Genomic DNA, 284,752 nt, shown 5'->3' with positions numbered 1-284,752 from the left:
TTGATGGATGGCCTCTCGTCAGGTTTCCCTCCGAGGAAGAGGACTGCCGAGGCTTTCCATTATTCTCCGTTGCAGGCTCCGCCTGCAACATGTTTCAAGCAAAGGACGATGACGTTAGCATGGTCGACGCCGGTAGCGTCGTTGAGGTTGGCAGCATGCTGTCCATGACCACCACAGCGACTGCAGCACGCGAAGGCGAGGGCTCGACCGACGGCGACGGCGACGGCGACGGCCCGTCGATCATGCAGCGGCCAAGCTCGTCAATGCGGTACAAGGGTGTTGTGCTGCAACAAAATGGGCATTGGGGCGCACAGATCTACGCCCACCACAACAGGATCTGGCTGGGCACGTTCAAGTCGGAGCTCGCGGCGGCGGCGGCCTACGACAGCGCGGCCATCAAGCTGCACCGTGGCGACTCCCACCGCAACCTCCCGTGGAACGAGCTCACCATCCACGAGCCTCGGTTCCAGGAGCAGTTCTCCACCGAGGCGGTTCTCGAGATGATCAGGAGTGGGTCGTACGAGTCGAGGTTCGCGGAGTACCTGCGGGTGATGCAGTCGCCTCAGGCCTCCCCGGTAGCACCACCAAGGGGCTCACCTCGCAGTGGAATTGGCAGCGGCGGCTGCGGTGGCGGTGGCAGCTGCAACACCTGCTGCGAAATGTTTACCAAGGAGCTGACGCCGAGCGACGTCGGGAAGCTGAACAGGCTGGTGATACCGAAGAAGCACGCAACGAGGTTCTTCCCCGCGGTGTCTCCGGAGTCCGATGACGAGCTCCTGCTTGAGTTCCAGGACCTAGAGAGCCGGCTGTGGGTCTTCCGGTATTGTTACTGGAAGAGCAGCCAGAGTTACGTCTTCACCAAGGGCTGGAATAAGTTTGTGAAGGAGAAGGGACTTCAGGCAAAGGATTCTGTTACCTTCTACCGCTGCGAGGAGCGAGAGGGCCCGCGGAGGGCATATTGCATGATTGAAGCAGTGCCCTGTCGACAAGGACGGGGCCAGGAAAATGGGAATGTGACGTTCGGTTTAGGCCTCAGTTATAAAATAGAGGTGGATGAAGAGGAGGAAGAGGAGGAGGTGATATCCGGGCCAATGGCAGCGTCAGGAGTGACACAGGGGGAGCAGGAGATGAAAGGGGTGAAGATCTTTGGGGTGTGGGTTAGTTGAGCCGAGCAGGAGGGAGATGGGAGGGTGGATTGGACGTACAATGGCTCTTTTTGATTGGAATGATATCTTCGTTTATATCATTAATTACTGAACACAATCACAAGCTTAGGATACGTTGGTATTAAAGATTTGAGTTTACATTGGTTTTGCCGGTCCACTCCTCGTAATTTTTGGTCATGAAAACTTAAAATGTTTTATAGCTATTAAGGTGGTAGGATCATGGCTATCATCACTAACATAAGGACAGATGGTTCATGCAGTTTTTTGAATTATAAATCAAGTTACCAATAAATATTCCAATTCTCTCATCATTTGTTTATGTCTAATGAGCTAAAATTTTAAAATTTATATCCAACCATATTTTAGAGAAGCAACCTAATGCACATCAGTCCAAAAGGAAGCTTCACCAATATTAATATAATTAAAATTTTTATTTGAAGCCACTGTCATGATGCCAAAAATCAGGTTAGCTTTCAACGAATCATGAATCATCCAAAATAAAGGTCGGACGACAAAATTATTAACAATTTATCAAAGATGAATCAATCCTGATAAACTTCCAAAAATTATGAAAACACCATTCTACAACTCATAATTTAAATGAGTTAGAAATCCAATAGAACTTAAGAATCTATTTTATTTTCTTTAGAAAATTTTTATAGAAAGCCTGTTAGCTTTAGGAGTCTCATCTATAAATAGACTATAGTTGTACTCTTTTGGCATCACGTAATTGTTAATAAAGCTTCAGAAGATTTTCCTCAATTCTTACCTTAGGGTAATCTTTACTTGCTGCGGTCCGCATGAGAGGCGACTAATGTGAGACTAACTTCAAGCATTTCATGGAAAAATTCCGTAGGAGGTCAAAGACACTCCCAAAAGGTTGACATGAGACCATCATTTATCCCATCTTCAGAGTTGGCTTCAATGGATCTCATACACTCGTGCAGACTTATCTACCTTGCCTGCTTTATAGGTATAGCTTTTAGATTCCTCTGAGTTAAAGAGTTCGAATCCAGCCACATACTACAAGGGTGGAATAAGTGACAACGATGCAGGAGCTATTGATAGGTGTTTAGAAAGACGAGTTCTTGAGTGGTGGCATTAGTGCGCACCAGGAGATCTTGTCATCTAGCAATGGATTTGGCATGTAACTCTTCTTTGGAGCACTTTTAAAGCGGAGGGTGTTGTTGTGTGCAAAGAAATTATCAAGTCATATAGACAACTATTACCAACTAGCAACAACTATTGACTACGATTACCTAGGAGTATCTTATAATGTATTACATAGCAGCTGTGATTATAAAGGCTATATATCAATGTTGGTGATTATATATCCATATAGACACAGTGCATTCTATGTAGCATGCCGTGCCTTGTACCCCCAACACCTCTCCATTCTCCCACGTCCCCCATTGATTTCTCTAGGGTTGAGAACACCAGACCACGGTAAAGACCATTTAGTATTGGAAGATCAAACAAGATGAGCAATTCATATATCCATCCCTTAGAAGAAAAGGGCTAACCACCAAAACACAGATTATCCTACAAAACCCACTCCAACAATGATTTTCCAATATGAACTACCTCGAGCCCTTGAAGGAGAAACCTACGCTTCTAAATGTTATTGCCCATAGAGAGCAAGACTACCACATCAATCCTCGTTCATATTCACACCACCTCACATTCTAAACTTATTTGTTACTCAAAAATCAGAAGAAAAAAAAACTCATGGCGGTGATCACATGACACAGTCACCATTCAATTATCCCCTCATTACTTGCACCAATAAAATCAAAGACTAGCTATTGTGATTTATTTTGATAGACGCCATAGACTCAATCATATTTCCAAGATGTTATTCTTCATAATTTTTTAATTCAAATGCATAGTGTGGATATTCAAGTCGACCAAAAACAAAAGGACACCGATCCATCTAGATCAAAGCAGAACCTATAAAATTACAAATTAAGTGCTACTCCTCTGTAGTATCATATACTTAATGTCCAAAGTACCTCGCCTAAATATACTAAGGGAAACCATCGCATGATAATCTAAATTAATTTACCCATTAAACGTGATCTCATTACAGGAACACTCAGACAATTATTTAAGGCCCAAAATCTATTTTGACCAACCAAAATCAAACTCTACAATAACACTTCTTTAAGAAATGGTAATAATTGCTTCATCAACAATGATCTTAAACCACAATTCATTTCGAAAGGGCACAAGTATATTAACAAGGAGAAACATAAAGACCATGGAAGTGCATCACAAACACATTTCTGAGATCTGAAAAACCTAGTTGAAAACTCCATTATTATCCTCCCTAAAATAGGGCCTTAGAGAAAACAAATGAAATATTCCTATACTTTTCCACTCGGACACAATATAACGACACTATGAAGAAGTGTAACATTACAATTTCCACTTATGATATATATAATCACATCACACGTTTTTATCCAAGACTCCTCTTCCTCAACAAACAGAAGCTGCATCTTCTAATTTTGAACAATAGTCCACACAACTGCATTTTCAATTCCGATACCCAACACCCATAATCACTATAGGCTTCTCTCCTGATCAAAGAGACAGGATTCCATACTGATCAAAGAGAGAAGAATATCATCAGACCCCAACATAGACCCTGCATCTGCATCTAGGAAAGAAACTTCTAACTCATCCTATGGCAGCCATCTTATGCCACCAAGAGTTCAAGTTCCTAGGCCCTCTAAGACCAAAAGAATCTTAATTCTTGTCCTAGAAGAAAACTTCGTTCTCACGAGCAAAATCTGAACATAATAAGACTGATGCATCCAGCATCACGTTTCTGAACACCCCAACTCCTCAGCGACCACATAAGCAAATAAATAGAAAGACTTGCATGATGTAAATTGGAGCTTGATTATGACCAAGACCACATACTACCAAAATATTTCCGCATGAACATATCAATCATTAAGTCTTTCCTTTTTTTTCCGAGAACCAGAATGGGTTAAATCCCAGCACCTGACTCAGGCTAGGACTGAACTCAGATCTCTTGAATCAAAAATCATTAAGCCAGCTATCACCCTCAAATCTCACTAAAGCAGTATGATAGTTAATTTGGTCTAAGTGGTAGCTAACGTCTTGCAGTAAGTCCAAACCATGGAAATCAGAACTTTATATCCCAATATTACTAAACTAATCTGAAATTGTCATTCCATGTCCACACTGAATAGACCACATGTTTAGATAAAGAGAAAACAGAAGGGAATGTGGAAAAACTAGATAAGATACGCCGCCACTAACCTTATCATATGGAGATACCTCCCACAAGTACCTCCAGCCTCCTCCCTCTTGAATAAGTAACAAGGTTTTTTTAGCCCTAGCATCCAACACACTCCTGCACTTAGTTAATCCGCATGATCAAAACCTAAAGTTTAGCTAGCACACTGCACTCTGCTAAGAATTAACCTGAGCCTGAAACGCCGAACCAATCTGATGCAGCTTTACCTATTTGCTCCAAATTCACACCATTATACTACGCTTGAACATTCATTGAACCTAAAGCATGATCTTAGGCCTCCCCCCACCCCCCCACCCCCCCAAAACAAATAATCCTAGCACAATGACAATTTTCAGCAATCTGACCCCAAATGTAACAATTTTGACCTATTCAAATTCTCTCCCGAAAACCAAGAGAACCTATACCGACCCTATCATTCATCAAACCTTTGTAAGCGTCGCAGTTGAGCCATTGCCTTTAACTATACTAATTGGGCCCCAGGATTATGTCAACCTGATTGATTCTTCTTCAATAACCCTATCAAAAATTTCAAATTTAACCCTTTCACATTTTAAAGATGATCCACAAATTTTTACTTACAAACTATCTCAGAAGCAACTTTAATTAGAATCAATTTTAGCCCACTAACCTCACCCATGAACAAGAAGCATTACCACAAAAGGCACTTATTCAATTTCCTCAAAAAAAAAATACACTTATGCAAGACTCATGCCCCTCTCCTCTATACCTTCCACTCCCATGTAACTCTACAACACGACCACTAATAGTCTAATATATGCTAATATATTTTTCTAATCTTCCTACCCCCCATGCCTCGTCACCATTGAACTGTCAACAACAATATTTATTTTATTTCTTTTCCCCCATGTCATCCATCCTTCACCCTTGCTTGAATGTCACCTTATCCATCTCAAGAACACCTCCAACTGAACCCTCTAACAACTTGTAATCTTCCAATTCCGATTATATCATGACACCTCAAAACTTAACCCTATTAACAGTTTACTTCCCTCCTTACATGCCATTCAAGACATAATTTATTTTTGGGATATGCTAGACAGCTAGGAATGACACCTAACCTACGCCTTGTACCAGCCACAACATGGTTTTTCCTATTGCAACAACAATTCCCAAACTTCTCGTACTTCCCACAATTACCCTCCAAACTATATATTCCCCTCCACATCCGACCATGAAATGTCTATATCATGCTTAAATACAATCATCAAAGTCAGACTATGCATGAATTGTCTTCTACTAAATTACACATTTGAAAAGTTGCAATCTTACTAAACTTGTCTAAAAGCATCGTAAGACATGAAATTGGATGGAGATGCTTAGGATTGTTCATAATAACGTTGCTTTATTTAGTCTTTATTTGATGGAAACTTGAATAAAGCTCTTCTGTAAAGATTAACAAATGATAGGATTTCTCCAATTTTAATGAACCAGTGTTATCTTGATATATATAGGTAGAGATACTTGTATTGAATTGCCTTATAGTATCAAACAGACAATTGGAAGTTCTTTGCCTTGTCTGACTTAGAGAAGGTAATACCAGCTTCAGTAACCTTTTCCTGAACTGACTATAGCATTTGTGTCCCTTCTAAGTGGGGGACTACTTCAACAAAAATGCAACCTACCTCCTCAAACTCTATTAAATGCATTATTAAATGAATTATTCCAAATATAGCATAACCTTTGATCACAAAAAAATACTGTTTTTATTCTTTTAACACCTTGATTTCACTAATTTTAATGCAAAAACATTTTTAGGACTATTACTCTCACTGAACATGTTATAATCCCATTTCTTCTCTATTATTTGACAGGAACAAAATCTTGGTTCTTTATTCTTCAAGTCATCTATTACTTCTCCACTAAGGTTTTAATATGGAAGTGCAAAGAATTAGGTAAATTACATTCCAAAAAAGATCATCTATTTTAACCAAGGTATTCATCTCTGATATGTTCAATTTTATAATTAGTATATTCTCTTAATGTGACTGACGTGGTCCAAACCTGATTCATTCCTACATAAACTGATATCGCTGCATTAATTCTTGGTTTGGTACCAAAAGCCAATCTATGTCAGCCACATCTTCCAATTGTTGTATGGTCCCCTTGGACCTTGAACTTTAAGTGCTCATAATGCCGATAACATTTGAAACAATCTCTCTTATAATAGTATCCTCTTTATAATAAGCAACAGAATATGATGTAAGCATATGACTGATGAAAGCATGCCTATTGTTATATTAGCAATAAATCTACACTGCTATGGAATGTAGGCATACATCTAGTTTTCTATTTTAATATTATTTTAACAATTTCTTTGGCTAATATCTGTTAATACGTCACTGCATAGCAAAGCATATATACTAATCTAGATGGTACGTCTAGTTTTCTATTTTAATATTATTTTAACAACTTCTTTGGCTAATATCTGTTAATATGCCATTGCATAGCAAAGCAAATACACTAATCTAGATGGTACATTTAGAGTCTACATTGGTTCTACATAGTGGGCACTGAAAGATCCTTGCAGACCAATGTTTGATATCTGAATGCGTACATCCAAAATCTAATGGAGAACAAAGCTTCATACTCTATCTTGAAAAATAAATAATTTGCATAATATAATCTCATTTAATATAGCAGGTTAACATATTCTGAATATTCTAACAAAGATTGGAGGAGAAGGAGCAACCTATGGGGCAAATCAGACCCCTACAGTGAATGGGTAAGAGTTAGGTACAAATATAGTGCTGCTTACATATGGTATGGTTGGTGAAAAATGCTAATAAGTCAGCTCGTTGTGTATGTTGCATGCATATGTGCCATACATGAACAAAAATTTGTATGTATCCATGTCTACATATGATAGAAAAGCCCAGCATAGTTGGACATCGGTGCATAGCATGATCTGTTGTGCCAGTACCAGGCCCTGGACCTGTTATCCGATGGCACAGGTCGGTACGGGCCTGTGCCATGCCGGGCCGGGCGTATACCGACACAATAGAGGAGGTGGAGGAGAGGGCCAACGGGACAGAGGAAAAGAGAGAGAAAAGGGGGAGAAAGGGAGGGAGAGAGGAGGGCTGGTGGAAGCCGGCGGAGGTCAGCGACCCGAGCAGGAGGCGGAAGAAGGCTCCGTGGTCGGGTCCCCTATTTCGTTCGAAACAGGGATTCGACAGCTTTTTTTAATTTCGCAATTTTTAAGTGAAGTTGGCAAGAGCTTGCCAACTTCACTTAAAATCGCAAAATTAAAAAAACATTCGGACGCGATTTGCCGACTTCACTTAAAAATCGCGAAATTAAAAAAGTGGTCAGCCCCGGTTTCGAACGAAACAGGGGACCCAGCCACGGAGCTCGGAGGAGCACGCGGCTCGCCAACCCTTCGCCGGCCGGCCTCTATCTCCCTCTCTTCTTTTCTCTCCCTCTCCATCTCCCTCCCTCCCACTCTCGCTCTCTCTTTTCCTCTTTCTTTCTCCTTCTCCCCCTGTGGCAACGGGTTTCCTTTCCATTGTCGGAATTGTCTCGGTCCACTATCGGAACGGTTCGGTACGATCGGAACTGCCTGGTTCTGGACGGTTCTGCCGACCCTGGTGCATAGACAACATATCACCTCTAGTATAAAGACACTTTTATTTTAGTAAATACACTCACCTTCACATTCACTCTCCAATAAATGAAGGATAAAAAATAGCAAGAAAGAAAGAAGAAAGAGAAAAAGAGAGCACTAAATACAACATCACGGCCATTACCCACCTGGAAGACCAAAAGAACAAGAAAAAGAAAAAGAAGAAAGAGAAGACCAGACATTCTTGAGAAAGGAAACCAGGCACTGATGTAGAATTTGGAGGATGCAATGAATGGAAAAGATCCCTCCTCTTCTCTCCTCCGATGACTTCCTCCCCATCTAATAATGGTTGCAAGTCAGTTGTCTGTAGAACAATAGACCTTCCAGAACTACCTCACCCTCTTGCTAGACAATAAATCATGCAAAGAAGAGAAGAAGAACAAACCCCTCCCAACCCACCCATCATCGTCACCTCAATTTATGCACATGTACATACACACAAGGAAAAGAAGAAGGAGAATAAGAAGATGGTGAAGAAGAAGAAGAAGAAGAAAGAGAAGAGTTTTATGTAAGTGGGTTCACTGCCAAATCCTACTATGACTTGAATTGACCCCTAGTGAGCATGCACTGCCAACTCAGAACAAATAAATCAGACCAACAACAACACTTCTTAGATCAGGATCGGCTCAGGAGTCAGTAGCACATGAATTTTTTTGGACTGAGTTGTTAATTTGTCCCTATATTCCTTGGACACTAGGGAAGGTGGACCTTCAATTGCAAATCTCATATATTTATTTTAAGTTGACCAAACATCTTTTTAGTTTCACAAAAGAGTAATTTGATCCACATCATTTACACACATATACTCATATGCTCCCATGTATAAGATTTAGGAATAATTCCACGAGATCCAGAGATATTACAGTTGAACTTCCATGCGGAAATAAACAAAATTAATTCTAGTGAAGAGCTCCGGTCATGTTCATTAGTCGAGGAATGGATTAGACAGAGTGATGCTTTTTTGCCCATTTTCTATCAAAAGCAGGTAATCATTGCTCTATCCACCTTGGGTACCACATAATGAAAAATAGGCAGAACATTTTAATCATAAGTTACATTGTAAATATTTCTTTGTGTTAGGAGTATGAGAGAGGATTATGGTATAGTCAAGATGGACAAAGTAGTTCCAAACGTAGTGAGCTAAGTAACCAACCCACACACAGGTAACATTCATGTTTGCACCTCTTCTTTGTTAATAGTATTTTAGAATTAGCAACTAATGTTAGAAAGAAAGCAGAGCAATGATATCATTCCACTCAACTGGCACAAGGAACAATATTTGTTCTCAGTTGCCATATGATAACGTTACTATCACTAGAAGATGAAGCAGGTCCATCCCATTATTTGGAATTCTAAGAACAGAAAGAACCCCATTTGTATGATCACATAGCATATGACAGCAAAGTACTATAAATTTCAGATCTATCACATTTACCTACTAAATCATAATATAACAAGAATAAGAAAAGAACATTAGATAATCTACCATGAAAAGTCCAAATTCTTGAGCAAATAGCAAAAGCCTTTTTTTCTTTTGAGAAGTAATCATCTAGCATATCATACCAATTTAAAAAAATGTAGTATAGAACAGTTCAAAATGGCATCATATTCATACATAACTAAAACTATTTTAGATTCTCTCAAACCACCACAATCATAGCTAGAAAGGGAGGACCTCTCTTTTAATCAAGAACAAAAAAAAGGAGTCTGGAGAAGAGATTGCAGAGAATGGGAAGGAAGATCTCTCGAAGCAATGAGGACTTTTTCATTGTAATGAAAATAAGAAACTAAATCCTAGAGAGATAAGGGGGCTGGGTTTGTGGGGAGATGGAAGTGAGAGGTGATGAAGAAACCCAAAAGAAAAATGGTTACTGGTTCAGTACAGTTTTTATGTGGGCTTAGCAGGAAAGAAACAGCTCTTTCAGGCAAGATGTCAGAATGGCACATGTCAAACACTAGTATAACATTTTATTTGATTTAAAACTCTGGCTCGATAGCCTATCCCAATTTGTATTGGGCATATGTGACTAGCTACAGTCATGAAGAGTGTTCTTTGTATGGATCAGCTACTTGAATCACCTGAATATTTATCTATTTTCTTAGAATAGTAAAATGACCAAGTGAAGCTAGTTTATGGGCGAATAGATGTTTGATGATGTATTGATGTGGCTCAACCTTTTGCACCTTTGTGATCCATGTTTAATTTATGTCAATAAGATTCAATAAAAACAAAGTGCTAAACACAAGAAGAACAATGTTATCTGATACCCAGTGTCATGATTTGAATATCAATAACTAGACATGGTTACCCAAGCATTACCTGCAGTTCAACTATGAATTCAAAACAAGGGCTGTTACATAATTTGAATGAGAAACCAGTAAAATGGACCTCAACCATGTGACCAATAATAAAAATCCAAGATTGAATATTATCTCGACCTTAGAATTAAAAGGGTTGTTGTATTGTTGCTTGGTGTTGATCATAAAACCAAGACCAAACAATGGTGCTGATTTCAAAAGATCAAAATGCATGCATATATGGACATGTGCAAACATACACACATGATCATAGAAGATAGAAGCCCCTAAGTTGTTCTTGATATTCATCAGCAAAGTATTTGTGATTAGTGTATATATTCATCAGCAAAGTATTTGTGATTAGTGTATATATTCATCAGCAAAGTATTTGTGATTAGTGTATAACTTATACAACCATATCAGAGATAATTGTTGGCATAAAACAAGAAGTACGATCAACTATGCAGTTACTTTTACCCATCCAAATAATGGTATATTTGTCTAAAACTTGTAATGAGACATCTCTAAATCATTTAGGGGCATGCAAAATAACCTTTTCTTATCCAGCTTCATAGAAAACTTATAGCTTAGGGGTTGGTGAAAAAACTGATTGTCCATTCATGAAGCTATATAACTAATCTAGCTACAATTTATACTTTAAAAGTGAAGTCGGTGAGTGTTGCCAACTTTATGTGAAGATGTTTAGGTAATTTAATATTCAGTAGGAATTTATTAATAACTTTTTTCAAAACATTCTAGACAAAGTGAAGTCCGCAAAATCTGCCGACTTCATCTTAAACTGGTGAGTTAGGAATTTGTAAACAATTTGTGTTTCAATCAAGGATCTATGAATAAACTCTTCTTTAAAAAATAGAAAAAATGTATAAGCTTTTGTTGAAGTTTTTCCAATGAATCTGCAAGCTTTGCAAGCTTCACATGAAGCTTCTTGAAGAAGACATATAGGTAATTAAAGATTCTCTCACCAAGAAATTTCACGGTTCAATAGGGAACTTGAAGAATGTCGGATGAACATTAATTAATTAGTACGAACTACGAACAGTATGCAACAAGTGGAAGCTAATTAGATGAAAAGATACCAGAAATTTGGAGTTAGATGTAGAGACATTAAAAGACAATGCCAAGGTTTGCCGTCTCAATATCAAACCCCGTGTACCGGTATCATCCTATTACAATGTCCGTATGCCCGATATAGAGGATGGTTCGGTGTACCACATACCGGTACGGTACGGTGCCGTCGGTACGCACTGGTACCGACCAATACGGCAAACTTTGGATAGTACTGCATCCTGCGATGAATATGAACCCAAGGTTCAAATAATCTTTCTCTAGTCATAAGCATCATGTGATGAAAGACTAGAGGAGCCTCTAGTCACTAAACCATAACCAATCAAAAGGAGTCATAAATGCAAAAGCAAGTATAAAAAGACTAGCCAATTTTCATTTATGGTTTCTGTAGAAAAGGAGCCTCTGAACCTGTTTTATCAAATTGTACAAATAATGGCCAGGTCCATTTTAACCATGCTTAGAAGATTGTACTGCTCAATAAGAGAATCACAAAAATAGTAAAGATGTAAAGGATGAGAAAACAGGGGAAACAAATCATATACCTATCAACTTCTACCTCTACTGCCAATAAGAAGCCATATGTAACATAAGCAAATTATTGTTTCAGAAGAGGGGGCAGACTTCCGCACAGGTATCATCATCCTCATGGAACTGATGCTTCCAAAAGTTTCTGGAGAAAATGGCCTTGACATATAAATTCATAAACTGTCAATAAGAGAATAAAGTGCAACATTTGATGAATAAAACAGACAATAGAACGGTAGGAAAAGAAATGTCATACAGAGTTGTGTAGGAGGAAAGGCTTATCTCATTCCATTAACCAGAAATCTTATGCAGTCTCCAACAGGCTGCAGCGGTAGCCAGCAGAACAATGGACCTTCCAACTTGCAAAGCATACAATCTTTACATTTTATTTCCATGTTTTCCCAACAAATCGGCAAACAATATTACAAAATATAGGGATAAGTATAAATTATACATTTGAAAGAATAGAAAGTTCATATTTTTGTTCAAAAAAGCCATGAAGAATATGTAGCAAATAATTAGAAATAAGTATTGCAAATAACTAATTTGTAATAATTCTAGTCGATAAACAATAGTAATAAATTTATAAGGAAACATTATTTCATGGATAGTTGTAGTGGAAAATTGAATTCAAAAAAATTGTATAGAAATTTATGCATTAGCTACTGATAGATCACCTGACAGCAATAGAGAGTATTACCAGGCCTTTGAAGCATAAAAGTTTACAAGTGAAACAATACCACCAGCTATGCAAAGATTAGTAGGAAGATCAAGAAAATAAAAGCAGATAAAAGCAGCAGAATAAATTTGACTGGATAACTCTAAACGAGATTAAGGACATCATCAAAAGAAAGTCCAAGCAGATTGCCCTATTTAATACCAACCCTAGAGAAATTTCTACCAGGGAATCTGCAACTCCTACACAAGGGAAGCTCGCAGAAAGGAACTTGAAGTTGCCACCAACCCTAGTCAGCCCCTAAGCAAGCCACTTTGTCTTTTTCCATAATATTACTTGAAAAAAAGAAGGTAAAATAGAGAATTATGGAAGGAAAAAGGAACCCATGCAAGACAAAAACCCTTGTTACATGGAAAAAATAAGTGAAGTAAAGAAGAAGAGTCAGGAAAACTAAGAAAATGAGGTTGGAACAGGAGTATATTCAAAACAGAAATCAAAAATCAAAAAAAGGGGAAGAGGAAGAGGAGGCTGAAATTTACCACTTCATCCGGCATTATGTTAGTTCGGAACACTCTGCAACTAAATCAAGCCAGCTGCAAATAGGTTGCCTGCCAAACAGAACCAAGCGTTGCCGCTCGAACTAGTTTTCCACTTCACACTGTAGCAAAACCCTCATTCAGGAATCATTGCAGCCTCTTCATATAAGCCTAAAAGCAATGCCACTTTCCCAGTTTGGGGAAAAAAGATGAAGAACAAAAGCAACAGAGATGAACAAAAAGGACAAAGTAAGGGAGAGAAAGAAGCACGAACAGCATGACCATTATCCAATGGAAGACGAAGAACCAGGGGTGTAATTGAGCAGAGATTGTTTGAGCTTGGATCTTATCTAGCAGGGTTTGAAAGTAGTTTCGAGCTCGAACCCTAAGATCAAGCTTCATTTGTTTACCATTATTTCGAGCTTAATTTTGAGCTAGGTCAATTTTTGGCTCCACTTTTAAATTATTTCAATCCCGTTTTTCTGGTTCAAGTTTAACTTGTTGGTCAACAGATCAAAATATTGCCCCTCCTCTTCTCCTCGGGTGATGACCTCGCCAACTAACATTGACTACAGATCGGTAGCCTGCTGAGTAGAAGACCTTCCAGGAAATAGGAGCCATGGACCATCATCCATGTTGGACTTCCACTAATTTTAAATGATATGACAGATTATTTCTGAATAATCTCCTATGACAAATATAAGCTCTTTTAATGAAATTAAATGTAGAAAATGATGAAATGGTACATGAAACTTCTATACCAAACATGTAGCTTTCTTCACCTTGTAAGTATTTCGTCAAGGGGCATAATATATTCTAGACTTGCAGCTGATGGAAACAGCTAGTCCAGAATATAACACAAAAACTAGAAAACCCATTTGGCATGTAAAGAATAAGAAGTGTTCATAGTTAGCTTTGATGTTTAACCAACATATAGTCTGATACTGAAAAAGCACGACGTTATACTTCTGGGATAATACACTGCCACAGCAAGTTTGATTTATAAGGATGTACCAAATGGCTAACTTTACCTTGTAACGAGAAGGAAGACTTCGCATAAGTTTTACACAGAGGCAAAGTCCAATAACAGACAACAGAAGTACAGTTCAGATTATTAGAAGATAGGTAGTTGCCTAACATAACTTTGCTTGTCATTAACTTCAGCTGAATCTTCTGCGACCACTTTCAGTTCTTCCACTGAATATGGGTGTTCTGGGTCATTTATATCTCTGACATGATTTAAGAATATTAAGGAATCCAAGCATTTCTCATAGAAATTGAAGAATATACAAAGTTGGATCAACAGCACAACTGACAGAAAGCTTCATGGACAGAGTCAATATAACCCGAAAGGTGATACCAATATGAGAGAAAAGAAAAGCAGTTCTGGACAACCAATTGTTATGCACTGATGAGATGGACATAATAGACGAGGCAACATTTTGCTGATGGCACAGAACCTGGATTACTGAATACTTTCCTGCATTAATCAGCCTGAACAAATATTATCTTCATGTCTCATCACAATCAAGATTTCTATGTACATTAACTGTTGAAAGGCTAAAAATTAAGCTAAAGCCACATGGCTCTCATAATCATAATTCTATCTTTTCTTCATTCCGAATTTGACATGTTAAAATAGAATTTTTTTTCAGAAAATTTCGCAGAGGATTTAAAAAGCATCTATAACAAAAGGAAAAAAATCATCAAAAACCATTGTTTCAAAAAAATAATAATAAATTGTTATCCTAAAAACCATGCACAATCACAAAACCATCACTGTTTGCAGGACATCCAAGTGTATTCCAAGTGTTATCTACTATCCTTTATTAGTATATCTCACTAACTAGACTCCCGAAATTGCGCAGACAACAGTAAAGGGAGATTACTGTACAGCAGAATTAGCCCATAGGACCCTGGTCTTACCTGGTCAAAACAGCTCCCAAAAGGACCAGTCTATGAGCCTAGCAGGTTAAAATGATGATCTGGTTAAACTGGTCCACCAAACCCTTCGCAACAGGTACCTTGCTTCGAGACTCAGATGCGCAGAACCATTCATTTTTCTAGTCAGCTGCTTACCCCATATCATATTGCTCATAACGGAAAAAAGAATCTTTCTGCAACAAGAAAATCTTTTGTCATATTGATCACAGATCCTGATACATGCCAAGATTTTATACTTAATGACTCGAGTAACCCGCACCGACAGGCTTGCCAAACATGAGGATGAAGTTACAGTAATCGGTACCCACTGCAAGCTCTGAGTCCACAATTTCTTCAATTACATCGGGAATCACATAGGCAAGCGGGCCACCTTGTAGTTCAAAGTGCAACATCAACATTTTTGCCACCGGCATGTAACAACAGAAAACACTCAAATCCAATTCAAACAATTAAAATGAAGGGTTCATGTTCGCTGACTAATAGTGTAGCTATGGGTCCTAGAACCAGAATAATTTTGTCTATATGGATCTTTGGTCTCATCTTGTATCAGATACTGCAGGAAGCATGGTTTTTGCATGAAATATAACGAGATAAGTAACTTCTTATCTCCTGAAGATTAATATCGTTTGGAAATATCACCTTCTATTTCAGTCATACAAATGCTTTTTTCGGGCCCTGATGTGGTCCACAAGTAACCTCATCCTTGCATTTTAGGCCATCCTCCCATTTTAGGCCATCCTCCCAAAGGCATATCAGGCAGGGTATTCCATTAATGCACTTAACTGATCCATCATAAACACCCATATTCCAAGTCTAACATGGTTGACAACATATTACCCTGGTGAATACTCTGGAATTGGATTTGCCATTTATGTCTGAATATATGTCTATAGATTGTAAGCATTGTTGTAATTCAACCTTGAGACTATGATTTCCCATAACAAGCTCTGAAACAACACTCCAAAATCTTAAAAACCTGATATGATGTGATAGACAAGGGTACGCAAATCAAAATTACCATCAGGTTCAACCACTTGACTAGATAGGAAGAACGACAGAAGCAAGCCATTGATGAGGGGGCCTAGGCCTAGCTCAGGGGTCTGGTCAAACCTTCCGGACAAGTGCTTACTGTACAAAAGGAAGACTTCTGTCACATGAGGCGCAATGGACTTTTTTCTGAAGGTCTGAAAATAAGCTGTCTTAGAGAATGAGTGGACCAAGTCAGAGATCAACTTTTCTCGATGACTGTCTTTAAGTCAAACCTCAAATCATATCTTAAATGTCACCCTCATCCTCATGTTTCTCTCTCCAAAAACTTTGTATGTTCTCCACAAGCTACATTGCACATCTCTTATGTTAATTGCTCCAAATATTCATGTCAATATTTAATGGGAAATCAAACAGCAAAAGTTTTAAACAATCATATGGCAGATATAAAAAAAAGGCAAAATATTGGCAACTGAAAAAAGTTAACAAGCGACATTTTGAGGAAAACTTGTGACACTCTCTCCCATCTCATGCAAATGGCATAAGATCACTTAGTAAGATTTTCAAATGATCTTAAAAAGAATATATATCACCAATGGATACACTAAAAGCACTTATATGTAATCCAGAGGATCTTTGTCCTGTTCTCGTTACAAGAACCCAACAAAAAGTCAAGATGCAAAGGAGGAACTCTAGGCCTATAGGTTCCTGAGTCTTTAAGCTAACTCGATTGTCAATGAGAAAGAGAAAAAGTTTGATATCTGCAACAACCCAGGATCTCACCTAAATATGCTCGGCTGAAGCAGGGTTTGGTTGAGGTTGATGTTGGGTTGAGGTTTTATAAATTTGAGTGGGCCATGGGCACAAAAATTCCAGCTTGACCTCAGGTTGACCTTCAACCCAAACTGAACTGACCCAACCAATAGCACAGCGTATCTTATCTATGCAGCACTATACACCTTAAAAAGTAATCATGGATTATATTATCTAATTTAACCATAGCCAACAAGCTCTAACCTGGACACGATGGATGGATTTATTAAAATCATTCAGCATTTAGCCTTATCAAGTTACAAGCAAAAGTCCACTTTTTTGACTGAGATCTTGAGAATTATTTGGGAAAAAATGTCAGATGATTCAAGGGAAGCAGGGAACTTTACCAGCTCTAGAGAAATTTTTATGTGCCTCCTGCAGTGGTGTAGAGAAACCATCTCCAGTTGGTAACGATAGCTTCATATGGCAATTCAGAATTTCCCTTCGAGGTTTGAAGGATAGCAGAGTTTCCAAGTTCTCACTTGTCATAATGTTAGTTAAAAGGAAAAAAATAAAGAATGACGAAGGAGAACGGAACAAAGTGGAGAAGACCAAAACTCTTGTTATTGTGAAGGAAGTAACTCAAATAGTTCCCATGAATGTTACCAAAAACCCTTATGCCAAGCAACAGAACCCCTAGTTTTCAACAGACAAAATAGAAATTTGAGGATTTGGGTTCTTGAAACCCTAGTTTGCTATGAAGTATGAATTCTTCGGCTGCTTGGTACCAATCATGGTAAAGAAATTCAAGAAACTCTAAAAAAACAGTCTTTGAAAAAAAAAAAGCTCAGGAATTAGAAAACAGGGAAGGGGAAGATGAAGAGGGAGGCTCAGATTCACCATTCGCTCTGCAACTAATGAATCAAAACGGCTGCAATCGGTTGCCTGCAGAAGAACAGCAGCAGACCATCCAAGATTGCCTTGCCGTCAAGAACTAGTTGTTTTCCACTCGAAACATAGAAAAACCCTCGTCCAGTATCATCACAGCCTCCTCATGTAGAACCCAAAAGCAGTTCCGCTCTCCCAATTTGGGAAACAAAGAAGAAGAAAAGCAAGAAAGAAGAAACAGAAAAAGATAACAAGAAGCAACATCGCGGCCCTTATCCACCTGGAAGACCAAGAACAAGTGGAAGGAGAAGAAGAAAGAGAAGACCAAACAATCTTGAGAAGGAAAACAAGAACCCGACCTAGGGAAAAGATCCCACCGTGTCTTCTTGTCCTCCCCCATCTAACAATGGCTGCAGCTCGGTTGTCTACGGAATCGCAGACCTTCCATAGCTGCCTCGCCCGATCGCAAGAGAAGAAGAAGAAGACGGCATGCAAAGAAACGGAGAAGAAGAACAATCCCTTCGCGAGCCACCGATAATTATGGCCTTAACATACGCAAGGAAAAGAAAAAGAGGAGGAGGAGACGGATGAGGAGGAGAGGGCGAAGAAGAAGAAGAAGAGAGACGGAGAGAGGAGGAGGAGGAGTGGTAGATTGCTCGCCTCCTCTCTCGACGAGAAAGAAGAAACATAAAAGAAGAAAGAGAGAAAGATAACAAGAAGCAACATCGCGGCCCTTATCCACCTGGAAGACCAAGAACAAGTGGAAGGAGAAGAAGAAAGAGAAGACCAAACAATCTTGAGAAGGAAAACAAGAACCCGACCTAGGGAAAAGATCCCACCGTGTCTTCTTGTCCTCCCCCATCTAACAACGGCTGCAGCTCGGTTGTCTACGGAATCGCAGACCTTCCATAGCTGCCTCGCCCGATCGCAAGAGAAGAAGAAGAAGACGGCATGCAAAGAAACGGAGAAGAAGAACAATTTCTTCGCGAGCCACCGATACTTATGGCCTTAACATACGCAAGGAAAAGAAAAAGAGGAGGAGGAGACGAATGAGGAGGAGAGGGCGCAGAAGAAGAAGAAGAAGAAGAGAGATAGAGAGAGGAGGAGGAGGAGTGGTAGATTGCTCGCCTCCCCTCTCTAGGAGAAAGAAAGCACGAAGAGAGAGGGAGGGAGGCGTCCAAGAAGTCTGGTTTATGCAAGGGAAAGGGCCTTATATTTACATTTATATGCACGCCAGCTAAAGGGAGCCGTTAAATACTTGCTTCCGTCTTAAGCGATGGGTGAATACAATTTGAATATTTAAATCAGTGGATTCACTGCCAAATTTCTCCGTGACTTGTTTTTGTTGGCCCCGGTTATTTAAATTCCTAAGGGGTGAGTAACATGAACTTTTTTTTTTCCCCTCAAACTATGTTATTAACTTATCTCTATATTTTCCTTGAATATTAGACAAAAGAAATATCAATTGTAAATCTATGCATTTGTTCTAAGTTGATGGAGAACATCATTTAGTTTCTGTTAACCCCTTTTCTGGTACGAGAGATCAACAAATTAATCGGTAGATATGCCACCATTTTTTTACGGAAAATGATAGAGAAATCATGAGTTCTATCATTTTGAATCTTCAAAGACTGTTACTATTAGAATGATGCCCACCCGAGAAGATAACAGTAATAAAAAAAAGTAAACTACAAAGTAAGCTACGAGAAATTTAAAATAAAAATAAATTTACTAAAAAAAAGATAAAAGTTCTGTGTATTTTAATTTTTGGAAAAGTCTTCTCAACTATTATAATCTTACATTTATATATGACTCTATGAATTGCTCGGACAAATAGCTCATTTTTATTCTCACATATGTCCCTATCAGTTCATACCATGTTCGTCATCTCTATCACTTATGATGGTTAGTATCTCTCCCGTTATCTAGGTGTGATTCCCTACTTTAGGCTTTTCTTGCTGTAAAAATCTTGTTCTAGACCGATAACTCATCGTGCAATTTGTAGCCTAACAATCTCTTTGGAGACTATCCTACATTCCAACACTAGGTCTACACTCGGCCTCCACCTCGAAATTTTTTTCATGCTTGGCCTGCATCTTAGGACTCTAGCTTTGTCTCCACTTAATATTGGGTCTATGCTAGGTATGTGCCGGAGCACTCAATCTATACACAATCTGTCGTTCAATATCGGGTCTATGCTTAGTCTGTATTTTGGTGTTCAATCCATTCTTGATCTATCATCTGGTACTTGGTCTGCACTTGGTATACACTTTTCTGTACTTGGCCTATCCTTTGGGCTACATCTTTAACACTTGGTCCATTTTTTATACCATGGACAAGGCCCCCAATTATTTGGTTGTTTTATCCTCCCATAAAGTCACCATTTCTTGGCCTAGCTTTGATGACATTGTAGGGCATATAATTAACCAGTCTATGGCTCTTAGCTGTCACTCAAGATGTAGTGCATACCAATACACAAAAAGACTAATTCGATCTACGATTTTACATTATATATGCTTATACGTCTCATATACTACCATTTATAAGACTTGGGATATTTCCATGAGATCCAAATGATAAACCTAACTAATACTATTAGATTGAACTTCCATTAGGAAAGCAATTCCAGTGAAGAGCTATGGTTATGTTAATGATTCAAGGAATGGATGCAGCAGAGTAGTCCTTTCCTTCCTCACCATTAAAACTAAAGGTATAAGAAACCTGGCAAGTCTATCAAAAGCAAGTAACAAGAGGAATGTTATCTTCAAAAGATGTACTGTAATTAACAGGAGACCGATACAAAGCAGCCATCCGGCCATTCAAGCCACTCCCAATTGCTATCAGGTTCGTGGGAGATGAGCAAAATCGCCATGCTCGTTGTCACGCCCCGGACCCGGATCCGTGACACGGCCGTGCTATTGCCGACTACCGCCCACAATAGCACGCAGCCTCATACCTGGGTAACAGGGTAGTCAAACCAACCGAATCTTTTCATATGAAAGCATTTTTAGTACAACATGCTGGTCAGTACCCAAATACAGAGCTTCTATGTAGTTTATGTACACAAAAGTATACTTGCTTTACCCCAAAAGAAAGAAGCCCTGATACCAAATTAACGTGTCTCTGGCAGCTATCAGTGGTAAGGATCTGAAAGAAAAAGTAAATGAACGGATATGAGCTACATGGCTCAGTAAGTAATCATACATAATCTTACCGGATCGAACATAATGGTAACCATGTTTATGCAGGATTTGAGAAGCTGACATGCATATTCATCTAATAATCATCATGGCACAATAAGTATGCGATTTAAACAAAGCAGTAGTGCAAATCACAAAAATTTTCATAATATATGCATATGAAACCGTGCCCCCGGCATGCCGTGGTCCTTTTTCTCTCGGATGCTACTGCGAAGTCAGACTCGACCACTGGCGGGGCCAGCTCAGTTACTATTCAGCCACTGGCGGGGCAGGCTCAGTTACTATTCAGCCACTGGCAGGGCAAGCTCAGTTACCATTCAGCCACTGGCGGGGCAAGCTCAGTTACTATTCAGCCACTAGCGGCTCAGTCATTCTCAGTAGCATCTTTGAGCCCATTATAGTGCCTCTGGGCTAGCTAAGACTTTATAAACTTACATGCATGATTAAAATATCAGTATCATCATGTTGCATACATAGCCATAGCTTCTGGGATCATGCAAGTTACTTATGCATTGTAACATATCATGCATGAAACATATATTCTTAAAATAAATGCTTAGGAAACATTAATAACATGACATGATCCATAACAGGATTAGGACAGGTTACTTACTTTCTTCACAAATCATGTATACAATTCAAATTGTATGAAAAACACTGGTTCATCTTATAAAACGTAATACAAGATCTACGATAAGATTAAGGTAGATTACTCACTTTCTTCACAAATCATGTATACAATTCAAATTGTATGAAACATACTGGTTCATCTTATAAAATGTAATACAAGATCTACGATAAGATTAAGACAGATTACTTACTTCAATTCGCTTTCCAAATTGCTCAAGTCCAGGTGACAAATCCTTAATTACCTAAAACTAGGGGTGCAAATGGGTCGGGTCGGGTCGGGTCCTAGGTGACCCCAATCCGACCCGGTTTTTTGTTCGGGTCCCAATTTTGGACCCGGACCTGACCCGGTTGAAGATCGGGTTGGGTCGGGTCGGGTCAAGATCGGGTTGGGTCGGGTCGGGTCCGAGTCGGGTTCGGGTCGGGTCCGAGTCTGATTCGGGTCGGGTCCGGGTCCGATCGGGTCCAATTTTTTGTGCTTTTGGAAAAAAATTTGGACAAATCTAATTTGGTCATACCATAATTATGAGGTGCTGGGTGACCCATGGCTTGAAAGACTTTGCAATTGAGCTCCAGTCAAAACAGATGACCCATGACTCACTAACTAAGTCGGTCTACAAGCCAAATTTCATATCACACTATTTTTTATCTATATGACTGATTGGACGGAACTCGGTGTCTCCCAGCTCCCCTCTCACGAGGACAAAAAAAAATCCCAGACCTTCTTCCAAAATCCAATTCCATTACAGAAAACTGGCACATGACCCATATTCAGTTGCAGTGTTCCCTCACTTTCTCCCTTCAAAAGTTAAAAGAAACAAAAACCAAAAAACAGAAGGAAAAAAAAAAAAAAGGCAGCTACACACCAGAGGTCTCAACAGTGTAATAGATCGAGAGAGAATCCTGACGGGCCGACGTTCCTTTGGATTCTGTGAACCTATACTTGTTGCTAACTTGCTATCCTCCCACACTGACCAACAGTACCACAACCCACGCCAAAAAAAAAAAGAAAAAGAAAAAGAAAAAGAAAAGACTTTCTTTTGCTTTTCCTCTCTCTCTCTCTTCGGGTCCATTCGGGTCGGATCGGGTCCGTTTGGTAAACCCAGACCCGACCCAGAAAATGATTCGGGTCCAATTTTAAGACCCGACCCGGACCCGCGGGTCCTAAAATTCGGGTCGGGTCGGGTCTACGCGGGTCGGGTCGGGTCGGGTCACGGGTCGACCCGACCCATTTGCAGCCTTACCTAAAACAACATCATAGGGTTTACATTATTCCCCATTCATTTATTATAACATCTCTTAGTTCATCATACTATGAACTTACTTGCTTGGATCCCATCCAAGGATTTAGCCCAAGTCCAATTTGAAGCCTTTGGGGTTCGATTTAAAACCAGATTGGGTCCACATGGGTTGATTGGGTTTTTTAATTAAAGGATTGGGCCTCGTTTATAATTGGGTCCAACCTTTTCTAACCAATTGGGTCCTCTGATTTGGTCAATGTGGCTCATCTGGGCCTGAGTCGAAGTTAGCCCAAGGTCAATTCAACCTTCTGTCAGTTGAATTGGGCATGAATTGGGCCTGATTCACAATCAATTAGGTCTGCTGAGACCAACTCAGCTTAATTGGGTTCAAATTCAACACCAATTAGGCTTAATTGACCCGTTTAACTCGATTGGGCTTGAATCAATCCTTCATCGGATTCACCCAAATCGAATTAAAGAATTTAGGCCTAACGGGTTTCGGATCCGGACTCGGATCCGACCCGCTAGGCAGACCCGTTAAGGATCTCTTTTCTTTTCTCTTCTCTCTTTTTTTTTTCTTTTTCTTTTCTCTTCCTTTTTTTTTCTTTCCTTTTCTTCCCTTCTCCTTTTTCTTTTCTTTTTCTTCTTTTTCTTCTTTTCTTTTTTTTTTTCTTCTCTGTTTCTTTTCTTCTTCCCGAAGTTTCTTCTCCTCCCTTCTTCTCTTTCATCCCAATCTCCCCTTCCTCTCTTCTCCGACGAAGGGAGGACGGCGAGCGGAAAGGGGGGGATGGCGAGCGGAAGGGAACGGCGAGCGGAGGGGAGGATGGCGAGCGGAGGGGGACGGGCCACGACCGGCGGCGTCCGCGGCCAAGCCCCGCGGGATCCCTGGCCGAGCCTGCGGCACTCTCGGCCGCGCCTGCGTCGACGGTGCTCGCGGCCGAAGCCGGCGGCCGCCGCACACGACGACGAGGATGAGTCCCCTCTTCCTCTCTTCTTTTTCTTCTTCCTCCCTTCACCAACCTCCCATATTCTCTCTCTCACTCCCAAACCCTCTCTCTTCCTCTCTTCATTCTTCCCCTGTGAAGGAAGAAGGGGAGTTTGGGAGGGCCGAGCCACAGTCGGCGGTGCCACGGCTGGGCTCGCGGTGTCCACAGCCGCGCCTGCGGCTGAGCCCACGGCCGCGCCTGCGACGGCCTTCTCTTCTCCCACGGGGAAGAGACGCCGGGAAAAACCAGTGGCAACGCGGGATGCCCGTGGCCGTTTCCCACGGCTGTTCCCCGTGGAGGTCGTGGTGCTCGCGGTCGGAGCCAGCGGTGTCGCCGGCGCCGCTCGCGGCCGCATGCAGTGAGCCCTCTTTCTTCCCTTTTCTTTCTCTCTCCGTGTTTCTTTCTTTCTCTGTTATCCCGATCAAGTCAAGAGGAGAAAAGGTAGAGGGCTTACCTAGCTTTTGGAAGAAGCCACGAGCATCTTCTTCGGCGACGGAAGTAGGTTTGGCAAACCCTCTCTCAGAGAACAGAGGAAGGAAGGAGGAGGAAGGGGTACGGTACACACAGAGAGAGAGAGACCTAGGGGGCTGTAGCCACCTTTAGCTGGGGTGAAGTGTCACCCCCAGCTTCCCCTCGTGAAGGGCCTAACAGCTGGGCCCTCCACAGCTTCCCAGCTGTCCCTACCCTAGTCACATCCATCCTTAGGGTATGGGATAGCAGCCACCAACAATGGGCCCTAGTTAGGTCCATTAGGTGTCCTGGCCCAATGCTCAAGTACGGGCCCAAAAAGGTTTTGGGCTCAAATTGGGCCCGGATATTACACTCGTCCTCTCAAAAACCCGCTCCATTTGATCCCTTCTTCTCTGATTGATCGAGTCATCCCTGAGTCTCCAACACCTTATCCCACCTCTTCTTTCTCTCAAACTGCCCTTCCATGTTTTCCTTTTTCCAATATCCACCACTACAACCTGCCGGAATCCACCATCTCCAGCCAAGATTCATCATCTTTGTTGTTTACCGGAGAGTCCCCTCACCCATCTTGTGGCTCCTTTGGGTAAGTGAGCTTCCATCAAGGTAGCCAGGGGAGCTGCCACCTTTTCTTCCCTTTTACTCTTTTATCTTTTGTGCGCGCAGCCGGAGCACCGCTGCATGCAAGGACTGCAGCCACCTCAGTGCTTGGCCTCTCTCTCCCTCATCTCACACTCTCTGTAAGGGTCTTCAATGATCGAACCTAGATCCAAGCCACCATGGACCCGAGCATCTTATTCTGCCCTCGGTTTTGCCTTTTTTTCATCGATCGCCTCTGTTGTCGACCACTGCTTGCTGGCCACTGACCCATCGTCACCCATGCATGGCCTAGCCTCTAAGCACCAGCATGCCGTTTTCCCTTTCATTTTCCACTGTTTTAATTGGGCTTTTTTCATTCGCATCCATCCTTCCTCCTCCTTTTCTTCTTTAACCTCTTCATTTTGTTTCCTTTTTCTTTTCCCAATCGCACACATTCTCTCTACTCATGCCCTTCTGGGTCACCAACTAACCAAATATGAGTTTTTCTGATCTCTTCCTTTTCCTTTGTTGGTTGACCTAGATCAAATAGGCCAACCCGCTAATTGGACCTAGACCAAATAGATCAAGCCCAAAAATCCAATTGGCCCTAGATCGAGTACCTCTCTCCTTTTAATGTTGATCAATCTATTTGAATAGATTGAGCCTTATTTGGACTCAGACCGAATTTCTCTATCTCCTCTTTATTCTCCAATCTCTTTTTTGATTAAGGGCTGACAATGTTGGTTATCTTGATCAAAGCCTTCAACTCTAGAGAAGTGTCGGGTTTCAAGGAAACAAGCCATGCATCTAAGACCACCAATAGTCTTATCGGATGGATTTTTGGGATTTGGTCGACTTAGATAGTAAGTTTTCTTTAGCTCTGGTGATTTTTTAGTGCATATCATATATTTTAAAATTCGAATTCATATTGCTTAGCTTTAAACCAATAATTGAGAAGAAAAATATTTAAATATTTAAAAATTTATACATGCTTGTGAATATTATGCATGCTTGCATAAAAAAGACTAATTCAAAATTTATGGATCAAGCATAAATTCTTATCCTAGCATGATTATGAAAATAATAATATTTGCATAATTACAAAGTTTGAAATAAAAAGACACCACCATTTTAATATTGCATGATATTTAGAAAGAGATGATTACTTTTGTTTTAATTCCTCATGTTGTTTAAAAGGAAATGATTATCCTAATTTGGTATTGCATATTGAAAATATGAAATTTTGGTTGATATTGCCTATGTTATTGAAATGAGCATGTTTACTCTATGTATAAGAGCCAATTTGTTATGGATATCATGAAAACTCCTTAGTCAAACTATGATTTGGGTATATCCAATGAGACTGATCGTTGGCCATATGTTAAAAACTAGCTTCTTCCAAGCCTAACTAGTCGAGACCAATTATTGGTAGAACTAGTCCTTTCGGGCCTAGCTAGTCGGAGCTAATCGCTGGCACATATTGATGGATCGCGTGCTCTAATCTCAGGATTAGTCTTTTGCCTTATCACAAGATGAATATTGGCCGTATGATTTAGAGGTAATTTTCTTCCAGACCTAGCCAGTTAGGACTCATCACTAGCACACGTTGATGGATCTCATAAACTGTATTCAAGGGCTAGTTTCTTTTGGGTCTTATCATGGGGTTGATCATGGCCATAGTCACCAAAGGTTAAGAGACGATTTTTGATTTATTGTTGTCACTGATAAAAAAAGGGCATATTTTGGAAAAAAATATATTGACAAAAGCATCTTAAAATTATTAAATTATCTATTTTTAAAAATTATATTTTATGCTTGATTCTTCTAAAAGTTTTGATAGCTTATCGAGCTTGTAAAGCTCATTTCCTCTTCTTCTTTTTTTTTTTTTAAGTAAAATAGGCGGAGCTTGAAACTGAGCTAGAGAATTTTGGATAGTTGTATTTTTTAAAATTATTATTATTGATTGTAGATTATTTGTTACAATTTGATTATTGATTGTATATTTATTTAGTATTTTATTTCATTATTAGTGAATGTATTTTTATCTATTATTATAAATTAATTATTTTAATTTAAATAATATATATATATATATTATATAAAGTTTTGCATATTTTATAGGATTAAATTCTACGGATATGCGGCGGCATGGTATGTGCACAGCTGGTACTAAATGTGACAACGAGAGAAAGGTTTATTTAAAAAAATATGGGAGGCTTGAGGGTTGAATCAGATTTGTACCCTGAAACGAGGCATCCCATAGCCGAAGGGACAACGCCATTTTCTAGAGTTTTGTCGGAAATTTCTACGTGGACTCTAGATCTGCCATCCACTTTGCATGGAATTTTCCAATCAGACGCCTGGAGTACGATCTTGTGTTTCAGTACAATGGAAAACTTTAAACTCCCAGCCCGACGAAACCCACCCGGTTCAGGCGTTGGGGTCAACCCCATAGTTAATCGTAATCCTATATATATCCATACGGATAGGTTACCTTTTTTCTGGTAAATATTACGGTACTCCATATCCAAAACAATATATCCAGAATATCATATCCAGATACGGATCCATATAATACTACCGAACGGCTGAAAGTGACTCGTGTCCATGCGCATTGCGCGACTGTAAATTTCTCCCACTAGTTCCCGGTTTGCCCCCACTACCTTGCCCCCTCTCTTCTGCACCCCTTCTTGCTCTTTCTCTCTCCCCTCTGTGGTAATCGCTCCCTGGATTGGGCTCGCCGCATGGTTCTGCCCTAATTTGGGCCTGGATCTCGTTTCCGAGCTACGTCTCAGCTTGCGAGACCTCGTCGTCTGATGTAAGTTTCGCTCTGCTTCATGATTGATCGAGATTTTGATCTATTCTCGAAACAAAAGGGTTCTTTTGCGATGGAAATCTCTTTTGGTTCAGAGTACTGATTTCCCCCTTATTTTCTGCTAGAATTTTGATTTTTTTAATGGTTTTCTAGAGTTCCAGACGAGGTAGGGTTTTGGAGGGAGCCGAATTGAGTGGCTTCGGCCGTTGATTTGTTTAATTTGTTGTGTGATTCGGAGGTTATCGCTCTTTAGGATGGCTTAAGAAAGAAAGAGATAGAGAGAGAAGAGATCGGTGGAAAGGTCTATTGAGTTATGGGGAGCAGCGAGACCGACACGCCGTCTAAGGCACCGAAGGCATCAGCGGCGCAGGTACGCGATCTATTATCCAAGATCATTCGATTCGTCAGTTTAGTCTTTATCTTGAACGTAAAAAATTGTTTTTTTTCTTGTTCAGGAGCAACCACCGGCCACGAGCGCCAGTCCCACCACCACGGTGTACCCTGACTGGTCAGGATTTCAGGTGATTTGGCTGGAGATGTTTATTTCTGTATTGATCGAGTAGATTTTCTTAAATTTTCTGAATTTATAAGGAGAATTATTCTTTACATGCCATTAACTTTATAATTTCCATTTGATTAGGCATACTCACCGATTCCGCCACATGGGTTCTTTCATTCTCCTGTTGCATCGAGTCCCCAAGCTCATCCTTACATGTGGGGAGCTCAGGTGCTCTATGTTTTTACAATTTGCTACTTTAATTTGTTTGATGTATGTCTTACACCTTTTGCTTTCAGGGTTGGATTTATATGTCTTGTTGTGTGGAAAGTTTTGATGAACTGCAAATAATTTGAAATTGGCGATATTGGTACTCATAATTAAAAGAGAAACTTGTTTACCAGTCCAACTGTGTAGTTAACTATATGAGAGCGCTTGCTTCTTGGAAGAGAAGTGCAGCATGCTGCTGGTAGCTTGATATGGCTATTTGAGTGGGACAATCATTTTTTAACTGTCCAGCTGGCTGATGGCTTATATGATCAGTTCTGTTAAAAGGAAGGTCTATAAAGGCCCTGCTCACAATAATATTTATGTCTTTTTGCTTGTCTTTTTCTTTTTTCCCTTTTCTTTTGGTAGATGCTAGTATGTCATTTACTTCTTTTTGTTTTTTTGGGACCTGCGATGAGAGGTGAATAGGAGGGAAAAATTACTGCCTGAAGCCTCAGGTTTTAAGAAAAGTAGAATTGGCAGGAAGCAGCAAAACAACCCACCAATATAAACTTGCTTTCATCAGGATAAAGAAAAGAAAGAAGTGAAACTATGACTATTTCTGGACATGATGCCTAGGGTTGTTGCAAGAAGCCTGCCTTAGACTTGTATCTATGCTGTATTTGCATTGAGTCTATGTAAGAGCCTCTTATCATGTGATTGGGTGGTGAAAATGGGAGTTGTTGTTAAGCACCTTCACGAGGAACAAAATGGAAAGGGAGATAAAGAGAAGATTCTTAATAACAACTTGAATAAAGTGTAGTGGTGAATTTCTGGAGTTACAATTATCATAGTAGTGATGAAATTTATTTACACGTTTCTTCTTTTCTCTTCTCAGCATCTTATGCCTTCATACGGGACACCACCATCTCCATATGTCATGTATCCTCATGGAGGGTTGTATGCTCATCCATCTATTCCAGCGGTATAACTTGTAGAATATCATCAAGTGCAATTTTTTCATCTGAACATCTTTGTTCTGCTGTAGTCAATTCGGAATGCAGCTAATGAGTTGTGCCACTGTGTCTTTGAGCAGGGCTCACACCCATTCAGTCCTTTTGCTGTTCCTTCAGCAAATGGTAATCCTGATGCTTCTGTAAGTTCCTTGCTGAGCGACACTATAATAAAATTTATGCATGCTATGTACATGATAGTATGTTTTGTATGACATGCATCTCTTTTTGTAGGGGGCTGTGGCTGGTGGAATGGAAGGGGATGGTAAGTCATCTGAAGGTAAGGAAAGGAGTCCAATCAAGAGATCAAGGGGAAGTTTGGGAAGTTTGAACATGATCACGGGAAAGAACAACAATGATCTGGGTAAAACATCAAGAGCAGCCAATGGAGTCTTCTCGCAAAGGTACAGAGGCATGTAGGCCCAAATATTCTAATGCTTATCATAAATCTGTGCTTCATTCTTCTATTCCATGTCCATTATTTTAAAAATTCTAACAACTAACTTGACAAAAGTATAATTTTGCAGCAGCGAAAGTGGAAGTGAAGGTTCAAGTGATGGAAGCGATGCCAATTCTCAGAATGTAAGTTAGGAAACTCTCGGCAAAGTTATTAAGAATGCAAGAAATACTAGTAATAAGTGATAATGATTTTGTTGTTTCATTTCTCATACTTTGTTTTTATTATTATCTGGTTATTTTAATCTTGGATGATTTCTTGGAAACTAGTTTTCTCCTCTTATTCCACATCTTTCCTTATATGACCAGAATTCAACTATTACTTTCGAAACTATGCAATACTTAGTTGAGCTCTTATGGTTTTGCTTCATGTTTGAAGTTTAAACATCTAGCCATCTGCCTACAACTTTTCTGGCATTTTTGTAGTATAGTGATTGTCGCTGTAAAAATAATCAACTGGCTTGTCAGCATTTGCTCCCATCAAACGTCACAGCTGATTAAAAGCTATGTAAGGGTACATCAGAATTTGGATCTGCATATTTTCTATTAATGCTTTTGAGGAGCAGTAATGTTTCTTTATTATGATTAACATGTGCTTTTATTATGTTGGTATAAATGTGGAGGTACCTTGTATTCCTACTCTTTAGGTTGCTATATGTAAAATCATTCGGTTCATCACGTATTTATGTTGTGTATGCTATAAGCATTTTACAGGACACACAACCAAACATGTGTGGTGGACAGGATTCTTTTGATGGTAGGATATCTGATATTCACTAATTAGATAATTTCATGATATCTACTATAATAATAGGATGGTATTTGACTCGAATGCTATAGCAGAGGCATCCCAAAATGGTACCACTACACGTGGTTCTCAAAATGGAGTAGCTCGTGCACCGACACAGGCAACATCAAGTCAAACCATTCCAATAATGCCTATGCCGGTAGCTGGTGTACATGGAGGGGTTGCTGGTCCCACCACAAACTTAAATATTGGGATGGACTACTGGAACACATCAACCCCATCACCCATGCCTCCAATTCGTGGGAAGGCCCCTGCAGCCACAGGTGCAGGAGCTATGGTTCCTGGTGGGCTTTCTGGATCTCGTGAGAATGTTCCATCAGAGCTTTGGAGACAGGTGTCTTTTATAGCCACTAGCCTTGTCCTTGTGAACGATTGATTTCATAGCTCTTCTATGTGTGGACAAATCTATCTTGGCATTTAGTTTTCAATGATTGGCGTTTATTTTGTGAGCAGTTCAAAAAGTGCATTTGATGAGTTCTGAATTTGTAGTTAGTAATTTGTGCTTTAGCTTTACACGTTCTTAGAATCTTTTTATTATACTTCCAACTTGGTTACTGTAAAAGTCAAGGCTCTTAGTTCTAGCGTAACCCAGCCCAATATTCGTGCTTTTTTTTCTATCTCTGCATGAAACAAATGCTTTCCTTTAGCCGATCTCACTTTCTGCCTATTGTTTGAATACATGATGGCTTATTCATGTTGGCTCTTTTTACTGATGTTGTTTTTAATACCCTTAGTTGAAAAACTAATTGATTTGACATAAATGGATTCCACTAGCATTCCTATTACAACTAATTTTTGAAGGTGCTTGTTACTGTTTTAAGGCAACGACAGATTTTCAATCACCTAGAGTGAAACAAAAATCCCGAACATCCATTCCACATGGTCATAAGCATAATAAAATTCCGCATATGTCTATTCTCAGATATGTTCTTATCTTGCACAATAGTCTTCCAAATACATTTATCCTTGACATAATCAATTTTTTTTTTATCTTTTACTGTAGCATAGTATTGTGAATGCATTTGTTGTTGTCATGATGATTTTACAAAGTTTTTGCTTTTTGGTAATACCCCAGTTATGATCATAGACATCTATCAGAATATAAATGAGTATAGCACTCTCCCTCGTATTCTTTGATTTGAATTTGTTGTTTGTTCTTCCTCCATTTCTTAAAACCTTAACCCTACATTAGTAATCTTTTCTTTTCCTCTCCTTCACCTTGACTCATCCTATCAGTATAGACCTTTTGATTCTGGAAAATGCTGTCTTGTTTTCTTGAGTGGCATGATTTCATGGAACTACCTGAAAGTTTTGATCAATTTTGGAATCATTGGATGCCTTATCTGGACAGGATGAAAGAGAACTCAAAAGGCAGAGGAGAAAGCAGTCAAACAGGGAATCCGCACGTCGATCCAGGCTGCGCAAACAGGTATAATGCATAGTTTGAGGCAGAAAACTTTTGAAGGAAGTACTGAATATTAGCTTAGTGGTTGAATTTTTACTTAACAGGCAGAGTGTGAAGAACTTGCTCGGCGTGTTGACGCTCTGAAAGAGGAAAATACTTGCCTTAGAGCAGAAGTAGACAGAATCAAGAAGGACTATGAGCAACTTCTTGCTCAAAATGCCTCTCTTAAGGTATTGAGCTTTATCTTGGTTTGTTGGCATGTTGTTCTGCAGGCAGTGTAACAGCCAAAGACTAATGGAACTGCTACTTTGCAGGAGAAGCTTGAGGAAACCACCAAAGGATCAGAAGATACAAGACTTGATGAGAACAGCCAACATTCTGTTGATGACACTCAAAAGCACTCGGATTCTGTTGTGAAGGCAGGGCAATCAGATACTGTGCCGAGTGGTTGCTAGGACCACAACTGCTTCAGACCATCTTCTGGATCGTAACTGACTAAAATTTGACCATGCCTTCATTACATAGTATTTTTTATGGAAGGTTAAGGGTTGATGCAGTAAATTACTATTATGTAGCCATGTTGTCGATGCTGACCTCTCTAAGCATGGTTCCTGTTATTATTTTGCCTTGACTGATCTTTTAACAGTCAAGTCAAGCAGGACGTGTTGGAACCAAGTCTGGTCCTTGTCTTTTTAAAGGATGGCTAGTGACCTTTTCGCTCCTTATCTACCCTCCATCTTATGGGACAATGCAATGTATATTTAGTGAGACTTAATTATTGACTGCTTTGTAATAGAAGTATAGACAGATTTCTTAATGTAGTTTATGTATACACTGCCGAATAATAGAACTATGATCAAGTTGTGATTTGCTAGTCCTTGTTGGTTTAATGGTGCTTTAATTGTGTACCAGAACATGAAGACATCTAATACATATGATATGATATGATATGCTTTTTTTAAAGTACTTCTGTCCTTGAAATAAATTTACTAGATACAATTTTGAAGCCTTCCATGAATGAAAAGGCATGAATTCCTTGGGTGACTTTTGGAATCTGAATCAACCTGTAGTGGATGATTATTCCAATCCTGAAATTGTTTTCAGGTATCCAGGTTGCTGGAGGAATTTTGCAAAAAAATCAGATCTTGCAAGTTGACATCTGACAATATTGCAAACTTAATAGTTTAGTTATTTTGTTCTGATTTGATTGAAGAAACAGAAACCTTGAATAGAATGAACAATCCAATTGTCAGCGATCTTTGGGGTGGCAGATGCTGTTGCATTGGAAATTGCTTTGTTGAGTCTACAACTTGTCAGGCACCCAAGGTAATGCTTTAGTGGATTAATTCCATTCTTTTTATGTACCTTAGTTTCTGAGGAAATTTGTAAGACTGCTTAGCCCATGTAAATTGACATCTGGCTATTTGCCTGTAAGTGGCTTCCTTCGAAGCAAAGCTTGACCATCCGCTGACTATTGATGAAGTGATGAAATGTGGAAATTTGATGAATAGCTCAGTAAGGTGACGTCGCTGAATATTAGTCTTAAGGTACTGCAGTTGAGATAATTCTAATCTTTTTGGTTTAATGACAAGTGCTGATGACAGTGACTATTATCTATTTCAGAGCATGGATGACACAAACAGGACACATTGATCCAGAGCAGGAGCCCCAATGTTATGCTTGTAATTAATCCTGGTCGGTAAACCACAAGAACTATATATCATGGATCCTATGATATTGCAATTGGACTGGTAATGGATTCATGGAACCAACTGAAGATGCCTAACAAATGAGCTGGAGACTGGGCAATGTTTTGTCTGTTACAGCTGGTGGACTTGCGTGGGAACAGATAGATGTAGTGGTTCTGTTAGATGAGAGCAGGTGACATCATCTCCAGAACTCCACTTATACTTACTTGTATGTCAAATGATGGCTTACACCTACTTCAACAACTAGGTTCATGCCTTCTGCATGATTTGTTATTTTGTCAGCAGGTTTTTATGTGTGGCCTAGCAATTTATGATGATTCAAAACGTAAAATAAACCATCCAATTGTTTTGCCTTAATATATCATTGATGTTAATTATTATTTCAAAGGTATAATGAAGCACATGGTATTTTTATGTTGCCTAGCCCAGGAATAATGGTTGTTGGTAAGATGTGCACCTTATAAGGTGCCATGATTGATCTGTGGCCTTCTTTGCCCTTGAGGTAATAAATCTAGCCCTGCTAATAAATAATAGAACTTTCTTATTATTTTGAAGTTGTTTGAAGTATATCTACCAACTTGTTTGTTTTATAAAAAGAAGTGAGCATCTCAACCGATTTTCTGCACTCGATTCTTCTTATCTGAGATTTTCTATTCATTAGGGTTCTTGTATAAACAATGTTTTGGCTTAGCCATTTATCTGGCCGTACTAAGTAGCTTCTATGAGACTAGTGACTGTCAGATACAAGTAAGCCCTTCTAATTGTTTTCAGTTCGGAGCAGGAGCACTTCAAAGATTTGGTGCAGTAAGTGACTGCCAAGAGGTTCATTTGGTCAGAGAAGGTTTAAATGAAACCTTTTTCAGGCTGCAATCTTGTTTCATCTTATCCCTTGTTATTTGTAGGTGCTGGCATGAGGATGGTAAAGCGTTGGTAATTGGCCAGTTAGGTTTCATCAAAGTTTGTCTCCATCTAGAGGGGCCCATTTTTCATTCCGTGATCCCAGAGAAACTAGCCAGATCAAGCGAAATCATGTTAGTAATCAACGTTGTAGGTCGGGCTGAATATTTTCTTTTTCTCAAAAGTTCATCTATTGTTTTGAGTTTTAATGTTATGGTTATCGTAAGTTGGAAAGTCTTTAAGCAGCCTATTTCCTTTTAACCAAATCAAATTAGTTTGAGGCAGTTGCCAGTTTAACTTGCCTAATACATCAAGGGTGCCAATGAAACTGAACAACTTGGTTAGACCAAGTGAAAGGGTCCGAAGGATGCACTCACAGGGAATATCAGCTGAGGTGGGAGACATCTTGCACCGGCGAATCCTACCAAAGATTCATAGACAAGATTGAACCAAGAAAGAAAAAAGGCAGAAAAATTTCAGGAGTTCACTTTTAATCCAGATCAAGCGAAAATGCATTTGGAAACTACGCAAGAATGACATAAGATGGATGCATTTGGAAACGCAAGAAATCCAAAATCGTAGGTCTCACCCAACCTTATTTTCACTTTTGTCTCAAGCATGGAAGACTATATTTTCCTATACAGAAGCTTCTTCATCATACTTTACCACGGGTTCCATCTGCTTGCACCTGCCATTGATGTTCTGCACGCTAAAATTCCGTTTTATTTAATTCAGGTTCAGAGGGCATAGCAATCTGTGGTTGGCAGCCATAACTTTGTACCTGATCCAAACTGCTTACTCTGGATATCGAGATCCATCCAAATCCAGCATCGACAGCTAATTGATCCAGCAGCAAAACAACCAAACTCCATATGCGAATGTCCTGTTTCACTGTTAGCTACACCTGCTGCAACTTGAAAGCCATGCCTTAACACAATTTTTGGCTGTACAGAAGTCATGAGAACTATATTATTTGTCAAGAAGCCATGAGTTGTCTAAATAAAATGGAGCGTTCAGGCTACGTTTTGCTATAGGGAAATGATGCGGCACAGCAGATGGACTGAAACTTTCAATCCACTAATCTCAACTCTCGTCGAATAATGACTCATGGCAAGTCTCCCCTATTACAGAAAATGAGGATCTGAGGCTGAGATGGGTGGGACGAATGTTTAAGCCCGCCCAGTTGTCCATAATTGCCCTTCATGATCCTCAGGTCATCATGTCAATTAATACTGAATTACCGAAACTGGGGCTCTGGCAAAGCCAACTTTCCTCGTTGGCAAGAACAACCTTCAATACCAATTCGAAGTTTGATGTGTCTAAAGGATCACCGTGGAGCAGCATCAAGAAACCATTCGTTGCAGCATGTATCCTCCTGCACAAACAATGGGTAATGGCTGAAGAAGAGCAATCTAGGAAATAAACACCCAACTGGAAGTAAATTGCAGAAATGGGAACCGTAATCTTGAAAATTTTAACCCGAGTGCTTGAAAATAAGGCATCATCCGGTGTAGAATCTTTTTGAATGGAACAGAACTAAAATGATATCTATTACATATAATTCAGCAGTGCTGCAGTACCATAGCCCTGCTTGAAAGATGAAAGTATGGTACCAGGTCTATGTGCCAGTAATAAAAAGCAAATGTTAGCAAATGCTCTTATGCTTTGTACTGGTAAAAGGTTTAAACCATGGAGACACGTTTGGATATGCTTCAAACACTAAGGCCTCGGTCAAATAAATAGCCAAGAACTGCAGCAGTAAGAATTCACTCCCTGCATATAGGAAGCGAGCTTATACAACCAATGGATACTAAGGGCCTGTTTAGGAACATCCGCCAGATCCAGGGATCTTTTTTTTTCCTTCCCATCAGGATCCGGACGCACAGCCTCCCTGCACTTTTCCTCTCCCATCCTTCCGTCCCCTCTAATCATCGCACCCCATGTACCCTTCTCCCCATATCCTTCCAGATCTGGCAGGATATTGCCAAACATGCCCTAAATCTTTCTTCCTACCAATTTAAAAAAATGAGAAACTTAAAACACCAGGTCCTTTGTTTGACTGTTATTCTATACAAAGTCCTGATACAGCATTTTATGTCAAGTCCCTTGCACACAATTAAACCTCTTTCTGAAGACAGTTATATCTGTTCTCTCAGTACTTATACGTAGGCCAGGCATTACACATAAAATGACAAACAAAACCAAGGGCCAGAGATAAGATTTTTCATCAACAACTACACATAAAACGAGAGTCAATCAGGGGGCAGATCTCAATTTCCCCTAGAGATATTTATTCATTACTGAGTACAAAGAACACTCAAAATTTCCATATGCTCAATTACTAGCATAAAAGGTACATATATATGAAGTATAAATAAGCTAGTGATACAGTACATTTAATAGTGGTTATTATACAAACTTATTGATAATGTAAACTTGAGACTCTTACCAGCAATACGTTAGATAATCTATTTGTTAGACTTCTCTAGAAAGAAAGGTTAAACAGATTCAAGTACTTAAGAATGGAATTTATAGGGAAAAAATCACAGGTTGGAACAGGATCAGGTCAGAGAGTGATTCAGTCCATTTGCATGCGCTAAATCTACTAGATATGAATTGCCTAAAAACCAAAAATCATATGTTTTAGAAACCTCTTGCATGTTTTAAATTAACAATTAGATTTCAATTTATATATCTTAGGATGCATTTTAGGACATTGATTCTTCTTGTACCATCCATTTTGAGGCAACTTGATGCACAGGTAAAGAGTATCTAGAATATATAGTTTTTGGTTTCTAGGCAGTTTAAACCAGGCAGATCACATCTAGTACTTCAGACCATCATTTTGAAATCCCATATTCAAATTTGACCAGACTAAATTTTGAGCTCAAAGAGCATGCCTCTGATGGAAAAAAAAAAAAAAAAAAATTAACAAGTATCATGGATTCTGAGAGGCAATAAGAATTCCTTTCTGTTCTTATTTTTGGTCTTTCAAATAGATATAGTTTTACATTTTATACCTGAGCATGCTGAGTTCTAATTTTGTCGAAGCACCCTAGCAAGAGGAAGAGAAAAATATGAGGAGGTTGATCTTAGTGCCACATAAGGAAAGGACCCAGAAAAGATGGAAATTTAAGGATATTTGCATAGGAACCTTAAGGATTTTATGATTTGAAGTATGGAGAAAAAGACCCCAGCCATTTGAAAAGTTAATTCCATTAGTAAGAGAAAATTGGGCAAAGGTTGATAGGTTCATGACCTAATCACGGAACCCATAGTAAAAGAGGGTAAACTGTAATGGAAACTGTAATGGAACATCTGTATATTGTCGATACAGTAATATTCCATGCACATCTTGTTGATCAGAGAACTACAAATTATATAGCACCCCTGCCCCACAAAAAAAGAAAAATCAATGTCGATTACCTGCATGAAGTAACCTATGCCAATAATTCCATCCAAACTTCTGGTTGGAGTTCATACAGTTGCAATTTTGTTCCCAACACTGAAGTTATACACGTCAGTAACTGCATCTAGCTGAATTGCTTGCCATATGCTTCAATCCAGCAGACTATAAAGAAATTAATAATAAAAAAGAAACAACCTCCTGTTAATATCTGAAATAATGCAGAAATGATTAGAATTGAAGTAAAATATTGAAATTTTGAATATAAATGAGAATAATTATTTAATTATGTGCATCTACAAGTACCTGTATGTCACCAGCAGATATCAATGCAAAGAGTTGTAAGAACAGTAATATTGAATGTAATTATTATCATGAAGATCAATTTCAATAACAATTTTTAGGAGATAACATCATGATGCAGTCATCCTATAAAACAATCTAATGATTATAAATTACTCTTTTTGATTTGATTCATGTCTGGAGACCACCTGTAATCATTTTAAAGAGTATACAGTTTGGGCTATTTGGCAGGTACAGTTTGAGAGTTTATTGCACAATGCACACATCCACCCACACACCCACACGGCCACACCCCATTTCCATGATTTCATAAAAAAAAGGTGGCAAAACTTAAAGCCACGGACATTAGAGACAAAAAGAAGACATTTGATGTTCTTTATAAACATGACTACATTATGTATGTTCTTCATAAACACGACTACATTATGTATGCTCTTTATAAACACGACTACATTATGTATGTTCAAGCTTTTTACAGTTATAAGTAGTGTAGGAAAAGGAAATACTTGCATTTTGGCTACTAGGTTTCTGGTACTTTTCCAAAGGGTTCTCAACCTTTTCATAATGTAAAAATAGGGGTGCTACAGAGGGCAGGCCTTAGCACAACAGTAAAATTGCTCCAATACGACCTGGGAGTCACAGGTTCAAAACATGGAAACAACCTCTCCGTAAATGAAGTTAAGGCAGTGGATATCTCTTCTCGAACCCCGTAGTGGCGGAAGCCTTATGCACTAGGTGCCAGATGCTTCGCGAACCACCGGTACATTTCTTTGCACTTAAATCACCCTCGTTAAGAGGGTGCTAGTAGGCCAGGTCAAATTCTAGTATCACCTAACAAAGACTTCACCGATCGGGGGTTCTGAGTTAGGTTTGAGTACGATCAAGTGGGGAAGAGATTGAGACTTCACCCAAATTCTCCCCCTTTGCACAAACCCATACACATATACAGAGAGGGGGGGGGGGGGGGGCGACGCCGGGAGATTCTTTCAAAGCTTTCCTTATATATGGTCAGAGTTGTTCTCACAAAAAATTTAGCATATAACTAAGACACAAATGTGCAAAACAACAAAACCCATTGACTGTTTTCGTGCAAGTTCTTACTGCATATGGATGGAGAAACACCCCATCATTTATGCAAGCACAACCCACCATAACAATAAGAAAAGTCTTTAGAGAACCCGAAGGACCATCTAGGCCAAGAGAGTATATCCACTCCAAGAGAGTATATATCCAATCCCGATATGTTTCCAATTAAGTATCACTTCTCCAGCTAAGCACCAAAAAATCACTGCTAACAATAACACACCTGCATTGCCCTAGTATATCCAATCCTGATATGTTTCCAATTAAGTATTACTTCTCCAGCAAAGCACCAAAAAATCACTGCCTAACAATAACACACCTGCATTGCCCTAGTATATCCAATCCCGATATGTTTCCAATTAAGTATCACTTCTCCAGCTAAGCACCAAAAAATCACTGCCTAACAATAACACACCTGCATTGCTCCATTTGGCCGATATGGAAAAGATCATGAATCCCATTTTGGTCCATAAGGTAAGAATGTAACACCATAAATCCTTTCTTCAAGATAGAAAATTTATTGCTCATCCCATCATCACACTATTCGCTAGAATGGATCTCTTGATTGATAAAAAGATGTTATTCAGCAGGAAGTGAGAGGAGAAACGGGACCATGTCAAATCTTTTAAAAAAAAGCAGCAACAGAAAATAGAAGTGGTAGACAAAATTGATTTTTGTTCAGCAGAAATACAAGGTAATACGCTAAACTCTAGATTCTACTCCTATGTGATGCCCGGTTGGGGGGTGAGGGGTGAGGGAGGGTATCTTAAGCGGAAACGAGAGGAATTCAAACTTAATAAAGGTTTACTTAGTCAATGTTTACCTTCATATACCAAAGGACGAAACAACAAAGTTCCTGAACACAGTTTCAAAACACATATAGTTCAAGCAACTAAAAACATATCCAATGCAGAAAGAAGCACTGATTTTTGAACTGCATGAAAGTTTCATTTTTTATAAGATATAATATAATTGGTCGACTTATCAAGCCAGCTTCATTTTCTGTGAGTAGGATATGTTTATTTATTTATTTATTGGTAGGAAGATTGGACTCTTAAAAAATATTGGTACAATACCTTATGCAGGACAGGAAAAGGCTTGTGAACAACAAAACCTGCAGAGCCATCTTCATGTGCAAGTGCTCTAGCAAATCCTCTGCACAATCAACTGCTTCGGTACTTATGAGACTATCACAGCCCATGCATTTCTTTGCACATTCCAGGATATGGAGGATCAGCTAACTCCCCGAGCTTACAAGAAGCTCATTAGGCTGATCAGACTCAGTGCTGTAAACAAAATCAGTATCCTCAAGATTATATGCCGATTGTGAATTCTGATTATCCAGTCCTTTGGCAGAGACATGGGCAAGTCCCTTGGACAGTAATGAGTAGGTGGTCTTGTTAGGCTTCATTCCCAAATCACACATTTTACTAAATACAAGGAAAGCTGAATTAAAACGCCGCAATTTAATGAAGAGAGCAATTATCGTGTTGAATGCGACATGGTCCATCTCTATTCCAGCAATCTCCATATCTCTAAGCAATTGCTTAACTGCATCAATTTTTCTAGCCCTGCAAAGGCCAAGAAGCATCACATTGTAGGTACAAGTATTAGGAATCACACCAAACTGCTTCATCTGGTCAAACAAACTGCAAGCTTCTTCAAACCTATCACCTTTAAAGAGCCCATGAAGAGCAACTGTATAGGATACAACATCAAGGCAATAATTTTCTTTAACAGCTTTCCTAAACAGCCTAATGGCCCAGTGATATTTTCCTCTTTTAATAAGTCCATCAAGGATCGCTGTATGGACATATGCATCTATATGAGGATCATTCACAACAACAGCATGATAGAAATTAACAGCATAGTCTATCTTTCCTAGCCTGCACAGACCATTCAACAGTCCAACATAACTATACTTGTCTGGTGCAAAGCCTCTCTCAACCATATCACTGTAAAACACTACTGCTTGAGATGGATGACCAACCTTGCAGAAAAAATTTAGTAGGGAATTACAAGCCACAAGATCAACAGAAACACCTAATCTCATATCAAGTTTGCTAAGCAAGCTCATTTTACCTGATGAGCTTATTGCAGACAATAAAGAAGACAAAGTATAGGAATCTGGTTTTAGTTTCCTCTCACGCAGAAGAAGGAAAACATCAATTGCATCATCATATTTTTGCACCTTAGACAGGCAATCAATCAGAACATTATACAGTACTTGGTCAGGATTGCACCCATTTGATAGCATAGAATCTAACAGTCTAAGCACTTTGTTGTACATTCGTGCTTCGAAAAACCCTTTGATAAGGGAAGTATAAGTGACAACACTAGGTGAGCATCCAGACTCTATCATCTTTCCCAACAATATGCTGGCTGAATCAACTTTCCCAGCTCGACATAGACTATCTATCAACATTGTCCAAATGGCTACTTCGGGCTGATTACCGGAAACAATCATAAAAGCTAGCAATTGTAGCGACTCCATAAGCCTTCCTGCCTTGTGAAAGCAATCCAGAACCATTGTATAAGTCCCAGTGTTGGGATGAAATCCTTTCCTTACCATCTCTCTTAAAACATCCCGAACTCTTAACCAATCACGGGACTTGCAAAGATTACATACTACTATATTGTAACTAAGAAAATTTGGGAACTGAGTGTCTCTCAGAAACCTCATTGCTGCATCGAAACGACCAACCTTGAATAGCATATCAAGAACCATATTCCGGGCAAAGGTGTTGGGAACAAAATTTCTACTACTCATTTCATCGAACACTTCCAATGCCAACCTATACAAGTTTCCCCGCCAATAAATTCTTAGTAAAATCATGAAAGTTTGAGCCTTCACGGAACAACCAATGCCCTCCAATTCCTTTACAATCGCTGCAACAGAACCAAAGCGCTCGGTGAGCCGACCAACGACGGGGATCATCCGGTCGAAGGACCGGGGGTCGTGGAAGTAATTTGGCTGACGAGCACACCAGAGGAAGAAGCTTAGAGCGATTGTATCCGAAGGGCAGCTCAACACAGTCGACTCGACGACCTGAGGGCAAAGATGAAGCTTGGAACTTTCGAGGCAATTATTACTGGGATTTCTTAGGGTTTTGAATGTCCGATTCGAGGTAAGATCGAATAATCTTCTCCATCTCAATATCATCTAGAATTAGAGCAAGATTTCAAACAAAACCCTTCTCTGGGATGGAGAAGGGGGCGATAAAAGAGAGCTTGAAAAAAAGAAACAAGATATAGAATGAGATTTTAAATAGAGCATCTAAAGAAGCTTTGAAGAGATCTGAAAGAGGGCAACGCACCAGGGATTGGGAATTAAGGATAGGGGGTGGAGGAAAAGAACGGCTTTTCGATCTCTGCGTTTTATCAGAAACCCTGGAAAGGGAAGGGTTTTGTGATTCGCCGAGGGTAGGTGAGGCTCAGAGCAAAGCACCGGCTGGAGAGCAAGGCGGCGAGCAGAGTGGGCCTCACGAGTTTGAATGGAGTTGCATTGCATACCCAATTGCTGTCGGTTTTTTTTTTTTTTTTTTCAAAACAGTATTTCATTTCATATACCTCAAACGTGAATACAGTCAGACATATCAAAGAAAAGTAAACAAAATAAGGCATATGGAACACCATCTAAACTAGACCAGAAGACCTCCCCAGTATGCTGGGCAACATAAGAGGCGACCTAGTCTGCTGCACTGTTCGTCTTTCGGTAAGCATGGATAATCTGATAGGAGATCAGCTCCGCACCAAACTACGAGTGTCCCGTATCAGAGGGTGACCATCCCCATACGTGTCTACACCTCGTATCCAGTCAAACACTGTAGAACAGTCACCCTTGAGAATAAGTCTGTCAGCCCCCAACACTTGTCTTATATACAAAACGCCCTCCCAAGCAGCCTGCAGCTCTGCTTCCACAGTCGAACAGCCAAGTATGCTCCGTCCCCCAGCAATGATAAAACTGCCCCTATGGTTCTTGATCACGAAACCCACGCCCCCAGAGGCGTCATTCTCCACCATGCCACCATCGAAATTCATCTTAAGATAATCAGATGGTGGGGATACCCAAGTGAAGTAAGTGAACCTGGACGCTATTGGTGTCGTTTTCATAGGGCTCCTTTGGTTCGCGAAAAAGGAAAGGAGAAAAGTATGATTAACGAGAAAGTAAAAAATATTTTTTATTTAATTAAAGTTTTTTAAAAAAACAAAAAATTATATTTTCGAAGAATATGATTTTTATGTTTAATGAATTTTTTTTCGAAGAATATGATTTTTAGATATAATTTTTTTAAAAAAATATCAACCAAACATAAATCTTCTGAAAATCTTTCATTTTTCTATAGCAAAAATATTTTTTCAAAAAAATTTTAAATTTATTTTTCAAAAATTATATTTTTATAATATATATATATATATATTTTTTCGCGAACCAAACTACCCCTAGGAGTTACATGTCGTTTGGTAGCAGAAGATTGGGCCCCTTAGCGTACATTCGTCACCAGTTCCCGCACATCCACGGGATTCAGGCGCGGGTGGTTCTATATACACCCCCCCTATTGGGGTGGTTCTATATACACCCCCCCTATTGCTCAGGACACCCCCCAAAAATTAAAAAAAAATTAAATACTCTCTACACCCCCCCATTTGCTAAGGACACCCCTAAAAAATTAAAAATTCCTAAATTACCCCCCACCCTCGGGTAGTTCTAAATACACCCCCCCGATTGCTCAGGACACCCCCCAAAAATTAAAAAAAAATTAAATACTCTCTACACCCCCCCATTTGCTAAGGACACCCCTAAAAAAATAAAAAATCCTAAATTACCCTTCACCCTCCCCACCCCCTCACCTAAATTGCTCTCTACACCCCCCAAACCCCCCCCAACCCCGCTCTTCCCCTCCAAAACTCCACTCCAGCCGGCTTCTTCCTTCCGCCCAAAAAACTTCGCCTCAAGCACCTCAAGCACCTCGCCGGCGGCCAAACCCCCTCCGTCTCCCCCTTCTCCCTCGCCCAAAACCCCCCCGTTCCCCCTTCTCCCTCTCGTCGCCGGCATTCTCCCCTTCTCCCTCTCGTCGCCGGCATTCTCCCGGAACCACCTCCCCGGCCATCTCCCGAGCAACGAGCACCTCGCCGGCGCCTCCACGACCACGTCGAGGTAGCTCCCCGCCCCCCCGCCTCCAGTGCTCCGTTCGGCACTGGATCGCCGAACAGAAGGGTTCTGTTCGGCTGAACAGTGCCGAACAGAAGCCCTCTGTTCGGCAACACTCAACCGAACAGAAGCCTTCTGTTCGGCTGCACGGTGCCAAACAGAAGCCTTCTGTTCGGCTGCACAGTGCCGAACAGAATGGTTCTGTCCGGCTCTGAGCAGCCGAACAGAAGCCTTCTGTTCGGCTCTGTGCAGCCGAACAGAAGCCTTCTGTTCGGCACTGTGCAGCCGAACAGAAGGCTTCTGGTGCGTGCCGTGCTGAATTTTGTGCCGAACATTTATGTATGCAATTGAATTATTTTCTTTGATATAGCCTAACATTGAATTTCTATATTTTCAGACATGGATCCCCGTCCCGCCAGAGTTAGACCTACGGCGTCAGCTAGGAGACGTCGTGCTAGGATTGCTTCTCCCGAGCCTGCTCATATGCCATCGGACTCTCCTGAGTCAGAGCATGATGATATGCCCGCTAGGGGCGAAGACGATGAGTCCGTTGGACCATGTCCAGGAGGTCCAGAGGATGAGTCCGTCCTGATCAGTTTCAGGACGCATATAGCAGCTTCCATCTGGAGGCAACAGGTATTGTTTATTTGTTATAGCATTATATTTTGTTTATTGATGTTTTATAAAGTAGTAGTAATTATACATTTATATTACAGGAACGAGCTCCACTAAAGTGCATGAACCATACTGCCAAGGTTGGTGAATGGAAGTGGTGGTCTTCAAACCAACCAAATACCAGGTTCAGAGCACTATTGAGGCAGTCGGGCCTCGTAGAGTTAGTACAGTGCTCTTATCGATTCATCGATAAGATTCTGATTTCGGGCTTCGTAGAGAGATGGCAGCCCGAGACGAACACCTTCCATATACCATTTGGCGAGATCACTATCACGTTGGATGATGTATCCGCCATTTTAGGGATTCCTGTCGCAGGTTCCTCAGTATCAGTTTCTCCTGAGAGGATGAGTGATCGGGATGCTGAGGAGCTACTTGTGGAGTTGTTGGGGGTGTCAGCTGGAGACGCGCGTCAGGAGGTACTGTCATCGCGCGGTCAGTCTGTGAGGATGGAGTGGCTGAGGACTCAGTTTCACTCTGTATCTGATAGAGACAGGCAGCAGAGGATAGAGTGTGCAGCACGAGCCTATTTGTTATTTTTGTTAGGCTGCACACTCTTTGCTGATAAGAGTGGGACCAGGGTGCCTATAGCGTATCTGTGTTTACTGCGGGATCTGGATAGGGTGAGCACATATGCCTGGGGTACAGCTGCCTTAGCATATTTGTATCGGCAGTTGGGGATTGCGTCGAGGTCATCAGTGAGACAGATCAGTGGTTATATGACGCTTCTGCAGGCATGGATTTATGAGCATTTTCCAGCACTCAGTCCTCACCCGTCGCTCGAGTATACTGATGCCAGTCCCCGCGTGCACCGCTGGATGCCCGGTACTCCATCCCGTACCACGATGGACCATTTAGTGGTTCTACGTGAGTCATTGGACCTTTTGAGCATCGATGAGGTACGTATCATATTACCATTTGCTTATGTTTGTCAGTACATTTAATATGCGATATAGTATAAAACTGAAATGGACCTTTTGTTTTACAGGTTATTTGGGATCCCCATCATCGGCTTCGGGGAGATCGCCCATATATACCCGTCGCATTTTTTAGTGGCTCCATCAAGTGCCTTGATATCGTAGAACCCTATCATCCAGAAAGGGTTCTTAGACAGTTTGGTCGTATTCAGACCATCCCTCGAGCGCCACTAGCCCCTACGCGAGCCAACAGAGGTTCCACAGCAGGCTCGTACCGGATACATTACTCCTATATGGATCAGCTTTGGGAGCGGTGGGAGGACCACGTGCTGAGCCAGGCGAGCAGGAGCCACCCAGTTACCCGGCCATCAGACAGCGTACCGGGATACATGGAGTGGTATCTCCGTATCACGCACGTTGCAGTTCAGCCTCCTCATCTGCGCTCGAGTACTCATTCTGGAGCTAGGGGAGGTCATGATGATGCTGACATGCACCGGCGGCGTAATGCAGCTGCACTCGGTATCAGTACCGACATTGTACGGATGGGTCCCTCAGAGGCTACGTCACTAGGTACCGGGCACCTATATAATGCTATTTCTCAGATGCATCAGGTACTTCTGGGTGATGAGCCTGGCCCGAGTACATCACCCTCTCATTCGGATCCAGGACCCTCTCATTCGGACGTACAGCAGTACACGCGTCGACGATGGCGTCATAGGGATTGATGATGGAGCCTTTGTAATCTTTGTAAAGCCTTTGATATTAATGAAAAATATATATTTTTGGTACATTTACGTGTAATCTTTGTAAAGCCTGGCCCGTTCTATTTTACACAAATATAACAGTGCACATAACAATCAATCTAACAATGCGAAGACAGATATTTTTTGATTTATATTGATGATGGAGTTTCAAAAATTGTACATATATAAACAATCAATCTAACTCTACTGTCTTGCCTCCACCTCCCCCTGAGGAGATGGAGTCCCGTGGGGGGTTTGACCCTGAATCTGATACGACTGATGTTCTGCCTCCACCTCCCCCTGAGGTACCTCCAAATGTTGTTCCAATCAAAGCTGACCCTGGACAAAGTTTCCCTCCAAAAAAGGCAGCAAAGCCTAAGAGGGTGCCAGTGGCAAGACCTGGCCTTGCAAGGAGAGGGCAGCCGATTAACCTCTTAACCAAGAACATCACAGAGCCCTCTTTTCCAACAAATGTGTTAATCATCTGCTCAAGCTTGTCACCGTTAAGTTCTTGTACATCAGAAAGGTCTATTAGTTCCCCTGTTTGATTTGTTTGCTCCCACCAGCTCTTAAGTATGTTTCTGTTTACATCTGAAATCTCAACGGAAACAACAGTCGTTATATGTATTCCCAGCTGATGATGGAGTTTCACAGTACATGACTCTAAGAGCCCCAAAAAATTTACAACTTTCAAAAATTGTACATATATAAATAATCAATCTAACTCTACTGTCTCGCTAATTATAACATTAGGTGAGATGCTCTCTTTGAACTGTTGAATCCGTGCTTCATATGAATTTTCCCATCCGGTAGCACAAGGAAGATGATATTTTCGCCAGTTGGTCGCTACTGGCGGAACGGGATGTCCCGGCAACAAGAACACCTTCAAAATTAGAAATAAGAAAATATTAATAGCTACAAAATTATAAATAAGCAAAATTAAATAAGCAAAATTAAATATTCGCAAGTGTTGTGAACGTAGTACCTCAACAAAATGATTTCCATTTACGAATCCGATAGCGATATCTTTGCGGGATAGAAGAGATACTGGCACAGAACGGAGAGGTAGGAAGGTCAGACATTGTTGCAACGAGAGATGGTATAGGACAACATTATAGCAGGATGCTATAAGATGACCCATGTCCGGCATAGTCATCCATCTGTCATATGGTGGACAATCATCATAATATGATAATGCATGAGTGATCTCAGCAATCGTCCCTTCCACACCATATAATGTGCGATAGTGGTCCGAATGACATTGCAACTCTTGCAATAAATCCTTCCTAACACGCACCCAGTCATCTTCTCCAAATCCCAGTAAGTCAGCTATTGCCCTAAATCCGCAATTCCCATCAGCTTTTACATCCTTGATATGCTGGATGTATGGTCTCAAGGCAGAAGGAATAGCATCAATATAGATAATGGGCGTATGTGACTGGGCTCTAGTACGAAAAATCTGCAAATAATATCAAATGATAGAAAATATGTAACAATGGCAGAACATGTCCCGTATCGGCACATCTCGGCACGGCACATCCCGTATCGGCACATCTCGGCACGGCACATCCCGTATCGGCACATCTCGGCACGGCACGTCCCGACATGTCCCGTATCGGCACATCTCGGCACGGCACGTCCCGACATGTCCCGTATCGGCACATGACATACCGGCACGGCACGGACCGTCCCGTAGACGTTGTGATACCTATTGTAAGGAAATAAATATTTGGTACTTACCTTTTGCTTGGGCCGTCTCTTTTGAATCTGAGTAGATGGATTGCGGATGGTAACTTTCTCAACACCAGGTGAATAACTATCCTGTCCAGATAGAACCAACTCAAACGCAGACGGGTCACGTCGAGTAGACGTATCAACCTTCAGTGAAGCGCGCCCACGTGAACCGGTCTTCCGTTTTGCAGGCTCTAAAAGAGGTGTACTATCTGGACTTGCAATCTCTCGTAACTTCTTGATCATCTGCAATTGAGAAGCCCCATCTAACTTCTTGAATCGTAGCGCAATCAAATCTAACTCTGCATCACAACTCAACTGAATTGGCTGCACGGGGGGGGTAAGCAGAATATCAAGTTTCCTCCAATGAGGATCTATGCAGTCGAGAGGAATGGGCCGACCTTCCACCCTGTACCGCGCAATCTGGTGAGCACATGGTATACCATGTGTGCGTCGAATAGCGCACCCACAATTTGAATCATCAAACCCAACTGAATTGGCTCGTTTCGATTGGGCGAGGACATGATTTAACGCACTTATAGATATGAAACCTCGCAACTCTTTGAATTCAGCTGGCTTGAAGTTGTGCTGCACTACCAATAAACTCTTCTCCAATGAGGCTTTAACGGAGCTGTGCTGCAACTCAATCAATCCATGTATTCTAGTCCAAGATGACTCGAAACTTCCTTGGCTTGATCCAAGCTGCTTTTTGAGCTTTGCATGTGCACTCTCGACCCTAGTAAACAAATGAAAGTTAGATATAAGAATTGAGGCAAATTAAATTTAAATGAGTCTTTATTTGTGATACCTATTTGTCGTCACATTTCCGTAGTGCCTGCATGTATCAGTCCACGCCGCAACAAATCTTTCCTTGTATTTGCTCAGCCAAGTATCTGACACATACTGTAGTGCATCTGGATAGGTACCGAACTCTCTCTGCAGTGCACTCCAGCGATCATTATACTCGTCTTCCGTGGAGGACAGCACTAGTACATTCCAACTCATAATAAATTTATCCCATTTCTCCTTCAATTCGAAAAATTTTTTGCACTTGGCCAAAACATTCCTACTAATATGCCATCTACATAATAAATGTCTAGCAGTAGGAAATACTCTATGAATTGCATTCATCAAAGCCAAGTCTCTATCTGTAACAATCAACTCAGGCAAAACATCATCAGCTATGACACTGCGCAATCTCTCTAATGCCCAAGTATAGCTTTCTTCCCCCTCAGAATTTAAGTATACAAAAGCAACTGAAAATGTCATGTCAGTAGATGTCACCCCCACAATCTCTAAGAGCGGAAGACGATACCTATTCGTCTTGTACGTGCAATCCATTATCAACACACGGGGAAATGCACGGAACAAATCAATGCTGCCAGGGTGTGCCCAAAATAAGTCATGCACAACATCCGTATTAGTACAATTCCTATGCCACTCAATATATTTAGCCTCTGATAATTTACCTAATAGATGTTGCATTTCAGACCTCCCGGCTTTCTCTGCAACCTTAAACCGTTGACGTACATTGTAGATAGTCTTGATAGTCGTAACATTGAGGGCATCTCTTTCCTTCAATGTGGATAATATGTCCTTTGGACGAACCAAACTCTTCGACATATCCACTAACAATTCCGTCTCCTGCTCAGATAATCTCCCTGCATATGAGTGCCCCTCCAGATTCTCTGCAGCGGGATGATTATGCACTCCACATACGACCAGTAATATCCAATCATCCGCAGTATCCAATTTCTTTCCTCTTAATGCAAAAGGGCATCCACACTTCTTTGTCCCACAGGCAGTCTTTATTCGCTTTTCTTTTGTGGTTCGGTACGTCCCACCCCTCTCACAACCTAACGTAATTCTGGGTTTCTTAGAAATGGTACCTGCATCGGATGATTTGATTACAACAACAAAACCATTTCGCCTCCCAGCTTCACGACACCAATTACACAAGTCCTCTCTACTCTTGAAGATCTATACATTAAACAATTTATATAAGTACACAGTTGTAAAAATAGCTCGCTAAACTAATACAAAATTGCACAATATATTATAATACCTCGTAAGTTGTAAATTCGCTTGTGTAATCCAGTACAAATTCTGATCCAATTATACTCGATTCGGTTGTAGCATAGCCCTACATATAAAATAATTTATCACCAAGAATTGATGAATCAGAGGATCTGTTCGGCACAAAATTCAGCACGGCACGCGATTTGGCACGAGAAGGCTTCTGTTCGGCTGCAGAGTGCCGAACAGAAGCCTTCTGTTCGGCTGCAGTGTGCCGGACAGAAGCCTTATGTTCGGCACTGTGCAGCCGAACAGAAGCCTTCTGTTCGGTAGAGCGTTGCCGAACAGAAGGCTTCTGTTCGGCACTGTGCAGCCGAACAGAAGCCTTTTGTTCGGCGATCCAGTGCCGAACGGAGCACGAACCGTGAAAAAAAAAAACTTTCGAAACAAGGTGGAACACGTACCTTTGCGGCCGATTCTTCGTCCCAAATCACTAGTTGCTTGTCCATGCTTCGAATGGGGCTTAAATCTCCTTCAAAGATCGCCTAAACGATGTAAATGGATCGAGGGGTTTAAGGGGGGTTTGAGGGGTGGTTTTTTTTTTCCTTTTCAAAACGAAACGGAGGAGGAGACGGAGGAGGAGGAAGGGGGGTGTACTGAGAAAATTTCAAGGGCAATATGGTAATTACACTAAAGGTTAGTTTGGGTATTTTTTTTTGGTTTTTGGGGGGTGTCCTGAGCAATCGGGGGGGTGTATTTAGAACTACCCCCCACCCTCCCCACCCCCTCACCTAAATTGCTCTCTACACCCCCCAAACCCCCCCCCACCCCACTCTTCCCCTCCAAAACACCTCGCCAACGCCCAAAACCCCCCGTTCCCCCTTCTCCCTCTCGTCGCCGGCATTCTCCCGATCTCCGACCACCTCGCCGGCTTCTTCCGGAACCACCTCGCCGGCTTCTCCCGAAATTTTTTTTTTCACGGTTCGTGCTCCGTTCGGCACTGTATCGCCGAACAAAAGGCTTCTGTTCGGCTGAACAGTGCCGGACAGAAGCCTTCTGTTCGGCACTGTGCAGCCGAACAGATCTGTTCGGTTGAGGGTTGCCGAACAGAAGGCTTCTGTTCGGCACTGTTCAGCCGAACAGAAGCCTTTTGTTCGGCGATCCAGTGCCGAACGGAGCACGAACCGTGAAAAAAAAAAATTTCGGGAGAAGCCGGCGAGGTGGTTCCGGGAGAAGCCGGCGAGGTGGTCGGAGATCGGGAGAATGCCGGCGACGAGAGGGAGAAGGGGGAACGGGGGAGGAGGGGTTTAAGGGGGGTTTGAGGGGTGTTTTTTTTTTTCTTTTCAAAACGAAACGGAGGAGGAGGAAGGGGGGGTGTATGAGAAAATTTCAAGGGCAATATGGTAATTACACTAAAGGTTAGTTTGGGTTTTTTTTTTTTGGTTTTTGGGGGTGTCCTGAGGGGGGGTGTATATAGAACTACCCCCCCTATTGCTAAGGACACCCCCCAAAAACCAAAAAAAAATACCCAAACTAACCTTTAGTGTAATTACCATATTGCCCTTGAAATTTTCTTAGTACACCCCCCCTTCCTCCTCCTCCGTTTCGTTTTGAAAAGCAAAAAAAAAAACACCCCTCAAACCCCCCTTAAACCCCTCGATCCATTTACATCGTTTAGGCGATCTTTGAAGGAGATTTAAGCCTCATTCGAAGCATGGACAAGCAACTAGTGATTTGGGACGAAGAATCGGCCGCAAAGGTACGTGTTCCACCTTGTTTCGAAATTTTTTTTTTTCACGGTTCGTGCTCCGTTCGGCACTGGATCGCCGAACAAAAGGCTTCTGTTCGGCTGAACAGTGCCGAACAGAAGCCTTCTGTTCGGCAACCCTCAACCGAACAGAAGCCTTCTGTTCGGCTGCACAGTGCCAGAAGCCTTCAGAAGGCTTCTGTTCGGTTGAGGGTTGCCGAACAGAAGGCTTCTGTTCGGCACTGTTCAGCCGAACAGAAACCTTTTGTTCGGCGATCCAGTGCCGAACGGAGCACGAACCGTGAAAAAAAAAAAATGCCGGGGGGGGGGGGAGCTACCTCGAGGTGGTCGTGGAGGCGCCGGCGAGGTGCTCGTTGCTCGGGAGATGGCCGGGGAGGTGGTTCCGGGAGAAGCCGGCGAGGTGGTCGGAGATCGGGAGAATGCCGGCGACGAGAGGGAGAAGGGGGAACGGGGGGGTTTTGGGCGTTGCCGAGGTGCTTTGGGCGGAACAGTTCAAAGGGAGACGGAGGGGGTTTGGCCGCCGGCGAGGTGCTTGAGGCGAGGTTTTTTGGGCGGAAGGGAGAAGCCGGCGGGTGTTTTGGAGGGGAAGAGCGGGGTGGGGGGGGTTTGGGGGGTGTAGAGAGCAATTTAGGTGAGGGGGTGGGGAGGGTGGGGGGTAATTTAGGAATTTTTAATTTTTTAGGGGTGTCCTTAGCAAATGGGGGGGGTGTAGAGAGTATTTAATTTTTTTTTAATTTTTGGGGGGTGTCCTGAGCAATAGGGGGGGTGTATATAGAACCACCCTTCAGGCGCGGATACAGCTCTAAGACCGCATAACTGGATGTAGCCAATAAGCGGCGAGATATAGTCCTCTCTTGTAGGACACGCGTCGAAACATCGCTGGGTTGGAAAGGATCTTTCCAGACGGTCTTGGAGGTTGGCGGGGCAATTACTCCCAGTCCCAGGTCCCATCTCGACCTGCGAACTCCAAAAACCCTACCGATCGGCCCGCGTACCATACCCACCATCTCAGCTCCTTGCTCGCTCTTCTTTCGATTCCCATTTTCTTTCTCTATTTCGATGCTGATTGATCTAGTCTGAAGCTTTATATCAATCTTTATGTAATTAATTTTTGGGTAGGGAGCTTGGAATTCCTGGGGATATTGGCTTCTGGGTTCTTGCTCTCTCTATTTCGCATAAGCTTTCTGTGATCTTTTTGGTGTTTTAATAGCAAAACCCCTCTCCGACTTGCTAAGTTTTGCAGCGGAAGTGAGCGATGGAAGTGTAAGTTTGTGATCTATCTTCTTCTTTTTTCTCTCAAAGATCTATTCTTTTTTGGGGTTTTAGGTTGTTTTCCATCTCTGAGTGGATTTGTGCTTCTTCTTGTAGAGTTGCTTCGGCTCCCGGGAAGGTCTTGATAACTGGGGGGTACCTCATTCTCGAGAGGCCCAATGCAGGGATTGTTCTTAGTACGAATGCCCGGTTCTATGCGATGGTTAAGCCGCTGCTCGAGGAGGTCCAGCCGGAGAGTTGGGCTTGGGTGAGTTTTTCCTTCTCATAATTCGAAAAATATTGGATCTTTGGTACTGTTCCTAAATTAGGAGTGGGAAAAGTTCCAACTTGACCCGTGACGACAAGGAGATCAATCTATTGCTGCTGCATTTGCTACTCTTCTTGTTTCAGCTGTGAGATTTGGAGGTTTTCTGCGTTAAGGGGAAAAAAGAACACCAGTCGGTAGCCTTGTTTAGAAAATTTATTGTTTTCTTTAATTGTGTTTAGGTTCTTGATGGGGGGAAGAATTCAACCTTAGCGACTTATACAATAGATCAAGGGTCAAGGTCTATTGTTTACTATAAGGAGATGATGGGTTTTCTATTTCTTTTTCTCCTTCCCCTCATTTTCCCCCTCATAAGAACCGATCTCAAAACTGTTGAGTGTTGTCAAACTTTTCATTAACTTCTGACTGGGGATTGAGGGATTTATATATTTTTAATCAAATTTCACAAAAATGAATGATGACAGAGCATTGCATGGTCAGTAACTGATATGTAGATTGCTAGATTGATTAAGATTTCCTCATTAAGTTGTTAAAAGGACAATTTTGATATTGGAAAACAAATTTTAGGCATTTTGTCTCGCTTCTTTTGCACTGTTGGAGAAAAGCGTCAAGCATTGAGACTGGAAATGGCCATTAGAAGAGATAGTTGGGTTTTTCATGACCATTTACAGCTATGTTTCTTCTTTCAGTGCTTCACACGATACTTACTTCAAATTGTTGTTATTCATTCAGGACAGAGTGAACCATAGTTTTAGGTGGTCATGCTAAAAAGGAATACAAAGAATCTGGTAAATGATAAATGTTATAAGGGTCATATAATTTGAATTTTGCATGCTTTAATCACTATCTGAAAATGATCATGCTGTTAGAGCATTTCTCAGCAAAGAGCAATTTCTTTGATGTTTAATTTGCTCATTCTTGATAAGCTTGATGCTTTAGTAGAAGTACAAATTTTATCGTTTTTTTCTTTTTTATGTTGTTAGAGGATTTCAATGCCAATGAGCCATTTCTTTAAATTTTAATTTGCTTATTTCATCTTACAGGCATGGACAGATGTGAAAGTAACATCTCCCCAGCTTTCTAGAGAAACAACCTACAAGTTGTCACTCAAGAACTCAACCCTTCAGTGCATCTCTTCGAGGTATGTCTCCATTGGATTGAGTTATTTGTTGCAAATGGCTGTTATTTGTTGTAATTTTTAATCTATTATATTTGTTATGCGCATATGAGCATGCTTGCAGCTGTTGGCATCGGATAATGAAAAAATGTGTGCATTCATAATTTACTGAACAAACATGCAGATTGGATTAATAATGTGGATGGAGATGCTTTGTTAGTATTTTGCAATAAATCAGGATTCCGCTCTGCATTCATGATTAACAGAATGTTAATGTTCTCTCCTTTGAAGTTGTACAGGGAAGGAGCTAGGCACTGGACCATGCATTGGTCTTGACATAACATAGCACAAAACATGAAGAAAAATAAGAAAAGGGGCACTTAAAGCATTACTTGATCTTGTTGCATGTAAGAACTATGAAAGGTTTGCTAAAATGTAGGGTGTTAACTTCCTAAAGAACATATGGGGAATTTTCTTGATCTGTTCCTACTTATACGATCAATTTAGCAAGGCTTAACACCATCAAGTAGCAGACAGCCTATGTTCAGAAGGACTTTATCACTGTACTGAATCTTCTATAAGAGTCACTAATTATTATTTGCATAAGCTGTATACAAGGATGACTTCTCTTCTTTTTTATCAAATATGGCTCATTTGCGTTATCCTCAATGTCACATATAACCTGGTTCTCCATACTTTCTAAGTTCATCTACTTTAGCATCTTCTTGCATTCTAGGTTTTTATATGGTTAAGTGACATTAATTCTCAAGCAGGTGTTTCTTGATCCCAGAGCCTTGGGTCACAGTCTTGTAGTTCTTTCAGATTCATATTCATAGTGTCTGGTCATCTTTGTTGACAGCTGCTATGTCATGTTATTTCATATCATCCACTCTTTTCTTAAGAGGTGATTGCTTAGATGAGGTCTTCATGTTACAACATACAATTGCGTGCTTGTAGGACCAAGTTGATTCATGGATGTGTTGCTGGCCAGCATTGCACGTGCTGTGTCATGCTGATCCAGTGCCAGTGCCAATATTGGGTCGATAAGAATTTGTATTTTCCAGAAATGGCCTGATTTATTGTCGTTTTTCAGAGTCAGGCCTTTCTTTTTCTTTCTTTCTTTCTTTGCAGGAATGGCCTAGTTAGAAGATTTTCAGGCACTTGTGCTCCTGGCCTTATGATCACGCTCCTGCCTGTGAATGTGCATTGCACACTCAACAATTACATGCATGCAGTATTAAAAAGATGCACTTCATATATATAATAAAAAAATCATTCACTATCAAATTAAGGGCATTCGCTATAAAAGGTTTTGTGCACTAAACTACAGTTGGACATCCGGCTAGATTGTATCATCTGGGTTCAGGACAAAAACATCCAAAAATTTTAAAAGTGGTTCATCCTGAAAAAGGAAAAATTAAAGTTGGACCTAATCTGCAAAAATTAAAACAAAGTGGCTTCAATCTGCAGGCTCCCCTTAAATATGATTTGAAGCTTAATGTGATTTACAAACTTCTAGAAATGTCATTAGTTACAAGAATCCTGTTGAACAGTATTCATGTATGGATCTAAGTAAAATGCCATGTTGCTGTGATAGGTATTAACAGTTAACAAGTGGGAGTGTTTAGAAGAGGTTGTGTGACACCTAACTGGATAGGAGCTTCAAGATCCTAAATAGAAGAGGTTGTGGCACGCTTCTGGGGTTCCATATAACTCTAGCACTATATTTAGCTCAAGTATGTGGAATAGAGCTTCTTGTTCATAGTTATTTTCTAACTTATTAGTAGAGAGGGGCCATGATCAATTTTGTTGCCATCAAGGCCTCCATACCTATATGGAAGAGGCATTTATGCTGGTTTATAATGAAGCAATATGAATCTTCTTTTTTTAAGAGTTTTATCAGTAACAATTGCAACTGTTCATATTGTTTATCAGTGCAACCATTTTGAATTTGTAGCTTGATCATGGGCAGAATCCACTATGGAGCTGCCCAATTTTTCCAACAGAGAATCATATGAAGACTTTAGTGACTCTTTTATGGCCTTGAAATATCAGGGACTCGACAAACCCTTTTGTGGAACAGGCTGTACAATATGCTGTAGCAGCTTCTAAAGTGATATTCGTTGACAAGGAGAAGAAGGATGCATTAAATAAACTTCTTTTGCTAGGTAGTTTAAGTGTTTTTTCTTACTTTTATTCTTCTCTGTTTGCAGTTCATCTATATTGTGCATGCCTTGGTTGTTACCATTTTAGGCATAGCATAGTTTTTGGTTTCACATGTCTAAGTTTTACATGGGTCGTTGCAGGTCTTGATATCACAATCTTAGGTAGCAATGACTTCTATTCTTATAGAAATCAGGTACGTTGCTCTCCTGTTTGCCTTTATTGATTTATCCATTTTCTTTAATATATTAAATTATCACATGACCGTAAAGACTTTCATTTTTTACTTGTTAATTTGTTTGATTTCTTTTTAAATGTGATTTTGAGATACATGAAGTGTATGTTTCCTGTTTCTGCTACCCTCTGTCATGCAAAGTTTTATGATGTTTCTTTATTTTAGTCAAGCATCTGTAACTAGTATGATGTTCTTAGCTGATATATTTCAAATGATTCCAAAATTGAGTTGTGTGTGAATTTTTCTTTTTAGATTGAAGCACGTGGACTGCCTTTAACTCCGGATGCACTGGCTTCACTTCCACCTTTTTCTTCAATTATGTTTAATTCAGAAGCTTCCAATGGAACAATTTCTGGAGAGAGATGCAAACCTGAGGTTGCAAAAACTGGACTTGGCTCATCAGCTGCAATGACAACGTCAGTGGTTGCAGCTCTACTTCACTATCTTGGAGTTGTTAATCTTCCATTTTCAGCAAAAAGTCTTCCCGAAGGGAATACAAATAATTCAGATCTTGATTTAGTACATGTTATAGCTCAAAGTGCTCATTGTATAGCTCAAGGGAAAATTGGCAGTGGTTTTGATGTCAGTGCTGCTGTCTATGGTAGTCAACGCTATGTCAGATTTTCTCCTGCAGTTCTTTCTTCTGCTCAGGTTTTCTCTTGCTGCATCTCTTCTGCCTACTTGATTTTATGTGTGAGTTGCGGATATGATTCATTTTAGCTATAAAAACTCTTGAGGTTTGTCCTTTTACTTGATTCTTGAAGTCACCTGGTTGCTGTTTTAATCAATTCTATCGTCTACCGGTTCTTTGCTCTTTTTGGGTTTACCTAGTATTTCATGTTTTGCTGATTTTAAGGGAGGCTCTTGTTTGAGGATGACCAATCTGACTTGGAAATTCTGATGTAAGAAAAGGCTTCTTGCATTGCTGTTTAGGAACCATGCTGTAGTGAAGTAAAACATATTATTATTTTATGTTTATTGAGAGATGGATATAAACTCAGGTCCTCTGTTACCAGCAGGCAGTCATTATCATTCATCTGAATACTGTTTCTCATGAGGCAAATGATACGGCTCAGTTCCAGTTGCATGAACAAAAAAGCCTACAGAGATCCTGATCTGCCATCTACAGGGGCCTTTGATTACTTCTTAATACAAGCATGTCTGTATGCATCACCGGCTTCAATTTTTGTCAAGTACGACACCATATATGAGAGTATACAGAATGGCTAATGGCAGATTGGAGTTCCTGTACAGAAACTTCCCTGCCTGCATTGGGGAGCTAAACCTTGTCCTCCAATCATGCAAAAACATCTGAACCTGTTCGCTATGTCAGAAAGGGGTAGCTACATACAAACTGAAAAGTCACTGTAATTGTAACATAAGCAAAAGTTGATTCAATCCACTACCAATAAAGATATTGTTTGAGTTGTTTTATGAATAAAGTTGATTTGTGTTATGACAGAAGGATCTTTAATTTGCTTTTGTGTGTTGGCTGCTTGATCTGTACAGCATAGGCGTATTTTAGGTGATGTAATGATTTTGTTAGCTCTTACATTGCTTGCAAACCTATTTATTTAGTCTAAATAAGGTTCACATTGGTCATAAGAAAGATAAAGAACTTATGTTCTCTGTTGCGAAACTACAGGTTATTGGAGGGAAGTGTTTGCAAGAAGTAGTCACTGATATTCTTCAAGAGAAGTGGGATCATCAGAAGTTTCACTTTTCTTTGCCTCCGCTCATGACCCTTGTAAGTTCAGCAACTTCCTGAATACCTGCATAGTGACTAAACTCCAGAATTTCTTAAATGATGAAAGCTCTTTTCATGTCTGTGAGTTAAATTTTTGGAGGAGCATGGCCATTTCTATTTCTAATTTTCTTGGAAGTTGCAAGAGCCTACATAATTCATGCTTCTTTCTACTCCGAGAGCATGGTTTGTTTGCTCATATATGAATGAATTTGCTAGTTTCACGTCACATGCGCTTCTCTTTATGGCTGGGTTAAGACTTAAGATTTCATATAGTGGTATGGTGCTTTTTGCAGCTACTGGGAGAACCTGGTACTGGAGGTTCATCTACTCCATCAATGGTGGGTTCTGTGAAGCAGTGGCAGAAGTCTGATCCTCAGAAATCGCTAGAAACATGGAAAAAGTTAGCATATGCTAATTCAGTGCTTGAGGCACAACTCAAAAGTTTAAACAAATTAGCAGAGGATCACTGGGATACTTACAGACATACTTTAGCTGTTTGCAGCGGCTGTGGACATGAGAGGGTAACCTTTTTGTTATCCATTCATTTTCCCCATTAGATTAGCTAGTCTAGTTTGTGTTCCTTTCGAATTTGAGTAAACCTTCGGCATTTAATATTTTGTCTTTTATTTTTTTAGCTTTCGAATATTTTCCAATCTCAATCACATTTCTTTGTACCCACTAAATTATTATCTTTTAAGTGATAATTTGAATTAACCGAAATATAAATATATTGTATTTAGATTCTTCTTTGAAAATTTGAGATCTCATAAATAACAAATATAAGAATTCTAATGATAGGACAAAATACAGTTTCCTTTTGGGGAAGGTATATGCGACTTTTTATTCCAATAGAATTTAATATTTGAGAAAAAAAGCTGCTATTCTGCTTCTTCACTGGACTGGTGGCTTTACAGATTGAGGTTCTGCAGGATATTAAATCAGATATATACTGGAATTAACAACTGTTTTAACCCCTTGCTATCCTATATCAACAACCTTAGATTGTTTTGTTTTCGTATATAAATGACAAATGAAGAGCTATCATGGGTTGGTAGGTTGGGTATAGGTCCGCATAAAATAAATGGGATGGATATGTGTTTACTTTCCGGAACCTGATTTTTAGGGGTTTGGGTATGGATTGAGGGTTTTTTGACCCAAGTGTAGTTTGACTCAACCAGTAACTGACCTGACCATAGCCACCCCCAATTATAGCTGGACTTACTTTTACCCTGTCTGGTTGGGGTCATGAGAGGGAGGATGGATGGGGTTGGAAGGAGGGATGACCCCCATCCACCGTTTGGTTCAAAAAATCTCAGAAAGGATGGATGAAAGGAGGGATTGCCTATCCATCCTGGCCCACTAGTTTTCATCCTCCTAAATTGGGAGGATGCAATGAAGGATGGATGGAGCATGTGAGGGATGAGTTTCTACGTTGATAAAATTACCCCCATTAATTTTTTGACAAAATCCTAACACTTCTCTACTTTTTTTTAGTAAAGTTAAATTAAACAGATAAATATAAAAAGGAAAAAAATATATTCTCTTTTCATTCATTTTATTTATTTATTTATTTCATTCTACGTATACTAATAACTCTATACCATTAAACTTTATTACTAATTATTTTAATTTTAGCATGTAGTTTCCATAATTATAACTAAATAATTAGAATTGTCTTCTATTTTTCTATTTATATTCACTATTTTTAGTTAACTATTATATAAAATTAATTAACTATTTAAATTAAATTATAAATTAATTAGTTATTTTTAATATATACAAATAAATTAAAACCATATATGATTAATATATAAAATTCTTTATTTAATTAAATTAATTAAAATATTTATATAATTTTATATAATTATAATTATAAAGATTATAATTTTATATTGCCCTACTTCTTTAGTATAAATAAGTGTTATAAATTGATAGTAATGATACCTTTGTATCTAAAGGTGGTTTAGTAGAAATGCCATACAAATATCATTCATCCTCTCTTACATTCCTCCTATACCAAACATATAAAGGAATCATTCCCATCCATCCTTCCATATCTCACCAAACACACAGGATGATGGATAGAAGACCCATTCATCCTCTCTATTATCCATTCTTCCTCCAATCCATCCTTTGTACCAAACAGAGGGTTATGGTCATACTATGCTAAAAGCAGTGAACTGATTTATTTATAGTGGATGGAACAAGTTACCGATCAGCATCAAGAATCTATTGTGAAGTCCCTGTTAGGAGCAAGAGATGCTTTCCTCGAGATCAGGTTTCATATGCGACAGATGGGCAAGGCTGCTGGTGTACCGGTAAGTTTTGTTTTGTTTTTTCAGTGAAGATTTAAAGTACTCCATTTTTAATTGCAATACAGTATACAGCTTCACAATTTCCTGTTTATTTTTCCTCTGATGAATTATGCATTGCAGAATAATCACTAGTACCTTTACATTTTTCTCTTTTTGAAGCTGTAAATTCTTATAGACTCATGATAATTTCAGTCAGTTTAACTGATAGCACACTGATAAGTTCAATGAGAAGTCTATTTAAGCACTGATTTTTGTGGAGAAAGGAAACCCTAAATGTCCTCAGGTTATGAAAATTTGTAAGATGTCTCTATCTAACTTCGTCCTTAGCCATCCAAGTTGGCTCTTGAGTATTCTTTGGTTCACCACCCTTTTTTATCCAGTGATACACTGGTCGAAGTTCTTAGATCTGCTAGAAAACTCATCCTCATTTTCTCACATGCTACTGTCTGTGGGACAAATAAAAACGCACTAAATTCAATTGTAAATAAGAAAATTTCATCACCAATATTGGGATTTGAACTTTCGTAATTTTTACTATATTTTAATGTTTTCTACATGCTTTGCATTCTGATATTTTTACATCAACAATTCCCTGCTCTGGCACCTATTCCAAGTTCAGTTTCATTAGATGCAGTTAGAACCACCAGCTGTAACTCAGGTTGTCTGATCTAGCTTTTGGGAGGCAGTCTTGTGATTCTTGGAAAAATCCTTGTTATGGATTTACGGAAAATGGCAGCTTTCAGGAAACTTGTCACAGCTTAGTAGTGTCTATATGGCAATTCTTTTGAGAAATATATGCATATGAGCTAGATTGTAAGATGCTGGTGCTATCCTAGCTTCTAATGATGCACTTACATCTCTGTACTCTATTTATGCACTAAGTGCTTGACATCATGACCTCAATGTTGCTTCTGTTTCCAGTTTGTTGCTTTTTTATGGAGGTGTGTGATACCTCCAATATTTACTTAAATTAATGATATGATGTATCTGTAGTGTCTCACTGAATTATCAAAATATGGCATCTTTCATATAGTCGGTTTCCGGCTTGTCAACATAAGTCGAGAGGTTACTGATACAGTAAATTTTGTTGTTGGGTGGAATTTTTAGTGATTGCCTCCATGTGATAGCTGCCCTAACCTTCTCGTTTAGCATGAGAATAAATTGAGTCAACTTCTTGGTGCAAGAAACCATTAGATACTTTTTAAGATATGTAAAATTCTAGACCTGTTTGGCTGAATTGGCATATGTGATATGCGGCCTGCACTTGTTTAAAAGCATGTTAAATTGGGATATATCACACATGCTGGTGTTAAAAATCTCACTGTGTATGATGCAGTTGTCATTGGATTTTTCAACTTGCCTTGCATGGTGAACTCAGCTTATTAGTCTTTTTTCCCTGCTAACTTTGCAGATAGAGCCAGAATCACAAACTCAGCTTTTGGATGCCACTATGAATATGGAAGGAGTTCTATTAGCAGGAGTCCCTGGAGCAGGTGGTTATGATGCAGTTTTTGCTGTTATATTGGGAGAAGCCAATAATGCTGTAATCAAATCTTGGAGCTCAGTCGGTGTTTTGCCCCTGCTTGTTAGAGAAGATCCTAAAGGTGTGTCACTGGAAAATGGTGACCCAAGAGCCAAAGAAGTGTCATCTGCCATTTCTTCAATTCAAATAAATTAGGTTCGAGACTGTACTGTTAATTGAGATTCACAGGCGATTCTCTCTTAATTTCTTTTGGCAGCGATTACCAAAAATGATTCAGATGGAGAATGTATTTTTATACAATGTACACCTTGGCAGAATGAAAACCAGCTCATAAGAGCATAGAATATGTTCTACTGTGTTCCAGTTCTTTGACTAGAGATTTATGTGTTGCCAAGCTTAAACTTCCTTCACATTTTCAATTATTTTTCCCATAGAGCTACAAGGAGGAAAAAGATAAAATAGATCCATAGCATCATAAACAAATTGCAGACTTTGAGAAACAATGTTAAATGTGCAAGTAGATTTGACCTCTTGATGCTTGGAAATTCCTTTTGTTGCTTCATTAATCACATTTGATAAAGAAATTGCTTAAGCTCGAAAGATCAGTGATGGTAAGGCAATTGCTTCAGATGAAAGATGTTTACCCGTCACCAGTAACCTCCGCAAGAGCATGCCCCTTGCCTAAAGCAGTGGAATCGGTTGTGATCCCTGATGATTATCTCCCGCTCAAATATCTTCGAAATCAGTGCAGTGTAGGTATGACACTCTTTATTCATTCTCAGGTTTGTAACTACCCGTATCAGAGTCCCATAGCTTGTATTTACAAGGGAGAAAGCAATTGCTAGCTTCTGGCTGTGCACAAGGGATGTGTCAGGGGTGTAGCCCTCAAATCTGAGCTGCCATTCCATCTGATGGAGCATCTCATAAACTTCATCATTCTTGGGGTGCGACTTGTCATGCGAAACAAAGGTATGCATCCTGCCCTTCACCTCCACCCTGCTGTATCCTGGAACCTGCAGCACTCCTCTATCCGCCATTTCTGCTCTGATCCTTGCTGCATCATCCCATCTTTGTGCTTCAGCATACATATTTGATAAAATTATGTGATCTCCTGCATTATGAACATCTAGCTGCATTAGATTTTTATGGGCACATTCTGCAAGCTCCAGGTTTCCATGAATTTTGCAGGCATTCAGTAGGCAGCGCCAAGCCACATCGGTTGGCCCCATTGGCATGCTCCTGATCATCTCGTAGGCCTCGTTCAGCTTCCCAGCTTGGCTTATGAGATCCACCATGCAACCATAATGCTGAGCATTAGGTATGATCCGATGTTCAAGCCGCATTTGATCAAAGCACCAGAACCCGTCTTCAAGCAGTCCAGCATGGCTGCAAGCACTCAGGACTCCCACATAGATGGCTTCATCTGGTTCTATGCCTTCCTTGAGCATGTTTGACAAGATCTGCAGAACCTTCTCGCCATCCCCATGCATCGCCAGCCCCGAGATCACAGCACTGAATGTCCATTTGTTCCTCTGAGGCATCCTATCAAAGATTGCCATCCCCTTCTCCAGGCACCCACATTTGAGGTACATATCGATCAATGAAGTTTGAACTATTACATTGAGTCCACTAATATTTCTGAGTAAAGAACAATGGATGCTTCTACCAAGATCATACGTGCCCAAATGTGCACACGAGGAGAGAGCGCTAACCATGGAGCTCTCATCAGCTCTCAGACCTTCTGCGGTCATCATCGCAAAGAGCTTCAGGCACTCATTCCATAAGCCCATTCTGGTGTGAGCTGCAAGAATAGCACTCCAAGAAGCAACAGTCCTATCAGAGCCCATTTGCTTGAACACTCTGCAACAGAGATTGATCTCCCCACACTTGCCATACATGTATATCAGACTATTCTGGACAAAGATATCACATTGAAATCCAAGTTTTGTTACATGCCCATGGATCTGCATTCCTTCTCCAGCGGCTGAGAGCTGAGCACAAGCCTTGAGGGCGAAAGGGAAGGTGAAGTTGTCAGGCCTGACAATTCTCTCCTGCGTCTCTTTGTACAAAAGGAGTGCTGCCTCTGGGTCATTGTCTTTAACATGAGCTCTGATCATGGTGTTGAAGTCGAATGTCCCTGGGTCATCAAGACTGAGGAAGATCGAGCAGGCATAGTCCATGCTGCCCCAGTCAGAGAGAGCACAGGCGGAAAGGAGATCTCCGGCATGACGGGGAACTCGGTCCAGTCCAAGCTTAATGTATTGGGCATGGACCTTCCTGAATTCTAATATGGTTTTGAGTTGGTGTGGTAAGGGGGGAAATGAAGTTTGCTCTCTGGGTCTATTTTCTGAGACTTGTGGGATGTTGTTTGGTGGTGCTATGAACTGTTGGGTCTGATGAAGGGATAAACTTCCTGCCATAATATAATTACCTTGGTGGGCAGAGGAACAGAGACAACACCATAAACTAAACTAGTTGTTAACTTACAGAACTTTGCGGAATGGTCTGAAAATAGCTTTCATGGGCTCCAAACAGTTCAAACAGGTACTGAGTGGGATGATGAATTAAATAACTTCTGGATGAATGGGATCTGGAAGCGGTCTTCATCACTTCTAGCGAGCAGTACTGGTCGGTATGAAGAGAGAAGCTTTTAGAGAAAAACCTGTGCTTGTGTTGGAGAAACTTGCAATTGCTTAGGAGTCTCTCTCTCTCTCCCTCTCGTGTTAGAATTTGGAGAAGAACGGCAGTCATCTCCCAAAACAATTCCATTGTGTGGAAGGGCTAAGAGAAGTGCTTTTGGAGGGGGGGCCATGACTGTAATTTACGACACTGCAGTGGAGAAACCTGCTGAACTTTGTCCCACTGGAGTTTCTGGGGTGGAGCTTTTCTTATTTTGTGAGGCCCCCATTGTTTTGAGAATTCTCGCTATTTAAAGCTCATCCATGAGTTGCATGGAGAAACGCCAGCCACAGAAAATAAGCAAGAAGAGGACTAATGCTACTTGCAATCCATAGATAAGGTTCAGAAAAGAAGATAGATCAGGCCACATGGATGCCTACATGGACCTTCTAATGTCTAGTGGGCAGAATGATCTATGGTCCCATAGTTCAAGCCAAACAAGTGTTTGGCATGCGCAATGCACGTGGTACAATTATGGCTATGATCTGCCAGAAGTGGGTTCCATCTAGGGGTGGCAATCGGGTCGGGTCGAATCATAAACGGGTCGGGTCACATGCAGGTCGGGTCAGAAAATCATAAATCTGAACCCGACCTGTTTATTAAACAGGTCAGAAATTACAACCTGAACCGAACCTGTTTATTAAACAGATAACCCGACCCGATCCGTTTAACCTGTTTAATAAACATGTAACCTGTTTATCCAACTTGACCCGACCTGTTTAATCTGTTTGCCCAATCTGATCCGTTTAACCTGTTTAGACCTGTTTAACCTGCCCAATCCAACCTATTTAACCTGCCCAACCCGACCTGTTTAGACCCGTTTAACCTGTTTATACCTGTTTAACCTATTTAAACCGTTTAACCTGTTTAACCTGCCAACAGTTAAACGGTTTAAACGGGTCAGACATCTAAAATCCGTATCCGACCCAATTAATAAACAGGTTAAACGGGTCGACCTGTTTACGACCCGAACCTGTTTAGGCCAAACCCAAACCTGTTTATGGCGGGTCGAACATGGGTCGGGTTGGCGGGTCGGGTCATATTTTGCCACCCCTAGTTCCATCCAAGATTTGCCCTCTATACTGAATCGGCACACAGTATCATATTATATTGTATGCCAAGCTGAACCATTTTAAGCTGTGTATCGATACTGTAAGAGAATGGTACTGGTATAGAGTTCGATACCGAGACGATGAATTTTAGTCTCATATATATATATATTTTAAATATTGTATATATATATTAATAATACATGGCTCTCTTTGGATGAGATATGGATGGACTCTCCTCTAAACATCAGGATTCTTGATCTCTAATTACTTATGAAAGAAAAGAAACAGAGATTATAAGGTCTGGCCAGGAAGCCTTCATGGTAGAGATGATTTATATCACTTTAGATACAAGACTAATTTCCCGCTTAAACTTGGTTAAAGGTATTTCCTCCTCGAGTAATACCAACTACATGTCGGCTCATGTTAGGGTCCATTAAATAAAATACACTCATAACTGCAAATCAAGATCTAAATTTTCGGATGGAAAGGGGTTGTGCCAATTGAGGACCATATTTTGGGCTGAGTCAAATCCACACTATCTATAACTGAAATTAGATTTTTAAACACAAAAACGAGAGAGATTCAATCTAACTGAAGTTATGGCAGAATACGAACTAACAATACGTTGCCAGCTCGCATATAAATGTTTTAGTTTGCATCCAAGCCATAGTATTCATATTTGGCAGATTCAACAGGGGGCAAAAAGATGATATGGCTACCCTGAGTGAATGATCTAGACAGGTGTAGAAGCAGAATACCATGCAATAACATCTTCAAGCAAATCCAGTCGATATCGGGACTTTCTACACAATAAGGCTGGATTTCAAAGATACCTTTTGATGTAAAAATTGCCTAAGGTTCGTAGATGCCCATCATGATGCAATGACTGTCCCCTCAGCAACTCTTGATCAAATCTATCTTGCTGCTACAAGTCAAAGTCACACTTAGAACGGGCATACGATTAATCAAATAACATGCTCCTTCGTAGATCTACGGATTTCACCCCTACACACGAAATTCCACTCTCCTCTGTCTCACTCAAGTGAATTGGTTTCGAGAGTTTTGTGCGTAGGTGTAAGGAGTGTCAGACTCATGGGGATTTCATCCATGCCTCTTCTCTCCTTCAACTGATTCAAGTGATTCAGTCACTAGGAAAGTAATCTCACTTAAAAAGGGAATATCTAAAACTTAGTCAAAATTACAACGCTAAAGCAGGGTCGGTCAAATTGTCCGCAGGTACATAAACCGCTTGGATCGAAGTTATAGATCCCTCTTTGGTAGAGGTAATTCTTTCTTGCAAAGAACCCATTTCTGTACTAAGGGTAGGTTGATAACCCACTGCGGAAGGCATTCTCCCTAATAAGGCGGATACTTCTGATCCTGCTTGGACGAAACAAAAAATATTGTCGATGAGTTCTTCGGTCGGCAGCCGCAGTCAGTAATAGATACCATCTTGCATACTCTCTTTCCTTTGGCAAAATGGTATGGTAAGCTCCGTGGATGATTCCTCATTAGAGTGAAGAAATCGCGTTATAGCGCGATTTCGTCTATAAAGTGATACCTTAAAATGACACCTTGTGTCATTACAGCCGCCGTTTCTAGGACCGACCGACGCCTCACCTGCACAGGTACCTACGTAGTGTAGTGTCGGTCGCACATTCATAATAGCGTTCGGACTCATGTGCCTTCCAGAACCAGGGGAGTTCCCTTGCTCCTGCTGCGTACGATTAGCCAGCCTTGCGGCGGCAAAAGGATTAGGACGTCCCCCCATGCTACGGTTCCCTGCGGTCCGGCCGCATTAGGTTAGGGAAACTCGGCCCAGCGGGCGAACATGCCGGGCTCCGGCTCCGCGCACCTGCTGACACCTTTCGAAGCACTTTCACTCCATGCTTCTATTCAGGACGGAATAAGTAGTTTTTCAGAACTTCCCACTGAATCCAAGGCCTGTATTGGTATGCATCTTAGAAGTATCTGATGTTCAACCTTCTAAGAATGGGAAGGAAGCAGGTGCTGTTGGAGAAGCAAACCTGGCTCAGCTCAAACTCAGGCTTGCACAAGCTTGTTTGTATGGGAAAATTCTGATACCACATTCAGGCTTGAAATTAATTGCAGGCCAAGTTTGATTATGCCCACCCTTCATTGAGCTTGGGTGATTAAACCTCTTGATTGGAAGAGTATGAAACTATTAAGGTTCATGCTGATAAGGTATTTCACAGTCAACATTGCATATAAAGTTGAGTGGGTGAATGTGGGGAATAATGCTGACAATGCCTCCCAAGATAAATAAAATAGAAGACTTTCAATTTTCCCAACAACAGAGAAGGAGAAATGGCAAATGCAAGGAACCAACCATTCTGAAAGTAAAAATGTTGGAAGATATTAAGATCAGAAGCAGAAAATAAATAAGTAATAAACCTAATACAGTAGACAAAACTCCTGCTGTGCCGCATAGAGCTTGAAGAAACTGTAGACAGGGACCAAGTTCTGCATGATTAGAGAAGTATACATCACAAATGAGCAACATTTATTTGATAGACAAGCATTTAACTTTAAAATATAGATGGAATTGGTAAAATCCCACATATTATCTGGAAGTTCGGACTTCCTCACCAAGATACGGGAGAATTTAAAAAGTGAAACCTCAGTCACATCATACGGAATCTCAATGTTGCAGATAAATAAAAAGCCATGAAAACTGCAATAACAAATTCGAACAGTTTAACTGGTTTCCTAGTCCTAATTAGGACATTATTTTGTTAACAAGCAGGTATGCACCTCTTTCTCATTCAAAGTCACATAATAGCACTAATATCCCTAATGTCCCGGTAAAAGAACTCATCAAAGATGACCTAGGATCTTCGACTGTTTTGCGATCTTGAACCACTCAGTATGAAAGGATCCAGGCATGTCAATCCTCTCATAAGTATGCGCTCCAAAGTAATCCCTCTGAGCTTGAACCAAATTAGCTGGCACCCTTTCCCTCCTGTAGGTGTCAAAATAAGCCAGACTTGCAGACATACCTGGAGTACTTATGCCTGCATTGATAGCAAGGCATATGACTCGGCGCCAAGCAGACTGACGATCTAATATCTCCATTGCAAACTCTGGGTCCACTAGAAGGTTCGGTAATTCTGGGTTCCGATCGTAAGCCTTCTTGATCCGATCCAAGAAGATTGCACGTATGATGCACCCACCTTTCCATATCCTTGCAAGCTCACCTAACTTGAGATCCCATCCTTTCTCCATGCTCTTAGCTCTTATCAAGTTCATTCCTTGTGCATAGCTGCAGATCTTTGAAGCATAAAGAGCTTGCCTCACATCCTCAACCAATTTCGCCTTATCTACAGGCTGACTGCTCAAGATATCACCGAAGCCACCCGATTTAAAAACTTTGGCAGCTTCAACCCTTTCCTCCTTCAATCCACTAAGGAACCTTGAATCCAAAGATGCTGCAATTGTTGGAGCAGCAACTGATAACTCAGCTGCTTGTTGAACAGTCCATTTACCAGTACCTTTCATCCCGGTCTTGTCTAAGACTTTGTCTACAAGATAACCTTCACCCTTATCATCCTTGATTCCAAAAATGTCTGATGTGATCTCAATTAAAAAGCTAAGAAGTTCTCCCTTATTCCATTCGGAGAACACCTGCTGTAACTCATCATTTGAAAGGTTACCTACAGATTTCAATACATCGTAAGCTTCAGCAATCAGCTGCATGTCGCCATACTCAATTCCATTATGGATCATCTTGACAAAATTGCCTGAACCACCTTTCCCAATATAGGTAACACAGGGGCCACTGTCCGGAACCTGGGCTGCCACTTTGAGAAGGATGTCTTCTATGTTTTTGTAGGCCTCATACGACCCTCCAGGCATCAAAGAAGGCCCATGCCTTGCACCCTCCTCTCCACCAGAAACTCCCATCCCGAGATAAAGAAGACCAAGTTCAGCCATGGCTTTCTCTCGCCTCTCCGTGTTCTCATACCACTCATTGCCACCATCAATTATACAGTCACCCTTCTCCATGTGAGTTGAGAGTGTCGCTATGGTCTGGTCAACAGGTGCACCAGCTTTCACAAGCATGATGATGACACGGGGCTTCTGGATTGAATGGACAAATGATGCAGGATCATGGAAACCATAAACTGGGAGATTTCCTTCAAGTTTGGCACGTTCTACAGTCTCATCAACCTTAGAAGTGGTACGGTTGTAAACTGAAATGGGGAATCCTTTCTCAGCTATGTTTAGGGCTAGGTTTTGGCCCATGACAGCCAGACCAGCAAGTCCAATTCTTGTGAGACCCATCTTTCACCTGATGTAAGTGGATTATCAGGACAGGGAGTTACAATAATGCAATTAATCAAGATGAATAAAAAACGAAGTCATGTATATATATGGACAACAGGATTCTAGGACAAGATTGAGAAAATTATAAAAAATGAAAATTCACAGAACTAGGATGCTTCTAGTACTACTATAATGACATAAATAGGGATCTTACAGCAAATCTAAACCAAGAATTACAACCCAAAAAAGAACGAAACTAACTGGCAAATGGATTTCTGCATATCTGCATAAGAAAACTAGTAGTATCAATCATGATATTACCAGATAAACATCCTAAAAAAAAGGGGGCCAGATAAACAGCCTCGTACAATCAACAAAGTTAGGAATAGGAAAGAGGAGCCCAAGATCTACCAAAAACTCAACACCATAGACCACAAAAAGAAAACTTCCAATCTAAGCTGGAGGTTCTAAAACAACTGGCAGGACCTCAAGATCTAGGCAATTGTCCATGAGAACTAAAAGACTGATTTATGATTAAAGGATTATAAGACAAAAAAATAGGAAGAAGAAATCCTACGGCAGCAATATTTGAATTTTATGGGCTAAAAATCTACTTTCTTTTATCAAAATCTACTTTTTTCTTAAAAAAATATCCTAATAATCAAGATTCTGATGTGAAAGGAGATTCACATGGAAGGAAAAAAGAAAGTTCTTACTACAAGTAGCTTATTTGATAAGAGCGATCTACAAATAAGAGAAATCAGAATCCTTGGTCAAAGTATAAACGTGAAGGATCTTTTTATAACCAGGATAGAGTACCAAAGCTTGAATAAGTGGAATCACAGCTATTAAGCAGGATCCAGCATTAAAATCTCATATAACTAGCAGCATGTTGCACTTTTTTCTTTCATTAAATTTCACAAATATTAGAGTCACAACTTTGTCATCTAGAGCGAAATATTATGTAATCCTAAACAAGCTTCTCACTTTCTCATAGCAAATTTATACCTTTTTTTACCACAATCCAGTATGCAAAAAGCATTTAAAGTCCATGATTTGAAAGGAAAACAAGCAAGAATCCACATGCAGCACCTAATCATACAAAGGAAATAAAAAGCAGAAATAAACCAGCATCAATAGAGAGGAAAGCCCTCCAAAGAAACCAGTCAACAAGTGCCAAACAGATAAGAGATAGATCTCTCTATACGAAGAAAGAAAGCCTTGAAAAACACTGTAAAGCAAAACACGGTTTGAAGCAAAAACCCAGCACCCAATCTCAAACAAACAGCACAACCTTGCCGAATTTCTTTAAAAATTATCCTACAAACGCGAGAAGATCGAAACTTTATCATCCAGGAGACAAATAAATGGGATCCTCAACAAAATCCTCATCTCAAATAGCAAAAATCGGAACCTTTCACCGAAACCCGTCAATTAAAACCAATTAACCTCATGAATACAAACAAAAAGCAAAACTTATAGATCTGCAAACGTGTTTCCACAAGCAACATCTGATCCTACACATATAATTATATCCAGAGAATTTAAGAGAAAAAGAAGCCTCAATTAGTAGAGAAGAGAGTCCAAACCGTGAGATCTTTCTCTCGCACAGGACCCGCCGAGTATGAGATCTCGTACTCTTTTCTTTCCTCCAGACCAGTATATATATTTACATATAGCAGAGAATGAAGACCGCCTCTTGTTTTGCTAAATTTATTTTCTTCTTTTGGAAATATTGATAATTATTTTTCGTTTTTAACACAAATCAAAATGTCAACTAAAGCAGGAAGAATTCTTTTCTTAATATTTTTCAAAGAATCTTTTCTTGATATTCCTCCAATTTATTTAATTATAATATTGGTTTCGGTAGGTGGACCGGTGATCCGGCCGCCACTAGGTGGGCCGGCTTTGTTCGGACCAAAGCCAAGCCGGTCTGAACCAAAAGCGCCTTCCTTTTTTTTTTTTATCTCAACCCTCTGCGCCCTGGATCCAATCCATAACTCTACAAATAACGAGTTACATGGCTACACTCACAAGCCACATAAGGAGATGAAATTGATGTTTTATACTATAAAGTCATTCTGGATTGCATCGATCTAATTGTAATTTGAGTTTGTGTTGGTAGCTATATTTCTCTACTTGGCAACCAATACTTTTGAATTCAATTTTCGACTAACTTATTAATAATTATAGCGTGATCGATGCTGCGCGCTATTAGAATCGAGATTATTTTTCTGTCACAAGGGCAGCCTTATAGCATTACTTGTTGCCAATTTGGTTAATCCGAAATGTACTTGGTGAGAAACTATTGGTCCCAAGTTGGTCCAGATTTCCTATTGGGCTGGCTCAGCTTATGGTTTAGGCCATGTTTCTTGTTCTATAGCACATGAACCGTGTCTTAAGGAATCCATCTGACAAATTAACTAAAGATGTCCACTCCAAGCCCTCTTCTATTGTATACAAGCCCTCGTACGAGCCTAGAAAACAGCCAATATTATTCTCCTAGCACATTTAAAACCTACCACGCTACTGCATCGAGCATTCAATCTCCTAAATTATTCTCCCAAAATACATAGGATACGAACTTTCATGCAAACAGATATATATGCAATTATTTAGAATCATAAATTATATGGCCCACCCCACTTTATTTGTCACCAACCATATTATTTTCATATATTTCTTGCATTACAAATGGTATAACAACCAGTTTGAAAAGGAGGATGGGGTAGTTCGCATGTTTCCTTCAGCAATTTAAAGGGCTGCTTTCGAGAGAGAATCAGAAGAACACAACAACCCCAATTGCTGCCAACCGCTCAACGCAAGGATTGTTGGTCTGATAATTGTAGTTGACTTGCCATGATGTTTTCAGTCAAAGAACACAACTAGTTTGGTGGTCTTTAAAATTTCTAGCAAACCCAAGCCAACCTAACTCCATTTGTAAGTGGGTTGGTGGATCTAGAGGACTGCGTATATCCTATCCTAGCCGAAAGTCTGAATTTTCGAGTTTTGAATCGAGGAAATTCATATCATCAATTATTTCTTCGTAAAAATAAAATAATAATTATAGTGCAAGTTGGATCGTTTTGGATATATATATTTGTATGCCACACTTGGCCAGATTGAGTCAGATTGGATAAATCGAAACTGAACTAAAGTTCTTAAAATAAAATAAAAATTATAGTGCAGTTGATTAGGTGGTAATTTACGTAGCCAGCCATGCTGAAACTATATTATAAAACTCCATGATAAATCTTTCTAATTTTTTTAAATATTTTATTTTTTGATTTCTATGGATATATCGATATTCGAATAATTATCTAGTTTTTTTAAAAATAAAATAATAATTAAAAAAACTCAAGGACTGTGGGTGTTTCATGTAAGACCGTCGAAGTCAAATAGTTTTGGCTGCCACCGCAAGAGAGCATTGCAATTTCACTATTGGATGATTGGATTGAAACCTATAAGACTATTGCACGTAGCATTTACTTCAAATATTGCTGGATGTATATAATACGGTTAACCGATGTCTGTACACTAGACCATAATACGGTTAACCGATGTAGACAGGAAGGCTTCATAAGAATTCACCAAAACCCACCAATTATTGTATTTTTCAGGATTTTGTACTCCATAAGAACAAGTTGATTTTGCTATCTTTTATATAGGTGTGCAGGGATCGGATTGGTTTGGAGCTAAACCCAAAATTAATCCGACTTAAATTAGTTTTCTAAAACCAAAATCGAAATCGAACGGACCATCTACGGAAATCGCTTGAAACTGATCCAAAAAATTCAGTTTGGTTCGATTTAATTTATCAAATTAATATTCTATTTTATATAAAAAAATAAAAAAAATAAAAAAAAATTTATATATATATGGGTTGGATTAAGTTGGTTTGTTTTGGATATATATATTTGTATATTACAATGTATCAGGTTGAGTTGGGTTGGATTGATTTGAATCAGTTTTTAGAAAATTTAAACCAAAATTGAATCAAACTTTTTTGGTCCAAGACTTTCTCAAACCAAAACCAAATAAAAAAAAAAATCATGAATACCCTTTTAAAAATTTAAATTTACGCAAATACCCTCTTAAAATTTATATTTATTTCTGTACCTTCATAGAATGTTGCTTTTACACAAATACCCCTAATATAACGATTCTTCTAACGCTGTTAATAAAAACCATATTTATTTTAATTAAAAATAATGTAAAATTTTGAAATTACTTTTTTGTCCTCCATCATAATTGTCTTAAAAATATTTTTTTCACATCGACCCAGTAAGAATATTTTAGACATTTCATTTAAAACCGTTAATTTTTTAACAGCGTTAGATGGCATGGGTATATATAAAAAATAAAGATAAAAAAGAATAGAATAGCAAAATAAGTGTTTACGATGATATACATATAAATATCAATTTTAAGAGGACATTCCTATAAAATTTGATATTTAGAAGAATATTTATGCAAAAAAATTCAAAAAAATGGTCCGAACCGAAAAGACTGATTCAGATTGGGTTTGTAGTTTGGCCTTTTTTTTTGCACACCCCTAATCTTTTACACAAAAGAATGATCTACCTTTTTTTCCTGATGTCAACTGCTACATCGCGCAATGGCCTGGATGAAGAAAAATTAAAAATGCTTTGAGAGATGTGCTGATCCAGTGATTGATGCCGTAAAAGAAGATCAATCTTTCACACACAAAAATACAACCCGAGCCCGCAGGCAGTGAGTGGGGAATATAGTAAGGGTTGTAGTTAAGGATGGGTCGAACTTCATTGGGCTATGAGCCGGGCTTTGGGTCGTGCTCGCACCCGGCCCGTTTTGTTTGGGGCTATATTGTTCTAGCTCTATAACTGGGCTGAACACTTTTCCACCAGGCCTTAAGCCCAGCTCAAAGCTGACCCAACTCAACAAACCTAGATGACTTGAGCATGGGTCAAATCCTAGCCAAAAGAGAGAGGTGCAACTTGGACTGGACCAACCCCAACCTACCCACGCAACACGCTAATCAAGTGCGCTTAGGTTAAGGTTTTGCATATTCGACTTGGGTTTAGGTTCAAATATCCTAAATTGACATTATGTTGGATTGGATGAGGTTTGGGCTTTAACCCAACCCAAGCCAGGCCTAACCCAACCCAAACCCAATAAACAAATGAGTAAACAAACAATAAATCATGTTTCTATTTCATATAGTTTATTTGTTAAATTATATAAATGTTACTAAAATTGATGAATGATTAAGGCCTAAATGCAGCACATGTTGATCTAATAAAAACATCCCAAATTTTTCTCTTTATCTTAAATTTCTTATTCAACTAAAGCTAAACCAACTAACATGAGCTAACCCACCTCGACATGACTGACGCAACCCAACCCGACCCAGAAATAGCTTAGGATTGAGCAAGATTAGAGTAATCCCAACACGATATTAGATTGGGTTGGGTTAATATTTCCCCCCCAATTAACCCAACCAGCTTGAGTGGCAGCAGCCCAAGGCCGTACGCACGAGTAAATAAAGTTTAACCATGCAAACAAGATTGAACATGGCAATCAAGGCCAGAAATACCCATCCAAGGAGCAACATCTATAATATATAGTGATACAAGTTTTTTGTTTTGAATGATATAGCGGTAAATGTGACACCATCGGTTTTCAAACCCTGGACCTCCCTGAGAGCAAGCATTCACGAGAGAGGTGCCAAGCAGCTGAGCTAACAGCTATTGGTTGCAGCACAAATTTCATCTGCCATCTGCATAACACTTAATTATAATATCAGTTTATTCTACCATTGTCGCAATACCGTATAAAGTGCCCCCAAGTTGACAAATGATCTGAAAGAGCAACCTAAGTTTGCATGACAGACGTCCTCTTCTCCAATCTCCATGCAAACATTCCAACACCCTAAGATGTGAAATACCACCTTTTTGTGTGGGCAACAATATATAGCCCACAAAGCTGAATCACAGAAGATAAGCAACTTGAGACAAGTGCAGTTAAAACAATGGCAGAGATGTTTTTTTTTTCAATTTATTAACAATGCCTTATCCGGTACTAGATTTCATCTTCATAATCCCTCAAAAACCTTACTAACTGTATTTCTACTAAATGGCGGCAAACATCCAAATTCAGTTCCCATCATTCAGCACATGCGGAAACAACAAATTCAATGATTCCAATAATTATGACGACAAAACAGTGTGAGAAAGTGAGCAGCATTTGTCTCGCATTAATGTCTAACATGCATCATTGCTGAATCACGAAAGAAATAGATGATCTGACTTGAAAGTGTTCGCTGACCTGAAACATATGGTCCTCCATCTCTGTAAGCATATCCCAAATTCTAACAGTTCTCTGAAAGATTCAAAAAATACAGGCCTCAGGTCAGCTCTCAGCTGCCGCCCCTCGTGCACAAAAAAATTCAAGGCATCAAAGAGATAGGACTTGGACAAGGGCTGCAGCACTATTTCCTTTGCTTGCTTCTGTGACTTAAAGGTGTTGCAAAGAGCTTGTAAAGAAGAGGCGACAGAGCACATCATGATGCCACTAGATCAGGCGTCTCTGCTTCAACTGACAACAAAGTTGTATGCACCTTGCCCATCCATGCATCCAGCCGATCACGCAAGGATTTGATCTGTGAGATTCCCAAAACCCTTGGCTGCACCCATGAGACATGAACTGTGCCCTCAACTTGATCTATTATGCCTTCAATAAGATGAACCTGTTTAGTATATCCAAAGTATTAATACAATGTGACATAAGCAGCAATAAATAAACTACAAATAACACCTACGGCGTTTTTTGCTTACTCCACAGTAGCAACTAAAAGTGAGGAAGGATTCATCTAAACATCAAACTGATGAAAGGGCTTAATGTGTAATTTTAATGAGGTTACATTTGCTTTGGCTGTTTGACTAATATGTGCCCTAGAATGAATACAAATCCCATTGCCAAAAGTTCTCTCCCCACTTTTTCTAGTCTGGGGAATTTCAAAAGACTGATCCTTCTTCGCATGAGCTAACAAAATGACCATTAAGGCATATCTCCCTGCCCAGCCAACAAAGATAAATGCAGAAAGTGTAACTTACGGAAAGGCTTTTCATTAGAAGATACTCCACATCTTCGATAGAAAGTCTAGTTTGTTCAGCAATAATACCTAATGGAATGGTTCGATCTTCAGATGGCCGACTGCAAAGAAAAAGATAGCAACATGTCGAATCAAGCAGCAACAAAAAATAAATAAATAAAATTTAAAAAATAAATATGACAAACTTGAGGTTCCTGTATTGTACTCTAGAAAAACTGTAAAACATGCATATTTGGTACTGCATAGCAGATCTTACCTAAAGATGATTTCCATCAAACAAAGAATATTGATTTTTTCAAGTAGCTTCTTCTCATTCTCTAGTAACGCAGGCTGTGCACTCAAAGCAGCATTATGAACACGGCAGAGTTCTTGATAGCGTATCAGATTGCCAGTGTTAAATGCCTGGAGTATATGGTAAAGCCACTCCACTTTGGTTCCAAGAAGACTATTGATCTGCAAAACAAAACCACAAGCTCAACATATCTAATAGGACATAGGGCATTTGAATTCAGAGTTATATAGTGGGAGACAAAAAGTGACAAGGCACATAAAAGACTAGGTATATCAACCATAAAACGAGAGCAGACTATTGCAAACAAAAGTAAAGAAAGAAATTAACATTTTATTAATAAAACACGCAAAAAGCACAGAATGTCTTGGAAGAAACCCATTGTCATTTTTTTTCTTGGAGACATAGTCAAGACTTTCAAATGTTTCTATCTTTGCCTGTCATATGGAGTTTCTACCAAAATCTATACTTGCTGCCAGAGAAAATGATAAAATGTTTCTATTCATGCACTAGCAGAATTTTGTCTCCTCATACTACATTGAAGAATAAGGAACAAATAAAATAGAATAACAAGTAAAATACAGCAACCGAGCAAGAGTTGCCTTTTCACTTTGTGTTTTTTCAATGTTTCAGGATAATGATGTCTTCTATAGCCATTGAATATCATAAGAAAATTGTGTCAACAAATTTAGGCAGTGATGCTTACAAGAAGAAAATTCTAGAAAACAGAACTTTGAGACAAGCAAAACAAAACAATGGCAAAGTTAAAAAAACACCACTTCATGGAAGCTGAATAATGGTAATGTAGAAATGATGCATGTTAGATCAACAAGGCACAGCGAATTTAAAGATGGCCCAAGCATTAGGCTCAGACTTGATGAGGAGAATGACAGGAGATTATAATAGATAACAAAATGGGTAAAAGGTGGTTGATATGGCTATCCTTAGCAATGTATGGCAATGAATTATTTGCAACGAAACCTAACCAGATCAAGTAAGCAATTTTTGCTGTGATTATCAATTATTGGAAACTAAAATTGGGCATGTGCGAAATGTATGGTGAAGCTATTATGTGATCTGATGGTACAAACAGGAGAACATATGCAGATATGGGATCAGATGGTCATACTTGCAAGGTTTACATTTTTGCACCCTTTTAAAAACCTCTTGTAGCTAGCTAAACAGTGTACAATAGAAGAATGAGAAACACAAAGAATTCACCCTACAAAAAATGGGATATTTTTGCCATTCCAGTTGATGAAGGCAAAACCATAAAAGAAAAAAAATAGAGATGTGATGCCAAAAAAACAGAGATGTGATGCCCTAGCAGGTGTGAATAAGACTTGCTCAATGGTATCAATGTGATTGCAAGTAAACCAGGATAATTTTTTAGAACATTAGACAAAGACATTCAACAGCCAGTGATGCTGCGCCTTTGAGAAATATGTATTGTAGAGAAAATTTCGGCATATGATTTTGTAAGTTTCATCAAAACACTGCTGTTCATGAAGGAACTATAGCATGTGAAAAGTTAAAACCATGCAAAATTCTGTTATAGATTTCACCTAAACAAAGCCAAGACAACTAAAAATTAAGGCACATACATAACATAGCACAGCAGTAACCATAGACGATACTTGCGTCGAATCTCACAAAATGTGTCTGAACAATATAAATCTTCTTGAGCATTGGTGGAAAGTGAAAATAATTTAGAAAACATAGACATACATGGGCATAACATGTGCTGGGAAGGAGGAGGGAAAGGGAAAGGTATGAGAAAGGAAGGAGGGGGGGGGGGGGGTGCTATTGTCTGCCATTTTATAGCATTCACTTGAACTTGATTGCCTTCCACCTTTCTCCCCCTCTCTTTAGGTCTCTCCCTTCCACCTACCTCTTTATGACTTCAATCCAGCCCAGAAACTCAGGATGCTAATCAACCTGAGCCAGTTTCACTGATTGTTTTGGGCAATTAGACATCCATTTTAGCACCACTGAGCCACCTAAGCACCTGACAATGAAAAACACCTGTCCTTGGCAAAGCACTTAGGTGCCAGCCCCACTTAATTCTGGTGCTCAAACTGTTTTCCGAGACATTAAGTTGCATATACCTGACCAGAAATGATTCAGGGCTATAAAGTGAGGCCTAGCCAGGACAAAATTTCAATCATTATTGCCAAGATTCCAGCCATATGCAGCGCATGCATCCGAGGAGACATTATCATTCCTATCTGTGCATACGACCAAACCCCGTGCTGGGCTAATCTCCACCGTGGATGTTGCACTCAATATGAGAAATCCTTTACATCTGAGCTGGAATCTTGGTTGTGGCCCCTCCTATCAAAGGGAAGTCATATACACAGCCACCTCCATTGGGCCCCTCCTCCCAGATAAACACTTCTTCAACTAAGATTTATATTAGAGCCCAATCTATTAGACAATCCAACTTATCTCCTTGCCAAAAAAAATCAATAAGAAAATTGACAGGCACTAGTTTTCAAGTAAACCAGCCAAATATCATTTCTCGATCATATGAGAGAATTCCTAGATGTTCTCTCTCTCTCTCTCTCTCTCTCTCTCTCTCTCTGAGAAAATCACTTTACCTCCATTACAATACAAGTTTGAGTTTTCTCCCTTTGAATACTTTCCATTAACACCACAAATATTTCTTTAAGAATTTTTACCTCCATTACTAATACAAAATTTGATGTTTGACACTTTAAATATTATCCATTAACACCACAAGTATTTCTCTATGAAGAATTTTCTTTTATATGGTACATTTTCTTTCATAACTATGTCATAAATTATTTTATATGACTTTATTTAGTCCTCTACATTTTCTAATTATTAGTAATGTATATCATAAGTTTATATACTCAGATTTATAGTTTGTGACTAAATTTCTCCCTGCTTGCAAATCAACTAGTTGCAAGCCCCATATTGGCCATGCTCGCTAGGAATTATTCAAGATTTCACATACTAATTGGAAGTATTTTTTAAAAAATTTCATATCAACCCAATATAATTATCCCCCACCCCAAAGAAAAAAGTACAATGATCTATAACACTTTTAGGCTATATTCAACACAATGTTCTTTAAGTTGTAGATATGGTATTCTGGTTTTGCTCATCAAAAAAGAAACATTATTCTGGCTCTGCCCCTGTTTGCACGTCTTCCCATTGATATACATTGTTGCAACCCTCAATCACAACAATAAAATTACAAGTCAATCAAGAACAACCAACCAAAACATCTTAGCTTAACTTTATTAGATAAGTATTGTCAATGCTAAGCCAAATCCAGATCTAATCTCTATTTCCATATGTTCATTTATTCCTTCTTCTCTTCAGCTCCTCTAGTTTGTCACCTCTATGCACAATTAAGAAAAAAATTATTTCTTTTTGACCTTTATTGACCTTATAAATTGTAATGCTTGTCACAAGTTTTAGCACAACACGGTATTGAGAAAGATTGGCTAGGTGTTGGACAACTAAACCCTTAATTTATGATAACAAGAATAATCAGATAGGTACTGTAAGTTACTATTGAAATTCCAAATACTTACAATGTTCCCTTGGTTTTACTATTTATTTAATATACACACTTCAAAAAATACTCACAACTTTGGACTTTACTAGACAGGCATGATCTATGCAAATAAGATAATTCAATAACTTTTCTTTTTTTATTTTGATATTCACCATGTGACTTGATATTTCTTTAAATAGCCTTTGGAAAGTGATGTAGTTTATGTCCGAAGCAGGTTTAGTTAATTTTCTAGTTTTATCGAGTCTTAGGTAGTAAAGGTCATGTTATACTATTGGAAGTTTCATGCTAATATTTAGAGCTTTTTTCTAGTGGGTTTTTGAGTCCTATTATGAGTAGAATTATCATCTAAAAATCCTATTTTTATTAGGTTAAAAAAAATAAATTCATTAGGATTGTGATTTCAAAAGATTCTTTGATGATCTTTTATGTGGGATCCTATAGAATTATAAATTTATTAATATTAGAAAATCTTTAATTATTTTTTTATAATGGAGTTTTATGTTGACTAGGAGTCCTACTTGGAGTCATATAATGTCAATTAAAATCTTTGGTCCATAACAAGTTGGTACTCCTTTTGAGATCAGAAAACATCATTTTAGCATTGCTTTGTGTATCTATAAACGCGTACCCATGGGGAGTCACAAATCATGAATGATTGATTGATTTTATTGAATGAAATGACTTCTTTGCAGAGATTTGTCTCTCTTCTCTCTATTCTTCTTCTCCTCCTCTATCCAACCCCTTGTTCTCTTTCCTTCTACTTTCTCACTGTTTTGGTTGTGGAAAAAGATAAATATTCAAATCTAATCAAATCTGAAATTTGTTTCTTCTTATATCTATAATATTTGCAGCCCTAGAACTAAGGGACAGGATGAGAAAGTTTCTAAAGTTTTGGAATAATAAATCAAAAATTATCACAACAAAAATCAAACATTTGGATGCAGCGGACTAAGGTTAGCCTAAACATGGCCTAAAACCCGAAAACACACTATCATACTCATCAGATATAAATTTGTTACCCCATAACATGCATTGCATGCATATATGCACAAATATGTGTGCATTGCCTGCATGCATATATACATATACTACCATGCAATATCTGTAAGCAAAATACATATATTTGTAAATACAATTCTTCCCATTTGTGATGGCAAATGAGAAAAACAATGATTTTTCTTTTAAAAAAGTCTAGCTTTATGTGTTTCGCTAAATTATCTATTAGTTTACTACAGGCATATATGAATTTAAACAATATATATATAGAAAGTACACATCAAGAAAGATGGGTACACAATTCTGAACCCAGTCAGATTCCCTCATGTCAATGCAGTATCCAGACAGAGTAAAATTTCTTCATTGTCAATGCAGTACCGAGGTAGAACATCAAACTAAACCCACTCTTTGTTGTTACAACTAACATATAGAGGAGAAAAAAATAATGCAAACAAAAAGAACAGTACAAATTAACATGGAAGCATGAGATTAACAAAGAACAAAATCCCTCTTGCCTGAATAAAAATAGAAAAATGCAACTAAAATCTTAACAAGTCCAGATGTATCACTTCATACAACGCTATCAATTGAATTCTTTTTTTTCCTATAAGCATAGAACCAAACAAGTTTCTGTGACACAAATATAAACAATTAAATGTTTAGTATTTGCATAAAAATGACATAATATTTATGTAAAGCTTTCACTTACAATTGGATGGGCAAGCAATTCCCCAAAGTTATATATGTTATCACCCAGCAAAGCAGAAAGGGAAAGGTCAAATGCCAAATCCTGAATGCATAAAACAAGTAAAACATTAGTCAAGTAAGGACGACAAGCATTAGTCATTAAACAACTTGCTTTTCAATATTTTTAAGTGAAAGATTAAATAACTAAAGCAACAAGAACTTTGGTGGAATAAAGAGGCTGCAAGATTTACTCCACAAACAGAAAGGAGTAGAAAGGAGTAAAAAAATTACAAAAAATTAATGTCTCTTAAATTAAGGCCCTGTTCGGATGTCTGCATAAAATATATGCCGGATAAGATCACATAGGTGGAAAGTGCAATAGGAAGACACCAAAAAGAAGGGACCGATCAAAAAAGGCTTGTTAGGAACCAATTATCCCTAGACCTTAGGAATAATGAAAATCGGCTTTTGAGTGGAAACAATTTGTAACAATCCAGGACCTCACCCAAAATAGCTGGCCGGAAGATATTATTTGGGTTCCTTAGTCCTATATAAGTACCCCAGATCTCATCAGCGAATAACCGATGTAGGACTAAACACGCCCGCGCGGGTCCTCACATACTCCTCCCGTTTCAGTCCTGACATTCTCGTCAGATTAAGGGTTTAAATCCATTCAAATCTAATCACATGCACCACAATAGGCCCATGGTCAGCCTCCATTAACCCGTGCTGTAGTATTCCCTAGTCCACATAAGCTATAGTCCGAGTTCGCTCCGATACCATTAAGCGTCGCGGCTGGCTAGCGGCACCTGCGGGCCTCCCTCCCGAGTGCGCCCTTCTTACTTCGCAGGAGGAAGAAGGAAGAAGGGAAAAAGAAAGCTTCGGAAAAAAGTGAGGAAGGAGAGAAAGAAAAGAAAAGAAAAAGAAAAGGAAGAAAAGAAAAGAAAAAGAAGAAAAAGAAAAGAAAAGGAAAAAAAATAGATACATAAATAAATATATTAAGACAATAAATAAATATATTTAAATAAAATAAAATAACAAAATAAATAAATAAATAGATGAAAAATGATGAACGAGTGGCAAATGATCTATTCACTATGATATTGCTAGGTACTATGGGTTTGTCATCCAAGCCTAAGAATTTGTGAGCGAATTGAAATAAGTGACCCTGGCACAAATCTTATTGATTTTGAAATACTGAAATTATTTTAGATATAAAATTATAAATTATATGACGGATTATGCATTTTCTTAAAAATTAGGATCAAGCATAAGTTAGCAAGTACTTCATGATTTTGACTAAATGGCATCCTTCATGAATACTACCATATGGTGTATATACAAAATATGATTATGTTGAAAATTGCATGAAAAGGATGTTTGTGGCATAATTCATTTTCTAATCTATTTATGACGTATGGTTTATGAAAAGTATGAAATGATTTGCAAACTCTCAGATTGCTATGTACGGCCCTCGTCAGCGGATTATAATAGCTCGACCAACGGCCCTCGCCAGCGGGTTATAATAGTTGGCAAAGATTATGGCGCTGTTACGGGTTATAATGACCATAGTTGCACTATCAACTGAGAGCACGATGTTTAAAGCATGAAATAATGGCAGAATTTTACATTGAATCTCCATCTTAATGAAATTGCATGGTTGAGCATGCATTGCTTTGTGACTTGTTTTGGATATATTATCTATGAAATGCTTTACTTTGCTATAACTATTAATTTTTATAAATAATGCATTGGCATGTGAAATATTATGCTTGATCCGGTAAGATGGTGCATGGTTACTTAATGAGCCGCATAGCTCATATGACTCTTATTGTTTTTCTTTTAGATAAATAAGGTTGCTAGGAGCAGGACGCCTGAAGACTTTAGGGTTTATAAAATTATTTCTAAATGTTCAACTTTTAGAGCATTGTCCAGTTCTATTTTGGAAAACATTCTATAAATAAAATGATATTTTTGATATGAATTGGGATTGTGGCTTCGTGTTATTATGGGCAACAGCTTACAGTAGCACGGCCGTGTCACAAGCTGGATTTGGGACGTGACAAAATAAGATGATATTTTTATATGAATTGGCATTGTGGCTTCGTGTTATTATGGGCAATAGCTTACGGTAGCACGGCTATGTCACGGGCCGGATTTGGGGCGTGACACAATTATCCTGAAAAAAGGAATGACAGGATCTATGATTCCCAAAGACTACTCATATTTCTCTTCTCTATTTGTTTCTCCTCAATTCTTTTTTTTTTTTTGCTGAAGCGGATGTGTCATACACAGCGGGTACGAATACACCCAAAAAAGTCAAAACACAACAAGTCCCAGAGCGCACCAGGTAACTCCCTCTCCCCCAGCCAAATGGTCTCCCCAGAATGGTTAGCCACGAAAGAGGCTACCCAATCTGCTACCCTATTGGCTTCGCGGTACATATGCTTTGCCTGAACGGCCATCCCCCGACTCACCACCTCAATCCTTTCTCAGCCATGCAAGATTGTCTGCAGATGCTATAGCCGAGCATTCAAACATGGCCTAAATGAAATCAACAAATCGGTTTGTAGACTATAGTAGTTACATTAAATATCTGAATCATGACTTCTGTTGAACTTCACCCAATTCACAATATAAGAAAAAGGAAATAGTTTCCTTTATCGTCGAGTACTGAGCAGATGAAAACCAAGATATGCATCTCACAATGAGAAATTAGCCTATATTGAAACAAAAGGAATTAGAGTTGTTGCTTGACCCACACTGGTGCAGACTCCAACTAGTCCAACCCTGTGCTAGACAGTAACATATTTAGTGCTCATGTGCTTAAGAAAATTAGAATACCTAGCTTATATGTCATTTTTACACACTTGTTCCCATGATTGTTGATATGGAACCTAAAAATTGGGTAATATGACCAAATGCGCCAACCTTCAGACATTCCTACCAATTTATGTTGTTACAAATTAAAAGATCAAAAGTATAACATTTAATGAGAATTAAACTAAAAGACTTTATAGCATACCTAAGCATCTCTGTTAACTTGCTCATGTGAGCAGATATGGACTTCTAAGTTGCAAATTATTATAACCAATAAAAGAGCAAGTAATATTTAACAAGGCCATTTAGACATGGCTAAGTATCTTTTGATCACCAATGACTACATTGACCAAACCACCAAATAGTTAAAAAGTATTGTAAAAATAAAATTAACCCCTGATAACATACTATTACAAGGATGGAAGATCCTGCGCTGAATCGTAGTTAGATTCCATGAATTATGGTGATTTATTATACGGCCAAGGCCAAGCAAAATCTGTTCATAATCAATTAAGCATTAAATGGACATAAAATTCAAAAACAAGATTGTCATATTTTCATTTTGCATATCTAAGCACTAGATCTCACATATATGTCACTATGCATCCAGCAATTAACAAAATATTTAATCACATTAACATAACACTACTATTCTGAAATGTTAATCTATGTGGATGCACATACATAGGCAGCCCTATGACCACTCTGCAAAGGGTAAGATAGGTCACAAGTTGGGTTCCCAACTGGCCCACATAAGCCCAAGCCCTGGATATGTATCCCTTCGTCTTCTTTGTTTTATTTTTATGTTTGATTGGGCTATTCAAACATTTCTTCTCTTTTATGTAATACTAAAGTAATTTACATTTTAACATTTTCTAAATGCAAGCCGCATGGGCGAGCACCAAGTGGCTGCATTCCCCTTAAGGCTTAAGCACCAAGTGGTACCTTGAGCACCCACAAGCAGTGGCTGCTTTTTGAAACCTTGCATAACAACATTATGATAAGCCAAAATTATATATGGGGGAGAATATGGAATTGGTATAACTTCTATCTTGTTTAGAACAATAACATTAAATAATTTTGAAAAGTTCTACATATTAGCATTTTCTGCAAATACATGGACTCGTGGACTTGTGTAGCTGCATAAATGATCATCAAATTTAAGACTCATATTACAAATAGGCCACAGCTTAAAACAAATTAAATCTTAGGGCACTGGTTAGTATAACAGACTTTATACAACCACTATAGCAGAATTTATACGGCCACAAATGACATGCAGATAATGCTACAAAATATCCAAAGCTGTGACTTGTGATGATCAGCATGACACTACTAACTGAACATATTTTGCTTACAACACTTTCACTACCAAAAACTTGAACAATGCTGGACATGATTGAACAAGTATTACCGATCCGTATATAAGTACTAAGTTGACATGAAAAGAAGCAGAATATAGACATATGAGTTCCTGATTCTACATGTTTGAATATTCGGTCACACCTTAGCGGCTCTTTGGATGCCAGCATACATTGTCCATCATCAAAGGCTTGGAGCACACAATCCCAAAAACATAGGGATAACAGATTCCTTTTAAAAGGTCATTTTCGGTATCTCTTTCTTTTAGGGATTGTGCACCTCAAATTTTCCCTAATCTGTTAAATCCTTTCTCCAATATTTGTCATACTGACCCATACCATCCCATATAGACCAATACCACCCCATACCATACCGTACCAATAAGGTACTGCTACGATACTGAGGTTCGGTTTGGCATACACGCCGAACCAGTCCGTACTAGTCTAAATTGAGTAAAACAGTCCGTACTAGTCTGAATTGAGTAAAACAATCCGTACTGCCCAATTTCGGATGGTACCTTGGCTGGGAGTGAGAACAAGTGCTAGAAGCCTGTCTCAGTATAGGATATGTACATACTGTACCGATCATACAATATTGATCATACCAAACCGAACCAATAATATACCGATACAATTCTCAATACCAGTTTTGTAGACCTTGCCATTCCCCAGTCTCGTAAATCCTCACTGTTAACTAGGTAAGGCATATTCTAAGGACAAGTTATGTATTAAAGAGACCCTTAAAGATGTTGCAAAGCACCAAATACCAAAAAAAGATGGAGTCAAGAATCCTTAATCATCATATGATACTAAGACAAACCACTCGACTCCTGTTCATGTATGCTTCTTAAAGAAACAATGAAATCAAAATCTCACAATAATATATGCATGTAAAAAGTTGTTATTTCCGACGGTGATTTTTCAACAACTCAAGCTCATGCTCCAACTTAACCCTATCCAAAAGGTCATTGAAAATATATAAGCTAAAGAAGACTATTGAAAAGGTCATCAAGAATATACAAACAAAAGAAGAAGAAGAAGAAGAAGAGGATGATGATGATGATGATGGGACAAAGAATATTCAATTTTCACTGGAGGGATCTGTTGCATATCACATGTCTTTTTTTCTTTAATCTTAACTTTAAGGTCATAATTATCAAATCAAAGAATATGAAAGTTTTAGATTATAATCCGCATCCAAACTAATCTTACATGGAGTGTGACATGCTATGAAGATCTGCATCTTACATGGACTATGGTACGCTACTAGATTCCACATGCTCATTTATCACAAATTTCTTTATAACTAAATCCCAATTTACTTTTAAAATAAAGAGAAAGAAAGAAAGATTCAGGATGATCAACACAACAACTGTTGAATATATCTGTCAATTCCATTCTACGATAGTGTGCATTATATAATTAGAACTGAAGAAAGAGAATAAGTCTAGCAAGCAAATGGGTTGAAGAAAGAAGTATATAGTAAAGCCAACTTAAAATCTAAAGTGTTTTTGGTGCTCAGGAAAGGTTGAAAACGGACAGCATCAAAGGAATTTCTAGAAATCCAGGAAAACAAGACATTTCCATTTTATTCAACATCCAAATTATCATACCAACAAAAATCTTACCAGCTTGAATGCTTCTGAAAGCGACTCTACTGTAGTGTATGCCAGATAAAGAAGTGCACTCTTATAAAACTCAGCAAATTCCTGGCAAGATTTATGATACTGAGAAGATATCCAGTAATAGCTAGCCTGAACAGTAGGATCAACATCAGTCATGCTATGTAGTGTGGCCTTCCCCTCTTCTAGAAGTTTCTTACACTCCTTTTGATTCCCTTTCTCAAGATTAAATGCAGCTATTTGCATCTTCACGTATAATATAGGCTCTTCAATTCGTAACTCCTTTGTAGCATGCAGCTTCTCAATTACACCCTCAAGATAACTTATTGCAGCTTCTTTTTCTGAATACTGACGTGAAACTACTACAGCAAAATGGGCAAGTTTCAGGAGATTGATTTTTGTCTCAAAGTCCGTAATGAAGTTATGATATAGCTGTATGAGAGCATCACCCGCCTGAAAGAAATAGAAAAACAAATAAGTAAATGAATAAGGTGAGCACAAGATAAAACATTTGTTCAGAGTCGAACATGACTAGAACAAAAATAAACTAAAATAAGATAAGCATGCATGCGCGCGCGCAAAGAGGGAGAGGGGGCAAGAGAGAGAGAGAAAGAGAGGGAGGGCGAGAGAGAGGATGATGTATCACATAAAGCATGTAGCCAGAGTAGGGTACACTTAAAAGCATTCATTTCTCTGTCCACTAAATGTATATGGGAGGCCTTAAAGAAATTATCATTTACACCTCAGAAAAGCACTCCCATATTTTACTTTAAAAGAGACAGGACTACTTCACGCAAGAAATACCATTCAGAATATTCTTTCTTCGCTTAACTGCCCGCAATACCTCCAGATTACAGATTTTTAATTGATTATATGGCATGAATCATACCAAAACTAGATAGATGGCATGGCACTAAATGGAAGCCAACCTTTCTATTACCCATAAATTAACAAACGGTTGAAAACAAAAGTCAAGGAAAGAAAGGCCCAGAGAACTTCTCTTGCAAGAGCAAGCCAAGTAGTGTCTGTTTCAGCAACATTTGGTTTAGAGAAAGCAAAACCATATGAAAAGACCTTTTCTAGCTTAACTTCTCTGACAACACAATGAAACATAAAAGTTTTTCATTCCTTAATATGACATGATAGATTAGCTGATTGCTAAATCTCACCTTAACAGCCGCACTAATCTTCTCAACCCCAAGATTGTGAGACTTGTGATATCCAGATCAAAATATTAATTACTCAAAATGACCTATGTCATGATTCTAATTTCAGATCATAATGATATAGATTGTTCAACTAATCAACAAATAAATAGCAATGCACATCCTACAGAAAGAACAAGTTCTGTCTAAAACCACAAGATGAACAAGATTATTCTACAATAATCCTGCACTCTACACAACATTGAGAAGGCCCACAATTCTGAGTTGAGCACACATCAACACAGACTTCTCTAATCAGCAAATCATATTAAAGTACATAATATGAAGTAACAAAAGGCACATATTTGAATCCAAAATATCTCTGGCAAAATAATCTGAGAGTCCTAAACTCCATGCAACCATGAGAAAGTCCATTTAGAGTTCAGAACACATCAAAACAGATTACGACTAATCAAGAGATGATATCAACTCACACCATCCAGAAGAAACAAATGGCATTAAGCTGAAAAGCAATTAGATGCACAAGGAATCCTACCAGGCAATCATGAGAAGGCCCGTGATTGAAATTTAGTTGACACTGCGCATGCGCTTACCAAAAAAAAAATAATGGACATTTTGACATTTAACTCGCAATAGAGTTTATGTTCCCGCTAAAAGCCTATCAAGGACCAAGATCAGAGTACCCTCCCAACCTCTTCTAGAAGTGAAAAAGAGAGGGGGGGCAGATCACCAATATATGCAATCTTCTCATCCTTCAGTCATGCACTAAAATGAATCTCACTGAAAAGAATCAGGAATCCATCTATAGAATGTCGAGATAGAACATGAATGTTAAAGGTCAAATATAAACAACAAACATAGGGATTGACAAAAAAATCTAATAAGCTAGGCATGACAATTTGGAGAAAGTTCATCTCAATTATGGCCTTAGGCAAAGTGATGCATTTCTTGCCAGTACTTTTGATGTCAAATAACAAAGCTGAGTCACACATATAGCATTTTTTTTTGAACGAAGCTTCTCAAAATGTAGAATCATGTCCAAGTCATGTATCGAGTTCAACTAGGATAATCCCACCTATAACATTCCACTCTGTTTAGGACCATACTTTCTTAAAGATATATAGATATCAAGTCCTTCTTTACTACTTATTCCATGTGATTTTCCGTCTACATCTACCCCTTTTTTCCTTCTACATCTATCAAATCACATCTTCATACTGGTGGGGCCACACTTTCTATAAAATGTATATTTAACAAGTTCTTCTTTACTACTTCATCCCACGTGATCCTCGATTTATCTCTACTCCTCTTTCCTTCTACATGCATCTAATCACTCCTTCATATTGGTGCATCCCTGTACAAAGGAATGATTTGACACATATAGAAGTAGCAAGGAAGAACCTCATATCTATACATCTTTCAGAAAGTGTGGCCCTAAACTAAACAGAATGGAGAAAAGGATTCATGTAGCCAAGACATTCAAGAATGTTTTAAAATAAAAGGTAAAATCTCCACTAACGTTTTATCAGTGCAATGGAGCATAACTTGTTGATGAAAACACAAGTACACCATAGAAAACAAGGCGATCTCTCATTTCAAGTAATTGTCAAATGTCGAGCATGCAAGAGGCACCCATAATCAAGGTGACAGTTTGTTCTAATGGAAAGTATCCAAAGACCAGAAGTAATGCGATGCATAAATGTACTCTTACAAAGCACCGGAAACAAGAATAATGAAAGTGCATGGTCATAGAAAATTGATGATATCTTAGGGTTAAGTATGCTCAAAAAGGGATGCAAAGGCCCATTTCACAACAAAGGTTACAACGGTGCCACACTGATACAGGCACTAAACCCATGAAAGAGTGCTGGAACCACTAGATTAGGGTGTTCCAAGATTACATAGCACAATTGTAACAAAAATATAGGTTTTATGGCTGTCCAGAAATTCCAGCACACGTCAAAACAGAGATTACAATTCAATAAATACAGGAGTAAACCTCAATTGTAATTAACATATGGATAGTGAATCATGCCAGGAAAATGAACCAGCACAGGAGCCGAGAGTTAAATAGCATTATAACAGCTGAATAAAGAGATTCTCAGCACGTTATGCAGTAAACCAGTAAAAATATTAGGTTAAGATGTAAAGCAACAACAAAAATAGAGAAAAGATGGAGACAAAGAAAGAGAAGAAAAGGGAATAAAGAGAATTCCAGACCTCTCTAAAGAATGTATTTACTTTTCAATTTTTATCACAATTATTACATAGATCCAGCCAAACCACCTTTTTTAATCTTTCCAAAAATGGCCCCCACAGAGAAAGACTTCTCACCCTAAGAGATCAGGTCCTCTCCTTTTCCCTCTTCTTCCTCTTCTCTTCCCCTGAGAGACACAATTCTCTCAATAAGTGGGAAGCCCTACAAAGAGAGAAAGAAGGAAAGAGGGGAAGAGGCATCCCTCCTAAGGCAATTGCCTACCTATGGGACCCCATTACTAACTAATTAGGGCTGATGTGGCCTTTCAATGTAAGTGAAGCCACATCATCCCCCATCTAATCACTAAAATGACTCCAGGATATTCACCTAGTCACTGAAAGGGCTCCAAGACATTCATCTAATCACTAAAATGACTCTTCAATGTTTTAACCTCAGTCGAATAAATTCTGAAACCAACTAAAGCCACGACTAATATATCTAAAAGAAAGATACAACAGATCAACGATTAAAATCAACTTAACAAAAACTCCATAAGCCTGTAGCTTCCCGAGCACCATTTGCTTCCACTAAGAGCCTCTTGTTTTCATGCTAGATTCCTAAAAATCCCCTTGCTTATTATGGATCTGAATACTAGGGAATTTTGCCATGAAAGAAAACTAACTGCTAGACTCTTTGATTTAGTGATAGATTTAAAGGATACAGACAATATCGAGCCCATTATTTTCATGGTGTAGTTGTTGATACCAACTTGTGAACTTCACAAGGGTGTACTGCTAAGGGCATCAAAAAAAAATCGTTAGCATCCATGTTAACAGAAAAACAATGGCCCGAACCTTTCCTTTAGTTTGAATCTATAAACTCCTACCATTGTAACCATGAGTTGTATGTCCCTCATTAGCCAATTCAAGTGACAGAGCTTTGGGAGTGATAAGGTCTTTAGACCCAAAAACCTGACTAAGCATATAAAAATTAAGTTCTCCATATTGGATGGCTGAGGATAAGGCTGTTGCCCAAACTGAAAAAGACTAGGTCCCACCTAAGATTTCAGATCATAATGCCCAGTTAGGATTGAACCCTTGGATCGGGCCATTATTCTCACATGTTAAGGCTATTTAAAGTATGAAAATAGGAGATCCTCTTTGGCTGCTCATAGGTGAAGGATCCACAAGTTATTCAGGTAAGCAATCTCATCAAATGAATGTTCAGAGATAGCATATGTCAGGCCTAGGCCACGTTCATAGGATTTTTTCCTACCTAAGGCAATTCCATGAGTAGTGCGTAGAAAGACTGTCGTGCTATTTTAGTCAGATCCTATAAGGGATAAGCTAAACTTCAAACAGCCAGGGGACAAATTCTCACCTTACAATATGAAACAACAATTACAGACAACCCCGTGATAGGACTAGATGAAAAATTTGAAAAGACATACAACCAAAGAGCCTGTTGAAGTTCTACATACACTTTGAAGATGTCTAGCAAAGCAAAACCAACAACTGACCTAGTTACAGGTTCCGAAAACTTATATCAAGTACCCTTTGTTAAACAATCAGAATAGTATCAAATCGTTCTCTGAGTTGAAACATAATTCAATTGGTCGCAGACTGTTATATATTTCTGTTAGGGACTATAACGGAAAGGGATGCTTTTAGGGACTATAATACCTTGTCTTCAAGACAGTTCTGTTACCCAGCATCTCAAAAGCCAACCTTTGAAGGGTTTCTTGTCCCCATACAAGAGAACCATTGGACAAACACACCCCAAAAAACAAGGTCAAATTTAGAGCGCAATTAGAGGCTTCTTGGACACCAAGCGGTTCTTTTCTATTAATCTATACTGCAATAGATCTACAAAATTAGAAAATTTAAAAAAAAAAAAAGGGAATAGAGAGGTCCACTACCACAAAAGTTCTGAATTTTACCATGCAAACCAACAGTTTCACATAGATCCAATCAAAACAAACCAAAACAAAGATAGAAATGCGCAGAGAACCCTGATCTTCTCAAAATCCATTGAAAAGACCATGCAAGAAGAGGATTTAACGTAACTACAGAAAGATCCTAAACCCTAGCAAACAGGAAGGGAAGAAGGGCAGACCTGAACGACGGCTAGGGCCACGAACTGCTCGAGCTTGAGGGTGAGCTGGTGCCAGAGCTTCCGCTGGTACAAGTCGGCCAGGGCACTGTACCAGTCCGCGAGCTCCGGCTGGGCGTTCCGCTGCGATTCCAAGTACTGGAGAGCCCCCGCCATGGCTGGATCGACCTCCGTCCCGCCCTAGAGAAGAGATCGAAACGTTTCGGGACGAAATCTTTAAAACCCTAACTCGGCTTCTTACGTTTTCTTCTTTCGCCTTTTTTTTCTCCTTTCTTTTTTATTATTATTTAAAGCCGGCGTTTCCTTCAGGCGAAGAAGGGCGGAGGTTACTTTCGTCCCGGCGCCGGCGTTATATTTGGAGGTGGTCTCAAGGGGTCCACCGTTGGTATGGGATCAGACGAATCTGGGCGCTGTGATGGATGAACCTTTGGTTGAACCTTTTCTCCGTGCATGCGTTAGCTGTTAAGAGCAAACGCCGAACAGCCTTTCTAGCGAAACAATTATTGAAACGTTGACTTGAATTATGCAGGACCTACTGGCATTAGGTATGTGGCTTAGTGCCATTGATTGAATCTGTGCTCGTTGAGACGGTATTTTTTTCCTGTTTGTTTTACTTTTTTTTTTTATCCCTTCTTTTCCCATTGCTTTTGGCGGACGCATACTTGCAGGCCAAGCGATTCTTCTACCAGCTGCGGTTCGTGTAGAACGTAGAACTACGCATCACGTGCAATGCATGTGATTAGAAATGCATGGGCCAGTGTTACCCAAAAATATATATATATTAGCAGAGATATTGCCTATAAAAGACCATGCAGTGTGAAATTGATGAGTACATGTTCTTGAAGAAATTGTGTTTAGTTTCTAATTTAACTCCTGAATTACCTAATATGATGGAATTATTTGAGGACACTATATATATATATATATATATATATATATAATGGGGATGTCTTTGTTTCCCAAGTTGAAAACTTTTAATTGTCATCTATTATGGTGTTTTGCAATTTTTTGAATATTATTTATGTACTCTTGCTGAATTTGGATATTATCATTATATCCTATTATATTTGTGACATACATATGTATATGCATACACGTATGTATATAAATCTGACAGGCACATGTATGTATACGTGCATATGTTATAATATATAGATAAGTTTGCTTTTTTGTGACTCAAGTGCCGTAGATTTGAAGCATAGAAATAATCTCTCAACATACAAGGGTTCAGGCTGTATATATTTGACTCTCTTCAGATTCTACAGCTGCGAAAGTATCATTTACTAGATGCCATTTATATTTGGGAGCAGAGTTCGGGAATGAAGGAAGATATGGCTCCAACTATGATTTGCTTGAACAGGAAACTAAGTATAACAAAGCTATCAGCTAGGAAAGGTGCTCTTGGAATGAAAATTGGAAGCCATAATTTTTCTTTTCATCTCCCATTACCTAGGTCACCATACGGCGCTTGAACATCATGGAAGTTTGATATGGTAGTTCTTTATTATAAGTAATTATTTAATGAACTAATTTAACAAGAGCATCTCATGAAGCAGCAATGAGATCATGAAAATAATGAAGGGTCATCTCTACGTCAACGTATAGTCTTGGGTAAGTATAAAGCAAATCTGGTTTCTGGCTATGGGACCTTTCAGACAATCCTTGATTTGAGGATTTCCTTGTTGAACAAGATTATTAACATTTCAAATGCAAAAAAATTGGATGGAAGAACTTATCAACATGCAAGATTTAGAACGGGCCATCTAAACATCGACATAAAATTTAACAATTAAAATTTGGTTGGGCATAAAGCATTTTGATATTTCATGAATGACAAGGGACCTGAGGCTAAAGCTAATTAAGACCTGTTCGCAATCGTGACCGGTTTCTAGTTTTTTTACTTTCGTTTATGAAAATATGAAAAGTGATAATAGAAACTCTATAGTTATCGCTTCTATTGCTACTGCTACCACCATTTGTTGCCGCCTGCCAGCCATCAGCCGCCACCAGTGATTATTGATGCCATTGCTCACTCACCATCATCACAACTCGAGTGTTTATTAAATAAATTTTTGGTTTCCAATTTAACAAAGAAAGAATTTGGTTTTAATTTTATGAAAACTAAAAATATAAAGACTTGGAGTTAATTAAATTGTTATATTTTTTTTGCTACAAAGGATGGCTCATACAACTCTAATATGAATACATCCAAGGAAGTCAAAATGCAACAAGTCTCGAAGAGCCTGAGGCAACTCCGCCTCATCGGTACCTGAGTGATCTACTATGAAGGAAGCCACCTAGTCTGCAGTTCTATTTGTCTCCCTATAGACATGCCTCACTCAAAATATAATGTCATTGCCAGTTATACCCCAAATGTCCCGAAGCAAGGCGTGGTGGCCCCTACATCCCTAGAGCACCTCTAAATCCAACTAACCATTAGTGGCCGAGTTACATTTTAGCAGAATGGCGTTGGCTCTCAACAAATGTTGAGCATGACTAACTCTAGCCCAAGCTGCCCTCAACTCTGCCCCAAGGCCCAAGACGTCAAAAACCGAGCTTCCTCCAATTGCCACCACTCCAAAGTCCGAGTCTCTAATCAAAAAGCCCGCACCGCCCCTTCTGTCGCTATCCAATACGCATCCATTGAAGTTAACCTTGAAGAAGCTCGAAGGTGGGGGCTCTCAGGTGATATATAACGTATGAGATGCTACAAGAGCAGAGGTAGAGTCCCATGTGCCCCAAGCTATCATAGGCTCTCCAAACAAACCTACATGGATGATCTCCACAGCTTGCACATGGGCCTTGTCCAGAATAAACCTCGGCGTCAAATTGCTCTCCCCAAAGATCGAGAAATTTTTAGCCAACCAAATGTGATAGCCAACATATGTAGCCATAATCACCCATGACAGGAGCGAGGCATACCCAACCACCTCCCTCGATACTTGTAGGGAAAGAGTCAATCGAGGTCGCCTCGCGGAGTACGTCCGGTGGAATATCAGAGAATCTCTACACCCGCACTACTCAATCAGGCTGCAAGTGGACATGGTCCACGTACTCTTCCAACCCATACCTAGGGCAGGTCGCGGGATACTCAACCTGTACATGTTCAAGATAGCCCTAGTTAGGAGACGTCCCCAAGTCACCTTCCAGATCTAAGCATAGTCCCGACTCTGAGTCTGTTCACTCTTGAAGAGGTCATAGAGATTCCTCACTTTGACCCTCGGGCAGCTGGAAGTGCTCTAGACCCTGACATCTGGAGCGTCACATCTCAGAACCGCCGCCGACTGCACTTTCTCTGCCAGGTGCTTATCAAATAGATGGCTAATTCGGCTAGAGTCGCACCCTCTCTCATCGAGATGGAGAAGATCGCAGACTTGCAATCCTCCCACGGCCTCAACACTGACGCCGACTAAAGTCTCAATGGGAGGACATCCACCTAGGGGTCACCCATCACATCTACACTTTGCCCATCCTCATTGAGCCATCTGGTGTCAACCAGGACTCTTGAAGCGTGCGTGCAAATCTTCCTCCACATGAAAGAGCTCCTCCGTCCACTCTGGATCTCCCCATCAATGGTCCATAGGCCATACCTATCCCTCATGACCAAACTCCACGGCACTGGGGCTCCAAAACCAACCTCGTAGCATGCATGGCAATGAGTGCCTCTCTTTTCCTCGATAGAGACTAGACACCTAGCCCTCCCTCCTGTACCGGCTGGCAAACCACTTCCCAAGCGATCAAGTGCACGCCATGCCCCCTCCAAGTAAACAAAGGGCATCTAGAGTACAAAGAACAAACAACTAATATAGTTGAAGGGTGGTGAGAATTGCAAGTCCCATAATCCAAGGGAGTTATATTGATATGCTTCATTTGATGGAAAAATTGGTAGGTTGATTTGTCTATAGAAAACGTTCCACAACTATCCTCCCCGATCTTTCCGCCGTCTTCCTCGCGAGCGACAACGCCGGCAGGAACATACTCCACCACATCGCCCGCTGGGCGTCGTCTGGGGCAGCATTCCAGTGATGGTGGTGGAGGGGGTGGCGACGATCCGGCTGTTCTTCAGCGCAGAGGAGCCGACGACCTCAGAGGCGAGGTTGGAGGGGGTGCCATTCAAGTCTAAAGAGTGGTCCGAGTGGTACTGGAGGTTGTTCTTGCTAGCCGGGTCCGACCTAAACCATGAGACTGGCTGCATTTTGTTCTCAAACTTTTTTTTTATAGAAAAACATATATATATATATATATATATATATATTTAGTAGTCAGTCCCACCATTGACATGACTATAATAACCTCTAATCCTATTGATCGTAATTTTAACGGCCACCTCAAATTGAATTTTTTTTTCCTAATCCATTGCAGGTGTAAGCATTTGTATCCCAGTGCATACATAATTACAAATAACTATCTACACATAGATATAAATATGTACAAAAATAATATAATTATACAATAAAACTGTATATAAGAGTTACTTATAAAATATGTGCAATATAAATATACTCAGTTTGTTGTGTAATTTTTTTTATTTTAAAAAAAGAATGATCTTTTTCTCTCTAGCCCCTCAAATCTCAGTCCCCGCCCTCGTCCTTCAGCTCTCTCTTTTAATTCATGAAAAAGAAAAAATGTTGGTTTCATCAAAAAAAAAATTTGATAGAGGTTTCATCTTAAATGTTTATTAGATGATCGTTGTTCTCGTGCAGTTGGTCTATCTCTCACATGCGAACAATGAGAATTTTGTGAAATCTGTTTATTTTGAACCTATTTTGTCTGCAGCTTGATATGTTGAAGATCATACTCCGAGGCTATAATTACATGTTCATAAATAATTTGTTAAGGGTCAGGAGCAGAAATTTGCTGACAAAAAAAAAATGCAACATGTTATTTTTCATCAGAAACTTGAGAAGGATTGGGAATTGAGATACTTAAAAACCTAAAAATATAAAGAATTATAATAAATGCTGAAGTTATTGAAATATCTGCATATTTATTCATATAAATACATGCACATAAGAGGAAACAAGAACAAACCGCTACTGAAACAACTCCAGCAGGGCAATAAAATGACGTTATTAATCCATAACTTGTAGAAATTACTTCAATTACTTATGAATAATTCATAAGTAAAACATATGACAAATGAATGATTTGTGAATAATTAATTTTTTAATTCACTATCTACCAAAAATGATACAGAAGATCGTTCAACGAAGAAAAAGATCTAGATCATTTCATGATTCAGTAGATGTTGTTACGATGTTGCGAACCACCTTGAGCAAACCCCTCAACGATACTTTTCCTTATTTGCCAAACACTGTGATGCAGTTGATTAAGATAGTGAAGCAACAATCATCAAGAGTAACTTTTTTCCAGAGAGAATGATAGGCACTAACTACCAAAAAAACAAGAGAGAGAACAATAGGTACTAGTGCATAAAGGAATTTTATTAATATAGGAGTATATCTATTTAGATACCTCTTGATCTGATTAATGGGCTCCAATTTCTTCATTTTTCTCTGGTGTGTCGATCAAATTATCTATATCAGTTGTCTGAGGGACAGACAAAATTAAGCCTTCAAATCTTGATCATAAAGTTTGGCTGGCTCATGGTTCAGTAAGTAGGCGTAAGCCTTCAAATCAAAATTAAGCCTTCAATTTGTCTGGACAGACAAAAACTCATTTGGGGACATTGAAAACTATGCTCTTCACGTTTCAGTTGCTCTGTAAATGGATTTGATGACAAAAATCTGCTCCCTTTTTCTTTTAATTTTCCAAAAGCTTTTGTTCTGTAAAAAATAAAGCTGACTTTCTAGCAACAAAATTTGTAAGATAATACAAATTTTGAGAAACAAGCCTCTTGTCATGAAGAAAATACTTATACTCTGGGCGTCGATCTTTTGTAAAAGGTAAGAGGAACAAAGCTACTTAGCCTATCAATTTTTCACAATCTACACAATGAGCAAGACACCAGTTATCTCTCTCTCTGTGTGTGTGTGTGTGTGTGTGTAATCTCAACAGCTAATTCAATATTCAGTTCTAGTATTTGCATAGCATTCATTTATCGGTACACTGCAATGGTATGATAGTTGAGGTAAAGCATGGTGCTGTATCTGCAAAACATAAATCCTGTCACCACCACCATTACAGTGAGCCTCAGGTTTGACTCTTATGGTGCATTCTCTCATGATGCACAATGGCTCTATACGTTTCCAGAGCCAGGTTTGTTTCCATCTGAACTTAAACTAGGACACAGTTATGAATTAGATTTTTAAGCTAAATCTTCAGCCAGCATTATTTCTCCAGAAACAGAACTAAGATTGCTGCTTATAAACACCTAACAGACACCTGGTCCCTATATCTCATCCCAAATCGTGCTGCAGTATGCAGTAAAAAGGCTACAGCAAGCAGTTTTGTCCACAACAAATTCAGTATGCTGAATATAAGCTGTGTGTTATTGGTAGTGTTACAATTCCATGACACAAATTCTAACATCTGGACACAAGAATCATGCAAATCATGTAAAGATTATATAACTCGTTTATTCAATAACTTTGACAAGGCAACTGTGCTATAAGTTTCTAATGTTTTCATCTTCCACCATAATACAGTTCATAATCAAGTGAACACTGGAGAAATATAAAACTATATCTCAAGAATAAGAAGGAAAGACAACAAAATAAAGCATGAAGAAATGAGTACAAGTTCTATCGCTTGTAAGCTCATTCACCAGCAGTCTGGTTTTCAGCTGCACTGCATTCTTCCAGCAGAGCTATGATATTATGTTCTGGGGCACTCATGGATGGCAATATGGCCCGCCTAGGAGGGTCGAGGTGGGGCTTCATTCCACCAGCTTTGGATTCAAGATGCGATCTTTCCTTCACAACTGGTAAGTCAGTCCTCATTCTTGCATTTGCAGAAGAGATCCGCTCCTTCCATATTCTTCCATCCTGATGTAAGTCATCAATGATGCTGATTATATCCATTATTTGCAAATATGCTAAGTCCACAGTTAGTCCAATATCGCCAAAATTGCAAATTTACGAAAGAACAAATCTGCTAAGCAAATGATCAAGAATGCAGGGAACTTTCAAATTTTATTGGATTAGCAAAAGGCTTCGAGTTTGCAAATCTAATGTAGATCCCATGCTAGTCCTAATACTGGTGAGGTTGCTTCTTGGTAAGCTAGTCTTCACATCAGCTGAATTGATAGATAAATAGAATCGTCCGCTATCCATTGTCTGTTTCTATTAGTGTATGCCAAATTGGTGGGCTTTTAGGTCCTTCAAGGGCTTAATGAGAAACTGAATTCAATATGGCTCCAAAATAAGAAATGTGCATCATGTGACCATACTTAGCAATGTATTGGGCAAATAGTTTCGGAGCTTTTGACTGAATCCGAGAGATATCAGAAGTCAGGATATCAACCTTTCCCTGAAGATACTGTGATTTGAACATTTTTAGAGGAACTTCTGATTACTCTCTGGGCTGAGCATTTGATAGATGCAATGTGGAACTTTAGAAGGCAGTCCACCACAAGGACTATAAAAGCATGTAAACACTATCTCCACTCGGGTAGTATCTGATTTTATAACTTCTTAGTATATGAAATAAGGGGGGCATAAGTTGAGATGAAGAGATAGAGATCAGCATTACAAGATGCACAACATATAATTATTACTAAAACTAGAGTAACAACCAGCTAGCATTCTTATTAATATATTGATCTTGGCAACCAAGGTGAGGAAATCTTGATCGCTAGTAGTGCAAATGAAATCCCATATCTTGCTTGAAATGCTTAATTTCTATGGTCCTTAAATCAGAAAGGGAAGTCTTATTTGATAGCACATGTTTCAGCTTGTATTGGGGGAAATTGCTTCGCTTTCAAATGAAATATACAGTAACAAACAAAACTATTTGATGTACAGCAATAGACTGCCTTGAATTAATGCCAAACAAGTATAAAAGATATATGGCATATAATTGATGAATAAATAGGATGACGCAATAACTACAAAAAAGTTAATATATGCTACGAGAAATCAAAGAGACATGATTTTATAGTTAAAAAGATATGACCAAAAATTCCTGCTCTTATAGTAATAAGAAAAAGGATTTCGCAAAACATGTGATGCATATATCGAGGGTGGACACAAATTAGGTGTCCTGTATAACATGACGTGATCTCATATAAAACTGGCCGGAAAGCTCAGTCAACAAGGAAATTTACACATATGCATTCACACAAAAATAAATGCAGGAAAACAGGAACAGTTAATATATGTCATATAGATGAGCTTCAGCATGTGAAAAAAGGTTTGACATTCAGTTGTATCCTCCACCTTTTATAAATTAGCACGCTGTACATACGCTTGCTAACTAGCAAGATTTAAATGATGAAATGGCATGAAATTATAAATTTAATTCCTGTGATTATAAACTCTATTTGTGTAAGGGCACGAATGCTTTACGTTTGTTTACAATAACATCATGAAATTGGACACTCAGCAAGAAAAGAATGTTTGACAGGACACCAGAAGACATCATTGAAGGCCCGAGTGCATTGAGCACAATTCAGTGAAGGGAATAACTATCTTGCTGCCATTACTACAAGAAATTGTTTTGAATTTCACAAGGAAACAGAAAGAAAAAAAATCATGAAATTGATTATAAGAATCTGACTAGGTTGTTTATGTTATGATGATAAGAAGAGTATATTAAGAATAATTAGGTGAATGAGTTACAGAAATGGAAGGAGGTTGGAAAGTGCACTCCAGAATGTTTGGATGATAAAAGAGATGGAGATCTTGTTTCAGTCATATGCTTAACTGCAGCAAGGGCAGAGGAGGCCTTGGTTAGGAAATAAAACCAGAGTTATGTGAAAGTAACACCATGAAACCTTAAATTTTATGAAGGATCAAGAAGAATTTTAATCGAGGATATAGTAATTGATCATAAAGAGAGTTTATAAAACCACACTAAATAACAAGGGAATGATAGTTTAAAACAGATGTACCACCATGCACCCATATATTTATATGATACCAAATATAAACAGTAACACTGATAAAACAACTTGAACATAATATAAACCAATAAAGAAGAGTAGAAAAAAATAAGCTGATAAATGGCAAAAATAACAATGTCCAAAACAAGTAGTTAGATCCTATCTTATTCACAACAACATACAGAGTATTATATTGCCATGTCATTAATTTCTAATTAATGCACTAATGAAAAATAATGTTGATATAGATCAACTACATGTTTTAAACATGTAAATACCGACAGCATCTAAATATTAATGATATTCAAAAAGGGTAGATAAAAAGAATAATAAACAACACAGGCCCCTGAAGGCATGTTTGAGTAGGTAACATGATATACCGGGCATAGATTTGTACATAAGCCTCATTGCAAATGACCAGATCTTTACATGCTGGAGCCCTTTCAATTAGTGCACAAAAGATATATAAGATAAGAATATGAGAAGAATCATACGATAACGAAATCTAATTGTGTGACAACAAGAATCGAATGGCTATCACCATCGAATTTTATTGCCTGGTCAATATTTGTTTTCCTTTTGGACTACCACCATCATCCAGCAAACTGGAAACCAGGCGTAACTGATGTGAAATAAGAAGCCATGAACTAGATTTACCCTCCGTTTGGGAGTTTTGGGGAGAAAAGAAAAGAAAGGAAAACTTTAATGAGGAGGAAAAAGAAAAGAAAGGAATAGAATAGACTTTCCTCTCCTCTTGCTTGGCAGTTTTAGGAGGGAAGAGAAAGTACTTTCCTTCCTCTTGTTTGAGAGTTTGAAGAGAAAAGAAAAGAAAGCATACATTTTTAACACTTTTACTAAAATACCCTTATTATAAAAAGGGCATGCTTATGAGTAGAGGTGTAAATGGATCGGGTCGGACCGGGTCATGAGCGACCCCAAGAAAGTGCAGCTGTGGAGATGGAGCTCCGTAGAGGTACAGCAAATGGGTATATGGAGATGGAGATGATATATGAAAAGTTAAAACAAAAGATGCCCTAGGATATATTTATCTTTTTAATCTGGTACTTCTTTAATTTAAGGGTAAAATAGGTATTATAAAAAATTTATTAAGTTCCAATTCCTTTCTTTCCAAATCCTCTCACTTATGGGAGGAAAGAAAGGAGAGAATTGGAGCCCAAAATTTTTCCTCATATTTCCTACTTTTTTTTCCTTTCCCTCCATTAAAAAACTCCCAAACATCAAAATTTTTAACTTTTCCTTCCATTCCATTCCTTTCTCCTCAATTCCAAGTTTTCAAACGGAGCCCACAAGGGAATAACTGCAGAGAAAGGAAAGGTTCTGGTAGCAAACTTACATTAAGTATTGAAGGTTCTGGTAGTGGGCATTTAACAGGTTGGTCATGGTTGAGAGGCTCAATTGGGTGCTCAACTGGCTTCATTTCAACTGCTACTTCAATTCCATGGGCAGCAGCAAGAGATGCAGAACCTCGTACCTCTGCAAGAGGTGCCACCGTTTGCCCAACCTCCTGAAAATAGAGAGTTAACTAAATGTTAAACATAATAAAAATGTCTATCTATATCGCCGGCAAAAAGTGGAGAACTGTGCTAGAAAGTCATGAATAAAAAAAAGTGCTCAAAATTTTAACAATTCAGCATTAAAAGAATGAGAGAATAATGATTCAGATGTCAAACCAACTAAAGTCTAAAAGAATGTATTTGATCAATCTTTTTTTTATTTTTTTGGAGAAAACAATGAACAACTCAGTGCAGAAAACTTGGTCAGCCAAAAACCAAATTACAAGTAAACAGAAGTTAACAATATCTAAGTTGCTATCAGAAAAGAAAAGAAACAAAAAATATCTAAGAAGTTTCCAAATATCAACAGATTTTCTTTGAAAAAGGGAAAACGCTTGCACTGGTAGGAAGCCAAGAAAAAAGAGAAAAAAAAACTCTTATAAGATTAGGATTCATGAAAAAGATAACTACCTTAAGATATCATAAAAAATCGGGAAAAAGAGGATACGGAGACAATAATTCTTAAAGGGACCAACTAATGGAATAACTTAATAGCTGAAAATAACTCCAATACCAATAAAAAATTAAGAATTTTCCAGAAATTCAGAACAGATGACGATAGTTACAGGGAAGGACCAATTCTCCCACAAATTGTCCAAAAAAAAATGGCAGCTTTACTCGAGCAACAACAAAACCAAATTGGGTTATTTTCTAGTTGAATAATTTCTCTTTTCTGTAAGCATAAAGACCGGAGAAAAATGACTAAAAAACCAAAAAGCATCAAACAATCGAGATAAATCTCGACTAAACACATCCAGCAATCCACTGGAACCGAATAATCTAAAACTTCGGTCAAATTCTGATGTGAATTCTCCAAAACAAAAGAAAACAACAAATCGTCCCCAATTAACAAAAGAAGTGGGCAAAAAAGTTTCTTTTTTTTTTGGTGAGACTCGATGTGCTTACGATCGCGCTCTTCGCCCGCCGGTGGCCGCTCCAGCCGCCGGAGAAGCGAGAGAAGATCCCCACCATCTCCGCCGCCGCTCCTCTCGAACTCTTCTTCCTTCGAGGTTGCTTCGCCTACAACACGCCTTCGAGGTAGAGAGAAAAGCCGCAGGCGTGCGGGGGGCGGTGACCCGATTCTCCTCCACGCCCCGGAGAACGAGGGGAAAGGGGGTTCAGCTCACCGCAGGATAAGGGATCGGTGAGCGGTAACTCGAGCGGACCGCCGTTTCCTGGCCGACTTCAACAAGTAGGCAGGACACCGCGAAGTGGTTAGATTTCGCGGCTATTGTACTTTATTCGAGATCTCCCGTGTGCGTCTCCCGCACCGAAAATCTTACTATAGTCTAATATGGATGGACGGTTTGTATTTTGACACGTTGCGAGTTGGACCCACGAAAGAGACGGGAGCGCAGGAATGGGATTCATTGTATATTTTCGAACAGGGAACAGCAGATTGCGCGCGGACACGAAAGGTTGACGTTTCGTTTCTGCGGACAAGTAATTGCTTTTTTTTATGATGCAGTGCGGGACGCGATCCCGTCACGCTTTAATTTAGCTGAAAGCTGGCGTCTTTATTTGATTCGGGCCTGACACGTGTGAGGCTGATAGGTACGGTGTTGTCACGCTTGAAAGATATGCCACAATAAAACATCCCAAGTTTTGTCATCCATCTTAGGTCCCATCAGAACTTTCCTGAGTTCCTCGCTTCCATACTCTTAGTCTTAGGATCTAGAATTTAGAATTTTAGAGTTTTTAAACTTTGGGATGATTTAGGGGTTAGGGTTTAGAATGTGCAGATTCTCTTGTGAGAGGTCCAGCTCTCAGCCATGATGATAGATAGCTGGTGATTGAAAATTTGATTTCTTTCTATTCAAGGGTTTATAGGATGCAAACCCATTAATCTAACCTGAATTATAGGAACCATAGAACTGTGTAGCATGCATAAGATCGCCTTAGTTTGTTCATAAGATCTCTTGCAGGTTATATCATAGCTATAGCATTGAATGATGCCTTCATTGGATTTGGGGTTTTAGGCATCGGGAGATGATTGTTCTTCAATGTGGCAAGCTGCCTATAAAATCTTTCAACATTGATTGAGAAAAAAAAAGTGTTGCTTCAATTGTTTGCTTGTATCCTTGCTTGGTATTTCATCTAGAATGATATAAGGAATGAATGTAATTTAAGAAGGTTTAGTGTGCTTCAAGATGGGTTGAAAAAGGAGCAGCCAAATTATGGTGTCCCAAGTGATCATTTATATTTTGTTGGATATCAATTTTTTTTATATAGAATGAAAACACGCATGCATTAGATATTTAAACATATTGCCACCCTCGGTCTCTCGCCAAGGCGGTTGCTCGAGTCATCAACCCATGGCCTATATTATGTTAATCAAGCAGTCCTAAAATGATGACAAAACTGAAGCTATTGTTGTGAGTGCACAATTTTCTTGGCTTGACAGTGTACATTATCCCAATGTGTTGATTTCTTTTAAATTTAGCATGGTTTTCGCTTTCTTCTAATTTTGCTATGAGTATCATTTTGTTAGATTCTAATTAACTTAGGATTTCTTTATTGTTCTGAAATCATGCAGGTTAGATAGAATCTTGTGAACTAACAATTAGATTCAGTCTAAATAGATTGTTATGTCTTATTTTATTATTTGCAAAACCTTACCTATTAATGAAGTTTGGTTTATGGGATAAAAGAATTTTTTTTTTTTAATTTCAGGGCATCTAACAACAACAAAAGAGTCAATAATGAGAGAGAGAGGAAACAAGAGATTTTATAATCTTAGCTCCGACGTATTTTCCAACGATAGCAAGCATATAGTTGAGAGAATACTTTATTGGGGTGATTCTCTTCTCTCTTTCCGGATTGCTTTTCTATCTGTGTGGGGCTCCAAACCCCCCCAACCTCTCCCTCTCCTCGTTGTACTCAAAGACGCATCAAAAAAAAGAGGAACCACTAGAGCCTTTTTTTGTGTAGTTTAATGCCTTTCAAATTACAAACAAGAAAGGAATAATATTAAATCATATGGTTGCGTATCCTCGTTCATTCAACATGCAATACTTTAGGATTTTAATCATGTTGTTGCCAATACGTAATTCTTCTGGAAGTCAATACAGTATGCCCATTTTCAAAGTCTATGAGCTCGTTTGGTTCGTGGGAAGCATTTTTTCTTTTAGAAATATGATTTCTGAGAAACAAATTTCTAGGAAGAGGATGCGTAGGAAAGTACTTTTGGCATATTTGGTTTACCACGGGAAAATGACAAATTTCCAAAGTGCTTATGTTTGGTTGGCCATCCACTATGTATAATTCCTATTATGCCCTTAATAAAAAATAAGTCTTTAATGCCTCTTTAATGCTTCTTTAATGCTGAAGGGCCTTTTTGGGAAAAAGTAAAAATGGAGTGATTCTCGCCTCGTGGAAAAGTAACTTTTTCATGAAATGTGAAAATCATATTCTCATTGGAATACAACTTTCTCATCTCTCTTCTTTGAAAACTTCAACCAAACAAAAGGCACTTCATTACTTTTTCGTTGACCATACTTTCTTCCATTCTTTTTCCGCGAACCAAACGAGTCCTATGTTGCTTTCGAGCCGCCAACTTCTTCTTGGTCGCAAGCAATCTTCAACCTCTTATTTCTATTCCCAAAAGTAATGATTACAGAAGGCAGGAGATTCCAAGGGGGCAAGTTGGCATGTCCGTCGACCAACTTACTTGGGGGCCAGCGCATGGGTTACCTCGGTCCTAGATCTTGGTTGTGGTTGTTTGGATTTTTGCGGCATATTTGACCCTAGACCAATAGTAATGAGAAATTATATCCTACAGCGTCAGCGGCAACATGGTCGTGCACCATGTCAATCACCAAGAGGCATTCCTGTGACTAATCATTGAGACGAGTGCACTCTAAATGCAACCTACAGAAATGCGCCTCGGTGATTGGTATGGCGCACGCGCGCAGTGCAGGATATATTTTCTCCCTGAAATGTAGATCATATGTTTGTTTTCTTTTGAAGTTTTGAGAAATTCTCAAACATTCAGAAAGCAGGAGATTCTAATGTAATGTCAAACCTCCTTCTCTTTAAACCGGATATTCCCACTATGTCTAGATTTGAATAAGGGGCCTATCGCTTTGATTCAAAAGTTGCTGATTCACTAATGAAGCTCGTATCCGGACAGTTGGCATATCCGTTAACCAACCTACATGGGACCGACGCATGGGTCGGATGAAGACCTTCCACAAAACAACTCCTTGCTCCTAGAACTTGGTGCGCCATTGTGCTGCGGTTGCTTAGTAGGGATTTTGGTGTGACCAGTCACTTGCTTTAGGTTTTTGAAGCCCATTTGACCTCTAGACCATTAGCAATGAGAAATTATATCCTACACCGTATGCACCAGCATGATCGTGCACTGCATCAATCAGCGAGATGTATTTCTATAAGCCAATCATCGAGATGAGTGTATAATGAATGGGACCTATAGAAATATGTCTCGACGATTAGCGTGATGCACGAATGCGGAGGAGGAGACATTTTCTTTTTAAAATGTAGATGGTGTGTTTGTTTTCTTCTGAAGTTCCCAGCAATTCTTGAACATCTTAAAATGTAAGCCGCATGATAGGCAAAATTATAGTCATTCTATGATCATGGTTGGGTGCTAATTGTGACTTGTGAGTCAGTGAATGCATAGGGATTTAGTGGATAGTCATTTTATACCAGGGGTTCAAATCTTGTCCATACTATGATCATGAATGGATAGGGATTTGATGGAGGCTTACATCATGTCCCCTCTCTTTAAATAACCCATTGCCTATGAGCCTTTTCTACCCAAGAAAAATAAGCCCTTGTATCTAGTCTCAACATTCCATTTGTTCAAGAGGTAAAATATTATTTCTGCTAGAGTGAGCCAAATTTGGGCCTTCTCTTGGTTGAATAGGCTATGCATGGTTGGTCAATGTTTAAGATTAAATCTAATCAAGGACTTGAGCTACGTTTGACCTTTTACACCACTTACCCAAACATCCTCACCTTCCTATAGCTTAAACTACAAATGGCTATCATCCTTGTCGTGGGGTGCAGTTATATGAATATTTTTATTTCACACGATTCCGCATTAAGTTTCGTACATTTCATTGATATTATAAAAGATAAAGGGCCAACTCGATGAGCATTCAAAATTCATTCTATAATATAAAAATACACCTTATTTCTTTGAGAATTTAGCAAAAAAATTTGCTGGTAGCAAAAGAGATTCTGATTTTCTCTATAATGAAATTCAGGAAATTTAAATAATATGAAATTATGGGATATTAGAGGCAATCAACATCTTAGGATCAAAGTGGAAAACATAATTTAAAGTTAAGTTAAAAGTGGCAACACAAACTATAGAACGATATGGTCTTCAACACCTATCCCACTTTTGCCTGTTCCTTTTACTTTTTCAAAATACTCTACTTTCATTCTCTACCAAATAATGGGTGGCTCTTGTGGAGAGTTTCACGAGATTGGTAAGTTATAATAATCTACTAATCAAGAATAAAAATAGTCATCACGTTCATCTAGTCATCATGCCTATCCAACGTGATATCCTCATTCCATTAAATTGTTAGTCTCCCATTCTTGAATCAAACACCAATTACATGAATCCAGTAAATAATATTTTCTCGTACTTGAATAACTTGACTAACATTAACCTCAATACTATTGTTTTTATCATCATTTGAATAAAATTATTCAATATAAAAAGAAAAAGAAAAATTGAAAAAAATACATGAATGAAGTTGCTACTGTGAGGTCCCGTGCGGGCATATGTTTAGTCCCATATCGGTTATTTGCCAAAAAATCTTGGATACTTATACAGGACTAAGAAACTCAAATAATACCTTCCGACTAGCAGAGCTTAGGTAAGATCTTAGGTTGTGACCAATGATATCAGAGCGAACTCGGCCTATAGCCTAGGTGGAGTAGGAGACACTGCAGTACGGTTCATAGAGGCTGACTGCAGGCCGATCATAGTGCTAGCATAATAAGAACTACACATTATTGTATAACACTATTCATGGGCCTCTTCTTGTTGAGGACACCATGCTTATTCAATTCAATGTACAACCAAGATAAAGTTTTTTTTTTTTTTCCGAGGACTAGCAAACAAACAATCTTGGGCCGATTCATCCAGACCAAAGCCCCAAGCGTGGCAAATCTTTGCATTCTCCATGTGCTGGATTAAGGACATTTATAAGAAAGATATCCAATCAGGCAAGTGCTATGATACTTCTTTACATTATTTCATGAAAATAGAGGAGATATCTTGACCATCCATTTGGCAAGAGTATTTAGAGAGTTTTATTCTCAACAAGTTAGTAGCAGGTTAACTTACCTTCCTTTTTTTTTGAAAAAATATTTAATTAATTTATATTTTGATTTTTTCTGAACCAAGTAAGATGGTTTTTTTCCAAAAAAATATTAAATACTTTTTTTTAATTTTGAAATACTCATCTCCATTCGCCTCCCCGTCGCCACCCTCACCATTCGCCTCCACGTCGTGCTCCACCAACGGTCCTTTTTACCGTCGTTCTCTCCATTGCCTTCACCGCTGATGAGGAGCTTTAGAGCTCTCAAATGCGTCGAGCTGAGAATGGCCGCTTTTTGGTGACGCTCACAAGCACCAAGAAGCATGTCGTCCCCTTCCATTGCAACACCAGATTGACATGGATCTCGGGAAGGAGATGAGCCCACAAGTCCACCCCGGCCTTGACAGAGAGAGCAAGAACTCCTCTTTAGCCTCTCCATGCCTGCTAAAGGTACGGATTGAGTTCCTGACATAGAAATGGGACCGAATATCGACGGGTTGCAGCTCGCCGGCATGGTGGAAGCCGACGATGGCTTCCTAGTATATATAGTTGCTGCTCGTAGAGTGCTCGACCAATTGACATGTCGTCGGACGCCTCCTCCTATAATCCAGCCATGTCTGCACGGTCAAGGAGAGCCACGAGCACCTTGAGAAAGAGGGCATAGTGCGGCCCACACTTATCCCAGAGCACTGGCTTCTCGGCGAAGTCACTAGAGCCAAGATCATGGTGGACTCGGAGATGACGCCGTGGTTGGGGAAGGCAACAGTGATGGAAGAGAAGGAAGGGCCATGGAGGGAGAGGACTTGAAAATCGTGGTCGATCTCGTCGGCGCCGCTGTCGTAGGCGCGGTGGAGGTCATCGTGGGTGAGGCTAGGGTCGTCGGTCGAGGATGGTGAAGTCATCATATGTGTGGAAGACCTAGTCAAGGCTGTCATGAATTGCTTGTCGGTGAACTTGACGTGGGGGTTGAAGCCACCCACGAGGTCAGCCTTCTCCTCTCGATTGAGCCTATCGCTACAACGCTCTCTCTCTCTCTCTTTGTGATCTTAGGGTAAGCATGGGGTCGAGGTGGGGAGAGAGGACTTCAAAGAAGCCCTTGGAGATAGCAAGGTTGGAATGGGGCTAAAATTTCATTGAAGTGACCCAGGTTCGAAATACATAGGCGTCGATTAAATGTAGGGACCGGATGCCTCCTGCCTGATTTGTTCGGTGGAGTCGCCATCTGGTCTGCCAATTTCGAGGTGGCGCTGAGATGACGCACTCACACGGGTAATGAACCTAGTTGGGAAAAAAGAAGTTCTCTTCTTTCAGAGTTTCAGGAGTCAGTCCTCCAAAGAAAGGACAACCGACAACTAGAGGATAGAGAGCAGGCTACCCGATCATAGTATAACTCATCTAATACTTTCGATTTTTTGTTCTTATTAATAAGTTAAATGTTCAACTAAATTAAGGGATTTTTTTCAAAAAGGACATGGACCGACGTGCAATCAGTCTTGGGCCGATTCACCCAGGCTCCAGCCCACAGTCAACTGCGGCCCATACTCTCTAACTATCACGTGGCAATCACGTGTATTCGGAACTCCGAACCCTAGAAAACCCGCCCGCAGCGCCTCCGTTTTCTTGTTCGCCTCCTGCGATGGGTAGAAAACTCGAAGATGCCGCGGCCCATCCCGGCGAACCAGAAACCCCGGAAATTCCAGCCAGCCATGGCGGAGGAGTGCAGAAGATCTCAGAGAAGAAGAGGAAGGAGAAGAACAAAAAGGAGAAGAAGAAGGACCGGGGAGAACGATACGAGAATGCATATCTTGTCGCAGAAGAAACCCTAACCCTAGAGCCCACCAAGAACGGAAAGAAAGAATCCAAGAAGAAAAGGAAGCTTGCCGAGGTGGGGCTCCGTCCCTTTGAGAGTTCAGAAGCCGTCGATAAGAACTCGGAGAAGAAGGAGAAGAAGAACAAGATGCAGGAGAAAGAAACAGAATCGAACTTGGACAAAGAATTGATCGGAGAAGCATCAGACAAGAAGGACAAGAAGAGGAAGAGGAAGCATGGGGACTCGGATGAAGGGACGAAGCCAGAGCGGATGGAGTTGGAGGAGGGGAAGAAGGGTGAGGAGGTGAGTGAGGGGTCGGAAGGAGGAAGTGCTGTGGTTGTTTCTGGGAACAACTCAAAGGATTCTAAGTATGAGGCTCTGAGATCGTTTGCCGATTCTGGGCTTCCAGCTGAGGTTCTTGAATGCTGCAAGAACTTCAACAAGCCATCGCCAATTCAGTCACATGCGTGGCCTTTCCTCTTGGATGGACGGGACTTCATAGGGATCGCTGCAACTGGATCCGGTATCCCTTCCTTATGCTTTTTTTTTGTTTTCCTTGCTAAATTTCTTGAGCTTAGAATTATTCATTGTTCTGTTCATTTGTAAATTTTATTAGTCTTACTCATTTGATTCTATGAACTGGAAAACTTATAGATAGTCCCCTTTAGCTTTTTCCAAGCTCGTGTTGTTTAAATGGGTTTGAGTTACTGGAAAAAAAGTTTATTAGAATGAGTCAATATCAAAAACTAGCTGACATTAATTATGTTGTTTTCTTCCCATTAAGATCCTTGATTAGTAGTGGTAAGAATTTTACAGTCTATTTGTGTAACCAGTTTGTCTGGTAATGTGGCTTTGCTATGACATGAAGCCTCACATTTAAGGTAGTTGAAGCAGGGTCGGTGGAACTGTCCCGAACCGGATAGTTCTGACCATTCCGAGCCGTACCGGTGGCCCACGGGTACGGCTCCGGCAACAAAAACGAAAACCGTTGCCAAAGATGAAGAAGGAGAAGGAAAGAGAGAAAAAGAGAGCGAGCGGAGGAGGGAGGGAGGGAGGCTGGCGGAGGCAGGCGCTGGGGCAGCAAGGGGAAGCCGCGACCGTTTTTCTGTTTCGCTCGAAACAGGGGTCCAGCCGCTTTTTTAATTTCGCGATTTTTAAGTGAAGTCGGTAAATCGCAAAATTAAGTGAAGCCACCCTCCGTCGACCTTCCTCCTTTCCTCCTCTGTTCTCTCTCTTTTTTCTCTCTCGTTCTCCCTCTCCCCCGCCTCTTCTATTGTGTCGGTACGGGCCCGGCCTGGCACGATGCAGGCTCGTACTGACTCGTCCCAGCAGAGAACCAGTACGGTGCCCGGCACCGGTTCCGCCGACATCGAGCTGAAGTATGTAAAGCGAGTATCTGTTGCTTATACATTTGATGTTACTACATGCCCTGAAAATTTTAATTCCTCATCTTATTCTCTGGGCTAATTAATGGTGTATTTACACGGGGTTCGCTGTGAATGCTTGTGTATTAGGTAAAACTCTGGCTTTTGGTGTTCCAGCACTAAAGCACATTTTGAAGAAGGACAACAAGAAAACATCAAAGAAGGCTGTTCCTCGCTGTCTTGTTCTCTCACCTACAAGGGAGCTAGCTCAACAAGTAAGTGCTATTCCAGTTGGCATGGTTCTATGTCCCCACAGATTTCACAAGTTTTTTATTGTTTTAGACAGAATTCTTGACCCTGCCTTTGGCTTCCAATCAAATAATCAGAGAATCAGAGCTACACGAGCTCTTGCATGATATATCTTATATATACAAATAAAATCTTCTATGCTTTATCTCACATGTTCTTCCGAGGTTAGATGAGCTCTATGAAGAATCTTTGATTCGTAATAACATATTCCATGTGTCCCATGTAGGGGTGTATATGAGCTGAACTTGAGCAAGCTGGCCTCATCTAGATAACCCAGTAGACTGGCTCGAGTCAGCTCAACTCAAGCTCAAGACGAGCTGAGCAGATCTTGCTCAAACTCGACTTGTTAAACCTTGAGCCCGCTTGAGCTTGGCTCAGTTAGCTCGTAGCTTGGGAGGTGACTCAAGTCCCTCCATGTTCTCCTCAACCATGGAAGAAATATGGTGGTTTTCTGGAGTGAGAAGCTCTAGGTGGAGTAGGGGCGAAGTTTGGCCGGGTAATTGAGGTCGATGGGCCAGAGTTGGCATACTTGGCAACAGGATGGAGGTCCTCTGTCTCCTCGCTTCTCACCATGACGTGTGTGTGTGGGTGAGAAAGAGAGAGAGAGATCAGGGCTGGTTGTTGGGCTGCGCTTTAATGGCCTATTCCACTTCTTTTAAGTCAATGATCTCAACCATTGGATTTGATACAAGGGCTGAGATGGTTGAGAGATCAATTTATATTTATTGATCTCAGCCATTGTGCATTATTATTCTGACAACTGAAAAAACAAAATCATTCACTTAATAATTTGTTGAAAAAATGTATAAATAAAAATATATGTTTCTGTTATATATTTATATTTTTATAAATTCAAGCTATCTTGAGCTGAACATGAGCAAGTTGGGTCGAGCTTTTGTTCAGCTTGTTTGTATTTGAAGCTCACAATTTTAGCTTGTGTCTGGCTCATTTGCTAATGAACAAGCCCATTTCGAGCTGAATTTCAAGCCGAACAGGAGCTGCTTACGAACAACTCGCTTATTTGACAGCCCTAGCCCGCTGCTTCCTCCTAATTGTGCACTTTATTCATTGGATTGGATTATAATTTGGTGACATAACATGCTTCTAAAGTTGAATTTTTATTTCAATGACAGATTGCTGACGTCCTTTGTGATGCTGGGACTCCATGTGGCATCAAATCAATTTGTTTGTATGGTGGGACTTCCAAAGGACCACAAATTTCTGCTCTGAAATCTGGAGTTGTAAGACATTTGTGGTTGCTCTTTTTTTCTTTGTGCATGTCTTATGTCCAAATCATTGATTAATGCAAGATATTTGCTATAAGCATGCTTAAATCTTAGGTCAGTATTCAGATTGTCAAAAACTTTGCTTGTTTCTGGGAAGATGCAATGAGTGATTATTTTTGAATTCTTAGTTCTACTTTTAGAATCCATCATGTGACAATGGGATATACATGCATATGTATCTATCTATTGTATGTGATTGTGCGTATTAAATATGCTGGATGTTTGTCTGAGAGCTTTTGGCATTTTTCTTGCTTTCAGGATATAGTTATTGGGACCCCTGGTCGTCTGAAAGATATGATTGAAATGGGTTTTTGCTGCCTCAAGGAGGTGACTTTTGTGGTGAGTCAAATGTTCTCTTTGTAATTGCACTTATTTATACACATGCAAATGCCAAACGTGCACATGTAACACAAAACTATATCCAGAAGTGATATGGCATGTTTTGGCAGGCCTATTAATATTGTATTTTGATGGAAAATCAATATTATTTTTGTGATGCTCGTCATGGTTTCTTTGTTTCATGGTGAAGTTACATGTGTATACTGTTGTATAGCCCTTTTCTTGTGCCGTTTTTTAGTTTTTTGTTCCTAGGGTGTTGATGAGTCTTACTTTGTTAATCTCTTTGAGTATTGGTCGGTGCTGTATATCTGTTACCTCAATATTAGCTCACTTAGTGAGTTTGAATTCTAGCTTAAGATTGGCTTGTGAGGCAAGCTCATTAGGCGAGCCAAGTCATCAAACCTATGTTCCTTCTTTGGCTGCTTCCTCCTTGGCTCTGTGTAACACCCCTCTCCCCCTTGTCATGCTCTCTATTCACTTAGTATTTCTGGGGCGACTCGAGGGTTAAGACATTGATAAGGTCCAGAATAAAGTATGGTTTAAAATGTTTGCCAGAAAGAAGGTTCAAGTAGGCAAACCAAGTGGCAAAACTTAATGAAGTGGATGTGTGGTAAAAGAAGAAGAATTTGGTGAGGAATGATTACCTAAATACCAAGCACATAGTTGCACATGTTAAGGACAAAATGGTGGATGGCTAATTGAGATGGCAAGAAATTTTCTAGAGAAATCCATAGAGGCCTCAGTAAGGTGGGGCCACAAATTTGTATTGACGATTAATAAATGAGAGGGGAAATCTAAGATAAATGGAAGTCAATAGGAAGGATGCGGCATAGCTGGCATTGAGTATACTCCATAGGAACATATGGTGATGAAGGATTCATAGTGTTCACCTGAAATAGTCAGAACATGTTTGCTGGCTATAGTTATATTCTTATTCTTATTTTTTCCTTGTTTGTGTATCATATGTCAGATCTTTGATATCGGTTGATGTGTGATCCCTTTACTAGATGCCTCAAACTTCTTGTTATCATTCATGTTTGACTACTAATGTGATACTTGATAAAGTCCTATAGTTTTCAGTATCAATGTTTTTCTGTCTTTCTGATATTTGTAGCATTCTGGACCAATTAGGAAACTTGAACAAACACATAATCTGGTGGTCCGAAATAAATTTTAATATCACAATATTTTAGGATTTTAAGAATTCAAAGTATATGACAAGTTCATAGCTTCTAATTTATTTAAGTACTGATCTCTTCATGAATTTGGGTCTTAATGGCAAAGAAAATTATTTGACCTACAAATTATTCGAGAAATTTAAGGTGTACATGTCAAGCATTAAATAGTTCTTGCCTGACAGATACACGGTTGTGCATTCCTACATGCCTAACCACTTTGTTTTGGCCCATCCTCCCATTTAATGCCACAAGGAATTCAGTTAATTACCACTAAGTCAGAATCTTTAGGCAACTGAACACATAGGAAGGTATACAAGTTCATTTATTTGAGGCTCTATCTTAAGTTGTTTACCATTAGTACGAATTATATCTGGTAATCTAGTTAATCTTTCAGAAATGTTAATCTAGTTTGCCAGAAACTTTGCATTAGACTGCAGTATGACTTGAAGACAAGCATTTCACTAGCTTGCTAAATGACGTGACATAAAGATATTTTCTTCAGACCATGAACGTGCATCTTAATGCAGAGCATATGTGACAAAGCAGTATCCCTATTGTGCTCTTTTTGTCGTCGTTGTCGTTGTTGTCTGTGAGAGGAGCTAATGGGACTGTTTCAAACCACACGAGTTAGTTTGAGAGATGCAAGTTACATTTTTCATCAATAACTAAACTTGGAATATTGTAGGTTCTTGATGAAGCAGATCGAATGCTTGACATGGGATTTGAACCAGAAGTTCGCTCAATATTAAGCCAAACATGCCCTGGTTTGTTATATTCAATTCTTTTCTTGTTATTATTAGTTCTGGTTTGGCATCATGCATAAGTTTCTACTTATGTTTTTTTTACTAGAAACAGTTACAGGATTGGAGATATTCCTTCCAGTTAGACAAGTTATTTGTTGTGTCTTTAACCAACCAGTTTATAGATGGAATATTATATGTGCATATATCGAATCTCTGCAGAAGTCACTTATAGATCTCATTTATGTATAGAAGACTGTGCTGCCATAAAATCACATCCAAATAGGATATGGGTTCATGGAACTAAGTGCTGGTTGGCATGACAGGACGCATACTTTGCTAGTGCCTTAATGGTATGCAGCAGTGGCATGATACTGGCTGTGTGCCAGTACTTGGCATGCTACCAAGCACTGCTTTGGACACGTAATACTATGCTATTGCTGTTTTGGCAGGCCACTGGTATGCAATATTGATTGAAATATATCATCGATGATTTGTTGCTTATACATTTGAGCTGCGCTCTCTCTCTCTCTCTGTTGCATGCATGTGCAAACAGACACGTACAGGCACAGCATATGCGAACACGCTTGCGTGCACGCATATGCGCGCATTCACAGAGAGGGTGGGGGGAGGTGTCCTTGGATGCGAAAATGCATATATCTAGACAATCTAATGTTGATCATGATTTACATATATCAAAACATGTATGAACCCCTTGAAGTAGATTTTGATACTTTTAGTTTAGAAGTAAAATCAACGAATCTAAGTTGTAACTGAGAACAATTCCTGTCATGAATATTTGATGCACAGGTGCATTTTGTTTTCTTTGTGATTTTTATGCGCTTTGAATGTCATAGAGATCGTGATTAAGTGGGCTCTCTATTTAGATGCCTCATAATATATCTTGCACTTTTAGGATTTGTGATCCAATATTCTCAAACTGGGTGCTAAAGTTTATGCCAGTCTTTATAAATTTACATTCCAACTCTACTGATTGCAATCTACATATTTTGGAACACATGGACCAAGTCTTACCCCTTCAGTAACAAAAAGAAGAGCCTCTAATTTTTGGGCTAGGCTTGTTATTGATGGGTTGTCTAGGTCTCTTCCTCTGTTCACTTATTGTCTAATTGTTACCTTACACTTCGTTGAATTGTTGCTGGTTAGAAAGCCAAAATGACTCATGTCAGATAAATGAATTGTTACCTACACTTTGTTGCACTGTACTTGTTAGAGATCCTCATGCCAGTACAGACCATGAGGTTATTTTTGTATGTTTACAGTAAGAACAAATGAACAATCTGCCTAAGTGATCGGCAGTCTCTTGATTCTGACTCCTTGACTTGAACATTTAACCAACCTTCATCTCACATCTAGTGGCAGTTCGGTAGGGTTTTTGTTCAAAAAATGGCATTTTAGCTTTATGTTTAGAATTTTTTCCCCTCTCCATTGATTTGACCTTTACTCCTCATGCATTGCATGTGCTTTAACTTATTGAGTAGTTCCTAGGAAGTCATCTCAGTAGGCTTTCTAATACACATTCTCTGTGTTGCATCGTAAGATGTCATTCTTATTTTAGGATACTAGGAAACCCTCTCTGCAGGCATCCTAATATGGACTTCTTGGAGCATGACGGTTTTCCTCCAAGGATAAAACTGACTTGACTGGGGTCCTATACTTGTAAGGATGGATCAAGAATGGCTTCTGAATGAAGTCTTTTTTCAGGAAATGTTGAATCTTGAAAGAAACTCCCAGGAATTTTCAAGCTCCTGCCTTGCCTACTGCTTTATTCTTACAGGGCAGATTCTAGAACTAGTATCCATTCCCATGGCCACGTCTCTGTTCGTAAATGAATAGATCTATAATAACATTCTTATTGTGATGGTACTAGGACGCAATATCTATATGCTCCCTAAAATGCACTTTATGGCATAGTGGTCTACCAGATTTTTCATTTCTCCTTTACCTAAGCTCTTATTGTTGAAGGGCATATGATGTTACTAATATCTGTTTCCATGGCTGCATCCCTTTTAGCAAGTGAATATAGTTATAAAAGCTAAGCAACTACATGTGAGAAATTGAAATTTTACTTGAGTGCTTGTTGACATATAGTTGACAACCCCTACCGTTTTGAGTTGTGAGCTATGCCCACTGGAGAATTTTTCATTGTTACTACCATTATTCTATTATATACCCATCCTAGCTCCCCTTACCTTTTGCTAGTCTTGGGTAATATTTACAATCTCAGGATGTGCTTATGAACGATAAGGTTGATTCCTTTGTATGTAGTTTGCTTCCATGTAATTTTCTTGGTCAAGCTATTCAGGCTTTTGTATTCAGTATTATGATTTGCAACATAGTTTATATTTTTGACAACATTATCTTCTGGAAGTTTTAGATCTTTTTTTTTGTTTTGGGGAGTGGGGGTGGGGTGGGGGGGGGAGAGAGAGAGAAGGTAACAGTTCGCCCTGTCTCTAACTATGAAATATGAGGCAAGCATCAGTAGCTCTTAGTTTGGGTCATATTGGTTTCGCAGCTGTGAAATATAACCAAATTATGTGGGTTGGTTGTTTTTCGCTTGGTCTTTCACGGCATGAAAAAATATTAACTCCTGCTTTGGTTTCAATATGTTAGTTTATGGTTAGTGAAAATCAATTCTGATGATAGTATTAGATCTACGGGGTCAGTATTTTAGTCTTGTGAATTAACATGAATATCTTAGTAAGTTATGCCATCTTTTTTCTGTTTCATGTTTTCTCTCATTTTTCTGAACAGAATCATCTTTAGTTCCATCCTCACTAGTAGTTTTCATGATTAGACATGCCTTTGTTATCTATTTTGTTTTTTTGTCTGCTTTGATATTTTTAATCTCGAGTTGCTTTGACTCTTAGTTCTCCAAGCTGCAAAGAATAAAATGTTGTAGAATATAGGCTGTCATTTATTATATAAGATATTGTAGAGAGATTAGACTCATTAGTTTTTGCAAATACAGCCCGCCAGATGGTAATGTTCAGCGCAACATGGCCTCTTGCTGTTCACCAGTTAGCCCAAGAATTCATGGATCCAAACCCTGTTAAGGTGTGCCTCTTGCATTTTTTTTAGTTGGAACCTTCCAGATTATATGTTGATCTTATTGCACTTTAAACTGTGAATTTCAGGTTGTTGTTGGATCACAGGATCTTGCAGCTAATCACGATGTGATGCAGATAGTAGAGGTATGTATGATCTTCTTTCGAGCAAAGGCCAATTTCATTAGGCTGTTACTATTGGTGTACTCATGTAGGGTGTCATAAATATTTTTCTTGCTGATATGTAGGTCTTGGATGATCGCTCACGAGAGTCACGTTTAATTGAGTTGTTGGAAAAATACCATAAATTTCAAAGGTATTGATTATAGTACAGACTTTTATATTCCATACCGGGCCTCTTTCACTGACCTTATATATTTGGACTTAAAGAAAAATTCATCTAACTATTCACATTTTCTGAAGTCACTATATAGCCAGCAAAACATCTTACTCTGACCTTAGCAAAATATCTTACTCTGACCATAAGTCCAACATATATTTTTTATTTATTTATTAGTTTATTGTTGTTTAGTGGACCAAGGTAGGGGTGGCAATGCGTCAGGTAGGTTGGATTCAGGCTGGGTCAACTTCGACAACATTTGCAACCTTAACTTTACACCTGACCTTGTGTTGGATCAGGACTTTTGACCCCTATGTTCTCATGGGCGAACTCCTCAACCTGACCTATCTTGACTAACCCGTGGCCTATGCTGCAAGACCTAATCCTGACTCCGCTGACCAATTTCACCCCAAGGCAATGATCGACATAAGGGATGAAAATTTTCATTTTAATTTCTGCTGATTTTTTCTTGCTGGTTATTGGCCAGCTGACTCTGCTGGCCTTCTTCTTTTCCATAGCAGTTCTCTATATCGATCAATACAATTTTGTAAGGCTTTCTGGTTATGGTTATCTTCAAAGCCATGAGGTCATTTGGTTAAATAGATGTTGGTTGAACCATGAGCATTACATTGCTGACAGTTGTAATGTATCCCAAAAATCTTAATAAGAAAATAACAACTCACGCCGTTCTTTCTTTACCATCTTTTATGATCATAAACCATTTCCTATTGACGAACAAAGCGATTTGTGACAGGAATAGGGTTTTAGTTTTTGTCTTGTACAAGAAGGAAGCTGCTCGTGTTGAGAATATGCTCCAGAAGAGGTATTATTTGCTCAGCCTGCTTTTTTTATCAATGTTGTATCTAACACCCTTTCACCTGCATGGTTGATTTTGCTGAATATTGATATACATTTCATGTATACATTTGCCAACAGTTTAGCTTTGTTGCCTCTGCTATTTTCCTTGATGTAAATGTTTAAGTTGATGAAATGATCTTTCAACAATATTACCTGGTTTTGAAGGGGCTGGAAGGTTGTCTCTGTGCATGGTGACAAAGCTCAACATGATCGAACTAAGGCTTTATCTTTATTCAAGGAGGGAAAATGTCCTTTAATGGTGAGTTTTATGTTGGATCAAGATATCAATTTTTGGGTTTAGGTAACTGCTAACACCAATGGCGAAGTTACGCAACAAAATATATAGTTACTTTCATTTTAGAACCTTAATAGTGAGTGACTTGAATATGGTTTGAAGTTTGAACTGAGCATCTTTTGTATGGTGGTGCACACTGGGAACCTCAGTTGCAACTCGCATTGCTTAATATTTGATTGTTGCGATTGTCTAAGCAAGACAAATCAAACTATCATGGATTACTAGGGATGGATGAGGATAATGCAACTGATTTGGGCTATGTGAGCAGGTAGCGCTGAGTTCTTGCCTTGTAAAGCATATCAAAGCAATGTGATCTGGATGTTTTTTTTTTCAGGGACTCTGTAGAACTCTAGCCTTTTCTAGCTTTGTTTTTCAAGTAGCTACCATATGGTAACAACATCATTAAAATGCTAACACTCCATTCAATTCCTTATCTTAAATATTTACTATCATCCTCATATTTTGTGGGAAATGATTTATTGATGAAACTTTTTATTTCTTTGTCACTTTACTATGATATGCTATCAGATCAGCACATGCAACTAGAGGGAATGCATGCCAAATTTTACTCATATCTTGTACAATGCACTGTTTTGCCCATATTGTTGTATTTACTTAATGACTGGTTTTCCCAATGTTAGTGGAAATATGGTGTCATTAATCTGCTTCTGTTAAATGACCTTAATTGTCCTATCATCCATGGCTTTATTGGTTTGCTCCTATCTGAACTTTTGTAGATTGCCACTGATGTAGCTTCCCGAGGACTGGATATCCCTGATGTCGAAGTGGTGATCAATTACAGCTTTCCACTAACCACTGAAGATTATGTCCATAGGATAGGGAGGACTGGGCGTGCTGGTAAGAAGGGAGTTGCGCACACCTTCTTCACTCAGGAGAACAAGGTACTCCAAAATATGTTTGTACTTTTAAATTTCACTTGTATATACCATTGCAACTGATTTGAGCCTCATCATGTCCTTTCTTCTTTGGCTACATGTAGGGCCTTGCTGGGGAACTTGTCAATGTTCTCCGAGAAGCTGGGCAGATTGTTCCTGCAGCCCTTACCAAATTTGGTACTCATGTGAAGAAAAAGGTTTGTGTAAAGCAAGTGCATTCCAAATTTTCTCATATTTGTTTGGCTTAGGTACAGTAAGAGTTCTTTCCCACTGGTTAGTTTTAGATGGTCGTTTCTTTTTGCATCAAATATGGGAACTGTTTTATAGAAATACATGGGCTTTTAAAAGAAATACAACATTTAATTTCTGGAAAATCCAAATTTGGTACTCATGTGAAGAAAAAGGTTTGTATAAAGCACATTCATTCCAAATTTTCGCATATCTGTTTGGTTTAAGTACAGTAACAGTTCTTTCCTTCTGGTTAGTTTTAGATAGTTGAATTTGAAATATATCGGCTTTTAAAAGAAATGCAAATATTAATTTGTGGAAAATCCAAATTTGGTACTTGTGTGAAGAAAAAGGTTTGTATAAAGCACATGCATTCCAAATTTTCACATATTTGTAAGGTTTAAGTACAGTAACAGTTCTTTCCCTCTGGTTTGTTTTAGATAGTTGAATTTTTTTCCATCAAATATGGGAACTAATTTATAGAAATACATGGGATTTTAAAAGAAATACAGAATTTATTGTTCTGAAAAATTCAATGAAATAACAATTTCATAAGTTACGCTATAGGTTGTTTCTATTTTTTTGCCTACTATTTAGGATAAAATTTAATTGGTCTGACCAATTTATTGAGCCATGATCGCATTTTGGGTGGAAATATTGAATAGAGTGGTTGGGATTAGTTATTTTTAAAATATATACGGAGACATTAAACTCACAACTATTAACACCTGTCCATCGGCTGGGCGTATGAAGTAAACGGAAAATACTTTTAAAGATGGAGGGAATTGAGTGAGCCGAGCATAGCGAGGAGGAGATAGATTTAAACATTTTCACAGTGGATATTTGGGGATCCAGATAAAGGGTTTTCTGAAAGATACTTAAATGGTTTGGTAGAGTTTGTTGGAAGATGATGCATTTCAATCAATTCTAGAACATGCTTAAGTTCCATGTGGAAGGCTTGTTATCTTGATTGTTCATGCTAGTTGACATGGTGAAACTGATCTAAAATTTTGTCAATGATGAGCAAAGGAAACATAGATGACAAGTCCGATGATAAGGAGGAAAAGAAAAAGAGGCGGAACTGATATTGTAACCTTGTGGGTTCCAGTCTGTTTTAATGCATGTCGTGAGTTCCAGTCATTTAAGCAGGCTATTTAAATCATGCATGTCATTAGCTCATGTCACTTTATATCTCTTCTATGCAGGAGTCAAAGCTTTATGGATCACATTATAAAGAAATTACGGCGGATGCTCCCAAGTCCACAAAGATTACCTTCACCAACTCGGATGATGAAGATTAATTGGCGATGCCACACCCCTGATTGCCCGTTGTCACATTTAACTTGTTTTGACTGCTCGGTTAGATCTGCCATCACCGGATCTTGCACTATAATAGATCCTGAGCCCAAATTTGAAGTGGAGCCATGCTACAATTGATGCGTGGGAAGCATGGTTGAAGTTGCTGGGATGGCTGGAGTATATTCGTATTTCCATTGAGTGTTTGTTATTTTTTCTATAATTTATCATCATCTAAATTTTGTGTAATATAGCAATCGAGCCTGCAGGGAACTTACGGGATCGAACGACGGGATATTCGTGAGAAACGCCTGATCAGAGCTCTGATACTCAATTCATCCAAAGCCAAAATCCACGAGTCTGATCGCCTATTATCAACTCAATTTTTGTGGGGTTATTAATAAGTTTCAAGGAAGATTAGCAATCTTCAAGAATAGGTCAGATCAGATGCCAAAAGACTAATCGAAGCCCCGCGATTTTTAGATCCACTGATTCTGATGTATGGCACGTAAGTTAAGCTAGTCTACCTTTGAGAAGAGAGAATTTGCACTGGGAAAATATAAACCCCAATCCAGCACAATAAACATATTTGAATTATGTTTTAACTTGTGCATTAAATAGGTTGGATTCGGATTCCAGCAATATAATCCGTTCAACCTGTTTAATGTTAATCAGGTTGAGTCGGGTTCGAATCCATCACATCCACCCGTGCCCGAATCCAACTAGCCTGCTCGCTGGCTGCCAGCCATTATTCCTTCGAAGGCTAGGGTATCTCCGGCAGCGCCGGCGCATCATCCTCTCCCACTTCTTGAGCTTGCACTCCCACTCCAAGGTCTATCCTCTCACCACCATCTCTCCTTTGAACTAAATCTCCTTGATCTCGGATCCTTTTCTTGCCACAAAAGGCAAAACCAGCTTTCTGTCTCCTTCCCCCCTTCTTGTCTTCCATGCGTTGCACTGTAGCTTCGATCTCCAATGAACGTTACTCTTGTGGCGCCGATCGCCAAGTCCTCCAGCCTCGGCTTCTTCGTTGACTACCTCGTCGGCCGCTTCGTCGTATTCATCCGCTCCATAAGAGTCCTCTACCCCAAGATCTTCGCCAACATCGGGCCCAACGCTTTCTACCTGATCGGCCACTCATTCGGCAAAAAGCTCCTTGATGAGCACAACTTTATCTACATGTTCGACCAGCAAGGCAGCAACACAAGATTGGCCCCAACTTCACCCCTTGCGCTCCCTCCACTTGCCTCGCCATCCAGTAGAGCGTTATCCTCTCCCACGTCCTCCACATCAGCCTAGCTTTCAGACCGTCTCCAGTATCTTGCCCCTCACATCTCTCCTCTCCTTCCTTAAGTCGATCTATGGACATTTATCATCTCTCTTTTTTCTCTCTCTCTCTCTTCTTCTTTTTCTTTCTTTCTTCTTCTTCTTCTTTTTTTTCTTTCTTTTTTTTTTTGCTAAGACGGATGAATCATACCAGACGAGTACGGATGCACCCAATAAAATTAAAAAATAAAATACCTCGGAGTGCCGAGGGCAACTCCCCATCTCCAGCCCACATGATACTATCCGAGTGACTAGCTACATAAGCAGCCATCCAGTTCGCGGCTTCATTAGCTTCACAGAAGACATACTTGGCCTGGAAGGTCTCTCCATCCCTTACCATTGCTCAGATATCTTGGAACAAAGGATGGACGTAACCATTACCTTTTGGATCCCTCAGATCGAGCTGATGATCGTAATTGATGACTTATAGACATTTATAATCTCTGAGGCATATGGTTATTATTGTTTTTTTTTAAAAATTGTTATTTCTGAAAATTTATAGATGGCCTGGATTGCTTTATTTCTCTCTTGAATTCCTTCATTATTCTTTTCGGGAAGAATAAATAATCGATGCTTTTTTCCCAGAAATTAAATTTTCCATTATTATATGGTTTAAAATAACATTATTACAAGTTAGATTAAGATTATGCTGGTTAAGACCTTGTTGATTTCTTTAATTATTGATCTACGAATGTCCTAGATCATTTGTAAACATATCAAGAAGGGATGGTCCCTTTTTTCGATAATTATATATATATATATATATATATATATATATATATATATATATATATATATATATATATATATATATATATATATTTAAAGGCACGATCCAAAGAAAACAATAGAAATCTTTTAAGAGAGATTAGAAGATGGCTAAACACATCAAGCCCTGTTTACTAAATATAACAGCTTCACCTTTTAAATCCTAAATTTTGTAATAAATAAATCAGATTTAGATTTGATTTTTTTTTTTACCCGATTGTATCTGAACGGACCTATATATATATATAATATAACCCAACTCTACTCTTATCACGAACCTTTCTAATTAGTGTAATACGACACAAAATAAAGGAATTACGACAACAAGTTATCAATAATCAAAACAAAATAATCAATTACTTCATGATATACACATACACCCAACTGAGTAGTCTCACAAAGTTATTTTGCTAAATAACAATTAGCAACCCAAATGCTTGCCAAACTAGATGGAAAAAAAAAAGTGTGGCTTCCTTTCATCTTTTTTTGTCTTCTTTTCTGGGTGGGCGGTGGCACGCCGCTATCGGTCATGTAAAGCAATCCCGTCTCCACGCGGTATCTCAATGATTTCCCCCCCCCGTCACCTCTTTCTTCCTCCTCCGCCGAGATCTAATCAACTTTTTTTTTTTTTTAACCTTAATTTTTTCGCACTTTTTAATTAAAAAAGAAAAATGATGCGACCTAAGATTCTCTGGAGTTTTCAAGCTCCGGCGATCGCCGATCACGACTTGACGGCGGCGGCGGGCAGTGGTTTCTGGAGGAGGGCAGTGAGGTAGACCTCGTCGTAGGGTAGGCCGCCGGCGCGGGTCTTGTCCCCCACTGCCCACTTGATGATCTTGTACCCAAGCCGCCTGATCATCGGCGCGTACACGGCGTCCAGATCCGCCCCCTTGCAGAAGAAGTGGTCCACCCACAGTAACCCCCCGGCCCGCAGCACCCGGTCCGCGTCGTACAGCAGGAACTCCAATGCCGGCGCCGGGATCCACCGGTTCACGGCGTGCCCGGATCGGACCAGGTCGAGCACCCCGTCCTGGACCGGGAACCGCTGCTGGAGCGGCGCGTGGAGGGGGACGACCCCGCGGAGCGCCGCCGCCTCGCTGTAGGGGGCGCCCAGGTTCATGGTGGTGGTGAGGACGGTGGCGTTGGCAAGGAGGCGGAGGTGGGCGGCGAGGGTGCCCGTGCCACCTCCGACGTCGAGGGCGAGGCGGATCGGCGCGGCGCCAGCGGAGCGGGCCAGGGAGAGGAGATGGGGAAGGGGGAGATCGAGGGCGGACTTAGCCGGGAGAAAGCGGGACGCTTCTGTCTTGGGGTCGAAGCCGAGGGAGCTGGGGAGGCAGGAGAAGGAGCGGCAGGGGGCGGCGGGGGGCCAGAGGACGGCGGCGTCGGGGAGGGAAGCGGGGAAGGGATCGGAGGGGAGGGACGAAGGGTTAAGTGGCTTCGGTGGTGTAGGGGAGAAGCAGCGGCGACGGGGGAGGGGGTGGCAGCCGCGGAGGAGGAGGGGCTCGGCGACGGAGTGGAGGTCGCGGGGACAGGGGGCGAAGGGGGTGTAGTTCATGTAGCGGTGGAGGAGGTCGGGGTGGTCGGAGCAGGCGGAGGCGATGGGGCCGATGTGGGAGTAGAGGAGGAGCTCCGGCGGGGCAGCGGCGGGGGAGGACGAGCCCGAGGCGGAGGATGGGGATGAGCGGAGGCGGATGAGGTGGGTGGTGGTGGCGCGGATGGTGTGGAGCTGCTGAAGGAGGTGGTCGGGGACGTCGTTGGCGGCGGGATCTAGGGTTTGGGGGGGAGGCGGGGAGTTGCTGCGGGTGGACGAGAGGTGGTAGAGGGAGAGGATGTTGGTGGCGACCATGGCCACTAGGAGGAGGAGATTGAGGCCCATTCCGATCCCCATCCCCGTTCTCTCCTTCCTCATTTCCAGCCCCTCTTTCTCTTCCACTCCCCTCCCCCTCTCTCTCTCTCTCTCTCACTCTCTCACTCACTCACTCACTCACTCAGTAATGTGACTGCATACTGTGGTCTGGTGGGAAAAAAGAAAGGGGATTTATTACTGTAGCTGGTTGGGATTGAGGTAAGGTTTTATTCAGATCCAGGGGTTAAAGTGGATCTAAACTAAATTATTAGTAAAACTGTGGTCTGATTGGAAAGGTTACTATTATTATTATTATTATTATTATTATTATTTATCACGGCAGTTTACGTTCGGCCAGTATAAATGCGACCAACAAAATTAGAAAATAAAAGACTACATAAAGTCTCTGGCAACGATGCGTAGTTTATCTAAATAAAATTCCTCGAATGATGAGCTGCGAAGATGGCAATTTAGATATTGTTTGATAAAATTTTTATGTAAAAAAAATGGCATTACTTAATGTGTAGACTGCCTGACATGCACTGGAATGAAACCAACAAGTTTGAGATTTTTATTAAACTACAAGCTATGCAATTTTTGAGAGAAGCCATTTGTTGTAAGTTTTAGAAAAATGAGAGGAGCACGGTTTCAAGTGAACTCCAGCAATCAAAGCACGAGTTGGTCAAGACGTGGCTTCTTAGCATCTATCAATAAAATTGTACCACTACTAACAAAACTTTTGAATAGTTAATTATGCATCTTATTTATTTCTTTTAAAATTTTAATTATAGCTAAAATGTGTGTGAAGCTCAAGTCGCTGTACTTAGGACGCCGGCTCTTTTCACAATATATGGATATTCTTCTTGGAGGCAATTTGCTAGCTTTGCTAGCCTTCAAAAGATGTTAGATATGAGATCTTGCCTTTCTTTTCGTATGTCTTCTCCAACGCTTTTTCTTAATAGGTTGGAGGGTGATAACTCCGTTAGCTTATTTAACAGAAAGATAAAGGGCTGGGGGTTATATGTAGCGAAATATTGAGTGGAAATCTGTAATTAGCTCAAACCTCGAGGAGGTTAGTGAAATTTACTCTTATCCTTAATATGTCTAAGAATTAGAATGCAAACACATGGATGCCTCCAAGATGCAATTATAGTGACAGCTAAATTTTGTTTCTGCATGATGTATATAATATACAGGAAGGAGAAACAAAAACTACTCTACCAGGTAGTTTTTGACTCGAGAGGGAAACTCTATGAGAAGCAGCCTTGAATATTTCGAATTTGACATAAGCTCAGCTATTTATGAAACTAATCCAAACTTTTGAATCCCATTATCATTTTATGAAGCCAACAAATAAATCAAGGATTTAGTGATGGAAGAGAACCAGAAATTCCGAGGATGGGGAGAGCCTGCCACCTGCTATAATGTCGTTCGAGCAGTAATGGATAACCACACCAAAACCCGAGGGTCATTCCTCTATGCGAGAACAGGGGTTCGCTATATAGATGCAATTAGTTCCTCTTGCCTAGTTGCCTCCCTATCTGACTGGTTTATCGACGCTGGAACTATCCTCCAACCACTCAAGCACACGAAATCTATGAACAATAAGCAGTCTCCTAGGCTGTTTACCTGCACCAACTTCATTGTTCTGAGTTAAGTTGGCAATTGTCAATTTTGGCGAGATGGAGGTGCCGTTAGGATGCTATTGTCGCAACCCGAACTCAAGCACACAAAGTCTATGAACAATCTCACCCAAAGAGGATGGTCCGAAGTTATTATTTGGATTCTTTGATCCAATATAAGTACCCAAGATATACTCAATGAATAACCGATGCAGAACTAAACACGCGCTCATACGAGTCATCATATACTCCCTCCATTTAACTCCTGATATTCTCGTCAGGCTAACGATCCAAATCCATTCAAATTGAATTACAAATACTACGATCAGCTCATGGTTGGCTCAAATATACCCACGCTGCAGTATTCTCTAGTCCACATAGGGTATGAACCTTACCTAAAAAGACTTACTGAAAGTTATTATTTAGATTTCTTGATCTAATATAAATACCTAAGATCTACTCAGCGAATAACCAATGTAGGATTAAACACATGCAAGTATGAGTTATCGCAGCTATAGTTCCGAAGATAGTGCTGATGGGGATTGAGCAGTTGCTTCAAAGCTTTCTATGGAGATCGTATGGAGGGGGCCACGAGGTGCATCTAGTGGCCTGGGAGCGAGTCTATCTGCCGCTTAGTGAGGGAGGTTTGGGGGTGCATACCCTTCTTGAGAGGCGCGAGGCGCTCCTTGCTCGGCATGCGGTGAGGTTCATCCTGGAGCCATAGGGGTTTTGGAGCCAGATCATGGCGGTGAGCTATGGCTATGTGGGGACTGGGGTGTAGCCCTGGGCAGGCGGAGATGGTCCTACATGTGGCGGGAGATCAGGTGGCATTTACCATTGGCGAAGGCGAATACTAGGTGGTTGATTGGCAACAGCTAGAGTATCGACATGGTGGAGGATCCGTGGGTGGATGCGCTCCCTTTGCGACTCTGGCCGACTACGATCAATGCTGATGTGGGCGGCCTTCGGGTGTGTGACCTCTTTATCCTAGGAGAGGCGGAGTGGGATGATGCTAGGCTCGGTCAGCTGTTTGGGGAGCAGACCGGATCCACGTGCTGCCGGTACCGAGAGCTGCGGGCTTGGATGTCAAGGTATGAAGCACATCATGCAGAGCCAGTGTTCGAGTTGGGGACGTTTTTTGGACCCTTTGGTGGGACCACATGCCGGGCCTGGATTGTGGTTGGATTTAGTGATTTGGACTTCACCCCAGGGTTGCCTTATTTCTATGGAAGGTGGCCTGGGTGCGCTTGCCGGCGAGAGCGGTGTTGAGCAGGCGAGGGCTGCGCATTCCCCCCAACGCTCGGCATGCCGAGCAGCCGAGACAGTGGATCATGCAATATTTCAGTGCGAGTGGGCGAGGAGGGGCTAGAGGTTGGCTCCAGTGCCACAGGAGGCCTGGAGCCAGAGAGACTCCTTCCTGTAGACTACCTAGCATTGGTCTAGCACCCCTCAGATGCGCCGGGTGGCCATAGGAGCGACCTGCATAACTTACCAGATCTGGCTGGCGAGGAATGCTCGAACCTTCAGGGAGCATGGCTTGTCCTCGAGGTTCGTGGTGGAGCGCGCCGAAGCACAGACATCTGAGATTATCTAGGCAGGCATAGATTATGGGCCTTTGATAACTCGAGACACCTGAAGCTCCCATATTGCTCAGGCAGCACTCAGTACAATATATTTCACCTAGGAGCCTCCATCCCCAAGTTTTCTCAAGGTCAATTTTGACGGCGCTGTTTTGGAGAGCGGCTGGAGGGGAGGAGAAGGCTTCGTCATCAGAGGCCCGAGTTCTAGGGTGGTAGCTGCCGGAGGCTGCCAGATCTTTGACACCTCCGTGCTGGAAGCAGAGTTGCGAGCGGCCTGGACCGGATTATGCCATGCTAGGCGAGTGCTTCGGGCTACCTTGATCATATTGGAAGGTGACTCAGCCACCGTCATCAGTTAGGTCCAAAAGAATTTGAGCGGAGGGGGAGGGGGAGGGGTACCCCCTTACTTCGAGACATTTGGAGCATGGTGCATGATACAGTGGTCCTCCAGGCTACACATGTGTGCCGAAAGGCCAAGGGGGCAGCGGACTGGGTGGCAGCGTATGTGGCGTACCACTCAAGAGACACCCTATAGGCAGGGGAGGAAAAATTGCGTAGGTTACTGTGTGACTTACTGTTTGCTGATCCTACTGGATGTATTCGTTCTAGTAATATATAAATACCCATTTTAGCAAAAAAAAGAAAAAAAGAAAAAAAAAGAAAAAGTTGAGGAGACAATTGGAGAGATAGGACCCTCACCCGTCGCTGAGCAAGAGGGCTGCCGAAGATAAGCTCGTTGCAGGGGGGCGGGCAGGCCATGCAGGTGTAGGACTTTGGTGTGGGTGAAGAGCTTATTGGGAGGGAGCCACTTCTTTCTCCGACTTGAACCTATCCGGGCGAGGAAGTGGAGGAGAGGGCTGAGAGTAGAGCCGCCAGAGCTTGCAGATCGCGTGAAAGGTGCTTGCTCCTCCTCCCTCCTTTTCTTGGGATCGTCAAAGCTCGTTGAAGGTTTCCTTTTCCCCCTCTTTTTTTAACATGCACCTAATAGCCAAGCACCGAGATAGTTCAAGAACCAATCAGAAAAGATCTCCCCCCTATTTAATCTTTAATATTAGAAAATTTGATTTTCTGATGAAAAAGAATTCTATGTACCCATGTCTCAACGTTTAATACTGAACTCTCAGCATTCAATTGTGAACTTCATAGCTGAGAACCAATTCAATAAGGAGAAGCTTATTTGCTCTTCTTTTTTTGGGAGCCCCTACCTTCTAATCATCTTAAGGTGAATTTTGATGAGAGCTTGCCCACTGATGGTGATGGTGCGGGAGTGGCATTTGTGATCAGAGACCATGGCTCCAAACTGATTGCGGCAGGGGGCGTCGTTCCTTCGAGGCATCAGCCTTTAGAGCGGAGCTCAGGGCTGCGTGAGAGGGACTCATATGCGAAACATGTTCTGGAGGCAAGCTACATCATCCTGGAAGGAGACTCAGCTTCGCTGATTGAGTACCTACAAGGGGTGGCCGGAGGAGGTAGAGCATCCTCTTCTAGTTGACACATGTCGTTTGCTTCAGGAGTGCCGTGCGGTCTAGGTCAGGCATGTTCTTCGGGAGGCGAACCAGGCTGCTGACTGGATCGCTTCATTTACTGCTTATCATTCGGGAGGTATTCTCTGGACCCAGCTATCTTCCACTCCTTCTGTTTTGTGTAGTCTTATTGCTAGTAATGCAGCTGGCTGTGCTCACGCGAGAATAGTGTGAGCAGCCGATGCACCACAAAAGAAAAAGTATAATCCAATTGAAACATTTGGATCAAGTGTCTGTGTGTGTGTTTTACCGGATCAAATTTGAATTGAAAACTAATCTTTTTTTCAAATGAATTAGATTTTGATTGGCAGATATCCCAATCCAAACACAAGCTAATCGGAAAAGATAATAATACTATTTATTTCATTTTTTTTTGAAGATTACAGTATTAGTTAATTACTTTCCTTGAGGAATGAAATTGAATAATATTATTAATTTGTACTGTCGACTATATTTTATATGTGATTATCAAATAAATCTTTTGTTCAATATGTTTTTGATAGCGCTTACATATTACTCTGTTCAATAACATATCTTGTAATAGATCAATACATATTTATCATGTTTTACATTTGAAATATTTTTGATTGAATTCGATCAAAAATATCTAACACATCAATAAAATAAACCATAGTTTCGTGCAATCCAATCCAATAAAACAAATTAGGCCTAAATTTATTTGTTTTTGACCGAATTCAAGTATAAAAAAATTGGATTTGGCATGTGTCAATATGATGCAGGACAGGAAATTGGCCCCGATGAAGATGGAAGCGATAGGGATGAGGACGCTGATCCTGGAGGTTTATCGTGACTGAAATCCAACCGTGGAGTGCTGGATTAAGAGTTCTTTTTGCATTTGAATTCTGTTTTAATTGAGTCAAGTTGAAGTCCTTGTTTAGTTTAAATTGGTTTCCAAATTATGTTTATTTAGCTCTGAATTTAGGCTTAATTAGGAGTCAATTTTGATTAGGGTTTTGATTAAGGATTTAGGGTGAGTTGTAGTCATATAAAAGGGTTGTAAAGGAGCGTCGTTCTCCTTCTTCTTCATTGATGTATTTTTGCCGTGAAAGAAACTTTGCAAAGCTTTATTTTGGAGCCCAAAATTCCCCTGTTTCCCATTTTTTGGTTGTTTGAAACCAGCCGAGGAACAGAGGAGATCGTGTCTTCTCCACGCTTCCCGCACCACAATCACTCGTCCAACTCAGTCCACTTGCAACCTAATTCTATTTATTTCTCAAGTTGGCAAGGAGGCTGTTTGTGAAGATGGCAAGAGGCAATAATAACTCAAAAATTCTACGCAAAATCAACCAAACTATTAAATTTTGAACCCCCCAAAATTGAAACCAATAACTTGTTGAATTAACCTTGAATTGCAAATTTAGGTCCAACATATTATCGAGTCAAGGCTGAATTTAGATCAATTCATAAGCAAAATCAGAAAGCCTCCTCATTAATGCTGCAAACTATTGGGGCCCCATATGCTTTAAGCTAGGCTGAGATAGGCCTCAGGCTTGAGCCAGGAGCCGGTTCCGTCAATCCGCTTGCCGGCATTAGTTCAATTAAAATTTTAAACTCCCCCGTTAGTCGTTACCCCGCCGGGCGGCTAAGGATGTTTGTTTGCAGCGTAAATGGACGTCGAGATACTTTCAGGTCTACTGAAAGCCTGCGTCGCCGGCAAATCCTTAGTCCAAGGGAAGCTCCTCCACTCCAAGTCCATCTCTCTCGGCCTAAACACAAACACCTATCTCGCCAAAGACCTCATCAACTTCTACTTCTCCTTCAACCTGTTCGACTCGGCTCGGCTGGTCTTCGAATCCATTCCGAACCCATCAGGCATCTCCTTGTGGAACGGCCTCCTCTCCGCCTACTCCAAGAACCGGATGTACGACGAAGCCCTCCGTCTCTTTGACAGGCTCCTGCTCTTCCCTCGCCTTAAACCTGATAGCTACACCTACCCGAGTGCTCTCAAGGCCTGCGGGGGACTGGGCGCTGCCAAGAAAGGAGGGTCGATACATGCCAACGTGCTGAAATCGGGTTGTGGGTCTGACATTGTCGTCTCGAGCTCCCTCGTCGGCATGTATGCAAAATGTTATCGTTACGAATCGGCAATTCAGGTTTTCGATGAAATGCCTGAGAGGGATGTCGCATGCTGGAATACGGTGATGTCTTGCTACTACCAGGATGGGCAGGCGTCCAAAGTTTTGGAGGTGTTTGGGATGATGAAAAGTTGTGGTTTTGAGCCTGACTCGGTGACGTACACGACCGTGTTCTCTGCTTGTGCTCGGCTTTTGGATTTGGAGACGGGAAGGAGGGTGCATGAGGAGTTGGCCAGAACTGGATTTGTATTGGATGGGTTTATTAGTTCGGCAATCGTGGACATGTATGGGAAATGTGGTTGCTTGGGGAGTGCTAGGGAGGTCTTTGAGCAGATCACGACTAAGAGTGTCGTTTCTTGGAACTCGATGATCGGTGGGTATTCTTTGAAAGGGGACAGCAACTCATGTTTGGAGCTCTTCTCGAGGATGAATATGGAAGGAATTCGGCCCACTTCAACCACTATGAGCAGCTTGTTGATAGCTTGTTCTAGAACTTCCGACATACGGCGTGGAAAATTTGTTCATGGTTATTTGGTAAGAAACCATATAGATGTTGATATTTTCATAGCCAGCTCGCTTGTCGATCTATATTTCAAATGTGCAAATGTTGCGTATGCTGAGTCAGTTTTTAAGGCCATGCCCAAAGCAAATGCAGTTTCCTGGAATGTGATGATTTCAGGGTATGCGACGGCTGGCTGTTACTTTAAAGCTCTCGATTTTTTCAATGAGATGAGTGTTTATGGGGCAAGACTGGATGCTTTCACCTTTGCCAGTGTTCTATCTGCTTGTGCCCAATTAGCAGCTCTGGAGCAGGGAAGGGAGATCCATAAGCAAGTCAGGGACCACTCTCTAGAATCTAATGAGATGGTCATGTGTGCTCTTGTTGACATGTATGCGAAATGTGGTGCAGTTAGAGATGCAAAATTAGTTTTTGACAGGTTACTGGTGAAGGACATTGTGTCATGGACTTCCATGATTATGGCCTATGGATCGCATGGTCGATCCGACGAAGCTTTGGAGCTTTTCAGTGAAATGCAGAAAGCAAATGTAAAACCAGACCGTGTCACATTCCTTGCAGTAATCTCTGCTTGCAGCCATGGAGGACTGGTCGATGAAGGTCGTTATTATTTCAATCAGATGATGTACCACTATGGAATCAAACCTGGCATAGAGCACTACTCCTGCCTCATAGATCTTCTCGGACGTTCGGGAAGGTTTCAGGAAGCTTATGGTATACTTAAAAATACACCTGGTTTAAAAGCAGATGCTGGGTTGTTAGGTTCACTGTTCTCAGCATGCAGTTTGTACAGGAACTTGGAACTGGGAGAGGAAGTTGCCAGGCTTCTTGTTGAGATGGATCCGGACGATCATTCTACTTATGTAGTTCTGTCAAACATGTATGCTTCTGCTGGAAGATGGGATGATGTGCGCAAAGTGAGAGCAATGATTAGGGATAGACGGCTAAAGAAGAACCCTGGTTGCAGCTGGATTGAGATCGAAAAAAGAATTCACCAATTCTTTGTGAATGATGACTCACATCCACAAGCTGAGTTTATATATGCATTGCTTGGTAGTCTTTCAGAACACATGGAGAAGGATAAACCTCAGCCAATAAGAAAGTGAAATGGAACAAATGGACTGAGCATGAGAAATTGATTTCCTGAAACAGCATTTTGCTGTCGATCCCCGAACTTATTGTCTGGAAATCCCTGTGATCAGCCTGGGTGTCAGCTTCAAGACAACAAATGTTTGAAGTGCTGAAGCAATACATATTAAACCTTGTGAACCTTAGCAGTAGAAGGTGATGAGAGGATGGAGATTAAAGGATGCGTTTCTGCTTCTTCAGAAAATCTGTATTTTTGGCAATGAAGACATAGACAACAAAGAATAAAGCAATCCTTGGATAAATGTCCACTAGTTATTGGATAATTCTTTCTTGAAGGGTAGGAGAACATGAAGCTAGTGGAGAAAAAGAGCGCTATTGGTGACAACTAATAAAAATTAAGGAGACATTGGATTACAGATGATGATGGTACAAACTTGGGTAATGGGGAAAGCTTCAGGTGTCCCAATTCTTGGCGGTCAGACTCCATTCACTCCTTTCTCAAAGCCAGAGGTGCGAATCCTTCTACGCATCCTATGGTTTTGTGTTCATTCAATAGTAGTGATGCAAGAAAAAGAAAAATATTGTAAAATACCCTGAAAAAACTGTGCATCCTCTTGCAAGATCAAAACATTATAACTATTATGATGATCATCATAACAGTTTCAGCTACCTGCTAAAAGTTCCAGCTATTTACAACGGACTGTCACAACATAAATTATGACCATTACTTTCACTTATATGTTTTCTAATAATTTTTAAATAATTAAATTTTCTTTTCAAAATTCTATCCACAAATGATTGAACCATTCAAAAAATACAATTATTTTATCTAATAAAAATATATAAAAAAGATAATGCTATATTTTTTTTATATTTTCTTTATCTCATCATCACAACAGCAATAGCTTTAGCAATTATTTTGATATTAGAAAATTTCAAGTTAATAATGACTGTCATAATTGTTATAATGATTAATAATAATTTTGTTTAAAATTTAAGGTGTCGGAAAAGTCTGTCTAAAAAGTTGGCAACTTGACGGTCAATTTTTTCCTGTTTGATAATATAAGTTCATAAATTACATTACTTTTTTTTTTCTTTTTTTTTTTGCTTAGGAAAAAGGGGAAGGGGGGAGGAAGGACAAGCCCACTCCTGCGTAGTAGCTTCCACTGGCTCCCCACCCCGTCAGAAGAATGTTCGATGCGGGCAGAAATGACCGTGTGTTGAGCACCCCGACCGGTTTTACTCATATCCTTTCCTTCTATAGGCGCGGCTCAGCTACTTCTCTGAGCTCCGGCACGAACCCTCCGTATGAGTGCGTCACACTTGGCACCACTGAGGCTATCAGAGGACCAATAAGCTCTCCCACCCTACGTGTCCGAGCAGAGAACATCCAATTTCCATATTTAATCGACACCCGCGCGTTTCGAACTCGGACCGCACGAATGGTTATAATGGCCCAGTTCCACTGAGCTACCACCTCAGTGGCATTACTTTTTTTTTTTTTTTTTTTTTCCGACCCTGTAAAACGTTGGATACCTAATGATCGGTTTTTTTAAATTTAGGGGGCTCAACGCTAGAGCCAATCCCCTCCCATCCCCACCCTCTGCTAGATTCGCTGCTGTCCGAGTCGGCCGACAGTTATTTTTTCAAAAAAATTACATCCTACGCCATGAGTACCACATGGCGGCGGTAGGTTAGGTATATCATGCTAATCATATATTATCAATCCATGCATATTTTATTCATTGTGTGCTCTAAAAAAATTATTATTTGAATTTGATTCGGCCTCAGGGATCAACCGAATCCAACCAAAGATTTCACTCGTCTCGATTGTCGCCCCTTTAATTTACGTGATGCACGTGGTATAGTAGAATATAATTTTTTATTTTTTTATTTTTTATTTTTTATTTTTGTTAATTTGGTTCATGTTCTTTTTAGAGGAAGTTGCTCAGCGGTCCAAAGTTGGGGGAAGTTTTTAGGAAAATTTTTTTTTTTTTTTTTTTTAGAGAACAGGGACCTCCTGTTAGAGTTTTTTTTTTTTTAAGTGAACAGGGACCTCCTGTAGAGTGGGGACCTCCTGTTAGAGTTTTTTTTTTTTTTGAGTGAACAGGGACCTCCTGTAGAGTGGGGACCTCCTGTTAGAGTTTTTTTTTTTTGAGAGAACAGGGACCTCCTGTTAGAGTTTTTTTGTTTTTGAGTAAACAGGGACCTCCTGTAGAGTGGGGACCTCCTGTTAGAGTTTTTTTTTTTTTTGAGAACAGGGACCTCCTGTAGAGTGGGGACCTCCTGTTAGAGTTTTTTTTTTTTGAGAGAACAGGGACCTCCTGTTAGAGTTTTTTTGTTTTTGAGTAAACAGGGACCTCCTGTAGAGTGGGGACCTCCTGTTAGAGTTTTTTTTTTTTTTGAGAACAGGGACCTCCTGTAGAGGGGGGCCCCCCTGTTAGAGTTTTTTTTTTTTTTGAGTGAACAGGGACCTCCTGTAGGGTGGGACCTCCTGTTAGAGTTTTTTTTTTTTTGAGCGAACAGGGATCTCCTGTTAGAGTGGGGTCTTTAGAGGGATGGAAAAGTAATTTTCCGTTCCTTTTATTCCTTGCTGAAGACTTCCGGTCTGCTACCATCATCACTTGATTAATATCCTCCCCTGTGAAGCCAAGAACTACGAGGAGGAGAGCAATGGCGGAGGAGAGCAAGATACTTATCATAGGCGGCACCGGTTACATGGGCAAGCACCTCGTAGAAGCGAGTGTGAGGTTGGGACACCCGACCTTTGCTCTGGTGAGAGAACGCACTCTGGCTTCTGATCCAGAGAAGGCGAAGCTCATCGAAGCTTTCAGGAACTCCGGCGTCGTTCTGCTCTATGTATGCAGCCAGCCACTGCTGTTATTTGGTTTATTTCTCCTTAGTTTTGAACTCCTCTCCTTTTTGGGTGTTTCAATTTTTTGTCATGCGCACGCTTTGTGATGTTTGAGAGCAGGGGGATTTGTACGACCAGGAGAGGCTGGTCGAGGCTATAAAGAAGGTCGATGTGGTGATTTCGGCGTTGGGGCACGAATCCCCCAAGAAGTTGGCCGATCAGGTTAACATCATTTCGGCCATCAAGCAGGCTGGAACAATCAAGGTATGTGCAAGAAACCTCTCTCTCTCTCTCTCTCTCAGAAGAAAAAAAGAGCTGTTTTTTTTTGGATTTCTTAGTTTGCGATATGATTATCTAGTTTCTTGTACCTCTACATTATCGATACCTATTTTTTGTTTAATTATTTTTATCTTGTCTCATGAGTTCTCAGTTACCAATCTCTGCAAAATAGGAATCGAAGTTAGTTGGATTTTTGAACATTGCCCTCTGATGTGCAAACAAATGCACACACAAAATTGTGTACTATCTCTAAATGATGCAGCAATTTCTAACATTGATCCAACAACTTACCTCTGTTTAGTTTTCTTTCTGCTCACTGTAATCCATCGAGTATTGATCTTATGCTTGATTGTTCTTTTGTGTTTTTGCACAACCTCTGAATATTTTGGATGGATGAGCTGCAGAGGTTCTTCCCCTCTGAGTTTGGCTTAGATGTTGGCCGTATTGAACTTATGGAGCCGGCAAAAACCCAACTTGGAGTTAAGGCTCAAATCCGAGAGGCCATCAAGGAAGCAGGGATTCCTTACACCATCGTCTCTTCCAATTTGGGAGGTGCATATTACTTCCTCCGGAGAATTGGGCAGATTGAACCTATGGAACCTCCTACGGACAAGATCCTCGTGCTAGGAGACGGAAATTCTAAAGGTGATACATAAACCATCTTCTTAACTTGCTCTATTTCTATTTTTGAAATTTTGTTATGCTGCTGCATTTTCTTATAATTGTCCTTTTTTTTTTTTTTGCTTGAAACGGGTGCTTCATACAGTACGTGTACGAATACACCCAATAAAGTCAAAATACAACAGCTCGCGGAGTGCCAATTGTCCTTATATCCCATGTTAAGTGAGAACTGCAAGACCTCCCATGTTAGCAGTTCATTCAAGTGTTGACGCTTGATGTATCTGCACGTCGTGCTGCTAGCCTCCACTAGACATGTATTTTCTCTCAATTGCAAGAATTAGATCAAGGGCAACTAAGCTTTACTGGGGTCCAAATTGTGCCAGTAATTGGGACTAGAATTTTTATGCTTTGATAACAGTTGTTAGCTTAGCTAGTTGGTATCTTCCTTTTCAAGCGACATGGTTGGTACCTTTCTTTCCAAGTAATAGATGTGAGGTTTGAACATGAGTGGTGGTGAACCACATACTCTAAAAAACTTTTGTTGAAAGGGATCAAATGATGGAAGTTCTTTTCCTTTTAAGTATGAATAGGGTGAAAGATTTCCAAAATGAAAGGTGCCTCTTATTCTTATAGGCTATAAGTACAACGTTCCTTTTCCCTTCTTTTTTTTTTTGCACCCGTCTTTTATTGATTTAAGTGAAAGAATACAAAGATATCAGCTGCCAACAGGAGGCAGCAATCAAAAGAAAGAAAGATGCACTATTCTGTTGAAGTGAGAGGAAAAACCAGAGATCGACAGCTGTGAAAACAGAGGTGAGCCTGATAAAATTTCATAAGTTGAAGCAAGGCTATAAGTACAACATTCGCAAGTGTATTTATTGTTAGAAACAAATGTCTGTCTAAAAGACTCCATGATTTTCTTCCGACATTCATGGGTTTAGAAAGGAAGATTAGAATGGACATTAAATATTCAATAAGGAATTTCAGTGACATCTGGCTGCATCGTTTTGCTATGTCTAATGATTTTCAGGTTCCATGAAACAATATATTATTCCTTTTTTCCAGTAATTTTTGTTGGAGAAGAAGATGTTGCAACATACACCATTAAAGCTGCAGATGATCCAAGAACTTTGAACAAGATATTATATATCAGACCTCCTGCAAACATCTACTCTCACAATCAGCTAATATCCCTTTGGGAGAGAAAGAGTGGCAAGACCTTCGAGAGGATTCATGTTTCCGAGGAAGAGATATTCAGGAAAATTCAAGGTAATGAAGACTTTCCTTAGTCTCTAGGCTTGACAGTATCATTAGCAAATTCTTAGTTCATTATATTGTCATCAATGTGCATGATGAAGTTTGCACAAGTAATAACAGGCCACTGTTAATCACTTCTCGCAGAATCTCCACCTCCCTTAAACTTTGGTTATGCCATTGCTCATGCTGCTTTCGTGAAAGGAGAGACGACAAACTTTGAGATTGATCCGTTAATTGGTGTGGAGGCTTCCGAACTTTGCCCTGATGTCAAGTACACCACAGTTGATGAGTTCGTCGACCGATACATTTGATGGATCATGTGGTAATTCATAGACCGTATTATGATCTTCCAATAAAGAAAGGTTATATTTTTATGATCACAATGGGCTAGGGTGATCGTAGCAGTTGATGCAAAACATGAAGCATTAACTTAAAGTGTAAAACTACTGGATTATTCCAATAAAGAAAGATCGTATTTTTATGATCACAATGGGCAAGGGTGTTTATAGCAGTTGGTGCGGACACTAGTGCCAGATCAGCCAGTCACCACAGGATCCAGCCAGCTCAGCGGATCCTAGCCGATTCAGCTAGCCTGATTTTATTTTGGATTGATTTATTTTAGTTGAGTTTATTTTATGTTGATTGAGTTTATTTGCATATTATCATTTGGGTTTATTTGCATGTTGTCATTTTAGGGTCCTTTTGGAATTGTTTTATTTGTAGGGGGTCTATTTGTTATTTTGTGACCCTAGACTGGCTTTGCCCCTGCTGCCAAAGCCACGATCCAGTTTTTTTCCCTTTTCTCCCTCGATTTTCAAAAAAAAAAAAGAAAAAAAAAGAGAGAAAACCCCTTCCTCGGATCATCCCACCCGCAGCCGTCCTCATCCCGCTCGCCTCCACCACGTTCGCGGCCACCACTTCCACCCTTCACCCCCGGAAGCCGCCTTCAGCCGCCGCTGTGACCAGCCGTCGCTCCTCACTGCAGGCTACGGAGCTCCGCCCCGCAGCCGCAGAGGATCCCGCCGGCCACTGTGCCCTGTGACGTGCCACCGGAAGCCGCCATCTGCCGGGGCCGTTATCGCCGTCCGCCATAGTATCGGAGCTCCGTCCGCGCCACCAGTCGCCTCCACCTCGCAGCGTCGCCGGTTCGCCACCACAGACTGCCGCATGCTCACGGAAGCCGCCGCCCTTGAGCTCCTCGTGTCTGACCAGCTTCCAGCCACCACCGCAGGACACGGATCCGCAGCCGTGACCGCCGCCCTCCGTCCCGGAGCGCCGTTCACCACTGGAGACTGCCGAGCCCTCCCTGCGGCCGAAGCCGCGAATCTCGAAGCGCGGAACCCCTCGAGAGGTTGAAGAAAAGATTAACGGGGAAGTCACAAAACCCGTTAACCAGAATCCGGTAGCCCGGATCCATAAAAAGCTACGCACGTGACTTGCACGTGATGGACCCTTAATGGGTTTTCGGAGTGGGTCACGCCCAATAACCCGGATAATCCTAACGTGTCTGAGTTAAAAAATCCCTCGCACGTGACTTACATGTGACTAAAAAAAGAAAAAAAAAATAAAAGAAAATAAAAAAAGAAAAGAAAAGGAAAAAAAGGAAAAATCCTTACCTCTGTTCATCGTCCCGATCGGCCGCCGCTTCTTCTTCCGCCGCGCCGCCCACCCTTCGTGAACGCCGCCGCCGCCGCCGCTTTCGCCATCAGCTCTCGTCTGCCGCCACCACCCAAGCGTCGCCAAGCATCTCCTTCCCCGCGGTCACCTCCTTTCTCCGCTACCTCTTCATCTTCCCCGAGCCGTCGACGACCCCCCCCCCCCCCTCCCGCCTTTTTTCCCCCCTTTGTCTTCTTCATTCCCTCCGCTCCATCCAGCTCTCAGAAACTCACCCTCTCCTACACAGGCCCGATCCACCACCTCTCCACCCCTTCTTCACATCAAAGGCCCAACAGACACCCACCATGTCCAACAGGCCCTTTTGCAATGGCCCACAACATCTCCTCCTCCTCTGTTGTTCATAGGCCAATCGACCACACCAGTTGCTGTGATTCGACCATTTCGCGCCATCTAATGAGCCGACTTACCGTACGTTGGTCGTCGCCCCAACCCAGGTCAGGTTTCTTTCCTTACTGCAAATTTTATTTGTTTGTCTAAATTTAGAATTAATTAACTCTTAAGTGCTCTATTGATATTGCTTCCTGAAAATTCAACACATCCACTCCAAACAACACCAAAACCCTAGTAGTGGCCTATCTTTGTTATTAATTGTAGAGCTATCTAATCTTGAGAGTTCTTTGAGGCTCTGTGCAACCCTGCAACACACTAAAAACTAGTACTATTTGATTGCAACTACTTATCTGAATTTATTATGTAATTCAAAACCAATTTCAATTGCTTGGGTTAGCTTCCGATTATATTGAGCATATACTTTGCAATTTCAAATTACTTTCATGCATTAGGTCTACTTAGGAACCTCTATAGTCGGTAGGATCATACATATCTTCATTCATTTCATGCATCTATGTAGTGGTCGTGTCGCATCTCATTCTGAGTCCCAATTAGATATGGATTCCAAAATCGAAGCTCTATTAAAAGCTATCCAAGACACTAATATTCAAGTCCAAGCCAATAATGCCCGACTTGATTCAATTAAGGCTTCAATTCAGAGGGTTATTGAACCCAAGGAACCTAGTGCCTCCCATTTACCGGGTCTTGAAGGGGACAAGATCCTAGAACATATCCTAGAACAACAAGGCTCTGTTCGGCAGGGCAATTTTGGTAATAGGTCTGTTCCAGGTCATCATCATGCCTACCCTCGTCCTAGAGGACCTGGTTTCTTCCCTAATATTGATAGAGGTTACCAACATAACGTAGAGCCCAGAGAATCTCGTGACCCTAATGAATATGTAATGAGAGACATTACGGTTGAAGCTCCCACTTTTGACGGTCGTCTTGACCCGAAAGTCTTCTCAGACTGGTTACACGAAATGGACCACTTTTTTGAGTGGTACAATTTGTCTGACAACAAGAAGGTCCGACTTGCCAGAATGAAACTCATTGGTCGAGCTAAGTTTTTCTGGCAAAATACTGAACATCTGTTAGCTATAAAATATCAATATGTAATAACTGATTGGGTAGAGATGAAAGAGAGACTCAAAGAAAAATACCTACCCCATAATTACCAGTATGATCTCCTTAATCGATGGAATACTAAATCCACATTTGTAAGGCGTCTGACACATGGAGCACTTCCACGGGCCCTAATTCCTCAGGGCCCAAACCTTCTGTAGGGTCCATTACTCCTAGGCCCCCTCCTATTGTCCATGTCCCAAGCCGAGATAGTAACGACAAGAAAATTCTTGGTGAGCCTCCCAAATCACATTTCAAAATTTGATGTTACAAATACCAAGGTTTTGGTCACGTTGCCTCCCAATGTGCTAGCAAATTTTTCGTTATTGCTCAGCAAGAGCAGGGAGGTGACACAAATGACTTAGAGAAGCAAATCTATGAACCAAACTTCGATGACATTCAGAACATTGAGGAAGAGTGTGATGACAACCTTGAAATCCTAGGATGCACCCATATCACATATAGCTCGCTTGCACAGTCAGATAGCAAGTCTGACCGGTCCACTATGAGTGTAGTTAGATATGCCCTCGCACAATCCATCGAAACTGATGTTAGGATTTCTGAGCCTGCATCTGCCTTTACACAATACATTCATAAGTTGCATCAGAAAATTCATAAGGGCATTCATGCATGTACTGCTCAATATAAGATGCAAGCTAATTTCTATGCTAAAGAATTTTAAACTTGGGGTTATGTAATGATCTGTCTTAAAGAATTGCAGTCTCTTAGTATTGGACCATTTAAGGTGTTGCCCAAGGATGGCACTGACGTCTATGCCATTGACTTTCCATTTGATTTTGGTTATAGCCTTACTTTTAATATTAAAGATTTGATTGCAATCCGTGTTGACTCTTTTGCTGCACACTCTCCTGCGCCCGATGTTTATTCTATTATTGAATCTATGCCATCTTTGTTTTCTTTTCTCCTCCATCGAGCACAAAAAGAGTATATTGATTCTATTTTAGCCGAGCAAATAGTTTTTGACAGTGATGGAGGCATACAGCGTTTTCTAGTTCGTTGGCATGGACGACCAAAGTCCGGTTACACTTGGATCCAGTATGAGGAGATACCGCCGATTGATCCAGACTTGTTGGAGTATTATTGGGGCTTTACCGAGCTGCTTTTGTCGAGGTCGACTTCTTTCCACCCGGGGAGAGTTGGTGCGGACACTAGTGCCAGGTCAGCCGGTCGCCACAGGATCCAGCCAGCTCAGTGGGTCCTAGCCGATTCAGCTAGCCTGATTTTATTTTGGATTGGTTTATTTTAATTGGGTTTATTTTATGTTGATTGAGTTTATTTGCATATTATCATTAGGGTTTACTTGCATATTGTCATTTTAAGGCTTTTTTAGGATTGTTTTATTTGTAGGGGTCTATTTGTTATTTTGTGACCCTATATATATGGGTCCACCTTCATGTTTAGGTTTTGATGAATGATGAATGAAAATTAGCCTCCTTGTGTTCTTCTTCCCCCTCCTCTTCTTCCTGCAGTTGATGCAAAACATAAAGCATTTGTTTAAAGTGTAGAACTTACTGCATTATGGATAACCCAAACCAACAGGCCATTGGAACAGATATACAGTGGGCGCAGGTTTAGGTTGGACTAGAATTATTCAGCTTAATACTTGCGTAATTATATTTGGGTCAAACTCAAAGAGGCTCATGCTATAATAAATTCTTGTCAAGATGCCCAAATATTTTTCCTACAGGTTTACCTTATTGAGCATGGTTACAAGTTTTCATGTTTAGCTAGTATTAGTTGCAAATTTATCATTACTATCATGCAGTCTGATGTGGAAAAGGAGGTATCCTTCACTTAGTAAGTGATCTCTGGAATCCTGGTAAGGTTGTGAGCCCTTTTCAGCAAACCATCACATATATTTATCCTATGAAACTTGTGCTGCCTACCATTATTCATATTGAAGGAAAAGAAACCAAAATTTGTAATTTAGTTTAAAAGATGTTCTGGAAAATGTTCAATTAGTAATCTGATTAATATGGTTGCATATACTGTTCAGATTTTAGCTGTCTGTTTATTGGCAGGGTGGTTTCAATAGCAGGAGGGAAAGGTACATGTTCCAGTAAATTAGATATTTTGGAGGCACATTGCATGTACAGACTCAATTGCGATGCATGGGGCATAGAAAGTTTGGGACCAGCTTATCGTGTCAATCATGAGTTCAAAACCTCATAGCATGTAGGTAGTTCATACCATGAATGTGTCATTAAATATGAAGTTCATGAGTTAGTTGTTTAGTTCATAAAGGTAGCCTATTAATCTGCATTCCATTGGTAAATGCATTACAAAGTTTTCTTCTTGATCATGGGTTGCTACTTTACAGCAATCCTCATTTTGTTAGCATTTCTTTCTTTCGATGAGTCCCCATCGACTTCTCCCCTAGGTTTCAGTATGCCAATGATGCATCGAAACTCTCCACTATCTCCTTTTCAGCATTGGATCTCATCAACATTGATAAGTCCCGAATTCAGTGTTTTACTGTCTTCTATCTCAGTGATCAACAATAGGGGAAACTTTCAGACTCCCTTGAGCGATGAATCAGATTTGTATCTCACTCCTATGTTGGCTTTTCGCTTAACAAGGCCAATATTCAGGTCGATACCGCAAGCCATCTTGCATGGTTCCAATGCTACCCTTGTGATGACTTTGACAGAACAGATGATCCACCATTTGATCCTACATGGATGAACAACAAATGCATGTTCTTAATTTACTACCTCCATGGGAGTCTAGTTTTCGGTGCAGTAGCAACAGAAACCTTTCACAATTCAAACAACAATGGAGCCTTGCATAATATGAGCAATATTATCTATGGTTGGGGGCATTTTGATAGGAAATTCTATGAGGCCACTGCTAGCAGCATCTTAAGCCTTGGAAGAGGATCATGATCAGTTCTATCTCAGCTGTCAATAGATAAATTCTCTTACTACCTACGACCACCTGACTTTGAAGGCTACCACCCCAAATGATTTGGCTCAGAAGCGAACATTACAAGTAGGGGGAGCGATGTTCTTAGCACCTGTCGAAAATTTATCAACGTTCTTATGTTGGAAAGTATTAGTTTTGGATCGAAGAGGCTCCCGATCGACATCCCTGGCTTGTACTTCGGTATGTTCATAGACAACAGGGATGATGCTGACTTACCTACATCCACTTGGGTTTGCACCTTTACTGAAAGCTCTTGATGAAGTGATTTCCCTAAGAAAATACAAAGCCCCCAAAGTATATGGGAAGAATTGCTACCTGGGATCCCTTGAAGATGTTGCAGGTCTCAATTTAACTTTTCATTTTAATAACAATGTCGATGTCATGATGTCCCAAAATTCTATTCTACACTCTTGATGAGTATGTTTGCTTTGGCATAATACCCATCTCAGATGGGAGTCCATAAGAGTACTCTATCCTAGGCACTAATGCTCAGATAAATTATAATGTTGGATATGATCTTTTTAAAAGAGAGAGTATTTCAAGCTATGGATTGCAGCATATTCTAAAATGAGTGATGATTCGAACCTTTTGTATGGGAGCATCATCTCAGCATTACACTTGTTAGCTGGATTTGCTTAGCCATAGATATAGATTGGTAATTTGAGCTTAAATTTGACAGCTTTCTGAGTTAACTACAAGTCTCTTAAACAGTGAGAAGAGTGAGTCTCAGGAAAAGTTTTCCAGGTTGAAATAACTAAACAAACTTTCACAACCTAACTAGCATATGATGTGGGCCACCTGACTTTGAAAGGCTACCACCCCATATGATGTTGAAATGACAACCTACCCATGAGTTCTTCCTCTCAACAAAATTTCGGTGGCTTAGATGGACCATCAAAATTTCATATGGTAGCAGGGCGCAGGGTAGGCATCATTTTTGTCCTATTTTTTCAACCAGCCAATGTAGTAACTCCACAAATCATTATTAAAGTTTATTGTTTGATATTCAGCCATTATTAAAGTTCATTACTTGATGTGCAGCAGTTAGCTATTAAAGCTTTGTATTTATTATAATTTATTATACTTTGTATTGTATTTCAATATTAAATAGAAAAAAATGAGAAAAAAATATACGTATTACGTGATGGTGTTAAGTAAAGAGAGTTTCTGCTCGGTAATATTAAAGTTTATTGTCTAAAGTACAACAACAATTTAGCTATTAAAGTTTTATACTTATTATAATTTGTTATATTATTATATTCTCAAAAACAATTAGAAAATAAAGAAATAAAATCATATTCCACGCATAATATGGTTATAGTATATATTTAAAATAGAAACTCAGCTTGTGTAAAGCTTTATGTTGGTCGTGTAGGCTCCAGTATTAATGATGCCAGTGTTAATATGCTTGATTATCATTAAAATTTATTGCTTATGTAGTAGAAATTTGAGCTTGCTATTTGTTATAATTTATTATGCTATCGTATTGCTTTTCAAAAAATAGCTAGAAAAAATAATTATATTACACACGTCGCATTAGATTAATGTTAACCATACCAAAAAAGTTCCTATATAATCATTAAAGTTTATTGCCTAACTTTCTATTTATTATAATATATTAGATTGCTATTTTTATTTTAAAAATAATTACTATATTATAATTTAAAACGTTACATTTGGCAATTACGTGACATATGATGAGACGAGGATGAGATTTCTGGAACTCTCTTGCAAATTACCAATCATTTTATTAAATTTAGATACGAATTTTAATTTTGCTGAGATGTTCGCATCCGCATGGTCCGGATTGCGGTCGCGGTAGGCTGCGATACGAACCGGGTTCCATATTGGGAAAAACCTCAGTTCTTGAAATATTTCAAATTATACACATGTGCAACAGCATCGAAATGACGTATTTAGCCTCTAATAAGACAGATATTATTTCGAACTGCCCTTCGGTTCCAGCGGCGTTTTTATAGTGTCTAGCGGGTTAAGTGGCACCGACGTAAATTACCACATATCGGAGGTCACAGGATGACAAGAAGGCGGTTCTTTAATCGGAGAGCCCCGCGTAATAAATAAGCGACCAGTTTCAACGTCGGCGTCATCTCTCTTTTTCTTTTTACTCCCATCGTCGTCTTCGTTGTCATTGCGTCGTCGTCTCCTCCTCGCGGTGAAAGGGAAAGAGAAAGGGAGAGAAGTGAAGGTACTGTTCCCGTCCGCTCTTCCCTCGGAAAACATTTCTCGAGATCCAGTCAAAGAGACCATGCCGCGCCGCGACGACCCCAACCCATTCGACGAAGAAGAAGTCAATCCCTTCTCGGTAACCACACGTCCCCCCTTCTCTCCATCTCTATCTCTCTCCATTTCCCTCTCATTCCTTTTTGAATTCTTCTTGGTTGCCCGAGGCCATTTTCTTTAGCTTTTACTCTAGATTTACCAATTTTCTTGCATATGTTTTTGTGAATTATCAGATCTGGAGTTGGGGGTGTCATTTAAATTGGATCTTGAACTATATTTTGGAGTAGAGTGATCGGATGTACCAATTTAAAAACCCTAGCAGAAATGGTGACATAAAACCTAATCCTCTCTATAGTTATGGTGTTAGCGTGGTTTCCATGCAATCTTGGTCGGTTGAATGCGATGATGGGACCGGTAATTCTAGATCTGGTCTGTCGAAGAGTTCTTGATTGATACTAAACTGTATGGTTTGTTCATCTTGCTGGATTATTGTGTGAATTATCGTTAAGAGATCAAACCTTGTTGCCCATTGTTGGGGTATTTCTGCAAGTGTGTGTCAACTAGGGTACTTTGACTATTTTGAGTTGAAATCCGTTTTTTTGGGAGAAGCTGATGTTTTGCATTGCAGAAGGGTGCAGGTCCTGGTTCAAAATTGCATTTTCCTTCACTGTCATCATTGCATCTGGGTTTTGGCAACAAACATGATGCTACTGTGGACATACCGCTGGAGACGATGAATGTAAGTGGTGCCATTTTGCAGATTATTGGTGTTTACTTAGTTTTTTGATGAGTTGATTGATTATGGGATTCTGTGTTGTCCTGTGTAGGATTCGAAGAAGAAGGCGAAAGAACTTGCAGCATGGGAAACAGATCTGAGAAGGAGAGAAATGGTTAGCCTATGACTAATTCGTTACTTGTTCCAGTTTAATACATTGTTAATCCCATTTTGATTGCCATCACGCAGTCTTCAACCATTACCTTTTGCTTCATTTTTGAATAAAATAAATCCAGTAAAAATCAGTGCTACACATAGTTGAAAATATCACATTGTTATCAATCTTTTGTTTTCTTTTCACCCTTTTCCTTTTTTTTAAATTGCATTACATTATCTTGGTCATATTTTGAACAGACATTCCTGTTTGCTATTTCAGGACATTAAACGCAGGGAAGATGCTTTATCAAATTGTAAGTTCTGAAGTTTCTGACCAATTTATGCATTAATATGACTGGTATAGACTTTACACTTCATTCGATGATAGTTTATCAATGGTGATATGTACCTCTATGTTGCAAAACAGCTGGTGTTTCTACGGATGAGAAAAACTGGCCCCCGTTTTTCCCAATCATTCATCATGACATAGCTAAGGAGATACCAATCCATGCTCAGAAGTTGCAATATCTGGCTTTTGCAAGTTGGCTGGGTATGGACTTACTTTACGCTTTGCTAAATAGGTCTGTGCTCTTTATTTTTCACTGAAGTAATCGAGTTATCAACACGTGACGATACTAATTCTTTTTGACTCTTTCTTGAATAGTTATTCTTGATTTCTATATATTGAAAAAATGAGGTATTATGTAAGTATATTTTCATAACAGGGCTGCACAACGTGAGTTAATCTTTGTTTTATGACTCAACATGATTCTTACATTTTATGCCCAGCTTTCCTATTATCGAGTATCTATTGTATGCTGAATTATTTTGATCTATTAATTTCTTAACTAACCTAGAATTTCCTTATGATTGTTTCATATCTCTGTTTCATCTTTTTGTTATCTTTATTGATAGGTGCCACTTCAGCACTCCTTTTAATATTCTTGGATATGACTAGAGGGTAGCAAAAAATTGAAAAATCTCTCTATTTAAAAATTGATTTCTATGCAAAAAATTGATTGTTGTAACTCTACCCAACCCGATCCGTCCAACTCACCCCATCTAACTCTATCCGCCCCGCCCTGCCCCGAGGTAAGTTCGGGGTGGGTACGGGTAATGGCCTACCTGTTGCCACCTCTATAATTTGATATTAGAAACCAAACTAAACAACTAGAATGAGAATTTTCAACATGGATTAAAATATGTAAAACAACATGGGTAAGTCCATCCTCAAAAGAGAGTAGAAAAAATTTATTTGACAGGTGAACACCACTTCATGGTTTTGAAAAACAAAATTGTATTCATATCCGATCATAATGGGGTGGGTTTTACCCAACTCGTTGCGGATTCGGGACGATTATGTGTAATGGTAAAGCCCACACCGAACCAGATTCAGATATATATAACTCTTCACAAATTCTCTCTATTTAAAAATTGATTTCTATGCAAAAAAATTGATTGTTGTAACTCTACCCAACCTGATCCGTCCAGCTCACCCCATCTAACTCTATCCGCCCTGCCTTGCCCCGAGGTAAGTTCGGGGTGGGTATGGGTAACGGCCTACCTGTTGCCACCTCTATAATCTGATATTAGAAACCAAATTAAACAATTAGAATGAGAATTTTCAACATGGATAAAATATGTAAAACAACATGGGTAAGTCCATCCTCAAAAGAGAGAAGAAAAAAATTATTTGACAGGTGAACACCACTTCATGGTTTTGAAAAACAAAATTGTATTCATAGACTGCATATCGAATTGCACTCATGGACTGCATATTGAATTGCAGCCATAAGAGGACTGCAATTATAAAAAGAAATGTTGGGGACTAACAAACTATAAAAAGAAATGTGAGGCGAGAATTATAGAGATTAATTAATATTCCAGTGCTTATGCAAATGTAAGAGGACTTTTTAAGAAAGAAAAAATATGGAGATTTATTTGCATTGTAGATTAATTGGGTTTGCGTTACATCGTCTGGTTTTTCTAGCTGTCAAACTACCTCCCTAAAAAGCCATAAGGTGAAGGCTTCTCTTGCTTTAGTATTTCAGGATGGATACACCTTTGGGTCAGAAAAGTAACTTCTCTCTGTTAATTTGGTGGTAGGAGTTTCATTTTGACACTTAAGGAGTAAGGAACAATAATCCTATCCACCTTCAAAGGGCGCAATAGGCAGTTGCTGTCCCTGTAGTTGACAGAGCTTTACCATATGATTTGATAGCCGATGCTGATGCATGCCGCTACATATGCTATATTTTGTGTATAAGGCTTTGCTACTAATGGTGCTGTACCCACAGTCTACTAAACATGTGGTCTGTGCTTTTTATCTATAGGCAAAACTTTAGAATATTTGGGGCAATCACTTATCCACATATCTAGCAACTGAATGTCCTACTTGGCATCTGCTCCAAGTGCAAAGTTGCACCACTTTAGATTACTTACATCATTTCTTTTCTGTAGGATGTCCTTGCTTTCATGCCCATATTTCGGTTCTATGTGATGTTGTAATTTAGTATCCCCCATTGATATTCTTCTTGGAATGTTCAATTAATGGAAAGCTGAACTAGAATGTTGATTTTAAAATGTGATTTTTGCTATTAGAGGTCCTCTTGCTCTGGCTTTGTGTTATTAGATATTTAGTTACATATTTGCACATACGTTAGTTACTTAACAGAATACAATACTTATTTCATAGATCTAATCTCCTATTACCCTTCTTTTTTGTTGTGGATGTTGCATAGTTTGAGTTGCTCTTTTGAAAAATGCCTTTGTCGACTAAGTTTGGCTCCATTAAGCTAGACGCTAGTCAATCTTTGATGCTTGTTGATCTTCAGTGCTTTTCTGAAAATGTCTTCTTTTAGTATGTGATGTCTTTTTCTCAAATTTGTAAACTTATGGGTCTTGAAAGGGTTAAGGATGAGCCTCAGCGCAACAGTAAAGTTGCTCTATTATGGCCTGGGTGTTATGGGTTTGAAACACGGAAACAGCTTCTCCGCATGTAGGGTTGAAGTTGCATACATCTGACCCTCCCAGACCCTACATTGGTGGGGTCACCTTTTATGGGTGTTGAAAGAGCTATTGCATAGTCATGGTACTACACAAATATTATGCCATTTTTCTGCTCATTATAATTCATGAGCATGTGTATGTGGTGGAACTTTCTTGCAGGGATAGTTCTTTGTCTTGTGTGGAATGTCATTGCGGTGACTGTCTGTTGGATTAAAGGTGGAGGTAAGATTGAGCATACTCCTACTCTTGTGCATTTCTGCTTTCTTATAGCTTAACTTTCTATTATTATTTCTATCTGCAGGGGTTAAAATCTTTTTCCTTGCGACAATTTATGCTTTACTTGGATGCCCTCTTTCATATGTGCTGTGGTACAGGCCTCTTTATCGTGCAATGAGGTAGGCTGTCCGAGGTTACTGGTGTTGGGTTGATGATACGTCCAACCTTTGTCATCAATATTCAATCCTACAATAGATTTTCATGGTTATGTCATGTCAAGCCAAGCTTGTACAAATTTAAGATTTATCCTGGCTTAAAGGGAGTGATTGCTATTAATGATATGGGAGTATATTTGGTAAATGACAGGAAGAATTGATGGGTTTTGTTTAACTGCACTCATGCACACACTAAATAAATTTTTGGTATTAGAATTTATGGAACAAGTCTGATTTTTCTTGATTTCTTGGGCTTCATCTTGCTCTGTTGCAAAAATCAACAGGAGCTTATTCAATTAGTTGTTGCTTAATTGTTGTTTTTCTAAACAGGACTGATAGCGCTGTGAAGTTTGGCTGGTTTTTCCTTTTGTACCTGGTAATTCTTAATGATGACCTCTTGTGAAGTATGACTAATCCGTCTCTTGCTAATATTTTGTGCTCGTGTTGTCATGGTGCAGTTCCATATTGGTTTCTGTATCTTTGCTGCTATTGCTCCTCCAATTGTATTCCATGGAAAGTCATTGACGTAAGCCATCCTGCTAGTTTTTGATTTTCATAGTGAATCAGTGTTTCTTGCTAATGTTTGATGCATAGTATAGATTTTGAATTTCACTTCCTACCTGATTTAACAGAGAATAATATAGAAGCAAATAAATTTTCCCGGTAGACCACAATTTTTAATCAAACCCAGTGTTTTTTTAACTAAACTTATTCCATGATAGATATTGTATGGCTCTCTTCGATCATCTCTACTATATTATTAAATGAGAGAAGAATATGCCATTTTTGATTCCGTCTATCAAATTTTGTGGCTAGAATATCTTTAGTTCCTCTCTTTACGAGTATCTACAAAGAAAGTGATTAAGAAGTCCAATATATAATCTACTTGCTACCTTTATTTATTCCTTTGCTTCTATTTCTTATCTATATGGTTTATCCTAGACATCCCAAACAAGTTGAACTCCAGTTAGGAAAAAAAAAAATCTAATAGTCTCTTATCCACATCACCAACCCAGTGGTTCTTTTTAAAATTTAAAAACTAACAAAAATATTGATAGTCTTTATCTAATCCACATACTTCATCTATCTTATCCTCCAATTTTTTGAACTTTTTATTAATTTATTTTTAACATGCATTACATGCGTCCATTGCAAGCATCCTAATAGATTGATAGAATCATGATCACAGCATGTTGTTTTTATGTTGATTGCAAGTCATGATACAGTTTCATACTATATCATGCTGTGCTAGTCACATGTTGGGCCATGTGCCAGGGTTCATTAAAAGGAAAATAAAAGAATTGGCCCTTGCCGAGCGTCATGTATTGGTATGATCTAGTATGAGTGATACATGGGTACGAATCCCTTGTACCATGCCCATGAGGTATCTATTATTCAACGAAGGAAGGTGCTAATTCCCTATGAATGCAAGAGGAATGGACTACGTGCTGATTTTGATGTGTCCCCTTATATCAACATTTGAAGTTTTGGCTGAAAAATTATGGGTTTCAGTCCACTTTTAGTGATTTTGGATGAACTTGACTGAAACTTGCCATATATGCTTTTTTCTCTCGATGTTTTAGTCAAATTGGGGCCATTTCTTTATTTGCTTGTTTGGGGGCTAAATGACATCATTTTCTACTGTAATATTTGTTTTTCTTTATTTTTCATTATTTATAATATATTATGTGATTTCTGTGCATAACTAATACATCACAGAAATGACGTCTTTTTTTATGTGAAACAAAATGTCATTCTATAACTACATCTATTAGATTAAATAATCACTTAACCTCAAAATTTTGAGAAAGAATGCATGAATGTAATATATTTGTGAGTTCTACTAAAAATTGAAGAACTTGTTTGAATATGCTAGGCACTACAAAAATAACAATTGTTAATATAGTGAATTGTCAAAAATTAAAGTTCAAGAAGTAAATTCAATATATAAAATGTTTACAGTACGTACTACTATTATATTTAATGAATTCCACCTATGCACAATATCAGCTTCGAACTATAATTATCAAAACTACTCTATTTGTGAGACAAGATGCCCCAAAATATTGTGTAACTTCGTGGTTTCTTTTATTTCCCTTCTATTTTTCAAACTTTTTTGAAATTTTCTCTTTTCTTGACTGAGACTTTCGAGCTGAGAGCAGAACTTCCAAAACCGCTGAAATTGCAAAATCAGAACTCCAAAACCCTATCTGAAATGAATTCTGAAACCGAATTTTCAAACCTACCTTAATATGATTTGTATAAAATCATAATCCTTCTATCACTTTACAGACTTGATCGAAATCAAAACTGATACCAAATTTTCAAACCTACCTTGTTATGAATTGTTTAAAATCAGTAATCCTCCTATTTCTTTGGTGAGTGATTGCTCATCATTGAAGAACCTGGTGAGACATGATTCATTATAAATGAACTAGAATGACCCAGATTGGGAACAACCATGTCTAAGTTTTCAGTGCTATGTAATTTGACATATAATATGTGGGTCAAGGTAGACCTGATTCTCCACACTTTGTCGGATGCAGGTGTTGTATCATTGGACCTTCCGATTAGACCTGACTGACAAGGCTGGTTTACATTGCCTCATATGGACTGCAATTTAAGATCCTACTTGAGGAGCTTGGTTGTGTATCAGTCAATACTGGATGTGAACCTAACTGAGCCCACATATGCTTAGTGATAACTGGTAAGAATCCTCATGTGGGCCAGAGCATGCCTACCGTAGAATGCCATTCATAAATATAAATTCTGGTATCGTTAGAACCACCTGCTAGATGTAACTTTGGGCCACAACTGAGTAGTTTTTTGAGGCACAACTTTTATGTGTCTAGTACATAGAAGATAGTATTGTGGACAACTAGCACCAGACACGACAGTCACCTAGTGAACTTTTTTTTCCCCGTAAGTATGGACTTGCTTGAGCACAGTATATTAATGAAAGATGTTAGGTTTTATGAAATCCTCTTAATCCTTTTTTTTCGCTGGTCATTTTTTGTTTCAAGCGTAGAAAGAAGAAAATAGGGACATGAAAACTGAGAGAATATATACTTACAAGGAGAGCTGATTTTTGCTTTGTCATGCAAATGTTAGCTCTTAGGAAGTTTGACATTAAATATGCCTATGTACGACATCTTCAGTTTATCTGTCATTGGTTTAATGCTTTCTTTTTCCCTCAAGATGTGTTCCTGTGTTAGTCTCTATGATAGTAACATGAAATACTTCTTCTGCTTCCAGGGGTATCTTGGCTGCGGTTGATACTATCTCAGATCACTTGTTGGTGGGGGTAAGTCATAATACATGACTGACTACATAGCTGTCATTGTGTTCTTGTGAATTGCATCTCAGCTGTAACAGGCATGATGGTATTGAAAAACATGAGCCATGCATTTCTTCCGAGTATGCCTATGGCCTTATACCTGTAGCCTAAAGTAAAATCTCATATTTTGTGATGTTGATTATTTGTTTATCATAATCTCTCTGTTCATAGTACAACATAGAGGGCAAAATTTTTCTTCTTATGTATGTAATTATTAAATAAAAGTATACTTTCCTACTCAATTCACATTTATGTCAAATAAAATTTGATCTTCCTTGCTGTGATTGCAGATTTTTTACTTGGTCGGATTTGGCTTATTTTGCTTGGAAACACTTATAAGCCTGTGGGTACTTCAGGTTAGTGCCAAAACCTTCTTTAGTTGTGCTATATAAAATCTTGAAGTGTTCTATTATAACTACTTGTCGACGTTAAGCTTCAAATTTATATGCAAGTTGGGACACAAAGTGCCTTCCATTTGAGCTACAATCTTAACTCAAACTATGTATCACATGCATAAAGGGAAAGCAGAAGAGTCGAGGAAGGGACAAACCTAATATGCTCATAGGATGCAGAGGGGGTGGAAGGGAGGGAAACTGAGTCTCTCTCTCTCTTTCCCCTCCCTCCCTCTCTCTCTCTAACCTACAATGACCTCCGAAGGAAGAAAGGGAGTGTGAAATATCCATGCAGACCATAAATTTTCTGCAGAACAGTATCAGAGCATGAAGGATGACAGTAGGAAGAAGGATTTTCCTAGTTGAATGCTTTTTGGCAAGGAAGCACAAGGCTTGTTTTGTGAGGGAATATGTATTTTAGGAGTGATGACCACTAATTCTACTTGCACAGATGGAGACCAAGTAAGATGTCTGCCTGATCAATCTTATTCCCTCCAGTCCCTATATTTTAATAATAGTATGATGAGCTTCTGCTACTTGGAAGTTTAACAATAGATGGGTTTAGAGAAGAGGCTGATATGTTTGAAATAAAAAAAAAGAAATCAATAAGACAGGTCTTTGCTTTTCTATATCATGTTCTAAGTGTTGCAAGAGCATGGTGCAAAATGGTAATATTTTTTTATTGTGTAAGAGTGCTCCATATGCTTGTCACACAGTTCAGTTTCCACCAAACATGTTGAATTAAAAATGGGCCAAACCTAGCCAAGCCCATGTGTGTTTGGATCCATCTCCAAGTTGGACCATAGAACTTGGTTTAGTTAGCATAGGGTCCATTGGAAAGGTTTGATGTTTGCTTGCAGGTTTGTCTATGAACTAAACCTGGCCTTGTCCTAGCCAACATTGGTCTAATCCCAGGCCAGCTGTTACTGAGGATTCATGTCATATGGAAGCAACCATCTGTTTGGCCATCTCCTAGCTGAGGGTGAGAGAGAAGTACAAATATTGGTGGTGATGAAGTAGCACTAAATGAATCCAGTGGCTTAGTGAAGGACATGGCGGCTCAAGAAGGGAGAGAAGTAGAGGATGGAGAAGACCTCTTGCCTTGAGAACGTCAATGAAGAAGTTATAAGTGTGTCCTTGGTTTTTGTAGTAGATCAAAGTTGTAGATCAAAGAAGTGAAGAGAGAAGGGGTAGGGCAGCTGATGAGAAGCAATAAGAGATGGTTGGCATGGATGATTGAGGAGAAGGCGAGGGATGGTTCAACTATTGAGAAGGGGTAAGAGAAGGTTGGGTAGATGAAAAAGGAGAAGGGGATGAGAAGGATAGTAGGTGGTTGGTGGTACGTGAGAATGCAGAAGGGGTGAAGATATGTGTAGAGTTGGTTTTTTAGCTGAGGGGTTAATGAATGCCCTATAAGTTGAACTAAGTCAATTGAATCAATATTGTTATACTCGACGTGGTGGACTCAATTTGCGTCTGGGATGATGTGTCCAAATCTGGCCCTTTGGACCCTATATGCAGTCCCAGTCCCACTTCCTCAGGGTTTGAACTTTATCAGAATATGGCTGGACCTGGGTCCCTTGACAACCCCAATGAAACTTTTTGTAATTTGCTTTTGCTTCTGTTTTTTACTGATATAATCTTCCAAGTTCCAACTATCTTTTGCTTCAAATGCAAGGGGTTACTTGCCCACTGTAAAGTGCTCTTGCTGTATTCAAGCTATTGCTTATTGTTTTAACCATAGTATGCTGAACGGGCCTTACCGGCCGGTTCAGCATGTACCGGACTGGTTCGGTCCTTGACCGGTCCGATTCAAGCATGGAAAATGGTGGTTCGTGTACTGGTGTGAATTGGACTGATTTGCATTGGTATGCACGCTCGCTGCCCAGTGCACCACGCACGGTTCCCCATGCTGTGCCGTGCGGGCGCGCGGCCTTATGGCAGACTGGTTCGGAACTGGTACGCCTACCGTTATCGGCACAACATACCTTGGTTTTAACCATGTTAAGCATTCACGCTTTTAATGAATATGGTGCTATGTGCTAAGATAGGCTGCTTTATTTCATTAAGTCAAACAATTAAGGAAAGTTTGTGAGAGCATTATTAAGATGATGGATTCCTAGGCATATGGCTGAGCTCTTACAGTAATTTCATTCATAATTTTTCCCTCCTGTAAGATGCATTAAACCGTTTGCAGTTATTATTTTTATTGTAAAATTGAAGTCATTTTCACTATAGTTTGGTTGTAATGGCCCAGGAAGGTTCTTTTAGTGCTAATTGGTTAGTAAATGCTTAAGAAAATAGGCTCATGACTGTAGTAAATGTAAGATGGTTTACATGATTTTTTTTTAAAATTTTACTAATTTGATTGACCTTATCTATAATCTCAACTAAGTCGCAACAATCTTTTCAGTGTAATGTATTGATAATTAGGACAAACAAATATTGTGATTAAATCATCCTTGTGATTTGTATTTCTTGTGGTTGTCATCTTTCTTCTTAGAAATTTTATACTGTTGTTTGTTTGATGGTCAACTAGGTTTTGTATAAGTGCTCCTGTTTTAGGAAATGAGGTAGAAACGTGAAAATGGAGCGGTCTGTTTCAAGTGTATTGAAACATAAAGGAAAGCAACTAATAATCATATAGGAAATAGATTTTTAGTATTTGGAAAACCATTTGGAATCTCTGGGTTCCCCTCCTTATGATGTGATTTTGATTGCATAATCGGCCGCATGTCCTATTGGTTTCCTTGCATGCTTCCAAATATTGGGAAATTGATCAAAGTTGTTACTCCAACAGATTTCTTGGGTTTGTGTTTATTTCAACCTTTTGCCTTATAACTTGTGCTTTGGAGATGAATGCTATCCTTTATATCAAAGATTCTTTTTTCACTTTTCATCTTGAGATTCCCAAAGCTGAGGGAATCTTAGGGCACTGCTCTGTAGTTGCATCGGCTATGTACCAATCTGGGGAAACACCTTCATACTTTAGTGGATCATACAGTGGGATGAGGTTTCTTGGTTGAGGTCCATAGGTTGATAATCTTGAGTGCATGGGAGACTGATTTTTCTATCAAAATGGGTTCTGCTGAACAACTTGTTGCCTCAGATGCATTTACATAGTGGTAATGTTTTGAAGGAGGTTGGGTGCATAAATGTTGCTTGAACTCATTGGCAATCTTGTCTTTTTGCTCACGTATATAGGCAGTGCTGCATATTGTGCCATGAATCCGTGGTTGTTGCTGTTGTTATAATCTGTACTATTGCTTGTTTTGAGGGTTAGCCCGGTATCAGTGTCCGAAATTCTTTTTCGTTGATAACTTTTTTTACATTAATAGATTATAAAAAAAATTAATGATATTCGTGCTGATATATCCTGTGTATTGTATATGTATGAACTAATTTTGTAGCTTTTCTATCCATTTAATTGTTTTTTGAATGAACTGGACTGTGCCAATTATATGCATGATAAATAGGATCATGAAACCTCTCACAATAAATTTGACTTTCAAGTTAGGCTATTTGATTGGTAGGCTGTGCTCTATGGTCAACACCAGATCAAGACCCCGCCCTTTCTCCAACCAAAGAAAATGATAAAGTTTGCTTTCCCCGAGCATTCAATTCAGTTTTCGCAGATGAGTTGTCGGGAATGTCTATCTCTATAACAGCTGATATGCGACATGCCTCGACCCCTCCCACATGACGGGCCTTGATGTCGATAAAGTCGAGCTGGTCATCGATCAGGGTAGAATCCGCTAGTGGGCAACTACCAACAAGGGACCGACCGGTCATGGGTGGAACATGGCCTGCTTGACCCGATGTCGATGGCATCTGGTCTTGGCCGGATTGGATTTCTTTATGACTGACATGGTCGGATGCTTTCTTCTCTCTTTCGGTCAGAGCATGGTCTTACCAGTCGGCTATGTAACGGGAGTGAGCCATACGGCGGTCAGCAGTTGCGCGTTTAAATGGTAAATGAAAACGCACCCATCTCAACAAATAGGTTGGAAAATTAGGATGAGATCTAAACTTGTCCACAATATCCTCATCCGTGGCATGCCCCTATATGATTCTTCGATTCGATTGCTTCATAAGGTCCAGGAAGGGGAACTATTCCTGTTTCAGTCAAAAAGACAAAGTAAGGGGTTGTCTCAGGGCAGGGAGCACACACGGTATCCTTTCCGGCGCTTTCCATCAAAACTGACAACCATCGTTGGTGTTAACTGTCGTGTGACAGCATGCCTAAGTTTGTTTATCTTTGCACTATGAGTTCTTAGTGTAACAACTAACAGAATCATGCATGTAAATAGTCATACACAGATCATTAAATGAAAGTGCATATAGTCCTTTATACGTAGAGATATTCAGACATTTTTTGGATCATCTTTTACTGCTTTTATCTGTTTCTTCCCTGAATGTGGTTTGTTGTTTTTGCTGTATGCAGAAAGTTTATATGTATTTCAGAGGGCAGAAATGAAGATGGTGCAGGGAGCAAACACGAAACCTCTAATTCATCATCCTATTGCTTGAGCTGTCTACACTCTATATACATGCTTGGCTATGTTTTCTGTATTTCTCTCCTTTTTTCCTTTTTTTTAAAGATTGTTGTTTGATGAAGAGGTACCAAGTTGTGGGAGAGTATCAAAATGATTCTAATTCTTCTGTTCATTTTCTGTGTCAATAAGGTCTCATCTGCCTCTTGCCTGAAGTTTGAAGTTTGGGTTATTAATTTGAAGATTAATGTTTCTGTTGCATTTTCCAAGATGGTTGTCCGGTGACCTGCGTGGTTGCTCCGGTTGCCATAAGGTTTCCATAAGTCTTTGGGTTGAGCTAAGATGCCATCAAGTATTGCTTTGTTTTGAGGCTTGTGGGGTGGGGTTTGGGGCACACCTGTGGCGGCCATATGGAATCAAGCGCGTCTCATTACTGGATTCCTGGGTCTCCTTTAAATATTTGTTGAAATCATCTTATCAGTCTGATGAGCTTTAATGACCTCAGCCAAGACATCGTGGCTTCTCATTCTTTAGTTAGCATCCAGTTGTTTTCATAAGTGAAAATAGCAAATCTAGTTATGCACCGTGTCTTGCCTCCGGAAGTTGACTATGACACCTGCAGAAAGGAAGTTTTCTTTAAAACTTCCAAAGCCTAGAACCAATACATTGTTGTATTATTTTGTTTTCTCTGTGAAAAAAATTATAATTATCAATAACACATACTGTGAACATAGTTGTGTGTAAAATAACTCAGGTAGTTGTCAAGAAAATGTTGGATGCTGTTAGTTCCTTTCTTCTGTTTTGGTGTGAGAGATGGAATAATCTTGCAGGTAACTACGGCAAGCTAGACAAAATGATATCTACCAAGTTTGTAAACAATCCTCCGGATACAGTTGCTCCGTCTTTGTATCTATCCACAAATAGATGGGTTGGATGACCACTTGGAACGGGATGTGCTGGTTGTACCTTGGAGCCTCAGTACAATCATGGCTTCTTCACATGTTGTTCGTAGGTATCATCTAAGACTATGGGGTTTGAGTCACGTTCATATGTTTCGAGGATTTTAACTGTAATATATGAGTGCTTTCTGAATATTATTTGTTGTGCGCACTTGAGATGTTTCTAAATGCTAACTAGATTTTGAATGGAAAGCTACTTGCCAGCACTTCTTAAAGATTTGCCAAGACCTAAAAATTTTAATAATAGCTGTATCAGTTCTTTGTAAATTAACAATACTATAATTCATGAACTACCTCCATATTTTCTCTAATTATCCACCTATGAACAAATTATGCAGAGAAGTCTTGGCTTCTTTTGGTAATATTCGGATGTGTGGTATGGTAGGTCTTAATTCATCAACGGATTTTCTTGCTATCGTCTAAGGTTTTGTGGATCATTATGATCTATGAGATGTTACAACTTTCTAAGATGTGCTCCCAAAATAGCAATAAAATTTATTAACTTTGAAGCAAGATAGTTTATGGCACATTAGCAATTGATCGAGCTGATTTTAAATGGTCAGCGCCAACGACCTTGCATCCATCATCATCATCTCCAATGTTTTAGCCCGGTTACAAGAGACAAAAGATGCAACATCACCTTCTCCTTTCTGGTAGTCAGGCTTTGCGTGCAAGATATCGAGTTAGGGTTTGGCCAGTCTGATTTTCTGCATGGCATTTAAGAGGTAAATAGATAATTTTGTTTAGTCTCAATTCTTGAGCTGCTAGAAGAACCGGAAGGAAACTAGGACTGTCATGCTCGCATATTCCCATAGATCAGAATATGCGACCATATAACAAAATATTTTAAGACTTATGAGGATTTGTGCAGGCATGTATTTAGTTCCACATCGATTATTCGCTGGATAGATCTTGGGTATTTATAAAGGATCAAAAAATCCAAATAATACCTTCTGACTAGTCTTTTTGAGTGAGATTCTGGGTTGTTACAAATGATATTAGAGCGAACCCAACCCATAATCTATGTGGACTAGAGGACACTGCACACGGATCTAGTGGGACTGACCACGAGCCAATCGTGGTGTTTGTGATTAAATTTGAATGGATTTGAATCATTAGCTCGACGAGAACGTCAGGGTTTGAATGGAAGGAGTATGTAAGGATATGTGCGGGCGTGTGTTTAGTTCCACATCGGTTATTTGCTGGATAGATCTTGAGTACTTATACAGAATTAAAAAATCTAAATAATATTTTCTAGCTAGACTTTTTGGATGAAGTACTGTGTTGTTACAAGGCTTCCCTTTGCAGCTCTTGATCTAAACCTCTATCCGTCACCTTGGTTCATGCACCCCATCCCTCAATAAATTCTCCACCCTTCATTCCCTCATCTCCAACCCTCCGTCCTTCTATCGCCAGGTGGCATGACCATATCTAAACCAATGAAATAACCACCACGCTTTCTACATGCATCCCAGCCCATCACACACCTCACCCAATCAACAGGAAAAATCACGCCATAATTTTATATTAAAAAAAATTTAAAAATCGCATTTTTATTGCACGATGAAAGCAAACTAAAAGACAAGCCGCCTCCCCAAGTCCCCTGGCCTCCAACCACATGTCCTCGCTCCTCCCACCTCAATAACCTCCCATTTTGTCTATATCAATGGGCATCACTCGACCAAAAAAATTTACAGGAAGGCAAAGAAAAATATAAAAAAATCTGAAGACATATTAATAACGGCTTCTTTAGAAAAGAGAAGGGTGCGAAAAATTCAATAAGAAACTCTCAGATACTCAAAAGGTTGAAATCATCAAAAAGAAACGAAGGCACACCACAGCCCCCTTCTCTCATCTTCATGTTTCCTCCTTCCTGCTAGACTTCCCTCTCCATCTCTTCTTACCTTCTCTTAAAGGAAAGAAGAACAACCCACATCACCTGCCACCCCACCCTTGAAAGAAGACACCAGATAGCCCAGTTAAGGATGGCAGTTTGCACAGTCTACACGACCCCTTCCCTTCACTCCCCATGCTCTGTCTCCAACCCAACAAAGACTTGCTTTGGATTCAACCAGAGGCAGCAGGTGATCTTCTACACCAGTGGGAGGGGAAGCAGCAGGAGGGGAGGAAAGAAATATTCGGAGACCTTCTATTGCTCCGCTGAGGCGAAGACAGTGGTGATTGGGCTGGCGGCGGACTCAGGGTGTGGGAAGAGCACCTTCATGAGGAGGCTGACCAGCGTTTTTGGAGGAGCAGCAGAGCCTCCCAAGGGAGGGAACCCAGACTCCAACACTTTGATCAGTGACACCACCACAGTGATTTGTTTGGATGACTTCCACTCCCTGGACAGGACGGGGAGGAAGGAGAAGGGAGTGACAGCTTTGGACCCGAGGGCGAACAACTTCGATCTCATGTATGAGCAGGTGAAGGCCCTCAAGGAAGGGGTGGCTGTGGAGAAGCCTATTTACAACCATGTTACTGGTCTGCTGGACCCCCCCGAGCTCATCCAGCCTCCCAGGATCCTGGTCATTGAAGGACTGCACCCAATGTGAGTTTACCCTGGGTTTCCTGTGACTCCTCTCCTCTTTTCTTTTCATCCTTGAAAAATGTGATTTCCTTTATTCTTTTCAAGGTTTTTTGCTCTTAGCTATCCCTATCTGTTTACTTTTATTGTTTTGTTGGTTGAAATTTGTGTAAGAGCTCTGGTTGGTGATTATTGGCAGCAAATTGCTTATAATCTAAAACTTGTTTTGAGCAATCTTACGATCTAGAAAATTGTGATATTCCATAATCTATTATTTATCTTTTCTTTTCCTTCATGCATGCATGCATGTGTACGAGTCTGTGACTGTAATTGATGAGAGTATAGTAGTCTGTATGCTACTTATGTTTATTTTAATTGATTTAACTAATTGTAGGATTATTTGCTATCTCATGATGTGAAGCTATTTTCTTGCAATTTATCTACTTGAACATGGTGAACATTTTATGCATATGCGTTTGATTTGTCTTATTCTGCTGTAGATGATTCGGACCGATAATCTATAGAATATCTGTTAGATATTTTTGATATTTGACTTGATGAGAATGTTTATAGTTCTACTATACTACATGTTTTGCCGATACCTAAGATATGTAACTCCATTATTGTTTGAGCCAGAGACAATTACGGCACCCTAATAAGCAATCAGCCTTTGTATGATGAGTGATTTGTGCTTATATGACACAGTTGCTCGCCACAAATGCATGCTCCCCAACAAGGACATGGCAGTGGTGTTCAATGAAAAGTTCATGGGAATATTAATTCACACTTCCATTTCATATTTATATTATCTCTAGTCTGAATATTTTTCATGCAACTTCACTTTGTAATTTAAAGTTAGCATAAGTATCTCTGTGAATGTCTCGCACCATCTTCACTGCTTTGATAATGCAGTTTCCATCTGATTCAGAGAAGTTTATGTATGTTTAAGGATCTCTGTAATGTTCACAAAAAGGTCTGATACTGCAGCAAGGTGGGAGAAGTTTTCGTAAAATCTTAAAGTTTCCTTTCTTATAACATTAACCATTCAAGTGGAATAACTTCTTCTTATCCAACATCTAAATTGGTAATTTGCGTACCTTTCATAAATTTTGACTAAATTCCCAGAGGTTTCCATCTATGGTTTATCATCTCCAGTCTGGGAAACTTTCTTGAAACATTTCTGTCATACTAACCAAAAGCATTTGTTTGATCTGTACTCTCTGTAATCAGATAAGCAATTTCTTCTTTTTTTTCTTCTAAACTTTGAGAAAAGCTTTCTGATTTTGGCAAGCAGATTCACGAAGTAGCTTGAAACCTGAGTATAATTTTTCTGTCTTCAGGTATGATCCTCGTGTGAGGGATCTCTTGGACTTCAGCATCTACTTGGACATCAGCAATGAGGTTAAGTTCGCATGGAAAATTCAGGTCGGTGACTGGAGCTCTTAACTGATTTCAATACGTATGGTAATATAGTTGGAATGTCCTCAAATCTCATCTAATTTCAAGAATTGCAGAGAGATATGGCCGAGCGTGGGCATAGTCTTGAAAGTATTAAAGCTAGCATTGAGGCTCGAAAACCAGACTTTGATGCTTACATTGGTAATTTTCATAGACAAAGCCCAATCTCTATTTCTTCAGTTTCTTGATGCCAAGTGCTTGCTTATTTTAGAGAAACTGAACTAGTCAACATGAATGATATATGATATGTACTGCAAAAAAAGGACCTCCTCAGCAACAAAGAGCTACCTTATGCTATTCATGTCACCTTGAAAGGCTAAAGAGGAGTAATCAAGACTGTAAATCTAGATGGCATATTGATATCTACTTTGTGATCGTGAGTTTTACTTCATAAAAAAAAACACTGCAATGAGTTTTGTATATCAACAGAAAAAGGTTAAAGGAAGATGATAATATGTTGCAGGTTTGATCACAAGATAATACATATAGATGTGTATCTTGTTTACATTTATGAACATATTTACTTTCTCTGCAAGGTCCTTAATTATGTCACTAAACATGACCCTTTTCAGACCCACAGAAGCAATATGCTGATGCTGTGATAGAAGTTTTGCCCACCCAATTGATTCCTGGTGATAATGAAGGGACAGTGTTGCGGGTTCGCTTGATCATGAAAGAAGGATTGAAGTATTTCAGTCCTGTTTACCTCTTTGATGAAGGCTCCACCATCTCTTGGATACCTTGTGGGAGGAAACTGACTTGTTCATATCCTGGAATCAAATTCTTCTATGGTCCAGACACCTACTTTTCCCATGAGGTAACTCTGAGGCCTGAGAGCAAGAGTTTCTTTCCCTTATTCTAATTTCGACATCATCATATAGATCTCTGGTTCATTTCAATTAACTTGCAAAGAAAGTCATGGAAGAATATGATTGGAGAATCAATCGAAATTCCTAGATTGGTTTTGAACCAAGTAAGATGACTTCTAACTCAGTTTGCAACCACTAATTCTGTACATATCATTTTTAGCACCTTAAAGTGACAAGAAAATATCCAATTTAATATTTAAAGCTGTTCATCATATAACTCTTAATGGGAAGGAAAAAAAAACATTCAAAAGATGATTCAAATAGTTAAAAGAAAAACAAAGAAGCCTTCCAAGTTTAGGGTCTGCATATTTGCACTAGAATTTGAGTCCTGAGGAGGTTTCCTGGCCATCAGAATCCAGAGAAGAATTGAGCCTGGATAGATATTTTAAAATGGATTATATCAAGCCCCCTCCATAAATTTATTGCAACATTTTTTGATAATATAATTGAAAGATCTTAAAGTTTGGGTAAGTAAAGATCTAATAACTGGCGAAAAGATTTCTATTATAAAGATTCTTAATGAAGCCATGTACTAATTTATAAACCGGGCTATATAGCAACTAGTTTATAAAACTCTAATGCATAACCAACTCACATGAATCAACGAGCATCTGGTAGGAAAGTTCGTGCAGTTGATTCAGTTCTTTTTGGATTTCATTTCCATAGGTTTCCATTTTAGAGATGGATGGGCAGTTTGATAGATTGGATGAGCTCATTTATGTGGAGAGCCATCTAAGCAACATCTCAACCAAGTTCTATGGGGAGGTGACACAGCAGATGTTGAAGCATGCCGACTTCCCGGGCAGCAATAACGGGACCGGTCTCTTCCAAACTATCATTGGTTTGAAAATAAGAGATCTATACGAACAGATCCTTGCACAGAAGGCAGCTGCTCCTGCGGAAGCAGCAAAAGTTTAGATGTCAAAAATCTTCTTCTCTCAAATGACAGCATCAGTATTTGTATCTCTTGTAATCTATATAGAATCTGTAATATAGGAGCAGGGAAGAAGAAATGTAGCAAATCCCCCACCAGATTGCAAGCAATGGGGCATCTAGATTTGAGTGAAATGTTTTCTTCCGCAATCAAATGCCCTTGTCAATAGAAGAAATATGTTTGTTTTCGCCTGGCCATGGTGATGGTCAATCTATAATTTGGACGTGTGATCTCTAAATCCTAAACCCTAAATCCTAAAAAGAGATCAGTGATGTTTATCGAGTATTTAACATATAAAATATTTGCACTTGCTGGTTTATTTAAAACGATATCTGTTCTTTCAACTAATTGTCAAAAATGATTTAGAAAATATTACGAGAAGATAGCCTTGAATCAGAGTAGCTGGGGAAAAGGAATTTATTGAGCTGGCCAAATTGGAACAAGCCTTGATGGTTATGGTTGTCTTCTTTTAAGTGTAGTGTAGTACTGTACATGTCAAAGCAATGTTAGGTGAAAGACCTTTCACGGCAAAGAAGCAACTTGGGTTCACGTCAAGAGTTAGTTTGCTCAGAGGCGACTGTTTTGATATTCGTGCACGATCGGCAATGGCAGGGCAAGGCGAGCGGGAGTGCTGCCGTTGGTGAAAGCCGGGGATTGCCGGCGCAGGGGGAGGAGATGGGTGGTCGGATGAAGCTAGAAAAATATGAGACACACATGATCTCGAAGGTGGAGGTGGAGAATCTCCGACGACACTTCATAGCAGTTCTTGAGCTGCTGGAGGAGCCGATCGAGGCGTCTCACAACCAGATGGTGGTTGTCCGAAACTTTAGTTGCCGGGTGCCGGTGGAATGGACAGCCGGAAACTTCGCTCTCTAAATACTGTGCATCTTTGCTTTGAGATGTACTGTAGTACGGTACATCTTAAAGCAATGTTAAGCGAAAGACCTTTGCACAAGAACTTTATTAGCAATTATAATTATACAGAGTTAATATATGCCTTCCACGTATTGTCTCTCTTCAAAAAACAAAAAAAAATTCATATCACGCAGATTAATCTGAAGAAAATCAGAAATAATATGATTTTGTGTGTACAATATCGTTCATGTAATCCTTCCACCCAAACACAGAAAACGACAGCTGAAAAAAGAAGGAATTCTTGAGGACAGAACTTTGCCTTAAAGGTAAACATTATTCTTCGGTCCCCGTTTCTGGCCAACTTTTTGTTCTTTCTGCAATCCTCTTTGTTCTCTTTTATCCACTTCGTTCTCCCATTAAATTCTTTTGTACCTGCCATCCCTGCAACACTGTCCACAATTAAGGCTGCTGCTGAGAAGCAGAGATCTTTCTTCTATGTGCGATTCAATTAGCTAACCAAACAAAAAACGAGGAAAAGCTTCTTTTCTGAGTACTGCCGAGTCTGCATGCTTTCGTCGCATATACTCGTATTTATGAATATCTTTGATTGGTATATAAGAAGGCATAACTTCTTACCGCCTTCTGGCCGGGTCATATCAACATAGCACAGACCAGGCTGCAAGGAGGCCTTCTGGGTTGGATGCAATGGGCACAACCCAAATCTATTTGACAGTTGAATCAGCACAAAGATTGAACCCGGCTAGAGGTTCAATCGAACTGAGTTAAGTCAAGTAGCTAGAGGCTCGAACTCCACTCGATTCAAATATTCGGGCTCAAAGCTTGACTCGAGATCGATCGTATCTTAATATCCAAACTCGAGCTCAATTCGATAAAAAAAAAAAAAAAAGACAATACCCAACATCGACTCGACTCGAATATCAACCGAATCATACTCAAACTCGAGTTCAAGCTCAAATTCGAGCCTGGTTTATGATTACAAAATATGGTTAAAACAAAATATAATATTATATTATATTTTAAAATATTAAATTAATAATATATTGTAAATAAAATAAAATATTATTAAAAAAATATATATTTGACTAGGCTTGTGAGCCTTCGAGTCGAGTATTTTGCTAATCAAGCTCGATAACAGTCGAGTCGAGCTCGAGCAGCTCACAAGTTGCTCATCTCATTTGCACCCCTAACCCAAAACTAATCCAATTCCAATCAGGTTGGATTAGATCAGATATAATAACAATTTTATCAATCAATCACTTTTTCACATCAAATTAATTCACCAATAATCCCAAAACAAAACAAAAAAAAAAAACATGATAAATATACATAAATTGATTAGGTAATAATATTATAACATATTATGCAATGCAATATATAGACATTATCAAAAACATATTCTACATAAGGTTTGATTGATAACCATAAATAGTTATAGTTAATAGCACGAAATATTGCCTAACTATATCACAAAATTATTAGGATCAGCTCGATTAGGAATTTAGTGGTCCAAATCCATTCTGTATTCAGGAAGGCATATTAGCCTAATCCAAGTAGCTTTGGGTCATGCTCGACCAGATTAATTTCGGTAGCTTCCAAATCCGACTGGATCAATCCAATCCACTTGCAGTCCTAGCATTGACTACAAAGTAATACATTGGCATGCGTCCCCATTGATACAGTAACTGAGCTTTTCTTACTACTGTAGGTTTCAATGTTCTCTCTCTCTATTTTTAATTTATTTTTACTTTTCTTGAAATACTTGGGGTTTGAGTGCAGGCAAACTTGTGACAAAAAAATGAAGCAAGATCATATTTTGATTACAGAGATAATGAAGGATGCCCCCGATGCAGCGTCCTTTTTAACCGTATGATCGATGGACAAAAGCTTTCGACATAAGATAAAAAGATGGTCGGTCCACTACAATCAGATAATCCTAGAAAAATCATGCATGTTCCTCGGATTTAAATGAGCTAGTTTGTCCCCCCTCCATTCTTAATCACATCTTAAACACGAATATAGGTCTTTGTTTTTTCATTGTTATGTTGAACTGTATGTTTTTTCTGCATATACACAGCTCAAGCTAAAAACTTATTAGGGTTTCTTATTTTCCTTCGGTTACCTTCTCTCCTAACAGGGGTTATCATTGCCACATTATAAACTAAACTTCGTGTATTATGCCAATGATAAACACATTACCGAAGTCTCTTGCACAAGAAATCACAAAATTATTCCCTGAAAAATGTTCGCATTATATACCTCCAAACATCATGGAAAACCCTTCCTATACCGCAAAACATAAATTAATCAATTATTTTCATCTGTACAGATTTACTAGTAAAAGAAACTATGTAGATCAAGAACGAAATCTTTTAAGTTAGGTCTATAAGTGTGCAGGAGAAATCTGTTTAATTTGGAATGAACTGTTACATGTGTAAACTCTGGTATTCATTTGATATGGAACACCATAACAGCTATGGCATACTCAAGATGCACGAAGCATTAAGAATAAGCATTTCAAAAATCAAAAAGTTCTCCAAGATTTGTTTTCATCTCTGATAATTTAATCCAACATGCTTGTGATTGACTGAGATGATGTAACTATTTGTCCCCGAGTCCTGAAGTTGCTTCAGTATTCTATGACATGGCATGCACATGATATGAGCTTCACAGGAGATGAACAATATCACATCTAAATTTGGTCAGTCTCAGCATCCATGAAATCACTATCACGCAACAGAAAAGATCCATAATTGAATACGCTACCACTGTGCTCTTAAGGTCGTGTTATTTCAAACAGCTATACCATGTTACAAGAGATTTTTATCGGTTCTTGGCAATTCAAGGAATCTAGATCTACAGCTAAAGTTTCGCAAGAAAAAGACAAATAAACAGTACAGATCTTAGCTTATCTAGAAAAGAGCAGATCAATGAGACAAGCGACTGAAAATATAAAAGAGACCCAAATATAAAGAATATATTCATGTCAAAGTAACTCACGCCCGATAATTCTCATGACAAATACATCAGAAATTCTGAAACACTTTTGGAAGAATTCGCTAAAGGATTTTGCCAATATTCGACACATATTTCTCCCTCCAACTCCAAATTATCCTGTATATGATTATCTAAAAAGGCTTTAACAGTCCATATGAACTCATCAAACTGCAAAAAGTGACCCTCTCTGGATGGCATTTGCATATGAACCCATCATGACATACATAATTCAGATATATATTTACGTTCATGGATATATCTTAATATGCCTGTCTAACCAGAAATGCATATAATACAAGAAAGCATAAGGCTCCATGCATTCACTAAGCATAGCATAATGATGCTCATATAGGCACGATTAGAAAAAAAGTCATCTGCATGAAAGGCTCAAAGTTGCCTATGGTACATTAAAATGTTCGGCCAGAACTAGGGAGTTGTTTCGATCTAGATTGCATATCATCCTCCACATATTTTCCCACAAGTACTTCAAATATGAAAAGAAAATCACGTTCAAAGGCAAAACATAAAGAGGCTAGAAAGAGGATGTTGGTTTTGCTACCCCTTTGTCGCTACTTGATTGTGACAAACTTATTAGTGCCATGTCTTGCCCAGTGATCCTTCAAATCAACTGCATAAGAAAGATCATGGCCTTCAGCAGCAAGTCTGTGTAGAAGCTTTCTGTATGCACCAATGCTCATTTTCCTTCCTGCGAGGCGTGCACCAGGCCTGGAAGGACTCATCGGAAGAGGATATTCTGATATGCTCATGGTACAGCAGGATGATTGCCACCCACCAGCTCCCCATCTATAACACTGGTGAGGCACACCAGTGCATGAGCATACAGGCACTGGAACATTCGAAAAATCTACCATTGTTCCATCTACAATAATATCTTGAGTCTTCTTCTCACGTTTCCCCTTGGACGTGGAATTTCCTTTCTTCTCTGCTGGTACCGATGGCTGTTTCTTTGGTTCCTTTTGCCTCAAAAGTTTAGTGGCAGTGTGATTATTTTTCCTAGTGGAAGGATGCTTTTTTCTGACTTTCAGTGGCTTAGCTTCAAGCACACCTTCTTGCATTGCACCTTCTGCAGCAACTGGCACGCCTTGCGCATCGATCATTTCTGAATTAACTGGAGTTGCATGAGAAGAATTCATATTTTTTGTCTGAGACAGGAAACTTCTCTGTGGAATCCAGGAAAAGTCCATTGCTCCAGAATTGCATTCACCAGCTATGGAATCTCTGTTAATGTAAGAGCTCATTCTCAGAGAAGTCTCTTGGTGTCCTGAAACAATGCTGTTTGGAACTGAAAGACCAGAAACTGGCTTTAAAACTGACTCTGCATGTCCCGTATGATTGGAGAACTCCCAAATTCTTGTACCCAATCTTCCCCTTCCATCCATGCAAACCCAATGAAGCACTCTAATGTTAAAACTGAATACCCTCTTCAGTCCATGAATGAAACTAAACTTGCACTCTGTAATTATATCTATCTGTCTGCTTAAAACCAACTAATTGACAGAAAATCAGCAAAATCCAGCTACTGAAATTAAAGGAGCACAGACTTGATTTACCCACCAATTACTGCAAAAGGGAATCCTCGTGAAACCAATAATAGACACAAAACTCCACCCAAAAACTGAAATTTACCAAACCCAATATCAGTCTCATTAATAATCTCAATTTTTTGGACATGACCATTAAAATATATGTTCGCATGCAGGACATATGCACAACCTGACTGCACAGCAATCAGAACAACATCGAATTTAGAATCACTGCTGTAAGAAACTTAAAAACCCTTGGCTCCATGATATCCTATTTTCTGGCCTTATTGGATGTATTCATACTGGACATGCATGATCCACCTTATCCAAAAAAAAAAAAAAAAACCTCCGAAGATCTGAAGACAAGTTATTTAGATCTTGTCAATGGACTTAGGAAGATGGATCTATAAAATCCTAATAATAATTAAAAGAAATCCATTTACAATACAACCGCCAACGGTTTAAGGGATGCAATATATGGCAAAGACGAAAGTCTGCCTTGAGGAGAAAACCCCTGCCCCTCTCCCACACATGATGAATCAGCTAGGACATGGGTATCGATTCAAAATGTCGATCAATCCAATAAAATATTAATAAAACATAGAATAAGGAACACATCATTATAAAAACTGAATCTTTTAAGAAGCTCAACAGGAAGCAGCAGCACAAATGGAATATAGAAATTTTGAACTGGAGCACCAAGTAAAAGAGAAATTAATGCATAAAAAAGGGAAAGGACTGACTTCAATTACTTCCTACATATATCTTCTTTTCTTTTTTGTAAAAAAAAAAAAAAGCTCAGAACCATGAAACTAGAGGAACAAATATCTTTGGGGGAACACTTATTTCACTTGGCAAAACCGGCTGGCTACAGAAAATCACAGAAGTCATGAGCAGACAGACACTGGAGCCCATCACAAAACCACTCCAATACTTTATAATATCCCCACAAAATTTTGAACACCAATCTTTCTAAGCAGCATAGAGTGAACAAAAACAAGCAGTCAAGAAATACAAGAAAAAGCTACTCAAAAATATGAAGATCATCTTTCTAAATGGAGAAAGTGGGGGTGGGGGGTGAGAGAAATCTTACAGACTAAGCCTTCAAAGAAGCAACCTTCCATGGACCCTCTCTTCTTGTTCTACATTTTTTTTTTCCTCTTTGTATTTAGTTCCCTTTCTGATAATAAAAGCAATAGGTGGAGTGGTTGAGAAAGGTGAGGAAAGGGAGATGGGTCCTTCCCTCTTCTTTTAATGGGCGCTGCTGCACCAATACCATGAAAAAACAAACAGTTGAGTTGACGGGGTGACCTCTCCTTGGATTTCTTTCGGTTGATTGAAGGTTCCAACTATGCCCTTATTCTCTCATCAAAATTATCTTGCATGCCTTGCAAACTCACATAGCTTGAACCATACCATGTTTAAGTTGCTAAGTTCTCAGCATGTATAGTGCATGTAATTTAAGGGAAAGGAATATCTGGCGGATGAATGAGATTGTCTCAAATGATCTAATGTCAAGGATTTTGTGTTTGTGATGTATTAACTAAATCGAATTATTTATATTTACAATTTTTTTGATTAATAAATGACCAAAACCAGCCGCTTTTAACTTGTAATATCGTTGGGTGCCTCCACCGATTCAGCAATTTCTAGTCCTCATCTATCAGGTGTTTCATCCATTTTAGGTTCCATAAATTTTATAATAACTATCTTCAACATGCGTGGACCTGGAATGACTATGCATAGATCACCCCTTTTTGTGTGGTCGGATTTCCGAATACAAGATCTACTCAAAAAAATTTGGAGAATCGCATATGTAATTAGGGATGGCAATCGGATAGGATCGGATCAGATACGAGTCAGATTATATGTGAATTGGGTTAGAAATTCATCAACCCAAATCTGATATGTTTATTAAATAGGCCAAATTTTCAAATCTGAATTCGACTTATTTATTAAACAGATAATCCGATCCGATCCATATAATACATTTATTAAATAAGTTAAATAGTTTTTTAATAAATTAAATGGATTTAAACAGGTTAAACAGGTTAAGCGAGTCGAGTTAAACAGATCAGAAATAGGTTAAACAAGTTTCAAATAGATTAAACAGGTCAGGTCATCATCCGACCTAATTATTAAACAGATCAAAATAGATTAAATGGGTTAAAGATTTAAATTAGAACTCAGCTCATTTAATAAACAGATTTATGACTCATTTATGATCCAAATCTGTTCATATCAAACCTAAATTTACTTGAAGCGAATCGTTCGCGAGTCGGATTGACGGATCGGATCATAAATTGCCACTTTTATCTCTAATTTATATTTTTATCTTTTTATTGACCTAACCTACAAAGGAAGCGCACGGCGAGAATAAAGCGGGTGAAAACAGAAGAGTTATAGAAACTGGAATAATAAAAAAAAAAAAAGACTACATTCCTCTAAAATTGTGAAGCTGAATTAGTGCCTTAAAGTGGGAGTACAAAATTATAATTAAAATACTATAAGAGGAACCTTTTAAAAATCATTTTTAGACCAATAGGGAGGATTCTCACATCATAGGTAATTGGTGAGAACAGTCACGCACAAGTGCCCCCTTTATCTGTGATGGATCCAATCCAACATCAACTGGGTGGTTGTTTTAGAAGAAGTATGAATAGATTGGTATTTTAGTCATTTGAAAAGTATATACTGTGGTTCAAGACCATGGTGCGCCCCGAAGCTCGATGTGAAAGCGTGCACCTCGTAGGACTGAAGACCGGCTCGATGCTTCGTTTCTGGTTTGGCGAACGTACTGCAACGGCATTAACATTGGATTGGGGAAACGGATACCTGGACCGAAGAGAATGACCCGGGAAACGAGTTGAAGTTTTAGAGAATATGAGAGAAAAAATTAATGGAAACGGCATTTAAATTTGTTGTGCCCCCTACCAAATGCTTTCTTTTTCTTCTCTCTACGTAAGAGTTTTGAAAATCATGAATCCATTACAAACGCATGACAAAAGAATCTCTCTTACCTTGCTTTTCTAGTAGCTTTTCCTTGTTGGTCTTTGCCGGACTTAACTTTATTTTCAAAGTGGACTAGAATTTATTTGGCTGAAGTTATCTATATTTGAGTTGATCTCAACTCAGATCCAATCAAATCAACATTAAATAATAGAGATCTTATACTGATAATCCGAACTATTAGATATGATCCATACTATATAAATTGCTTGCACGCCAAAAATCATATAATTTAAAGGTTCTTATTTTATGCATCAAACGAACAAAAAACTTACATAATTTCATGCTATTTGGATTGTTCAATTTTTTAACACTTTGATGCAGAAGCTAAGAATCATTAGATCATATAATTTTTAGTGTCTAAATAATTTAGAAATAGTAGATTACATCCAAAAGCTCAAATTATCGATGCGAAACTCCTATTATCTAATATAGACTTGGCCGGATTTAAGTAAAGATCAATACAAGTGTACCCAAATCTAACTCTCCTTTTCAAAATATGCACCTAGTTTGACTTGGCTGGACTAATAATCCCATAAGCATTAACTTTTTGGAACTTCGAAAGAATGATAACCCGAACCTATCATTTATGCTGCAGTTTTTTCCTCTTCATATTGGGGTGGGGTTAGAACCCTGCCCGCCATGAACAACTGAGGATTACAAAGATTACAAAGACTAAGGAGTTCAGCAACAACTGAGACTTCATAAATGAAGAAGTCCGTGCATTTGGTTTGAGAGCAAAAGAAAAAATAAAAATTGCAAGATTTCTGTCTATAGAAGTAGTTCTTCCAATTTTCATTTATTTTTACTTTTAAATACTAAAAGAAAGATATTTTTTAGAATAACTCTTGAATAATGATTTTTTTTTTACGTTATTATCTTATGGAAGGAATTTTCCATATATTCTTTCCATTGGCTCATGAGGTTATTGCGGGCTTATATTGTTTATATTACGACTGAAGAGTCTTGCGCGTCCGACTCTAGTCATACACATACATCGAGTAAACTAGACCTGTCACGATCAAGGTTGAACTGGGCTTTGTCCCTTGGCTTGGATTTTGCATCTGGTTCTGCCTAAACAATCCTTTTTTTCTGTGAGACAAACTATTGTTTTAACGTGTCTCCAGTAACCCCTTGTTCTTAAAATATTTGGATTATGCCTCTTATCGGATTGAATTTAGTCATGCTGCTCGCAAGTTCAGTAGCCGTTAGGAGCTCTTAAACAATATGGTGCAAATTTGTACATGATTCCAACTTAAGTTAGCAGCCAAGGGCAATCTATTGTTTACTAGCAATGAACGCAACATACCATCTCATAATCAAGGAAGTGCGAAAAAAAGATCATAATTATCGATTTTTAATTACATATCGAGAATAATATATTGTACATATTCAGAATGATGTATCTGGTGCCAAAATTTATAAAATAACAGGCCGATCATGCGTCTCCCATTATTTCACCCACCATGATCATGATTGCCTCGCTAATAAATCTCAAATATACATTTTAATCTAACTCTGATCTGCTGCTGATATGATAATAAACTTTACCCCTAGCGCAAGAGAAGATACTTTATCATCATGAAATTGGATGGTTAACAAACTCAAAACTGAAACATCAATAGAAAGTCTCAAGGTTCATAAATATGTATTTCAATTTTCTTAACGGAGCAGATGATAACTTCTTAAAACTAAAATGAATTTAAATATTCTAGTACATATCATACCTCTCACATGCGCCAGAAGCTGCCAATACCAGAAAGATCCATTTATCAACAAATTACACCTTAGTTTGTAACTAAGGTAGTCTTAATCAGATGAACATCGTGGGACTGATGATAGAACAAGTATTACTAATGAAAATCTATATCAAAAGGACGACGCTTGCAGCACCTTTAGTCAATTATCATTTGATACATTCTGATCACAAACTGCTCTACTGCTTTAACAGTGGTCGCTCACTCAGGGGAAGAAAGATGGAGGCCGTAGCAACAGCAACTGCTGCTGTATTGTAGGCTCTGCAGTCTTCGAACGATACAAAAAAAATCAACACGACATAATCACACAGGAGGATAAGACAGCATAAAGAACAGCGATTATAATATCCATATCTCAGTCATTTTTATAACCATCCATCTAATTTTGGTATCAGAGATCCTCATGATGCTATTGGTTCCTGCAGAAGATTGGCACCCAAATCTTTGCTTGACTGCCTCCTCAATCTCTCCTGAATTCGGTCTTTAATCGCAGTTTCCTGTCAGCAAAGCATCACCAACAATTGAGTGCAAGCCGGATGTCAATAGTAGTTATAACAGAAGCAGAAAGTTTTCTGACAGCTCACCATGATATGAAATCCTTCCTCAAACTTCTCAAGAAATCCCGCAATCCAGCGATCTGCATTCTCCATCCACTCCTCGTGATTGATCCCAGCAGTCTTTGCTGCTGTTTGCAACTGCAAACACAATGAAGAGATGTTACAATTTCAACATAAAGTAACCATCTATTAATTGGACAAATAAATAGTAGTCAATAATACCAGACAGGAATATTCTCAAAAAAATTATAGTATACAGGAATACAGGAAGGGAAAGTAGTCAGTTCCCACTATCAACCATGAAAGGCCATAGCTCTTGTTCCAAAAACTAAGATGCCTCTGTTGAAGTTGGCAAGGACCATTTGCAATGACAAATCAAAATACTTGATTGTCACACCTTGCCAGATTTTTATATTACAATAAATACATAACGATAAAAACATCTAGCTTCGCACTGAGAAAATGATATCTTGACTTCCATTAATATAATTAACATCCACTTCTGTCCACATATATGCATAGCAGGTCTATCACAAGAACTGCTACAGCCAGCCATATAATACCCTGGAACAGGGATTCATCACTCCCTCAGCTCTACCATGAACTTAGCAAAGCCCTTACTTTTTGCACCGCCTCCACTTCTATTTTTTCTCATCACGCCTCAAGATTAAGTGCAGGTCAAATCCAAGATCTAAGTCCAACAAACCAGCCATAGAAAACCCTACAATCAGATCCCTTTTCATCAATCCCGACCACTCAGTATCTCTAAACCTATGATGCACCCCCCTTCCCCATCTTGCATGCTCTCCCATTGCTTTAAAGCATTTTATCAAATTTGCAACCAGATCAGAATATAGTTACTTCAGAGAACTTGTGTGAATAGTCCTTAGTTCGCCCCTTTTACATGCGCAAAAATAGTGCATGCCATCCTCATCGTTAATATCGTAAATTCCTCAAGTTTCTAAAAGAGCTTTTCTACATCTACTTGATCCATGTTCTCCAGATCTGTCCAGCTGTAAACAGCAGGACAGCAATCTCAGCCTAAATGCCCTAACTTCCCAATTGTTGTGGTGTCTGGATCGCCTCAATATTGAAACTTTATGCCTCTAGCCCATGTAATTGATCAAAAGTTGAATACTTCTATTTTTTTGGTTGACTTTGAAATTAGAGTTCAGCTTTACTCAAAAGAAAATTTGAATTCAGCTCAACTTCAGAAAGTATATCATCCAAATAATCAGACAGCCTATACACGTGTTTTCAGGACAACTCAAAAGGAGAAACAAGTATTAGACTCAATATGACCAAGTTATTAAGCATCTAACATTCCAACTTTCCAAGGAGAATTGGCAGGTACATGGCAATTATAGGTTCTTTTCACTAGAAGCATGCATAAATCCAACATAATGCAGCATAACATACTTAGCTACAATGCAATAATATTTGAATAACGATATTCCTTTGGTCATTAATAACATTTGGTACCATAACTTCTGATCTACCATCGTAATGCAGGGTCGATCCATACATGCACATTGCTGAATAGTCAAAGGGATGGCTTATTCTCAGTGATAATTTGACTGTTTGATAAATTGGATAATAAGGTGACAATTTAAGGCATTTCATAAGCAAGAAGGTGAAACGCCTCTAGTTACCTTAAGCTATCTTATTCATGAAAATCTATTAGGTAAAGGGATAGTTTTCGTTGTTTTGTGTCAATTTGATGCCATGGGATACAAGGCCATCCTGTTTTTTATACAGTTGCCCATCATCGGCATTGCAGTTGTCAAATAATTATATGAAGCCACCAATGAAGCATCAACTTAGTTGTTACATAGTAAATGACCTCAAGCTCGTGATGCTATCTATCAGGCACATGCACAGAAGTTGTTGTGTTAGTCATGGAACTGCCATCCAGGTTGCTCACTGGATCGTGCGTGTGTGTGGTGCTATGCCCAAGTGTTACTGTTCCTTCAGTTGACTCCATGCAGAAGCACACAAGATGGCCATAAAAGAAAAACATGAACAACAAATCTAAGATATCTATATAAAACTCTAGGTTTCAAGGTTTGTTGTACTGGTCGGTACCGTACTAACACTCAGCATGGCTCGCCGTCTCATACCGTACCACATACCGACATTGTAATAGAATGGTATTACAATTAACGAGATGGCGAACTTTACTAGGTGCACATCTAGAGGATAGCATTTTCCTTCATTTCTCATTCCTACATCTGGAGAACATTCTCTTTGTTCATCCTGTATGATTCATTCAGTCACCATGAACTAGCAAAAAAAGCTGAATACAAGCTTAGCAATCCAAACCTTCTAGCTTACCTTTTCTTGCTGTGCCTTTACTTTCTCACGCAATTTAGAAAATTCCATGTTCACTCTCAGTTGCTTTTCCTGATAGCAATAAAATCAGAAGACACCAATCAATACTTAGAATGGCACACAAGTCAAAAATGCATAAAGATCAGTGACAGTGTTAGGCAAGAATATCCATATTTCTTGATAAAAACTGAAGAGTAAGCTCTGAGCATATTATCATGCCTTCACATAGCTCACACCAAGGTCCTTCCTTGTATAACCTCGTGCTAAATTTCTCTTCACATATTCATTGTAATCCTTCAGAATCCTCATTATGATATCTGATGTAGATATGCCATCTGTGCGCTTTGTTTCCTTAAATTTTCCAACAGATTTGACCTAGAGCAAAAGAATAGCCTAGTCAACTATTAACTAATCAATAAATGGGAATAAACAACTAAATCAGTAGAGTGGTCCATCATCACAATGCCATTCAGAGAACTAACATATTCATAAACATCTTTGCCAGCTCCACTTGCATCTGCATATCTACAAAGGATAACAAAAATATGAAAATAAGTTACAGTACCAATATGGGCACATAACAGCAAGAATCAAGTTTGCAATCTACATGGACATAATCATGCAATCTAACAGCTACAAATTTCAATTAAGAACTGGAATCAGCAGCTCATGTAGAGAAGTCTCTCTCTCTCTCTCTCTCTCTCTCTCCCCCTCTGATGCAAGACGGAGGTAGGGAAGGAGAGGCAGAGGGGAAGAGGAGAAGAGAGAAGAGGAAGAAGAGAGAAGATTAATGTTCATTCATCGTTCATTAATTCTAAACAAATGTATGCCTCATACATATACAGGGCCACAAAATAACAAATAGGTCCCTACGAAGAAAACAATTCGAAAAAGGTCCTCAAATGACAATATGCAAATTAATCCTACCCACATAAAATAAAAAATAACATAAATCAATCCAGCCACAATGAAAGTGGCTGGACCGTCCTCCTGCGACGACCGTGATCCCGCAAAATAATCAGTCCAATACTCGTGTCCGCACCACCCTCTCTCTCCCTCTCTCTCTCTCTCTCTATATATATATATATATCAATCTCTCCCACTTGCACGCGCACACAAAAAAAACACATTAATTGTAAGGATATTGTGGACCAAAAACATTAGACTTGTATAATCATGATGGAATTAAGGATATCACCACTTCATGAGGTGATCCATTTATCTTGATCCATCTTCTGCAGGCTTGCTTTTCCTTATGTTTACCTATAACTAGTATGTAGATTATCTGTTAAAGAATTTCACTACTAAAGGATAAGCATGAAGCAGAAGCCCTCTGTACAAGTAGAAATTTTCCAAAAATGTTATCAAACATGGATATACGTATGCTGATCAATCTTACGGGAGGGCATCGTGAGCCACAAAATCAATCTTGTGTTTGTCAAGGAACTCCTGCGTGATGACCCACGGAGCATCAGGAATAACCTCATCAACCCACCTATGATGAAAAGTAGAACAGATTATTAGCTTGCATACAATTGACAAGCAGAAGAGACTCCAGCTTTCTTGTGACACATAATAAATTCCAAAATTACAGGGATAAAGAAAGCACAGCTAAACTACAAACAAAAGACACACCAAATCCGTTAGCACCACATATGTTCACACAAGCAAGCAAATCGATTGAATCCAGAAATGATAGAACAATTACACGAACACAAGACAACCATGTGCCAAGAAGGAACTGTCATGATTAAAACAGAAAAATGCAAATAGTGTATAAAAATGAGGAAAGCATATTGAAGAAAATTAATGACATCTCATCATAAATCAAAACAAATTTAATAACCGCTCAGTTGAAGCACCCACAGACTGGTATATCAGAATCACTGTGACCGTAACCATTGGTTTAGAAGGCATAAGTTTAGGCAACATAATGTAACTGAAACTCTAAGAAATGTTAAAAGTACAAACCCTGATCAACCCATGCATTCTTTTAATTTGTGCTTTATTTTCAATAAGTCAAATGATTACATATCATGCACTGTTCTATTTAACATACTCCTTCTGTTTATAGTTATTATTCCTCAACTAAATTACAAGTTATTTGAGTGCCTAGGTAACATTGCTTGTCCAACTTCCTTTCCCAAAATTGTCCGCTTAGTTCTACATCAATCAAAAAAAAAAATTAAAAAATTAAAAATAATCACAACAATTACACCATATACAATAACAAACAAACTTTAGATTCACAATTTAGTTAGCTGTCATAAATTAAATTGTTGCCACCAAAAATAACATTGCCATACCACTAGATTGATGTAGCTTCTAGGGATGACTGGATGAGTGACAACGAAAGCAATAAAATGATGGACAACATTTGAGGCACCTAATCATTTTATTTCTTTCTAAAAAATTATCCTTTGGAAGCAAGATGGATGGAACACTACATACTTGCAATGGCGGAGTGATTCATAGCGCTCAGATTCAGTCATGACAGTTTTTCCCTTGTATCTGCGGGTGATTTCATCATTGCAGCACCCAATAAGTAAATAGGTGTTGGGGAATCTGAAAGGCAAAGAAAACTTGGTCACTTTGCATAATCCTCAGAAAAGAATAGTTATCTAGTACAGAAGTAAGCAATAAGATCTTAAATAAAGATAAAGCATATGCATACATCTTATACAGGGTGGAAATATTACTGACTATCTCATAAATTAATCAAACCTAACATCTTGTTTCCAGATCTCATATGTCATATAACTAACTATCAAGTCAAACTGTAAAGGTCAAAGTCAACACCTGTACCTAACATCTGAATCACCGGTCCTCAAGAAAACATACCATGACCAAGTTTTCTACCATGTAAAGTAATTAATTCATCAGGTAGAAAAAAGAGAACTCAAGATGTCCTTATTCTATATATATTTCTATTATACTTCAGATTAAGCACAACCAGCATAGAGGTGCGCATGCACGCGCGCGCACAGAGACAGACAGACACAACAATTGCAGTTACCCTCCACCAACTATTACAACACACTATTACACCATAGCCGTATCAAACTGACCGAGTGCAACTGCAAAACTTTATCCAGAAATTCCCAAAAAACTCTGAATGTTCTACATCCTGGAATCTGATTGACTTGACCGATAAGAGAAAAAGAATATGCCAATTCAATTTGTCAAATTATTGGTTTTGATCCCTAACTATACTATTATTTTCAATGCTTTGAGATCTTGTGACTAACCCCGTTTTTCTCCTTTTTGGTGACTCGCCACCAAAAGGCCAAAAATTTCAACAATAGACCAAGCACGCCTGCGCATGCCCATTCAAACACGTATATACCGTAACCATGTACTGTGCAATCTAGACATATTTAGCTACAGCTATACACTATTGTCATATCTCATGATTGAAAAACCAATTTTATTTTAGAACAACTTTTCTAGAAAAAAACGAAAAGAAAAAGAAGGGAAAAGTTTCATACTTACCCTCAATGCATCCATGTCAAGTTGTCAACACAATTGATCTATAATATTGTGCAAACGATAATTTCATGGATTCAGCAATCATTAACCAAATCACCCCCTATAAATCACCAGATACTAAAGAAAAGATTTTTTTTTAAAAAAAAGAGAGATGAATTGAAGGGTGAAATCTCACAATTTTTTGGCCTGTTCTAGGGCTCGAGCGTGGCCAAAGTGGAAGAGATCGTAGATTCCATCGGCGTATACGCGTACAGGCCTGTCCTCCGGAACTTCCTCCTCGGGCTCCGCCGCCAGCGCTGGTGAAGAAACCTTCTCGTTGTGGGATTTTGGCGCCTCCTGAGACTCCTCGGTGGCCTCCGGCGGCACGCCGGTGGCATCGAAGCCGTCCTCCTTGGCGTTTCCGCCCTGCCGCTTCCGAGGCACGCGCGCCATTGGATGATCGGATCCCGCCGCTCGATCTGGTGGTCTCCGAGCTCGGATCGCAAGGGTGCTGCTGGTTTTCTTCGTGGATGAGAGCGGCTTCCGAATATTTGGGGGGAGAGAGAGAGAGAAAGAGAGAGAGAGGGAGGGAGGGGAGGAGAGCGAAGAACCGGGGGAGAGAATACGAGGGAGAGCCGCTTAAAAGGCGTTTACAGAGAGAGAAGGGTATTTTACCAAAAAAAGAGAGAGAAGGGTATGGATTGGTGGGCGAAAACCCCGATCTATATTTGTAATGGGAAAAAAAAGATTCTCCCAGGGTTATTTTGGATATGAAATTACCGTTTTAGCCTTCTTTCGTGGAATTTCTGACTTCCGCGTATCATATTCTTTTTAAGGAAGAAAAAATTAACCAAAATGCATCCAAATAGCCATATTCCTATTGAAAGTTTGAGATTTGCTAATAGATCTTAAATAATTTTAATTTAGATAGTTATATATAAATATTTATTATTTTTTACAACTAAATAATTTTTACTTTTTCTTTGTTTATAAAAATTGAAAAGAATTTATATTATATGCATTGTGCAACACAAAATTACAAAAATTACGTCTCATACAACATAGTATTTTTTCAGAACTTTCAGTTATAGGCATGACATTTTATTGGCATAACATCATGAAATCCAAACACCCAATCTAAAATCACAAATAGCTCCAAAAATCTCCGAGTCATGTAACATAAATATTATATTATTAGTTTCTCTCAAAAAAAATATATAACTAAAAATTTCTTGATGCGTTGCACTTGTTATAAGTTGAAAAATCCTAAAAAAGGCGTTGATTACTTGAATTAAGCCTCAATCAAAATAATAATATATAAAGTTAGTGACATTTTATTAACTGTTATTGATTTTTTTGATCAAATGATTTTCAAGCACATATTACTATTTTATAAAATAATCTGAGATATTCAAAAAAGTGTATAACTTATTATTATAATTTTTGTTAAATGTATCTAAAATGATCATGAGACTGTTAATTCATTATTGCTTGTGGTTGTAGGCAGACTTTCTAAGCTTGATCTCCTTTTCTTTATTATTGCTAATTCATTTTATATATATATATATATATATATATATATATATATATATATATGTGTGTGTGTGTGTGTGCACACACACACACTATGACCACTTGTTAAACATGGGTGTTTCCGTAAATTTGTATATATATATGTATGTATATGTAGATATGTACTATGACCACTCGTTAAACATGGGTGTTTCGGTAAATTTATAGGTGTACAAGGAATATCTCGCAATTAGGGTACCAAAATGTTTCTCTCTCTTTAATTCTTAAAAGAATTGCTTGGAGATAAAAAAAAAGGTGCGCCGCTGGGCCGGACTCAACGGGAAACTCACAGGGAGATGACACGTCACTCCCGCGTTGAGGCCCATGGCGTCTGCCGACACCGTCTAATTAACGATTTGAATTTTGGGAAAAACCCTACCTCAAGAAAGTTCAAAAACAAGGGCTTATGTGGCCATGGAAACAAGCATCCAATGTCGTCTCTCCATTACATGCTTCAATTGGACTGTTTTAATCTTAAATCATCATTCTTGCATCTTGAGCCATCCGTGTATTGTGAAATATTTAATAATTACATGTGGCAAAAGATGCATTGACATGTTCTATTCTAATCCGCAATATTTATTCAGTTGGTGACATGGAACGGATCATGATTTGTGTGAGAATCGTGCATGCGTAGATCTTAGGTACTTATACAGGATCAAGAAATTCGAATAATATCTTCCGGCTAGTCTTTTTGGGTGAGGTCTTAGATGGTTATAAATAATATCAGAGTAGACTCGGCCCATAACCTATAAAGATTAGGGGACATTGTAGCAATAATCCATTGGGGTTCACCATGAGGACGTCAAGGCTTAAACGGAGGGAGTATGTGAGGACCATGCAGACGTATGTTTAGTAATCATTGGTTATTCGCTGGATATATTTTAGGTACTTATACAGGATCAAGAAACTCAAATAATACTTCTTCGCTAGTATTTCTGGATGAGATTCTGGGTTGTAACAACTTGCAACTTGCATCTACCTTAATTTGCATGTAAATGTATGTCACAAGGCATAAGTGCAAAATAGTACATAGGGCAATTAGATTTCATACATTAGATTTTGTGGCTTCCCAAAAAAAAAATGTTATATAAATTGTCTCGGCCGACATCTCAAATCATGAATATCCTCCAAAACCAATATCTACCTCAAGTTGTTTGCAATTTCAATCATTTACTAAATTTATTTGAAAATAACTATTTTTTATGATGTTGATGCTTTTGTTGTTGTAGGATGAATAACAAATAATGGCAAATCATTACATAATTATGCTTTTGTTATTATTTAGGATGACTAACAAATAATAGCAAATCAACCACCGAGGTGGTAGCACGGTGGGAACGGAGCTTTAATTCCACCAGAGTGGTCCAAATTCAAAACGCACGGGCGTCGATTAAATGTGGAGACCGAATATCCTCCGTTTGGTTTGTCCGGTGGAGTCGCTATCTGGTCTGTCGGTTGCTTAGGTGGTGCTAATGTGACGTACTCACACATAGAGTTTCCCCATGGATGGAGAGAGCATGACTTAAACTTTTCTGCCCTCTCTTCTCTTTCTTTCCCTCTTTTTTTTTTTTTTGTAGTAAAAAAAATAATAGCAAATCATAACATAGTTATTTACCCAAGCCAGAAAAGTCAATTATGATGTACGATAATTTGTGTACAAGAAATCAGTTGGCTGCTGCCGGGTCACCTGCACAAGTCTCGATCTTACATCTATTGGAGGTACACCGTGATATACGGCAATATTTGCTGTATTGATTATTACTAATCACCTTAGGTCAAAATGATGGTGAAACATGACATGATTGTAAAAAACCCAATGAAGCGGACGTGGTACAAACTTCTTGCTAAATGCGATTATTATAGGTTCCCATGATGAGGGACGCACAGCTCCAAAGTTTCTTTTGATTACAAACATTAACTGTTTCTTCAATAAAATGTGAATTTTATCCTTTAATTAAAATTGGGGTATAGAAATGGCTGAGGGTGCAAATGTGTCCAATCGAACCGGGATATGAATGACCTTGACCCAATCCAGTTCCTTATTTGGGTCCTAATTTTGAACCCAGATCTAACTCAATAGAAGATCGGGTCGGATCGGATCCATAGCTACAATTTTTGACCCAACGGGTCATTTGGGTCGGGTCGGATCCATGTATAATCCAGACTAAAAAAATTTGGGTCCAGGTATTGTTTTTGTCGAACAAGTTGAGGGCTTCTTGGTGCTCGCCCCACCGAGCGATTCTATAGAGGAGGATGTTATAGAGGGTAGCAACGGGGCAGCCATCAAGGGAGTGGGGAGCATTGTCAACGGCGGCGGCGGTGTAGGGGAAGGGGTGGGAGAGGAGTAGATGGAGGAGGGGGTTGAGGCGACCGGTGACAGCGAGGGTGCAGACATCCACTCGTAGGTGGAGTGATCGTGGCGGACAGAGTTAACATCGGCATCCGAGACGAAGATTTTGAGGTCGCAGGGGGCAAGGCCAGGGTAGTGTCAAAAGCAGTGACGAAGGAGGTGGAGTAGGTCAGCAAAGATGAAGGATGGCTTGAGGTGGAAACGGAGGAAGCGAGCGGGGTGGGAAAGGGGTGCAAGGGAGAGGGAGAGGACAGGAGCCCGGGGGTGGGGGGAGGGGAGGGGAGGGATTGGGGATGACGCCATGGCTAGGGTCAAGGTCAGGGTCACGAAGAGGATTCATTCTCAATGAAGAGACGGTGGAAATAGAAGGGTGCAGCCTTAAAGTAGTGAAGAGTGGAGCGATTTGGCCTCAGTCCTCACGGAGTCGGACTGTCGAAGCGACGAAGAGAATCAAGGGATTGAGCGATTTTCCTGCGGCTGTGGCCTGTGGGCCCACGAACACAAATGGATAATTCGGGTTCGGATTGGGTTGGATCGAATCATTAGTAAATGATCCAAAATTGACCCAAAAAACAACAGGCCGGGTCAGGTTTGGGTGAGATTCAATAAACCCAGACCTGATCCGAAAAATGGAATGGATTCAATTTTAAAACCCGACCCAGCCCACAGTCCTCTAAAATGGTTTGGGTCAAGTCTGACCAAGTTGGATCGGGCCGGGTCACGGATCAACCCGACCCATTTGCAGCTTTAGAAGTGGCACTAAAGAGATGTCATTCCAAACTAATAGCACCATCAACTATGGGAAATGGGCCTTGCAACAATATCTCTTCGTGACAATGAAAAATCCAATGTGCAAAAGGCCTTATCTATGCATCCGTGCTATTAGTTTCTATTCAGCTATAATTGGCTATTATCGCAAGCAATATAGACATTGGTATCAAAACTGAACTCCTGCTTATAGGCAAATGTTAAAAATCACTCCATTCATCACTCTAACTCATAAAGAAGACTGGAATTTTTCCACAGCAAATGATGCCTCTCGTATTGTTTCAGGCGATATTTATTATTGTAGCCATCTCCTAAATGATTGGGACCGGTAACATTATTTGCAGGAGTTTGGTAATAACATTGTCAAACCCCGGGGGTTACAATGTAAGAAACAAGTTCATAAAGGCAATTGTGTATGACCTTTATTTTCCCCGAGAAGACCATCTACCATAAAAATTATAGCTGTAATAAAAAGTTACTGTAGCTAGAAGCTAGGCTTGGTGCTAGCGTTACAGCTTGGAAGCCCCATGGTTGTCCCTCAGAAGCCTTCTCAATACCTTTCCTGCTGCTGACTTGGGAATTGAGTTCACAAATACCACCTTCCTCACCTTCTTGCATGGAGCTACCTATAAGACATATTTATGAAAATCATCAAATTAATAGAGAATTTTAAGTCTAGTCAAGAAAACAGCAACTCAAATGTCAATTCTGTAAGTGAATTTCATTCTCAAAAAATTGGTGGTACCAGAGTTAAAATGGTGTCCTAAATCTGAGAGTCAAATATGGTATATTCAAGAAACTGATATATGATTCTAATCCCAAGACTTGAAGTCAGGGCTAATTACTCTCCGATTTGAAAGTTTCCAGCATCGGATTGTAGACGATGCGAACGCAAGCAGCTGCTAGAATAGGAACAGTCAATGGTTAAGAAAGAAATCCATACCTTTTGAAATGCATGCACCAGGACTCAGTCCATTGGTTGGTTGGTTTTGGTGATAGTCCTTGGAACTGTGGACGAGGGTTCTAATAATAAACTTGTGATGCTAAACCTCCCAATCAATGGGCCCAAATATTGGCTACCAAGGATTTTTTTTATATATTGATTTTGAAAGGAAAAGCTGAAGTTCATGGACCATTTCCAGTTTATTACCAACAAAATAGAAAAAAAGAGGCCTAGGATTAAAGATAAGGATGATGCAAATCCAGGATTTGAGATGGCAAAAAATCATCAGAAAAGCATAGGCAGTCATAAGCTACAGCTCCTGAAACATGAGTGCTGGACAAGGGAAAAAATAAGAGAAATCAATGACTCGCCAAAATCAGCAGCCATTTTAGACCCATAGCAGTGGCGAAAAAGATATGTCTGCAGGTTCAGATGAATTAAGATATGTCACCTCTTTTCTGTTTTGCATGTGATGGTAGCACAGTGGGATGTGCTTCTTGGAAAATCATTAGATGCTTTAGAGAAGATAGACAGAAGAGCTACAATTAAAAGGTCATCTTCCTTGGAGTATTTTTTTAAAGAACCGACAAAAATGTCTTATCGATATCTGGTCGGCCGAGAAGTATTATAACTAAATTTTAGGACACGAGAAGCATGAACATGGAGAATCCTAACATGAAAAATCATATGGTACTTGTAGCGAAGTAGGGATCTCATAATACTCGTGGCCTGTATATGGCAAGATAAAAGGTTGTTAAGAAAATCTTGACCCAATATAATCCTAAAGTGGTTCAATTATTGGATGACAATAATTGGCTTATTTTATTTTGCCAGACAATGCATAGGTGCTAGGCACCTGAAGTTCGAAAGGTTTTGATTTAACTTTGGCTCTTACTATAAAGAGGCATTGCATTGCTCAGTTTTATCAAAAAAACACTCATGTTGAAATTAAATATCATGGAAATAGTTGTTTGACTTATATGACTTCTATGATCCTAATGTTCTTGACACCTGACTCACATTTTCACGTAAAGTCTGTTAAGCAGCCGAACAGCTTATAGAGTCTAGACATGACTTTTTCCAAAACCTCTAAAAAACATCATCTTCAGTATAACTTCTTAATGACATCTAATTATCGAGTCTTAAGTTTCAGGAAAGCCTCAAATTTTTGAGTATGTTAGGTTCCCTGCAACCAATTCGTGGTTAACAATTCTAGGCAACTCATTAGATTATTAGGATCATCCAGTCCGCACGAAATTTGAGCTAAGATCCATCATCAGATAGAACATATAGCAAGGTTCATTTATCACATGGTCTTTAGATGGAAACTACATAATTCTATGTTGCAGTAGATTTGCATGTTGCCCTTCCCCTGGGCAAATTCTTATAAACATTTTCATGCTGTAGATTCCTAGTAGGTATAATTTACTGAAAATTGCAGCAATAGATGTCTAATAAGATAAGGATAAAATCAAGGCAAATTACCAGCTGAGATATGTATTCAATTACTTCTGAAGAAGAAAGCACACTTCCAGGCCTCCTAACCACGAATGCAACCGGTATCTCCCCAGCCTCTTCATCTGCAGCACTAGAGGGGAAAGAGCACTAAATAAGAATAAAGAAGAAACCAGAGCAAATCTATCTTCTCCATTTCATGAGGTTTAGGGACTTACAATGTCACTGCAACATCAAGAATCTCAGGGTGGTGAATCAGTAGGGCCTCTAAGTCAGCTGGAGCTATCTGCACCATTGCACCAAAAAAGAAGAGGATAATTTAAGGAAGTACTAGAAGTCTAGAACCAAAAACAGACTATTGAAATGTGATTTCTCAGTAGGGCCTCTAAGTCAGCTGGAGCTACTGCACCATTGTACCAAAAAAGAAAAGGATAACTCAAGGAAGTATTAGAAACAAAAATGGATTCCTGAAATGTACCGAAACGTTGAGGAAGCAATTTCATATAATTTCCTTCATATTTTTCATTCTTTATGCTTAACACCATCAGTTGATTTTTTTTTTAATTGAAAAACATTTATGCATTGTTTTGTTCGAACAAATGATCTAAGCCTGAGATATATCCAACTGATTGAGCTAAACACATGATTTGATTACTCTGCTGCCATTCTTATCATATTCTCATTTTATGTGTACCTGATATCCCTTGTACTTGATTGTATCTTTCAAGCGGTCCAAAACATACAAGTACCCATCTTGATCAAAATGTGCAATATCGCCTGTCCTTAACCAACCACCGTCAGCAATTGTTGATGATGCAGCTTCCTCACCATTTAAGTATCCTGTGAAGATCAATTGTTCACATGGAATAGGCCAATATATGAGTGTGAGAAAGGATGAAAACAAACACATATGCTAGTAACTGGTCAGGGTAAAAAAGGAAAAAGATTGTCCAATAATCTTTGAGCTGCCATGCAAAGATGGATGTACTGCAAGGAATTTGTGCATTGTTTAATGGCGAACTTAGAACATGGTCACAAAAATTTTGCTTACAAACATAAAATACAATACATGTCCTTGATTAAGGTTTGTGGCATTTTATTTGAATAAAAATAATGAGGAACTACTTTGACTAATATATCCATTACAAGAGTCCATATATGCAAGAGGAAGATGTGGATTTTTCTGAAGTGACCGAAGCTGTCTTTCGGTCTACAATAGAAGGCTGAGTACTTGCATATCAATATTCAATCATCTCCTACTGTAGCTATCTCCTCATAGATAGATGAGGCAATAGGAACCATCTGGCATCAAATGTCAAGTTCTTCTCTGAGTAACTTTCTTAAGAGGTCCACAAGATGGTCCATCAATATGGATCATGCCAAAGAGGGGTTGATTTGCTCCATATCAACAATATGTGCATTCTCAAGCACATATTACCAATCCCATCTCAACTTTATCATTGCCATGATTCTCAGCTTCTTGCTTCAAGATGTGCTTCATTGTGGATCAATAAGTTAACCTATGACTTCAAAAAATTCACATGAACCATTATGCATCCTTTTCATTGTCACCATGCTTAGCCAAGTCTTATCAGTTAGAAGCCCATCATCAACTGCAGAGATTCTTTTCAAAGATTTTAGAATGTGAATGAGAAAAGGATAAAATACTTTGGAATGGAAGTAGAATTCCTATGCCTCTCATGCAACACTATAGGTTTCTAAGTTCTAATTAGTAAATAAATTTAGCTACTTTTGAAGATAATTTGATCCTCATTCCTCAAGGATGAGCCTGCATATAAAGCTGGACTCACATTTATGAAATTCTTGGGCTATATATACATGGCCTATGTTGTGCTTCACCTCTCGAGAAAAATTAACTTTTTTTGAAATTTAGCTCCAGATGCTTCAACATAGAACTAGAACAATACCCATGACTCTAGTTTAAAATGAAAGATCAATAAAGTGCAATTAATTTCCATAATCTTCTTAAAAATGCATATCCAATTTTACATGCATTATATAAAGTCATCAAAATATTTCTATAACACAGGTTGCTAATTGTAGAAAGAATTTGAAATTTCTGTATCAAGTGTAAAGCAATACTTTGGAATGGTAAGATTTGGTGATTTAGAAGGGACTACTATAGTATGTTATTCAATGTCAAGCAAACAATATGAGATAGGATTCAACTCAAACTATTTTGTATCATATTGAAATATACGGTAGACAGTATGAGACATGTGGGTTCTCACTGAGCCAAAAAAAAGAAAAAACAAATGACCACAAAAGAAATAATTTCTAAATGTCTCCATGCCATAAGCAAGGAATGATGCCTATTCTGTTTATCATACGATGCACACAAATAGTTATAAAAGGATGATATTTCACTAAGATGGAAGGTTAATTTCGAGCAATATTAGCTCCCTCAAAAGTTACACTGAAAAATGTTGAGAAGTTGCAGCATGTCTTTGGCCATTGAGCTTCACTTGTTATGCAACATCTCTCACGTTGTTAAGAAAACCATGAATGATAAAGAACACCCGACTTCTCCGAAGAGAAATTTAGAGACAAACACATATTCTCACAGACCATCAGTCATGTCTAGATGCATCAGCTCATGAACTGAAAAGTTTTACCTTTCATGATAGCCGGTCCACGTAGCCAAAGCTCGCCCATGATGCCTGAAGGCAAAGCAGATCCAGTTTTCAAATCAATTATTTTGGCTTCCATGTTTGGAGCTAAGAGTCCCACCGAAGTATACTGTTTGCAGTCTGCCGTATTGAAACCACGAGTTGCTACTGCAGTAGACTCAGTCATCCCATAGCCCTGATCAGGAAACAAAGCTTTTAAGAAAATTTGATCACATAAAAAAAAGAAAAAGAGGTCACCAACATTGAAATCCAGATGCTGCCATGAGAGCTTATGTAATGGAGGTATAAGCAAAGAAGCTCTCATTGGCACAAAGAAACATATAGAAAGCATTGTTTGCGATGTTTCCTGAGATGTTCCAAGGTTTCATGCAAGTAATAATGAAGGATGGGATACTAGCGATCATCACCTGAATGAGATCAACATGAGGAAAGACTTCAAGGAAGTCCTGTATCAACTTTTCACTAAGAGGAGCTGCCCCACAAGAGACCTGCGTCAAAGACCGCAAATCACAGCCACTGGAATCTTTAACTCTCTTGAGAAGGGCGGCCAACATTGGCGGGACCACGGGGAAGTGAGTGACCTTGTATCCATCAATAACTCTAAGTGCCTCCTCTGCGGTGAACCTCCTCATAACCACAACTGTGGAACCCAAGGAAAGGAGCCCCATTGTGAAGAGGGACAGACCGTAGACATGAAACATAGGTACGGCCGCAAGGTAGACATTCTTCCAGCTCTCGGTATGATACTGCGAAGCCTCGAACCGGACAAAGAGCTCCACCATTGCGATGAAATTGGCATGGGTGATGACGACTCCTTTGCTGAGTCCAGAAGTGCCGGAAGAAAACAGTATCGCGGCGGCGTCGGTCTGCCGAATTAGAGGCTTCGGTGCTTGCTTCGGATCCCTCGAAAGAAGCTGACTGAAGCCGGAGAATTGTGCGGCATCAAAATCCAATCTTTCGGGGACTGTGACCACCCGAACACCCAATCCATCAAATTTCCCCACGTTCTCGGAGAAAGTGAAGACCAATCCCACCTTGGAAATGCTCGTCTGCTTCTTAATCTCTCCGGGCTTGCTCAGAGGATTCATCGTAGTAACAATGGCGCCGACGGACATGACGCCCAGCAATATAACGGGGAAGAGAATGGTATTGGGCAACAGGATCAGAACCACATGGCCACTGGAGATGCCGATGTGGTCGAGGCCAGAGGCCATGGACTCGACCATGTCGCGAAGCTTGCGATACGATATCGAAAACCCGGACACGGAGTCGACCAAGGCTGTGACACCTTGGTGGCCATGGGAGAAGAGGAAGGACACCAAGTCCTGGAATGGGTTCTCGGGAAGGTCTCTTGGGGGGTGCTTGCTAGTATAGACGCCGGTCTCTGGCGAGAAAAAGCTTGGATATTGGCTCTGGTTCCGAGACATGGAGTTGAAAAGCTCGCGAGATTTCATCTCCATTAGAGAAAAGAAGACCAAACAAACAAACAAAAAAACAGGGCCGAGGGAGAGAGAGATCGGAAGGGGTTTAAGTAATGAAATGGAGCAGGGGAGAGACGTACGTGGAAGGGAAGACGAGATGGCCGGGAAGCAGAGCGTCCGCTTTTAAAAGCAGAGAGGTGACGATGCTTGAACCCACCGAAGGCGCTTTTCTCCACAAGCGAAGCGGGTTCATGGGCTTGATTATAGTTGGGTCGGGTTATGGTTTTCCCGGTTTGGAATAATTGGGGGAATTCGTCGGGGTGACAGCTCCGCACTTACGTTATAAGATTAACGTGCTCCATTTGCTCGATCCCAATTTGCTTAAATTGCATGCCCAAAACGAAGTTGGGAATACCAAGAGCTATCCATGATGTTTTTTTAAAAAAATTTGTTATCGTGAAACAATTTCTTGTGATATCACCGTCAGAGATGGAATCCATTGGTTGTGATATCGCCATCAGAGATGGAATGCATTTGTTGAGGAGCAGAAGGCAAATGAGAGAAGAAATCAAACAATGTCGTTGTTTCAAGAAAAGAGGTCTCATCGCCCTAGGAAAGATAGAATTAGGTTCACTAAAAAAGTTGTAACAACTAAGATCTTTTTGACAAAAAAAAATTCTCAATTTTATAGATTTAAACATTCTATTCTTTCATTGAGATATTTTTTATAGAATAATAATAATAATAGCAAATATTGTATAACATTTGCACTAATTATTTATTAAATTTAAAAATATCCTTAGTTAAGTATTTTTAACTAAAAAAATAGTTTTATTTGATTCATATATCAAGATAATGTATGAAAAAGACCGGAACAGATTGCTATCATTACTTTTTCTATTATTCCTTAATATTTCTTGGTGTGACGACAGAAAGTGATATGATAGATTCCTCAACGAAAAAAAAAGGAAAGTAACAGCTCATAACGCAACTACAACAACATGGTTATTTGTCCAGATAATAGCGGATTCAAAAAGATGGTATTATAAATATTTTTTTTGTTAAAATTGAAAGCTAGAAAATAGTATTCTATTTAGTCGACATGGTTTATGTGAAAAATGTCCAAAAATTTACTTATATAGCTGTTGCTGGAAATTGGACCCGGGGGCCGCCGCGAAGCCGGGGAAGGAGGAGCTCCGCTGCTACAGGGGGCGGACGGCGGTGCGCCGGCCGGCAACGTCCTCCTGGAGGGTGTAAGTCCTGCAAAAAGCCGGTGGCCGGGCTCCCCGGCGCCGGCCCTCCGATGCTTAAGTCAGAGGGGGCCAATATGTGGAGAGAGCAGGGAAGAGAGTATATGGAGAAGACAGCACGAACATTTGGATAAGATAAAGAAGACGAAGAGGATGATGTCCTCAATTGTGTCTGTGCTTCCCGGCGGGTTCAGTCCCGGGGATCTGTTTCCGTTTTCGTTGTCCCCCCCCTTGGTTCTCCCAGGTTCCCTTTTATAGGAGGGGATTACGTTATCTGGGAGGTAACCGGGGGATTTGTCCCTGTCTGTGATAATTGGGCACGATTTGGCCCATTTATGGCATAGTGGAGAATGGGGCCGAATCAGACCGGAACCAGGGAGTTGTCACGGTCGATCGGACCTGTTGGAGTGGTTGAACCGCTGGCCGTAGCGGGCCTGGGGTCTGTGGATGGTAAGTGCATTTATTACCGAATGAACCGGCGGTCAGGTAGAGCCATGCGCTCTGATGGTTCAGTGATCCGGAGATCGTCTTAGGCCGTGTTCATTAAATGCCTGAGTGCATCGGAGACTTGAGGGAGTCTCATGCATTAATGGCAGGTCGTGCCGAACGCCTGCGGAGATCTTACGCCTTGATGGCTTGGAGATAGTGGCAGGTCGCAAGCCGTAGGAGTTGTCAAGTCCCTTGGACTTTAGGCGGAGGTTGAACATTTGGTTAAGGCATCGGCTCGGCAAGGGTGCCGAGCCGAGCTGGTCGCCCAATGGGGCGCCCTGTGGCGGGGCTGCTTTGAGCACTCCTGGTCGGCGCCCTTTAGGCGAGCACCTTCTAGCAGAGCGCCTCGGTGCCGTCTTTGGTCGGCACTTTCTAACCGAGCAGCTTATTTTGGTTGGGCACCTCTTGGCGCGCACTCTGGTCGGCGCCCTCTAGTCGAGCGCCTTCCTGGGCGGCATCCTTTGGCCGAGCAGCTTTCTGGCCGGCACTCCTTGGCCGAGCAGCTTTCCGGTCGGCGCTCTTCGGCCGAGCGGCTTTCCGGTCGGCGTACTTCGGCCGAGCGCCTCCGTGGATGTATGACTTGGGGTTTTTCCCCCAACACTACCCCCCGACTTCCGAGCTCCAGTTGGCTACCAGCTGGAGCGCGGGAAGTAGCTTTAATTGGGTCATTATGAATTCCGAAAATTTCGATTTACTGCGCGTTTTGAGTTATCGAACGCTTCGAGGTGCCTTTAATAGGCGGCGTCTCTTCTTTCCCGAAGAGTCTCATTATTGGGACACCTTTTGCGAAGCGTTCTCGCGTCGTGGGCTCATGATGGGGCCGCACGATCTTCGATTGCGGACGCCTTTCCGCGCGATCCGATGGGGCGCTTTAGTGTCCGAAGCGCTAGCCCTAATTAAATGCGTCGTTCTGTCTTTTGGATCGACACGCGTCGCCATCTAAACAGGACACAGCGTTTTTCTCGCTAATCTGGGCCGTTGGGGAGGTCTATTTAAACTCTCCCTGGCTCCTTGTCCTCTTTCTATTGCCTTCTGCTTCCAGCTTTCCTTCCAGTCTTCCTCAGACCGAAGTTCCTTCTCTCCGGCGTTTCCCTCAGGTCCCTCTTCTTTTTGATTTTCTCTCTCTTGCAATGGGTTCTTTGCCTAGCGAAGTAGTGTCCACCATGAGTGCCCTGGAGGTCGAGATGACCGAAGAGTGGTTTTTCCCTCTTCACGGGTTCCGTTTGGAACCCGCCAGGCGAAGGGATCGGGTAACCGATCCTCCGGTAGGCCGGATCGGAGTGCACTCGGAGTCACTCTGGGCCGGCCTCCGATTCCCTCTCCACAGCTTTGTGAATGAGTTGTTGGCGGTATGCCAGTTGGTTCCGGCGCAACTTACTCCAAACGCTTGGAGGACAGTGATGGGTTTCCTGTCACTGTGTTTACTGCAGGGGATTCCTACCTCTGTCAACGTCTTCCGGCGACTTTTTATTTTTAAGTCGAACCCGGGAGACGGAGAGTGGCTCTACATCGCCCTTCGGGCGGGTCGGCCACTCTTTCAAGGTGCTCCTTCGTCCATTCATGGCTGGAAGGAGAAATTCTTCTTCCTTGGTTCTGCACAGTCCTGGGGGTTTGACCCCAGGTGGAGGCCGGCCCAGCTTAAATCCATCAACAGGCTCCCCCAGCTTTCTCCGCGTGAGCAGGAGATCTTCGACACCATCCGCAGCCTTGGGGACGGGATTTTGCTGAATGGCCTCATTAGCGAGGACGCCCTGGTGAACGTGGGCTTGAGCTCGGCACGTCCTCAGGGTAAGGATAGTTACAGCAACTTTTTATTTCCTTATTGTTCTAATGTTCTAATTTTGCTTATCTTTGCAGACATCGCAAAAATGGTGACCAAGAGTGAAGTCCTTTACGCCCGCTTCCAGAAGAGGGCAGCCGAGCTCTCGGGGGAGCCCGCGGAGCCGAGAAAGAAGCAGAAGGTCTCGGTAACCTCGACTCCCTCGGCAGCGGTGGTGGCCGAGGCGGGCTCTTCCCGCCCTACGCATCCCGAGGCGGGGTCTTCTCGCCCCGCTATCTCCGAGGCGGGGCCTTCTCAGCCTGCGCGCCCTGAGGCTGATCGGAGAGAGGGCGCGGGCTCGGGGGCTCGGGCTCCAGAACCCCGATGGCGCCCCCATGCCCGGCGCCCTTGGTGCAAGTCCCTGGTCGGCAGGACGCTCCAGTTGCCGACCAGGGGAGGAGTTCAGCGGGTCCCGTGGTTGCACGCCCCGCTGTAGTTGTGCGGCGGTTAGACCAGCCGCTCGCCCGACCCCAGCCCCTTAGCTCCCAACCGGGGAGCGGTCAAGGAGCCTTGGGGTCGGCTCCACCTAGGCCAGATGGCGCTGGCCTCCCGGGCCCTTTGAGCTCGGAAGAACGGGTGCCCTTCGCACCCACCTGGTCGGTGTTCGAGGGCGATTCGGCCCTCGAAAACCCGCGAGTGGCGCGCGAAGTTTTTCGGCTTGCGCTGCTCCCGGCCGACCGGGCCATAATGCAGTCCATGAGCTACAACGCTTTTATGGACGCTACGCGCTGCAACTCCGTCCGGGTAAGCAAAATTTTTCGCCTGAGTAATCTGTATTGTTTTTCTACTAGCGGCGCCTTATATTTTCCTTTTCGTCTTCTTTACAGTATTTGCACGAGACGGAGATGCTGATGCACCTGGTTCAAGAATACCGGGAGAAAGCCCGGAGGTGCCAGCGCGGCTATGAGGAGGCCCAGAGAAGGTACATGGCCGCCGAGGCGAAGTACCAAGCCTCCGAAGAGAAGTACCAGGCCTCTGAGGCCGAACAACGGGTGCTCCAAGAGAAGGTCGGAGCATCCGATGAAAGGATTCGAGCTCTGACAGCCGAGCTCGATGAAGAGAAGGGCGCGCACGCATTGGCAAGGTCCGAGCTGCGCGCCGCGGAGGCTCGATTGGCTAAGGCCGAGCAGGCGTTGGCCTCCCGCGAGCAGGAGGTGGGAAATGCCCGCCTCCGACATTCGGAGCTCGAGCAGGAGCTGAGGGACCTCGAGCGGAGAGCCGCTTACCACGAGGCCCGGGAGATAGAGGCCCGGGAGAACGCCCAAAACGCAGTGAAGCTCTTCCGTGAGTCGGAAGAGTTTCACGAACTCATGGCTGAGGAGGGCGTGAACGGGCTGATCCAAGGCTTCCGGGATTTCCGCAATCAGCTGCGGCGGCTTCTCCCGGATTTTGATGTTAACCTGCTCCAGCCGGGAGCAGGGAGGGCGGAAACAGAGGCAGAAACTCCAGAGGCGGAGGCAGAAACTCCGGGGGCCGAGGCGACCATAGCTGTCCCCGAAGTGACCGAGGTCGCCCCCGAGGCTACTCCTATTGCTGCCGAGGCCATCGAAGAGGTACCGGCAGCCGAGCCAACCACTCCTGGTACTGCCGAGGCCGAGGTGGTCGAGCTCGAGCCTCCGATGTAATTGTCATTTCTTGTAAAGTCGGGATGGCTTCCCATACTTGTAAGGGCCAAACCCGGATTTTGTACTTAGCCTACGGGCCTTTTTGAAATGAATATACATTTCTTTTTTGAAAACTCGTCTGTCGTAGCCTAAAGTTTTTCTGCTCGGATCCGTTTTAGGTTCCGAGGATATGGGCTCTAGGGCCTCAGCTTTTCCCGCCACAGGGTTTGAGTTTGAGTTTGGCTTGCCGAGCTCCATTGCTCGGTTCTTCGACTAGTGGTATAACAACGCTTGTGCTTATACCAAGGATTTGGGCTCGGAAAGTCTTTCCGAGCTCAGTCCAGAATTCGACCGAGCCCTAAGGCGGTCTCTAGGACTTAAAATTTTTGCGTAATTAGTGAACTTCGACCCTCGCATTGCCGGGGCGGACCAGATTCGTTTCCAACGAATGGGTCGAATGCTCGTCAACTCGTGACGGGAATTCACGGGACTTAGTGTAATAATACGCTGGTGTCATGAGCACTCCTTCGCCGAGGCGATTGAAGACGCTCCTCTGCTCGGCGTCCGTTCTTTGAGGACATCGGCAGAGAAAAATCCAAGACAATGTAGAAGCATTAAATGAATGGGTACCTTGTACCGTATGCATCCTTGCGCCGAGGCGGCTGAAGACGCTTCTCTGCTCGGACTCCGTTCTTCGAGGACGTCGGCAGAGAAATTCAAAAACAGAATAGATAATGTAAAAACATTAAGTAAATGGGTACCTTGTACCGTATGCGTCCTTGCGCCGAGGCGACTGAAGACGCTTCTCTGCTCAGACTCCGTTCTTCGAGGACGTCGGCAGAGAAATAGATAAAATGATGTAGAAACATTAAATACATGGGTACCTTGTACCGTGTGCGTCCTGGCGCCGAGGCGACTGAAGACGCTTCTCTGCTCGGACTCCGTTTTTGGAGGGCGTCGACAGAGGAATCCAATAATAGGTAATGTAAAGACATTAAATAAATAGGTACCTTGTACCGTGTGCGTCCTGGCGCCGAGGCGACTGAAGACGCTTCTCTGCTCGGACTCCGTTTTTGGAGGGCGTCGACAGAGGAATCCAATAATAGGTAATGTAAAGACATTAAATAAATAGGTACTTTGTACCGTGTGCGTCCTGGCGCCGAGGCGACTGAAGACGCTTCTCTGCTCGGACTCCGTTTTTGGAGGGCGTCGACAGAGAAATCCAATAATAGGTAATGTAAAGACATTAAATAAATAGGTACCTTGTACCGTGTGCGTCCTGGCGCCGAGGCGACTGAAGACGCTTCTCTGCTCGGACTCCGTTTTTGGAGGGCGTCGACAGAGAAATCCAATAATAGGTAATGTAAAGACATTAAATAAATAGGTACCTTGTACCGTGTGCGTCCTGGCGCCGAGGCGACTGAAGACGCTTCTCTGCTCGGACTCCGTTTTTGGAGGGCGTCGACAGAGGAATCCAATAATAGGTAATGTAAAGACATTAAATAAATAGGTACCTTGTACCGTGTGCATCCTGGCGCCGAGGCGACTGAAGACGCTTCTCTGCTCGGACTCCGTTTTTGGAGGGCGTCGACAGAGAAATCCAATAATAGGTAATGTAAAGACATTAAATAAATAGGTACCTTGTACCGTGTGCGTCCTGGCGCCGAGGCGACTGAAGACGCTTCTCTGCTCGGACTCCGTTTTTGGAGGGCGTCGATAGAGAAATCCATCGATGAAGGAACGAGCCGAGCTCGTTGGTTGAAGCTGGTAAAGAATGAGCCGAGCTCGTTTGGCCAATAAAGACAACATCCCAACGTATCGGGGCATCCCGATGAACCGGGGCATCTCGACGTCTCGAGGCATCCCGGCCGAGGTCGGGGTAGGAGCACGAGCCGAGCTCGTCCGGTCAGAGGACCGCTATTCAACAATCGATGGAGCACGAGCCGAGCTCGTCCAGTCAGAGAGGACCGCTACTCAATAAATGGAGCACGAGCCGAGCTCATCCGGTCAGAGGACCGCTACTCAATAATCGATGGAGCACGAGCCGAGCTCGTCCGGTCAGAGAGGACCGCTACTCAATAATCGATGGAGCACGAGCCGAGCTCGTCTGGTCAGAGAGGACCGCTACTCAATAGTCGATGGAGCACGAGCCGAGCTCGTCCGGTCAGAGAGGACCGCTTCTCAATAATCGATGGAGCACGAGCCGAGCTCGTTCGGTCAGAGAGGACCGCTACTCAATAATCAATGGAGCACGAGCCGAGCTCGTCCGGTCAGAGAGGACCGCTACTCATGTCTCGACGCCTCGAGCTTCCCGGTAACCGGGGCATCCCGACGTCTCGGGGCATCCTGACCGTGGCCAGGGTAGGAGAACGAGCCGAGCTCGTTGATGGAGAGCGCACCATAAACTCATGGACATCTTCAGGGAGTCCACGCAGGTACTCCATCATCCCGAGGTATCAGGGCATCCCAACCGTGGTTAGGGAAGAAGAATAAACCTGATGCCATGAGATAATCAAAAAAATTGGTGAGCTCGGAATAAGTTCGCAAACCATCAGTTTATCGTGAAATGAAATTCATAGAGTGAAATTCATAGAATGAAATTTAATGGTTGAATAATGAGGGACCCCTTAGGGTTCTACTGGTGGTACACGCGGAGATTTTCAGAGCTCCAGCTCCGCGGAATGGGAGTCCCATCTAGAGACTCCAATTGATAAGCTCCGGGTCGGCGAATGCGCGTGACTCGGTATGGTCCCTCCCAATTCGGGGCCAGCTTCCCTCGCTCAGTTGGTCGGGAGGTTTCAGCTCTTCTTAGGACAAGGTCCCCTGGTCTGAAAGATTTGACTTTGACCCTGGCGTTGTAGTACTGAGCTATCTTTTGTTGGTACCTTGCCATACGCACTCGGACGACCTCCCTTGTTTCCTCGATCAGGTCGAGGTTGCCTCTGAGCTGCGAAGAGTTGGAGCTAGCATCGTGGTGCTCGACTCTTGGAGAGGGGAGCCCAATCTCTAGTGGAATGACGGCCTCCGTCCCATATGTCAGGTTGAAGGGAGTCTCGCCGGTGGGGACGCGGAACGTAGTCCGGTAGGCCCACAGGACATTGTATAGGTCTTCGACCCATTATCCTTTGGATTTGTCGAGCCTGGTTTTGAGACCCTGCAAAATAGTACGATTTGTTACCTCGGTTTCTCCGTTTGTCTGAGGATGCGCGACCGAGGTGAAGCGGTGGTCAATGCCAAGCTCGGAACAGAACTCTCTGAAATGGATGTTGTCGAACTGGCGACCGTTGTCAGAGATAAGGATGCGGGGGAGCCCAAATCTGCAAATGATAGACTTCCAAACGAAATCCCGCATCTTCTGCTCGGTGATCCGGGCGAGGGGCTCAGCTTCCACCCACTTAGTGAAGTAGTCGATGGAGACGACCAGGAACTTCCTTTGCCCGGTGGCCAGAGGAAATGGCCCGAGGATGTCAATTCTCCACTGGGCAAAAGGCCAAGGGGAGCTGATAGAAGTCAAAGGAGCCGAGGGCCGGCGCTGAACATTGGCGTTCCTTTGGCACCGGTCGCATCTTTAGACGAAATCCATAGCATCCTTCTGGAGTGTCGGCCAATAATATCCTTGGCGCAGAATTTTATGGGCCAAGGCTCGTCCTCCCAGATGGTTTCCACAAATTCCTTCGTGGACTTCGCGCAGGGCATAATTAGCTTCCGTTGGGCGAAGGCATCTGAGAAGGGGAGAGGTGAAGGATTTCCGATAGAGCTTTCCCTCGTATAGTATGTATCGGGTGGCGAGGCGCTTGATTCGGCGAGCCTCTCGTACATCAGCAGGGAGGGTTTCGTCTTGCAGATAGCTGATGAGTCCATCCATCCAGCTTGGCTCGAGCTCGGTGCAGAGGGTCTGCTCGGGCTCGTCTGTGCTGGGCTTTTGGAGATATTCCAGGACTGCCTCTTTGGGAAGCTCGCTCATGCGAGAGGACGCCAGCTTTGATAGCTGGTCGGCCCTGAGATTCTCCGACCTGGCAATATGTTGAATGTGGAAAGAGTCCAAGGTCGAGGCGAGATCCCGTACCTTCTGGAGATACTTCTGCATGGTCGGGTCTCTGGCTTCGAAGTCGCCCACAATTTGGTTGACGACGAGCTGAAAATCACTGAAGGCCTTCAAGTCCTTCACTCTTAGCTCTTTGGCTAGCTTAAGCCCGACGACGAGCGCTTCATACTCCGCCATGTTATTGGAAGCAGGAAACTCGAGGCGCAGGGCCTACTCGGCGACCACCCCCTCCGGGCTGGTGAGAATAAATCCTGCTCCACTACCCCCCGAGTTTGAAGAGCCATCGACATGTAGAGCCCATGTAAAACTCGGGGTCCGCTCCAGCGGTGGCTCGGGTTCAGGCTCGACCTCATCTGGTATGGTGCACTCGGCTATAAAGTCTGCGAGTGCTTGTGCTTTGATCGCCTGTCTGGGCCGGTACTCAATGTCGAATTCTCCGAGCTCAATGGCCCATTTAGTGATCCGACCCGCACGATCTGATCTCTGCAGGATCTGCTTGATCGGCTGGTCAGTCAGCACAGCCACTGTGTGAGCTTGGAAGTAGGGTCGGAGCCTCCGAGCTGAGATGACCAAAGCATAGGCGGTCTTCTCAAGCTTGGAGTATCGGGTCTCAGCATCCCTTAAGACCCGGCTGGTGTAATACACCGGTTTCTGAAGTTTCCCCTCCTCTCGGACCAAGACCGAGCTTACCGCAACAGGGGAGACAGCTAAATACAAGTAGAGGAGCTCACCCTGTTGAGGCTTCGTGAGTAGGGGAGGGGAAGCCAGCAGGTGCTTGAGCTCTTCAAAAGATTGCTGGCACTCGTCCGACCACAAAAAGTTCTTCGGCTTCTTGAGGGCTGCAAAGAATGGAAGGCAGCGCTCGGCTGAGCGGGAGATAAACCTCCCGAGGGCTGCCACTCGGCCCGTGAGCCGCTGTACCTCCTTGACCGTTCTGGGAGGCGTCATCCTTTGGAGGGCTCGGATCTTCTCTGGATTGGCCTCGATTCCTCGTTGTGTAATGATGAAGCCGAGGAATTTGTCGGAGGTGACCCCGAATGCACATTTAGCTGGGTTGAGCTTCATCTGGTACTTTCGGAGTGTGGAGAATGCTTCGTTGAGGTCGGCTATGTGGTCTTGCGCCGCCTTGCTTTTCACCAGCATGTCATCCACGTAGACCTCCATGTTTCGGCCTATTTGGTCTTTGAAGATCCGGCTGACCAGCCTTTGATAAGTCGCCCCGGCATTTTTTAGACCGAATGGCATCACTTTGTAGCAGTAGGTTCCCCCGTCGGTGATGAAGGTTGTCTTTTCCTCGTCTTCTGGCGCCATGCGGATCTGGTTATATCCGGAAAAGGCGTCCATGAATGCCAGCAGCTCGTGACCCGAGGTGGAGTCCACGAGCTGGTCGATGCTGGGAAGTGGAAAGCTGTCCTTCGGGCAGGCTTTATTCAGGTCGGTGTAGTCCACGCACATACGCCACTTTCCGCTAGCTTTTTTGACGAGGACCACATTGGCGAGCCATTCCGGGTAGGATATCTCCCGGATGAAGCCGGCTTCAAGGAGCTTGCCGACCTCCTCGGCTGCTGCTCGTTGTCGTTCAGGGGCGGCGCCTCGCTTCTTTTGTCGCACGGGCTTGCAGGTCGGCTTCACCTGAAGCCGGTGGACCATGACCTCCGGGTCTATCCCCGGCATGTCTACAGGCGACCAGGCGAAGACATCCATATTGTCCCGTAGGAAGTCGACGAGGCGACTCCTCTCGTTTTCGCCAAGGCCAGAGCCGATCTGCACGGTTAGCTCGGGAAAGTTCTCTCGTAAGGGAACTTGAATTAACAACTCACCAGGCTCTACCCGCTCTTTCTGGGGGTTGACCCGTGCCTCCATAACTTCAGTTGAGGGCTGGTCAATCGTTGGGGCGGGCACCTCGGCTGGTCGTTTTGCCTCGTGGGTCGCCAGGTAGCATCGCCTTGCCACCATTTGGTCCCCTCGGACTTCACCGACTCCCTGGCTGGTGGGGAATCGCATCAGCAGGTGGTGAGTTGAGACCGCTGCTCGGAGGGCGTTGAGTCCTGGCCTTCCAAGGATGGCGTTGTAAACCGAGGGCAGGCGTATCACAAGGAAGCTCATACCCACGGTACTTTCACGAGGGGCGAGCCCGGCTGTGACCAGAAGGTCGATCTCGCCCTCTACTGGGACTGAATCCCCAGTGAATCCAACTAGCGGAGCATTCATCCTCCGTAGCTGTTCTTTTGTCATCCCCATTTTACAATAAGCATCAAAATACAAAACATTCGCCGAGCTTCCATTATCAACCAGGATGCGTTTTACATCAAATTTATTTATGATCATGGAGATGACCATGGCATCATCATGGGGAGTTTCGACTCCTTCTAGATCGTCATCTGAGAAGGAGATGGCTTCAGAGGTGCGCGGGCGCTTCGAGGAGGCTCCTTCCCCTGAGGCTTCCCCAGCCGAGGTCCCTCCTCGGATAGTGTTGATGACGCCGGCGATGGGCCTGTTGGCATTGGAACCTTCAGGCTGTGCTGCTCCTTCGGCTGGCTTCTTCCCTTCACGCCGGCCTTGCACAAACCGATCGAGCACCCCTCGGCGAATGAGTGCTTCGATCTCATTTCGGAGCTGATAACAATCCTCGGTATCATGGCCGTAATCCCGGTGAAAACGGCAATACTTCCGGAGATCACGCCGGATTCTGGTGTCTGGCTTTGGAGGGGGGAGCCGGATGCAATCCCGATTCTCAATCTCCATGAGGATTTCAGCCCGAGGAGCATTGAGGGGAGTATACTTTTCATACCTCCCTTCAGGTGCACGGGCCTGCAGTGGGAACCTCGGGCGGAGTGACCTCTGCTGCGGCGGTCCTCTCAACCGGGGTGGACTCTTCGGGCGGGGCGGATTCTTAGCTCGTCGTGGAGACGGGCTTCTGGGTCGGCCGCATTCCTCGCGGCGCCTCTTCTTGGAGTTCTGCTCGGTCCCGCCCCGCCTGACGGCCACGGCTTCCTCAGCCTTGGCATACTTCCGGGCCCGAGCGAACATTTCTGTAAGGTCCGCTGGGAAATTCTTCTCAATCGAGAAGAGGAATCTGTAGGACCGGGCTCCAGTCTTCAGCGCCGACATGGCGATTGACTGGTCAAGCTCCCGGACTTTCCATGTTGCGGCGGTGAACCGGTCCAGATATTCCTTTAAGGACTCTCCCTCCTTTTGTTTGATGTCGAGGAGGGAGTCGGATGTCCGCCGCTGGGGCTGGCTAGCGGCGAAGTTGCCGGCAAACTGTCTGCCGAGCTGCTCAAAGGAGGAGACAGTACTTGGCTTCAGCCCGGTGAACCAAAGCCGGGCTGGTCCTCGGAGTGTCGCCGGGAAAGCTTTGCACATCATGGCTTCCGAGGCTCCTTGTAGGGCCATTAAGACCCGGTAACTCTCCAGGTGGTCAAAGGGATCAGCCTTGCCGTTGTAAGGCTCCACCTGGGGCATCTTGAACCGGAGGGGAACCGGTTCATCTTCAATCTCCTGGGAGAAGGGCGACTTCGTATTGAACTCGAAGTCGCCGTTACGTCCCGATTTTCTCCCGTGGAGTGCCTGGATTTGGCGCTCCAGCTTTTCGACCTTCTTGTCGAGTTCATCATTCTGGAGGATCGCTACAGCGGTTCCTCCGGGTGCAGGTTGCCCTGGAACCGACTCAGCTTCTGAAGGCTGTGGCCAGCCTCCGTGATCTCTGACTGGGTGCTCTCTCCAGAGGGAGGCCTGGACTTGAGAGTCCTGACCTCGAAGAGGAAGCCCGCTTGTAGGGGGCTCCGGTTGAACTGGGGCTGGGGGAGGCGGTGCTGCTGGGATGCCCCTGGGTTGCAAGCTTTGGACGGCAGTAGCCAACGCCTGCACTTGCTGCACCAGGGCATCAAATTGTTCCGGTTGAACTTGAGGTGCTGGCTCAACCGGGGGTGGTGAGTTCCGAACGGAACATTCTGGGCTTGGTGGAGGACGTCGAGAGGCGTTGGAAGCCCCTTTGCTTCTTAGCTTCATGGTAGCGAACTCGGGCCCTTCCTCTAGCGCCAACTGTTGCTGGAAATTGGACCCGGGGGCCGCCGCGAAGCCAGGAAAGGAGGAGCTCCGCTGCTACAGGGGGCGGACGGCGGTGCGCCGGCCGGCGACGTCCTCCTGGAGGGTGTAAGTCCTGCAAAAAGCCGGTGGCCGGGCTCCCCGACGCCGGCCCTCCGATGCTTAAGTCAGAGGGGGCCAATATGTGGAGAGAGCAGGGAAGAGAGTATATGGAGAAGACAGCAAGAACATTTGGATAAGATAAAGAAGACGAAGAGGATGATGTCCTCAATTGTGTCTGTGCTTCCCGGCGGGTTCAGTCCCGGGGATCTGTTTCCGTTTTCGTTGTCCCCCCCCTTGGTTCTCCCAGGTTCCCTTTTATAGGAGGGGATTACGTTACCTGGGAGGTAACCGGGGGATTTGTCCCTGTCTGTGATAATTGGGCACGATTTGGCCCATTTATGGCATAGTGGAGAACGGGGCCGAATCAGACCGGAACCAGGGAGTTGTCACGGTCGATCGGACCTGTTGGAGTGGTTGAACCGCCGGCCGTAGCGGGCCTGGGGTCTGTGGATGATAAGTGCATTTATTACCGAATGAACCGGCGGTCAGGTAGAGCCATGCGCTCTGATGGTTCAGTGATCCGGAGATCGTCTTGGGCCGTGTTCATTAAATGCCTGAGTGCATCGGAGACTTGAGGGAGTCTCATGCATTAATGGCAGATCGTGCCGAACGCCTGCGGAGATCTTACGCCTTGATGGCTTGGAGATAGTGGCAGGTCGCAAGCCGTAGGAGTTGTCAAGTCCCTTGGACTTTAGGCGGAGGTTGAACATTTGGTTAAGGCATCGGCTCGGCAAGGGTGCCGAGCCGAGCTGGTCGCCCAATGGGGCGCCCTGTGGCGGGGCTGCTTTGAGCACTCCTGGTCGGCGCCCTTTAGGCGAGCACCTTCTAGCAGAGCGCCTCGGCGCCGTCTTTGGTCGGCACTTTCTAACCGAGCAGCTTATTTTGGTTGGGCACCTCTTGGCGCGCACTCTGGTCGGCGCCCTCTAGTCGAGCGCCTTCCTGGTCGGCATCCTTTGGCCGAGCAGCTTTCTGGCCGGCACTCCTTGGCCGAGCAGCTTTCCGGTCGGCGCTCTTCGGCCGAGCGGCTTTCCGGTCGGCGTACTTCGGCCGAGCGCCTCCGTGGATGTATGACTTGGGGTTTTTCCCCCAACAATAGCTGACATAGTAATAAAACAATAATTATATAATGGTCAATATGAAAAGTAATACTATTTATACAAATGGAACCACAACCAACATTACACGGCTATAAATTAAGATAATTTATAAATAAACCTATAAAACATTTCAAATCCTTTAAGTTCCAATAAATTTTGCAAAACCATGATATTAGAGAATGTTTCAAAATAAAACTATAGTGGCTGGGTCGATCCAACTCTGCAAGGCCTTACTATATATTCACATTGTAATCTCGAGCTTCAGAAAGAAAGAGAAGAAGACAAAGCTAAAAGGCAAATAAGCAATCAAAAATCATAGCTAAAAGGATCGAACAAGTAAAATATATAATGCCTTTATCAAACTAATACCATTAATAGAGACAAGATTTTAATAATCAATATTTCGTATAAAAATATTTCTAAATAGCAATATACAAGCCATTTTCCAGAACCCATATTTTGCCTACAATTTCGAATAGGAACTTATAAATCAGTTTCCAAAACCAACATATTGCTTATATAAATATTTTTAACGAACTATAAATCATTTTCAAAGGAGGTATTGTAATTCCGACAAGCATTTTTTAATCTATTTTTCGAGGCCAATGGACTACATTCTCATTATTTATATGATCGCACCTAATATATGGTATTTAATCCTTGTAAAGTAGGTCCGGTATATCATATTTAACTCCTATGGAACATGTCAATATGCTGAATTTAACAATGTATGCATGGCCAATGCATATGCATCAGAGGAAGTGGGTTCACTTGAACCATTGGAATTTTATCAGTCAAAATGGAAAACCATCCATTGCACGATTTTTATCGGCCAAATGGAGAACGACCGGTTAAACTGATTGAAATTTGAATCGCAGAAATCTCCATCGTTGGGATGTACGTGAAACGTGTATCATTAGCTGGTCAACAGAAATGAAAGCTACGCCCTGCACCAAATCTAAAACGTGTGTCAATTTCTTGTTAAACGTTTATATTCAGACGTTGGTTTTGCCCGGGGACACCGGCACGCTCCCATTGCGTGTCAATTAAAAAGATCGCGATCGTTGAAATCAATGGTGGGATCGACAAGGCCATGTCGAGGCGACCAGGCCGAGCCAAGATGGGACCTGTTTCTTTTAATATTTCCGTACACGTTTTAAACATCTCTAATAGATTTTTAAGAAATTAAAAAATAGATCGGATTATGATTGATTCGACCCAAGGTCTAAATCTAAATTTAATTTATTTAATAAATAAATTTAGATAAGCCAATCCTAAATTTGTTCAAAATGGACCATTCGTGGATCGAATCATAAATCGACATCTCTCTTGAAAAATATTGTGACAGAAGCATATTAATAACAGTGGTTATGCCCCCATTTGTTTCTTTCAGCGATGCTGACAATTGTGAAGTCTTTTTTAACAAAACTAAAAAATTGATAATATTTTTAATAAATATAATATTTTTATTAATAATATTTTTAGAAAATTAATAATGTTTAATAATATCAAAAGGGGTTTATAGCTTCTTTTTTTTTTTCGCTCACCTACTCCTTTTGTGTTGCTCTCATCGGTCTTTTTTATAGAGATAACCAGAAAAGAAAAATTATACCTATAAAGGTTGGATTACATTGAAAAGTAGAGGAGAGCCATGAAGAATAAAATGAGGATGCTTTAATCCATCCGACGTCGCCACCAACCGTATATAAGTCGTTCTCTCAATAGATAAAATATATGTCTTAATACGATGTAGATCTATGGTTGAGAGCGATATTAAACTCAATTGGTCCTTTTGTAAGTAAGACCAGGTGAAAGCATTTTTCCTCTTTTAATTTTCTAAGGTTGATGATTTACATTACTGGACTGGGTAGCTTCAGAGGGAGGTATATAGGCCGCAGGTCAAGAAGATTATATTTTAATATGTTAACTAAAAGTAATATTATTTTAGCAAATATAGTAAAGTTAACAATATTAATAATATTGATAATACTAATCATATTTTAATAAAAATATATTTAAAAATATTATTTGTTTATTAATAATATTTTTGAAAGACTAATAATATTTTTAGAAGATTAACAATGTTTAATGATATATTAATGCATTAATAAAATAATATTTTATTGAAAACGAATAAAAATATTTATCAATAAAATAATATTATTTTCTGAATAATTTTGTAATTAATAAAAATATTATTTTAAAGATGATATATTTTCTAAATAAAGATGTATGCATTGGGTTATACCACCAACATGCTTTACGGTTCGCGCTCAAGCATGCGGTAACGCCATTGCAAGTTTGCATGTAGTTTACAAAGAGACGAAAGAAGCATCAACAAACTTCAGTGTCATATCTAAAAGAATCGAGTTGCACTCTGCCTTACCAATTTCTGCCCGGTTGGAAGCAAATTCACCAACAAGAACTTCAAAGATTTCCAATCGATTTCCCAATAATTTTTTATTCAAGCCAAATTCTAGAGATCAAATTCTAGAGATGTTTCTATATTTATAATTGAATAATTATTACACATTCCTTTATTATTGAGTCATAGTTTTTAGTATAATTTTGCACCAATGTTTAATACCAGAATAAAAATTCATAACCGTATATACTTCTGATATGCTGTACAAAAAAAAAAAAGCCTTTTTCATAAATTTCATAAAAATTTTTGTAGAGAACTTTCAATATAGGAGGGTTCTTCAACCCAATTGGCCTCCCATTGGCGTGTTAATCTTTGAAGTTTAACCTCGGCAATCAAATCGTTCTGTACTCTTCACCGGTTTCCACACAGCCATTCAACAGATGGCAAAAATATGTCAGTTAGATTGAATTCCTTATCATTCAACTCAAAGATTTAGGAAAGCGGTGAAAAATTTAGCCAGTTTTTAAAATGAATGCTGGTGATTCAAACTTGTACAATTTGGATTACAATACAACTTTCCCCAAAAAGTTTGGAAGGCTCCACTTCTTGTCACTTGAGCAAGAGATTGAGGGTTCAACTCCGGTTGGAGTTGCCCTTAAGAGATGGGTGGGAATGGTAATGGTAGAAAGGTGGAGATTAGCCTTTCCGATTGTCACAACATTCTCCAGAAAATTCAGAATAAAAGCTTCAGCATTTATGTGTAAGCATCCAAATTTCATACCTCAATCAATATATTTTTACCTTGGTCTTAAATCCTCCTAAACCCACCATATGCTCTGATGTTTTGTTTGACTTGCAATTCTAGTTTATAACTAAGCAAATTAGTGGTAACACAATTCAGAACTCGGTAACTGGGCATAAAGAGAGCTGGTTATGAATTTTTACAATGAATAGGCAACAGATCCATCAAACAAATTAGTGTGCACATGTACATCTTGACATGAAAGACAAAAGGAGACAAAAATAATGAATTAACATGAACTAAAATGGCAAATTCAAATCAGAGGATTCATAGAAGAAAGAGTTGCAGGTCAGACAAAATGCATTAAGGTTCAATTTCATAATGGTATACATACTGGGGTGAAGAACTGATTTCACTCCTAGAGGGTGAGGTCATATAAGATTGGCCTTTGTCTACTCTGACCTCACCCGTTTCCACATCCTCAATTGAATGGAAGATCGGGTGCAAGTATGCATCAGCTAAGTAAGCTTTAAGGTTAAGGTTAGGTTCGGAAGCTCGCTCCATCATATCCTTCTCCATCGCTTCCTGGAATCATTGCAGGAAAACTAAATGATGCATTTGCATTTCTTTTACTAAAAAACAATGAACATGTAATGAAAAAGAAGAGGGGAAATATGTGATGGTTTGTATTTTCCTATATTGGTTAACAATGAACATGTAATGCCATGAATTGAAGCTTGCAGATAGCAAATTTCTAATGGCTTAAATTGAAAGAACACAAGATATCTTATAACCTTGAAGCTTTCTTTTGTTCCTCTCCCATCTTTGCATAAAATGTCCATGGGGTTGTTCAGTCTCATATTTCCTCAAGTTTATTGACAGCCTGTAGTATTATAACCTTGAAAGCCTAGAGTATTATAACTCTTAATCTCTTTCGTCCTCTCGTCTAATGTGCAAACTCCAACGGTACGCATAATCTATTATTCTCTGGAGGCATTACAAAATATCAATCTAACACAAAAATGAAAAGAACAAATCGGAAAGCTACAAAGTTAGGACATAATTCAGCACTCATAAAGTAGATATAATTATAGCATTTTCAGTATAGGATTCCCTACTACGTGGCCAAACATATCACATACACCATGCGTAGTCTATGGTTGAGAGGAGGAATCAGCCAAACATCTGTTCATCAGATGTAAGGCAATCTCTAGTATTTGGGAACCATTCAGGCACCTATTTAAAATTCATCAAAGACTGCAGGATATATGAGATCTTTGTGATCAATGGAGGAGCAGATGGATCAGAATCTGCTCCTGTCGGAGCCTGTTCTCTCTCAGAAAATGCGTTTTGTCAATGAAGGGAAATGGCCAACTACAAGCAGTTGAAGCCATGATTTTGTACTCGACTGGTATCATACATAAAAATGAGGGATAGGCTTCCTGGTAAGAAAGAGTTTTATCAGGTTTTTAGACCTTAAAACTACTGTATTCTTTGCCAATGACGGAAAGGATAGGATATGTTGGTTGCAGCAGCTTGCTGGCAAATCTGCATTGAGAGGAGTCTCAGAATTTTAAAAAATTCCTGGTCTACCATCACGGAGCTGTTAAGAAGAATCAAGAGGCTGATGATATCCTGGTTGGTGATGGTTCCAGTTAAGGATGCTAATGCTGTGAAGTCCTCCTGCAAACAGACTAGAGCTAGAGGGGCTTGAGAATGGCGAAGGATAGTGGTTCTGATTGCAGAGTTTTGCTGAAACTCAGGTTTCCCGTTATCTCTTTTACTTTGTTTTATTCCCTTTTTTCTCCTGTAGTCCTCTTGATCTTTTACTGAAATACTTTAGGCACTATGTGCCTATTGTCTCCTCAAAAAGGAAAAAAATCAATATAATAAATTCTAAAAATATTAAAGCTGAATGTTGTGGAACTACCATTTTGAGAAAAGTAAGATGGTTCTACTGATGTAAACAACAACATAAGTGAAACTCCAATTGAAAGATATAGGGCCAATACAAATTGTAAATAGGTATCCAGAAGTTTAGAGCATCCTATTGAACTTACCTCTAGTGGATATTTTCTAAAAGCTGGTTCAAATCGGCTTTTGCAGTACTTGTGAAACCATATTGTCAGAACAGGCAGAATAGTAAGCAAAGGGGTGGAGTTAGCAGCTTTTTTTGTGCTGAGTAAACCAAGCAGAAGCAATTGGGATATCAACAAACTAGCTATTATGCGGCCATGAAAAAGTGGCCAAAATGCACCAGCACTTTCATATTCTTGATTGTAAACATTAATTATCTGCAAATAGCAAATATAAGAAAATGGATCAGAAGACAAACATTAAAAGTGAGTCAAGAATGAGTTGATACATTACTCATTTATCATTTAAAATAAACTGAATGAGAAGACAGATGTCTCCATGACATATATTCATAACACTATTAGACAGTGAAGACTAAACCACTATGTAAGTGGCTATTTGCCATATTTATATTCCACTGTGTCTCGAACAGCAAAAATACTACAATTTTTCTTAGTAAGTATTCATGCTCTGAAGGCTGTAATGATTTTCAACAAGAAGCACATGGAGATAATATCAAGCAAAAGCCAAAGAATACTGCTAGCAAAGTGCTAACCTGGTGTCGATAAACAAGGAATGCAAAGGCAAAGAATACTAGTATAAAGGGAAGAAGCAGTGGGGTGACTACAGCATAGACAAGCCCAAGGAGAAAATATAATTGGAGTGTTGGAAGGGTCTCAGGAAGATCAATGCTTCCGGGGTCCATCGCCTTCTCTCTGTCCTTTTCTGTTTTCACTAAAAACATATTTTTCAGATGATATATGACCAATGGCTTCACTCGAAGTATCTCGCTTGCAATGCCAGCCCACCCATCAACCATTATGTATGTCATAAAGAATGTAGCTTTCATTGGTATAGATACTCCAATGGTTCTTGGGATCCTGTATTAATTAAAAGAATAAGTACTCTGGATAAAAAAAAAATGAAAAGAGAGTAGTTAAACTAGCGAAAGATATGCAGCCCCTTAAGAAACATCCAATTAAACGAGAACATAATGCAGACTACCACAGATGCTGCTACTATCTTCAATATGTTGCCATGATTCCTTCATTAACAAAGCCAAATCAGCAAATGATGTTGTTCATTAATGAAAATTTCGTGCAAATAAATGAAGTACTACATGTCACTTTAAAAGCCTCTAATTTCTTTATTTTAGTATGAGAATATCTTCATTGGCCCAATAAGATATCATAAATATTATCAGGAAACATATATTATAGAATTACCCTGGGATATCTCATTTGAGAATTTAGAAGGAAGACAATATTCTACAATAAAACTAGGTAAAATCAACAAGAATTACCCAGTTGATGATATAAAACAACCCAAACTAAATCAACACGGTCCAGATGGTTTACTGTGCCATTTCAAAACTAGTGCATACAACATATACAAATCAAGTAGCATAATAAAATGTTGAAGAGAGGCTGCACATCTAAATAAAACTGGACTTCTTGCTCATCACATATGATTCCTGCTGTACATATGTAACACCTACTCTTCATATTACAATCGTATGTGCTCCTAAAAATCCATGTCAAACTATAGTTTCCATGTACCCCTTTCCCCTTCAAACAATTCATCACTTTGTAAACTTTAATATATAAAGAGAATATAAGCCCAACTTTAAGATAACCATGCATCCTAAAAAGTGAGAGTATTAACTAGAACAGAGTATAAAATGGTAAGAAAAAAGAAAACATCAATCCAATTGTCAACATGCCATCACAGGAAGAAAATAAAACAAGATAACTATGGCCTTTGTTTCTATAAAGGAGCCATCACTAGCCAGAAGCGGAGTTGGCAATATAGTTGGCAAATCAAATAAAATGGTGCGTGCCGTAAAAAGCATGCACCAAGAACGTAGTTCGTAAGTCTTAAGTAATCTACAAACCAGAAAAATGTGCTAGTGAGAAATGCTAGGATGGGCCGGTTTGGGGGTGTGGGATTACTCTCATTATATTCCATGACTTTGAACATTGGAAATGGACATAAAAAGACACAAAGAATATAAATTCTAAGTTTCCCGTATACAAGGGATACGAGAAAGCATATACAACCTGTGTAGAGGCTGGTAATATGGAGAAGAGTACCATGATAGATCTGAAGAAAAAGTGACTATTAAACAACACCACTTAACAATTATATAGAAAATTAAATAATCAAAAACATAAAGCAACCCCTGTGTACGCATATTAAAGCAAATAGACAAACATAGCTTGTTCTATCTTCAAATAATCAACTAGCATAGTATGCAATAGACTGTAGAGATCCAGACATAGAAAACACAAGGAAAAACACACACGTACACCATGCACACACTAAATTTATGAGCTTTGTTAAAATCAAACCTTAGCTGCATATCATATTAAAAGATTGACCATCAAGCATCCCAATATGTTAACCAAGCAAGTTCGACATCATCATTGTGATATCCATGGGCAGAATATTGTTGACTCAAGCACCAAAACATTGAGAAGTTTATTTTCCAGTTTCAACAGAAAAGCATAGCATGCATCTCCAAATTCATTTTCTGTTTGTTAATGTAAATAAACTCATCTTAGTGTGGCCAAAGCAGAAGAAGATAAATAGCTGTCAGTTGTGTGCTAGACACAATGATGTGACATGGATACAACTGCTCACAATGTTTATATCCCCACCTCCTTTTTTCCAGCAATGTTTGTTGTTTGTGAATTTTCCACCACATAGAAGTTAACTAAACTATAAATTAATTTTTTTACTAATTTCACTTTAGAATACAAATAAGGGAATACCAAGTCTTGACATTGCAGATATGACCAATAAATATATGATACCCTTACCCTGCTTATGCTCGACACATTTCATCTTTGATTATGGCGCTTCCAAGTATCTTTCTGAAGACTCAAACTATAACATTTAATGGTCTCACAAGATTTATGGTTGAAAATAACTAACTTCATGTTTCTGTAAAATTTGCAAAATAAATGCTAATTTTACATGTTTTAAAATTTTATTAAACTATTGAGTCCTTTGGAGTAACTGCAGTAACATCTTCAACATTTAAAATGAGGAAAGTAATAAAAGAGAGTAAGCACCATATTACATCAGATGGTCCTGAATGCCAATTGCAGATATCACTATAAAATATAAATTATACAAAACTCTGCCTGCCTAAAGAACAGAACTGACATTCTTTTCAACTTACTTGTTCTAGTACCAATTACACATGAGTAAATATTCACAAACATTCGATGAAATCTCTATGTGCAAATTGAAAGAATGGGCGCCCTGACAGACAGAAAGGCTAGGGAAAAAAATGAAAACTTAAACTTGATAAAAATTCCCAAAGAAATGGAGAACACGGTTTTCAACAGTAAATAGCAGATATAGCCTGTATAGTGGATTAGCATTATTTATCATCTAAAATTCAAATACAGTAAGCAAATGTAAAGCTGACAGCAAAATGATCAGCAGTCAATGTGGGTATATGATGGATGATCATAAAACAAGGGATAAAGGGAATTACTGGGTAGGTGATTGATGAAGAAAATAATAGAGTTGTTCAAATGCTGTTCCAGTCACTATGCTTCCCAAGAATACGTTCACCAGCATAAAGTAATAATATTTAGCTGCTGCCCTTCTTTCAAGTGATGATATTGACAAGTAGCCTTCCACTTTTGACATAATCATCAGAACTGTTGGAAGGATATATAAGAAGATCTTTAAAGCTAACCCAGGAAGAAATCCTTGTAAGAAGGACTTTATCACCTTTCTGCCCAGGATATGGTGAGTAGATTGTCAGTTGACTTTATAAAGAATATGATCTCTGAGAAAATATAAGTCAAATAATTATGATAGAAGTTATAATAATGTAATTTCATCGAAACCATAGAGTATATGAAGGTTAATGAATTTTGGCAAGCCACCTAGGTTGCAAGTTTGCATAAAGATACTAGCACAAATGCCCCTGACTAAGGTTCGCTGTCTCAATACCAGACCCCATATTGGTACCATCCTGTTACAACATCAATATGCATTACGGTATGGTAAGGTTCGATCTACCGAATGTCGATACGGTATGGTACCATGGACCAGTTCGGTACCGGTGCTGCAAATCTTGAGAGATATATGTTATGCTTTGTTATAGATAGACATACTTTTTGAATATATGGTAAAAGATTTAAGAAATCCAAAATCCATAATGGGCCATCCAAATCAATATTCACATTCCTGACTTTGATTTGCACCTATAAAAATGACTAGAAAAAAAAAATATATCTTTCAAAAATCTCTAAACTATGCAACACATGGATAGCAACAATTGTGTTAGGATGATGAAATAGAGGCATTTCATTTGAATATCAATAGTGTGAATGTTTCTAATTTGGAAGATCGATCATTGAGTTTAAATAGTCAAGTCCTTTAGCGAATATTTAACATTTAGTGTGCAATCTATACATAAAGAGAAATATGTACATATATACAACAAATTGATTTTTTTTTTTCTTTAACATAAGAAGGAATGTCTTAAATTTAACAAACAAAATGGCATTTGGCAACATTTTTTGGAGTTGTTTTATTGCTTTTTCCTGACACACTTAGAAAGGCATTTGATCAATGGCATTGCCATATGCATGAATGGCCTATATATATGGAAGTTACAATATACTAAAAGAAAATCTTTAGAAAAAAACTGTTAGTTGATCTAACAGTTCATAGTAATGAACCAAGGTAAGATTATAATAGAAGATATTAGTAAATAAGTTTTAGCCAACAAAGGGCCTGTCGTATATCAAAACTTCTTAGAATTGTAGAGTAATAGGAATATCTTATCATTGATCAGGTCAAAATTTATGCTTTTTGTCTATAAAACTGAATTCAAATGAAGCAAATCAAACTAAGGTCATGTTCCAAAAACTAAATTCACAAGAATAGATAGAGAAAATATCCGCATAATAATCCTTGTGATAGAGGTGCTAAAGATGCCCCATTAACCACATTTGATAGATAATTATGATCACCATTCTCCAACTAGTTAGTTTGACAAATCTATTATGTTAAATAATCAACCATATAATATACATCAAGCCATAATTTAAGAAGTCGAGCTAATGATATAAACAAAACATATCTGAGCTTATTGTGCTAAAAAAAGTTAGTTTAAGAAGTCGAGCTAATGATATAAACAAAACATATCTGAGCTTATTGTGCTAAAAAAATGGATAAACAAGTCAAGTCCAAGTAGGATATACATGGTCCATCCCATGGAGTTGAGGTATTACATGCCAGTGTTGTACCAACATAGCACTGGCCAGGTACCCGCCATGCTAGTGCTTTGTACCAACATAGCACTGGCTAGGTACCTGCCATGCTAATGCTTGACATAAACTGGCATGGAAACATGCTGCATGCCATTAAGTCACTGGCACAGTATGCAGAATGCCAAATCAACTGTGCTTCATGGTCCAGTCTATACCAAACCAGAATCTTACAAATACATAGTACATTATATTTAAATTCGAAAACCTTTCCTCTCAACCCTAAGCTAGCTACAATTGCAGCCACTTCTTCACTAGGTGACATTGACAGATACTTACATTTCTATCACCCGCCTGAGAAACGGAGCAACTTTTTCAAGGCCCTCAAGATTCGCAAGTGATTGCACAAATGCAATGGGGATCATGTAAAAGAACACCAGTGCGAACAATGATATTGATATTATAAGCCTTCTGATGCTGAGAGAAACAAAGGGTATAGCCAGATTCCGCCAGTATACATCACGTGGTTCAGGTGCCCAGTCAGTTAACCACTGTGTGGGATTCCTGCTTTGTTGTGTTTGTGCGCACACAGCAGCACCCCATCTCGAATCGAATGTAACAAAAGCTACCGGCATGATAGCCTTCGGATCTTTAAGAACTCTCTGATGCTCAGATGCTATCTGAAATATGATATATGAGAATTACATATTCCACATCTTGTGGAAGCACTAAGCAAACACAAGATTGATATGAATGCACACACACTAAGAATTGCAAGCTTTCTTAAAGCTATGGAACCAATGGACAAGTAGAGAGTCGTGGTGATCTGCTACTTTATGAAAGTGACAGAGACACCAACTTTAGATGAAATACACCATAAACAAGGCACATATCCATATAATATAGGAAGTTACAACTAGGAGTATATGGTCTTACTTTTTTGTCAAGCTCACTGATCTTTTCTCTGTAATAGTCAATTGAATCCACCCTTTCACCCCAAAGGCCAAGAAACCCTTTCTGAAATACAAAAGAACTGCAAGTTGTCAAGTATAAAGTCTACAATAGTATATATCACTGTATGTCATGCAACTATTGAAACAAATTTTGCCTAATTGTTGGAGTACCTTCCTAGTTGGCCTTTTGTCAGGATGCCTTTCAAATTTGAGCAAGTTGTAGTCCAACCAGTTTTGAAGCCTTTCCCTCCGCCTCACAAGTTTAGCAAATTTGTTTGCATTGAAGACAGCCTGAAAATAAGATTGGCAAATTTGAACTTATGAAAATAGGATTTGAAGTAAGATTCAAGCTTACGAAACCACAATAAAGGAGAAGCAAAAAGGTATAAGGACAGAGATTGCCCATAGCCTTATAATATGGTATGAAGGGCAAAACAAATCAAGCTATAGCATGGGAAAAAATTCCATCTAGATTATAAAGTAGTAGCAAGAAAATCTGTTACTGGGTGTTATACACAAAAAAAAGGTAAAAATAAAGAAAGAAAAGCTTTAACCTGGTGACCCAGATAGTGGTCAGGGTGGTTTCTTTGAAAGAATTGTTCCACACTTTCTGATATTGAGTGCCCAGCAACATGTGGTACATTTCTAACTACTACCTGGAAGAATAATATCAACATTGAATGAGAAGTCAATTCTGGACTTTTGGAATACAAGACACAAACTATCTATATAACAATGAACTTATAAAATAATAAACAATGGAAATAGAAAAACCATACAAAGATTTCAACATTGGCAACAGGACCCACCCTACCATCTGAACCTTCACAAGAATTCTTAAAAGAAAGCGTTATTTCAATCTTCAAAATTATCCTGGAATTATTAGACTAGAAATAGCCATGCAAATCCTCAAAGATTATAAAATTAAAGTCTAAATAAGGTTATTTTCTATGTTTGTCTTCGCTTAGGGCTCTACGGAGATTCAGTTTTGTAATTTAGTCAATTTTGAATTGTTAATGGAAAATGAAGCTTCTTGCATTGGTAAGTTTTCAAAAGCTATATTATGCAATTATCACAAAACGTCCGTGTTGTTTACTTATGCTAATAAATGCATACATCAAGCAACAAGGCTAGGACTCTCTCTCAATATAAATAAGTATTTCGACATTTTTAACTACAAATAGTATGAGGATTCAACTTTACAAGAATAGAAATTGCACTAGCATGATAAAGTCTCTAAAAACTTGCATAGATCCACCCACTTTGTTCACTTGAAAACTCCCATGATACAAGCCAGTCTCTATAGTCTTGAGGATAAGATAGAATGGACCTGGAGCAGTTATCTTACAGTTCTCGATTGCTAAATGTTCACTTTCAATATAAAATATACAATTATTCATCATGGAGGTTCATTTTAAATGAGAAAGATATTCATTCTCTGCAGAACTGTTGACCAATCTATTTACCATCACCAAATTTTCAGCATACAATTGTGTCAACATGAATAGATGCTTGACAGCTTTATAGTGTCTTTCCTAAATCAATAATTTATTCATGCGTCTATAGTTTTATTTTGTAACATCAGCAAGTTTCTTCATAAACCATGTTCCGAAAGCCAGATCTCAAATAAAGGCAGCAAGAAACACTATTTTTTTTTGTCAGATAGCAAATTAAACCACTTATTCACCAAAGTCATTTACACTGATCTAAGTTTCTTAGTTCTATGCATATCCAAGGCTTGAAAACATTTGCAAAGTGTTTGATAGTCTCTTCAAGTATCATGTCCCTTTATGTCATAAATGCATAATGGTGGAAGATAAAACACATTTTCAGAAGAAAAGGATAAAACATAATATAACTGAAGTGTGCAACACTACCAGAAAGAACATGAACATCCAAAGCAAAGGGGTTCTTGGGCTAAATAATTGCAAGAAAACTTCATCAATAACACTTAGATGACTTTGTTTTCTTTTTCTGTCTGTCAAGGTACCCCTTTAATAGGTTACCTCTTACTGGCTTGTGCTTTTCTTCTTTTTTGCTTAATGACTGTACTCTCTGTAACTAGTTATAGAGGAAAAGAGAACTTGGACGCACAACTTTATTATCTAAAAAAGCTTTTACTGCCAGAAAGTGCTTACAGTGAACTGATCAACACGACGATGTTGTGAGGCCAGGAAATGTAATCTCATAAAAGCCACATTATCATATTCCTTGTAGAGAATATAGCAAGTCCATGCTGTAAACAAGTATTCCATTAAAAGGTGAACCCAGAACCTAAAATCAAACCCAAATAACCACAGTAAGATGAAATCCAATATATTAATAATATGAGAAGTTGATAAAGGAAAAAAAAAGAACTACACTGTATAAAGAATAATTTAGAATGGTAGCAGAATCTTATATGAAAAGACATTACAAGAAAAGGGAGTCATATATAATATTATCCATTACAATATTGAGCAATCTGTATCGCATCTATTGATTAATTTCATAAAACCTGATCCTCTCTCTCTCTCTCACACACACAAACACATAGTTCAGAGCTTCCTCAAATCTCTCACAATCATTTAGATCTTCCTAACTCCCTGACTCCTAATTCCCGGTCCCTAACCAAAATCTAAACTACCCTCCCCAGCTGAGCTGCCTCTAGCCTGTATTGCACACATCTATACCATTCTATTTGGTTTGCCATCACTTTATCTTCTAGTAAAAATGCAGGAAACACCCCCCGCATACCCATTTCATATGCATAATGAACATTGTTTTGTGTATTTATGACACACACCCACAAAAAAAAAAAAAAAATCAAATGTCCAAGAGAAAACAACAATTTATCAGTTAATTGTCTACTCTTAGCTTTTTTATTTTTTGAAATTATAGAAATCAAACAATCTAAGGAAATAAAAGAATGCTACATATGTTTATATATGTATATGTGTGTGTGCATGCATGTACATATACATATCACACAACATGCGCACACACGCACATGTGTGCATGTGCATGTGTGTGTGTGTGTGCACTTAATTCTCTGTACATCCATGATGCCTCCCATAATCCTACTAAAGTGCACTTCATGTATTTTGCTTTGGATCAAACAAGGTAGGCCGAATCGGACCGAACCGCCCGGATCGGCCCGTACTAAGCCGACCCGGTGAGAAATCGGGTCAATTTGCCCATTGGAATTGGTTCCAGCCCCAAACCGGCCAGAATGGGTTCTGAACTGACCGGAACCGGCCGAAAAAAGCCCGAACCGAACTGGCCGAAAAAAGTCCGAACCGAACCGGTCGGTTCCGTTCGAACTCGGTGCGAACCGTCCAGATATCTACGAGAGGCATCTTCCGATAGCTACTATCCTACGCAGCACGGAGTATCATACGGGTCGGATTTTGTTGCCGGCTTATTTGGATGGACCCCTTCACAGCCATTTTATCAGCCAGAGGACACTTATCAAAACCAGAACTTCAGCAAGAGATCTGAGATTGCTTATAACCCAAAACGCGTTCCTTATGGAAATATACAAGACTACAACGCCGCTTGGTTAGAAAGGTAGGTTGATGTGCCTCCTAACTCTGCTAATGATCCGGATATCTACGAGAGATATCGCCACTCGACGAAATTTTAGATATCGATATGTATGTTATACTTTAGATATATGTAATTAATTGTATTATTTTATATTTTTCACCTCACTTCTTGATTTGAGAATATTTCATATTGCTTCTTGTAGCATGCAACATCTCACTAATCATTTTACATTTTGTATCATTTTAAAACAACAAAATGCATCATTTAGGTTAAACCAGGATCAAACATCAAAAAACATCTAAAAAAATCTCAAATTAAACTTAAAATCATTGAAAAAGTTCAAAAAGATTGATTACCAATTAAATCAACTTGAAAAACTCCAAAAAAAAAATTGAATGTGCCGGTACGGAACCGGCACATACTTGGGCACGCCCATGCATACTATGTCAGTACGGTATCGAACTGGTTTTGTAGCAACCCATCTGCTAAACGGTACGGATCCTAGTACCAGTTCGGCGGACCTTGGAAAAGCAATTCTAAACTTTCAGCATTAGAAATTCCATTTTTCTCCCTTAGAGAAAGGTGGGAGCATCGCGTGCTAAGATCCTACTGTTACCTCTCTTTAGTGCAAGAGCTGCGAAGAGAGCCGCCAACTGGCTAGTAAAGTCTAGTTGGTTGTCAGGACATTGTCCAAAACTCCAATTTAATATTTATCTTTGTTCAAATCTCATAAAACATAGATGTAGAATACATGCCAAGAGATAGACCCTATGTTACATAATTGTGTATGCATCTATGTGTGTGTGTGTGTGTGTGTGAGAGAGAGAGAGAGAGAGAGAGAGAGAGATTTGTTGAAAGAACAAAATATCTTGTGGGAACTGGTTTTGTTCATTGTCATTTATTGTGGAGTCTTCCATCGTTCCATGTCCAAATAGATGCTTAAATACCAAGAGAAAACAAGCACAAAAGAAAATGCTTTAGTTTTCAGAAGTAAAGCTATATGCAGTTGTTAGGATGAAGGAAACATAATCACCATCAGAGATATCTCTAATTACCTCTGCGATCCAGGACTGACATTTGAAATAGAAAGTTTATCAATATCACTGGAAACTATTTCTTTCCTGAGGTTGAATAATGTTCCACCAGAAACATTGACTGGAATAAGAAATGCTAATGCAAGGATTGTCATCGGCACAAAAATCTTTAATCTGTCAAAGGAGGAAAAGAAAGAATTCAGAGATTAATCAAGTACTTCCATTACAAGCGCAATTAGATAACAATGATGGCAGTAAACTATTTAAGTGAATAATCTAAGAACTGGAAAAAAATTTTGTTGTAGTAGAACATGACTAGTAAAAGATCTTATGGTTCAAAAAAGTTCACAATGATAGGCTACCAACAATCAGTCCATCCATGTTCCTGGAAAATCTGGACATCCTCTGATGTAAGTAGATATCCTGAAAGGTTCTGATTGCCAGTATTAAAATGGATGGCTTCTATTGCAGCAAAGTGTAGTATAAAGATAACATTGTACCGGCAACCAATTGACAACCTAAGGAATCAAGAATTATTTATTTAATCCAAATTTTAGCATACGAAATCCTTGAAAGCTTGCTATGTGATACATTCCTTCACTGGCCTCGTTTTGACAATCAAGAATATCCTACCATGATCCCGAAAAAAGGAGAGCTAGTAATCCAATTTTGGAAACAATACAAATGGTGTCATTGTAACATGTAAAAGCATTACATAGCCAATGTTAATTCTGAAATTAGGTAACCAGCGAGTCCCTATTTTGAGTCAGCTTAACAAATCACTTAAAAAAATCCTCTTAAGGCATTTCCTTTTCTCAATGTCATGTTACTTGTATTAATGTAAAGAAGATGTCAGAAAGGTAATAAAAAGAACGCCCCACCTAATATTTGTCTTATTTTCCAGTCACTGGTAAGTGAAATGCTAAGCTCTTAAATGTTGAACCAATGGATATATAAATCCGCGATTTTTTAAATCAATAAAATCCGAACTCTGAAATAAACCGTAAAGTACACAGCATCTACAGACACGACTACCAAAGATCATAAGATCAAGAATGTGGCGTAACATGAAGTCAGAGTTTATGAAATCAAATAAGAGTTTTTACATATAAAAAAGTATGAGGTTTGTGGCGCCACTTAAACAGAGTCATCATCCAAAACCCAGTTGGGCTACTGTTAAAAACCCAGACAATCTTCTTTTTCCTTTTCCTTTATCGAGAATATGAGCTAGAAAAAAGAGGGAAAAAACAGAAACAAGCTGCACGGACATGAAAGATGGGCTTCGTTATCGTGAAAAACACGATCTAAAGGCAAGAAGACCCGACAAGCAGAACTTACACAAAGATGTATTTTTCCCCCTCCAGAACCCAATGATGTCATGAATATAAAAGAAGTCACATTTTTTTAAGAAAATAACTTCAAGTAATTCGAAAAGACGGCTCTGTCAAGACTGGAGAAGCACAAACTACACAAAGATAACCCTTTTCCAAAACCCAACGACATATCATCCACCTCTAAGAGTATAAATTAAGTTAAATACCCAAGAAAACAAAACTTTAACAAAGACAAAAGACAGAGCTCCACAAATACCAATAGTTTTTCCAAGAAAAGTTACATATCCAAGAAACCAAAAGTTCAACAGATTCAAGAAACAATGCACCTCCAGTACCAAAGATTTTTCCAAGAAAAGAAAGAAAAAGAATTCTTGAACGTACCCAAGAATGTAGATCCGGAGGTAGACGGCGGAGTCCAGGCCGGCGTGCTGGATGATCTCGGCCTGGCTCATTCTCAGCGCCCCGGGCATCCAGTTGAGGAAAGTTAGGTAGGTCCAGAGGTTGAGGTTAACGAACCTCCCCACCCCGTGGCCGCCGCTCCCCCGCCGCGGGCTCTTCCTTCCGCCGCTCATGTACCACTTGGGGAAGTAGATGCGGTCGTTGATCGGCTGGATCCTCATCACCGCGAAGAGCAACAGGAAGGCGAAGGCGCTCAGTATGTTGATGAACGCCGACACCCCCAAATCCTCCAAACTCGCCATCAAGGTCCCCAAAATCCAACAACAACAGGATTAAGAGCGACCAAAAAGAAGCCCAAATAGGCCAAAAGAGGGGTTTTTGGAGAGGAAACGTGTGAATTTGGAACTCGGAGAGAGACAGAGAGCGGAAGGAGATCAAACTGGGAGTTTGCGGAGGGCGAGAGGAATCTAGTATTGTTTTATAAAGGGAGTGGAAAGGGAGTTGCCAAAAAAAAAAAAGAGTGGGAAGGAGTGCTGCTCCACTCGGCAGAGCAGCGTTGGCTTAGGATAAGAACGGTGACCGGATCTCGAAGAGAAGGAGGGAGAGCACAGTGTGGAACAGCCTGGACTAAAAGTTTCTGCTGCTCCGCCGGAACTATACTCTCGGCCTATAGAGCTGCTCCTCCTCGCGCTTCCCAGAAAGTTCGTTTCCCTTTTTTATCATAAAGCCAATAAAAAAGAGCCACGTAGATGGTTTTCTTTCATGTAAACTGATCCCACAAAGGTGATAAAGCGCACTGTGGATTTTGAAAAAAACGGAAAAAAGTAGTCCAACCTCACTTTCCTCGTCTTATCCGCAAAGAGTGCGGCGGCGATTTTTCGGATACGCCCTCATTACTACAATTACACAAATACCCTTCATCAGAAGAACAAACTGATCGGTGGCCATATTCGTATCATCCAGCAAAATGATGTCCCCTGATCGAGCCACGTGGAAATATAGGACTAAAAGAGTACATCGGCGAGTTTCGCGGGTTGAGTTGAATTTATCGCGCTAATTTAATAAGTAGGGGGCCACCGAGAAGCTACCAATCATTGACCTGCACCTAGATCCATGATGGAACCCACGCGATCCACGTGTCCATCTTGATCAAATTGCCATCAAAACTGGATGAAATTACGATGGTCTTCTCCTCTTCACGGGTCTCCCCCGTTCGACTTCCGCTATTTTAGCGCTACCTCGACCGTTGCATCGCACATGGGATCCCGAGGGGGGCGAATTAGAAGATAACTCGGCGATCATTGCGCCGGAATTAGCGTCAATATGATGATTAAATAACAGTCTAAAAGGAGGCATTGATAACTATTGAGTATCTTATCTTGTGACAAATAGCACAGCTCCATTATGCTGGCTTTCCGCCTAAGAGAATATATTAAATATGTGTGTAATGATTACTTCCACTGCATGCGTTTAAGAACCAGTTCCTGGAGAATATATGCCTTAGAAAAGGGCCTTCAGTTACTAAAATGCCTGGGATGCATGTATTGTTTTATTTTCTAATAAAAATTTATATAACTGATAACAAAAGTTAGAAGAAATGATTTGGTCGGTGATCATGCTGAGAAAAGGGAAAGGTGGTGGGATGGGAAGGAAAAAAAAAAAGGGATAAATAAGCACACAGGATGCAAAAGCATGATGAAAAAATGCAGGCATTGATATATGTTTCCACATGATTACATTATATCGGAAAAGTTAATGTTACACAGTAGAATAGATATTGGAAGAGAAGATTAAGTTACAATTTGGTTGCAACATTTTCCCTTTCTTCTTTCCATTTTGATGGACAGCATTAGATGTATGAATGGAACATTTTGGAAAAATATACCAGAGCTACAAGTTTGAGTTCTGAGAAGAAAGAGCATGCTTTGCAGCATGGTTATTGGACTGACGGACAATAAAATATATAGAAGTCTTATTACGATGAAGTGATTTCTTGGTGCAGTTTGGAAAAGTCAGGCCTCAAAACAGAAGGAAAAAGGAAAGAAAACAGGAAAGCTGAATAAGAATGGAAGGGAAACCCACTCCACCTAAATGGGATGCATCACTGCGATGTATTCTACCTAAATGAAGTCTAGGCTTATTCTATTTTTACACCCCCGCCCAAGGTTTAAAAACAAACAAGCAAACAAAAAAAAATGGAACCACGTTCTAACCTTAGCTACGTCTGAAAGTGAATGGTGATTCTGAATTTTGAGCTGTTCGTCCTTGAATTCATGGATTAAGGTTTATTGACAGCTTAATTGATTTAAGCAGCATGGAGTAATGTTTACTAACCGACTCAAAAGTTTGCCAAGTGCTGAACTTCCTGGTCACTAGAAAATACTAGCAAAACATCTTCTGAAAAGCTTTCTTTTCCCTTTTATCAGACTAAAATAAGCATTTGAGAAGATTCTTGACGCTGCCTTTTAAATTTTTCTTCAAGGAGTTATTCCTTCCTAAGACTGTCTTTAGTTAGGGAACAACGAGGAAGGAAAGACTAAATGCATTATTCTTTCTTTTTTCTAGCCAAACATTCATCTCATTAGTTTATTTTTTAAAAAGAATAAATAATTATAAAAATTGATATACAACAAATGCTTTTGTAGCAAACCAGGATCTCACTCAAAAAAACTAGCCTGAAGGTATTATTTGAGTTCCTTGATCCTATGTAAGCATCCAAGATCTACCCAGCGAATAACCGATATAGGACTAAACATAGATCCTCACAGCTTTACCTTTATGCTTCTAACCTATTTTCCCTAATTATTCATGAATAATTCAATATCTAAACTTTCTTTCCTCGCCAACTTATTCCATTTAACCCAGCGAATTCAGATTTTTATTCTGAAGTTCAGCCGAAACTAATTCAACCATACAGATCAATGCTTTCTTCCACCCTCACCAAGCAAGTCCATTTCCTAATCAGCACAGTGGACTGCCACATACTACAGTTCTGTATCATCCTCCATGCCCTACTGTGCTCTCTCACATCCCAGAAAAAGAATTGGCATGCTATGTTTTATTCATCTCCTATTAAACCCTCCTTCCTGCCCCCTGCCTCCAGTCCATCATAACATCATGTTCCACATGCTTCTGCTATAAATTAAATAATCAGCAGCCCGCTTTGTCAAGATAGCACCTCTAACCAATTGCATCTTTTTCATCAGCAGTCCTCCCTCATCCAAAATTTTCAAGACTTTAGCTCCAGATTACATCTCTTGGCAAACTGTGAGATAACCAGCTTCAGCAACCAAGTAGATAACATAAGAAGCCGGCACTGGTGAAATAAGAACCCTCCTACTTGCATCACTAAGAAGACTTCCTCTCCACTTGCTAAACATTTATCATGTTTCTCTGATACAGATATACGAGCACTTCATAATATTCGTCCTAATAAATCAAGCAGGCGTCGACACATTTTCGAAAAAGACCACCAGGAAATGAATGCTGGCAAGCAAACGTATCATGAGCCCACCCTCCAAAATCAACTTCTCTTCAACTACTTCATCAATGAATTCATTTGGTTTCAGCAGAGAAACATGACCATAAATTTTATACATCCATTGCTATTCGATATACCATGATGCATGTACTTTCTTTACGATCAACATGCATATACAGGGCGCATTCTTTTTCTACTTGCACTGAATCTTGTTGTACAACATAACCATTATTATTATTATTATTATTATTATTCTGAAATCTTGTTGTAATTTATGTCAAAACAGAAAGAATACACAATAACTATATGCAAAAGGAAGAACTAATATAGATTCACAACTATGAAGGGAAATAGTCGACCAAACTAAAGGAACTTCTTTTGAGAATGGCATATGTAAGTTCATCTATTAAAATTAAAATTACCGAACCTGTCTCATCAGGGTGTGGGAAAACAAAGGAGTTGATTCTTAATTGGTATGGTTGACTTAGGTAAAGGGAAAATTGGAACAGTTAATTATGGTAGTATTAAAAGGAAGCTTGCTTCAAATATAACATCCAACTCTGCCCAAATAAATGCAGTTCTGTCTATCTCCCCATCTGGTAATTTGATGGACAATATAGGGCAACTAACTCCATAATTCAGATAGAACAGAGCAATTTGAAGTTTTGCATTTCAAAACAGATCAACCTATAGAAGACTGCATGCCTACAATAGAATTGTGCATAATCTCTATCCTAAATTGGACAAAAATGCCAAGACAACTTCTCCTCCACATTCAACATGTTATGGATCTAGCTACCCATGAACCAGCAGCAAGTGGGCATTCCACTAGTCACCTTTTGTACGAATGAGGAAAGAAATCAAGAAAAGAGAATCCTTCCTCGATCAAGTGCAACAAATACCAGCCCATGAAAAACTTGAATGCTCATTAAGGAACCCACCTAGTCTCAAGTTGGTACTTTGACCACTCTAATTCTCCCAATTGGTTAGAAAAGCAAGCTTCAAGCAGAAGAGGACAAGTGGGTGTTCAGGGGTTGCAGCACCATCAAAACATTAGAGCATGCACGGTGGTATTAGAAATGTTAGGTCTTCTTCCTCATAATCACATCAACAAGCAATAATAACCAATCGAGATCATAGGGCCGGTCAAATTTTGATTTAGTAATTTGAATTATTGATTAATCTAGGAATAGGACTAAGAGATTATTTCATCCAGATCTCATAAGGTTGAATTGTCATAGGGATTCCTAGCTAGATTTACTCTTTACTTTTCTAACTCCTAAGGAATTGTGCTAACATAAGAGATTATTTCATCCAAATCTCATGAGGTTGAATTGTCATAGAGATTCCTAGCTAGATTTACTCTTTACTTTCCTAACTCACAGGGATTTGTGTTAAATACCAAAGATTCTAACCCCTCGTGTATTGGTTAAGGGGTGAGAGACTATAGAGATGTCCATGTCGATTAGCTTGGCTAGTTCATTGGGTTGAACTACAAGTGCAATCAGAGTCTTTTTATTTCATTGAACAGTCTCCATCATACAATTTGCTAGATCCTTCTCCTTTTCAAAAATGGGCAATTAGAAAGGTCGAGAGGGAGAAGACCAGGTTAAGTTACAATATAAATTGGCAACATGTTTGGCTAGCAAAAGAGAACACATATTTGAGGTACAAGAAGAATAAGATACTTGAACTGGATGCAAATCTTAGAGAAGACATGCAATCAGCAATTATTTGCCTTAAATGCCAGGGAGGCTCTATAGGGTCCTCTAACAGAAGCTGAACAATGGACAACGAATCTCCTTCTAATATAGCTCTAGAGAAATTTATATGTTTCAACAACAAAAGACCATTTTTGAAAGCTTAAGCTTCTGCTTCCTCAATGGAGCATGGAAGATAATGGATTTCTTGACTAATAATGTGGTTCCCATTGAATCACTTACTATCACACCAATACTAGTGCCCACACATTAGAAGCGGCATCAACATTAGTCTTAACCAAATGGAGAGGCATTACAAAGATCATTTGAGCTGGGACTAAAGATGAGAATGCTCTTGAAGTTCTATGGAGGATAGACCTTGGCTGTAAACATGATACTTGCTGATTTTAAATTTGAGTAATGACCCTATTCACAACATGAAGTCAGAAGAGGTTGACATCCTGAAAGACCTTCAAGTTCCTAGCTTTCCAAATATGCCATAAAATAGTAGCAATAGACATCAATAGAGAGTGATCAGTCTTATCCTTAAGACCAGGTGGATCTAACCATGAGACAACCCAATTTTTAAATGTCCTGGATGATCCTTGAGCGTGAATAGTGAGAGGAGAGGAGAACCAAACTGTTCAAGAAAAATCATTTCAAAGTATAGATGCTCATATGCTTCTAATCCTTGGAAGCACATTGGACATGTGGAATCAAAAGAAGGAACTTTTGTGAATTTCAGTTTGACTAGGAACTACCTTACTAAGACATCTCCAAATAAAGAGAGATATGCAAGGAGCTTATTCCTTGATTTTCCACAACATCTTCTACACAGGGTCTGCTATTTGCACATGCGAACAAGAGGCAATATTAACAATTTCTTTATCAAGAATTTTAAGAAGATAAAGAAATTAGGCATGCTAAAGCATAATATGGTACTTTAATGAGTATGTTCGTGTGCGAGAGAGAAAGAGAGAGAGAGAGAGAGAGAGAGGGATATCAAGGTCATGAACACATCTGATAAATGATCACTGCACATTCTCATAACAGTATTATACACATTCTATATATCCTATACAGATGATGGTTCGGAGTTCCAAATTCCAACTAAAACATAACATCCTAGCCTAAACATTTCCGTTTTCTATTGCACAAACCAAAATTGGCCTATCTTATAGTCATCTCCACCAAAATAATTTTTCTTAAGAAAAAGGGGCTCAATTTTGGTTGTATTAACCTGAGAAGATTCCAGTAAGGCTTCTGCAGTGTTTTAGATTCTCTCTCTCTCTCTCTCTCTCTCTCTCTCTGTGTGTGTGTGTGTGTGTTGGTGGAAAAGTGTAGGAAGTAAACGAATTTTACCAGTTTAGATTATCAGCAAATTGTTTAATGCCACAATAAAATGCATCCATGCCCAAGTGTATTATTCAAATAACAACAACATTAGAATCTGATCATAGACTAGTAAATTGCAGATGTCCTTCATGATTAGCACTCATGGAAAGTACCACAAAGAGGAATAGCACGTCCCTCAATTTCCCAAAAAAATTGTATCACAATGCAATATTATAAACTTCTTTGCTTCTGCCGTAACTTCATTTTGATTGTTTAAATGAAGGACTTGCTGGTGATTCAAAGATCAACAAAAACACCAGATATAATATCCTAAATGTATGCAAATTCCAAGCTACAGACTGCAGGAAGATGAACAGTCAGAAGTCTTTAGGCTTAATTTAATTAAAATCACCTATAGATATTCAAACATAACTGCAGGTGTGCTACAGAAGACCTTCTTTCAAGCAAGACAATGCTATTGTATCTACTAATAGGGTTTGGCATGCCATCAGGGTCCAAAAAACAGACTTGGATACACCCAGAATGGCGAAGGCCAGCACGGCAGAAGTGGAGGATCAATCAAAGGTGGAAAGGAGCCGGAGCTAATCATCTTACCAGCCGGAGAATACTCTCTCCAAGTCTTGTCATCTAAAGAATACTGCTTCCAGCATGCACAATCGAGACCTGCCAAATAGATGCAGTTACTCCTCCCTCCCCAGCTGCCTGGATTAGCACACGACACCGGGCATCTCCCTCCGCAGTCAATGAACAAAGAGAAGTCCCCCAGACTCTCGACTTGTGCCCAGACCATCCTCTCAAAGTCCAATCTATACGCATCAACCCTTGTTTCCCACCTACTCCTCTCTTGAAAAAAGAGGACTAATAGCAGCTTTCCGCCGCACTCCACCAGCTGAGGACCAAACTGCCACCGGTTTTGAGCCGGCATCGGCCGAAGTCCTCCCACTTTCAACATCTCCACCCTGAAATCGGGATCGAAATCAAAAGCAAGAAGCTTTGCTCCGTGATCTACGGCAAAGATCCGGCCTTTGAAACTGAGGACACGTGCGATGTATGAAACGCCCGGTTGCAGGCGGAGCTTGGTCCACCCGGGATAGGGATCGCCGAGTCGGCAGCACAAGAGAGCGTATCTGGAGTAGAAAAGGAGGATGCGGCAGTCGGGGGAGGACGGCGGGGCCGTGAGGGCGGCGTAGTAGTAGGTATAGCGGTCGGGGGGGAGAGTAGGGGGGTGGATCTCGGCGCCGGTGAGGACGTCGGCGAGAAGGGCCTCGCGGGGGCGGCGGAGGAGGAGGAGGTGGCCGTGAGAGTAGCCGAAGCAAAGGGTGGCGAGGGTTTCATTGGAAAGAAGGGATTTGAAGGAGGTGGAAGGGTGGTCGAGGGCGTAGAGGCGGAAATCGGAGGCGGTGGTGTTGGGGGAGAGTTGGAAAACGCGGCGGTGAGGTTGGCGATGTGGCGGGCAGAGGAGGAGAGGGGGGCGGGAGGAGAGGTAGAGTTCGGGGGCAGCGGAACGGAGGAAGGATCGCCAGGCGCGGCAGACGCCGGCGAAGGAGAAGAGGTCAGGGAGGGAGGAGAGGGAGAGGAGGACGGAGAAGAGGGCGAGGTCGGGGAGGTCCGCCCAGTTTCGTCCCTCCATCGTCACTTCTGAGATTGCAAGACGAGAGAGAACGACGGGTTATTTTACGTCCCTTCTCGCAGTGATTCCCGACTCTATAGCTCTCGTTGATTTAAATTCGACAGAGATTTTGCCACGTCGATAATTTTTTCTCCCCTTTTTTTTATATATTTTTTATGAAATTAGCCATATATCTAATAAAATTAAAAAACAGAATATCTTAGCCAACATGCAAGCCGTTAGAATCCTTATAAAACATTATACCAAACTTAGTTGGTCTTACCAAATTTCATCTTGATTGATTTGTAATTGATTATGCCAAACTTAATAAATCTTACTACACTACATCATCCTTTTAATCCGAGCCTGCATCTCTAGAATTTCCTGCAGGTCCACCAACCGTGCTTAGGTCGATTAACTCCCGTGTCTAAACTCTCTTTAATGCTGTCAGGGTGATAAAAACATGCTCGAGCAAACCTAGATGGGTGAAGGCCGAATCTACATGACTCGCAGATTAGACCAACATGAGGATGGTTTGGAAGATTGTCCAATTTCCATCCTCACTCTCGTCTCCAAATTCCACGAAGCAAAGTGGAAGAGGCCGGTAAGAGCGCCTCGCCGCACCCCACCAAACGGAGACCAGATAACCACGGCTTGCATATCCGAATTAGCTGCAATATCTCCCCGAGTTCCAATACCTGAATCCTAAAACCGGAAATGAAATCGAAAGCAACAAGCTTTGCTTCATCAATCATCGTCGACACCCAAAATCCAATTTTGTAGTTGAGGGCTCGAAAGGATCGTTGTTTAGTTTCTATAGAAAGGGATCATTGCTTAGTTCATCGCTCTTATCAGTCTCGACTAAATGCTAATGTGGTATCTATTTAATAACCAAGCAAGACCTGAACCTCACATTAATCTGTCCTTGTGAATTGCATCGATTCCAACTTGTAACGTGGGACTGGTGAACTGAAATACTGAATAGAGTGGAGAACAAAGTAAAACAAGTTACACCAAGTACTCTGGGATCATTAAAATGATGTTAGATCATTGGTGATCCTTATTCTGGAATAATCTGATCCCGATGATTCAAGATCATCTTGTCTAGTATACTATATTCTAGTGATTAAAGATTTTTGGATATCCATTAGTTATTTATTTAATATTCCATGAAAATTCAAGATCATTGACCATATAATACTAAAACTACTTCTAGTATATTCCATAAAATTATTTATTAATCATATAAATATATTATAATAGAGTACTACTATATTTATCAATATATTAATATATTCCATAATAATATATTTACTAGTCTTATAAATTATTAATCCTATAAAAATATATTAATTATTATTATAAAATTAATATTTTTTCCTAATACTAATATTTATTTTGATTAAAAAATAAGGTAAACAAAAGTAATATAGTAAATAATTTCATCATATATATATATATATAGAGAGAGAGAGAGAGTATACAATAATATATTGCTACTATAATTTAAAAATATTATTGAATAATAATATAGTTAATAATATATTATAAAATAATATATATTCTAAAAACTATATCTAATATTAATATAAAGATAATAATAATATTAATTAATATATTTATGATATATAATATATAAATATTTTTTGTTGGATTGAAGAATATTTTTGTTTCTAACTTTCCGCCTAAGACCACTACAATTGGATAACTTTAGATATTTAATCTCAAAGATAGGTGATACCACCGGATTAAGTGGTAATTTGAGAAGCGATGATAATTTAAGATCAGTGCTACGTAGGATTATCGTCGTACAACTAAACACCGTAATCTAGCCACTTCCACCCACGTCATCCTTCATCTGTATATAATCATTCCATACTAAATGTCCTCAGATGATTAATAATAATTATTACTATTTTTTTGATACATCATTCACCGGTGGCTAGCAAAATGAGTATATCTAGGCCGTCGGATTAGCATACTAGGACAGCTTAGCATGAAAACTACGTATCGTGGCATCCTAATTAATAATAGTCTCTCGCGAGTAACAACAGAAAGGGAAGAGGTTTGTATTTAATTCCTCCATTCTTCCATTCTCCACTGCTCAAATCTCAAGAATCCCCTGTTTCGCTCTGTCGTCGAGCCATCCTTTCCCCTCCCAAGACCTGACAACAAAATTAAAGGAGCTCGCGACTCATTTTCCCTGGATCCCGGCTCTCTCTCTCTCTGCCTCCCTTCCTTCCGAGTACTGAGATCTCCAAGGCCCGTCTCATGGCTCTCCCCAAATCCTACGTTCCTCAAATCACAAGCCTACCTTTTTAAGGAAAGTTCCCACCGTTTTTTGTAGATCCTGAAGTCGCTGCCCCTTTTGAAACCAGGGCCTGCTTAGAGGTGAGATTTTTGGAGATATTGGTGCTGTCCGTGAAAAAAGGTGGTATCTTGACGAGAACTGGGGGCTCTTAAGTCTGCTGTTCTTTCAGGGTCCGGAGAAGTGCAGTAAGGATTTGGTTTTTTTCTGGGAAAAATACGAAATTTGAAGGCGATGAAGATAGAGTGGGCGGTTCTGCTGATCCTGTTGTTGGTTTGTGGTTGGAGAGTCGAAGCGGATGGGTCGGATCACAGGTATAAGGAAGGAGATCGTGTCCCTCTGTATGCCAACAAAGTGGGACCTTTTCACAACCCAAGGTAATGTGAGGATTTGGATGACTGATTTTATGGTTTGCTTTAATTTTTAGTGCAATTTAAGTCGTTGTTTAATGAGATTGTTTGTTTACGTTTGAACTTTTCCTTTTTGAGGTTTTTATTTGATTCTTGACTTTTTGTGTTAGGGTTTTTTCCCAATATGCTATTTATGTGCCATGAATTACTGAGATGGGTACTTCATCAATTAGTCTTTCATTCGTCGTTTACATGGAACAGATCTTTTGTTTGCTTGTTGATTGGTTAGGAATTGTACATTGTTAATGCTTGATTCATGATTGGTTTTATATTTATACATTATTTTAATGTTTTGCCGTTGGTTTTGCTTATAATGTGAATTTTACAACTCCTATTAATTGGTTGTCATAAAACTGATTCAAGTACATATAGACTGTCCATATGCCTTCTCTCATGCCATTTTAGTTTACCCAGATATGATACTTTTCTGCCATGATATTTCAGATGTTGCACGCTTGCAAATTTCATTCCTTCTAATGTTTATGTTAGTGGTGGCTTGTTTCTATAGTATATTGCCATCATCATCCCATTGTTATGCAATCACCCATTTAGAAGGGCCCAATTATAAGTGAATGAAAGAGTCTCAAGTACTATTTAATACTTCAGTATGCATTCTGTTGTTTGTCTCAAAAGCTGAAGGATCTTTGCTCTAAAATATGATTATGTGAGAATATCATCTTTTTTCAACCCCTTTCTACCTGACAAGGAATTTCTTTGTGAATCTGCAGTGAGACATATCGGTACTATGATTTGCCATTTTGTTCGCCAGGTATTCTGACTGCTTAGATTTGACCTTGAAAAGTTGCTAATGCAGCTGAACTTTCTCTTGTTAAAAGGCTCTTCATTGTTTGTCTGGTTTCTGTACTCACTTTGAAATGATTACAGATCATGTGACTGAGAAGAAGGAAGCACTTGGGGAGGTTCTCAATGGTGATCGTTTGGTTGATGCACCATATGAGTTGAACTTTCGGGAGGACAGAGAGTCGACAACTATCTGTAAAAAATCCTTGTCAGAAGAAGATATCGCAAAGCTTAGAGATGCAGTTGCAAAAGACTACTACTTTCAGATGTTCTATGATGACTTGCCCTTTTGGGGATTCATTGGGAAGATTGACAAGGACAATCTTGACCCAAGCGAGAACAAATACTTGCTCTTTAAACACATCCACTTCGATATTTTCTACAATGATGACCGTGTTATAGAAATAAATGTCCAAACTGACCCAAATTTGGCTGTGGATATTACGGAGGAGAAGGCAGTTGATGTCGAGTTTGCGTACTCTGTGACATGGAAAAATACTGCTGTTCCTTTTGAGAAAAGAATGGAAAAATATTCAAAATCTTCCTCACTGCCCCAACATCTAGAGATCCATTGGTTTTCTATAATTAATTCATGTGTAACAGTCCTTCTTCTAACTGGGTTTCTGGCTACAATTCTCATGCGTGTGCTCAAGAATGACTTCATTAAGTAAGAAATGTAGATGATTATTTTTTACCTTTTTGTATTGTGCTCCTTTACTTATTCTGATGCAGTTCAATCCTTTTTTTGTGCAAAGATACTCGCATGATGAAGAATCTCTTGAAGACCAAGAAGAAACTGGATGGAAGTATATTCATGGGGATGTCTTTCGATTTCCAAAGTACAAGTCCTTGTTTTCAGCTGTTATTGGATCTGGAACTCAGCTCTTAACTCTGTAAGAATCTCTACTTTCCTTTTGTATATCTTCTCTTTCTTGATGTGATCTAATACTTTCCTTCTTGTCGCTAGTGCAATGTTCATCTTCCTCCTTGCACTAGTTGGTGTGTTCTATCCTTACAACAGGGGAGCTCTTTTCACAGCTCTGGTAGTCATATATGCTCTAACCTCTGGTATTGCTGGTTACACGGCTACCTCCTTTTATTTGCAACTCGAAGGGACCACCTGGGTATGAGGTTGCTTCATTATTTTTTAATAATGCTATCCTTTCTAGATAAGTTATTACTATTTTTTTTATTTAACATTTGCAGGTGAGGAATTTGATATTGACAGGCTGCTTGTTCTGTGGGCCGCTGTTCTTAACATTTTGCTTCCTTAATACTGTTGCCATTGCATACAAGGCAACTGCAGCCTTACCTTTTGGTACTATCCTTGTGATTATTCTCATATGGATGCTGGTAACTTCTCCTTTGCTTGTGTTGGGTGGTATTTCTGGTAAGAACAGCAAGACAGAATTCCAAGCTCCATGCCGCACCACAAAGTATCCTAGAGAAATCCCTCAGTTACCATGGTACAGAGGGACTATTCCTCAGATGGCAATGGCAGGATTTCTTCCTTTCAGTGCTATCTACATTGAGCTATACTACATATTTGCTAGTGTATGGGGTCACAAAATTTACACCATATACAGCATCCTCTTTATTGTTTTCATTATTCTCATCATTGTTACGGCATTTATCACGGTGGCGTTGACATATTTCCAGCTTGCTGTTGAGGACCACGAGTGGTGGTGGAGGTAGAACTGTGGACTCAAATAATTTCGTCTTTTCATCTTTTGGATATTTACATTGCAGATAATTAACATTGCATGCTGGCATTCTTTTGTTTGAAACATCTTTGGTTGTAGTGATTTTAAATCTTTTTCTTGATATGCCGTTCATTGCATTTACCTGTATGCATGCTTTCCTAATTCATTAGACTGTCTTGTAGAACCAGAAGTTGCTGATTATCTTATCTTCTTCACTTTCTCAGCTTTTGCTGCCTTATTTCTTTAGATGTTTTTTCAACGACTTTTTCTTTCCAAGTAGTTATGCTTCATGATGTAATGTTGAACAGTAATCTCAGCATTGTACTGTCCATTGTTGTTGATTACCAATAGCTACGCTTTCATCATTAATATTACAAGTTCTTGATGATATTATAAATGGAAAGCTATTTAAATTTATGTGCTAAATGTGCTTCTATGACACCTTAAGTAGGATTTTGGCATATAATTTTAAATAGCACTCAAAAAGAAAATTTTTTAATTTTTAAATAGAATTTAGTTAACTTGGGATTAACTGTTTATCATATTAAACTAGGAGGGTAAATTCTATAAGTGATTGTCTTAGGGACTTGGGACCAAATCCTGCCTTTGTTCTGGGGGATGAGAGGTATGAGTGTCATTTGAGAGCCTACCCACTTAATGTGTAGTCCAAAATTGCCTCTCTGTCACATTTAACCACCCTGCACCCTGCGAAGAAAGAAAAGGAAAAGAAACGCGCGCGCACACCAAAAAAAAAGAAGCTTTAAAGTAGGATAGAAGAGGAGTCTTTTGGTTGTTAAAAGTACTCAAAATACTAAAAAAGAAATATGAAGAAACATGGAAGGAGGACAAAAGCATGATTTAGTCAAACCTAGGCAATGTTGAAAAACATATGCACGATGGAGGGTGCTTACTTTGATTCTCTAGAAGTTTGAAATTCTACAATATTAAAATATGCTGGACGCTAGGCCCAAATTGAGCTACATATGAAAGGAAAGAGATGCAACCGAGTGTAATGAGAAGGCATGACCTTAGATGGAGCATATGGAGTGAAGTTGTGAAACCAAACAAATCGATTAGAAGATGTTGTTTGCTCTAAGACTTCATATCTAAGGAAATAATATGCTTGACTTGCACATATATCATTTTTCGAGGTTTCGGATCCACAATTTGAAACCACACATAACCCCTGCAACTTGTTAATCAGCTACAGGGATCCACTTCTATGTAAATCTTTGGAACCCCTATGTCCACACAAACACATAAAATTTCTAAGCCCTGTATGCTTACAGGATTGTTAAGAATGTAAATAAAATTCAGACAATAAAGGCTGCACAAGGAGGATCAGGGAAAGTGTTCTTAGTATCTGATATTGAGCATTTGGATGAGGAGCCCAAGGAGAAGTACAAAAAGCAGACTAACAACATATATAGTAGTGAGACTGAAACTGAAGCATCAGGCTTGGAGAACAAGTAGCTGTCCTTATATGGTCAATGAAGAAGAGTAACCATTTCAAAGGCTGCAAAGTTGAAGATGTGCATAAGTTTGGTGGGAAGGCATTGAGCTATTATATCATCCTTAATCTATGCATTATGTGGTTAGAGAGTGAACAGAAAGGGGTTTCTTCAAGTGGTGTATCAGGAAGTGTAAATAGTCCATCATGCATGTTGTGAAAGATAATTGTCGACAAATGAGCACTAAAGTTGTTCTTTTTGTTATTATGTATTATCACAGTAGGAATGTCCTATAAACCCTGCTTTGTGAATACTCAGGTGAAAACACATGAGTATGCTCGGTCACAACTCACAACCATTTGCCAAGAAAAGGCAGAATAGTCCATCTATTCTTTTCCTGTCTCAAGCCCAAATAATTCAAATAGGTCTTTTTTTTGTTTCTTGATATCCTCCATACATGAATTTACTTTGTATTATAATCCATGTTTGCAACCGCTCTAGCTGGAATTGCGGAAATATGCAACAGATGATTGAAAGGCTGGGAGAAATTCATAAAGATGATCTCCCTCTGAGAATCATTTTTCATTTCCATCTTGTCAGCTTTTCCTCAAGTTTATGGTCCCTGATACTTAAATTTGCCCTAGGAAAGCAGGAATGCCATGTGCTTCAAAGGTGCTTCTCAAACATACCACAAGTTGCTGACCTCAAGTCATTTCTACATTGTTTATATCCATATTCTGTTTCTCCCTCAGGATGGAGCACTAACATTAACATGTTAATGTTACTCAACTTGTTTATTTCCATATTTTATTGTATATCGTTTATTTCCATATTCTATCCTCCCATGGTAGTCTGGAACAGTCAAGGATAAAATGAAGGTTCTGGAATGTTCCCAGTCATCATATTCAACGTTTTACATGTTTGACATTATGTTTATATGCTGCAACACGAGCAGTTTTCATAGTGTCAAAGCGGTACCATCGTTGGATTATATTCAAAACATAAGTACTTTGTGATTTATGAGCCCTTAAAGCTTTTAGAGAGTCAATAGCAAGCTGAGAAGATAGTATAGTTGCATCAACACATGGTGTTAATAACAGATTGCTTATAAGGCAGCTATTTTTTTAATGGTTCAATTTCCTGGTTAAAACATTTAATATTGTATGCAGGTCTGTTCTTTGTGGTGGTTCCACTGGTATATTCATCTTCTTCTACTGCTTATACTACTATCATGCAAGATCGGATATGTCTGGTTTTATGCAGACATCCTTCTTTTTTGGTTACATGGCTTGCATCTGCTATGGATTCTTCCTCATGTTGGGGACTGTTGGCTTCCGTGCTTCCTTGCTATTTGTGCGGCATATATATCGTTCAATCAAGTGTGAGTAGATGTACCGTGGCAACTCAGTCTGGGTGCCTTGTATTTTCAGTAAGTTCAGTCATGTGGAAACCCATCACCATTGAAGCTGCAGAGTGGCTAGCTGCTCAGCTGATCATTCTTCAATTGCTGATACTAAGAAATATTCCTTAGCAAGGGCTAAATGATTTTGTTTATGATCATTATACCTTTGTTTCCTAAATTTGCCCATCACCTATGCTTTTATTACATGATAAATTTCTAGAAAATGTGAAGATATGATAATGTTCTTTAGATATCATGTCATGCAAATTTAAGACCATTCTCTCCTGGTAAACAATAGCTTTTTCTCTGAATTTATTAGTTAAAAACCCGTGAAGTGTTACCTTTTAGCATTTCTACCATCATTAATGCCCTCATAACGGACAGTTCAGCCCTCACTTATGTTGATTAACTTAGGTAATTAAAATACCTAACGCAGTCTGGAAATAATCAAAAAACAAACCACATGCATCATCATCATTATCATTCAAACTGGTAGGTTCTAACTTGCGGACTCTGGGGCTCTAGCTTGACTCTTGTGGGAGGAAAAAAAAGAGAGGAAAATATATATGTAGATCTTCTATAATTGCCAGATCAGACTGGTTTATATGGCAATATTCTTATCAGAAAACTATATGGCACCAGAAGCCATGATCAAAATAAGTTCCTTCATGCAGTTTCTTGAGGGCTGAAGAAATTGGATTGCCGTATCTGTAGAAATCCTTTCAAAGAGAACGTAAAATGGATTTCATTTGTTCTGTGCTGTGAAGTTCTTTGGATAATCAGAGATGTTTCTGGCTTACATATGCCACCTGTGGCAGAATCACGGAGATGCAAACAAGACACAGCTTTGGTCTGGTACTGCTGTACCAAGGAGTTTGAACAGCCAACACATTATGCTCCCCCGTATGGAAAATGATACCATACTCATCCCAAAACCATAGCTGCATTACACAGGCATCATTATAATTTGCTGTTGCGTGCAAGGAATACTTGGTTGACAGCTCAATCTTGATGTTGTAATTTCACAGTACTGCGAGTATACAAATGCAATTTGTGACTGCACTCCTAAAGCGTATCCAAGCTGTAGTTGATGATACTTAGAGATACGCCTATTGTTAATTTATAGACCTAGAATATGTGGTCACTTTAAATGCAAGTTCTCAGCAAAGGGATATCCCAACAAAAGACAGATTTCAACCGTTTACATGGAAAAGGATAGGATTCTGTCCTTCCAAAGCCCTCAGTTTGCAGATTATTAAGATCGCATGGATGAGAGATCTCTATAAAATCTTGGCCTCAATTTCCTCCAGAGTGAGCCCCTTTGTTTCTGGTATGACAAAGAATATGAACAGAAGAGCGCCCACTGCAATAACTCCAAAACCAGCAAAGAGGATGCCAGTTCCTACCAAAGCCTGTAACAGTAAAAGGTAAAGCAAGTGACTTCAGCGATACGAGGACTTATGCAACCACTAGAGTCCATCCGTTTCTCAAGTCAATATCAGTCACAATTAGTTACGACATTAAAATTCCTAAATAGCGCACTACCGGTCACACTAAGAGAGAAAAACATAGCATTACATGTGCAGAGTGGCATCTGTTTTTTTGAGAAAACTTGGAGAGCAGATAACAGGTGCCTGCATGTAATCCTCTTCTGCAGACAGTCTCGGTAACTACTATGAAATAAAAATGGTATTAAAAAAAGGGACAGCAAGATTAAACAGTAAGGAATCTAGATAACTGCCTTCAGTTGAGATGGCTGCCAATATTAGTCAGATTAGCCAATCACTAACAGCATGATTTTTCTAGCAAACCTTTTGAATATAGCAATTGCTCTGCAGCAAGTGCAATGTCAGAAAAAATGGCATCTATTTGGAAAAGTTTGGATCTAAATCACCACCAATCAGTCAAGATGGGCGCTAAAGATAGTCTGATTAGTCAATCGTCCGCAAAAATGATTTCAAAATCTTTGGTTGGTTGCTCATTGTTACTCTGAGTTTTAGTTCATGAGTAACTATAACAAAAAAAGTCACTAAGATTTTTCATCAACTATTTACTGGATGACCACCATATCAACAAAGTAACTAGGGTTTTTCATGGCGCAAAGACAGACGGTGCTCGTTGGAGGGGCAAAACAATAAATTGCATTCAAAAATTGCACAAGTGCAGATGTATTCTTCTAAGGAGTGAACTTTTCATGGTAACCATTCCAAGTATACTGACTTACACAACTAGCGAGAAATGCACAAGTAGTTTTTCAGAAGTTCAAACATAAAATGTGTTATCTAACATGAAGTATATTCAATGATGCTCCCTCCTGAAGTCTTAGCTTAGTTATAGCACACACACGAAAAGTTTCTGATTAGGCACCGAAAACAAAAAATAATTTTATACTTAGACAAGCCTTTCTATTTAAATGTTTTTGATCTTCTGTGATATCTCCGGATCAATGCCAGAATTATTCTTCCAAAATAATCATGCCCTTTTTAAATACTTAACATTGACAACAATTCGCTGATGCTCAACAATTTGCTGGGCATGGCTATACGAAGTGATGGAAATCTAACTCTGTAGATGAATTAGAATGAAACCAAGGGTTACCGGGCCATCATTGGTTGTCCATTTAATGGAAAGATGAGAGGAGAATCTATATATAACCGATTCTACCAGCTAGACAAATTCGAGTGTTCAAACAGGTTGAAATAGAAAAAAATAAAATTAAAATTTTTTGCATGTAAGCCCTCATAAATATGTAAAATTGCATGAATACCCTTGCAAAGTATTATTTTCATATATGCCCTTATAAATATTTCTTCTTGCATATCTACCCATTAAGGATATTTCAATCATTTTTAATTTTAAATGCTAATTTCTTGACAGCATTAGATGGTGTGGGCACATATACAAGAAAAAAGAAAAGAAGAGTATACACGCAAAACAAGTATTTTATAAGGATATACATACAAACATCAATTTTAGAAGAGTATTCATGCAAATTTTAATATTTAGGAGGATATGTACACAAAAAAGCCCTTCTTAAATGATAAAATTACTCAACCATACATAATATAAGAGAGAGGAAAATCGGTTTTAACAGTATAAGTACCTCCAATGGCGAGAAAGCAAAAGTCACCAGAGCGTTTGAAGCAAAGTTCACAAGCACCGCTATACTTAAGGCACGCCCTCTTAGTCGTAAAGGGAAAACCTCCGAAATCAGCAGCCAACCAATTGGACCAAATGACAACTGCAGAATGAATCTTCATAAGAAAGTTGCACTGCTAAAAATTCTTGAAATGCATGGATATAGGCACTAACTTTGTTGCACAAATACCCTCTAATGCAAACAAGAATTTCACAAATTGATGATACTCTGGTCTACGACTAACATCATCTTTTATCAACATTATTAAATGTTTTGCAGCAGAACAAGTGTCACCTTATTTATATTTTATACTTACACAGACGCATGTTATATGCTCCAAGATACAAATCTGTCTGATTACATAGAAGCGTGCAAAGTTATTGTTTGTTGATACATATTTTTAAATTACTAAATGCACATGTGAATATGCATCAAAGAGTGCACTCACAGCCTCAAGGTGCTGTGCATTCTATAATCATTGTATTGAAGTGAAAACTATATATGCTTTTACATTAAATTTGGGATGCGGCAATACGAGGCTGCAAGTGCAGTGACGTGTGTGCATCTAACAAACCTCTATCTAGTTTGACGAAGTGCAGATATCATGTCATAAGCAGCTTTTTTCAGAGGTCCCTTGTACTATATAGAACTTTATAGAAGCTATTTAGTTACCATTACAAAATTCGAAATTATATGGTTCACCTCTGGTTTTCATGGTTCAGCTGCTTATTTCTTTTTATTTTTACTTTTGTAAGTTAAGGGGAAAAAACATATTAAGGCAAACCATTAAATTTGAGCTATGCACCGAGTTTGAAATTTTTGACAGATCAAATGACAAGATAATCAAACATCCATTTCAGGACATAGAAAATAAAAAATTGACTGGAGAACAGTAAAAAAAATAGCATGCACTAGTGCAGAAATTATCGCAGCAAAACTATTCCATAAGGGTACTTAAATAACACATAAGATAATATCTAAATTGGATGTTTGATCACCATTTCCGTTCTAGACCTCAAGCTAAGCTTTCCTGACATAGTCATCTAAAACTCTCCTACTTAATACATTTCACATATCTTCCTTCATGTCCTTGCCAAATTCATCTGCACAAATGTAGCCTCGTCATTCCAATGCTTCTATTCATATGAAATAATTTTGTCCAAACAACCTCAAGAGGTCCTAGAAGCATTTCCAAATTATTCAGCCTAATCATAATTTTAGTTAAGAAACTATAATCATTAATGCTGCCATCCTTTTGTATTTTATGTTAATGCGTGCAAAGTAATTGCTTTTGATGCAATTAAACATCAAACATGTTAAGGCCATAGTCAAAAGCATCTCCGTTAAAATTGCAGCAGGCACACACTACTTGGGAGAAATAGTGTCGAAAGCATGACCTTCAAAAGCATATTGATCTAGTTTTTCTGAAACCCAACAATATGTTAAAGAAAAAAATAGAAGTTGAAAAATAGACTTCCCATTAGTGGCACCATGATTATATATCATACATACACCAGGTACTCAAGCATAAAATTTTTCTGCAACTCCTGCCCTAAGATCCAAATAATTTCAGGATTAGACAATTCTTACTAAAACAAACTTGTAATATGATTCGAGATTTGAAAGGTTTTAATGTCTTAAAGAGAGAGATAGGGTGTTTCCCATATGAACAGCCATCTGCTAATTTATGTCATCACCAACTGATTAGCTATTATACTGTATTGCTTGTTAATTATTCGACTAACCTAAAAGTCAACCTACTCTAAGCATGTGGTTTTACATTGAACAAGTCGCCATTTTAGAGATCCACCCAATCATGCAATATGCACCTACGGTGAAGGGTGACTCATCATATTTTGTTCATTTGTCCTGTGTAGTTTATCATGGTTGCTACTGATGCTCTATTTACTCTCCAAGACCATTTACATCTCTTTTATGCATGCTTATCACTAGCGTCACGATTTCATGTCTCCTTTCTAGTCTAGCCACCTTCGTGCTTCTCAGAGTTCATAACCTCTCTCTAATGGTCATGTGTCCTTAAACATCATCTAATCCCTTGTCTGATTCAACACCTAAGCCATAATGTACCAAGTGGCTCTCCATACTTAGTCTCTCATATGCCCTCCCTAGTCCCCAATTTATCAGAGAATATGTTGCATTAACTAAGACTCGCACTGTCTCATGAAAAATTCTACATGCATGATCCACCTTGATTTTTAGAGAAGAAGACATGCTAGAAATTTAGTAAAGTAGCCTACCGTGTTGTATCAAGACAATGTCACCACATCTCTTTAAACAATAACAAATTATTAGGTAGTAGAAGTTATTTAAGGTGCATGTCTCAATTACAGCATCAATTTAAAATGCAGTACATAAAAAAGGAATTCAATGAGTTGGAACAGATTTTTTGCTGAGGAATGTGGCCAATTTTATATAAAGGAGAAGAATATCCAAACAGAGCCACAAACAATGAGCCCGCCCATAATGTAAACCATAAGAAACACTTTTCATATTTTCAGGCGACAAAATTGGCAAAAAATAAATACCTGATAGCAACCAACATATAGCAGCAATGCAATTACAGCCACAAATGGTGAATCATTTAACAAGGTGTAATATGAGGATAGTAGGAACAAAGAGATTGCCTGCAATATCACAAGGTTACATTGTTAACAACAGATGAAAATAATACAGCCAATGACATCTTATAAAATATAATAGCTTTCCCACATCTTTCTTTAGAGATTTATCCAAGCAAATACAATTTACAAGTGCCTGAGAGCAGTATTAGTACATTACACGTGGCACTAAAGTTCCAGATATCCTTGTTGGCATGTTGGCGCACTGCGCAGACAATTTAAAATGCCAAGTTTTCTTACACAAAAGTGACATATGCATCAGGCTATTTGACCCACCCTTATGCTCACTACTTTTAAGTATCCAGCTCCTTCCCTGTTGTGCCACAACTTATTCAAATACAACAAAACATGAAAGCATTGTATATACGTGCGTGCATATATGCATAATAACAATATCTCTAAATTATTGTGCACCTATTGAATTATTCTTATTTTTCCCTGGGCCAAACGATTCTCCACATTATTCTCAGTAAAGGAACTGCTCAAGTTTTCTATATTTATTTTTTCAATTTACTTGTCAGTTTTACAACTTATTTATGAATAATTCACAGTTAGTTGAAGAAAATTATGAATTATAAATCAATAGTGTTACTTATTATTGCAGGTGGCGATTTTTTTATGATTTTTTATTGTTTTCATCTCTCCCATTCTTTCTTTCATCTTTAGTTGTCCAAAGCATTTCCCAACTTCTAACAAATTTTCCACATTTTTCACCAAATTCCAAATCTTTACCCAATTAACCAAATTGTTCATGAATGCCGAACTTGTGACTATGCATATACATGTATTTAGCATGTACATAATCAACTCTAAACAAGATAGTACTCATATAATTTAAAAATCCATAATAAGTATAGGTTATCTCTAAATAAAAAAGGCACAAATATTAGACTGGTGTACTGTTTCACATGAAACCTAGAAATTACAGAAGCAACGATCACTTGATCAAAGAGCAATCTTTTATACTTTACTGTGATTGCATAATTGTGTATACAACTTACACAGTTTCATCACAGGATGATTTTGATTTTTGAACTTCTGTGTTGGTCAAATGTTTTGGATAAAAATTGTTTAGATAAGATGGGTGTGGGCTTTGTTGCACATTTCCAAACCATTTTTTTGTTGATATGATGAATTTACAGGAACCTGTCACATAATGACATTAATTGGTTATGTACAGAGTTTGATCACAAGATGATTTTGATTTTTGAACATCCATGCCGGTCAAATATTTTGTATAAAAATTGTTTGGATCAAGATTCGCCGTCTCAGTACCGGACCCCATACCGGTGCCATACTGGCACAGTGTCGGTACGATACGGTACGAAATTTTTTTGGTATATCAAGTGTCAGTACATCATCCGTACCAGATACTAGTACCGAACCGGTATGGTATGGTACGCTCTGTACCGTCCGGTTCGGGCCGGTACAGCATACCATAGTTTGGATGAATGGCCACAGTCTTTGTTGCACATGTCCAAACCAATTTTCTGTTGATATGATGAATTTACATTAACCAATCATATAATGACACTAATTGGTTATAATTTTACTTTCACATGTTTTCTTTTTCAAAAATACATAGAAATGAGAATATGCTTCAATCTGAATCTGTTCCTTATTCTTCAAACATGAACACAGATCCAAGGAGGCCTTCTCAACTTAGACTATTTACAATTATAATACAGTGCCTCAGAATGAAGTCAAAGGAACTTACTATCCAACTAACACCTCCAATCAGTAAAGGCCTTCTACCAAGTCTGTCTACCGCAACAACAGCAGTCCCAGCCATAACTAGCTACAAACAGGAAAGAATTGTTAGGCCCTACCAAAAAAATAGATCATGTATAAATCAACTGAATTCAGAAGAAAAAAAAAGAGCAAAACTTGCAGGGACACACGTAACAACCTAAAAAAGAGATTTAATTAGCATAACATAAAGCCACACACATACTATCTGTAACTAGAAGCTTATAATGGCCTTCAGTCTGACCAAAACAGATGAAATTTTAGGTTTTGACTAGATTTAAACTGAGAAGTCATACAGCAAGCTTGGAATGCACAGATAATATGAAGTCATCCACTATAAATAAAGCTGGCTTACAAAGTGAAGCCACCAAATCCCCATGCCAATCTCATTAGAGAGGGTCCAAATGGCCTCCTAATTGTCTCTTCACGTGTCGTAGATAAAGAACTGGGATCCAACAGATGCTGGTCTCCTCCAAAGCCCCTTGATATGACTCAAAAGATATATTTTTATTCATGATAGGATTCTCTTTCTTTTTTTTGGCACATGCAATGCATGTGCTGACAATAACTAGTACATTTGAAGTTCAAGCCAAATATGAGAAGCCACCAGAACAATTGATTGCATGGCAAACCATATTAAGCAGCTAACTAAAATCATAAATGCATAATTAGCTTTTTTTTAGAGATCATGTTTCTCCATGTCAAAATTCAAACTGATGACTTAATTCACAGATATTACAAGTTTCAACGAAAAAATGATGCCAAGTATAAGGAGAAAGCCAGGCCAGGATATGAAAACATGCTCCAGCATAGCATGCATTGCTTTTAAGACTTGCTAGTTAATTTTTGCAATAGAGCTAAACCATATCTACTAACTATTCAAAAACTTGACACCACAATCTACGCATAAGGAGTTGAAGCTAAATAAAAAAACACACTAGGCATCCTAGGCTGCCATTATGGAGTTGCATGAAGGGTCAATGTGCAGTTATATTCAATTTTTTCTTATCTGAGAGGTATCTACCTTCAGTAAACCAAGAAGAATTGAGACGTGAATAGCATCAGATGCTGCAGAAAACCCTGCACTCTGCCAACACAAAATTCATTAGTTTTAATAAATTGTAAGTTTACAAAATGAGAATAAACCCAAGTCATAAATTAGCAATCAGTGAGAATACCTGAAGGATTGTTGCAGCATAGTATAACACACTTGGTTGCCCTGTGACCTGATATGCAAGAAAGCAATGAGCAAGTAGAACATGATCTCAATCCACCCAATGTGTTCTAATATTGGAAATATAGAATTGATTGAAAGATTGTTATCGATTTAAAAAATGTAAGAAACTGTAGAAAACCTGCTGAAAGAAGACCAATCCAGCACCAATTACAAGGGCTTTCAGGCATTTTCCTTGAAAAATCTCACATAATGTTGCTTGTTTTTCTTCATCAGAATATGAAAGTTCACTCAGAATTGCATTGATTTGTTTTGAAGCTGAATCATCAACAGCTTGACCCCTCAGCCGACACAAGCAGAAAAAGGCAAATTCTTTAGCATCTAACATGTTTCTTTCCCCCTGTATGGCGCACAAAAGCAGCCATCGAGGTGATGGTGGCAACCACCACATTCCAATTCCCATTATTAGACATACTAGGGAACTGGCAGCATAAATATAGCGCCATCCAGCTACCAAACCAACAACGAAACTGCCAGCTACATAACCAAACTGCATAAAAGGACGGAAATAAAAAATACTCTTAATGCAAAAAATTGAAAATTTTATCTAAAACACAACTCTGGCATCTCTTTACTTACAAGCATTCCGATAACTACAAAGAACTCCTCCAAAGAGATAAGTATGCCTCGAATTTGACTTGGAGCAGTCTCCGCAATATACATTGGAGCAGCATGCATAGCCTATGGAATGGCTGATACTGTTAGTATGTTCATAAAATAATGGATGCAACATTGGAGCAGAATGCAAAGCCTATAGATTGGCTGATGCTGTCAATATGTCTACAAAATACCGGATGCATGAACAATATTCCCAAAAAGAACTAAGGAAAAAAAAATGTGCTTTAGCTGTTGATTTTGCTAATTTGCATTTTACATTAGTAAATAATAAACAATGCTATTAGTATGCTCACAAAATAATGGATGCATGAACAGTGTTCCAGAAAAGAACTAAAGATCATATCTGCTTCAGGTGTAAATACTGAGAATTTGCTATTTGTGTTTACAATGACCAAATACATCATCTGAAGAAATAAATCAACAGAAAAATTTCTGCATGAACAGTGCTTAAAGAGGTACCAAGTTTAGATATTTCTATTTGCTCATCACCAAAAAAAAGATCAAAATACTAGGGCGCTTAAAATTCTCTGAGTAACCTTATAATGGAATACAACTTCCAGTTCTTGAAGCTCCGTGAATCAAACATGAGCATTTTGACTTGAGGAACGAGGCACTGGAGTGACACATTAACAATCATTGATGGGAGAAACAGCTCAAACAAAGCATTACATATAAGCATAATGTCTATCTCCAACATCTCTAACACATCCTATCAAACTCATAAGAGCGAAGAGATTTAGATTTTTTCAAGCATTTATTGAAAGTGCAAGGTTGTACGAGTATCTGCAACAAAGTCTACTTAGTTGGATGGGGCCAAGGAGTGCTTTGACAATATAACATGATATCAATCTCTCTTATTACTTTACAAAAACCTATCGCTGGTAAAATGGATGGCACGAGAATTATGACAACTAGAAGGCGTGGAACAATGAGGATGATGCCCCAACTAAAAAATGTGCAAAAAAGCCAAGCAAGGCATGAGCCATCGGCCATCACATAGTACTCAATGCAAAAGCAAGATTTCACATAAAATGTTACCTTCATAAAAATAACATATGATATCTCCATCCCGATCAACAAAAGTACATACATAGAGCTCTAGTAGGAAGGAAGGGGGAAAATCATGAGTGAGTATCAATTCCCTGAAAATTTGACCGAATGAGCAGGAAGCTGTGTAGCAGTGAGAAGCATCCACAAGCACATGCAATGTTTAGCCTGCCATACGTGAAATAAAAGCCAGACGCCAATCGACAACACTAAGCTGGATCTTGAAGGAACTTGTCATCAGTGGGGATAGCTTCAAAAAGACTCATTGAATAATTGGTGGTTTCAGACATGCCTACACCAACTAACACAAAAGAGACACACCAGATGACTTATATTACAAAGGAACGAGTACCCTCGAGAAGAGAGCAAAACTTTTTGAGGTAGAATGCGGTGAAGAGGTCTGTGATTCTTCGTCTACAACTGATATTGAAGATGCCCCAAATGAGTAATGGTTGAAGTTGCATCCTATTGTGCTAATTAACATTAAGACAAAAAAATGATGCCACATAAGTAGCACAGATGAACAAGATATTACCATTCTGTTCTTTGTGAACCCAGATGACAAAGTATAAACCCTCGAATTTACTGTGACTTGTGAGTCCTTTTTGAGGGCATAGATTGCATCACAAGAGTAGAGATTATCTATGGGCCTCTTCAAAGAAAATATCATGAAAAGAAGGCATGTTTAATGTCCATCTAGTAAGAAGGCTGGGAGAAGGGAGTAGATCAAGGTTGTTTCCACTGTAAACCCATATTTTGTCAAAGAAAAGATCCTGACAGTGGGGAATTATTGCAAGAATTAATTAAACACAAGCCGCTGCAGTAAAAGCAGCAATGCATCAGGACCGAGACACAAGCACGCAGGGTGTGGCAATAGGACTATAGTCCAAGGAGGAAGGAAAAAATCACTAGGAGTGATGCATCAGAGGTAGAATCATGAGAATTGAAGGCCATTTGGTGCAAAACGAAGTTCAAGAAATGCCACCATATGGCAAATATAAACTTCAAGAAGAGATTAGTTGTCAAAAGACACAACGAAAATGTCATTACAGAAACAAAATAACAAGCACCCAAAAAAAAATCAGCACCGAACAGGTCAAGAAAAACAATAAGTTATACTCTAAATCAAAGAAGAAGAAAAGGAGATTGAAGAAATGGGGTAAACAAAATACAGTAGAATAAAACCAATACTATTAATCCTGGGGGGAAATCCCTGTCCCGGCAAGTCTTTTAATGCCAGCTTAAAATTTCCAATAAACCTAAACTATGAAGACTTCTATTGTAGACCTTATATATACAGAAAAGACATCTTACAAATATAAAACTCTAATTAATACTGGATGAGGCAAAATTACACAAGAATTGGACTAAATTTGTCCGAAGGCCATACCTAAAGCCTCTATCCACTTGTTGACCTGTGTTTTGTAATTTAGCCCCAGAGTTTTAACTAGATCTCTCTACAGTATGTCATATATATCTAATGTCTATGTGTCAAGTTATGCCTTCCTGCGACTTGCTTGTACATTTTGATCATATATATCAAACATCTTTCATAGGATCAGATAGAACCTTTGCATGAAGGAAATCAAATAACTAAGGCAATCCAACAATTAGTTAGTAGCTTGGACTAATATCCATGAATGTCTACTTCATAAAAGGAGAAAAAGGCAAATATATTAACAGCTAAAGGATGATGGGCTCAGTTACCAGTCCAATTCCTATCCCATAGACAAAGCGTCCAACCACCATAACAGGGTAACTAGGAGCCAATGCTGTTATTAGAGCTCCAACAAGATATAGAACAGAAGAGAGAATTAATTCCCTTCGTCTTCCTTCAATTAAATTTAACATTTCATTAGATTCCATTATACTGTAATATTTGCCATAAAGTATCAAACGCATATGATGAGGTAACAAACCTAAAAAATCAGCTATATTAAATGCCAAAATAGAACCAATCAAGGCACCATAGAGAGAACCACTGACCTGCAATTTTCACAACAAAAGAACAATTACACGATGAAATTTAAAAAAAAAAAAATATTAACTAAAACTACAACAGTCTTATGGCAATGTAATATAATGTGTTGCAACTCACCACAAGCCCAATTTCCAATGACGATAAATTGTACCATGTTGTCCCGCTTAATGCTGATGACTGCAGAAGAAATTTCTTAGCATACCAGGATTTTGGAAACAAAACCAAGTAATAAGACTTGAGATTTCGCAAATAGAGCAATAGACTAGATCTTCCACTCCTCTTCGATTAACAGGAAGTTCCATATTAGCTTGGAAGGTTTTACATCTCACATTGGTTATTTTCCGATTGTTTCTGTAAATGTGACTGATGTAGCTCTCAACATCATTGTGCAAAAGAAAAGCAAAGAAAAAGAAAAAGAAAAAAGATTTGAAGTTATGACTTTGTATATAATTTGCTGAAAAGTCTATTCATCCTGCCAATTTTCAGTAAAAGCTGTTATCCTTAGAATAAAAAAAAAGCAAAATCATATGGTAATTTAGTTGTCTGCAGTGAATTTGGGACAGATGCTCATTTGACAAGATCCATTATTCAATTGAGTACAATAATAAATGATTAAATGTGTATTACAAAAAATAGCATTTTGGTCACTTTAACCATATTTTATCATCTCAATGTAAATGGAGAAATCCAATCATAAAATGATTATTTGTTCTCAGCAAACTTAGGACAAATGCACTTTGAACAAGGACCAAGTGCAATCCTGTACACCTGAAAAGTGATATATTAACTGCTAGTGTAACTAGATATAAACTGCTAGAGATATTGACTACAAAATTCTAGTAACCTTCGTACATTCTGTAATATGGAATGATGATACAACATGCATGAGATACCCAGTAAGAAGCTTCTCATTCTAGTACTACCTGCATAAGACCAGAGAATACCCTAAACACACAATCTTTGACTTTCTATTACATTTTAGTTGAACTTAAAAAATAAAAATAAAAAACAAATGTCAAGGACATAGCATACCTCCAGAGAAATTGTAGCACTGGAGGTAGCGCCGATGTCATAGCCATAAAGCAGTGCTCCTAATGCTGGGAATAAAAACCTAAAGTTTAAGCAGTTACTTATAAAATCATAAAGAGATATTTTAAGAATGGAATGCTAAACTTTTAAATTAATCAACAAATTGATGATTTGGTCCTAAGTTTATTACTCCTAGCAAGAAAAGAAAATACAATTTATTGATATTTTCAAAACTATAACCCACCACTTTATCATATGATATTGAGAAATGACATTTTACTCTTAAAACTATGGACCAGCATACATCAGACTTTCTTGATAAAACTTTGGTGCAAATCAAGATTTAGTGGGAATTTAAAGAACAAGAGAAAAATATGAATGACTTTAATTACAATTACTAAGCATTACCCTTATCTGCAGGAGTAGATAAAAAGAAGCAAATCTTCTGTGAGAAGAAAGGAATATAAGCTCACAGAACAACTAAATTCCAAAAAGTTTTAATCCTTCATTGAGGAAAATGAAAAAAAAATAAAGAAATCTTTCATTGAGATAACTAAAACTACTGAAAATGCAATGCTGCTCAAACCTATAAAATATAGAGAACTTATTAAAGCTTAACTGATGCACGCATTTATGTGGTGATACATGGCTATAAGATATGGCATGATTCGTCATCATAAGATACAGGCCTTGTAGTTCCCTTTCATTCTATTATATATCACTATCACGAAACTATATTGCTACACCAAATCAGAGACCATCTTCCCGGAAAACTGAGAATGTGGAACAAGTTGAATAAAACTTTGCTTGTGTTTTAAAGGAGACACTTAATTTGATCCAAGGATAATTCTAGGAAGTGCTAGAACAGCCGAGGGGATTGAAATTCAAAGGCAGCCTCAAATAGTTTGTACAAGGCTTAGAAGTTATAATTCTTTTCTTGTTATACACGAATCAAAGAAAGCAATTTTGGTATCAGGCACTATATTGATACCTGATTGGTATGGTGTAGTAACACTTGCACAAAGGCATACCAGTTCGGTGTGGATACAATATTTTTGGATTGTTTTATTGTTTTTCCATTTTTTTATTTTTAAGGATTATTTTAAAGTTTATGAATGTTTAAAAGAACTGTGGTGTACTTTTAAATTATCCAATTAAGCCTCAGTTACTGTTCAAAGTATCCAATTAAAGTTCTTTGGATGTTCAAAGTACTTGATAAATTTCTTATTAACAAATTTAGTAGGTCAAAGACAATACTTAGAATGTAATTTTAATAAAATTAGAAATAGAGATGAAGGTAGAGTGAAAATTGAGAATCATGAAGCTCCTAAAAGTGATCATTTTTGGTATTGGGATTGATTATTCATAAGAAAAGGGAGATTGAAGAGAATGTTATCCATTGAATTAAAGCAATATGGATAAAATGATGAAGTGCAACTAGAATATTATATAATCATTGAATACCTGCCAAGTTGAAAGAATAATTTTATAGAACAGCAATACGACCTGCTACGCTTTATAGTATAGAATGTTGGTGGTTAGAAAACAATATATGCACAAAATGAGGCTGAAATAAGAATGCTGAAATGGATGTGTGGTAATACAAGAAAACATAAAATAAGAAATGAAGACACTTGTAAAAAGAAAAAGGTAGCACCAGTCAAGGACAAATTGAGAGAAAGATGACTGAAATGGTTTTGACATATACAACATAAACCCAGGAATACACTAGTATGAAGGAGTTATTTGATATATTAGAAGAAAAAAGTGGTATAGGTAGACCAAAAATTATATGGAATGAAGTAGTAAGGAAAGACTTGATATCTTTACATCTTTTAGAAAGTGTGGTCCTAAATAGAGTGGAAAGGAGGAAAAGATTCATGTAGCCAACCCCAACTAGTTTGGGATTAAGGCTTATTTGTGATAAGCTCAAAATTTGAAATTTGAACATTTCAAAATTTGAAATTTGAACAGCACTAGCAGCAATTAGAAATTCTAAGAAACACTTTATGGTATTATGTCCCAGTACTATTCAAAACATAGTTGTAGATAGATGGTATCAGAAGCTTCTAAGAACAACCCAAACAAGTAATACTATTTTCTCTTAGACTATGTGATCAAGCATGCTAACAAAAACACCAAGAAGATCATTAAACTTTAAAAGTTCCAAGATCTTCCTTAGACATTGCCTTAAAAGAGTCATATAGCACTAGCCCGTGACGTCTCCTTCAAGAGTAAATGAAAATAAAAATTAAACTTGGTATGACTTGTTTTATATGTCATCAGGCTCTTTGATCATTCTCAATAACATTTTCAAGCTACATCTGTTAAATCTCAAAGAATTGCAATAGAATTAGCAAAAATAGTACCATTAGAGCTTTAACCATGTGAAAGCACAAAATGCATAGAAACTAAAGCTTTCAAAATAACAAGTTGTCAGATAACCAGTGGTGAGACATCTCCAGTAATTTGGAGCATTCAAGTCCCGCAATATGAATTTATTAATTTTAAACATTCAATTCGTTAGGGCATATCATGCATTTTAGATCATTATGATTTATGATTGTCTGGAGTCTTCGAACAATTGCTACTCAAATTGCATATGTAGGCAAGAAGAAGAAAGGAAACAAAGGAAAAGAATGAAAGAAGAAGAAAAGGAAAGAGAAAAAGGAAGGAAAGAAGAAGACAAGAAAAGAAAGGAAGGAAGGGAAGAAGTAGGAAAAAAGAAAGAAAGAAATGAAGGAAAGAAGAAGAAAAGGAAGAGCGAAAGGAAGGAAAGAAGAAGAGGAAAGAAAGGAAGGAAGGGAAGAAGAAGAAAAGGCATAGAAGAGAAGAAAGGAAGAAAAGAAAGAAATGAAGAAAAAAAAAAGGAAAGGAAAAGAAAGAAAGGAAGGATGAGAGAAGAGAAAGAAAGGAAGGAAAGAAGCGTAAAGGGAGAGAAAGAAGATGGAAGGGAAAAAGGGATAAGAACAAGCATTACATTCAATCATCTCACCATTATCAAGAATACACCAAACCATCTAATGTTCCACTTCCACTTCATTGAGACAGTGTTCCTTCTTTATGCTAAGCAGAAATTGGTGGTCAAAGTAGTACTTAAGAACTATAGCAGCAGTAAGAGCTCCAAAGAATTAAAACTTGTGCTTCCGTATGCAAGAATAACGAAATAAGAGCAAACATTGATTATTTTTCAATTTAGTCTTTATTTTTTCTTGAGAAGAGTTCGCTTAAGTCAAAGTAACAGACACATCCCTGCTGCTAAACTACTCAGAAATCAAATCAAGAACTAAGTAAAAGAAACATGCTTTGAACCGCCGTAAGCCAAACCATAATCGCAAATGGTTAGGTATACTCACGGAAGAATCGCCGCATTGGCAGAATAGCTCTCATGAAAACCAACACTATTGATCAAAGGCTCTCTTGGATTGTCTATTTCACTCCCTTTTGCCTAATCCATCAAAAAACGAGGAAGAAAGTGAAAAAATAAATAAATAAATAGAAAACAACTTTAGGAAACCCAAAGCAAACATATCCTAAAATCAAACCCCAAGAAAGTAAAAAAGACCCTACAATCGAAGCCGATAAAAAGAGAATTCAAGAAAATCAAGAAAGCAAAAGAGAACTCCTACTTCTTTCTGATGAACCCTAGACAGCTCCGCATCGGAGGCCGCCGACGCCATTTCCTGGGCTAAAATGGGAGAGAAAGAAATAACTTTTAGCACTCAAAGATCGATTAAGAACGGAAGAGGAGAAGGTGGAGGATTCGACTCACGGCAGGAGAGAAGAGCTTCGATTTCTTCTGAATGGAGATAGGCTTACGATTAGGGTTTTGGGCGGGGTTTAAATAGTCGGCAGAGACGGCGGAGGGCGGAAAATTTGGAAGGGAAGCGAGCATGGACGCAATCGACGGTCGGTCCTCCGGAAAGTTTCGAAGGGAAGCGGGCATGAGCGCGCTCGCTGGTCGGACCCCTCTGTTTAAATCGTCTCTGTTCAAGAATCAAGATACGCGGCCCCTGATGCGTCGCCTGAAGCGAATATATGTGCTTTATTCGTGGAATTGGGGAAAAATCGGGGGGGCGCGCAGCGTTACCTATCTCTTTGAACGAATCTAACGTGCCACCGTGTAATGATTCTGGGCCGCGGTATCGACTGCGTTTTTTGAAGGCTCTAGGATCGACGGGTCTGAAGCACACGCAAGAAAAACGCCTTTTGTATGTGGCAGAAAGAGTAGCCACGTTGGATGGGTTATCGTTGCTGTCATTTCGTCGGGTCCCGTGAGAGATTGGAACTTGGCCAGGGAAGACACTGATGTGTGCGGAAAACTGCCAAAATTTGCGGCAACGTTATGGCTGCAAATTGGCCAGGTTCGCCCGTCCTGACCCGCTTAAATTCGGCCTATTTTAGAGGACTGTAAGGTTAAATTAGATTTTAAAATTAGATTCATTTCATTTTCTGAGTCAAATCTAGATTTACTAGATTCGGATCCGATCTGATACAATCCAACCTATTTAAAATTTAGATAATTTTGGATTTTCAATTCTACGATTCGATCTGATCCAACCCGGTGTCTTATTGGATTAGGTTTGAGTTCAAAATTCGGATCCGAATAAGAAACTAGGATGGGTTCTGACCGGACTCATTTGCACCCCCTACGCAACGTGAAACTGGGTTGCAGCAAAAGTTCTTCTCTAGTTCTCGGATATCGAAGTCTGAAACCTCAACCCACCTCTCTTTGAAAATTGGGGGGGAAAAAAACAAATACGCATATGCTGATCGCCAAATAGTTTTTTTTCACTAAATATGGGGACATGCATATATCGTAGGTAACATATACCACATGCGCTAGATTCTAGTTATTATAATATTATAAAGGAAAATACTTTGGGGCATGGAAGAAAAGTTGCATGGACCTATTATGTAGTATGGGTTGGCAAGAACACCAAATTTTTCAAGAGAAATTAAGGTCAGGTCTTCAAATGGATTTTAAATTACTTATAAATCTCTATGGTACAAATTGCACATAAAGTTTGCATGGTAAGAAGATTGGTTAACATAAAGGTAATAGTAAGTTCCTGGATGAATCCCATCTTACGAATGCCAGACTAGGAGTTTATATATAATCACTAGAGACTGCTGACTCCATGTTAAGGAAAAATTAATCAAAATCCTCGGTTGAACCCTAAATTATTTCTAGGAACTCAAGTTACAAGTATCTTATAAATACAATGAAAGCTGCTCATTTTATTTCAAACTAGATTGTTGCACAAGTGAGTAGTGGGTACATAAACTACATTCTAAGAGGTAGCAGTCATAGGAACTCACTCTTCCATCTCCCTTGAATCTTGGAGACATGCCGAGTCTACACAGCATCCACATTGTAACCTTTTTGTCTTCAAGACTACCAATGCTAGATGACTAAAGAATCTCATGTCTCCGATGAGGGCCGATGGGATGAGGCCGAGATCAGAGAGGTTTTTGGGACACAGCTAGCAGGTACTTGCCACTCCGATTCCTCAGGATGGGATGGATAGGCATGTGTGGGCGGCGACTGGGTCAGCTAGGATGAGGGCAGCGGATATTCAGGTACTGTTGGGGGGTGAGCCGGCCAGGCATTGTGAGGGCAGGTGAATTTGGAGGATGCGGGCTCACCCACGGGTGGCATTGTTCATTTGAAAGATGGTCTAGGACTGCTTGCCTACCAGGAGGATGCTAGCCAGGAGGGGGTTGGGGGTCTCTTCGATGTGTGTGGACTGCCCGGAGTCGATGGAGACTGCTAGCCATATGCTATTTGAGTGCCCACGGGCAGCTCAGGTTTGGGGGAGGGCATCCTTCCCCTTACCGGGCCGTACGTTTGGTGTGGAGGATTTTCTACGGTAGGTAAGGATTGCTCTACGATCGTCGAGCATTGTAGGGTGGGGTATTGTTGTCGTCTATCTGGTGTATCATATTTGGCTGGATAGGAATGCTAGAGTGTTTGAGGGGAGGAGGGCTCTCCTGAGGTCTGTTGTGGAACGGACCCTCCGTCAGACAGTGGAGATTATAGAGGCTGCTGTTGGATTCATCTGCAATGGTCAGGGACATCTGGGACCCCCTCTTTGCTACCATAGTGCCCGGATTTATCTTTGTCTCTTGGGAGCCCCCACCTCCTGGCTATCTTGAGGTGAACTTTGATGGAAGTCTGCCCGGCAGCGCCGATCGGGCGGGTGTGGCTTTTGTCATCAGGGATCATGGCGCCAGGCTAATTGCAGCAGATGGGCACCGTTCTTTCGAGGCCTCAGCTTTTGGGGCGGAGCTTAGGGCTGCCTGGGAGGGGCTGTCTTATGCGAGATATGTTCTGCAGGTTGGTTGCATCGTTTTGGAGGAAGACTCAGCTTCCCTGATGGCGTGTCTGAGAGAGGAGGGGCGGGAGAAGGTGGAGCACCCGCTTCTGGGCAACATTCGTCGGATGCTACGGAAGTACCGGATCCTCTAGAGGCATGTCCTGCGGGAGGCGAACCAGGTTGCTGACTGAGTCGCCTTCTTTATTGCGCACCATTTCAGAAACCTTCTTTGGACGCAGCAGTATTTTGTTCCTTTTGCTTTGTGTTGTTTGCTTGATTCTGATATAGCTGGTTGTGCTCATGCTAGGGTAGTGAGAGCAGCCGTTTTCATCAAAAAAAAAAAAAAAAAATCTCATGTGAAAGTTCTTTCGTATGATGCTTTGAAATCTGTGACAAATTGCATTACCACCTTTATGACCCTGGGATCGATAGCAAGTGATTGAAATATAACAGCCAAGGACAAGCTAAAGCTCAATTGAGTCCTAAAAATTGTACAAAGTCTCTGATGGTTTGAAACAGAAAGGCCCACGTCAGAAGGTTTCAAAGCACTCCAAGTTTCCAGTACAGACAAAATGATAGATGTCTTTCGGAAAGCCACCATGCCATTACCCTTAAGCATACACCACAAAAAATAAAGGATACAAACTACAAGTCCTACATATTTTGGCATTGTTCATCACACATTCTCTTAAAAAGGATATTGTCCATCTCAAAACAGAGAAAAAGTAGCTCACATAGGAAACATGGGTTTCAAGTGCTCTACCCAAATTACCTTGTAGGTCTGATCAAACTGCACATATCATGCTCGGGCATCAACTAAAACCCCTTGTGCAAACTGACTTCCGGAAGATAGGAAAACAATATCATTTGGAACAATCAGAATCATCTGTGACTATATCAAGAGGACAAAACAATTGATTAATCCGTACACTCCAGGCAGACTACGTCAAGAGCATCAAATAAATCAAAATTTGCCAAACCAGTACCAGATGTTATATTGGCGAATGACCAATTCAGCATGATATGGATCCGTATCTTACTATTCGGGGGTGTACCGAAATAGCGAGGAGAAGAGGGAAGAAAGAGAAGGAGGGAGAGAGAGGAGGAAAGAGAGGGAGTTAGCGAGGGAGTGGAGAAAGAGAGAGAAAGGGAGATAAAGCGGCTAGTACTATTGTGGTTCGAGGAGGGCAACGGCCATAGGGGGAGCAATCTCCAATTCTTCACGGCGAAGGGTTTTCTAACAATAAAAGGTGATTGGTGAGGGGATGAGAGGGCCTTCATCAAGAGATTAGGAGGTGGCACAAATGAAGGGCAGAGATCGGAACCCTAAGAGAGAGAGAGGAGAGGGAAGGAGAGGAAAAGGGAGGGAGGGTTGGGGAGGGAGAGAGAGAGAGAGAGAGGGAGGGAGAGCGGTCGGTATTGTTGTGGCCAGATGAGAGTGGTGGCTGTGAGGGAGCATGCTTCAGTTTTTCGTGGTGAGAGGTTTTTAGTAACGGAAGGCAACCAAAAGGGGAACAAAAGAGCTTTCGTCGAGAGATTAAGAGATAACGCTTCAACAAGGGGCAGAGATTGGAACCCTAAGGGAGTTGAAATTGGTAATGATGAAGAATGATGTAACTAAAACATGGAGATACTCATCCAAACTAAACTATATGAACCATTAAACATTTCAAAATGAAGCTATTTCTAATTTCATGAAATAAACCCAAGAAACCGTAGCAGATCTCATTATGGTTCCTTTCAAATAAGCAAGGAAAGCATCAACAGGGTCGTGGACTGCATGAAGCCCCAGGCAACTGCAACCAATCTCCAAACCCGCCTCACATCGGGACAATCAAATAAGGTATATGCTACCGTCTTCTCCTTACCGAAACATTTGTCACAGGCCGAAGGGAGCCCTGGGCCCCTGCTGTACAACACGCCCCTAGTTGGAAGCCATCCACATGCTACCTTCCAGAGAAATTGGGTTACCCGTGGGTGAATGTAGAGCTTCCAAATCTAACCATTATCCATTATCTGCGTGGCCTTAGCTCTATATAGGTCACAGAGATCACTAACTCTAACATTCAACCTGCAAGTCGTTCTCCAAACCTTTCTATCGGAGACTCCCTACCTGGGAATCGGCATAGCAAGGATTCTCTTTGCCAACTTGTCCTCAAAGCTGTGCTAAACAGTCGCGACATCTCTCATATCTCCCTACGCGATAAAATTATCCCCCATCCCCCTTAAATTTTGTGGACATGCCAGATTGGTGTGACATTCTACGTTATAATGCTTTTTTTAAAAAAAAGCTTCCGGTCTGCACTCTAAATGACTCATGAAATCTCATGTGAAAATTCCTTTTTTCATTCAAGCCTCCAAAGATCTGCCACAAATTGCATCACAGCCTTAATGCTCTTGTGATTGATAGCTAGTGATTTAGGAAAATATAACAGGCAAATACTACATTTGTATACAGATCTTGCATGCATATGGATTATGATTATATGGAATGTCATGTACAAAGGAGATGACCAACCTGAGGCAGGTTATAAAAATGTGTGTTATGACTGGTATTAGAGGCCCATTCATTTGTCAAGATCAAAATTTTTAGCTATTCAATCAAAATTATGTTTGTGAATCCAAAATTGACTACGCGACAATTTAATGATCAATTGTTAGATATCATGTCTATCATGAAAGGCCAATACTTCACGGCAAAATAAACATAAAATCTGCTTTAATAACTCAAAACATAACTCAAAAAAATCCCTCAGCATAATTAACATACTATATCATTGCTCAATTAACATACTGTTGTTAATGATAGATGAGCGTGATACCAAACAAGTTACTCGTGGATACCCAGAGATTTTTAATCACTGAACCATAGCCTACCAAACATCAATGGAGACCAAATCACTCGGATCACCGGAAATCTTAGATCACCGTGGTGATCCTGTTGGGTTACCAAACACCCCCTAATGGTTGTTCTCTATGCAACTGTTAACATTTCTGCTCTGTTGCAGTGTCAAAATCAGCTCTATTCCAAGATTTAAAATTTGAATTGTTAACTGATGCTTTGGAGCATCCATCAGCCACATTTCCTTCTTGCTGAATCTTACCAGCACCGAAATTTGAAATCACCGCGGACTGGCGGCAAGATGTTACCCCCATGCTCTGGGGCTAATGCTGAACTTGTTGGTGCTTAGCAAGAATTATACTTTGCAGTAGTACTTAATACGCTTATGGCGATCCATGTTCCCCATAAAAGGAAACCAGACTGCTGACTGGTTAGCAAGCAAGGCGCTGCATGGTAACTACATTCTTCGGAGAGGAGACCTTTTGTTTTCACACATTAGCTGTTCTGATCTTTGTTTTTCTTACAGAGCCTTCTCCTCTGATGTACCAAGTATATATATATATATATATACTCATTTAGTTTTATCTAGTACTCCTACATTTTTCGTTTATTGCATGGAAGAGAGATGAGATTCAGTACATGATGCCACAAAGCCTAACAGGTCCAAGAAACTGTAGATGTAAGGTGGAGGCAAACGCCATCCTGAAAAATTCTTCTAAAATGTGGTTGAAATAAGTTATAGTCATGTGGTTATTTCGATAGCTCATTGAGTAAATAATGGTAACAAATGATTTAGGACTCATGATGGGAGTTCTGCTGCTACAATGTTGTCACAGTACAGCCTTGCAGCTATCATCATAGGCCCTGTCATGAAGGCCCCATTTGACCAACCCACAAGACCAATGGCCATGGAGGAGCAATGCAACCAAGTCACTTCCAAAAGCTTCTTTAAGGTTGCAGAAAACCATAAGTCAAAGGTGCAGTACCACAATTCACAGGTTGCTCTCTCAAAAGGAACAAGTTCACTACATTTATTTGCACAAAGTTCATCCAGCCTGCATTATAATTTCAGTTAAAATGTCTGCTAGACATTGCTAACGGATGATCGCACGGCGAGAAAAGCAATGCACTGATGTTTCTTTTCCATACCTTCAGGCTGATAAGGGAAAGGACTTTTTTTTTTAGCTTTTGGTGGGTTGCCATGGCTGGTACCGGGTCCAGTTCCTCTGTCCAGGGTTGAGAGCATGACCCTTCGAGTGGTAGATGTACTCATCACCCTCTCCCGAGAAGTTCTCCTTGTGCTCTACTCCATATCTTCGAGGTTTCAGCATCAAAAGCTGCCAAGAAAAATAAGCTGCCTAGCATTCTTTATGCATAACAGTAATTTACATGGTGTATTTTTAGCAGGAAAACTCCTTTTCCATATTTTCTTGCACATTTTCAGAAGCATGACAAATGGGACTCTTGATTTTTTCAGTGGCATATTGTAAGAGACTACAGTTTCTCTATAAACATTTACAAACATAAATCTTTACATTTTTGCTAGCCTTGTGATGCAGACAATATCTTGGGTTAACGATCTAAATAGTAGATTTGAATCAAATAAACAGCACAAAAATACTCTAAAGTTTGTAAATTTTTATAATGAGAAATATATTTAGGATTTAAGTTGATAGAAATCAGAGGATATACTCAGATTACTTACTTCATCCCCTGTATGGTCGGTGATATAGTGCAGCCAGCCATGCCACTCAGGTGGCACTTGGGATGCATTATAACGGCCCTTCTCTGCATACTCCACCCACCTGTGCCGCCCTGCACAATCATCAGTACTCTTATTCTCATCATTTTTGAAACAACAGCATGTTAGCAAACAAGATTTTCAGCGTTGCATGCTATGAATAATAGCTTCACAGAAATTGTCAAGTTCAACTTCTCATGCACGAAGTTCTCAGTTTAAAGATATCCCAAAACTTACTATGACAAAAAAAATAATAGCAAATCAAAATTTTCTGGTGCTTGGCAGTTTCTGCTTAGACCGTGCTTTTTATTCTGTTGCATGAAAAATATTTTTACTACGAGTAATGTCCTACTTTATTTTTCGACCGAGAAGCAGAAAGGAAAAGATTCATATAGCTGACCTCAACTAGTTTGGGATTAAGGCGCAGTTGAGTCGACATGCTAGTTGAAGCAAAGGAAAAACAGTTAATATTTTCCTCCAACTTCAATTCTGCTTTTCTGACTCATAATATGAGAAAGTTGTACAGGTACATGCAATGAATATGTGCAGTGCCTCTAATAGGTGTGGTACTTCAATATGAGTTGGAAGAGTCCAGAGAGATGAGTCAACTTTGTGTGTAATATCATGAAACAATTTTCTCTCCCCTTCCCTTTGTTTCTTTAGGTTGCCTTGTAAGATGAAACAATTCTATGAACACATGCAATGCATTTGGGAGTACAGAGGTACAACTATGCATTAAAGGGTCTATCCAGAAGATGAGGAGAGGTTTTGAACTGGGAGTCTAAGAAACTTGTATCTGAAACAGATAGTCAATGTTCAATGACTTAAGCAATGACCTCTGATATATTTAACTCATGATTTCTTATAGCTGCAGTACCATCCAAATTAAACAACTTAAACTATATTGTCCTTTCCATTGAATTCTTATAGTGCAGTTCCATCCAAACCAAACAATTTGAGGTACAAACAGCGAATGATTTTGGTGAAAATATAAAATTGCTGTTCAGGTGATCCTCTTTTGACAGAAATATGTAGCTTTACAACAGAGGGAGAAACAAAGTACGCAGCTAGGAAGAAGCCTACTAACCATACTGAGTGTCCTGCAATTTTTCATAATACTTGTTTCCAAATTTATCAACTCCTACGAGGGTTGCACCTATGTTGTGAATTTTTGTTTGCCTGCAAAAAATCATAGTTACAACTATTATATATTAACTCCCCTATCAAAGAAAAGGTTAACAGTTATAGGCACATACTAGTTGGATCTCTTACATGCAGGGAGAAAAGGAGGCTCATCTGATCTTTTAATAATTCAGGAAAAAAAAAGTTGAAATTCAGAAACTGGCTAATCTGAGCTCTATGTAGGTGCATTAAGAACACTTACATCAGTAATCGAACAATTATTTACATGTTGTCTTAAAAATCAAGCAAAAAATAATGAGAGAGAGCAAATATTTAATTTCAGATATAGGTGAATCATGTAATATCATCTTTTGTTTCTATGTACATCTAAGTGAATCTGCATACGTTGTAGTTGTATAGCATACATGACTACCATCTCCACAGCATTGACGTTCAACATATAGAATAACAAGGCATTTACCGATATGATGTCCTCAAAATTTTCAATCTGGCCACCACATCCAGCTTTAGAGTTAGCACAGGTAACAAGGCTGTATTTGGTTGTTGAAAAGCTATAAAGGAGAAAGTTTGGCGAAATTCATTTCCTATTTTTGGTCATGAAAGAAAATTTATCAAGAAAAGTTACAAGATTATAAGAACTAAACTTCAAACTAAAAGGTTTAAATATATCCTACCTTCTAGGTGGCAATTTCGAGATAGAAGAAAAATAAGAAGTTGATCAGGCTTATTCCCCCAAGGTCTTTGTTGCCTTATGTTTTTACCACAAATTTGACAATCTGATCATACCACAGAAAGGTGTTTTTGTTTCATTTCATTATTTCTTTTTTCCCTTTGAATCATCGTTCATTTTCTCAGAATGTATATGTTTCTTTATGAATCACTGCAAAATGATTTCACATGGATAAGGAAGCAAACACAGGATTAAGGATGTGACTTAGCAATTTCCAGATTTCAGAAAGTAGGTATGAGCATCCAATTGATGTGCATGAGTTCTGGATTAGTTCCAAAAATATGCTTTCATTCAAAATACGTAGAAAACATGATGCTGCTAGTGTATCATTCTTCTGTAAATTACCAAGTTCATGTCCAGTGTGGCCTTGCTAAAATTGGTTATCTATCCATGTTGGTGAAGGCTGGAAGCACATTAAGTCTCCATTTATAGGTTAAAATAATAATAAAAAAATAATGTCTTACAATTATTCACATGGCATCGAGCAATGCCCAATAGCCGTAAACAATCATATTTTGTTCCATATGAATATTTCAAGTTGCAAAGGTGTTCACATATCTAGGTTTCAAAACAAAAACAGAGTTTAGCATTCCATTTGCCAAAATCCCACCCACCGGCCAAGGTCAAACAACAGGGTTTCAAGATACTTTACAACCTAGTTTTATAAAACATTCCAACCAATCTGGTATTATTCAAACCAAAATAGAAAACATCAGATTTAATGAGAAAGGTGAATTTAAAGAACACTAAAAAATTGAAGGTAATGGAAATATATCAATAGTAACTAAACATAAGATAGCACTAGTTGAATATAACATGGCCATTTTATTGACTAAATCAGTAAAAAAAACATTCTGCAATGAATAAAGATAGATACCTCAGGTGTAAACATAATCACCATTTAAAAATAACAAAAGCAAGGAGCGAAAAGATTCTGAAATTGGTCAAAACAGAGCCAAAATTGGTACACGGTAGATTCATATTGATCAGTTTTGACAGTAGGCAAGGTTTTAAATACCAGTAGCCAACCCCATACTATTTTTCCATTGGAATGGTAGGTATTAGTCGGTATCGGTACTGATGGTATGTACTAAAACTGAAAACATCAAAAAAAAAAAAACACAGTACCGATCAATACAATCAATACGATACTATCGTCCGCACCATTACCGACAAGTATGGATTTATATGGCTAGTATGTACCAATGCAGATTCTTTTGGCAACCCAAGTTACCCAACACCCATGCTGATGCTGGTTTCACATCAGAATGATATGATATTAATGCTACCAGCCCATTCCAACAATTTTTGAATCTATAGCAATAGGCCAAACCAAAATGCTTTGAACTTTTTCATTTAGACAACACTGCGAACCATGCCATTACCACTTTTTGTATTTTAAATCCAAAATTTAGTACAAGGTATTTTGTCAGTTTCCAAATCACCAAGCTAATTGCTAATGAGAGTCAAGTTTGTATCATGTATATTTGTCATACCGACACAACTTTTATCATGGCATACATGATCCAATCTAACCAACTGGATGTATTTGGTTTCATTGTCATGCTTGAATTCCCCATATTGGTCCCAGTACACAGACACGCATGGCCCAAAATAACAGGGGACTTGTTGACTTGACCATAGGATACAGATCCCCAAGGAATGTTAGTGGATAATAGTTCTCACTAGACTTATTATTTTTTTCTTCCTTTGTACTGTTTAGTCCAACTTTCTGAGATGCCAATATTTATGTGACAACTATTATCTGAATTCTGAAATAATTAAAATGTCAAGTTTTGCATCTGAAATTAAAAATGCATAGAGTTACTAATCCCTTTTCACATTAGAGCCTTGACTATCACACTTAACTTCGATGTTATTTAGCATCCTTCACCATACATCACTACTATTTTCCCTTTCGTGTGCTTTTGTCAAAATGATCCTTATGGCGTCAACTTTTGACTCCCTACAATTTTCTCTGCTTCACAAGTGAAATAAGAAAAGTTGCCTAAAAATTTAAATCTAGTCATAATTTTGTAACAAAATCAAGCAAAAGCATTTTGCTGCTCTGAATCATATTCCTTAGGGGGAAAAAATCAGGATGTCTTTTTAAGAGGGAAAACACCATCTACTACCAACTTTACTGGGTGTTCAAATTCATATTCTGCAGGCTGATTTGTTCCATTTTTTCGGTCAGTCCAAGACTTCGATACCCTTTGATGACATTCTTACCCTCATATGAAATTGATCCTGAAATTATTCTTCTGTTATATTGGGGATAATGATCCTAACCTACAAACTGTCATGGGGATGTCATACATTCCGCTGTCTTGATGACAAGTAACAAAATCAAACTACAATTCTTTTTCTGTGACCACATGTTAGCATCAACCAATAGCAGGAACTACACCTCTACCAAAGATGTATTCCTCAATTTTCATTGTGTTCCGAGAGATTTGCAAACAGAGAACTTGCTAAACTGAATAAGATTTCTTATGAACAGGAGGAAATTTAAAAGGAAGCTTATGCCCATCTATCTTACAAGAATGCTTGCCGGAAATCTACTTGTGAAGTCTTAGTATTCATGTTAGCAGTTGTATCAAGCAGATAATAAGAATGCAATCCTAATAAATGTTCAAGCATGTTTCTACCTCATCAAGATAATCAAACATGCAATAGCTCCAAACAAACTCAAAAAGGCAGCACTTGCTTGGTTTAAACTTTTCATCAGATGCAGGTTATATAGGTTACAACACAAAGCTCTCATATCTAACCATGACAATTTGCTCAATAATTCTAATAAGTTCTTATTAATTTTTATAAGTTGATGGAAGGCATGGTTATTACAGATGCAGATGTAGATATAAGATAGTAAAATGACTCAGAAAGGGTCACATTAACCATCATATTTTTCGAGCATCAAAATAGAGTCATCAACCTACCTCTTGCCTGAACTGAAGTATGCAATTAATTATAAGTGATTTATGCATTTGATCTAATTAATCAAGCATAACCAGATAAGTGCCTGCCTATGGTCAACTGGTGTGTTGCAAGTTTCATTCTTATAGCATAAGATTTGGAATGTAAAAGCTCCTTCCCTCCAAGAATTTGGGTGGGTTCTTATGAACATGAACAGATCTCAAATGATCACCTTAGATTTTAAATTCTCTATTTTACTAATTACTTAGTTGTCTGCAAGGAAGACAAAAAAATCGTTTGCAACCTATTTCTTTATTCCTTCAGATAAAAGTAGTCTAGAGATCCTTAGCTCATCATTTACACCTGTGATCCTCCAATCTAGAGACATGGCCTTCCCTTGCATTATGGTTCATATTCAAGCAGAAGTAAGGTCACATAAGAGACTGTATGATTTTCAGTACATGGCCTTTTATAAAGGAAAAATAAGCAATCCTTCAAAGAACAGATTGCTGTGATGCTCTTATGAATTGGAAAGCCTTCCAGCTGGGAGTTCCGATTTGCGTGGCAATGCACATGCTAATTCTCTTGCTTTTCATTGGTAGTGGTGAAGCATGTTTATAGAATCCTCTTGATGTCTAACCATATCTTGACATTACGCTTGCCTTTTCCACTATAATCTTTTCATTGTTAAAACCTCATTTTACCAATTAAGAAAATCCAATACTGAAAAATGAAAGAAAGAAGAATTTCACAAACTTGAGATTTCCCAAGGAATATATCTCTCATCACCATTACACATTGTAGTAATCATATGTTCATTTTGCAATTCATTTTCTGTGTCAAATCAACAATTTTTTTCCCTATAAACATCCTCATCTACTTCTAAGTTTGACATTCATTTTTTTCACAAAAAACAGTAATCAGATGTGGCATCAGTCGTAAAATCCATGTGCAATCCAAATTCCTATGGCTAATGTATATCAATAATGAGGTAAAGCTTAGCTTTAAAGAGTTATTTTCCTCATTCAATACTGCAATCGAATTCCATTATTGAATTAATGTGACTCAAATTAGTGATTATGCCTCCCAGCATGCTACTGAATTTGCACTTTCCTTAGTGATTCTTTCCAACTTTGAAGATCAAGAAGGATTGAGGGAGGCCATTCATTGGTGAAAGTTGAACAGATCACACTACTCAAAAATTGTAAAGATACAATTTTTGACAGTCGTATTCTTTCCAGCCATACCTCCACTTCATAAATCATCAAGATTGATGTACAAACAGTGCAAAACAATTGTCTTGAAACAAACAATGTCTTGAAACAAACAATGTCTTGGAACAAGCAAATTAGATAAATTCAGTTAGCTTCACCATGACCCTCATTTCCAAAAAAAAGAAAAATCTATACCATGAGCTGCTGAATAACATAAGTAACTACTGTCAGTATCGTCCGCTAACTGGTCATAACTCATAAGTAGTAGACTTGAGAGGGAGAAAGGTCATTTATAGAAGCCTAGCTGTTGTGAAACTATACAAAGATAAAATGGGTTTAACTGCAACCGTAAGCCCATAATCCACTCAATTTATATGCACGTACATCCGTGTATATATATATCTGTGCATATACATACATGCATATACACATTATAAATATTATATTATGAAAAAATATAAGCAGAAAGAAATAATATTATATTTTTTCTTTACCCAGTATAACCATGAAAACCTACAGGAAAGCAGACATGATTCATGAGCTTATATGCACATCATCTACAATTCAAAACATCAACCTCATCTTACCGGACATTATCGGGCAAGTAGAGCATCGAACTGACCATATTTCTAGGATTTAGAATTTTTATGTCAAATAGAAAAAATCTACTCATATTTCTATAGGCAGATATTCCAAGAAGCATTTGTGAGTAATTAACCATCATTTAAGATAGATAGATAGATAGATAAATATTTTATTGAATCATGGCTTTCCTATAATATACAAGAGCAATGCACCAATAGAGCAAGTTTAGGAAAAAGCAACATTGTTTTGAATGATTATTCACAAAGTAAGTTTAGAAGTATGAATTGATCATGATAAAATTCAACTACTTTGGCACAACAGTGCATACATGCAGCATAAATCATCCCATAATATGGTAGCACAATGACAGTAATAAAAAAGACACTTACAACAGATTCCCATCCAGAAGGCATTTCCTGTAAAATGCAACAAATGTGGAACATCAGAACCTTGTATTAAAAAAAAATAAGACAGTTAACTATTATATGTTTATACAAAAATGCCGGTCGACATAAAGATGCAAGTATGAAGAAACTAAATGAACAGAATTTTTTTTTTAAGAACTGTGGCACAGATGGGCCTATTTTCTTTACAAGTGCCAAAAATGAACCTAATGCACCTATGAGGACCAAAAAAGAGAAACCATTGAAAGGATCACTAAATGTTTGTCATAAATAATTTCTTTATTCATTGTCTAACTCTGTCTTACTAGTTCGCTGAGAGGGAATTGTTTGGTGGTGGTTTAGAGATCCTGTATAATAGTGGGAGGAAAAATTACAAGTCACTAAGAACTCCAAAATTGTCTCAGGAAAAATGGGTTTTATATTTTGGATATGATGAACTCTACAAGAACTATCGAAGCATCAATTAATGCATCATGAGTTACTTCCCGATCATGAAATAAATTCAGAAAAAAAAACTCAAGAAGTCATGCAAGTCCAACAAAATGTCCCAAACTCCTGCCTTTACACAAATTCCAAGCAACAAACTGATAACAAGAATGGTTTTCCAGAAGTGCATCGCAAGTGGCATAAATAGCACCAGAAAGAACATTTTCTTGGGGAGAAAAACAGAATCAAGATGACAAAAATGATCATGGTCTTTAAAGCAAAAGAAATCATCAACAAAACTTTGGCCTCCAGCTTGCCGAACATATAAATCTCACGAAATAGCTGGGACAAAGCCAACTTCTTGAAACTTACATACTTCTCATCATGCTATTTTTTCTTGCACGAAACCGAACGATCAAGTTAAATTCTTTTGAACCAAAAACTTAGGGAAAAAATATTCTTTTACTTAATTTTGATCGCAATCCTTAAGAAACCTAGAAAAGATCAACAAAATCAATAAGATCTTGGCCCCCAGATCGATGGAGAAGGGGGAAAATTAACGACCACGCACAGCAATAAAATGAAATCTCGCATTTGGAGAGACAAATCCATAAAAGAAAGATTCCTTGCAAAAGAATAAATTCATGAAATAAGACCATCATGCCAAGGCCGAGATGATACTTTTTGGTTTTTTATTTAAAAAATCAACAATTAGGACTCACGCATAGCCCTCTTCTCGAATCTCCTTCACGAAATTTCCGATGCCTTTTTCTCTAATCGCCTTGAAGACGCCCCGGACTAAAGAAGCCATTCGTCTCCTCTGCTCTCCTCTCGGCGTGAGGAAATCCCCTTTTCTCGCACCGAAACCGCACGCCGGTCGCTCCCCCTTTCGGCCGGGCTTCCCTCGCGATAAGTAGTTCGTCCTGACACCTTGGCCGCACGCGTGCGAAGCACGTTCGCACGTGACTGTAATATCCAAAGCCCGAAACATGAACAGGGGCATTTAATTCCTATTTTAAGTCTGTTGGGGGGCATTTATCAAAAGGAGAACGGGATGAAGGGAGACTTAGATACGAGCTTAAGGATTCCAATTAACATGATGATAATTTAGTTTCAAGAAATGAAAGAAAAAATATTGTTTTTTTTTCTCAATTAACTGATAATGAGATTGGTTATTCAAGAAATGAAAGAAAAAGATAACCGATTTGAAAGCGCAAGTATTGATCTGAGTAATGATTTTTTCTTACGCGATCTAAACCCTACCCTACCAGGTTTATTTAGTAAGCGAGTTTCAAATGAGCCAAATATTTGATGACTTGATTAGATCTTGACCTAATTTGATATGATTTAACACCAAAAATAGTAGCTTTAAAATCCCCAACCCCCATGTCACTTGATATTTTACCATTCAAGATATTTATGGGTTGAAACTCATTGAAGGTTAAACCACATTCTCATTTGTAGACATCAACGGCAGCAATCCACATTATCTTTTATTCTTATAATTATAAAGTATTCAATACTCTTTTCTTTTATATTTCATTTGCTTTAACTCTTGAATCTAGAGCGTAACTAATTACTTTTAAACGTATTTGTTTCAATTTGGTTTGACTTGGTTGATATGGACTCTGATTTTACTTGATCACCAAATGTGTGTCTCCAGATCTATAATTAAGATCCAAAAAAAATTAAGTTGGACTCTAGTCTTGGTTACACAATTCAGACCTAACCAATTATTAGCCCAATGATATAGCTGCAAGTTGGGTTATATATACACACACGCACGCACGCACGTATGTATGTATGTATATATGCGCGTGCGTCTAGTTAGGGACTTCTTAGTAATTTACTTCTTGCAACAAAAATAAACTAGTCCTTGGCATGCTGAGACTTGTTTATCACCAGACCTGCAAATAATTCACGCATCACTCAAGAATCTAAGAATAATTTAGCCATTATGATAAAAATCATCTACAAAAAAAATAAATTACTTATGATTCATGCACATAAACACCCCATTTTTAAAGAGCATTCGGATCCCAACTCAGGGCCTACAAGCAAATTAATCATTGCAATTAGCATCGGCGCTCGGTTTATTGGGATTAGCTTTTATTTTTTTTTTCCTCATGGCAGCATATGGAGTGCAAAATTTGAAAATAGCCCAACTTTTAATCAAGAAGCCATAATGTTGCTGGAAATTGGATCCGGGGGCAATCTTCGGTCGAGGAGAGGAAACGACTGTTCGTTCTCACGGCGGGGCGGCGGTCTGTCGGCGGGCGGCGTCCTCCGTCCGGGGCTGTCGGAGAGAAGGAACAGCAGGTCCTCGCAGCGGGGCGGCGATCCGTTGGCTGGCGGCGTCCTCCATCCGGGTGCCTGCACACGAACCGGTGGCCGGGTTCTCCGGCGCCGGCCCTCCGACGCTCAAGTCAGGGAGGGGGCAAATAGTGGGGAGAAGGAGATAAACAGTGATTTTTGGGTGTATGAATGTTCCGATCCCCTCTTGGGAGGCCAAGGTTCCCTTTTATATGCGGGGGTCGGTTTACCTGTGATGTAACAGGGCGAGGCCGTAGTACGGCTTGGCATGTTGTTCAGGTCGGCGCTCGGTCAGGCGAGTCATTGCACTGATGTCGGCGGTATGGCCGAGATCAGAGACTTATCATAGTCGACTAGACCCTGCTGGGTCGATTTGCCGTGGAGAGCCGGGGATCCGTAGATGTCAGGAGCCATGCGCATTTATTGTGGAGTAAGCCGGAGATCCGCATTTATTATGGAGTAAGCCGGAGATCCGCATTATTGGTGGAGTAAGTCGGAGATCCGCATTTATTATGGAGTAAGCCGGAGATCCGCATTATTGGTGGAGTAAGCCGGAGATTACAGCGGCCATGCGCAATAAATGCCGGAAGGGTGTTAGAGTACGGTCCTCGGACATCGGGGTTTCTCTTAGGTCGGAGGTTTCGGGGTCGGTCATCTTGTGGCCGAGCGTTCCGAGGTCGGACGCTGACTTCGGCTGTCCGGGGTCGGAGGTTGTACGGCTTCTTAGGGGTATTTATGTCATTTGGGGGAAACTTTATTCCCCCCAACACTACCCCCCGACTTCCGAGTTCGAGCGGCTTGTGGAGCTCGGACGTGGGAAGTAAAGTCTGTCACTAAGGTTGGGGGGAAGGTCTCGCCCGCCCCCTTGTGCTTTCCGGAGCTTTTATGGTGAGATATGCGCCCTTTGGCGTCTCGAGGCTGCTTTATTCGGTGAGCTAATGATGGAGCTCGTATCATCATGCTTCTTGAATCGCCAGGATCATTTTACGGCGGATTAATAATGGGGGACCTCGAGCTCGTCGAGGCGGTGTCTCGATTCCGTAATCGATGTTTCTGGCTCATTAATGAGTGTGCCGTTACGGGGTTTGAAACGGACACGCGGCGCGACCCGAGGTCGGACGCTTTCGATTTCATGTTACTGGATCATAATTCTGAAGAAGTGGAGGCCTCATCGGGGCTCCACGTGTCCCAGATCTTATTAAACGAGGGGAGCGGGGGTTACGTCCGCTCGTTCCTCAGGACGATTTGATTCTGTGGGCCCATGATGAGGCCCCGAGATCCGATGGGACAACGCTTCGATTTCGTATCCGATTTATTAGACCGGAGTGAATACGGTGCCTCGGCTTCCGAGGTCGACACGTGGCGCAACCCGGGGGGATGGGAACCGACCCCGTCGATCTGGGCCGTCAGGGGGGTCTATATAAACCCCACGAGTCTGCCCTAAAGGTCTTGTTTGGCTGCCTCTTATTTTCGTCGTCTTTCCCCCCTGCTTTCTCCCTCAGCTGAGTCTTGCTGGTGGTGCCCGGAGCGATTTCCGGCAATGTCCAGTAGGTTTTCTTCCCGTTTTCACTAGGGTTTCCTCTTTTCTCCTCCTCGTCAACCTCCATTTTCTACTCTTAACTTTTGCTCCACTCTTCCGTGAGAATGGGTTCCGGTCCCGAAGAGGTTGGGTCGAGTCTGTCGGAAGAGGAGCTGGAGTTAATCCGCTCCCGTTTCTTCTTCCAGCCCGGGTTTCGCCTTGAAACCGCAGGGCCGGAAGATAGGGTGACGCAGCCGCCCCCAGGTCGGATCGCGGTTTACCGCGAGACACTTTGGGCGGGCCTGCGTTTTCCCGCCCATGAGTTCGTGAGCAACTTGCTGGCCGAGTACCAACTCGTCCCGGCGCAGTTGGCTCCGAACTCATGGAGGACCATAATTGGGTTTTTATCCCTGTGCCTCGGGCACGGAATCCCGATTTCGGTAGGCCTTTTTCGCCGGTGTTTTCTGTTAAAGAAAAATCCGGCGGACGTAGGGTGGTTATATTTCGCCTTTCGAGGCGGTATGTCACTCTTCCGGGGCGCCCCTTCCTCGATTCACGAGTGGAAGAGGAAGTTTTTCTTTCTGGCGTCTGCGGCGCCTTGGGGGTTCGAGCCAAGGTGGGGACACCCTCGGCTGAAGGCCCTCAACAAACTCTCCGAGCCCACGGGGAGGGAGCTGAGGACCCTGGACTCTTTGCGAGCCCTCGGGAGGGGCAACGACCTGACCGAGCTCCTGCGGGAGGACGCCCTGGCGAGCGTGGGTCTGAGCTCGGCGCGCCCCGAGGGTAAGGGCGGTTGCATTATTCTATTTATTTATTTCTTGTTCTCCGTCTTTACGGTCACTGGTCTGACTCTTAACAAAATTTTTGATTTCAGATATTCCACGCATGCCGACCAGCAACACATCACTTTTCTCTCGCCTGAGGAGGCGAGAGGCCGAGGTCGGGGGCGCAGTGCCCCAGCCTCGGAAGAGGGCGAGGACGGACGGCGCTTCTTCGTCGGCCGGGACGAGTGGCCCCGAGGCGGGGGCCCCTGCAGCCGACCCGAGGCGGGAGCGGGTTGTTGGTGATGCGGGCCCGTCGGCCCCTCCTTGCCCTACCCCCCTTTCCCAGCGGGGGGAGCCGTCCGTGGTCCGGCCGCAGCAGCCAGGACCCGGGCTTACCCGAGGCACCGAGGCGAGCGGCTCCGGGACCTCGGGTTCGATCGTGCCGAGCTCTTCTCGGGCTTTCCGAGAAGAGTCGGCCGAGCCGGACTCTCCTACTCCCGAGGGGCGCTCGGCCTTTCAAGATGCCGAGGTCGCACGCTCCATGTTGCGGCGTGCGGTGCTTCCAGCGGACCGGGCCGTGTTCCGGGGTATTTCGCTGGAGGAGGTCGTCGGCAGTGCTTACTGCAACACTGCCCGGGTAAGCTTTCTTCTTAATTTCCCGGAGTTTTTAGCGTACATATGTGCTTTTCAACTCACAATACCCTCGCTTCTTCCTTTTCAGCATATTCTCGAGCTCGACACCATGGCGTTCATCGCCCATGGGTATCGGGAAGAAGTTCAACAGCTCGGCCAGCAACTGGAGCCGGCCAAGAAAAGAGTCGCCGAGCTGGAGGCGGCGTTGGCCGCGGCCGAGGCTCGGTGGACAGCCACCGAGGCTGAGCGCCTTGCCATGGTGGGGGCGCTCGAGGAGGAGAAGGCGGCTCATGCCCTGACCAGGGCAACCATGCGCGGTGCGGAGGCGCGCTTAGGGGAGGTCCAGGCCAGGGTCGCGGCCCTCGAGTATGAGGAGGGGGTCTTGCGCCTCCGACTCGGGCAACTTGAGGCCCGGGAGAGGAGGGCCCTCGAACGAGCCGAGCATGCTGTGGAACTCTTCAAAGAGTCGCAAGAGTTCCGCGACATGTTGGAGGAGGAGACGGTCGACGGTTTCCTTCGAGGCTTCGAGAACTTCCGGGACCAGGTGCGCCGGTACTGCCCTCAGTACGACTTCTCGACGGTCCGTCCGAGGGAGGACCGGGGCTGGGGGTCCGACGTGCAAGCCCTTCCTGCCATCCTGACGTCCGAGGCGGGAATATACGAGCAGGACCCCGCCGAGCCTTCGACGGGGGTGGCCGAGGCGGACGGTGTCATGGAGGCGGCTCCGGCGGCCGAGTTCGATGCTGTCCCGGAGGCGGCACCCGAAGCTCCTGCTCCCGGCCCCGAGCCTGTTCCGGAGGAAGATCATGAGGTCATCAATGTGCCGGATGACCCCCCGGATGTGGCCCCCGCCGCTTAGGACTT

General features: G+C 39.9%; 22 protein-coding genes and 1 long non-coding RNA gene across 41 annotated transcripts in view; 9 read left to right on the top strand and 14 right to left on the bottom strand.

The window, feature by feature from the left end:
• Positions 1-2,881, top strand: part of LOC103714554 (AP2/ERF and B3 domain-containing transcription factor At1g50680-like) — a 9,356-nt gene extending 6,475 nt beyond the window's left edge. Inside the window, exon 5 of the mRNA XM_008801838.4 lies at positions 23-2,881. Within this exon, the coding sequence (XP_008800060.3) occupies positions 23-1,166 (1,144 nt within the window). The 3' untranslated portion in view covers positions 1,167-2,881. The remainder of the gene's footprint in view (positions 1-22) is intronic.
• An 8,952-nt stretch (positions 2,882-11,833) lies between these two features.
• On the bottom strand, positions 11,834-19,026 carry LOC120105813. The gene is made up of 2 exons (XR_005508102.1): positions 12,264-19,026; positions 11,834-12,166 (listed from the first exon to the last, which is right to left on the bottom strand). It is a non-coding gene; the product is annotated as an uncharacterized LOC120105813 (long non-coding RNA).
• An 8,494-nt stretch (positions 19,027-27,520) lies between these two features.
• On the top strand, positions 27,521-34,181 carry LOC103706197 (bZIP transcription factor 1-B-like). 8 transcript variants are annotated; one of them, XM_039118532.1, is made up of 15 exons: positions 27,521-27,710; positions 27,861-28,077; positions 28,163-28,228; positions 28,348-28,434; positions 29,309-29,395; positions 29,507-29,566; positions 29,658-29,827; positions 29,951-30,005; positions 30,594-30,636; positions 30,720-31,021; positions 32,039-32,116; positions 32,197-32,322; positions 32,407-33,418; positions 33,528-33,639; positions 33,716-34,181. In XM_039118532.1, the coding sequence occupies exons 2-13, from the start codon at positions 28,021-28,023 to the stop codon at positions 32,545-32,547; spliced, it is 1,272 nt and encodes a 423-aa protein (XP_038974460.1). In that variant the 5' UTR covers positions 27,521-27,710; positions 27,861-28,020; the 3' UTR covers positions 32,548-33,418; positions 33,528-33,639; positions 33,716-34,181. The 8 variants fall into 8 exon arrangements, with proteins under 8 accessions (XP_038974460.1, XP_008788484.1, XP_008788476.1 ...); XM_008790262.4 differs by having other exon boundaries at positions 27,961-28,077; positions 32,407-33,639; XM_008790254.4 differs by having other exon boundaries at positions 27,946-28,077; positions 32,407-33,639.
• A 961-nt stretch (positions 34,182-35,142) lies between these two features.
• Positions 35,143-42,990, bottom strand: LOC103706235 (putative pentatricopeptide repeat-containing protein At1g16830). Of its 4 annotated transcripts, none has more exons than XR_005508077.1 (3): positions 42,808-42,988; positions 38,125-38,269; positions 35,143-36,073 (listed from the first exon to the last, which is right to left on the bottom strand). XR_005508077.1 is itself a non-coding variant. In XM_008790289.4 (3 exons), exon 1 carries the CDS (start codon positions 42,651-42,653, stop codon positions 40,728-40,730), a length of 1,926 nt encoding a protein of 641 aa, XP_008788511.2. In that variant the 5' UTR covers positions 42,654-42,990; the 3' UTR covers positions 35,143-36,073; positions 38,125-38,269; positions 40,567-40,727. The 4 variants fall into 4 exon arrangements, 3 of the variants coding, with proteins under 3 accessions (XP_008788511.2, XP_038974447.1, XP_038974450.1); XM_008790289.4 differs by having other exon boundaries at positions 40,567-42,990; XM_039118519.1 differs by having other exon boundaries at positions 38,125-38,203; positions 40,567-42,990.
• A 10,402-nt stretch (positions 42,991-53,392) lies between these two features.
• LOC103706244 (phosphomevalonate kinase, peroxisomal) lies at positions 53,393-63,449 on the top strand. The gene is made up of 10 exons (XM_008790301.4): positions 53,393-53,752; positions 53,858-54,008; positions 55,070-55,167; positions 57,199-57,311; positions 57,450-57,502; positions 57,794-58,192; positions 59,187-59,288; positions 59,582-59,809; positions 61,484-61,606; positions 63,015-63,449. Exons 1-10 carry the CDS (start codon positions 53,745-53,747, stop codon positions 63,279-63,281), a joined length of 1,542 nt encoding a protein of 513 aa, XP_008788523.2. The 5' UTR covers positions 53,393-53,744; the 3' UTR covers positions 63,282-63,449.
• Positions 63,431-66,267, bottom strand: LOC103706254 (pentatricopeptide repeat-containing protein At1g31920). The gene has a single exon (XM_008790312.4). The coding sequence runs from the start codon at positions 65,504-65,506 to the stop codon at positions 63,734-63,736; it is 1,773 nt and encodes a 590-aa protein (XP_008788534.2). The 5' UTR covers positions 65,507-66,267; the 3' UTR covers positions 63,431-63,733.
• Positions 66,268-69,340: 3,073 nt separating this feature from the next.
• On the bottom strand, positions 69,341-72,836 carry LOC103706264 (6-phosphogluconate dehydrogenase, decarboxylating 1). Its single transcript, XM_008790324.4, has 2 exons — positions 72,694-72,836; positions 69,341-71,129 (listed from the first exon to the last, which is right to left on the bottom strand). Exon 2 carries the CDS (start codon positions 71,120-71,122, stop codon positions 69,656-69,658), a length of 1,467 nt encoding a protein of 488 aa, XP_008788546.1. The 5' UTR covers positions 71,123-71,129; positions 72,694-72,836; the 3' UTR covers positions 69,341-69,655.
• Positions 72,837-77,260: 4,424 nt separating this feature from the next.
• Positions 77,261-95,330, bottom strand: LOC103708011 (26S proteasome non-ATPase regulatory subunit 13 homolog B-like). Its single transcript, XM_039118497.1, has 6 exons — positions 95,001-95,330; positions 89,529-89,975; positions 83,742-83,822; positions 78,454-78,650; positions 78,199-78,298; positions 77,261-77,831 (listed from the first exon to the last, which is right to left on the bottom strand). The coding sequence occupies exons 1-6, from the start codon at positions 95,151-95,153 to the stop codon at positions 77,646-77,648; spliced, it is 1,164 nt and encodes a 387-aa protein (XP_038974425.1). The 5' UTR covers positions 95,154-95,330; the 3' UTR covers positions 77,261-77,645.
• A 6,172-nt stretch (positions 95,331-101,502) lies between these two features.
• On the bottom strand, positions 101,503-106,798 carry LOC103706273. The gene is made up of 3 exons (XM_008790334.4): positions 106,482-106,798; positions 105,356-105,526; positions 101,503-101,944 (listed from the first exon to the last, which is right to left on the bottom strand). The coding sequence occupies exons 1-3, from the start codon at positions 106,545-106,547 to the stop codon at positions 101,717-101,719; spliced, it is 465 nt and encodes a 154-aa protein (XP_008788556.1). The 5' UTR covers positions 106,548-106,798; the 3' UTR covers positions 101,503-101,716.
• A 6,691-nt stretch (positions 106,799-113,489) lies between these two features.
• LOC103698326 (DEAD-box ATP-dependent RNA helicase 5) lies at positions 113,490-126,267 on the top strand. Its single transcript, XM_008780323.3, has 13 exons — positions 113,490-114,210; positions 115,202-115,326; positions 116,494-116,601; positions 116,905-116,985; positions 118,849-118,927; positions 121,896-121,981; positions 122,062-122,118; positions 122,220-122,287; positions 123,066-123,134; positions 123,335-123,428; positions 124,202-124,366; positions 124,465-124,557; positions 125,794-126,267. The coding sequence occupies exons 1-13, from the start codon at positions 113,514-113,516 to the stop codon at positions 125,887-125,889; spliced, it is 1,818 nt and encodes a 605-aa protein (XP_008778545.2). The 5' UTR covers positions 113,490-113,513; the 3' UTR covers positions 125,890-126,267.
• Positions 126,268-128,306: 2,039 nt separating this feature from the next.
• Positions 128,307-130,099, bottom strand: LOC103708022. The gene has a single exon (XM_008792777.2). It carries the CDS (start codon positions 129,885-129,887, stop codon positions 128,700-128,702), a length of 1,188 nt encoding a protein of 395 aa, XP_008790999.2. The 5' UTR covers positions 129,888-130,099; the 3' UTR covers positions 128,307-128,699.
• Positions 130,100-136,140: 6,041 nt separating this feature from the next.
• On the top strand, positions 136,141-140,460 carry LOC103708031 (pentatricopeptide repeat-containing protein At5g27110). The gene is made up of 2 exons (XM_039118482.1): positions 136,141-138,761; positions 139,364-140,460. Exon 1 carries the CDS (start codon positions 136,178-136,180, stop codon positions 138,266-138,268), a length of 2,091 nt encoding a protein of 696 aa, XP_038974410.1. The 5' UTR covers positions 136,141-136,177; the 3' UTR covers positions 138,269-138,761; positions 139,364-140,460.
• Positions 140,461-140,851: 391 nt separating this feature from the next.
• On the top strand, positions 140,852-143,752 carry LOC103706284 (isoflavone reductase-like protein). Its single transcript, XM_008790346.2, has 5 exons — positions 140,852-141,110; positions 141,226-141,369; positions 141,789-142,029; positions 143,071-143,274; positions 143,407-143,752. Exons 1-5 carry the CDS (start codon positions 140,925-140,927, stop codon positions 143,571-143,573), a joined length of 942 nt encoding a protein of 313 aa, XP_008788568.2. The 5' UTR covers positions 140,852-140,924; the 3' UTR covers positions 143,574-143,752.
• A 7,681-nt stretch (positions 143,753-151,433) lies between these two features.
• On the top strand, positions 151,434-164,372 carry LOC103706292 (secretory carrier-associated membrane protein 4). 2 transcript variants are annotated; one of them, XR_005508058.1, is made up of 13 exons: positions 151,434-151,660; positions 152,207-152,317; positions 152,406-152,468; positions 152,730-152,763; positions 152,877-152,999; positions 155,618-155,680; positions 155,760-155,853; positions 156,220-156,265; positions 156,348-156,415; positions 158,436-158,596; positions 159,145-159,193; positions 159,517-159,582; positions 164,063-164,372. XR_005508058.1 is itself a non-coding variant. In XM_008790359.3 (12 exons), exons 1-12 carry the CDS (start codon positions 151,604-151,606, stop codon positions 164,093-164,095), a joined length of 807 nt encoding a protein of 268 aa, XP_008788581.2. In that variant the 5' UTR covers positions 151,436-151,603; the 3' UTR covers positions 164,096-164,372. The 2 variants fall into 2 exon arrangements, 1 of the variants encoding a protein (XP_008788581.2); XM_008790359.3 differs by lacking the exon at positions 158,436-158,596 and having other exon boundaries at positions 151,436-151,660.
• A 2,417-nt stretch (positions 164,373-166,789) lies between these two features.
• On the top strand, positions 166,790-171,072 carry LOC103706299 (phosphoribulokinase, chloroplastic). Its single transcript, XM_008790362.4, has 5 exons — positions 166,790-167,618; positions 168,935-169,019; positions 169,109-169,193; positions 169,625-169,869; positions 170,588-171,072. Exons 1-5 carry the CDS (start codon positions 167,056-167,058, stop codon positions 170,837-170,839), a joined length of 1,230 nt encoding a protein of 409 aa, XP_008788584.1. The 5' UTR covers positions 166,790-167,055; the 3' UTR covers positions 170,840-171,072.
• A 3,943-nt stretch (positions 171,073-175,015) lies between these two features.
• LOC103706307 (protein BASIC PENTACYSTEINE7) lies at positions 175,016-177,536 on the bottom strand. Of its 3 annotated transcripts, XM_008790373.4 has the most exons (3): positions 177,363-177,536; positions 176,301-176,361; positions 175,016-176,114 (listed from the first exon to the last, which is right to left on the bottom strand). In XM_008790373.4, the coding sequence occupies exons 1-3, from the start codon at positions 177,391-177,393 to the stop codon at positions 175,295-175,297; spliced, it is 912 nt and encodes a 303-aa protein (XP_008788595.2). In that variant the 5' UTR covers positions 177,394-177,536; the 3' UTR covers positions 175,016-175,294. The 3 variants fall into 3 exon arrangements, with proteins under 3 accessions (XP_008788595.2, XP_038974389.1, XP_008788600.2); XM_039118461.1 differs by lacking the exon at positions 176,301-176,361 and having other exon boundaries at positions 175,016-176,144; positions 177,363-177,534; XM_008790378.4 differs by having other exon boundaries at positions 175,016-176,306; positions 177,363-177,532.
• Positions 177,537-180,915: 3,379 nt separating this feature from the next.
• Positions 180,916-188,044, bottom strand: LOC103706324 (choline-phosphate cytidylyltransferase 2-like). 2 transcript variants are annotated; one of them, XM_026804551.2, is made up of 9 exons: positions 187,588-188,044; positions 186,375-186,488; positions 185,323-185,418; positions 184,406-184,448; positions 184,143-184,298; positions 183,927-183,995; positions 183,678-183,848; positions 181,620-181,730; positions 180,916-181,532 (listed from the first exon to the last, which is right to left on the bottom strand). In XM_026804551.2, the coding sequence occupies exons 1-9, from the start codon at positions 187,842-187,844 to the stop codon at positions 181,437-181,439; spliced, it is 1,113 nt and encodes a 370-aa protein (XP_026660352.1). In that variant the 5' UTR covers positions 187,845-188,044; the 3' UTR covers positions 180,916-181,436. The 2 variants fall into 2 exon arrangements, with proteins under 2 accessions (XP_026660352.1, XP_017698576.1); XM_017843087.3 differs by lacking the exon at positions 183,678-183,848 and having other exon boundaries at positions 187,588-188,039.
• A 4,287-nt stretch (positions 188,045-192,331) lies between these two features.
• LOC103708041 (4-coumarate--CoA ligase-like 6) lies at positions 192,332-198,775 on the bottom strand. 2 transcript variants are annotated; one of them, XM_026804561.2, is made up of 6 exons: positions 197,541-198,775; positions 197,119-197,308; positions 195,177-195,322; positions 194,701-194,768; positions 194,537-194,615; positions 192,332-192,710 (listed from the first exon to the last, which is right to left on the bottom strand). In XM_026804561.2, exons 1-6 carry the CDS (start codon positions 198,591-198,593, stop codon positions 192,594-192,596), a joined length of 1,653 nt encoding a protein of 550 aa, XP_026660362.2. In that variant the 5' UTR covers positions 198,594-198,775; the 3' UTR covers positions 192,332-192,593. The 2 variants fall into 2 exon arrangements, with proteins under 2 accessions (XP_026660362.2, XP_008791017.3); XM_008792795.4 differs by having other exon boundaries at positions 194,513-194,615; positions 197,541-198,770.
• Positions 198,776-216,284: 17,509 nt separating this feature from the next.
• Positions 216,285-232,119, bottom strand: LOC103706332 (CSC1-like protein At1g32090). Of its 2 annotated transcripts, XR_005508034.1 has the most exons (12): positions 230,661-232,119; positions 228,967-229,119; positions 226,522-226,657; positions 224,938-225,039; positions 224,555-224,674; positions 224,367-224,447; positions 223,770-224,110; positions 221,699-221,944; positions 218,747-219,071; positions 218,175-218,408; positions 216,909-217,101; positions 216,590-216,699 (listed from the first exon to the last, which is right to left on the bottom strand). XR_005508034.1 is itself a non-coding variant. In XM_008790393.4 (11 exons), exons 1-11 carry the CDS (start codon positions 230,978-230,980, stop codon positions 216,478-216,480), a joined length of 2,280 nt encoding a protein of 759 aa, XP_008788615.2. In that variant the 5' UTR covers positions 230,981-232,109; the 3' UTR covers positions 216,285-216,477. The 2 variants fall into 2 exon arrangements, 1 of the variants encoding a protein (XP_008788615.2); XM_008790393.4 differs by lacking the exon at positions 216,909-217,101 and having other exon boundaries at positions 216,285-216,699; positions 230,661-232,109.
• Positions 232,120-237,291: 5,172 nt separating this feature from the next.
• On the bottom strand, positions 237,292-238,899 carry LOC103706367. Its single transcript, XM_008790439.4, has one exon. It carries the CDS (start codon positions 238,843-238,845, stop codon positions 237,703-237,705), a length of 1,143 nt encoding a protein of 380 aa, XP_008788661.2. The 5' UTR covers positions 238,846-238,899; the 3' UTR covers positions 237,292-237,702.
• A 1,998-nt stretch (positions 238,900-240,897) lies between these two features.
• On the top strand, positions 240,898-247,191 carry LOC103706352 (transmembrane 9 superfamily member 2-like). Of its 2 annotated transcripts, XM_008790429.4 has the most exons (8): positions 240,898-241,215; positions 241,305-241,509; positions 242,271-242,311; positions 242,428-243,010; positions 243,099-243,236; positions 243,311-243,467; positions 243,550-244,034; positions 246,667-247,191. In XM_008790429.4, the coding sequence occupies exons 2-8, from the start codon at positions 241,367-241,369 to the stop codon at positions 246,884-246,886; spliced, it is 1,767 nt and encodes a 588-aa protein (XP_008788651.1). In that variant the 5' UTR covers positions 240,898-241,215; positions 241,305-241,366; the 3' UTR covers positions 246,887-247,191. The 2 variants fall into 2 exon arrangements, with proteins under 2 accessions (XP_008788651.1, XP_008788644.1); XM_008790422.4 differs by having other exon boundaries at positions 240,898-241,509.
• On the bottom strand, positions 246,786-264,389 carry LOC103708066 (D-xylose-proton symporter-like 2). 2 transcript variants are annotated; one of them, XM_017842697.3, is made up of 15 exons: positions 264,108-264,389; positions 263,965-264,023; positions 263,692-263,783; positions 260,339-260,417; positions 259,424-259,483; positions 259,245-259,311; positions 259,033-259,157; positions 256,240-256,341; positions 255,782-256,150; positions 255,605-255,652; positions 255,451-255,513; positions 254,395-254,475; positions 252,585-252,683; positions 250,003-250,140; positions 246,786-248,311 (listed from the first exon to the last, which is right to left on the bottom strand). In XM_017842697.3, the coding sequence occupies exons 2-15, from the start codon at positions 264,013-264,015 to the stop codon at positions 248,180-248,182; spliced, it is 1,506 nt and encodes a 501-aa protein (XP_017698186.2). In that variant the 5' UTR covers positions 264,016-264,023; positions 264,108-264,389; the 3' UTR covers positions 246,786-248,179. The 2 variants fall into 2 exon arrangements, with proteins under 2 accessions (XP_017698186.2, XP_026660382.2); XM_026804581.2 differs by lacking the exons at positions 263,965-264,023; positions 264,108-264,389 and having other exon boundaries at positions 260,339-260,403; positions 263,692-263,775.
• A 5,782-nt stretch (positions 264,390-270,171) lies between these two features.
• LOC103706380 (probable NADH dehydrogenase [ubiquinone] 1 alpha subcomplex subunit 12) lies at positions 270,172-279,604 on the bottom strand. Its single transcript, XM_008790459.4, has 6 exons — positions 279,382-279,604; positions 278,219-278,245; positions 272,326-272,417; positions 271,203-271,312; positions 270,647-270,834; positions 270,172-270,552 (listed from the first exon to the last, which is right to left on the bottom strand). The coding sequence occupies exons 1-5, from the start codon at positions 279,468-279,470 to the stop codon at positions 270,679-270,681; spliced, it is 474 nt and encodes a 157-aa protein (XP_008788681.1). The 5' UTR covers positions 279,471-279,604; the 3' UTR covers positions 270,172-270,552; positions 270,647-270,678.
• Positions 279,605-284,752: the final 5,148 nt, after the last annotated feature.

Source organism: Phoenix dactylifera, chromosome 2 (genome assembly GCF_009389715.1).
Source record: "Phoenix dactylifera cultivar Barhee BC4 chromosome 2, palm_55x_up_171113_PBpolish2nd_filt_p, whole genome shotgun sequence".
Lineage (NCBI taxonomy): Eukaryota > Viridiplantae > Streptophyta > Magnoliopsida > Arecales > Arecaceae > Phoenix > Phoenix dactylifera.
Note: the sequence above shows the minus strand (reverse complement) of the source record. Positions and strands in the feature narration are given on the sequence as shown.

What these genes read in the sequence shown, in the direction of transcription:
- LOC103706197 (XM_008790262.4), top strand. Translation starts at nt 28,021, where the DNA reads ATGGGGAGCAGCGAGACCGACACGCCGTCTAAGGCACCGAAGGCATCA. An exon ending in ATGGTAATCCTGATGCTTCT is followed by an intron (nt 29,567 to 29,657) that starts GTAAGTTCCTTG and finishes CTCTTTTTGTAG; the next exon opens with GGGGCTGTGGCTGGTGGAAT. An exon ending in GCGATGCCAATTCTCAGAAT is followed by an intron (nt 30,006 to 30,593) that starts GTAAGTTAGGAA and finishes AGCATTTTACAG; the next exon opens with GACACACAACCAAACATGTG.
- LOC103706235 (XM_008790289.4), bottom strand. Translation starts at nt 42,653, where the DNA reads ATGATATTGAGATGGAGAAGATTATTCGATCTTACCTCGAATCGGACA.
- LOC103706244 (XM_008790301.4), top strand. An exon ending in CAGTTCTTTCTTCTGCTCAG is followed by an intron (nt 58,193 to 59,186) that starts GTTTTCTCTTGC and finishes GCGAAACTACAG; the next exon opens with GTTATTGGAGGGAAGTGTTT. An exon ending in GCAAGGCTGCTGGTGTACCG is followed by an intron (nt 61,607 to 63,014) that starts GTAAGTTTTGTT and finishes CTAACTTTGCAG; the next exon opens with ATAGAGCCAGAATCACAAAC.
- LOC103706254 (XM_008790312.4), bottom strand. Translation starts at nt 65,506, where the DNA reads ATGGCAGGAAGTTTATCCCTTCATCAGACCCAACAGTTCATAGCACCA.
- LOC103706264 (XM_008790324.4), bottom strand. Translation starts at nt 71,122, where the DNA reads ATGGGTCTCACAAGAATTGGACTTGCTGGTCTGGCTGTCATGGGCCAA.
- LOC103708011 (XM_039118497.1), bottom strand. Translation starts at nt 95,153, where the DNA reads ATGGCGGGGGCTCTCCAGTACTTGGAATCGCAGCGGAACGCCCAGCCG. An exon ending in TGGCCCTAGCCGTCGTTCAG is followed by an intron (nt 89,976 to 95,000) that starts GTCTGCCCTTCT and finishes TATTTCTTTCAG; the next exon opens with GCGGGTGATGCTCTCATACA. An exon ending in TTCTAATGAAAAGCCTTTCC is followed by an intron (nt 77,832 to 78,198) that starts GTAAGTTACACT and finishes TATACTAAACAG; the next exon opens with GTTCATCTTATTGAAGGCAT.
- LOC103706273 (XM_008790334.4), bottom strand. Translation starts at nt 106,547, where the DNA reads ATGGTGGGGATCTTCTCTCGCTTCTCCGGCGGCTGGAGCGGCCACCGG. An exon ending in GGCGGGCGAAGAGCGCGATC is followed by an intron (nt 105,527 to 106,481) that starts GTAAGCACATCG and finishes CTCTATTTTCAG; the next exon opens with GAGGTTGGGCAAACGGTGGC. An exon ending in CAGAACCTTCAATACTTAAT is followed by an intron (nt 101,945 to 105,355) that starts GTAAGTTTGCTA and finishes GACTTACATCAG; the next exon opens with GATGGAAGAATATGGAAGGA.
- LOC103698326 (XM_008780323.3), top strand. Translation starts at nt 113,514, where the DNA reads ATGGGTAGAAAACTCGAAGATGCCGCGGCCCATCCCGGCGAACCAGAA. An exon ending in TCAAGGAGGTGACTTTTGTG is followed by an intron (nt 116,986 to 118,848) that starts GTGAGTCAAATG and finishes GGAATATTGTAG; the next exon opens with GTTCTTGATGAAGCAGATCG. An exon ending in GAGAATATGCTCCAGAAGAG is followed by an intron (nt 123,135 to 123,334) that starts GTATTATTTGCT and finishes CTGGTTTTGAAG; the next exon opens with GGGCTGGAAGGTTGTCTCTG.
- LOC103708022 (XM_008792777.2), bottom strand. Translation starts at nt 129,887, where the DNA reads ATGAGGAAGGAGAGAACGGGGATGGGGATCGGAATGGGCCTCAATCTC.
- LOC103708031 (XM_039118482.1), top strand. Translation starts at nt 136,178, where the DNA reads ATGGACGTCGAGATACTTTCAGGTCTACTGAAAGCCTGCGTCGCCGGC.
- LOC103706284 (XM_008790346.2), top strand. Translation starts at nt 140,925, where the DNA reads ATGGCGGAGGAGAGCAAGATACTTATCATAGGCGGCACCGGTTACATG. An exon ending in CCGGCGTCGTTCTGCTCTAT is followed by an intron (nt 141,111 to 141,225) that starts GTATGCAGCCAG and finishes GTTTGAGAGCAG; the next exon opens with GGGGATTTGTACGACCAGGA. An exon ending in AGCAGGCTGGAACAATCAAG is followed by an intron (nt 141,370 to 141,788) that starts GTATGTGCAAGA and finishes GATGAGCTGCAG; the next exon opens with AGGTTCTTCCCCTCTGAGTT.
- LOC103706292 (XM_008790359.3), top strand. Translation starts at nt 151,604, where the DNA reads ATGCCGCGCCGCGACGACCCCAACCCATTCGACGAAGAAGAAGTCAAT. An exon ending in TTCCATGGAAAGTCATTGAC is followed by an intron (nt 156,416 to 159,144) that starts GTAAGCCATCCT and finishes TTCTGCTTCCAG; the next exon opens with GGGTATCTTGGCTGCGGTTG. An exon ending in CAGATCACTTGTTGGTGGGG is followed by an intron (nt 159,194 to 159,516) that starts GTAAGTCATAAT and finishes CTGTGATTGCAG; the next exon opens with ATTTTTTACTTGGTCGGATT.
- LOC103706299 (XM_008790362.4), top strand. Translation starts at nt 167,056, where the DNA reads ATGGCAGTTTGCACAGTCTACACGACCCCTTCCCTTCACTCCCCATGC. An exon ending in ATTGAAGGACTGCACCCAAT is followed by an intron (nt 167,619 to 168,934) that starts GTGAGTTTACCC and finishes TTCTGTCTTCAG; the next exon opens with GTATGATCCTCGTGTGAGGG. An exon ending in ACACCTACTTTTCCCATGAG is followed by an intron (nt 169,870 to 170,587) that starts GTAACTCTGAGG and finishes TCATTTCCATAG; the next exon opens with GTTTCCATTTTAGAGATGGA.
- LOC103706307 (XM_008790373.4), bottom strand. Translation starts at nt 177,393, where the DNA reads ATGGAAGGTTGCTTCTTTGAAGGCTTAGTCT. An exon ending in CTTCTTTGAAGGCTTAGTCT is followed by an intron (nt 176,362 to 177,362) that starts GTAAGATTTCTC and finishes GGTAAATTTCAG; the next exon opens with TTTTTGGGTGGAGTTTTGTG. An exon ending in ATTCCCTTTTGCAGTAATTG is followed by an intron (nt 176,115 to 176,300) that starts GTGGGTAAATCA and finishes CATGGATGGAAG; the next exon opens with GGGAAGATTGGGTACAAGAA.
- LOC103706324 (XM_026804551.2), bottom strand. Translation starts at nt 187,844, where the DNA reads ATGGCGCGCGTGCCTCGGAAGCGGCAGGGCGGAAACGCCAAGGAGGAC. An exon ending in CTAGAACAGGCCAAAAAATT is followed by an intron (nt 186,489 to 187,587) that starts GTGAGATTTCAC and finishes TTTGCCTTTCAG; the next exon opens with ATTCCCCAACACCTATTTAC. An exon ending in GAATCACTCCGCCATTGCAA is followed by an intron (nt 185,419 to 186,374) that starts GTATGTAGTGTT and finishes TTTTCATCATAG; the next exon opens with GTGGGTTGATGAGGTTATTC.
- LOC103708041 (XM_008792795.4), bottom strand. Translation starts at nt 198,593, where the DNA reads ATGGAGATGAAATCTCGCGAGCTTTTCAACTCCATGTCTCGGAACCAG. An exon ending in CTCATGTTGATCTCATTCAG is followed by an intron (nt 197,309 to 197,540) that starts GTGATGATCGCT and finishes TTTCCTGATCAG; the next exon opens with GGCTATGGGATGACTGAGTC. An exon ending in CTTGATGTTGCAGTGACATT is followed by an intron (nt 194,616 to 194,700) that starts GTAAGTCCCTAA and finishes TTTCCCCTCTAG; the next exon opens with TGCTGCAGATGAAGAGGCTG.
- LOC103706332 (XM_008790393.4), bottom strand. Translation starts at nt 230,980, where the DNA reads ATGGCGAGTTTGGAGGATTTGGGGGTGTCGGCGTTCATCAACATACTG. An exon ending in CTCCGGATCTACATTCTTGG is followed by an intron (nt 229,120 to 230,660) that starts GTACGTTCAAGA and finishes CTCCTTTGACAG; the next exon opens with ATTAAAGATTTTTGTGCCGA. An exon ending in GTCGTGTTGATCAGTTCACT is followed by an intron (nt 225,040 to 226,521) that starts GTAAGCACTTTC and finishes TTATTCTTCCAG; the next exon opens with GTAGTAGTTAGAAATGTACC.
- LOC103706367 (XM_008790439.4), bottom strand. Translation starts at nt 238,845, where the DNA reads ATGGAGGGACGAAACTGGGCGGACCTCCCCGACCTCGCCCTCTTCTCC.
- LOC103706352 (XM_008790429.4), top strand. Translation starts at nt 241,367, where the DNA reads ATGAAGATAGAGTGGGCGGTTCTGCTGATCCTGTTGTTGGTTTGTGGT. An exon ending in GGACCTTTTCACAACCCAAG is followed by an intron (nt 241,510 to 242,270) that starts GTAATGTGAGGA and finishes GTGAATCTGCAG; the next exon opens with TGAGACATATCGGTACTATG. An exon ending in GGAACTCAGCTCTTAACTCT is followed by an intron (nt 243,237 to 243,310) that starts GTAAGAATCTCT and finishes TCTTGTCGCTAG; the next exon opens with TGCAATGTTCATCTTCCTCC.
- LOC103708066 (XM_017842697.3), bottom strand. Translation starts at nt 264,015, where the DNA reads ATGGCGTCGGCGGCCTCCGATGCGGAGCTGTCTAGGGTTCATCAGAAA. An exon ending in TTGTAGTTATCGGAATGCTT is followed by an intron (nt 256,151 to 256,239) that starts GTAAGTAAAGAG and finishes CCTTTTATGCAG; the next exon opens with TTTGGTTATGTAGCTGGCAG. An exon ending in ATGCTGCAACAATCCTTCAG is followed by an intron (nt 255,514 to 255,604) that starts GTATTCTCACTG and finishes TTGTGTTGGCAG; the next exon opens with AGTGCAGGGTTTTCTGCAGC.
- LOC103706380 (XM_008790459.4), bottom strand. Translation starts at nt 279,470, where the DNA reads ATGGCTTCTTTAGTCCGGGGCGTCTTCAAGGCGATTAGAGAAAAAGGC. An exon ending in CTTCTGGATGGGAATCTGTT is followed by an intron (nt 272,418 to 278,218) that starts GTAAGTGTCTTT and finishes GATTTTTTGCAG; the next exon opens with GCAAACAAAAATTCACAACA. An exon ending in ATTGCAGGACACTCAGTATG is followed by an intron (nt 271,313 to 272,325) that starts GTTAGTAGGCTT and finishes ATGATTGTGCAG; the next exon opens with GGCGGCACAGGTGGGTGGAG.